Source organism: Myotis daubentonii, chromosome 16 (genome assembly GCF_963259705.1).
Source record: "Myotis daubentonii chromosome 16, mMyoDau2.1, whole genome shotgun sequence".
NCBI classification, from domain to species: Eukaryota; Metazoa; Chordata; class Mammalia; order Chiroptera; family Vespertilionidae; genus Myotis; species Myotis daubentonii.
In genome coordinates this window covers 36,113,298-36,333,309 of record NC_081855.1, presented here as the reverse complement: position 1 = coordinate 36,333,309, position 220,012 = coordinate 36,113,298, and the positions used below count along the sequence as shown (strand labels likewise).

The following is a 220,012-nucleotide window of genomic DNA, read 5'->3' as shown; positions in this document are numbered from 1 at the left end:
ATCTGTATGCCCAGGAAGTTACCAGCCTGTGGTCCTAGCCGATTGGCCATTTTGTGTACACAAATCAAAGTATATTTGCAATGCCACCCCTTTAAGTTTGGGATCAGCTTCTTTGTGTTAATTTTTGAGTCAAAAGCCTAACCCCTAATAGCAAAGATTTCATATTATTCAAATAGACAAAAAAAATTCTGTGTAAATGTTTAAAACAAGTTTGCAAATATTTAGGTGCACATAAGTGAGTGGACTCAGAGCTCTGTCTAATTGGGGTTTACTTTTTAAAAAAATGTTTTTTAATTGATATTAGAGAAGGAGAGGGAGAAACAGAAACATCCATTGGCTGCCTCTTGCACACCCCACACTGGGGATTGAGCCAGCAACCTGGGCATGTGCCCTGACCGGGAATCGAACCGGTGACCTCTTGGTGCATGGTACGATGCCCAACTAACTGAGCCAAAACTAACTGAACCACCCTGGCCAGGCAGGGTGTATTTTTAATATTCATCTGCCATTAATTCCATGAGTTGCCAAATTAGTAATATATGTGTCCCCATGGTACCTTTCTTTAAATATAAAATTATTTCAACTTAAGACTTTTTTTAAGCTAAACTTTAAGCAAGTTTCTTCAGAATCAGCTAACCCCTGGGTGAGATCATTCAGTTACAGATATTTACTAATGCTAGTTTAGTTTGGAAAGTTGATTTAGTCTTAGGATCTCTTCAGTGCCAAACAATTACTGTTAATGTTATTTTGTAAAAAATTATGATGTAATTATTTTTCAAGTATACTTGGGTTAACAAAATGCAGCAGTGGGGCGTGCCTTTTAGCAGCTGAACAGACAGGCCACTTTTTACATTCCTTAGAAATAAGATATGGTTCAGTATTTTAAATCATAGCAACAGTTGATAAGAAAAACAGCAAAAAAGGTAATCGTTTCCATATGGAAAGAAAAGGAAGAGCCAGTGAAGCTGTGAACTGTCATTTTTCCAAATAAAAATAAATCACCACTGGTAGATTTGGCAGAAAGGGCAAATGTTCCTATTTCCCATTTTACATTTGTTAATACATCACATGTGATGTGTTTTATTGAAGTACAACACTCCCCGCAAACTCAGTTGCCAACTTTCAATTGTGTTTTGTCCTGAGTGAAACCGACACCTCTGGATGTGCCAATTTCATCAAGCACAGTATTTCCTTGGTGATAATTTTCTCAACTTAGTGAAATTTTGGTGCAAGCTCTTACCCCTTTTACTGAAAAGCATATAACCATCTTCTAAATACCTATAATAAGTTAAAAGCACTAGTTGGAATAAAATCAATTTCTGCCCTGGCATTCCAAAATCTAAAAGAAAAACCAACCCAATTTTCTGATAACCAAAAAGGTTAAGAAAAGCAAACAAATTAACCATTTACTCATTTACCTTAGTATTTAAGCATTCTGTATATTTATTAACAAAATCCTGGCTTTATTTTTAAATAGCTGCTTAAGGTAGAAAATCTTACCTGTTATAGAATAAAATATACAAGATGTTCACTCTGTAATATTTAACAACAGCTCCCTCTTGTGGTTCAGAACATTCACTTCAGAGGTAAATACATTTAAATACAGAACTGCAATTTCTTAACTTAAAATTGTGCTGTGAAAATTTAGCACACATTTAATGAATCCTTTTTGAAGTGAAGAAGGAAGAGTTAGGCATATAGGGACAAAACAGAATATTCCCCTTTTTGGATAGTTCCAGAGTTCCAACATCTAAGCAAAGTGTTTCCAAAGTTCTTTATAGAAGCACCAATTTTTTGTCTTGCAAATGAAAATACCAAGTAGATGTTTTCATTGAAAAGATGATATTCTCTATTTAAAAGGTTCTTCTCCTATTCTGTGGGCATAGTATGCAGAAGAAATAAGCATTTGACTTGGCTGGCTTTCAAAGATCAAAATTTGAAAACATACAGTGAAAATAGTATTGAAAATATTTTAGTCCAAAAATGACATAAGGCATTTTCCCCCTTGAACCTTTTGTTCAAGATCAGAGATTGCGGTAACTGGCAACAACCTGTTCTAACAATGTGAAACTGTCCAAAAAGTCCTCTTCTTCAATTCCAAACTTTGTGTACTGATGAATGTAGGCTCTGGCAAAAGAAACAGAAAATGTAAAATGAAAAATACCAGACAGATAAATAACTCTTAAAATCAAACAATAAATAGACCTTTCCCAGCTCATGAACATTTAAAGATGATAGACTATCTTTAAAGTCTTTCTTTTGCTTCAATATTGGCTCCAAAGATTAGCAAACTTTCGAAGTTTATACAGGCTCCCTGCCTTTTTAGTGTCCAAGAGAGTGACGATAAACTTGGGAATACTAGTTAATCCAAGTGGAGGCCTTGTCCAATCATTCAATCATTTGAGGAATTTTTCTTTGACAGCTGGTCACTGTGGCAGAGGTCAGGAAACCTGATAACACATTTCTTAATATGAAGTAGACATTCCTTAGTATCAAGTGGAGTTGCACTTGCAATATTTCTGAGCAAGATAAGGATCTCTTCTATTACTTCAAGGGTCTTATTTTATTTATTTATTTTTAAATATATTTTTCATTGATGTTAGAGAAGAAGGGAGAGGGAGAGAGAGAGAAACATCAATGATGAAAAAGAATTATTGATGGGCTCCCTCCCACATGCCCCCTACTGGGGATCAAGCCCAAAACCCAGGCATGTGCCCTTGACAGGAATCGAACCCAGGACCCTTCAGTCTGCAAGCCAATGCTCTATCCACTGAGCCAAACCGGCTAGGGCTCAAGGATCTTATTTTAGAAAACTATCTGATTGTCCCTGTCTTATAATGAAATTTCTGCTTTAATTTCATTTCAGGTAGAAACTAATTTAGTCAACAGCAATAATAATAATAAACAATGACTGAGCATTTACTAGTCAGGCACTGCACTAGATGTTTGTACATGATTATCTCATTTAATCCTCACCACAGGTCCTCTCAGTTTGGACCCATTATGCAGATAAGGAAATGAAGCCTGGAGTAACATGCCTAAAGTTTTACACCCACAAAGTGGTAGCCATGCTTACTCCACATTGTGGATTGAACGTTTGTGTCCCCCAAGGTCATGGTATTAGGAAGTGAGGCCTTTGGGAGGTGATTAGGTCATGAGGGTGGAGCCCTCAAGAATAGGGCTAGTGCCCTCATAAAAGAGGCCCATGGAAGTGCCTTTACCTGTCCTGACACAGAGAAAAGACACCACCTGTGAACCAGACATCCAATCTGCCATCACCTTAACCCTGGACTTCCCAGCCTCCAGAACTGTGAGAAAGAAACAAATACTGGTCTTTATAGGCTACCCATCCCATGCTATTTTTGTCAAAGAAGCCCAAACAGGCTAAGATGCTATAGATCAGCGGTTCTCAACCTGTGGGTCGCAACCCCTTTGGGGTTCGAACGACCCTTTCACAGGGGTCGCCTAAGACCATCGGAAAACACATATATAATTACATATTGTTTTTGTGATTAATCACTATGCTTTAATTATGTTCAATTTGTAACAATGAAAATACATCCTGCATATCAGATATTTACATTATGATTCATAACAGTAGCAAAATTACAGTTATGAAGTAGCAACGAAAATAATTTTATGGTTGGGGGGTCACCACAACATGAGGAACTGTATTAAAGGGTCACGGCATTGGGAAGGTTGAGAACCACTGCTATAGATCCTGCCTTGAGTTTTAAATTATATTATCTGCCTAAGGTTAGGAAGGTTTGTAGATTGATCTTTTACTTACTTTGAAGCAAACATATTCCATGCTTTGCCCACAATCATATCAAGTGGTTTTACTAAGAACTGGCTGTTGCTGACCAACGCTGCAGACTTCTCATATTTGTTAAAGGCTCGTTGGGTTTTCCACATATTGAAAGCATTATCAGGTTCTAACCAGGAAGTATAGAGGGCTGGATCTTTAAATCCCCCTGGAGTAAAACAACATAAGCCACTGTTCACATTGTAAATCATTTATTTTTAAAACAAATTAATAAAGGAATATTTCCTTATCCACTTAACCAAATATCTTTTGTTTTGCCTTTTAAAACTAGCCTTATATTTAAAAAGTAAATTTTTTAAAAATTAAAAATAAAACTAGCTTTACATTGCTTTTGATAAATGATTTGTACTCATCATAACAGAGAGAGAGAGAGAGAACTATTAATGTGAGAGAGACACATTAATCAGTTGCCTCCTTCACATGCCCCAACCAGGGATGGGGACCAAGCCTGCAACCGAGGTACGTGCCCTTGACCGGAATTGAACCCAGGATCCTTCAGTCTGCTGGCCAACACTCTATTCACTGAGTCAAACCAGTTGGGGTGAAATGTTCTCTTTTTAATTGCTACTAGTTTTTTATCTAAGGGGTATTACAAGAACTAGATTGTTTGGTGTTCTTTATATCACAGCTAGAAGCAGCCAATTGGACACTGCTGAAACCATCAAATAAGGATAATATAAAAATCCAGAGACATGCCATAGAAACACAAAAATAACAAGAGATTGCTCTTTCAACATCCTGAAAATTTTGTAACAAAACGCTTGTCACAGAGACCACTAGCTGTCCCACAAGACTGTTCTCTCTCTTTAGTAACAAAACCCCCAAATTTTAACTGTGCTCATGGTGACCCTTGCAGTGAGGTGTGGCATGTGGTTCAGTCCCAGTCAAATGGATATAAACACCAGCGTGGTGTGCAACTCTAGGAGGAGGAGGTGTGCCCCTCTTTGCTCCTTTCTATGTGAGTTGGTGGCCGAACTCTAACAGATGTCTTGGACTAAAAGGAAGCAGCCATAAGGTAAAAACAATAGAACAACCAGATTCAGGAAGAAAGAATTAAATTTGTATCTTGTTTAAACCATCCCTATTTTGGTGTTCAGTCCACATACTGATAAAATGGTTTCATTTTGCTATAAAAACACATAATTATTATTTTTATTTCTCTAAGAATAAATTCAGGGATAAATTTATTTTTAAACCATGTGCACCATATGCATGTGCAAAAAGCACATCTTAATTTTCAACTTAAGCCCTGCTTACCCAGATCCGCACTGTGCACCTCTTTCCCACGAAGGATGACCAAGTTAGCAAGAGACGTGTTAAAGTGAAGGTTCTTGTTGACAGACATTTTACCAAGAGTAGTAGCTCCTGATAAAGGAGGCCGTACCTGCCAATCAATACCTACCAAAAGAAAAAAAAAAGCAAAAATAAAGCAAGAGATTTTATGAATGGCTTTGAACAGGAAGAGAAAAGTGTGTTACAGAATTTATATACTTTACATAAATTTTTATTTGATAACAAAGTTTTTTTCTGCTGAGAGAGGGTGGTAGCCAGCCTCCAAGATGAATCCCAATGACTCTTGCCTCCTGAAATTCAGGTCCTTGTGTGGCTCCTTCCCACATGGGATAGGGCTGACCTTAATCACCAAAAGGGTGGTGCAGAAATGATGGCGTGTGGCTCCAAAGCCACGTCATAAAACACACTGTAACTTCCACCTGGCTCCATCTTGGATCACTCATTCCTCCTGCTGCTAGGACATGTGGCAACAGATATACTGCTGGTGGCAATATTAGCGGGGTCAGTCTTTATATAGAGCAGTCTGATAACAAATGAAGAGTTTTAAAACTGTATTCTTCAACCTTGTTAGTGATGGATATATATTTATTCATATATTTATATACACAAATATTTATATGTTCAAAGCTCTATTATAGAATTGTACACCTGAAACTTAGATAATTTTATTAACCAATATCACCCCAATAAATTCAACTTTTTAAAAAAGCTCTATCTATACCTGTGGGAAAAAAAAATGTTAACACCCTAAAGTCCCTCATAGAAAAATGACTAAGCAAATTGTGGTTTATTGATCTGAGCTCAGCACAGCACACCTTACATTATTACCCTTAGGGACACAGTGTTCCTTGCGATGTGAACAGGTTTTGCTAGAAAAACAGGTATACACTGTGACCCAAAAAATTCGGGAAGCATTACTTTAAGATGTGAACTATCCACTTATCTCCAAACCTCAGGCACTATAATCTAAAATCCCTAAGGAATTACAATTAGATATAGAAGAAATCCACTTCCATAGTATTGAAATCTAAATTATTGTGATTTGTGGTAAAATATACACTACAAAGATAATACTTAGTAGTGATTTCCAGTTAACCATGACAGATTGAATAAACAAGTTTACTGCCACTCTCTCCCCAAATCTCACTAACAAGACAATTCAAGAATTTTTTTTTTTTTTTTAAGGCATAAGAAAAAAAAAAGGCAGAGGAGTTCATGGCAGCGAAATGTTGGAAGCTGGAAAGGAGTGGTTACTAATTTAGCAACCAGGGAAAGCTGGAACTCCTGCGCCCCGTGGAGGTCCTAGAGGCGGGCCAGGCACTTCCAAAAGAGGAAGAAACAGGGGGATTAGTTAAAAATCTGGCTGAGAAGCACTGAGAGCCCCAGACCCTTCCCACTCCCTGCAGCAAGGGGAGTGCACCCCTCCATTAGGAAGGGCTAAGCCACTGAGGCTCTGGCCTGAGGGACACTATTGCTGGGCCACTGCTTCAGGCTCTGAAGATATAGCAGGAAACAAAATAGATTTTTTAAAAACCTTTATGTTCTACTAAGATAAATCAAAAGGTCCACATTAAGGAATTTCAAAATGCCGAAGACAGAGAAAATCCTGAAAGATTCAAGAGAGAACAAAACAGGATTAGGAATCAGATCCACTTCTCAACAGTAGCCCTGGACGCTAGAAGATGATAGAGTAATGCATTCAAAATACTGATTAAAAATGATTCCCAACCTCGAATCCTGTACCTAACCAAACTATCAATGTCATGAAAGGGCAGAATAATGATATTACATGGCTTAACTATGAGTATTTACGTAGCAAAAGTAATTCAACCATTGATAACTGATCTAATCCAAAAGTTGTGTGTGTGTGTGTGTGTGTGTGTGTGTGTGTGTGTGTGTGTGTAGAGGCGTGTACAAAGGTTCTATCCTCAATTTTTACATTAGGGAGGCAATTGATAATATCTAAACATGTAAAATAAAACAAGTAACAGTATAAGCAAGATATTTAGAAATATGGAGGCAAATTCCAGAAGCAGCAGCTAAAAACATTGAAAGTAAGGCATCAGCGGGGCGGTGGGGGAGGTGTAGGACAGGGCATTGCTCTTTTCCTCATTATAAATTCATGCAGGCAATTACTTGGCTCTTAAAAAAAGGTTGAGTTATAATATACATACACTGCAATGTATGTAAACAAAATCGTAAATATTTTATGTTTATGATACAAATCTGTAAATATTAAAATGGATTTAAGTATACACTTAAATGAGTTTTAACTACTTGTGTTTTTTTTTTTTAATTTTGTTAATATATTTTTTTGTTGATTTCAGAGAGGAAGGGAGAGGGAGATAGAAACATCAATGATGAGAGAGAATCATCTATTGGCTGCCTCCTGCACGCCCCCTACTGGGGATTGAGCCTGCAACCTGGGCATGTAGCCTTGCCCAGAATGCCAATGACCCTTTAGTCCACAGGCTGATGCTCTATCCACTGAGTTAAACTGGCTAGGGCTTAATTACTTGTTTTTAAAAACTCTGTTCATATATTACTTTAATAAAAATAAAATGTAAATAAAAATAAATTCACAGTTATCTGAAATTATTTTGGGAAATGACACTGTGGGGTGATTAGGAAGCCCTCCCAGGATATCCTGGTGAGTCAGGCCCCTCCCTGGCCAGAAGAAGGGGCCATTATTTTTAACTGGCCCAAGACAGTTTATATTGAGAACTCCAGTATAGGCATTCTTCCCAGCTTGTGGGCTACATATTTTTAAAATACCCTTTACCTTCTTCCATTTTTGCATTAGAAATGAGCATCTGTCTCAAATGCTTGAGGAGGCCAGCCCAAGTAAACGTGCTGTATGCCAGGGAGTGCTCAGACATTTGGGGAATGTTACGAACACCCAGCATCTTGAATTCAGGATGGGGAACTAAATTCTCCAGTAAGTCTCCTGTAAAGAAAAAAAAATTTTTAACTAAAATTTAATTCTGCATTGTTCCAGTTGGTCTATACACAACCACAATTTGATGGTCTTTGAGTATTTTCTCCTCCAAGCCAGAATTGCTTAAATTTTAAAATGTGAATAAACTTTCAGAGACAGTCTATTAAAGACTATGTATTTGCTTCATTTTGGCACCAATTTTAGCATGAGTGAGAAATAATACTTTGCCAAAAAATAAACAAAGAGTTCAGAAACCAAGTAACTGTTTATATGAATGAAATATTTAGTTAACAGCCGAAACCGGTTTGGCTCAGTGGATAGAGCATCGGCCTGCGGACTGAAGGGTCCCGGGTTCGATTCCGGTCAAGGGCATGTACCTGGGTTGCAAACACATCCCCAGTGGGAGATGTGCAGGAGGCAGCTGACCGATGTTTCTCTCTCATCGATGCTTCTAGCTCTCTATCTCTCTCCCTTCCTCTCTGTAAAAAATCAATAAAATATATTAAAAAAAAAAAGAAATATTTAGTTAACAGAGTAAGCCTAATAGTTAATATGCTTTTATTGTCTTTCTGTATTCACTAAATATTCCTTTAGAAATTTTCCTAGTTCTCTAATTTATTTTATCTAGTTAAATGATAATCAGAACTGTGAGAAGCAAATTTATGTTGTTTCCATGCCACCCAGCCTATGAGTTATAGCAGCCTGAGTGGACTAAGACAGACTAATCTATGGACGTCCTGCCTTTTCAATCCATCAGTCTTCCTCTTTCTTTTCTTATTTTTTTGTTTTGTTTTGGTTTTTTGTTAATCCTCACCTGATTCACCTGATGATATTTTTCCATTGATCTTTAGAGAGAGTGGAAGGGAGAGGGAGAAACAGAGAGAGAGAGAAAAAAATTGATGTGAGAGAGACATATCAATTGGTTGCCTTTGCACACACCCCGGCCAGGGCAAGGGGTTGAGCCTGCAACTGAGATACGTGTCCTTGACCAGAATCAAACCTAGGACCCTTCAGTCCAAGGGCTGAGGCTCTATCCACTGAGCCAAACCAACTAGGGCAGTGTTTCCTTTTCTTCACCTCCCTCCTTATTTAGCTCCTTGCCCTTCTGTCTCTTCATCAAATCTTTCTGGTGAAAAAATCCAATCTTGGATCGGCCCCATGCTTCCCATTCTCTGTGCCCTTCAGAGTATAGCTATAGAAAGTCACCCCAGATGGCAGACTGGGACCCCCTCGGAATTCACAATCCCCAATTGCTTTGTTGAGAAGGTGATGTCTCTTCAAACACTTGAGCAGAACTATGTGGGTATCTGAGGTCTTTAGTGGACTTATGTTTTAAAAATTGAGCAATTGAGGAATTGAGGAAGAAACAAAATTGGAGGAAAGCTAAAGGACCTGTTTTAGACACAGTGTGTTTGGAACGTCCGTGAAATGTGTACATAGAGATGTCAGGAAGGCTGTTCAATATAGGAATCTGGAGCTCAGGGAATTGGTCAGAGTTGGAGATAAACTGGCAGGTTGGAAAAGACAAGTGGTATTTAAAGCCATGGAACTAGGGAGAGGATCCAAGACTAGCATTTAGAGCCTGAAAAACAGAGGAAAAGGGGGAATAAAAGAAGTAGTCATGGAGACAGGAGAAAAATCAGTAGAGAGGCTGTCATAAAAGGCAAAGAGGAAGAATGCAGACAGATGACAGAGATGGCACCTACAGGTCTGAGCACACTGATAAGATGTGAGGACAGTGGGAGAAATCAGTGATTTGAACTGAAGAAGAGGTGGCAGGAGAGGAAGACAGGGGAAAAATGATAAATCCATTCAGAACATGCTAAATTTGAATAAGCAGAAGGTAACTCAGAAAACTGAGATAGGGAAAAACTATTTGGGAAAGAGATTAGAGTGGGGCAAGGGAGGGGGGATATAGATTACAGAGTCATTTGCATCTAGATGATTTGAACTAATAAGGCACTATTTGCCAAATAAGCTGAAAAAAAAATGGTGGGTTTATCTTTATTTTTATTGATTTCAGAGAGGAAGAGAGAGATAGAAACATCAATGATGAGAGAGAATCATTGATTGGCTGCCTCCTACACGCCCCACACTGAGGATTGAGCTCGCAACCCAGGCATGTGCCCTGACCGGGAATCATTTCTAACCGTGACCTCCTGGTTTATAGGTCGATACTCAACCACTGAGCCACTCCGGCCAAGGTGGTGGGTCTTTCTGGAGTGATAAAAATGATGGTTGTAAAACTTTGTGGATATGCTAAAAAAACACTGACTTGTACACTTTAAATGGGTGGATTGTATGGTATGTGAATTATACCTCAAAGTTTTTCTGAGAAAGAAAGAGAGAGAGAATACTAAAGAATAGTCCATGGGCATCCCCCACTCTTGAGAGAAATGTAGTAACTTTCGCAAACATTTCGGTAAGACAGTTCAGAGAGCTAAGCAGCTCCTTAGGAAGGCTTTTGAGATGAGGGAGACTGAGTGTATCTGGCAGAGGAGAGGAGCCAAGGAAGAGTAATTTCGAGGCTCTCAGAACTTAAGACTTTCCTATCAATTACATACAGGAGGACAAATACCTAGTGGATTTCTTCTGTAGTGAGATGAGCCTTCCTCAGAATAAGTAGGCTGGAACACACTTCCCAGCTGATGGGCGAGGACTTGATTTATATCCCTGAAGGAGATCTGCTTGATATTCATCAGTTTTGCACAGATCTTATGAAGAGCATCATTCTCGTGAACAAGGAGGGCGTCTGAAGATCGGTACAAGTGAGAAAGAGTCAAAATGGAGTTGTAATTCTGAACGATAACCTGGAGAGGAGAAGGTCAGAAATAAGAAAAGCAGGAGAGAATAGTGGTTAAGAGGGTGGATTCTCAGGGCATCCTGCCTGGGATCAAGTCCTGGCTCTATCACTTTCTGGCTATATGACCTTGTACAAGTTGTTTAATCTCTCTGTGCCTCAGATTCCTCTCTGTAAAGTGGGAATAATAATTATACCAGCCTCGTAGAGTTTTAAAGGTTGATGATAGAATGCATGTAAATCACTAGAACAGTGCCCTGTATATAGTAAAGATTTAATGGATGGCAAGCGTTACTATCACACTTCCTTCCTACAGTGACTTCTCTCACCTCCATGTTATGATTTCTCAAGGTCTCTGCTTTATATACTGTAGGCCAGGGGTCCTCAAACTATGGCCCGCGGGCCACATGCAAATACAAATATTGTATTTGTTCCCGTTTTGTTTTTTTACTTCAAAATAAGATATGTGCAGTGTGCATAGGAATTTGTTCATAGTTTTTTTTTTAAACTATAGTCCGGCCTTCCAACGGTCTGAGGGACAGTGAACTGGCCCCCTGTTTAAAAAGTTTGAGGACCCCTGCTGTAGACAGTGGGACTAACTCAGGAATGGGTCCCTGAGAGAAAATGTACAATTGTCTTCTTCGGAATTTTTAGAGATCAGGACACCTCATCTGTTTGCAAAAGTTTGAGCAAAGTTAAATGAATTGTTCACGCAAGTACCATATTGTAAAGTCACTCCTGAAGCAGTAACTTAACATTTCCAAAGAAAGGGTCAGATCTATCTTTTGCCTACATGTATTGCAACTGCAGCAGGATTGAAATATAAAAATATAAAATTTCAGTAAATGTGTTCTTACCTCACCAGTTCCATAAGGCCATATAATGTGATTCATTTTCAAGGAGCTGGAATACTGATCTTGTAAATTCCGTGTAATGAAGGCTCCTAGCCCAGATCCTGTGCCTCCAGCCATACTCATTATGATGAAAAAACCACTCAAGGAGTCACATTTCTCTACTTCCTTCTGGATTAGGTTCATTATAGATTCTTCATGTCTGGGTCCATGAACAGAGTAACTATGCAATGCAGAAAGAACAAATACAAACACTTTACAGTTTAACCAGAGATATGCAATGCAGAGAGAAAGGTATAGGACAGAGAAGGCTTTTTAACCCCATGAACATGAACTAACTCTCATGAAAGGCACAAAATGTAAAATACACAAGTTAAACATACTTAACAGGAGAGCAGGAATGCTAGGACAATGAATTGACTAGGTACAGAAAATTCTCTGTTACAGGCCATTCCTTTAGCTGGAGATTCCAATTACCAGGTAGTTCTGTAAGGTTATGGTAAAACATAATATTCAGTACTCATAACAATACTCCTAAAGCAGTGGTTCTCAAACTTTTTTGCACATTACAATCACCTAGGGAAGCTTTGAAAAATCCCAATATCCGGGCTTCTTCCCATACCAATTAAATCAGAATTTTTGAATTGAGCCAAGGCACTGGAATTTCCCAAAGAACCCCAGAAAATACTACTGCCTCACTGCATTCCCCATTAGCTGGAATACCTGCGAGATAAAGATATTATATTGATAATAAGTTAGTTGGCAGAATGACAGTGAAGAAGTAGAAAACCCTGCTGCAAGAGGTCCACGGTTTCATCATTACCTGGACCTGAAGCACAGACATACATGAGATAGAATGAGAGTTTCTTCTGGGTGAAGTCATACCCTAAATTTTAAAATAGTAATTTTAAGATTATGTGCACAGTATATCAACCGTGCAGTTGTAACTACACTCTCTACTAATCGACTGTGTAGCTGTATCTAAACTGAAAAATCATGATGAATTATTCTTACCCATATGCCCAGTTGTTTCCAGAACCTTGTTTTTGACAGAAGCATGAACGCTGCCCATATTTCCATCGGCCAGACTGGGCAGCCTTTGATAGTGTTTGATTGATAACTTTAGGTTCCATGTCAACAAGGACAGCCCGGGCAATTGGAACTAGAGATGGGGGGGCGGAATAAAAGAATAATATTTCATATGTCGTATTTAGGCTAACACAGAGTATAAACTTCTAATTCCCCCCTGCCACACACAAAAAATCCGAAGTTGGATAGAAAGATTGGTCATACTGCTCAGAAATCAAGGTGGGCAGCAGTAGGTATATGCAGATGGTTCATAATGTCTAGCAGTCTGCTAAGCAGGATGAATCAGTGTGAGTTACAATGATCACTGGGTCAGGTCTACAAACATCTGTTGAGTGCTTACCATGTGCCGTGTACTGGGAACACAGAGATGAAGGCAACCCCAATCCAGCCCTAGAAGGGCTAGTTGGAGAGATGAAACACTGAATCACTGTATCATGTGATGACACACGACAAATGCACACTAACTGAGTAGTATATTCGGAGGTTCAAAATACCATGAACACAGCAAGCAGTTTAGGATTGTTGAAGCAGATGATGGAGGAGGGAGTAGAAGAAGTGATGGATGGAGATGGAAAGCAAGCAGGGCTCAGATTTTGGAAGTCCTTGTGTACAATGTTAAAAGCTTGAAATAATCTTTTAGGCAATGTGAAATCACTGAAAATGTTCAAGCAGGGGAGGAATAATCAGATGTCTTCTTTTAAAAAAATATATTTTTATTGCTATTTTACAGAGAGGAAGGGAGAGGGATAGAAAGTTAGAAACATCGATGAGAGAGAAACACCTATCAGCTGCCTCCTGCACACCTCCTACTGGGGATGTGCCCGCAACCAAGGTACATGCCCTTGACCGGAATCGAACCTGGGACCTTTCAGTCCGCAGGCCAACGCTCTATCCACTGATCCAAACCAGTCAGGGCTCAGATGTCTTTTTTAAAAAAAGATATTTTTATTAATTTCAGAGAGGAAGGAAGAGGGAGTGAGAGAGAAACATCAATGATGAGAAAGAATCATTGATTGGCTGCCTCCTGCATGGCCCCTACTGGGGGATTGAGCCCACAACCCGGGCATGTGCCCTTGACTGGAACTGAACCTGGGACCCTTCAGTCCGTAAGCCGACACTCTATCCACTGAGCCAAACCAGCTAGGGACAGATGTCTTTTTAATACAGCAGTGTGGAGGATAGATGTGATAGACACAGGAGTTTAGGCAGGGAAACTGAGAGTGTCTTGAAACAGTTCATGTGAGAGAGGACAAGAGTCAGAACTAAGGTAATGACAGTGAACATGGAAAAGGCAGAAGAGTTTCAAGAGATATGTAGGAGGCAAATCAAGCAGATCTTTTTTGAATATGTTTTGATTTATTTCAGAGAGAGGAAGGGAGAGGGAGAGATAGAAACATTCTTACACACGCCCCCCCCCCTCCCACCCCAGCCAACTGGGGATGGAGCCCAAAACCCAAGCATGTGCCCTGACCTGGTATTGAACCATGACTTGGACACTCAACCACTAAGACACACTGGCTGGGCTAAATTAAGCAGATCTTGATGTCTGATGGTATGTGGGCAGTAAGAGCCCAAGTTTTAAAGGAAAGATAATGAATGATGCTGGATATGGAGATGCTGACTTTGAAGTACACATGGGAGATGTCCACTAATCATTGCCTGGAAGTGAGGCTAGGGTAGAGATTTGAGAGTCATTCGTGTAAAAGATGTCACAAATTACAAGAGAAACTGAAATTGCCCAGAGAGAACTATACAAGTGAGGACAGAGGAGCACCTGAGATACAACCATTGGAGAAGAAAGGTTCAGATTCTAAGAAGAAGGAGTTTTAAGGAGTGAGTTTTAGAGTTAGTTACCAAATCCAGTAGAGAATTAAGTAAATGAAGAAAATAAAACAGCCACTGGATTTGGCAATTAGGCTATCACTGGGAACTCTTCTTAGAGCAGCATCAGTGGTGTAGGGCAGAAGCAAGATTATAGCTGGTTAAAGTGGGTAATCCTTTGAGACTCTTAGCTGAGAAGGTAAAGAGGTAATAAAGAAGACTGTGCTGAGGGGGAAGATGCCACCATAATGGCAAAGGTTGTTAACACAGAAACAAAGGATCAAGCGCAAAGTCATTCCCTAATAAGATGCGAAGGGATGACATTCAGACACGATGTGGATGGCCTGGCCTTGAAGTGGCTGGTTATGTCAGAGTAAAGGAGAGGACTGTGAACCACACATACCTCCATTTTCCTCCTCGCTGAAGAATCTTTCTTTGCAAGATGCTTGATATGCCTCATTCTCTCTTTTAGAGCAGAGTCCCTGGGGACAGTGTGAATCACTAAATAGAGCATCAAATACTTCAAAACCAATCTGATTGCCACACTGACCAAGTTGCACTGTTACTATTGACATGCTGAGACACAAACTAGGCCTATTTCCTCAAAAAAGTGAGCAACCTGTAATAGAAAAATATAAGCTTTGAGAACACTACATTATCAACAAATAAAGGACAAATAAAATGCCATGTATGCTAATATACATCAATAAAATACATAATTTAAAAATGCCATATGCATATATGGTGTTACAGATGAAATAGCTATGCCGTCTAAGGAACCAATCATTTAAGGAAGTTATTGTTTTTCTCTACATGGTTTTGGAATTTACTGTACCCAAATCTATTCATACACAGCTCAACAGTTTCCAAAGTCTGATTTGCATTCCCTATTTTCCTATGCATGTATTTAAAACAAAACAAAAAAAAATGCATGCTGGTTGAAGGAATTAATAGTATACACTTCCCACCACAGGGACACATAGAATGCAGAAGTTAAGTCAACAATTGTACATTTATTAATTAACATTAATTTTCTCTCTTCTAAATAATGACTTTCTCTCTCTCTCCACCAATTACCTTTCTGGCCTGGTAACTACAGTAACACTTATAAGAAAGACTGTGTTTAGCTCAGGTAGGACAGCAAGGAAGACCAAGCTTGGAAAAATTGGACCAGATGAAATATTACAGCAAGTCTTCACTATTTTTTAACAGTGAAAAGAGACAATCTTTATTTTTATTTTTTTGTAAATACCTCAGACCAGGTCTATGCAGCACTGGAAAGAGCAGTGACTTGTGAGCCATACTCTGTACTCATAATTTCCTTTTTTCTTTTCTTTTTTTTAAATATAGTTTTATTGATTTCAGAGAGGAAGGGAGAGAGATAGAAACATCAATGATGAGAATCACTTATCAGCTGCCTCCTGCACGCCCCCTACTGGGGATCGAGCCCGCAACCTGGGCATGTGCCCCTGACTGGAATCGAACCTGGGGCCGTTCAGTCTGCAGGTCGAGGCTCTATCCACACAGCCAAACCAGCTAGGGCTGTACTCATAATTTTCAAACTACCTTGCAAACTAGATATCATTACTCTCATTTTATAGATAAGGAAACTGAGGCTCTGAAAGGTTATGTGACTTTCCCATGCCCACTTAAGTAATAAATAGCAAAGCCAAGACTCTCCCTTTCCCCACTAATCCTAGGAGTTCCCCCATTCACCCCACTCACTGACAGCCCCAGTACCAGCCGTTTCTGTCCTGTTCAAACTTCAGAGGGCCATTATGCGCATGCTCACTTTCAACACCCAAAAAAACTAGGGACAACGAATGCGCATGTTCCACAAACGAAGAGTTTTGTTGTATTTTTTTTCTTTTCCTATTCAGAAAGGTTAATTACGCATGTTCAATTTCAATTTATCAACTTCAAACACGCTACGCATGCTCACTGTTGATCAAATGCTTGAGCTGACATTGCGCATGATCCAGCTTCCACAAGCGGCTTCAGCTGGATTTCTGCGCATGTGTCTGCCAGTACCTCACTTCTGGCGATAGTTGTACGCATGTGCATTGCCCACAGTCGGCTTCACAGAACCTTGTGCGCATGCTCTCGCGCTGAACTTGAGGAGCCAGTCTAAGGCCTAAGCGCAGACGCACTGAGCTGAAGCAGCCAGTGATGGCGGCAGCGGCAGTGGTGTCTGCGGCGAGTCCGGGCCCATGAGGCGACGACGGAGGCGGGACGGCTTCTACCCAGCGCCGGACTTCCGAGACAGGGAAGCTGAGGACATGGCAGGAGTGTTTGACATAGACCTGGACCAGCCAGAGGACGCGGGCTCTGAGGATGAGCTGGAGGAGGGGGTGAGGCCCGTGGTCCCGGGGGGCCGGCGGTGACAGGGCCGGGGCGGCGGGGCGGGCCCGGGAAGCCTGGCGCGTCCGAGAGCGCGGAGACCCAGGGGGTGCGTAGTCTCCCGGACCAGCTGAAGCGCCGCGCGGCCCGAGACAGGGGAGCGGGTGGGGCGGACCTGGCCCGAGGGGAGAGGCCGCGGCGGGGCTCGCAGGTGCAGGTCGCGTCCCTCGCCCCTGAGCAGCGCAGCCCGGAGCCGTCAGTGCAGGGACCGAGGACGGGCGCGCGGTCGATCCCTCCGGCTGACCTGAGTGTGGCGGGGCGCGAGTGGCGTGGCGCGTGTTGGGGGGAGGGGGACGGCGCTTGCTGGGTGTCCCCTAAGTGCAGGTGAAGTGCGGAAGGGTTTCCCTTCGAGTGTAAGATTTCGAGTGTTCCATCGTCAGACCTCCCACAACCACCTCTCTTCTCGGCCTGTCGCTTCTCTCCTAGGAAGCGCTCAGCTGTTAGAAGTGACAGCTGAAAACTTCTGTCGGGAGTAGCGCTGCCGCTGCTGTTACAGCCACCAGGAGTTTTATTTCGGGAGCAAGGGGGCTCTGCTGCATCTTCCAGGGTTGGTTTGTTTGCTCTTTTTTTTTTAAAACAAAACAAAACAAAACTCCTTCCGTGTGACTTTTTTTTTATATATATAAAGCATTTGTAACAACACACGGCATTTATAACTTACTTTTCCCCCAGTTGAAGATGTCTATATTTTTTCAAAATACTTTATGTAATTTTGGGGTGGAAAAAACCCCAGCGTTGACAGCTGTGATTTGGCTTGCCAAAAATAAATTGCTTGAACCGAGACTTGTGAATGGTGGTGTGAGGGCTTTCCTTGCTGTAATCTAGGGTGTTAAAAATGAAGAATTGTCTTTCCTAATGCATAGCTTGGTTTTACCTTTGCTGTCTTAATAGTTTGTTATTGTTTGTGGAATATCATTCTTTTTTCAAGATAAATTTATTGAAAAATCACAAATTACACCTTAAGTTAAAAAAATGGTGTTGTAAATCACTGATTCTGGGCAGATCCTTATGGTAATTTAGAGTCTAAATTCCGTTGTCTAGATGAGTACATGTCAGAAGTTTGCTCTAACTACATAAGGGGATTTCCCTTTCTTTTGTTCATCTAATTTTTTCCTTCTGGCAAGTTGTGCCCTGCTTATTGACAAAAGATTGAAATGCTTATATATATATATGTACATATATATATATATGTGTATATATATATAAAGAAATTTGAAAACTTTAAGAAACTAAAATAATACTGTTCATAATCAAATGAGTCTAAATCAAAATTACTTTGGAAGGTGGATATTGAGATGTGTACTTTTTAATATGTTTGCATATGTAATTCCAGTTAGCCTTTTAATGGAGCATTTGATACACTAAATAACTTGAAACAAAATGGGATTACTTTCATTACATGTAGCATACTCTTGTCAGTTATTTTGACAGTGGCTTTGGGGTAGGGATGAAAACTTGATAGGAAGGATGCTTTATAAAATCTGATAGAATTTCTAGACCATTGGTTTATCCCAGAAGTTAAAGGAGGTAGCAGTAAAATACTGTATGAAGATACCGGTTATGACCTGGAACCTCGTTGGGTTTTGGCCTACTCCTGGACATTTGCTCTGTTGGGTACAAGCAAATAGGATTTTGAGAGTGTGTGGAAGGGAGGCCAGAGAAATTGGTAGTAGACATAGGAAAGAAATGTGGCCACTGCCCTGGGGTGAACTTTGGGGGGGAAAGCAAAGGTAATTAGAGAGGATTTTGAGGAAGAGCTTTCAGCAAAATAGTATATCTTACTTAGCAATGCTTTTGGAATTGAAACTTTTTCTTTTCGGTGTATTTTTAAAAAATATATATTTTTATTTATTTCAGAGAGGAAGGTAGAGGGAAGGAGAGATAGAAGCATCAATGATGAGAGAGAATCATTGATAGGCTGCCTCCTGCATGACCTCTACTGGGGATTGAGCCCATAACCCGGGCATGTGCCCTTGACCTGGGACCTTTCAGTCCCCAGGTTCACGCTCTATCCACTGAGCCAAACTGGCTAGGGCTTGAGTGTATTATTTTAAGAGGTGCTTCAAGGCAGAAAGCCAAAAACAGTTACAGTGGGATTGGGTTAGCCACTCAAGGAGATTCAGTGATATCCAGGTTCTTCCAAAATAAAATTTAAACTTTCTGAAAAATGAGAGTTTATATTTTTTAGAAAATCAGGCTATTGTGAGTTTATAATAATATAGTTAATATTCTGGCTATTTGTCAATTTATAACCTTTAGTTTAGTACACAAACTTTTTAAACATTGGTGCATATCAAAGTAGCCTCAGTAAGGAAACTGAGGCATAGGCCAAAGAGATGGTTGGCCAAAACCATGTAGATAACTAGTGGTAGTGTTTTTTGACTCAATTCAGCAAGCTTCACTACACAGGTTCTTCATTGCATATACTAGTCTTGTTCATAAAGTACCTCTTTGTGGTGTGTCAAATCCTTCCAGCCATGCCACTGACTATGTGACCTAGAAGAAATTGTTTAAGGTCTGTGGTACTTTTTTTCACTGTAAATGAGGATTGTGTGAGATAAAGTCTTTAAAGTACTTATAACATATTGGCATATTAAGCAATTAGCTAATTCATGGGAATATAGTAGCTCGTCAGTGTTACCCATTGCCAAGAAACCAATCATTCAAGTTTACCCTCATCTGTGCCTAGAGACTTAATAATAAATGCAGTTACACAAGAGGCTGCATTTTGGGGGCTGTAATATCTTTTTCTAAAAAATTAAATCATTGGTCCTATTTAGAGATACATTTTTAGATGTATTACACAGAATGAATCTGTATTAGTAAATATATATATTCTTCAGTAACTAAAAGATGAGGAGAGTAATTTAATATAGTTATAGATAAAGTTGGATGTCTGCTACCTAACTAAAAAAAGACCCTGATTGATTACCTCAGAGGACTATTACAAAACCAATGGATAAGAGTTGTTGTTGTTTTTTGGGGGGGAGGGGTTATTTTGTTTGTTTGTGTTTGTTGGTTTTTTTTTTGGCTGATGATAGTATAATTTGGGAACAGTGAGTTGAAACTAAGGGAAAGTTTTCCTAGAGATATTTTTTCCTCCCTCCTCTAGAGATTTTCATTAGATTATGAAAATGTTGGAAACCTTTGCTTTCTGTGGAGACACAAAGTTGAAATAGTAATAGAAAATTATAATGCAATATTTAAAGTCTGCAATTTTTACTCTAATTCAAAATTGAATTAGTCACAGATCTTACTACATGAGTTTCAGATTGAGATATCAGATTTTTACTGAGCAAAAAGTTTAAAATTTTTTAGTGCTTTGAAAAACTAAGTGCTATATAGATAGTATGCATTCAAATATTCATGATTATGAAAATTTATAGGAAAAACAGCTCATTATCAACGTTTAATCTTGCATTATAGTAGATATTTACCATAAAGTATTTATATATATGTTTTTAAATCAATTTATTGGGGTAACATTGGTCAATAAAGCCATACAGGTTTCAAGTATACAACCCTATAACACATCATCTGCATACTACAGCATGCACTCACCACCCCAAGTCAAATCTCTTTCCCCTACTATTTATCACCCCTTTGCCCTCTTCCACCTTCCCTCACCCGTCTTTCCCTCTGGCAGTCACCATACTGTTACCCTGTCTGTTGTTTTTTTGTTGTTTTGCTTAATCCCTCACGTTTTTCACTCAGCCCCGAAACCACTTTCCTCACTGACAGCTGTCAGTCTGTTCTATGTATCTATGTTCCTATTTTGTTTGTTAGTTTATTTTGTTCATTAGATTCCACATATAAGTGAAATCATATTGTATTTGTCTTTCTCTGGCTTATTTCACTTAGCATAATACTCTCCAGGTCCATCCATGCTGTCACAAAAGGTAAGATTTCCTTTTTTATAGCCCGGTGGTATTCCATTGTATATATGTACCACAGCTTTTTTATCTACTCATCTACTGATAGGCACTTGGGCTGCTTCCAAATCTTGGCTGTTGTAAATGACGCTGCAGTGAACATAGGGATGCATATATTCTTTTGAATTGGTATTTTGATATATTCCCAGAAGTGGAATCACTGGGTCATTTTTAATTTTTGAGGAAACTCCATACTGCTTTCCACAATGGTTGCATTGATGTGCATATCCACCAGCCGTGCACAAGGGTTCCCTTTTCTCCACATCCTCACTAACAATTGTTTGTTGATTTATTGGTAGTAGCCATTCTGACAGATTTGAGCTGTGGTTTTAATTTACATTTCTCTGAGGATTAGAGACATTGAGCATCTTTTTATATGTCTATTGACCATCTGTATGTCCTTTTTGGAGAACTATCTACTTAGGTCCTTTGCCCATTTTTTAATTGAAGTGTTTATTTTCTTGGTGTTGAGTTTTATAAGTTCTTTGTAAAATTTGAATATTAACCCCTAATCAGATGTATCATTATGAATATGTTCTCCCATTCAGTGGGTTGTCTTTTCATTTGTTGATGGTTTCCTTTGCTGTGTGAAAGCTTTTTAGTTTGATGTAGTCCCATTTCTTTTGTTTCCTTTGCCTGAGGGGATAGATCAGAAAATGGCATACTACAAGAAATGCCCGAGATTTTACTGCCTATGTTTTCTTCTAGGATTTACCCAAAAGCATTTTAAAATTTATTTATTGATTGAAGAGAGAGAGATTTGTTGTTTCACTTATTTATGCATCCATTGGTTGACTCTTAAATGTGCCCTGATGGGACATTGAACCTGCTACCTTGGCATACTGGAATGACACTCCAACCAACTGAGCTACCTGGCCAGGACCCATTTTTAAATAGCCTAAGATTCTGGGTAAAGTTTAACCCTTTTTCCCAATTCATCTGAATTACTGAATATTATTTGTAAGGAGATATCTGTGAACAGCCAAGCAAGTAGATAAATGATTTAATGAATATTTGGATTAAGAATATTTTACTGATTTTATAACAATTTACTTAAATTTTTGTAAACTGCTCTTTTTCATTGGGACTTGAAGGATATTGAATTTATATGCAAATTTAATTTAAAACTCCAAAGTTTTAATCACCTTGGTGGGCTAGTTTGAAATAGTGTATCTCGTATAGTACCTTAGATGCTCACGATTCTATTTTGTCAGTCATAGTGGCACACACAAAAAGCATTGATTGAATCAGAAAGCTTAAGGCAACAGAAAAAAATACTTGAATAAAGAGATTCCTGTGAAAGAGAGTTGTCAGTATGTGTTATATAATGTTAGTTTGATGCTTCTGCTCCAGAAGGTAACGGTAGGAAGTTATAAGCACAGACGCAAGTGGTAATACAGGTCTGGCCAGCTCCGGAAATGAAACACAGCCATGGGGCATATATTTCTAAGTAGCTTCTAAGTCATGGTTCAGTGTTAACTACTTTGTGGTCTTTAATTTAGAATTAAGTAAAAACTAACATTAAAGAAAACATTATATAATCAGTTTTACTGTAGCTGAGAGAAATTAGTCTTTTGTCTTTAAAGTGATGCCATTATAGGTGATAATATGAAACTACAGAAACAAAAAAAAACTTTGAGCCATAGCCAGCGCCTACCCCCACCCTCCCCGAAACTGTATTAACTTGAAACTGCAAGAATATTTTTTTCTTGGTGTTGCCCCATCCATGTGCTTCAGTCTAATCATGAAACATACATCTTAGGTGTTAGATGTCATCTTGACTTGTTCACACCATGAGCGAGTTATGACTAAAAACTTGTGTTGTTTTGGGCATTTTGGCATTCATTGTGTAAAAATACTATCAGTTTTCTTTGTGTATCTTGACTGTGTATGGCAAGCATGTCAAACTCAAAGGCTAACACAGGCCAAATAAACACGGTTTAAGTTTATGTGGGCCACAAAAAAACAAAAGTTTCAATTTTCATATAAACGTATGTTTATTTCAATACAAACATGTTGAATACAAAGGGCTAAAATAAATGAGTAATCGTTAACAAAATAATAGAACATTTTAATAAAAATTAATATTTTTTTTCTTTTTTTTCTTTTTTTTCTTTTTTTTAAAATATATTTTATTGATTTTTTACAGAGAGGAAGGGAGAGGGATAGAGAGTTAGAAACATCAATGAGAGAGAAACACCGATCACCTGCCTCCTGCACTCCTCCTACTGGAGATGTGCCTTCAACCAAGGTACATGCCCTTGACCGGAATCGAACCTGGGACCTTTCAGTCTGCAGGCCAACGCTCTATCCACTGAGCCAAACCGGTTAGGGCGATATATATATATATATATATATTTTTTTTTTTCTTGAACATTAACTTACCAGACACTGAATAACTGTACAAATTAATAAGTGTAATGCAAATAAACCTATTTTTCTTTTTCTTTTTTTTAAATTAAATCTTTATTGTTCAGATTATTACATTTGTTCCTCTTTTTCCCCCCATAGCTCCCCTCCACCCAGTTCCCATTCCCCCCCCCACCCTCACCCCCCCCCCACTGTCCTCATCCATAGGTGCACGATTTTTGTCCAGTCTCTTCCCGCATCCCCCTCACCCCTTTCCCCCTCAAGAATAGTCAGTCCACTCCCTTTCTATGCCCCTGATTCTATTATAATCACTGGTTTATTCTGTTCATCAGATTATTTATTCACTTGATTTTTAGATTCACTTGTTGATAGATGTGTATTTGTTGTTCATAATTTGTATATTTACCTTTTTCTTCTTCTTCCTCTTCTTAAAGGATACCTTTCAGCATTTCATATAATACTGGTTTGGTGGTGATGAACTCCTTTAGCTTTTCCTTATCTGTGAAGCTCTTTATCTGACCCTCAATTCTGAATGATAGCTTTGCTGGATAAAGTAATCTTGGTTGTAGGTTCTTGGCATTCATCACTTTGAATATTTCTTGCCACTCCCTTCTGGCCTGCAAAGTTTCTGTTGAGAAATCAGCTGACAATCTTATGGGTACTCCCTTGTAGGTAACTGAGTTTCTTTCTCTTGCTGCTTTTAAGATTCTCTCTTTGTCTTTTGCTCTTGGCATTTTAATTATGATGTGTCTTGGTGTGGTCCTCTTTGGATTCCTTTTGTTTGGGGTTCTCTGCGCTTCCTGGACTTGTAAGTCTATTTCTTTCACCAGGTAAGGGAAGTTTTCTGCCATTATTTCTTCAAATAGGTTTTCAATATCTTGCTCTCTCTCATCTTCTGGCACCACTATAATTCTGATGTTGGTACGCTTGAAGCTGTCCCAAAGGCTCCTTACACTATCTTCGTATTTTCGGATTCTTTTTTCATTTTGCTTTTCCGGTTGGGTGTTTTTTGTTTCTTCGTGTTTCATATCTTTGACTTGATTCTTGCAATCCTCTAGTCTGCTGTTGGAACTCTGCATAATATCCTTTACTTCAGTCAGTGTATGCTTAATTTCTAGTTGGTCCTTTTTCATAACCTCGAGGGTCTCACTAGATTTCTTGAGGATCTCACTACATTTATTGGCGGTCTCACCAGACTTTTTGAGGGTCTTACTAAATTTATCGGCTGTTTCTAGAAAGTTCTTGAAAAACCTTAAAAGTGTGGTTTTGAACTCTATATCCAGTCATTTGCTTTCCTCCATTTCTGTCATTTGTATCCTGTTTCTTTGTCTCCGCATTTTGGCTGATTCCCTGTGTTGATAGAGTGGCTTTGTGTGCTAGGTGTCCTATAGGGCCCAGGGTCTCAGCCTCCCCTATTACCTGAGGTGGACACTCTTGGTGCATCCCTTTGTGAGCTTTGTGCACAGTCTTGTTGTAGTTAAGCCTTGGTTGTTGTAGGTATCACTGGGAAGAATTGACCTCCAGGCCAATTGGCTGTGAGAATCAGCTGTGTCTACAGTGGGAGAACTTCTGTGCTGAAGACACCCTTATGGGGCAAGACTTGCTTCAGTGGGGCTTTGGTGCTCACTGAGTCTGCCCCCTGAGTGTGTCCCTTATAGATCTGAGGAGTTGTAATTGGATGGTCCCACTCTGACCACTGGGTACACTGGCTCTTGATCTAAGGAGGTGCTAATTTAGCCTCTGCCTGAGGCTACCCAGCAGGAGCTATGGAGAGATCTGCAGATTCCCCTTCCTTGTTTGGGGTTTGGAGGTGCCCAAATGAGGCCCAGCTGTGAAGCAATGCAAGCTGCTGTGGGGCCTTGGGCCTTCTTTTGGAAGTTCTGGGTCTGTCTGGCCCAGCTGCAGTTTTTTAGGTAATTTTAGATTGCAAAGGGCCAGGTCATTCATATGCAAAAGCCTCTGCTGCAGTTTGGGTGGGGCGGGGTCTCAGGGGATCAACAGGGCAGAGCAAGCAGCTATGGCTGATCCTCAGCCCTGCCCTAAGGGGCCCCGCATCTCAGTGTCCTGGTAATTGCTGCAAGCACCTCCGAGAGAAAGCCGCCCTCAAGTTCTGAGTTCTGCCGCTGCCAGACCGTCCAGTCTCTCCCCACATGAGTCCGGGTCCCCAGAGACTTCCTGTAACTGGAGTTCAGAGCAGTCGGGGGCTTGTGACTCCCTCCCGATTCAAAAAGACAGCCGCGTCCTGTCACCAGCCCTTGCCGCGTGCGCCTCTGTACCTCTGCACTCCACCTCCGCAGCTCCTCTGAGTCTCAGTGTGCTTTTCTCTTTCCTTCTAGTTCTAGAATTTCCACTCAGCCAGCCTTCCTGTAGTTCTGGATGATGTCCGTTTTGTCTTTTAGTTGTATTTTTGAATTTGTTGTGGGAGGCAGCAATTTCCGGTGTTTACCTACGCCGCCATGTTGGTTTCTCAAACCTATTTTTCTTGTTCTCAGAAAGTGAAATATTTCCTGTTGTGCACACCAAACAAGTCAGTCTAGGACTAATGATGTGGCAATCGGCTAAAATATTCACTACTAACATTAGTGGAGAGAAATGGTGCACCTGCGCGTAAGGTGCATAAGGGAAATGAATGCAACACAATTATAGTAATCAGTCATTAGCGAACTTTGTAGTTCGTTATTAATAATTATATATAACAAGATATTGAAAAATTAAGTTATGAAATTTTTATTAAAATGTTTCTTACATACTGTTATATTGGCTGGGCCGCAAAAATATTCAGTGTGGACCGCGAGTTTAACATGCTTGGTGTACAGGTGCCTTTGAAGGGAGATGTGTTCACTTAAATAATTTTTCAATTATCCTAAAATTTTCAATTAAAACTTCTAATTATTTTTAAGTATTTTTAAAAATGATTTTCAGAGAGAGGAAGGGAGAGGGAGAGGGAGAAGAGAGACAGAGAAACATCAATGAGAGAGAATCATTGATTGGCTGCCTCATGCATGCCCTCTACTGGAGATCAAGCCAGCAACCCAGGCATGTGCCCTGACTGGGAATTGAACCATGACCTCCTGGTTCATGGGTCAACGCCTAACCACTAAGCAACACAGGCTGGGCTAAAAACTTCTAATTTTATAGAGCCTATTTTTTAAAAATATATTTTATTGATTTTATACAGAGAGGAAGGGAGAGGGATAGAGAGTTAGAAACATCGATGAGAACACCTCCTACTGTGGATGTGCCCGCAACCAAGGTACATGCCCTTGACCGGAATCGAACCTGGGACCCTTCAGTCCACAGGCCGACACTCTATCCACTGAGCCAAACCGGTTAGGGCAATATAGAGCCTATTTTTAATTAAACAATATCCTTTAGTGTAAATTGAAAGAATTCATAATCAGACTATATTCAAGAGTACTCATTTTAAAGCTATATTTTTGACATTAATATAACTGAATTTCTGCTGTCAAGTTTTTATTCTTACAATTCAGTTACTTTTAGTGTATTTATAGAGTTGTACAACTATCACCACAATTTAGTTTTAGAACATTTCTGTCACCCTAAACAGAAACTTTGGGCGTATTTACAGTCACTCCTCATTGCCACCCTTATTGTAAGGCAACCACTAGTCTACTTTCCATTTCTGTAAATTTGCCTTTTCTATGTATTCCACATAAATGGAATCATGACCTTTTGTGTCTGGCTTTTTTTTCATTTAACATGTTTTGAGGATCATCTATGTAGTAGCATGTATCAGTACTTTACTCCTTTTTAGGCCAAATAGTATTCTGTTACATGGATCAACCACATTTTATTTTTTTTTTATTATTATTATTTTTTTTTAATATATTTTATTGATTTTTTACAGAGAGGAAGGGAGAGAGATAGAGAGTTAGAAACATCGATGAGAGAGAAACATCGATCAGCTGCCTCCTGCACATCTCCTACTGGGGATGTGCCCGCAACCCAGGCACATGCCCTTGACCGGAATCGAACCTGGGACCCTTCAGTCCGCAGGCCGACGCTCTATCCACTGAGCCAAACCGGTTTCGGCCACATTTTATTTTTTAATTTTACCAATTGATGTTCATTTGAGTTGTTTCCAATTTTTGGCTATTGTGAATAATGCTCCTGTGAACATTTGTGCCCAAGTCTTTGTGGAATATATATTTTCATTTCTCTTGAGTAGATAATTGGGGTAGTTCTGCTGGATCATATGGTAGCTCTATGTTTAATTTTTGAAGAAACTGCTTAACTGTTTTCCAAAGTGGTTGTATGATTTTACATACTTGCCAGCAATGTATGAGGGTTCCAATTTATCTACATTTTTGCCATACTTGTTATTTTTTAAAAAAATTATCTTTATATTTTATAGTATTACATATTTCCTCCTCTTTCCCCCCATTGACCTCATCCACCCTGTACCCACCCTCCCCAAGTCCACCAAATATTGTCTATGTCCATGGATTGTACATATATGCAAAGAAGTTCTTTGGTTAATCTCTTCTTGTCCTCCCTCTCCACCCTTCCCTCTCACATTTGTCAGTCTATTCCACGCTTCCATGTCTCTGGATCTATTTTGTTCATCAGTTTATTTTGTTCATTAGATTCCACATATGAGTGAGATCATATGATACTTGTCTTTCTCTGACTGGCTTATTTTGCTTAGCATAATATTTTTCTGTCTTTTTAATTAGTGGATATGAATTAGTACCTCAGTGTGGTTTAATGGTTGGCATTTTTATAATGGCTAATGATGTTGAACATCTTTTTATGTGCTTACTGGCCATTTTTATATCTTCTTTGGAGAAATACCTATTCAGATCCCAACCCAATTTAAAAAATTGCATTATCTTTTTTTTTTAGTATTGAGTTGTGGAAGGTCTTTATATATTCTTATTCATTGGGGTGTTTTCTTTTTCTCACCGCCCCCCCCCCCCCCCCCCCCCGCTTAAACTGTGTTTTTATTGATGAGAGAGAGAGAGAGAGAGAGACAGACAGACAGACAGACAGACATGGGTGTGAAAAACACCTACTGGTTGCCTCCTGCACTCCCCCTACTGAAGATTAGGACTGCAACCTGGGCATGTGCCCTAACCAGGAATCTGGTGACTCCTACACAGGATGATGCTCAGCCAACTGAGCCATACCAGCCAGGGCTTCACTTTCTTTCTTTTCTTTTCTTTCTTTCTTTTTTTTAAAATATATTTTATTGATTTTTTACAGAGAGGAAGGGAGAGAGATAGAGAGTTAGAAACATCGATGAGAGAGAAACATTGATCAGCCGCCTCCTGCACATCTCCTACTGGGGATGTGCCCGCAACCAAGGTACATGCCCTTGACCGGAATCGAACCTAGGACCTTTCAGTCCGCAGGCCGACGCTCTATCCACTGAGCCAAACCGGTTTCAGCATCACTTTCTTGATAGTATCTTTTTGAAGTACAAGAGCTTTAAATTTTGAATAAGTATTTTATTTATTTTTTTCTTTAATTATTCATTCTTTTGGAGATGTGTCTTTAAGAAATCATTATCTACCCAAAGATCATGAAAATTAATTCCTCCTAGGTTTCTTCTAAGAATTTTATAGTTTTAGCTCTTACATTTAGGTCTGTGATCTATTTTGAGTTAATTTTGGTGTATCATGTGGAATAGGGGTCAAAAGTAACTTTTGCTTGTGGTTATCCAATTGTCCCAGCATCATTTATTGAAAGACTGCTTTTTTCCCCATTGAATTTTCTTGGCATCTCTGTAAAAAATCAGTTGACCATGAATGTAGGGAATTATTTCTGGGCTCTCAGTTTTATTTAATTGATCTGTATGTCTGTGATATGCCAGTACCATATTGTCTTGATTGCTGCTGCTTTGTAGTACATTTTGAAATCAGGAAGTGTCAGTCCTCCAACTTTGTTTTCCTTTTTCAAAATTGTTTTGCCCGTTTTGGTTACCTTGCTTTTTTTGTGTGCATTTTAGGATCAGCTTGTCAATTTCTGCAAGAAAGGAACCTAGGATTTGGATAAGATTGAGTTGAATCCATAGGCCAATTTGGGTATTATTGCCATCTTAACAATATTAAGCCATCTGATCCGTGAACATGGAATGTCTTTTGATTTAAGTCTTTTTAAAATTTCTTTCAGTAATATTTTATAGTTATCCAGTGTACAAGTCTTATACTTATTTTGTTAAATTTTAAATACTTTATTCTTTTGATGCTATTGTGAATGGAGGTACCTTAATTTTATTTTTGAATCATTCATTGCTAGTGTATAGAAGGTTAATTAAAATTTGCATTTATTTATACCATTATCAGAATAAATGTTTGGCAACCATGACTGCTAAAAATTTGAGAGTGTTTAATTATTTTGATTTGATCAGCCACATTGTACACTGCAGTATCTTTACCTGGCTGTGGTTACCTTAGGCTTAGTTAGGTTGTAATTACAGAGGTATTGTCTCATAGAATTATCTTAGTCTTGAGTATCAGAATAGCACTTTGTATAAAATATTGGACTTAGTAACTCAGACTTAGAATGGAAGGAAGAGGGAGAGATAGAAACATCAGTCATGTGAGAGAATCATTGATCTGCTGCCTCCTGCATGCCCCCCACTTGGGATCAAGCCTGCAACCCTGGCATGTGCCCTGACTGGAATTGAATCCGGGACCGTTCAGTCCCTAGCCCTACACTCTATCCACTGAGCCAAACCAGCTCGGGCTCCACAAAATATATGTAATTTTTGAAGGAAAAATCCCCTGGTTTTATTTTTAGATTATTGATGAGTAGCATCTGTATCTTAGTTGTCATTTAAATTACCAATATTTTTTGTGTACTTTATTTTGTCTATCATTTGTCATTAAAGTTGAGAGAATTTTATGTAAATAAGTAGGTAAGTGAGCAATTTATTAAGCCACCCTAATCTTGACCACATTTGCCATTACAGTATAGAGAATTTTTAGTCAGGTTATTTAATTTATTCTCCTTCAGTAATGGGGTGAAGCATTACATATTTTTATTTTATGTGTATGAGATGATTTATCTTTAAAACTTTAACATATTTTTCAGGGTCAGTTAAATGAAAGCATGGACCATGGGGGAGTTGGACCATATGAACTGTAAGTTTATATCAAAATATTTCATTGTTCTGTCTTTCTTACAAGTAGGTTTATCAGCTCTAGTTCATAGCCATCATGTGATTCCAGTGAACTGTTCTTAAATATCTAGTCATATATATGCAGACTTAGTTTATTGAGTTTGGCATTAGTATTGTAACATATCCAGGGTTTTGAGATTATGTATGGATTTTGAGAAAAAGATAATCATTCAGATTCAGTGTATATTGAATGTGAGTCTGAGTTTAATATAAAGAAACACCTTTTCTTACTGAAAAATAAAATTATGAGAAATGCCACCAAAAGTCAAATGGTTCTTGTTTTGCTTGTAATACACCATTCAAACTAGATTTGTGCAATCTAAAGTCTTTTTAGGCACACTCCATTAGGGGAGTGGCATGGTGGTTAATCTGCTCTGTACCCTAACCCTTGGGTTGAGGGGAAACTGAGGAGTCTTTAAATCATGTTCATAGCAGATATGGAAGGATGTGTAGCTATAGTGTATTAGCAAGAATTTATGTAGCCTAAAGACTTGAACTAATTGTTATTTTTAGAAAGTTCTCAGGTTTTCTGCTGAAGCTGCCAATTGAGGTTGGATAATGCCTGACCTTAATAGACATTTTGAATGAACTAAATTTGAATAACTGGAAGACTTTTTTCTTTTGTCAGTTTGATAAACTTGTTCTAATTTATCTTAGTTTGGGGGTACTTGATGCTTGTGAAAATACTTGCCAGCACATTTTGTAAACAAGCAGATAACTAAGCAATTTATCAAGCCACCCTAATCTTGACCTACCATGTCATTGAATCATGTTTGTTTAGAACACAGATACTAAATTTACTATCATGTATTTTTCCCTTTTACTAAATTGGGTTACATTTCTCTTTCTCCTCTTTCTAACAATATGCTGAAAGTAACTTAACTTTTTGCAAATTTTCTTTTGGTTTTGCTTTTCTCCCCAGTGGCATGGAACATTGTGAGAAATTTGAAATCTCAGAAACTAGTGTGAACAGAGGGCCAGAAAAAATCAGACCAGAATGTTTTGAGCTACTTCGGGTACTTGGTAAAGGGGGCTATGGAAAGGTAGGAAGTGTTTTTGAAATGAGAGGTGTTGTCTGTCTTGGGTTGATTTTTTTATACCCTCTTTTCAGCAGTCCTCTTCAGTCTTTGTTTGCTAGCTATCAACAAAGGATATAATCACTTAACCCTGTATTATTTGAGGGATGTACAGTAGTTTTCCTACCAACACACATGTAAAAGCATGGCACGTAATTGAAATAGACAATTATGCCAAGCAAAATCTATTAGAGGATTCATTTCTTCCTTTGGTTTTAAATGGTACTCTGTAGGTATTCTCTTGAAAAATAAACAAATCACTCCTTACTTTCAAGAGGCCTTGGTACAATATCTGTTACTGTTGTCTGTTAATCTGAATTGGTTTTCTTGTAGTATCTGCCAAGGGCCATGTGGATATTTATAACACCCTTTGTGGGCCATACAAAATTATCAACTTAAAATTATCCTGCTATTTTTGGCCAAACATTTAATTAACTCATCCCTGATGCCTTGGAGGGCCAGATCATATATGGTCTGTAGGCTGGATGGTCCCCACCCCGATCTAGAGCAAGAGTTAGAGAAGTTGAAGTATATAAGAAGGGAGAAGAAAAATGAACAGAACTTCTTAGGTTTTGCTCAAGGCTTTCTAATTTAAGACTTCATCTTTGTGTGTTCTGCCCAAGGCAGTTTATACCTAGCCATTCTCTATCAAAGCTTGAGAACTAATTATGCTATTGTGTTGAGTTAATTTTTGCAAAGCATGACTTTGTATATTATATTCTTAGGTTTAAGGACACATTCTAATATGTTCTAATCATCTTAAATATGTAACGCATGCACTTTGAATCTCACATATTTTAGCTGTTGCATGAAAATGTTTTACAGCTAGCTATTTTAAGGGATAGGTAAACAGTAATTCCTGTCAACTATTATTAAATAGTTTTATGTGAAGCAAGAGCAGTGACATTCTTGGAAGAACTTTATGAAATATTTTATAATTTTTTAAGTTTGGTATTATGCTTGTGGGAACCCTGATTATAGCTTTTTAAGCAAACTTGTATTTTATGTATAAACATGGAGGGCTCATCATTAGGTGATCATTGCCCAACTTTGCCACCAGATGTCAGCAGACCAAATAGGAAGGTCCCATGTTGTGGAACAGATTTCACTACTAAATCTTTAATATAGTCTGCTCTTTTAGCACCTCATTTTTGCACAGACCTTCTTGATACTAGTTTTTATAAGGATATAAACTACTGTATCATTTTTTTTTCTTATAAATGGGAATTAAGGAAATGTGGCTAGCATAGTTTAGCCTTTAATAACACCCAAACACTTTTATTTTTTATACAGGTTTTTCAAGTACGAAAAGTCACAGGAGCAAATACTGGAAAAATATTTGCCATGAAGGTGCTTAAAAAGGTGATACCTTCCCTCCTCTTTCCCCCAGACTATATTCTTAATTACTATAAAATCCACATTTTGGTCTAAAATTCTCAGTCAGTAAATATTTCTTACACAATTTTAAGTCCTCTTAGAATGTGAGATATGTTTGATTATTATTATAACTATTTTCTTTCTATTTGGTGAGGGTAGAAAGGAGAGCTCTTTCAATTCTCCTCTGAGGTAACTCTTTTATCTCTTTGTTCTGGTCTCCATATTTCTAAGTAATTTAGCATATCCTGTTATCACTTAATGCATCCATTTTAGAATTATGTATAGTACAGACTTCCTGTTTTACTCTTTTTTTTTTAACCCCATCCTCCCTTTGCCCTGCCCTCTCATTTTGCTTCACTTTCATTGAATCTACTATTGTATTCTCATACCTTTCAACAACTCTGTAAAACATCTTTGAGGCCAATATTCTGTGGTCACGCTTATTAGATAATCTATCACTTTTAGGCATAATTGTCATTATTGGGCTTTTCCTTTACCATAATTCTTGGAATTCTCTTGACTCCTTCAGTGTTGGATTCTTTGTTTCCTGGGTCCTATATCTTCCAATATCAGTATCTGTAGATCCATTGGTATGGATCAGTTGGTACTGAGAAAGATCCTATATTTTTTCGTCTACAAAAAGCATTCTGGAACTAGATGAGAGAGAGGAGATGGAGATCGCACTTTTTCACACTAAGACTTGCACTGAAGTAATTTTTACTTTAGCACTCCAGTCTTACTGACCCTTCACTCTATTTTTTTCTGGAAAGTACACCTCTGAGTGAGTAGTTTCCTGGCTGGTTAGTGTGGGGATGGGAACCTTGTTGGTGTATCTCTGTTCCTTACACAGACTTTCAGATAATCTCCCTGTTTTTAGTCCTCCACCTTCTGCCTGCTGCAGTCTTGGATGACTGATTTTTTCCCCCCCTTCTTTTTATTTTTGCCTCTAATTTTTGAACCCTGCTAGGTTTCTGTTGATGGAATGAACTTATTTTGAGTTATTCCTCTTTGGCAGGCATTTAGGTTTGATATACTCTACAAATCATGTACTATTGCTTTATTCCCTATCTACCTTTTTTTTGAGGTGTAAGAGTTACTTACGTTTCCTAGTTTTATTGAAGAGGGATTATGTGTGTTTCATTTCTTGTTCTTTTTGTTTGGGATTAATTTCTGAAAAGATCACACTGTCTTAAAACAAGGGTTAGTAGAAAACTATTAAAAGATAATTAAAATTATTTTTTGAAAAAAGTATAGTTTTTTGTTGTTTTTTTTTAATTGATTTCAGAGAAGAAGGGAGAGGGAGAGAGAGAGAAACATCGATGATGAGAGATACACATTAATTGGTTGTCTCCTACAAGGGCCGGGGATCAAGCCTGCAACCGAGATATGTGCCCTTGACTGGAATCGAACCTGGACCTTTCAGTTTGTGGGCCAATGCTCTATCCACTGAGCAAAACTGGCCAGGGCAATTACAGTGTTTTTAATGCTTTGGTTTCTACCTTCTTGATTTTCACTTAAGGTATAAATAACTTCTTAACTTAAAAGCTGAGGAACATACTATGGCCACATAGAATTGGTGATTTTTTTAAAGAAGCAATTTAGGTATTCTAAACATCAGTTTCTACATTAGCAAGTCAGGATTAATCTGCTGTCTGGCTTTCCCATTGAAATAATTTGAGATTAATGATTTTTTAAAAATCTGTAAACCATATTAGGTGTAGAATTAAAGACAGTATAATAATACTTGTTCTAGGAATGTTAAAAGAAATCCTGGTCAAAATTCTTAGAGTAATTCATTCCTTTTGACATGTTGCTTATTCATGCCTGGTAATCAGGGCTGACCATAATTAGTCATAATTATATCTTGAGTGAGGTATGTTTCTGGCACTGGTATCTGTAATGAAAAGAAGAGGTGTTTTTTCCCCCCACTGTTGGTGGGTGGGTGTGGTGTATTGGGAAATCCATAGACTTAATTACTGCTAAATGTCAGGCTTCCTTTTTGGGCCCAGGCATCTAAGACAGCTTGCTTGCCTCCCCTTTCACTTAGCTACCACTCCTTCCCACTTTCAGGGTTTTCCTTTCCCCAACCCTAGCTAGAGAACCAGATACTGTCCCAGTCTTTTCTTGGTGTGCATGAAAGCTCACAGGAAAAATAATGTAAGAGAAGAGGTTGCTAGGGTTAAGCCCAGGGTTTTAATTCCTAAATCTCTAGGTAAGATGACTTTGAGTTTCTTCCTTCTGATTTTTGTTTGTTTTTATTAATCCTTACCCGAGGATATTGAATTTATTGGGATGACATTGGTTAATTGTTTTAAATCATGGCTTCATATTGATATCCCTAATTCCAGTCCAATTTCATAGGGTTCTTCTGCCCTCAGTCCATATTTACATTTCCGTTTTTCCATAGTGAGATGCCTAATGGTATTAATAAATTTACTCATTTACTCAGTTGCATGATATATACAAATAGTTTGAGAATACCAATACTACTAACAACTACAAACCCACTAAATGTGGTTTAAGATTTCTTAAGTACAGCATAGGAACTATATAATAAATAATATTGTGATAACTATGTTAATCAGCTTAACAATAACCCACAACCTTTGGACCAACTGTAATAACTATGTATGATGCCAGGTGGGTACTGGAAATATCAAGAGGAATACTTTGTAAAGTATGATTGTCTAACCACTATGCTATACACTTGAAAGTAATGCAAAATAATATTGAATGTAAACTGTAATTGAAAAAGAAAAAAAAGATTTCTTTGCAATTTTTGTTATGCTATACACACACACACACACACACACACATACATATCACTTAAATACCTTTTTATCTACTGTGGTAAGCTTTTTTTTCCCTTGTCAAAACAAGGCCACCAAAAATTAGGTTGCCTTCCTAAAAAAATGGGAAAGAGAGAAGATGTGATAAGCTTTTTAATGTAACATTTGATTAAGTATATGTATTTCTGTTGTATTCACTTTTACTTCCCTCCATGATTCTTGTTGATTTAATTTTATTTTTGGAATGTATAAAACATTAACATGGTTCAGAATTCATAATCTCCGTTTTATAATCATAGTAATATTTGATTTAGGTCAGAAAAAATATGAATGAGAAAACCATTAAGGCATTACTCACAAGGCATATCTCATTTCCTTTCCTACCTTTCTACTGTCATTAGCTTTGGTTTATCTTAGTTATGTTTTATAATTGCAGGTATAAGCAGACATATATATATATTTTTTTCTTACTAAAGGCCCGGTGCACGAAATTTGTGCACTTGGCGGGGTGTGTGTGTGTGTGTGTGTGTGTGTGTGTGTGTGTGTGTCCTTCATCCCGGCCTGCGCCCTCTCACAGTCCAGGAGCCCTTGGGGGATGTCCAACTGATGGCTTAGGCCCGCTTCCCATTGGGAGCAGGCCTAAGCATCAGTCGGACATCCTTAGTGCTGCCACAGAGGTGGAAGAGGCTGTGTTGAGCATCTGCCCCCTGGTGGTCAGTGCGCATCATAGAGACCGGTCATTTGGCTGTTTGGTTGATTTGCATATTAGCCTTTTATTATATAGGATTTCCCCTTTCTTAAACAGAATGGTAGCATACAATGTAAACTGTCATGCCATATATGCTCTTTTGTACCTTGCTTTCATAGAGATGTTTCCATTCTTTCTATAGCTTTTTTACACAATGTGTAACTAGTCCATAGGTTTTCAGCCAATATTTTATGCATGGGCTTTTGGGTTGTTTCTAATGTTTCACTTTTACAAATAATATTGCAACTAATAAACTTCTGTACATGCTTTTTCATGTTGCTGGAGGTGCACCAGAACTTAGTCCTAGAACTTAGACTTAACATGTCCAAAACAATGCATTATTTTTCCTCAAAACTTTTTTCTTCTCTTCCATTCCCCATTATTAAATGACACCATTATCTATCCTATTACTTAAATAGAAACCACGATACCATGATTTCTTCTCACAGCTAGATAGTCAGCAAATGCTAATTATGTATCTTTACCCTTTCTTTTTTTAACTTTTACCTTTCGTTTTCTTAGTTACAGGTCTGAGTTCTTGCTTAGTTTACTGTACTGGCCTCCTAACAGCTCTCATTTCATTTCTCCTGTAGAACTCAACATTGTTACTAGAACTGTCTTTCTGAAAGGCAAGTGCTTTTCATTTCCCTTACCTTAACATTTCTCCTCTGCCTCTAAGATAAGATTCAAGCGTGTTTGCTTAGATGCCCAGGCCTTCTATTTCCTGGCCTCCACCTACATCTTCCACCTAATCTCTAACCACTTCTAACCATACTGAACTACTTATAGAGTTGCTAGACACATCTTGTCCTGTCAAGCCTCTTTTGCACTGGGAATGCTTTTTTATATCCTCCACATTTTGTCTTAGTAACTTTTCATGATACAGCTTAGGTACCACCACCTCAAGGAAGACTTCTTGCCAGGTCAGGTGCAATTTCCCTGTTGACCCATAGCACCTTATGCTTACTTCCATTGACTCATCTCTCTTCCCTGAGACTTTGGGCTCCTGTGAGCTAGAGACTCCTTCTGTTAGTTCTCCTTTCTTATTACAGAGCCTGGAGCATAGTAGACATTCAACAGTTAATGAATATATGAATAAACTTAATCTTTTTACATTTTTTAAAAAGTATCTGTAGGTTTGCATTTACATGTTCACTTCAAAAAATCCAAACAGTGCAGATATATATATATATATATAAGAAGTATATGTCTGCCAAAACTGGTTTGGCTCAGTGGATAGAGCGTCAGCCTGCGGACTGAACGGTCCCAGGTTCGATTCCGGTCGGGGGCATGTACCTTGGTTGCGGGCACATCCCCAGTAGGGAGTGTGCAGGAGGCAGCTGATCGATGTTTCTCTCTCATCGATGTTTCTGGCTCTCTATCTCTCTCCCTTCCTCTCTGTAAAAAATCAATAAAATATATTTTTTAAAAAAAATTAAAAAAAAAAAGAAGTATATGTCTTCTATTTACATCTATCTCAATTTCTAGTGGTAACCACAATTAATAGTTTAATATTGGCAAGAAAAGCACAAACTAGATTTTCCATTTACTATAGAATCAAGTGTCTACTGTTTTGTTCTTATAGATCATCTCTTTTCCTTTAGGCAATGATAGTAAGAAATGCTAAAGATACAGCTCATACAAAAGCAGAACGGAATATTCTGGAGGAAGTAAAGCATCCCTTCATTGTGGATTTAATTTATGCCTTTCAGACTGGTGGAAAACTCTACCTCATCCTTGAGTATCTCAGCGGTCAGTACACGCAGTTTGGTGTAATTAATTGCATTTGCTCCAGAAACTGGGTCAAAACATCATTTTTCAATGGAAAAAATGCTTTTTCCCAATGTGATCAAATAGCTTTTAAGATTGATGAATACATTGACATAAGGAATTCAGATGTGACCAGGTGTTTCTTTTTGCAGACAAATATGAAGGAAACTTTAAAGAATAAGTTTTTTTCCTCCCATCTGTAAAATTTTATCTTAATTCCTTTGTAACTAGTTACTTAACAAAATAACAAATGCGTAATTGATAGTGCCATCAAATTGATTGGGTAAGATACTATAATTGGATAAGATACTATTATAACTCAAATAAATCATTAAAGTATTTCTTTCTAAACTGAAGTGGAAAACTCACTGACAGTATTGATTAAGATATTGAGTATTTTTGGAAATTTGTCTTAAAACAAAAATATTTTGGGTTAATGTAGCCTTATTGATAAATTATGCATTTAGATTAGAAATTATCCACATTTTCCAGGGTTTACCACCTCCTAGAAACTACTTGCTCCACATATCATTTCTAGATCACAGCAAACAAATACACTTGAGTTTTCTAAAAAATAGAGATTTCCCAATAGCATGTGACATGGAACAGAAAGCTGCAGAATTTAGTAACTTTTTTGTGACATTTGCCAGTTTTCTCTTGTAACTTAATTTTGACATAATTTCATATTTACACAAAAATTTGCAAGAATAGTACATTTCCCACATACCCTTCACCTAAATTCCCCAAGTGTTACCATTTTACCACAGTGTTTTGTTTCATCCGTGTCTCTCTTTCTCTCTATGTATATGTATATATGTGTATATACATACATGAATACATATATACATAGTTCTTTTCTGAACTATTTAAGAGAGTGTTGTAGACATGATTTCCCTTTGCCGCTAAATACTTTATTTTCTAAAATCAATAATAGTATCTTACATAACTATACTAAAATTATTAAAAATAGGAAATTAACATTGATACAGTAATATCTCAGTTTTCTTTAATCTGGAACAGTTCCTCAGTCTTTCTTTGTCTCTCATGACCTTGACATTTTTGACAAGTACAGGCCAGTTATTCTATAGACTCCATCAATTTGTGCTTATCTGATGTTTCCTCAGGATTAGTTTCAGGTTATGCATTTTTGGGAGGACCATCCAAGTGACATTGTTTCCTTCTTCATGTATCAGATCAGGAGGTACATGATATATATATATATATATATATATATATATATATATATATATATATATATATATCTTTGTCCCATTACTGTTGATGTTAACTTTGATCACATGTATAAGGTGGTGTCCGCCAGTTTTTATCCTGGTGAGGTTTTCCCTTTGTATTTAATAAGTATCATGAGAAGATATTTTGAGGTTACTTAAATATCTTGTCTCTCATCAAACTTTTCACATATGGTTTTAGCATCCATTGATTCTTGCCTAAAACAATTAACTCTGATGGTTGTCAAGTGACTTTTCTTATTCCATCATGCCTACTTCATTTGTTATTTGGCATTCAGCTGTAACGAAGAGCTTTCCTGTCCCCTCCATTGAAAAAATTAATTTAAGACTTATTTATCTGTTTGTTGACTTATATCACTGTGGACTCATGGATTCTAAGATTATTCAGTGGGATATAACCCTTTATTATCACTTATTTTGATACTCAAATCGTGCCATGCTTTTTAGAAGGCTGCTGCCAGGTTCGTCTAATTTAAGAGTTATGAGGCATTCGCTAATTTGCAAAGTTGGTTTTAATTATATACTAACATTTATCTACTTATGGGTAAAATGTTAGAGAAGCTTTAATCAAGATTTTTTTTTTTTAACTCAGGTCTGGAATCTATAAAAATTTTTAAGTTCATAGATATAAAACCTAGAATTCCAAAACTTACATATTTCACATAAGAGTGGGAACACTGTTAAAAATAGGATTCTGAGGTCTTAGTTTTAAAGCTATAATTTTTAGAATCTTTCTTATTTTTAAGGCACTTGATGCCGTTTAATTATGGTTAAAAGGAAAGCACAGACCCTCTCATTAGAAGTGGGTTAGAAATAAAGATTGATTTATTTCTAATGTCTTTTTTATTTCTTTACAGGAGGAGAATTATTTATGCAGTTAGAAAGAGAGGGAATATTTATGGAAGACACAGCCTGGTAAGTGAAATTTTTGTGGTTGCATGGATTCAGGTAATGTTAAAGCAAAGCCTTATTCCCACTGTGGGCAGCCAAATGACTCAATAAATTGTTCGGGAGCCATTCAGTCACTCAGGACTTAAAGGGGGAGAAGCAGCTTTGGGACTGGGCAGCTTTTGGAGGTCACATCATTCCTTTGCCTTCAGGCCTTGGGTGCAACGCTCTTCACACCAGTTCCTAACAGAACCATTCTCACTGGGGCTTTCTTTCCTTGAATTGGTAAGCTGCCTGCCTTGGTTGTGGGTGAGTTTGATTTTCCAGTGAAACTTTGTGTGTGGAACAATGGAAAGTATCAGCAATCACCACCCTTTTTTAGACTTTTCAGTTCCCAAGGGGCAGTCTTAGGCAGGTGATAAGCCTGCACATATCATCTGTGGATTGATTCTATGGCCAGGATGGGATCTACCTTCCTATTTCTTCTGCTTCAAATTAAAAATGTGCACATTCTTTTGTGAAATGATAGTACTGGGTAACAATAAATCAGTTTATCCTACACAATAATTGAATAGAAAACACTTAAATGTTTTTTCTACCTTAATTACCAAACTGCATTCCATTGTTTAATTTCAGGCCTTTTCTAACACAGAAGCTGCATTTAAGAGCCTTAGGGATGAAGTGCCCTTTTTTGGAGGAGGCTCTCTGAGCCATGTTGGAGGCTGTTTGGGGTCGTGCTGGCTGTGAAACTGCCTCAGTCCTCTAGGACACACCCTCTCCATCCTGGAGTAATCTGCAGGATTGCAACATTGTTATGCAGCCAGTATTGCAGTGCCTTGTGCTTTTCGAATCCAGACAGGGTTGACTCAGCCCTTTATTCTTTTGAGGTAGATAAATTTGAGTGTCACACAGTTTATAGTTGTGGGCTGTCTGGCAAGAGGGAGGGCAGATACTGTGGGCATGTACTGTGTATAAATATGCAGCTTTATTAAGTAAGGGATGAATGGGCTTCTAAGGATCAGGTTATATATAAGGTATCTTCTCAAACTAAGATTTGCTCTTTGAGAATAACAAAATTCTTATTTCCTATGGGGTTTTAAAATTGGGGGTGGGTGGGAGAAATTTGCTTTGATCTGAATAACTATTGGCCTATTTCCTACACAGACAGAACAAAACATGACCAGTAACAGTTTGGCATATTCTGGATTTCTTAGCAATTTTAGCATATATGTTCTAATGATGAAATAAAATATAGTTTCACGAAAAACGTGAAACATGTCTTCATGCCTTTTGGCAGCATCTTATGCCATCTCTTTCCCCGATATTCCTCCTGCCACTAATTTGGTCTTTGGTGCATGTCTATTTCTTCCAAGGTTTTTTGCTCCATACATAAAACTGCTTTGAGTAGATTACTCTTTTTAATTTTTATTAAATCACTTTTGTTTCCAGCTTTTACTTGGCAGAAATTTCCATGGCTTTGGGGCATTTACATCAAAAGGGGATCATCTACAGAGACTTGAAGCCGGAGAATATCATGCTTAATCACCAAGGTGGAGATATACTGTAAACAATTCTATAGTAAATAACCATCTTAAAATCCTCCCACACAGGTCATGGTCATTTTCAAAGCCCCATATTCACATGTCTATTATTATATACATTCTTCCCTCAGAACTTAAATGACATCATGATACTTGCTGAGATTTAAATATTTAGGTATTTATGGTTGATGAGATTAAAGGGAGTTGAGGATAACTGGCCACTATACTACGTTTTTTTAATTCTTACTCTTTATTTTTTAGAAATCCTTACATAAAATGTGGTGCGCCACAGCCAGTCCAAACACAAATTTTAGTTTATTCCTTAAATTGGAAAATGAATCTAACTTTACATATTGGGTTTTCTTTAATGATGAAAATACATAATTATTAGAAGCAGTACTTTTATATGGTAACTTTTATTAATGCTATAAAAAAGGACAGGCTTAGAATTGAACCAAAATAATTGATGTAGCTTTGGAAATAAAATACTTAGTAGGTATCAGTTTATTCTTGCTGATCAGTTGTAACAACAAACATAAAAATCAGATATTAATATTCTGTACAGCTATAGGGCCTTGATTATAGCCACATGCTGCTACAAACAGTTTAGTTTATGTGAGAGTAATCTGGGCTGGGTAGACTTGGCAATTCAGTTCACTCACACTCCAAAGGAGCAACCAGCTAACCAGGATATCTGGGGGGGCTGCTGATCCTTAGATGTCTACAAAATGAAGCACAAGGTAGTTAACAGTTTTAAATCCTTAGGCAGAAAATGGTGTATGGACAACTGATGCCTGTATAAATGTTTCAAATTGTGCTTCCCACCTTCCTTCCCGCCTCGCCCCCCAATTTTCAGAGAGAGAAGAAGGGAGAGAAAGAGAAATATTGGCCAGTTGCCTCTCATACACACCCTAACTGGAGATTAAACCTGAAACCTGGGCATGTGCCCTGACTGGGAATCGAACCCATGACCTTTTGGTTATGAGACAATGCTCCAACCAACTGAGCCACACTGGTACCTTTCCTTTTTTTTTTTTTTTTTTTTTTTTTAAAGGAGATACACTATATTTAACCAAGTACAACATGGGAATATATACATTTCCCTCCCTCCCAGTTCTGCACACATGGGTATTGATTCTGAATGATAAAGCAAAGGATAGAATAGGGAAGTGATAGTTTACTTTTTTTTTTTTTGATAGTTTACTTCTTTGATTCATAAGCTTGAGTGTGTCAGGTGGTTCTGTGAAAAGAAAGGTCATACTTCTTCTGTGTCAGAGTAAAATACACATTTACATTTGAAACAACAGGCCAATGCCTTTTATATTTTCTGAAATAAATCTGGAATAGTAGGGTCCCTGGGGTGGTTGAACCACTGGATATCTATGACAGTCCAGTAAAGCTGAACTTGAACTAAAATATCCTTTGTAAGGTGGTGAGTTTATCACTTGCCTGAATCTGAAATGATGGTCCCATGTCATGTAGCAATTTTATTTCTTTTTCTGAACTGGTAGTGTATTGGCAGAATGATTTAATTTGTTGTAGTGACTTTCTGAGACCATTTTAAAAGCTGTCAAGTCACAGTAATGAAAGCTACATATTTGAAGTATGAACTGAATTGCCCAGTCATGCCTTTGTTTAAAAGGTGCAGAGTGTCTTTATGAGGTCTGTGTGTTTAAACCAGACTTCAAGTTTTCCCAGGAATTACTTTCTCAGGATGGTAGAGGATTCTAGATATAGGTGAAGCTAGTACCTTAGACAAGCCTTTTCACTCTTTTATTCCCCCCCCCCCCCCGCTATATAGATATTATCATTGGCAAAAAATGAATCTACCCTAACCTTAGAGTTAACATCCCATTTTGTGGATGGCACCTTGGTAGTTCTTGATAACTTCAAAAAATTAAAACAGAAAAAGTTAAATGGAAGGCTAGATTATTATCTTGTATGATGTTTAAACACCATCTAAACCCGAGATTTCTCAGAATAACCATGCTATAACCTTTCATTTGCAGGTCATGTGAAACTAACAGACTTTGGACTATGCAAAGAATCTATTCATGATGGAACAGTCACACACACATTTTGTGGAACAATAGAATACATGTGAGCTGCATGTTGAAAGAAATATACTGGTTTGGGGGTAATAGCTATCTTTTACCTGGTTTAAGTAGTAGTGTGCTAAATTTTCTGTAGCATCATTTGGCTTCATATTTTGTTTTAGAAACTCTTATTCAGATGATATGCAAGTGGGTGAATTTTGGGGATATATTGTTTTTCTTGTTGTAGGGCCCCTGAAATCTTGATGAGAAGTGGCCACAATCGTGCTGTGGATTGGTGGAGTCTGGGAGCATTAATGTATGACATGCTGACTGGAGCAGTAGGTGCACAGTTAAAAGCTGCATGTGTTATATATTGTCTGTGCTGAGTAATTATTAAATCACTATAGCAAGAGACCTTTCCTGTACGCTTTGGAAATATTACCAATGGAGTTATTTTTTAAAATTTAGCACAAAAAATGCTTTATTAGCAGTAAGTAACATGGGCCCCTGTACTTGTAAATCATTTTCATTTAAATGATCTATGTCATGGAAGTCCTCTGAAATAGATGTAAAATAGATACGGCCCTTATTTTATAAATGGAGAAAGTGAAGCATAAAATTACATAAATAATTACATTAACGCACAAAGTTAATGGTGGAATCTCAATTCCTTTCAGGACATTGCTATTTCTTCTGTCCTGTTGTTTAAAAACTACAGTCTTTAACAGTCCTCATACATTTCTGACCTCTATGAATAACTGAGTAATTCAGGAAATGGATAATTCTGTTATTTTTATTTTTTATATGCTAATTTTTCTCATTCTTTTCTACTCTTAGCCACCATTCACTGGGGAGAATAGAAAGAAAACAATTGACAAAATCCTCAAATGTAAACTCAATTTGCCTCCCTACCTCACACAAGAAGCCAGAGATCTGCTTAAAAAGGTAGGGTTCTTAAATAGGCACTGAAATCATAAGCCTTAGCTACTAGGATTTAAATAGAATTAAATATACATTTTGAATAAGAATCATGCACAGATATTGAATGAAAAAGTCTATAGATTTTGTGGGGAAAGTATACATTTTTTTAAAGGTTTTATTTTCTTTTTATCCCAAACAATATTTATTTTCCCAAGGCAAAATAGATAAGCAAATTCTCTAAAGAAAAAATAATCAGTTTGACTAAGTTCATCAGTGTTTTTTCCTTCTCTCTAAAGCTGCTGAAAAGAAATGCTGCTTCTCGTCTGGGAGCTGGTCCTGGGGATGCTGGAGAAGTTCAAGTAGGGACTGGCATGCTTGGTGGTTGGAGGGAAAGATAATGCTAATGTTATGTATTTGTGTAGGTTGTATGTAGTTGCTTTCAAGTATTGCTTATTTTGTGATCAGTATGTTCAAGCAGTTAGTGTCAATCCAGTGAAGTCTGCTCCCCTTGACTGTTCTTTCTGCTCTTTCTTTTCTAGGCTCATCCATTCTTCAGACATATTAACTGGGAAGAATTGCTGGCTCGGAAGGTGGAGCCCCCATTTAAACCTCTGTTGGTATGTATACATGAAATCATATGATTTGAGGGACCTGGCACATTTTTAAAATAAAATCTCAGAGCAGTCAAACAATTTTTTTGTTGTTATTATCAATCCTCACTCAAGGATATTTTTCCATTGATTTTTTAGAGAGAGGAGGGGGTGGAGAGAGAGAGAGAGAGAGAGAGAGAGAGAGAGAGAGAGAGAGAGAGAGAGACATATCGATGTGAGAGACACACATCAATTGGTTGACTCCCCCATGCACCCCAACCAGTGCCAGGGCTGAGGATTGAGCCTGCAACTGAGGTATGTCCCCTTGACTGGAATCAAACTCCAGACCCTTCAGGCTACCAGCCAATGCTTTATCCACTTAGCGAAACCGGCTAGGGCTCATTTTTTTGTTTTGTTTTATTTTGCTTAATTCAGCTGGAATTTTAAATTTGATTTCCTGAGAATTTTTTTCTTCAGAATGTAGAATATATGTTTTCTAGGATTGCAGCAACCAAGTACCATAGGCTTGGTGGCTTAAACCGTAGAAATTTATTGTGTTACAGTTCTGGAGGCTAGAGATCTGAGATTGAGGTATTGGCAGAGTTGGTTCCTTCTGAAGGCTATGAGAGAGACTCTGTTCCATGCCTTTCTCCTAACTTCTGGTGGTTTGCTGGCTCTTTGGCTTCTTTGGCTTGTAGACACATCACCTCAGTCTCTGTCTTCATTTCACATGGGATTCTCCCTGTGAGAACGTGCAGGTCTGTGCCCACATTTTCCCTTTTTCTAAGGACACCAGTCATACTGAATTAGGATAGCCCCTGCTCCAGTTTGACTTCTTCATAACTAATTAGATCTGCAATGGTTTTCATTCCAAATAAGGTCATATTCTGAGTTACTGTGAGAGTTAGAGCTTCAACATATGAGTGTTGCGGGGGGGGGGGGGGGGCATTTCAAACCATAATAATATGTTTATGAGTAAATGAGTTAGTAGTATGTTAGTTCTTGTCTTTCTACCACATCAGAATTAGAGAAAATGGTTTCTTTTTCTATTCTTGGGGTGAAGGTGGAGGAGGATAATGATAATTATTTGGTCCTTAGAGCACAAGGTGACTTGCTTTAAAATTTCAACATATATAATTGTAAGGAGGATAATTAGCCCTCATGTACCAACTGCCCAACTTTACAAGTTGTCAGGTCATCTTGATTAAACATAAACATGCTATCATCACCATTAAAAAGCTGACAATTTCCTTAGTTGTCCCCCCCCCCCCCCCCCCCCCCGTTCGTTTCAATAAGGATTCACTCAAGGCCTGTATAATTTTGTTACTGTGGCTCTTAGGTTTCTTTCCATCTATAGATTCCCCCCTCTTAATTCCTCTTTTGAGGACTTATTGGGGAAAAAACAACACTGGACCATTTGTCCTGTAGGGTCCCTCATTTTGATTTTTTTATTTTAACTCGGTGTCATTGACCTTGTTCATCTGTTCCTGGTATTTCTGAAAACTGGTGGTTAGATTTAGATGCAGATCAGATTAAACTTTTGAGGTTGTATATCTTGATCGGGAGACTTAGGGGTCATTGGTCATTGTCTACATCACTGGTTCTCAGCCAGGATCAGTATGGCAATATCTGGAACAGGTTGTCACAACTTGGGAAGGGGATGCTACTAGTACCTAGGAGTAGAAGCTAGAGGTGCTCCAAATATCCTATAATGCACAGGACAGCCCTCTATAAGAATTGAGGCCCAAGTGTCAATAGTGCTGAGGTTGGGAAACTCCTGCCTAGTTCCAGGATTTCATTAGGGGTTTGTAAAATTCTTTTACTATAATATTGTTATTCATTCTTTACTTATTAGCTGGAATTCTTCCATAAAAAGAAACTCTTTACATCAGTTGCTTGGTTACCTGAGGTACAGTTCATACAGGAGAAGCAGAATATGTGTCCTTTTTCAAAATAATGAATTAGTTTCCTAACATCTTCCAAATTGACCAAAGAATTATGTGATTTTTAAATGTAGTGCAGTAATGAACTCATGTCTTTTAACATATTTGTGTTTCACCTGGCCTGTGTGGCTCAGTGTTTGAGTGTCTATCTATGAACCAAGAGGTCATGGTTTGATTCCTGGAAGGGCACATGCCTGGGTTGTGGGCTCAATCTCCAGTATGGGGTGTACAGGAGGAGCCAATCAATGATTCTCTCTCATCATTGATGTTTCTATCTCTCTCTCTCTCTTCCTTCCTCTCTGAATTCAATAAAAATATATTTTAAAAAATAATAACAACATATTTGTGTTTCAATCTATTGCAGTTTTTTTAAATTGGTGTTCAGCTTTTGAGATTTAAGATTTTTTGCTTTTTTAAAAGACACAACCACATACTCTGATGTACCAGAAAGAAGGCTGTAATGTATTTGATTTGTATAATATAGACTACTTACCATTTTCTAATCATTTTTTTATAAAGCAATCTGAAGAGGATGTGAGTCAGTTTGATTCAAAGTTTACACGTCAGACACCTGTTGACAGCCCAGATGACTCGACTCTCAGTGAAAGTGCCAACCAGGTCTTTCTGGTAAGTGACAGACTTTCCATGTAGGCATAGGAAATTTAAGTATGAGGATGGGCCCTTTTCAATAAAAAAATTCAATTTGCTTGCTTTGCAGTTTCATGTAGATAACCCAAGGTGCTATTTTTTTAAGTTATCCCCTTAATAACTTACTGATGTTAGAAAATTGATTCTCATAATCCAACATTCTATTTTAGCAATTAGTGCAGGAGCGTATGTTCGGTTTTCAGAGTGTCTGATTCCTTTTTGGATAGGCCACTGACTTAAGATGATATTTGGCTCAGCAGAGCAACCGAAAGTGACAGCTATAGTAGTAGGAAAAGAGCTCATTGTAACTATTTTATTCCTGAAACAGACTTTTGGTACTCTTCACATAAGTCTAAAGGGGATTTTAAACCTATTAATTGTGACTATTTGACATCAAAATATATAGGTTCATATATGATAGTTAATAGATTAATCTTCTTTTATTTTTAATTTTTATGGATTTCAGAGAAGGAGAGGGAGAGAGAGATAGAAACATCAATGATGAGAGAGCATCATTGATCGGCTGCCTCCTGCACGCCCCCTACTGGGGATCTAGCCCGCAACCCAGGCATGTGCCCTTGACTGAAATCGAACCTGGGACCGACCCTTCAGTCCTCAGGCTGATGCTCTATCCACTGAGCCAAACTAGCTAGGACTAGATTAATCTTTATTGATAAAGCGTATTGATTTATACCTTGTCTCAGATAGAAAAGCAAAGCTTTTAGATTTTGATAAACAAAAATGATTATATCTGATACCCATCATTGCACATTATTTTGCCTAAGTATCATGTATGCTTATGTTTATTTTATTACTAAAGTGTAACATGAACATCTACCTCTTTCCTTTTTTGTTATCCTTTGTCATTTCATTTTGGACCACCTTTAGAGGGAATGGAATATGGGAAAAGCAATCATTTGGAAGTTGGTTTTTCCCCTGTTTGTTTCCAAGTTCACTGAATTTGTCACTCAATTATCCAACTTTTTTTTGTACCGCTCATGCTCACAGTATTAACACAAAGTAATGTACATTTTGGGGTGGAGGTTAAGTTCTAAATGTAGCATGGAGTACAAAAATTGTGTATATTCAAAATTAATCTTTTTTTGTTGTTGTTAATCTTCACCAGAGAATATTTTTTCCATTGATTATTTATTTATTTATTTTAGAGAGAGTGAAAGGGAGGGAGGGTGAGAGACTGAGAGATAGAAACAGATGAGAGAGAAACATCATTGATCAACTGCCTCCTGCACAACCCCTAGGTATGTGCCCTCACAGGGAATTGAACCATGACCTCTGGTTCCTAGGTCTACACTCAACCACTGTGACACACTGGCTAAAGTAGCTCTCCTTAAAAAATTAACAAGAAATAGTTACATTCACTTACCTGGAGATTGGAGTTGTAGCAACTTCAGTTCGATAAGTTCCTATCACAGAATTAAAGGAAATTCAAAGATGATCAAGGCACAGCCTAGTCCTCTTTAGCTCACTAGAACATGCCAGGAAATGTCCTCTGAAGTCCATACGTGGCTATCACAAAGTGTATGCTCTACAGAACTTTATTAAATCTTTTTATTTGTAACTCATAACACTGATTCATAGGTGACTGGAATAATAAATAGAGGAGGACTGATTGTTAAAGAGATGAACATTGACAGCAAGAGAAATGCCAGTTGATAGCCTAATAGCAAGATCCAAGAAAGAAAAGCTAATAAAACTGCATATTGCCAATTACATTAAGAGTTTTCACAATGCTGACACTTATTTATTCATCAAGAAACTACCAAATCTATCTGATCACTGGGGAAAAATCACATGTGCTAAGTTAGAGAATTCTATTTTTATTTTGGCCTAATAATGAGAAACTGTTTTGGGGAGTGATAATCTTAGGTGCTTATATGCATGTGGCTAGAAACACTAGAATTTTCTTTGCATTTCTCTTGGTATTTACATCTTAATATGGAGCTTACATTTACCTGTTTTGTTGTACTTCTTTCAGTAGAGTGGAATTTTGTTTGCTGGCATATGGGGCTCAATAGAATTCTTTCTTGAGGTCTGTGCCTCAAGAAATGGCTGGAAAAAAGTTAACAGGTGTGAAATGAGATTGAGGCGATTGGAGAGTATATAGATTAATGATTTTAGGGATGCATAACTGTTGTGATGGTATGTTAGAGACTGAATAATCATATTTTCTTGATGTGTATGACAAATGACCTTCTGTAGTCCACTATTACTATCTTTCAGGGTTTTACATATGTGGCTCCATCTGTACTTGAAAGCGTGAAAGAAAAGTTTTCCTTTGAACCAAAAATCCGATCACCTCGAAGATTTATTGGCAGCCCACGAACACCTGTCAGGTATTCAGACTTTGTTACTTTCACCTTTCTTTTTTTTTTTTAAACCTAGAAGAGCATTGTTTATGAAATTTATGCCAAGTTACATTTAATGAAAGACCTGGCCTCATATTCTCTTTGATTGACATATGCACAGCATCTATCTATACCCTCTTATATTGTAAGTGACTAGCCTATACTAATCTCTGATAATCAGTTATATACCTTCCCTCCTAAAAGCAAGCAGCTGTCCTCTTTACCCATTCATTCAACATCTGTTGTGTGCCAGGAGCTCTGCTGCATGCTGGGGCACATGATTAACACAGGAATTGTCCTTGATGAAGTTTATAATTTAGTGAGAGGGAGTCACAGTAAGCTAGTGGTTCTCAACCTTCTGGCCCTTTAAATACAATTCCTCATGTTGTGACCCAAACATAAAATTATTTTCATTGCTACTTCATTAACTGTAATGTTGCTACTGTTATGAATCGTCATGTAAATATCTGATATGCAGGATAGTCTTAGGCGACCCCTGTGAAAGGGTCGTTCGACCTCCAAAGGGGTCGCAACCCACAGGTTGAGAACCGCTGCAGTAAGCAAAGAAGGAAATACAAGAAATATGTAATTGCGAGTAGTACCAAGTGTCATATGGGGGTGGAGGGAAGAATGTGTTGGTAGAGAGCAAAGAATAACAAGGGGGCATGTATTCATGGTGGTGAGAGAAAGGCCTCCCTGGTGAAGTAAGTCTAAGAATGAAGAGAAAGAGCCAGCCATACAAAAAATAAAAATACAAGGTGTAACAGGTAGAACAACAACTTGTGCAAAAGCGTTAAGGGAGGAAAAAACATGACCTTTTTTGGGAAATGAAAAGGAGGCCAGTGTTCCTGAAGTGTGGTGAGTGAGGAATAGAATGGCAAAGTTTTTGAGAAGAATTTTATTTTAAATGCAATGGGAAGCTGTTTTAAGTGGGGAAGTAATATGTGTTGTTTTGGAAAAAAAAACAACTACTACTACTAAGTATCATTGAGTGTTTTACTGGGGCAATTGTAAAGATAAAGAGACTAGTTGGGAAACTGGCCGTTAGTCTAGGGGAGATAATTCAACTTTTGCTTTTGTGCTGGTCCACACAAAAATAAAATTAAATGAAAATAAATGTCTTATTACCCCCCTCCCTTTAAATGCAAAGGAAAGTTTTTTTTGTTGTTGAGATAATCTGTAAAACAAATGAATGATAGCTCTTCCTTGTCTTAAAGCCCAGTCAAATTTTCTCCTGGGGATTTCTGGGGAAGAGGTGCTTCAGCCAGCACAGCAAATCCTCAGACGCCGGTGGAATACCCAATGGAAACAAGTGGAATAGAGCAGATGGATGTGACGATGAGTGGGGAAGCTTCAGCCCCACTTCCAATACGACAGCCGAACTCCGGGCCATACAAAAAACAAGCTTTTCCCATGATCTCCAAAAGACCAGAGCACCTGCGTATGAATCTATGACAGAGCAATGCTTTTAATGAATTTAAGGCAAAAAAAGGTGGGGAGAGGATTTATGATTATCCTTCAGGGTGAAACAAGAAGACTGAAAATGACAGTCTCGAAGAGTCAGTGTCGTTACATAGAACACTTTGGACAGAGGAAAAATAAACCTGGATTTTTTAAAATCAATCAATGGTGCAAAAAAAAAAAAATAACTTAAGCAAAATAGTATTGCAGAACTCCGAGGCACATCAGTTAATTGATTCCTAGCAACATCTTCTCAACATTATCAAGGATTTTCATGTTGATGGCTCAAAACTGACAGTATTAAGGATAGGATGTTGCTTTTGAATCACTGTTGAGTTCTGAGTTGTGTCAAGGAAAGGTTATCCTTTCACTAGGCAAAGTATGAAATTGCCTGTCATACTTGCAACCAAGGACAAATTAGCATGCAAGCTTGGTCAAACTTTTCCAGCAACATGGAATCAAAGACAAACTTATCAATTGATGTTTTACGTGCAAACAACCCGAATCTTTTTTTTATATAAATATATATTTTTCAAATAGACTTTTGATTCAGCTCATCATGGAAAACATCCCAAACTTCAAATCCGAAATTTTTGGTTGGTGTGAAGAAAGCTAGACAAGTTCTGTTTCTTCTCTTGGTGAAATAATAAAAATGTAAATGAATCATTGTTAACCACAGCTGTGGCTCGTTTGAGGGATTGGGGTGGACCTGAGGTTTATTTTCAGTAACCCAGCTGCAACACCTGTCTGTAATACTAGAAAAAATATATATTTAGTCATTTCTATTGCAGTACTGTTACGTGCTAAGCTTAACTGGAAGCCTTGGAATGGGCATATGTAGTATGTCCTACATTTCATCCCTGTCCTGGGCCTGCATTGCACTTGGAAACATAGCGCCACCTGTTCTTATACCAGTGTTTGGTTCAAGACACCAAATGTTTGCAGCCTGTGGCTGAAGGAGGACAGAAGAGAGTCAGGATAAAATGCATATTGAGGGCGGCAAAGTGAGGGAGATTCAGGGAAGAGGGTGTTGCCATAGTCCACTCTCTATGTCTAATCTCTTCACAGCAAATTGGTAAGGTTTTAAGTTTTACTTTTTACTGTTTTTGCTGTCTACCTTCCTTACATTTTTTCCCTCAACAGTTTTCAAAGGAAAAAAGGTTCTTTTCTCCTGTACTGGGGCTACATTTTTTTATTGTAAAAATATTTGATGGCCTTTTGATGAATGTCTTCCACGGTGAATAAGAAAACTTAGCGGCTTAATTTAGGAAATATGCTACCAAGACACTATGTTTTTGAAATTGTAACAAAATCTACATAAGTGATATTACTGGTACAAAGAATAAAAATAAAGGTAACTTTACCTTTCTTAAATACTTCCTGCCTTAAAGAGAGCATTTCCATGACTTTAGCTGGTGAAAGGGTTTAATATCTGCAGAGCTTTATGAAAATATATTTCAGTGCATACTGGTATTATAGATGATCATGCAGTTGCAGTTGAGTCTTACTAACCTTTTTTTGTCTTTTATAATGTCCTAGTCTGAGTGTGTAAAGTCAATTTGTAATATTTTGCAATCCTACAATTCTTTTTGAATAGATGCTGCTTGCTATGTTCTCCAAACCTTTTTGAGCCATAGGATCCAAGCCATAAAATTCTTTATGCATGTTGAATTCAGTTAGAAAAGAGCAAAGCTTTGCTTATTTAAGTGGCAATTCAAGTGAGATGAGATGATTTTGCTTAATGGCATTAAGCAAAAACAGATCCATGAAAAATTATTGGAAATATACCTTTTCAATTGTGGCAATAAATGAAAGAATTGATAATAGTTCATCTTTGAACAGAAAGCTGTTTTGTTTTTGTTTTTTAAATCACTCCCTGTAATTCCCCCTTTCCCATTATTGCAGTAGCCTACTGAGTACTTTATAACTGTAGCTAATAAATTAGAAGATACAAATAATGATAAGGCAGAAATTGTGCTTAAAGTGCAGATATTTGTTCTCTGACAGTTTATGATGTCTGGAAAAACAAACTCCAAAAAGCTATGGTGATATGTATAGACTCTATTTCAGACAGCATATGGCTTGTGATACTTTGATTTTTTCCCCCAGATATATTTACTAACTGTAGTTTTGACTGCCTGACCAAATTCCAGCAAAACTTTTACACCAAAATATTCCTCATCAGTCCTACTTGCTACTAACATATGCACTGTGATAGGCTGGCTATAAACACCCCATAGTTAAACCATTTTCATAATTAGTACTGCCAGCAATAGTGGCAAACTGCAACTTTTCTGCATAAAAAGTATTAATTGCACATCTGCCATCTATACAAATATAATTTTCCAAGTTAACATTAAGGGAAATTACTTTCCTATGCTGTGGCAGGTTTATTGAGAAATTGTTTCATTAAAAGGATATCCCTGCTAAGACTGTGAAAACATGTCACGTGCCACATTAGTGTCACAGACAGAAAGCACACACCTATGCAATATGGCTTACCCTATATTTATTTGTAAAAATCCAAGCATAGTTTAAAATATATTATGTCAATATTACTCGTCTTGGGTTTCTAAGAGGGTTCTTTATGATTCTTCCAGGTAAGTGTATAAAAGAGATTAAGTGCTTTTTTTTGTTTCATCATCTGATTATTTTCTTTAAAGTCAGCTATTACAGGATATTTTTTAATTTTATATACATGCTGTTTTTTAATTCAAATATAGTCACTGAGAACGAAGTTTACTAATTCTGATTTTATAAGGTTTGTAGCATTACAGAATAAACTGGGATTTATAAACCAGCTGTGATTAACAATGTAAAGTATTAATTATTGAACTTGAACCAGATTTTTTAGAAAATTACATTCTTTTCCCCTTTATGGTCTTAACTACTTTGAATCCTTCAAGAAGGATTTTTCCATGCTGTTGTTTTCTTGAGATAGAAGATAATGAGGGTAGGGTGGGGGAAGAATGCATGTATGACGCTCCATAAATTCAACATTCTTTAAGTAATATATGATTATAAAGAAGATACATCTTCAATAGTGTTAATATACTGAGCCTTGGATTTTTATATTTAATATAGGACCTAACTATTTTGGTAACTGAGTCATATGGTTCCTAGCTTACAAGGGCTAGATCTAAGATTATTCCTATGAGAAATGTTGAATTTATGAAAAATGGATTTTGAGGCTTTGAAAATGGTTCATTTCTCAAATAAATAACATCAATGTCCAAACATTTTCCTTTTTTCATAGGCATAGACTCTAGGCAAGCTGGACAAACCAATCATAAAAGTATTTGTCACACCATGTCCTGTAGTCTCTTGCTGGTTAATATAAAACTTCTATTGTGTGATTCTTAATTTACCACTACAGCACAAGTATTATCTCAGTGGATTATCTGAAGTAATACCTGAAAGATGGGTTCATCTGTGTTTGCTCTTTAAATTTATTTTTTTTTCCTATCCCAAGTTGGCTTTGCATCTATCAGAGTAAATAAATTCTTCAGCTGCCTTATTAGGAGTGCTATGAGGGTAACACCTTTTCTGCTTTTCATCTTGTATTTAGTTTACTGTATTAAGTATTTGATTTCAGAATGAATGAATGTAAATAGAAATTAAATGCAAATTTGAATGAACAGAATATAGAAGTGATTTTTTTTTTTTATTATCCTAAGATAGGAAGAAATAACTATCAGGTGCACAAATGGTTTCAATAAGTTTTTTCATTAACATGCCAAATATGTTCAGGTTCTCATATTTAATAAATTACAGTTGACCCTTGAACAACAATGGGTTTGAACTGCACATGTCCACTTACTTACATGCAGAATTTTTTTCAGTAAATACATTTGGCCCTCTGTATCCATGATGCGAAGGGCCAGCTGTGGAGTCAAAAGTTGTATGTGGATTTTGACTGGGAAGATTGTTGGTGCCCCCAATCCTCACATTGTTCAAGGATTAACTTTATTATATATGTGAGGAATGAGTTATAAAACTGTTTCTGCTGAGAAATTGAAGCTACTTAAATACATAACAAATTTTAGTACTAGTGTTATATATTAGATGTTACACGTCTATGATTTTCCAAGTTGAATTGGTTGCTTACTTTTTAAAAAGTTGATGTGAAAAGTTATGTAAAAGCTACTTTTACATAAAATCACTAGGAAGACTTTATGCTAACAGTCAACAGTTTGTTCAGCTACACTTGTCAACTACATTTGATTATTTGATGCATCTACACAAAATAATGTGCACAAAGCTGTTTTTAACTGCTGTAATTAGTATACATGGATAGTTTTGTATGTCACTTTTTAAAAAATGTAATTTTTTATTTCAGAGAGGAAGGGGGGGGGAGAGAGAGAGAGAGAGAGAGAGAGAGAGAGAGAGAGAGAGAGAGAAACATCAGTGATGAGAATCATTCATCGGCTGCTTCCTGTACTCGCCACACTGGGGATCAAGCCCCAACCCGGGCATGTGCCCTTGACTGGAATTGAACCCAGGACCTTTTAGGAGTGCAGGCTGACGCGCCATTCACTGAGCAAACCAGTGAGAACTAAATCACTTTTTATTTATGCGGCAGTTCTATCACACTTGCCAAGATGATTTCTCTATAGAAGTTCTCAAACTGATGTGACTTTTTAATAAAACATAGTAGTGACTCTTTTTAAAATGTTTTTATTGATTTCAGAGGGGAAGAGGGAGAGAGAAAGAAAGATCAGTGGGAGAGAATCATTGATTGGCTGCCTCCTTCACATCCCCTATTGGGGATCGAGACTGAAACCTGACTGGGAATCAGTGACCTCCTGGTTTACAGGTTGATACTCAACCACTAAGCCACACTGTAGTGACTCAATGCTAATGAAACAATTTTTCAGAAGAGGCGATCTGAATTCACAAAATGCATGGGTTTTTGAATCTATTCCCCTGTTTTTGAGGTGAAGGAATAGAAGTAGAGAAATGTTTCCAGTTCATCAGTATTGTTAGTGAATGGGATAGGTCTCCTATGACATTTCCCCCCCTTTTAAATTCAGATGTGAAATGCTCTGTTGTTTGTTAAAAAAAACAGAAACAAAAACCCCACTATCCACCGGGGACCTCCTTTGTTATTAAATCATATTAAAAAACAAAGTTATCCATTTATATATATAAAATCCTAAGCTATCGGTTGACCATTTGACCAGTCCAGTGATGTGCACTAATCACAAGGGGGCAGACGCTCAACGCAGGAGCTGCCCCCGTGGTGGTCAGTGCGCTCCCACAGTGGGAGCTCCGCTCAGCTGACTGATGGGCGCTAGAAGCTGGGTGCACTGCTGGCGAGCACTGCTGTGGAGGCGCGCTACTGAGAGGCAGCGGCAGCAGGCACAGCAGGGCAGGGATGAGTGGGAGCTGCGCCTGGGCTCCTCCCCGGCCGCCTGCTGCGTCACACACTATGACATCCCTTAGGGGATGTTGGACATCCCCCAAGGGGTCCTGGATTGCGAGAGGGCACAGGCCAGGCCAAGGGACCCCACCAGTGAACGAATCCGTACACTGGGCCTCTAGTATAGCCATAGGGTAAATAGGTAACGTAATAGGGTTGAAGTAACCCATGTAGTAAGATATACTATTCTTGTGTTTTAACAAGAAGTCAGCTTCTCTTCACACTCAAATTCTAATTCCAAATTGCCTTTTTCACACATCCCTTGCTGTATACCTAAATAACTATTAGCTTCGCCACAAAGTCAGTAAGCTTGTTTCAATATTTGCAGTGTTCTCAAAGGAGAGAATAGTTAAATATATATCAGTGAATAAATAGAAATAGGTGTACTTACGGCAATATTTACCTGAGGAAAAAAGTTACAGGCCTTCTGAAGTTCTTTTGCAAATTAGGGTAGCCATACAGGCATAAAAGTGACTTAACCTGTACCTGGTTGGTCACTATCCTTGTTAATCTATACATTGGTTTAGCCTTTGTCTTTTTTTTTTTTTTTAGCCTTTGTCTTAGTAACACTGCATATTTCTTTTCTTCCTCTACCTCCTAATTTCTTCTATCTCTTCCTTGTGTTCAAACTGATAGATGGTAATAGAGAAAATGGGCAGAGGCCTTGTACTCTTAAATTTAGATATAACTACCACTTCAAACTTCTGGTAGTAGGTCTTGGTTTCCCCTTAGAGGTTTTTAAAGGGAGATAGTGCCCCATTCCTTTTTCCACCATATTACACAAACATTTAAGAGGCAAACAAACTACACACTCCAAAGCATCTGGTTGCCTCTGAGTGCAGGCTTTAATCTCCTAAGTAATGGTGATTCAAGCATTATATTCCAAAACACTTCTGGAGAAAACTATTTAGTCATAAGGGGAATTGTTTCCTAAGATTTGAGTTGGTCTTGTCTGGTACACTATTCAAATCATCAGTGAAGCCAGCTATTTGTAATCCATGTGAATTATTTTAATAGGTACTTCAAGATAGTCCATGGCACTATACAAAAAGCAAGATCACAAACATTGAAACCAATGGCAGGATTGTATGTATGAGGTCAACAAACAATACATTTAAATCATGTATTCTCATTGATTGCTAATCATACTATAGAGAATAACACAATATTAAAATACATCACCCTCAGTAAATCTTCACTTAGAAAATCTGTTACAAGTAAAATATAGCATTTAGAATGTTCATTTAAAAATACAACTTTTATGAAAATTTTAAGAATTTTTAGAATTGGAAATATAAAAGTCAATGCAAAAGAAAATTCGACTTTCAGATAATGTGTATCTTAAAATATTAAAAATACTCTTTATTCTGAAAACAATGTCAGGAAAGAATACCTGAGTTCCTCTAAGAACTGGTTCTAGTTATCCAATTGCTTTTTTGGTAAAATTAACAAGAAAACATAATTTAACACTGCAATCATCTGTCAAATGATTAGGATAGAATAAATGTCGCATATGCATTAGGTTGAACAATCGTGATAAACTGGACTACAACACAAGTGTTTTGTGGCTCTAACAGTTTATACAACTTAATATATCTGGAAGTCTGATGAAGTAGCTCCATCTTTCCATTTGTTTACATGGTCTAAAATCACAGTTCTGCACAGCGGACATGTTTTCTCTCTGTCAAACCATAAGGTAATGCACTCTTCACAAAATATATGCTGTAAGGAAATTAAGAACTACATTTTAAACTTGATAACATTTTTATTTTAAATTCATCTCATTATAGACAATCATACTCTTTAGAGCTGAAAGGGATTTTGGAGAGCACTAATCCCTTCATTTTGCAAATGAGAAAACAAAGTATGACATTCCAGAATAAAAGAATGGTGTTACTGGTAAGAGCTACTAGTGTTCTTTTCTTTTGACTATACTATCCTTTTATCATTTTTAATCAAATACAAGCTATCTCTAGGTGATAACTTTAAAATCAAGTATAATGACTTATTGGCTTAATAAGTCTTTGAGAGTAACTGCCATAAAGTATAGGAAAGGGCATTCCACAATCCAATAACAAATGCTGGTATTATTCTAAAAGACTAATATCCATTATTATAAATAGCCTGTTTTTTAAATCACATTGATAGACAATTTGCCATTTGAATTATTTTCCCCCTTCATACACTCCTCTGCATAAAAATCATTAGAACATATAGAGACAAGATTTAGCTAACCTACCAAATCTGTAATCACAAATAAGAAATTACCAATATGTGCCCTGAATGCTACTTTCTGCTAAGCATGTAGTTTGCCTTTTTCCTTATAACTAACATAAATGTGCCTTGCAAGTCACAGTGAAGTGTTGTATTTAGATTGCTTAAAAATATAATTACCTGACAGATGAGAAGAATTGGCTTTTGAAATTCAGCTTGACATATTGAACAAATATCATCCACATCTGAACACTGTCTCTTGCTGGCAGCCACTCCATAACTCTATAAAGATCAGAAGTTATTTTCATTTACCAGTTTCTTTCCTGCACTTCCAATATGCAGGTGGTGCTATATTTTTCAAATATTCCTGGAACTAGGCACTTGAAAACTCTCCCACAGGATACAAACTTTCAAAGCTGAACTACATATCCAGAACCACATCTTGATGAACTGCATCAAGGTTAACTCATTAAATACATAATAGGATCTTTTTTTAAAAATACATATTTTATTGATTTTTTTTACAGAGAGGAAGGGAGAGGGATAGAGTTGGAAACATAGATCAGCTGCCTCCTGCACACCCCCTACTGGGGATGTGCCCGCAACCAAGGTACATGCCCTTAACTGGAATCGAACCTGGGACCCTTCAGTCTGCAGGCTGATGCTCTATCCACTGAGCCAAACCGGTTAGGGCCATAACAGGATCTTGAAAGATTTTTAGAATAACTGGATTCTAAAATCCAGGCTTCAAATTCAACACAATTCAACTGGCATAAGAAACTAAGCAATCTGAAATAGAGCTATTATAAAACCTATATATTAATGTATTAGGTGACCTCATATTGCCAAATTGGGCCCATTTATTTATGGCAGTGGTTCTAAAAAGTCAGTCCAGAGCGTGGCTGACTGAATGCAACTCATGTGGAAAGACTCCTTTAAAAAACAGATTTCTGTGCTCCGTATTGGAGACTGACTCAGGTCCAGATATACTGGGATGTGACAACAGGACTCTGAAGTTTTTGTAAGCTCTCCAGGTGAGTTCATTCTGAAGAAGGTTTGGGGACGACTGAACAGTGTCTTGCCACTAAATCTAAAAATAATTTTAATTATTATCCTTAATTATCACATAAGTCAGAGCATTTAGTACTAGGAAAAAATGATTAACATTTTATAAAAGAACTGTAATTGCAAAATATCACTTGGATAGAGTTATATGTTCAAAATTAACTGCCAGCATCAAAACGCAATTCTTTGAATTTCCTTTTCTTCTAATGTACTAAAAAAGCTTCTGATCTAAGTTCTTAATAACTCCTCACCAAATTCAGGAGAATTTAGTTATTAACTAGATGTGACAAAATGTTACAAATAAGATCAGCTTTCTGTAGAAATGATGGGAAAAAGGTGGCTAACGGGAAGTAAGAACACCCAAGTTCAGTCAATCACGGTAATGAGAGCAAAGCATGGTCTGAAGTTACGATCCAAACTTGTACTGAACATTGAGGGTTAACAAAGTCAATTTAAGACAAAAAATAAAATATTAAAAATTATGATTTTTCAGGTTACTGATAGATGACGTTGGTGCCAATCCTTTCAGTGGCATTTAGCAGAGTACACTACAGATAACAGGCTGACAAGCTTTTAAATTAGCATTTTTGTCTGGCATATTGCGGACTCCTTTTAAGTGAAGGTTTATCTTGATGGTGATGACAAGGTTAAGGAAGACCTAAGAATCTCAAGAATAAATCAAAGAATATGGATGACTGTGATATTCTTTCTGCTTCACAGAGAATATCAAACTATTTCAGTATAAGCCTTACTAGATTAGAGTACAATAGCTGATACTCACATAATGAATTGAATAAATCTGACCAAAGCTGAACTCTCCATTATATTATATCTTGTCTAAAGAATGAAGTTTGAACAGTATGCAGCAAAACTTATTACTATATTTACTATATATTAGAGAAAGAATATATCTTAGTGGACCAGTCAGTATGGTCCACTTTGGAGATACAGTCCTCTTTTTTGTTTTTCAGCATTCATCATCATGTTGGCATTCTTTTAGTAAGGTCCCCTGAGTCCTGACAAAGTAAGTACTTAATGCACTGCAAAACTGAGGATCAAACTCTGAAGCCTGTTGACCACAAAGGCTACTAAGTAGCAAATGAGCCTCTGACAACCTTTGTCTGAAATTTATAATTGACACTGGAGTGTCACTTTTTAATTTTTTTTATTGATTTCATAGAGGAAGGGGGAAAGAGAGAGGCATCAATGAGAGGAAAATCACTGACTGGCTGCCTCCTGCACACCCCTGCAACCCACGTATGCGCACTGCTGAGAATGGAACCATGACCTCCTGGTTCATATGTTGATGCTCAACCACTGAGCCTCACTGGTCAGGCTGGAGTGTCAACTTATTGTTAAATTCCATGCCTTGAACTTATCCTATATAATAAAAGCCTAATGTGCAAATTGACTGAACGGGGGGATGACTGGTTGCTATGATGCGCGGTGTCCTCTCCCACAGGGGACGCGCTGCTCCTCCAGAAGCCAGGCTCATGGCTGAGAGTGCAGTGGCGGTGGCAGGAGCCTCTCCTGCTTCCCCGGCAGCGCTAAGGAGCAGTGAACCGAGCGGTAAGGAGCAGCCAGCAGGCGGGTGGTAAGGAGCAAGGGGTCCTGGACTACGAGAGGGATGTGGACATCCCCCAAGGGCTCCTGGACTGGAGAGGTTGCAGGCCAGGCTGAGGGATCCACCCTCCCCCCGCCCCCAAGTGCACGAATGTTGTGCACTGGGCCTCTAGTTTGTGCATATAGAGTTGAGTATTGATGGAGAAAGTCAAATGATTAGAAGGGGCAAGGACATTCAAATATATAAGCACTTGGTAAAGTTAATATGCAAGTTAAGAAATTGATCATAGATAAAACTCCTAAATCATTCTCATAACCCTAAGTGCCAAAGTACTAAAAAAGTTTTAAAACTGTAATGAAATCCATACTTTTAAAATAGCTGAATTAACTTTTTTTTTTGTAATGAAAAAAAGGTTAAAAGTGTTTTTTTCTTAAACAATTAAAATGTACTTACTGGTCGTGTAAAAAATTTTCTCAAAACCTGTCTGAAATTTCTTAGATGTTCATAAAAGTCCAAAAGCTGAAAAAGGCAATAAGAGATTATTAATTCCAAGAGCCCTATCTGCTAAACCCAGGGAACAAAGCTAAAATGCCACGATATCAAATACTGATAATAGCATAATGTTCATTGAATATCATGAGTAATCATTTCAATCTAAATATATTTAAAGTCCACTTATAAAATATTTTACTCAATTTATAGATTTCAATCAACTCTTAACCAAAAAACAATCTGAATACCTAGAGGTACAATTTGGTCAAGACAAATATAAAGTTAGCCCTAGCTGGTTTTACTCAGTGGATAGATTGTTGGCCTGTGGACTGAAGGGTCCCAGGTTTAATTGCGGTCAAGGGCACATGCCCAGGTAGTGGGCTCGATCCCCAGTTGGGTGCTTGCAGGAGGCAGTCAATCAATGATTCTCTCTCATCATTGATGTTTCTCTCTCTCTAAAATCAATAAAAAAATATATTTTAAAAACATACACACACACACACACACACACACACACACACACCAGTGGCCCAGTGCACGGATTCATGCATATTGAGAGGCAATCTGGAGCCCACATCCAAGTGCCCGGGGAGTTTCCACGTCCCCTTGAGCCACCGAGAAGTCTGTTCTCCACCCCCCGCACCCGTTTCCTGAAAAAATATTTGCGCAACCCTGACCCTTCTGCGGCCAGGGTTGCGCCTTGCCTGCCTGGAAGTCCCCGGTAGACACCTTGGGCCGTGCTGGATGCTTCCCATTGCTCAGAGCAAGATAAGAGACACTCCGAGGTGAACAATACAAAGTTGGGGGTCCTGGAGGGTGGGGGTGCTCTGTTGCCCACCCCCCCCACCCTTCAGATCCATCTCTCTTTGAGTTTTACCCTGTCAGTTGCCGCTTGTGGCCACTGTTATATTGCTGCCTTCCTCTGTAGCTCCAGGGCAATCGGTAAGGGATGAGATTTGATCTCAATGCCCGAGGCAGAGTTCCAGGAGCCCGATGGCCATATAAGGCTCCTCCTGGTTACTCTGAGTGTCCATACTTCAATGCTTCAACTGTTCTCCAGATTGTAACTGCAGGCTTATGGTGTACCAGGGATGTAGCAGTGCGCTAAGTGGCAGGCAGCTGGATAGGAGCCTGAGCCGGTGCCATGCAGCTCCCACTCACCCCGCCTCGGTAGCACTGCTGTGCAGGCAGGAGAGGCTCCGTGAGTCCGGCTTCTGGCTGAGCGGTGCTCCCACTATGGGAGCACACTGACCACCAGGGGGTAGCTCCTGCACTGAGCATCTGCCTCTGGTGGTCAGTGTGTGTCATAGTGACTGGTCGACCGGTTGTTCCGGTCATTCAGTCATAAAGGTCGCTTAGGCTTTTATATATAGACTAGGGGCCCGGTGCACGAAATTCGTGCACTGGGTGTGTGTGTGGGGGGGGGGGAGTGTCCCTCAGCCCAGCCTGCCCCCTCTCACATACTGGGAGCCCTCAGGCGTTGACCCCCATCACCCTCCAATCGCAGGATCGGCCCCTTGCCCAACCTGACGCCTGGGCCAGAGGCGTCAGGCCTGGGCAGGGGACCCTCATTTCCCCCCATCACTGGTTCTGCCCCCAGCCCAGGCCTGATGCCTCTGGCCCAGGCGTCAGGCCTGGGCAGGGGACCCCCAGACCCCTCCGATTGCTGGCTCTGCCCCTTGCCCAGGCCTGACGCCTCCGCCAGAGGTGTCAGGCTTGGACAGGGGACCCCCATCTCCCCCCCTGATCACTGGCTCTGGCCCCCGCCCAGGCCTGATGCCTCGGCCAGAGGAGTTGAGCCTCATCACCCTCCGATCACCAATCACCGGATCGGCCCCTTGACTAGGCCTGAGGCCTCCGGCAGAGGTGTCAGGCCTGGGCAGGGGACCCCCAGCTCCCCGCGGTTGCAGGCTCCGCCCCTGCCCAGGCCTAACACCTCTGGCCTAGGCATCCGGCCCGGGCAGCGGGGACCCGCAGCTGCAGCGACCCCGCGATCGTGGGCTTCGCTTTAGGCCCAGGCAAGGGACCCCTAGCTCCCGGGACTGCCAGCTTCGACCGTGCCCAGCTCCCATCGCTGGCTCCACCCCTACTTCCTGCTATCACTGGCCAGGGTGGCAAAGGCACCTGATTCTCCGATCATGGCTGGGGGGCAGGGCAAAGGCGGCCCCAGGGCCGCCTTTGCCCTGCCCCCCAGCTCTTAGCTCCCCCCTGGGTTTCTGATCACTGTCAGTGGCAGGGGGCTTCTTCCTGCTTTCCCTTTCGCCTCCCTGCATTGTGCCTACATATGCAAATTAACCGCCATCTTGTTGGCAGTTAACTGCCAATCTTAGTTGGCAGTTAACTGCCAATCTTAGTTGGCAGTTTATTTGCATATAGCCCTGATTAGCCAATGAAAAGGGTATCGCCGTACGCCAATTACCATTTTTCTCTTTTATTAGTGTAGATAAAGTTAACTATGTCAAAGACAAGGCAATTTTACATGGTTCACATGTTTGTAACATTTAGATTTTAAAGTTTCATAAAGTGATTTAAGCTGAGGGGAAAAGACATAGAAGAAACAGGGTAAGATTCTCTAGTTTCAGAATTATGTGTAGGACAGATGCTGCTGTTGGAGATGGGTATGTTCTATTCTACTTACTCTCTCTTCTTCCCCGTCTATAATCCATGCTATGTGGAAGTCCACTCCCCCAATAAAATCTGAACCACTGGATTAAGATAAAGACTGTATTTCCATTACTCCATTTCTAACTAGATACAGAATCTATTATGTCAATCTAAAATAAAGATAAACTGTAAAATAGTTAATAAGAAAAGCAATGTTAAGTAAATCAGTAATCATTATATGAACCATAAGACAAGATTAAGAATGTTACCTACTTTTAGTATGAGGTAGAGTAAAGCCAGCAATATTCCAAGACTCCTCCTTGTTATATTACCAAACTCCCCATAGCTTATAAGGTAACGAAACCAAACTGGTACGGGAACAAAAGTTCGGTAATACTGACATAATTCTTCTAAAAGCATGTACCAGTAACCCTAAAAAGGAAGAACAAATAGTTACCTTTGCTCCTTATATACATTGCACGAATACTTTATTAAAGTTTTTATTGAATATGGGAAAAACTGAATAATAGCATATAGTTAGTTATCAATTACCAATTGATAATGTCCTGGAGGAGAACTAAAGTACAAATCTAATATTTTCCCCTATATGATATGGGAATTAATTTTTAGATGATGCTGAAGCAAATATAATTCTGATTATTTTTCTAGATCAATATTTTGGCTTAAGTCTTTGAGCAAATGGTGGCCAGTCTGAGATAATTAAAATTAGGTTGAGACTAAATAGCATTAGTGTGGCTTATTAAAACATTGTACCAACAAAACATTTTAGTTGCTTACCTTGGATTTAAAAGGTATGATGAAAGAAGGCACCAATAAAATAAGGCATTTTAAGCCCATGCAGAGGAATTTCAGGATGAAATCTGTAATTCCAACAACCCAAAGTACTTCCCAGAAGCTTGAATAGTCCAAAGTAGGATTTAAAAAAATTAAGCTACCAAGAGAAAAACATCAAAATTTACCAAAGCAACATACAAAGGTAAAGTATTCTTGGGGGTTTTTAATTTGCTATTGAATATTTATTTTGATGTGTAAAAAATATAAAACTGGCAAGTGTTACAGTTCACATAAACAGAAGAACATTTTGCTTATTTTAAAGAGACTTTTAAAATGTATTAATTTTGCATCTTGCCTCTATAGCAGTGGTTCTCAACCTGTGGGTCGCGACCCCTTTGGGGGTTGAACGACCCTTTCAGAGGGGTCGCCTAAGACCATCGGAAAACACATAATTACATATTGTTTTTGTGATTAATCACTATGCTTTAATTATGTTCAATTTGTAACAATGAAATTGGGGGTCACCACAACATGAGGAACTGTATTAAAGGGTCGCAGAATTAGGAAGGTTGAGAACCACTGCTCTATAGCAGGGGTCCTCAGACTTTTTAAACAGGGGGCCAGTTCACTGTCCCTCAGACCGTTGGAGGGCCGGACTATAGTTTAAAAAAAACCTGTGAACAAATTCCTATGCACGCTGCACATATCTTATTTTGAAGTGAAAAAACAAAACGGGAACAAATGCAATATTTGTATTTGCATGTGGCCCGTGGGTCGTAGTTTGAGGACCCCTGCTCTATAGTATAAAAGAACAGTCTTCCTAACTTGTCATGGTTGATACTTTTCTAGCCTGTAATCTAAAAAAATTCACTAATATTAAATATCTGTCATTTTCTCAACCAACTCCAATCTGGATTCCATTCCCTCCTTTCCACTGAACTGCTTTTGTACAGATCACCAACTACCTCCACCTTGCTAAATTCAAAGGTCATGTCCCTTTTTCCCTTTACCTCCCTGAATTATTATTCCTAGACTTCTAACACTACACTCCCTAGATCTCATTTGTGACTGATGGTTCCTTCCTGGTTTCTTTTGGTGCTGCTCCTCTAATTGTGGGCATGTCCAGTCCTGGGCCCTCTTCTCTGACTATACTTTACCTGGTTAGTTTTGGTTTTTAAAGTATCACTCATATGCTGATAACACCAAAATATATAGTCCTAACCTCTACTCGGAGCTCCTGACACATATATTTGAAATCACTTAACAATTTTATGTGACGTATCAATATGTTCAAAACAAATGATTGATTTTTCCCCTCAAAACCAGTTACTTTCCCAGTCTTTCCAAGCCCAGTAAATGGTACCATCATCCAGCCAGTTGCTTAGATGAAAATCCTAGGTGTCATCCTTGATTTTCCCCCTCTACCTACCCACCCAATCCAATCAGGGATATTGGATCTACTGACAAACTATATCTGAAATTGCCCACACCTCTCCAACTCAACTGAAAACCAGGACTTCTAATTATCTGATTAGAGCCAAAAATTCAGAACACTTCCATCTAACATGGAAACTTAACAACTACTGTCCTTTGGCAAGTCTTTATTTCTACAAGCAAAGATCATGTTCTTATTACACAATGTACACATAAATCAAAACATCATGTAAAACTTAACTGTATACATTTTTATTTGCAAGAAATATATAAAAAAACAAAAACAGACCACCACCAATATTGACTAAATGGAACTAATAACTATTGACGATATAAGTAAAAATTTAAGTATCAAAAATTAAATATTTATCAAGTGCCTGCTAGGAGTCAAGACACTGGGTACACAAATCTGAAAAAGTCACTTGAAGCTTTCAATCTTGGAAGGAGAAGGGTAAAAATTGAACTCTAATAAGTATATGCAAGTAAAATACATGCAGAGTGCTAAGGAATATGTTACATAAAAATATGATTGTGTACTTGGATCTCTAATTACCTGAGATAAAGTGACTGAGAATGAAAGGTGTAATATAAAAGAACAGAAGATCCTGCTAAGAATACCAGTAACCAAGCACACTGAATCTTTGAGCACCTTTCCTGAAAAATAAACAATTTTAGAATTTATTACTTTGGATTATGCCAGAGATTTAAATATCATTAAACTTTTATTTTAATGACTAATTTATTAACTTAGAATGTTTAAACAGATTAAACTTATTAAAAATATAGAACATCTGTTAAATTGTACATCATCACACTCTATATCTTTAGTGAACAAAACAGAACTCACATTTAAACACCTTTTTAAAATAACAAGTTTCTTCACTGTATAAAAACATTACCTATGTTTGAAAGAAGCCAAATCTTCTACAAGCGACATAAAGGACCCAGCAAAATATAAACTTTACCTCTGCAGCTCCCTACTTTTGCCTCCCAGACAAAACAAAATGTTAACAAGTGTATTTAAGTTACCAGGGTTTGTAAGTATAATTTTTAAATTCTCAGACATTCAATTAAGAATTTAATAAGGCAATTTATTTTTTAAAATTAAGTATCAATTATTGATTTAATTAAAAGTTTTACTAGTTTTAAATCGTGAATTAAGTTTTCATGGTTTGATAGGTTCTAACTACAAATTTCCAGGTCAGAATGCATGATCCTTACAAAGATACTGCCCTTTAAAATTGCTTAAAGGTGAGGTTTTATAAACTGATCCTAGTTTTCCCAATAGTTTATATGAATAGAACTCTTTTATAATTTACTAGAGGCCCAGTGCATGGACTCATGCACCAATGGGGTCCCTTGGCCTGACCTGAGGGGATGGGGCCGAAACCGACCCAGTGCACAGATACATGCACTGGTGGGATCCCTCAGCCTGGCCTGCACCCTCTTGTAATCTGGGACCCCACCAGTGCACAATCGGGGCTGGGGAGGGACCGCAGGAGGGCTCCAGGGTGTGTCTGGCCCCTCTTGCCCAGTCCCGATCCGCTGGACCCCAGCAGCAAGCTAGCCTACCAGTCAAAGTGTCTGCCCCCTGGTGGTCAGTGCACATCATAGTGACTGGTTGAACAGTCCAATGAACGGTGGGACATTTAGCATATTAGAGGCTTTTATTATATAGGATATTATGGAAAAACCACTTGGGTTTAATTTTCTTTAAATAAGAGAGACCTAAATAGTTCGATTCCCATTTATTCAATGTACATTTTCTTTACTTTAAATCTGATAGTGCGACAGCTAGTTTCTAATGATGATTATATTATGTACTGTGGTTAAACTAACTCATAAAACATGAAGGCACTTGACAAATCAGATCAAATAGTGCATTCTAAACTTTTTAACCGTTCTATCTAGTTTTTCTTTCTCTATCGGGAACCCAACTTACACAGGAAATAAGGTGAAACAATTCAGCTGTAGGACAGATCATTTATGCCAGATCATCTATGTATATAAAAGCCTAAGCAACCGTTAAGACCAGTAGCTATGATGTGCACTGACCACCAGGGGGCAGACACTCAACTCAGGAGCTGCCCCCTGGTGATCAGTGCGCTCCCACAGCCAACCTCCTGTGGCCGACCAACCTCCAGTGGCCCCTCCCCCCTGGACTGGGTGAGACGGCCCCAATCGCTGGCCAGGCCAAGGGACCCCCCCCACCTGTGCATAAATTTGTGCACCAAGCTTCTAGTTTAGATAATAAAACTTAATATATTATAGATGTTATAATGTATCTATTTAAATTTGTCAAAAAACTATCTTAATTCCTATTTCTCTAAAAAATGAGTATATGATCTAAAGAGAGAAACATTTAGTAATTTTTTAGTTTTGTGTTATACTTACTCTTAGAAAAACTTGATTTACAATGCTTTTGTCTGCATACATAAAAGTTGTAAGCAGTCCAATTCCAAGAGAAATTCCTGTTAGATAATAAGTTCCAGTTACTTGCAAGAAAAAAAAATCAAAAAGCTAACACAATGACATGAATTTAAAGGGAATATTTACAATTTTAAAAGCTAGCAGAAAATCAGTAACAAAAATACATAGGTTAAAGTAGATTACCAATAAAGAAATAAATTTACTGAATTTAGCAATGAAACAACTCAATATTTTATTATACCCTACCTGTTATATGCTGCATAACAAGTTTGACACCCAGAATCAAAATATATGGAAGACTCTTTTGCAGCCACTTGAAGAGATATCGGAATTCTGAGTAGGAGCTACTACCATGATCTCCAGACTCCATGGAAGTATCACCAGGCTGCCTTGCTTGGTTACGGGACTGATTCCGTGAGTGACTCTGTACACATCCATGGGTACAGCTATGGACACCTGACCTTACATTTCTGGAGCTTAGATTTTCAGCACATTCTTTAGGTGTGGAGTTAATCTGGATATGCACATCTCCAGAATGAAGACCAGAACCTTCTGTCAATCTTGTGTGGACACTTTGGGTGGCTGAGGCAGCCTCACTGCCTGCAGCTCTTTGCAATTGGCTACAGTTGGCTTGCATGACCCTTGAATACTTTTTTGTGATACAGATTTCTTTGCTTCAGGTCTCCGTCTTCTAAAAATCAAAAAGCAGAAAATATTCTAAGTGAACAGTTAAAAGAGAGGCTGATAATCACAGTAGATGAATTATTTTCAGGTATCTATTACTTGTTTTTAAATTTATTTTATATATATGTATTTTTTTAATTTTTATTTCAGAGAGTAAGGGAGAGGGAGAAACAATAATGAGAATCATTGATAGGCTGTCTCCTGCACCCCCACGCTGGGGTTCAAGACCACAACACAGGCATGTGCCCTGACCTGGAATCCAACCTGGACCTCCTAGTTCATAGGTTGACGCTCAACGACTGCGCCACGCGGGTTGGGTTATTACTTGTTACTAGACTCCTCCGTTAATAACAAGGCTCTGCTGCTCTACACAGAATATCTTTTAGGGGACATCTGCTACCAAAGAAGTTGAGCTTCGGATGCCTCCAGTTCTCTAATAAGAATCAACAAAATAGCCGGGGCCGGTTTGGCTCAGTGGATGGAGCGTCGGCCTGCGGACTGGGGGGTCCCGGGTTCGATTCCGGTCAGGGGCATGTGCCTGGGTTGCGGGCACGTCCCCAGTGGGAGATGTGCAGGAGGCAGCTGATCGATGTTTCTCTCTCATCGATGTTTCTAGCTCTCTGTCTCTCTCCCTTCCTCTCTGTAAAAAATCAAAATATATTAAAAAAAAAAAAAGAATCAACAAAATAAAGTATGGGTGCCCAGTAGATGTGACTAATGTGAACACTAGTATTCATATTTTAATACTTCAGTACATTTACTCTGCCCACCTGGAGCAGTTTCATCTCCAATGTAGACACTACATTTCATAAGAATCATGTTTGCTAATGCTTGGAAAGGCTAGGGAGAAAAAAATTAAATCTTAATGCCTTGTTAAACACCATGGAGAACTAATAAACATTTCACTCGGGTGACCTATAAATTTGTCTTATGTTGAAACAGCTTTGCCAAAGCTAATAAAAAAGCTTCCCATAAATACCCAAATATTACCCAAACATCTTTAAAATAGGGAGACTTGGGGAGTCGCCATGTAATTTCTAGACAACTCTAGTCTGAATAAGGATAGTTACACAGTCTGCCCATTAAAAATGCCACAATCGGGGTGTGGGGTGGTGTGTGTGATGGGTGTGTGTGTGTGATGTGTGTGAGTGTGATGTGTGTGTGTGATGGGTGTATGTGTGATGTGTGTGAATGTGACTGTGTGTGTGTGATGTGTGTGTGTGATGGGTGTGTGTGTGGTATGTGTGTGATGGGTGTGTGTGAGTGTGATGTGTGTGTGTGTGTGGTGTGTGTGTGATGGGGGTGTGTGAGTGTGATGTGTGTGTGAGTGTGATGTGTGTGTGTGATGGGTGTGAGTGATGGGTGTGTGTGTGTGTGTGAGATGGGGGAGGGGGCGGCTCACGCAAGAGGACGCACTCGGGAGAAGATCCCTAAGTGCCCGTGGGCAGCACGGAGGCGGACAGCGTGGAGCCCCAGCCTCCCTCCCTGTCGGAAGCAGCAGGTCCGGCAGGTCATTCTGTTTCCTTAGGTTCGAATAGATACAGACATTTTTTCAGTTACTGTACGGAGGTTGGGCTTTTTAGTTCCTTTCGCTAAAGCTTTCACCGACGCCACGCGTGCTATTTCCTCCACCCTCTGAAGACCAACCCTGGGCGCGACAGCGTTAGTGCCTTTTCCAGAAAGAAAAGCAGAACCCTCCCACTTTCCTCGATGCGAGAGCAAGAAAGGGAAGGAAAGAAAAAAAAGGAAGGAAAGTCAACGCAAACAACTCTTCCGGAATCCCCAGGACAAGCTTCCACCCACGTTCGCGCTTCGAGTGTCTCAGTTACTCTCCCCAGCGCCCAGCGCCGCCGCCCGCTCCCCGAGGCCTGACCTCATGACGACGAGCAGACCGAGGCGGCGGCGGCGGTAGGAAGAGCGGGAGCCGTGGCCTCGCGGCCCGCGGTCCGGGCCATCGCCTTCCAACCCCACTCCCCGCGGCTCCGTCCTGCTCTGCGGCGGCGGCGCGCGCGCTCCCCGGACGTCCTCCCGCGCACGCGCCCGCCGCGCCGGGGGCAGGGCCGCGACCAGCGCGCGGGGGGCGTGGGGCCGCGGGGCGCTGGCTGTGGAGAGGGCGCTGCGCCTGGGACGACGCCAGCCGTGTGCATTGCACACTCTCGGCCTCACGTATGTGCATCTGTGATACAGGTGTGTGACCCGCCACGCGCCTCTGAGAGCTGGACGTCTTAAGACTCAAAATGCTTTGGCTTCGAGAACCTGCCCTCGGAGGAGGGGCGCGAAGTCGGGGACGGTCCCAGGCCCTCGCCCGGCTCTTCCCCCCGGGCACCGCCCCCTGGTCCCGCCTAGCGCGCGCTCCGGAGCCGGAGGAGCCACGTCGGCGAGGAGTCCGCGCTCCTCGGGGCGGAGCGAGCGCCTGCGGGGTTTCGGTGGCTTCGCTCCCGACCCGGTTGTGCTGGGCGGCGGCGGGCGTTCTCACGGAGCTGGGCTTGGGTTGCAATCCCCGAGCTACCCCGTGTGAGCCCGGCCCTGCCCCAACCCGAGGGGCGGAAGCAGAGAGCAGTGGGGGAGACTGGGGGTGGGGGTGGAAAGAAAAGATTTTGAAACTTTGTACGGGGTATAGGGAACTCTGTTCTATCTTCACTATAATTCTGTTAACGTAAATCTGTTCTAAAACAAAAAGGTTATTCAGAAAAAAAGTAATTAAAAGAAACAAAAACCCCTGCCTCTTGTTCCCTGGCCAGAATATATTTTAAAGGATCATAATCCTATGCCATGCATTCCCCCACCCTCCACAACCACCAACAGCCTTTCCATTCTGAACCCCCAACTTTTTATACCTTTAAGTTACAGATATTCACGCCAAGTAAATAACTCTTGAAAATCTTCCCACAGCTCTTGAAATTAAATACTCTATGCCATGTGGCCTAAGTTAACTTGGGCAAGGGGTTTAGTGTTTCCTCGCTGGAAAGGATAAGCTTACATTCCTATAGGCGCTCTATGAATTGACTCTCGAGTGGAAATAGTGATCCTTGGTCTTCTTATTGGTCACTACCTGATTTGAAGCCATTGACAACAATTTTGCCCGAGCTAGTTTGCTGGTGTGTGATTTTTGAGGCCCCTGAGCCATGAAATTGTTTGCACCTTATTTTCTCCTGTGTCCGTCAGAGTAAAACTGCATCCCCTGTTCAACCTCAATGATTCACTTTGAGGCTGTACTTGAATCAGGTTAGTTCTATTACCAAACCATTTCCCTTGGTTAGAGAGGCACATTTCCCCCCTCAACCAGTATTAGATCTGCTTCTCACTGTGGATGAAGGTACTGGCTTTTTTTTTTTTTTTTTTTTTTGTATTCCTAAGTCTCCCAAGAATGTAAGCCTTGATTCATGTTTGTCTTCCCAACACATTTGGTTTGGGGTCAGTAAGGCAGCCTTAGTCCTTTTGGGTTTCAATATTATAGACTGGATGGCTCATAAAGAACAAATTTATTCCTGACAGTTTGGGACCCTGGGAAGTCCAAGATCAAGGTGCCAGCAGCTTTGGTGTCTGGTGAGTACCTGCTCCCGGGTTCACAGACAAGCATGGCCTTCTAGCTCTGTCTTCACACGTGCTGGAAGGACGGTGAGAGCTCTGTGTAATATTTTTATAAAGACACTGTTTTTATAAAATCTCACTCCTGGAGGCTCCGCCCTCATGACCTAGTCACCTGTCCCTGCCTCCCTAATACCATCACATTGTGGGTTAGGATTTCAACATATTGATTGTGTGGACGTCTACAAACATTTGGTCTATAGCAAAGGCCGAGGGCCAAGCTCTGGACTGTAGTGAATTTTCAAGGAGACTTATTTGTATATATTCTACCGTGTTAACTACTACAAGGATGTTTTTATTTTAAATTTTAAAATGTGTGAGAATTTAGGGACTAGGAAAAAGAGACTCAATCTCACATAATCCAGCTACAGTCACAACAGGGCATCAGTATGTTTTAGTACATTGATGATTTTAGCATATTTTTTATATTTGTAAATTTAGTACATTTATACGCCTTAATGTAATGTTTAAATTCTCATTTGAACATATTCACAACACATTGAAGGTATTCTAGTATTAGTGCATACTGAAAGTTCATTAGTACACTTGGAACTGCATTCCATTCAGGTAACTTGACTGAAAGTAACGTTTGAAGAAGTGAAAAAGACTTGATGACAAGATTTGACAGTGACAGACTTAGCTGGTACATTCTCTTTCCACTGGCATCTAAAATGTTTGAAATGGATATTTTAATTGATTAAATTGAAAGCATTTACTGAGTACTTACTAAATGTCAAGGATTGTACTAGATGTTGGAGAGATAGACATTTAAAAAGACATAATCCCCATCCCATAGTGAAATGGTGGTTAAACAGATCTCCAAACAAGTAATCTATCCTATCTAATAAAAGAGAAACATGGTAATTGGTGTACGACCGATACCCTTTTCATTGGCTAATCAGCGAGATATGCAAATTAACTGTCAGCCAAGATGGCGGCCGGCAGCCAGGCAGCTTGAAACTAACATGAGGCTTGCTTGCCTCAGTGACGGAGGAAACCAATGTTCCCCGCCTGCCGCTGCCTCTGAGCTGGCAGTTTAAGAAACATTCTAACAAATACGCCCAACTTCAGCCAACAGATTCGCAACATTGTAAGCAAAGGCCAGAAACCTACTTTCAGCCGGAGGCCTAAGAGCTGGAGCCAAGCCTCAAGCTAAAGCTGGCCCAGAATTAAAAAAAAAAAAGGAAAAAAGGAGCGTTTGGGAGTTCAGTCACCCCCAGCCTGAAAACAGCCCTCAGCCCCTCACCCAGACTGGCCAGGCACCCCAGTGGGGACCCCCACCCTGATCCAGGACACCCTTCAGGGAAAACCAGCCGGCCCCACCCGTGCACCAGGCCTCTACCCTATATAGTAAAAGGGTAATATGCCTCCCAGCACCGGGATCAGCGGAGCCACGAGGCCTCCTGGCACCGAGATCAGCGTGACAGGGGGCAGCGCCCAAACCCCCTGATCGCCCTGCGGCTCTGTGTGTGACAGGGGGCGGGGCCACAACCTCCCTATCCACCCTGCTCTGTGCCTGATAGGGGGAAGCCCCCCCCCCCACGGGCCCTGCTCTGTGTGTGACGGGGTAGAGCCATAACCTCCCCATCGGCCCTGCCCTGAGTGTGAGAGTGGCGGCGCCCCAACCCCCTGATCCGCCCTGCTCTGTGGGTGATAGAGGGTGGCGCCCCAACCCCCTGATGGGCCCTGCTCTGTGCGTGACAGGGTACAGAGCCCCAACCCCCCTGATGGGCCCTGCTCTGTGTGTGACAGGGGGTTGCTCCACAACCTCCCCATCAACCCTGCCTTGAGTGTGACAGGGGGCAGCGCCCCAACTCCCCAATCGGCCCTGCTCTGAGCCCGACCAGGGGCTGCACCTAGGGATTGGGCCTGCCCTCTGCCACCCGGGAGCAGGCCTAAGCCAGCAGGTCGTTATCTCCCGAGGGGTCCCAGACTGTGAGAGGGCACAGGCCGGGCTGAGGGACCCCCCTCCCCCCCCCGAGTGCACAAATTTTTGTGCACCGGGCCTCTAGTATATATATAAAAGGCTAATATGCAAAGTGCCCCCTCAGGAGTTCGACCAGGAGACCAGGAGTTCAATCGCTCGCTATGACATGTGCTGACCACCAGGGGGTAGTGCAAAACATGGCAGGCGACTAGTGGTGGCAGTGGGGTGCTGAGGGAGTGAGGGAAGTAGGCGGGCAGGCGGGGAGGTGGGAAAACTGCGTGGTGGCAGCACCTTGGTGGCAAGGGAAGGAGGAGGCGGGGAGGCAGGGAACCTGATTGGCCCTGATCGCCAGCCAGGCGTAGGGATCCCCTACCTGTGCACGAATTTTGTGCACAGGGCCTCTAGTTATAGTAGCCTGTATAATAAAGGGGTAATATGCAAATTGACCATCACTCCAACACACAAGATGGCCGCCCCCATGTGGACACAAGATGGCCAGCAGGGGAGGGCAGCTAGGGGTGACCAGGCTGACAAGGGAGGGCAGTTAGGGGTGATCAGGCTGGCAAGGGAGGGCAGTTGGGGGCAATCAGGCTGGTAGGGGAGCAGTTAGGCATTGATCAGGCTGGCAGGGGAGTGGGTGGGGGTGATCCGGCTGGCAGGCAGAAGTGGTTAGGGGCAATTGGGCAGACAGGCAGGTAAGTGGTTGGGAGCCAGCAGTTCTGGATTGTGAGAGAGATGTCCAACTGCCTGTTTAGGCCCGATCCCACCTAAACGGGCAGTTGGACATCCCTCAAGGGGTCCCAGATTGGAGAGGGTGCAGGCTGGGCTGAGGGACACCCCCCATCCCATGCACAAATTTCATGCACCGGGCCTCTAGTATCAAATAAACACTATAATTGAGGGATGTGTGAGATGAATAGAAACAAGCAGTGGAAGCATATAACTTTGTCCGGCAAGAAATGCTTCATTAAATTTGTGGCATTTAGAAAGAGTCTTGAAGAATAAGTTGAAATTTGTCAGGACACAAGCAGTATCTAGTCACCCATGGTATGGAACTGCAGCTGCACTGCATTCAGTTACTAAAGGTAAAAGTTGGGATGGAATTTAGAAATAGTAGTAGATCTGACTCCTGAGGTACTAGCTTATTAAGGAAATGTAACCCTATTGCTGCAAAATCAAACAAAAGACTGAGAAGTTGTTTGCTGTTCAGCTTCCCAGTATGGATCTTACTCAAGCCATGATCACTAAAATAATTGATAAGAAAATGGAGGGGAGACAGGGATGAGGCAAGGAAGGAACTTATCTCAGCAGAGTTGAAGTCTTCAGATGGTTATTGAGAAATGGGATGAATGTGGCAGATATTGATGGTGTTGAAACAAAGGTGTTGATACAGTGCAATCAAAGTTGGTTGGAACAAAGGGACTCCCTGATAGTCCCCCAATGTTAAAAGGCCCTAAACAGATCTGCTTCATGTACCCCAGTTTGGGGGAATTTAAGAAGCCAAAAGCATAGATTATGATGAGAAACCCTGCCCTGAATTGCCTATGAGTGATGGTTAGGTAAATTAATCATGGTAAAGATTTACCAAATGGCCAGGTTCTTTTGGCCCAACCCCTGAGGACATAGGCACTCTGTGTGCTGGGCATTGATTGGTTGGTAATGACACCAGTTAAGTCAAGAGGTCAGACTGGCTATACTAGACTAACCAGAATGGAGCAATGATGCTACCCTGGCAGAAGCCAGAGTTTTCACCTTCCAAAAATCCATGAAATCAAACACAATTCTAGGTCCTGTGGAAAAGTGAATATATGGTTTTGGTGTCCTGCCACCAAGGGTTAGGAGCCTTTGCCTATTTCCAATTTCCCTTTCTTTTCTCTCAGATATCAAGAGCCCCCCTTCCTACTGTCCTCTACCCTCCAGAATCCCCTACTGCATACCCCACAGTTCTGTCTTCTTGCCCCAGTTTTAATTTCCATGTGTCCAAATAGCCTATTGTTAATTGTTTCCAACTTTTAAAGTTTGACGACGGCCTCCCTCCTATTTTTAAACGTATTATGCAAATTATTTAACATTTCAAATAATTTGGCCCTTTGAGCTGTTAACCACCCCTAAAAAGGTACTGACAAGTTATCACATACAATTAACAACTTAATTGGCTACATATTTTCTTTCAGGAATGATAATAAAATAATATTATAATGAAAAACTTAATCATAGGAGCTTTAAAGGAAAATCCCTTTAATTCATTAAAATTTAAACCATAACAATAATAACTTCATTACTTTAGAATAAAATTTGGCATATGAAAAGTTAGTGAGATGTAGTAGGATTGTCACACTCTTTAGAATTTACTGAGTGATACTTGAAACTATTATATATGGGAAAATAAAGACATAATTGTAGTGCTGCTGAGATTAATACTTTTTCAGATGTCTAAAACATTATAACAAAGACACACATGAGGGCGCTCTCATCAGTCAGAAATTGCAAGTGTGTATATATTTGTTGCTGGGAATTAGACTTTTAAAAAGTCAACACTAGTACTATATTTTTACAGATGGAAAAAATAAGGCCTAAAGTGATTTTGACTTTATATGCCCTATTCTTTAGAGTACATAAATTGGGTATTAAGATTTTTTAAAAGATTGTATAGCAGTCCCTTGGCAGTGAATATATGCTGGAAAATTTTGACTCTCATTTGGCAATTGTTTATTTAAAATCTTTACCCATGGCATGATATAATTTATTTATAATATGTAGGAAGAAACAATTAGTGTATTTATTTTTATGAATTTTTGTTCCACAAAATCTTGATTGTGATTTATTTATACTTAAAGCTGATTCTCAACTGATTTCTTTGGATATGATCCTTATTCTCTCCCAGATCTCTGATCTATTCCTAGTTCTTTGGCTTTTATATAAATATAGAGTTACCAGACTGCCTGCAGATTTTCCAGAGAGAAGGTCTGTAAACACCCACAACGATTTTATTAGATAGATGCTATGATGAGAATATAAAATGTAGATATTCCCCCCAAATTAGTATGTATATGGCAATATAAAGACAGCAGATATCAATAAAATATGCCCAAATGAAGGACTTATGCTTTTTCTCAAGCAATGATAATGGTATCTTCATTAACATAGTGACTCCTTGTTTGGTCTCTCTTGTGCCCAGTTGCCACCACTGAGGTTGGGTTGCAAAGGGTAAATATGGCCTTAGAAAAAAGGTTTTCTCTGACCAAAATGAAGACTGACCTGGCATTGCCACAATCTCTAAGTAACCAGTCAAAACTAGAACAAAGAGACCATATGTATCAAAAGTCCTAAGTTCCCATCACTACAGGTTATCAAACCCAGGCTCAGTGATTGCTTATGAAGTAAGCAGAGGGGACTCAAACATCCGCTGGAAATGTAGACTGTTACGTGGCCAAGGTGATGTCTTCAGTGTGGTCTTTTCAATAGTAAAGATATTCAAACATATGCACACAAACAAAAACATGATATTCTAAAAATTAAATAGATTGTGCCACCGATCGCCTCCAAAATTTTTTGGAAGCACAAGAATATGAAGATGCTTTACTTTGCAGAGTATCATTCAACTGAATTGGGATGCCAGTATGTCAAGATTATGAACCAGATTCTTGGGTGGTATTCTTCACAATTTTGTTGCAAGAGCCTATTTCTTTGTGCATTGTTATTTTTATATGTTGCTAATTTTACATTTTATGAAGCCGCCTCCCCTCTATTTTCCTCCTCCCATATATTTAGCTATCTAAAAAGCACATGCACAACAGAGTGACTAATTTTTCTTGTCATTCACGTCTTTTGTTTCACCAATTTATTTACGGATTTATAGCTCATTGATTTTCACAGTTTGAAAATTAATGTTAAATCAATACCTTGTATAAATTTATTATGATTTTACTGTAAATTATTTTGCAGTAGATGGTTTGGCCTATGTGGTATAAAACTCTGTTGTATATAAATGAAAACATTAAGCAAGTTGAGGGCATAAAACCAGCTAACACCCTAACATAGCAGCTTATGGGTGAGAAACTATATAGCATTTTTATGCAGCATATGGGAAAACTGTGCAGCATGGGAGATTTGAGTATTAATTCTACAGTTGTACTAAATCTAACATGTCAGTCTCTATCTACAATCCAGCCAGATTTAAAGTGCTAAGTTTTTGCTGCTGTACTGAATACTGAATTATCTAAGATGGTGGTGTTCTAGGAAGCCCACTCATAAAGCAAATCTAGACCACTTAGCATCTATATATGAAACATATATGTTTCCCATGTACCAACAATATTTATTAAAATGCCTGTGTGTAAAATTAACTCAAAATGGACCTAAATGTAAGAGTTAAAATGATAAAATTCACTGAAGAAAATTGATAGATACTGAATGTTTGTGTCCCTTCAAAATTCATATGTTAAATCCCAACATCCAAAGTGATGGTATTTGGAGGTGGAAACTTTGAGAGGTGATTTGGTCATGAGGGTGGAGTCAGAGATGTTTTCCTTTTCCACCCTTCCTTGCCACCACCAGCATCAGAGGAGCAAGAGGAGAAAGCTGAGGAGAGAGAAATATCAATGTAGACTATGCCTCTTCTCCACTCTACATCCTTCCGTCTTTGGGCCAAGCCTGCTCTGGGAAGTGAAGTAGGTGAGGAAGAAATGAAATAAAATTTAGGGTTGCCAGATTTAGCAAATGAAAATACAGAACACCCAATTAAATTTGAATTTCAGATAAACAATGAATAATTTTTTTAGTATAAGTATGTCCATAATATTGCATGTTTCTAAGTGCACCATTTAAGTTTGAAGGGTATAATAGTAATTTTTAAGGGCTTGACTTTTAGCATTGGAAAGGGATCAGCAAGTTACAGAATTTGCCCAAGATGTTAAAGGGACAGGAGGGATTAAACATAGTACAGTTGGGCCCATGAGAGAAAAAAGAGTTTCACGTTTATACCCCCTGAGTTGAAACTCTTCAGTAAACTGGTTCAGTAAACTGGTTAAGCATATGTAAGTAAATCTTCCATGCACTTCCATAGTTTGTGATTAGTAACAATTACTAGAGTGCAACAACAGCTTGAAGTCTTCTAGTGAACCCTGCTCTCAAAGACACTCCAGTGGAACATCACTTATATAAGTCTGAGGGTGTCAAAAACTCTTTTATCTGACCAAAACTCCTAGAGTTATCCAAAAGAAGATAGAAGAGCTTTGTCCTTGATAAAAGAACTTCATCCTTTTGCCCTGCACTTGCTTGAAACTGCTGAACCTTTAACCTCAGGTAGCAAATTCATCCTATCAGTTTCTCGCCATTGTTGCTTGCTACCAAGTCCTCTTCTCTCACCCCCCTACCAAAGTCAGCAGCTAGACAGAGCCCAGAGTGAAGAGGGTAGAACTGATAAAATATAGTTGTTTTGAGAAGGAGCTGAGGGGGCAGTTTTCGAATGGCAAGTTTCAAACAATAAATAAGAGACAATTTCCAGAGGGCAAGAGAATATAGCATCATAAAGAAATATAGGTTGGTCCTAGCCCAGTGGTCGGCAAACCGCGACTCGCGAGCCACATGCGGCTCTTTGGCCCCTTGAGTGTGGCTCTTCCACAAAATACCACGTGTGGGCATGCACGTACAGTGCGATAGAAACTTCGTGGCCCATGTGCAGAAGTTGGTTTTCGGCCTGGGCGAGTCTATTGTGAAGAAGTGGCATTAGAAGAAGTGGGGGGTGTCGGTTGGTCGGGCGACGGGAGATGCGGTGCAAGTGGGCCATGTGATACACAGCGCAGGGGAGGTACATTGTTTTGAGGTACGTTTTTCGCTGAGGTCGACCCCTTCCAACTCTCCCATCCACACTCATCTATCTGAAACAAGTATACAAGACGAGTGTGGATGGGAGAGTTGGAAGGGGTCGACCTCAGCGAACATACCTCAATCAGATTGAGGACGTTTTTAGCAAAGGCCAGCTTAGGAGTACCCTAATTAATAACAATGTACCTAGCTATATGGTTTAAGTTTAAAACATTTGGCTCCCAAAAGAAATTTCAATCGTTGTACTGTTGATATTTGGCTCTGTTGACTAATGAGTTTGCTGACCACTGTCTTAGACAGTGGTCGGCAAACTGCAGCTCGGCGAACTGCGGCTCGTGAGCCACATGCAGCTCTTTGGGCCCTTGAGTGCGGCTCTTCCACAAAATACTGGCTCTTCCACAAAATACCGATTTCTGTGCACAGACCACAAAGTTTCAATTGCACTGTACGTGCGTGTCCACACATGGTATTTTGTGGAAGAGCCACATTCAAGGGGCCAGAGAGCCGCATGTGGCTCACGAGCTGTAGTTTGCCGACCATAGTCTAGCTGATTTGGCTCAGTGGATAGAGCGTTGGCCTGAGAACTGAAGGGTCCCAGGTTTGATTCCAGTTAAGGACATATACTTATGTTGCCGAGGCAACCAATCAATATGTCACTCTCACATTGACGTTTCTCTCTTTCTGTTTCTCCCTCTCCTCTCCACTCTCTCTGAAAATTAATGGAAAAATGTCGTAGGGTGAGGGTTAAAAAAAAAAAAAAAAAAAAGAGCCCAGCTGACATGGCTCAGTGGTTGAGCATCAGCCTATGGGCTAGGAGGTCATGGTTAGATTCCTGGTAAGGGCACATACCTGAGTTACAGGGCACACCCAGTAGAGGGTGTGCAGGAGGCAGCCAATCAATGCTTCTCTCATCATGGATGTTTCTTTCTCTCTCTCTCTATCTCTCCCTTTCTCCCTGAAATCAATAAAAATATTTTTTTCAAAAAAGAAATATAGTTTGAATACACGTATTGTGCTATGTATGCATCATGGTAGGGGGCAGGCAATTATAGGAATATGGTCATAAATGAATGAGTAATGAACAAACAGATATTTCTTGGTTGTTAAATTTTAATCACTCCTATGAAAAGTATTTCTCTAATAATTTGAAAAACATTTCAAGTTAACAGCCAATAAAATATTTAATGGCAAAACACAAAATATTTCTATTAAAATGAGGCATCTATAACTTCGTTGTTATATAATTCTAGTTCTTACCAATGCAGTGACACATGAAACAGAAATATGAGCAATTAATAAATTATGACATGTTCATAAATGAAATACTGTGTAGACACTGAAATGATGTTCCATGAATTTTGAAAGACATGAGAAATTTTGGATTGTGAATGAAAACATAGGATGCAAAACTGTTCATGGTCAACATCAATAATCAGACAAATTGACATTATGTGCCTCCTAGCAGGATATACTATAAATATAACATCATTTCTATGGTGTTTTCGCCAAGAAAGCATAACTTGAATCTAATCATGAGAAAACATCAGGCAACTGTAAGTTAAGGGACATTCTACAAAATAACTGGTCTTTATTATAAAAAAAAAAGCCAATGTCATGAAATGCTAAGAATGAAAATTAAAAAGACATAACCAAAAGCAAAGCCTGACCCAGAATTTTCTTTTGTTATAAAGGATATTGTTGGGAAAATTGGAAAAACATGAACAAGATTAGATAGAGTATTGTATCAATATTAATTTCCTGATTTGGTCATTGTACTGTGGCTATTGCAAAAGAATTCCTTGTTTTTAGGAAATACACAATGAACTATAGATAAGTAAAGGGGCTTCATAAGATACTCTCAAAAGGTTGAGAGAGAGAGAGAGAGAGAGAGAGAGAGAAAGGAAAAGGAAAGGATAAAACAAGCGTAGTCAAATGTTAACATTCAGGGATCTGGGCAAAGAGTAGAAGGGAGTTCTTGGTACTATTTTTGCAACTTTCCTGTAAGTCTGAAATTATATAAAAACTAGGGGCCCGGTGCACGAAATTCGTGCACTGGGTGTGTGTGGGGGGGGGGGGGGAGTGTCCCTCAGCCCAGCCTGCCCCCTCTCACATACTGGGAGCCCTCAGGCGTTGACCCCCATCACCCTCCAATCGCAGGATCGGCCCCTTGCCCAGGCCTGACGCCTCTGAGAGAGGCGTCAGGCCTGGGCAGGGAACCCTCATTTCCCCCCATCACTGGTTCTGCCCCCAGCCCAGGCCTGATGCCTCGGCCAGAGGTGTACACCCCCATCACCCTCCGATCGCCTGATCGGCCCCTTGCCCAGGCCTGACGCCTCCGCCAGAGGTGTCAGGCTTGGACAGGGGACTCCCATCTCCCCCTGATCACTGGCTCTGGCCCCCGCCCAGGCCTGAGGCTTCTGGCCCAGGAATCATGCCTGGGCAGGGGACCCCCATCTCCCTCTGATCGCTTGCTCCACCCCCCGCCCAAGCCTGATGCCTCTGACCCAGGCTTCAGGCCTGGGCAAGGGGACCATCATATCCCCCCAATCCCTGGCTCCGCCCCCCACCCAGGCCTGATGCCTCAGCCAGAGGAGTTGACCCTCATCACCCTCCGATCACCAATCACTGGATCGGCCCCTTGACCAGGCCTGAGGCCTCCGGCAGAGGTGTCAGGCCTGGGCAGGGGACCCCCAGCTCCCCGCGGTTGCAGGCTCCGCCCCTGCCCAGGCCTAACGCCTCTGGCCTAGGCGTCCAGCCCGGGCAGCAGGGACCCGCAGCTGCAGCGACCCCGCGATCGTGGGCTTCGCTTTAGGCCCAGGCAAGGGACCCCTAGCTCCCGGGACTGCGAGCTTCGACTGTGCTCAGCTCCCATCGCTGGCTCCACCCCTACTTCCTGCTATCACTGGCCAGGGTGGCAAAGGCACCTGATTCTCCGATCATGGCTGGGGGGCAGGGCAAAGGCGGCCCCAGGGCCGCCTTTGCCCTGCCCCCCAGCTCTTAGCTCCCCCCTGGGTTTCTGATCACAGTCAGTGGCAGGGGGCTTCTTCCTGCTTTCCCTTTCGCCTCCCTGCATTGTGCCTACATATGCAAATTAACCGCCATCTTGTTGGCAGTTAATTTGCATATAGCCCTGATTAGCCAATGAAAAGGGTATCGTCGTACGCCAATTACCATTTTTCTCTTTTATTAGATAGGATAAACACAAGAGCAGAAAATGTTCAGTGTGATATTTGTTTAAGAACACATATTTTGGCCCCTGCTAGGTGACTTAGTTGGTTAGAATGTCATCTGTACACCAGAAATATCGTGGGTTTGATTCCCTGTCAGGGCATGTACCTATGTTGTGGGTTTGATCCCCAGAAGGCAACTGATCAATGTTTCTCTCTCTCTCTCTTCCTCTAAAATCAATAAAAACATATTCTCAGGTGAGGGTTAAAAAACACCTTTATTATTCCTATCAGGAAATTCCAAGGGTTTTAGAAGCCCTGTGCCAGGAACAGGAACAAAGACCAAATATATATATTTTTTATTATAAATCACAATATCACACAATCTATAGTGATCTATAATAAGAAACGCATAATATGCAAATCGAGTGAATGGCCAAACAGCGGAATGACCATCCTGATGACCTTCCAGATGAAGCCGGGGCTGCGAGGGCCAAGGCAGTCAGGGCTGCGAAGGCCTACTCTTACACGAATTTCATGCATCGGGCCTCTAGTAGTATAACATTTCATTCCTGGATAACTGGACAAATTATAGGCTTAGGTTTGCACATTTTTACTATCACTTGAAAAAATATGCAACGCTTCACTAATTTGCGTGTCATCCTTGTGCAGGGGCCATGATAATCTTCTCTGTATCGGTCCGATTTTAGTATATGTGCTGCCGAAGCAAGCACTTTACTATCATTTTCTGATATATCTTTTTCAATTACAGTTTACATTCAGTATTATTTTGTATTAGTTTCAGGCATACAACATAGTAGTTAGACAGTCACATACTTTACAAAATGTGCCCCTGATATTTCTAGTACCCACCTGGCACCATACATAGTTATTAAAATACTTGAGGCCCAGTGCATGAATTCGTGCATGGATGGGGTCTAGCTGCCCGCCCCCAATCGGGGGGAGTTATTAATGTCAAAAATCTTTGCAGGGTGTATACACGTTTGCTTTTGGCTTTTGGATGAGTTGAAGCTTCAAAGGCGCTTTAGTGTCAGGGACACTTACAGCTTCTGTTTCTAAGCCTCTCCCTACACAGGTCATGTGGTTTAGTTCCCTGCTGACAAACCCTCTAAAGAGAGGCCGTGGTGTGATGTGGCTGCCCTCTTTGGTAGTAAGCAGTGGAGAGAGAACGCAGGAAGATGGTGGTTGTGCTGGGCACCTCTCCTGGACACCTGACTGCTTCGGGTTGGGAGGGGGGGTGATCGGGGGTGGGGAAGATAGTGGTTGTGCTGAGTACCTTTCCTGGACACCTGACTGCATCAGGGTGGGAGGGCCAATCGGGGGTGGGGAAGATGGTGGTTGTGCTGAGTACCTCTCCTAGACACCTGACTGCTTCAGGGGGTGATCGGGGGTGGGGAAGATGGTGGTTGTGCTGGGTACCTCTCCTAGACACCTGACTGCTTTGGGGTGGGGGGGGGGGTGATCGGGGGTGGGGAAGATGGTGGGTGTGCTGGGTACCTCACCTATACACCTGACTGATGGTCCAGACCATGAGCAGTTTTCCTTCTGATCACTTGTCCATTCAGGTTCTGGTCTATGAAGGCTGGAGAGCATTTACTTACTTAGAATCACTGAAGGTCACACTTCAGTGATTAGGGAGTGGCGGGGGGGGGGGGGGAGACTGGGGTTGGAACTGGCTGGCCCCGCCCCCACAGGTGGTTGGTTGGCTGGCCCCACCCCCGATCAGGCTGGTTACCTGCCACAGTGCACATCATAGCCACTGGTCATTCTGGTCATTCCACCAATCGGTCGCTTGGCTTTTATATATATAGACTAGAGGCCCGGTGCACAAAACTTTGTGCACTTGGGGGGGTGTCCCTCAGCCTGGCCTGTGCCCTCTCACAGTCTGGGACCCCTCGGGGGATGACCATTTGCTGGCTGAGGCCTGCTCCCCAGGGGATTGGGCCTAAGCTGGCAGTCAGACATCCCTCTGGCAGCCCAGCAGCCATCAGGGGATGTCCACTTGCCAGCAGGGAGCAGACCTAAGCTGCAGTTGGACATCCTTAGCGCTGCTGAGGAGGCAGGAGAGGCTCCCACCACCACTGCTGTACTAGCAGCCATCAGCCTGGCTTGTGGCTAAGCAGAGCTCCTCCCATGTAAGAGCGCTTTGACCACCAGAGGGCAGCTCCTGCATTGAGCGTCTGCCCCCTGGTGGTCAGTGTGTGTCATAGTGACCAGTCATTCCCAGTCATTCTGCTGTTAGGGTCAGTTTGCATATTACCCTTTTACTATATAGGATAGAGGCCTGGTGCACGGGTGGGTGCTGGCTGGTTTGCCCTGAAGGGTGTCCTGGATCAGGGTGGGGGTCCCCACTGGGGTGCCTGGCCAGCCTGGATGAGGGGATGATGGCTGTTTGTAGCTGGTCACACACCCTTCAGGGTGGGGGTCCCCACTGGGGTGCCTGGCCAGTCTGGGTGAGGGGCTGAGGGCCATTTTCAGGCTGGTGGGCAACTGAAGCTCCCAGCCTCTCCTTTTTTCTGTTTTTTTTTTTTTTTTTTTTAAATTCTGGGATTTATTTATCTTCTATAGCTGTCACTGGAGCTGAGAGCCGGCCCCAGCTCTGAGGCTGCGGCTGGCTGAAAGCAGGTATCTCGTTTGTTTAGCTTCTATAATTGAAACATTGTTGCCATCACTACCGCTCTAAGCTCTGAGGCCGAAGCTGGCTGAAAGCAGGTTTCTGGAGCTTGTTTAGCTTCTGTAATTGCAACATTGTTTCTTAGAGTGCAGCTCAGAGGCCGGCAGCGGCAGGTGGGGAACGTTGGCTTCCTCCATCACTGGAGCAAGCAAGTCTCCTGTTCGCTTCAGCTGCCTGGCTGCTGGCCGCCATCTTGGTTGGAGGTTAATTTGCATATCGCCCTGATTAGCCAATGGGAAGGGTAGCGAAGTTACGGTTAATTACCATGTTTGTCTATTATTAGATAGGATTATTGACTATATTTCCTCTGCTATACTTTGCATCCTGTGACTATTTTGTAACTACCAATCTGTACTTCTCAATCCCTTCACCTTTTTCACCCAGTCCCCCAACCCTCCTCTTCCCCCAACCCTCCTCCCCTCTAGCAACCATCAATCTGTTTTCTGTATCTATGATTTACTATAATTTTTAAGTGTTTATAACTCTTCGTTCTGAATTTAATATCAATATTACACTATCAGGAAGATAATGGAAAGTAATGACAATAAACAAAGTCATTAATGTCAGTATATTTTCTTAAATCCTGATGATTTGGTTATATATTTGCCACTTACTATAAGCTTCATTAATAATTTAATTTATGATGGGTCAGCAGATGGTAAAATAGTTTAAAATTTACAAATGTAAAATGAACTGGGAAAAGAAAATCATTTAAATTATCTGTGCTAGAGAATCATCATTTAAGGTGGTGTTCAATAAATTAATAAGAAATTTGGTCTGGAAAAATGTTTCATTATTTAAAACAATATATGCAGACAGTGGGAAAAATCCAATACATTGTTGGATTGCATATGGCAAGGTGCTGGTTTGCATAATTTCTAAAACTCTGGGATTTGGACTGGAACGCATTGAAAACTTGGTCAGGCAGATGCTTTATATATCCCGGATAGTTCTGTCGCCAAGCGTTTCTCTCACATCTGTCCCTTCATTTCTATTCTCAATGCTACCAACTTATTTCAGCTCCTTATGTCTTCTCCCAGTCTATGGTAATAATCGTATAATTGGTCTCTCTTTCTTGGAGCTTCCCCTTCTCTTCTTTGTATAGATCTCTGGATTAATCTTAATATAATGCTTTCAGTTGTTCTTCATAACCTCTTAAATGAAATCAAGCTTCTCAGCTAAACATTCAAAATCCACTGTGAATTCCAGCCTGAATAGCTTATGTCTCCTGAGGATTCAGAGGCCTGGGAATAAAAACAACAGACTCACCTTCACAAAAATAAACAGCATTCTCCTAGCTCAGCCCCTCCCCACTGCTGCAAAGACCCCCATTATTTCTGAGGCTCCTTCCCCTTTTCTTTGGCTCTTTTGTCCCCCCCCTGGGTTGTCTGCTGAGGTATCCACATCCTGATGAGCACCTTGATAAGAATAATAACATGAAAGAGCGATCCTTTCTCAATGTATACAAATATCAAATCATTATGTTCTACACTTGAAACTAATATTATGTGTCAATTATACCTCAATTTTGTTAAAAGAAAAAAATAACACTAAAGATGACTATGAACCAGACACTGGGTCACACTGTTCACGTCTGTTACCTGAGCAAATCCTTACAATCCCCTGCGCAGAAGGTACCAGCAGGAACTAGTAAGTGGCAATGCCAGGATAAAGCCCCGGAAGGCCAACTCCAAAAGTCTAACTCTCAACCACCAACCACACTACAAGGACACCTCTGATGTCACCTTGCATCATTGAGGATGAGGAATTCCACAGACTCTATGCCCTTGAGCTGCCTTCTGTGTTTCTACCTTACAGTGCTCCTCTCCCTGCTTAGAAGTCAGTGGTGCCATTGTCACCAGAGCCTTGGGCCTGGACCTGCACCATTCGAGTCACTGGTGAGCTGGAAGATTTGATGTGTCAAAGCTTCAGTCTGTCTCTGGAGCCCTTCTATTGTCATAGCCCTGTGGGGTCCCTACCCAGGTAGGCAGGATTTATTCTCACCCTTTTGAGCTATACTCTGATGCCAAGGTACCCAAACTGTTCCTGTGACCATTTTATCTCCCCAGATTCTTTTAGAGATTTCAGTGAACATAAATCTTCCATTTTTAACTTTGAACCCCTTCTTTCTACATGACAACTAAGTGTGGGTTCATGAGCTGGGCTGGAAGATCTAGTGTGAACAGTGGCCCCTGGGATGAACTCAAAATCCATCCCTTCCCCACTAGGGGACTGGGATGGGTGGGAGAAGCATTTTTTAAAAATATATGTATTTTTTATTGATTTCAGAGAGGAAGGGAGAAAGAGAGAGATAGAAACATCAATGATGAGAGAAACATCATTGACTGGCTGCCTCCTGCATGCCCCACACTGGGGATCAAGCCCGCAACCCGGGCATATGCCCTGACCAGGAATCAAACCTCGACCTCCTGGTTAACAGGTTGATGCTCAACCACTGTGCCACACTGGCTGGGTGGGAGAAGCATTTTTTATTGAATCCCTCTTTGAACTGTTAATATGAATATATATATATATATATATATATATATATATATATATATATATATATATATATATGTATCCCTTTATCAGTTGACAAAATCTAGTTAAAAATAAGCAAATAAAAATTTCAAATCCCCCCTCTCTTAATCCTCCATACTATGGTTAATAGGCAGAGTCTGTGTAATTTTTTCCTGGGAGGCCGTTTAGTCTCTCATATAAACCGATCCCTGGCGGGTCCCAACTCAATATACTCCTGACTCGAACTCTGTTTAGACAGAGTTGAACCCAACTGTATTTATTCCCTACAATTCCCATATGAACCCTGGAATCCACCAAATGGAAACATACCCCAAACAGCCCTGTGTTTTCTTGCAATGTCTTTTTCATGACCCTTTCTTTACCTAAACTTTTTACAACTTCTACCTCCTCAAATCTTACCTTTTAATGCGAAGGTCCAAGGTTCCTTCCTCTTCCAGGAATCCTTTATTGAGCACCATAGAAGGAACTCTCTCATCCTGCCCTAAACTCCTAAGTGCTTTAAGTCACTTTCCTGGCACTTATAATGGCCATTTTTAGTTCTTACTGCACTCTCATGCAGGTGTATATTCCACATCTGTTAAGATCTACTTCATTTGGGTCTCGGAGACTCTCCCCAGGGAAAGGGAGAGTATATTTCTCTGCTACTTTAGGGTTTGAGTTAAAGCCTAAGCCTCTTAAATCTTGATGTGTGTATGTTGGCGGGTGGGCGCCGGGAGGGATCTCTCTGGTTTCATGATGGCTACCCACATTCCCGTAGATTGGAAAACTGGGAAGGAAAAGTAGAAATAAATGAATCTCCTATACCTTGGAAATTAGTTCTTTCAACAGATTGCGTTAGCACTTGAAATCACTGCCTTAACTACTAAAATTGATTAAATTAGCAGCTCTGTATTTTGCCAAGATTTTTATAGGATTCCCCACCCCCATTCTCAACAAATTAAAACTTGGCTTGGAGGGGAGTATAGTAGACTGGAGACATTTCTCCTCCTGTCACTGGATGCTGGTGTAGCAAGCTTTTGACAGTTTTTAAAAAGAAAAAGTTAATTCTTGATTACTACTCCTTATGCTGTCTTATATCAGGACTGCAGTATGGGTGAATGGGAGGAAAACTGATGTAACATTGAAGAGTTTAATAAATATTTGTAATTTGGGTTTTTTAAGTCATTGATTCACAGAAGGCTATTATTATAAGAAGTAGAATTATTTTATTTCAAAGGTAATGCTAGGTCTTTGATAATATGTTAATGAATTGAATAAAATATTCCATTATATAAATGTCAGACCTAGAGCAAACTTACAGCTTAAAACATTTAAAAAATGTATTTTTATTGATTTCAGAGAGGAAGAGAGAGAGAGAGACATCAATGACGAGAGAGAACCATTGATCAGCTGCCTCCAGCACGCCCCATACTGGGGATCAAGCCCGCAACCCAGGCATATGCCCTGATCGGGAATTGAACCGTGACTTGGTTCATAGGTCGACACTCAACCACTGAGCCTTGCCGGCTGGGCGAAAACAACATTTTTAATTTGTCGTGAAATATAATAACTGCTGCAATCATATTTACTGTCCAAAAAAGATAAAACTCCAAAGTCTAGAAAAAAAATGTAATGTTCAGCTTAAATAATGCAAGAGGGAGTGATAAAATGATGAAGAAATATGTTTTATGATTTCAAAGTAATATAATTTCAACTTCCAGTTCAAATGAAGCACATATTTTACTAAACCCTGTACTCACATCAGCTTTCAAAGTATGCATTTTTGCTTGTGTTATAATTGGAAGTGAAAATAGGACACAAAAGTATATATATATCCTATATATAGGATGATCACAGCAATGTTGTTTTTTTTTAAACTGTGCATGACTAAAAGCCCAAAGGAAATGCACTGATGTATTATTAACAGTTATCTTTTGGATTGGGGCTGCAAACATGATTTTTTAATTTCTTTCTTGTTTTTGACATTTTCAAAATCTTCTATAATGAGGATATATTTATTTTATATTGACCAAATGAATGAAAAGCTATTTTTTAAAGTAAGCATTTATTTCCCACACTGTCATTGTGTTTATTAAGTAGAATATTTCCTTTCTTTATGCTCCTCATGCTTGTTTGGGAAAGTGGTATGAGCAAAAATTAAATGCTGAGATGAGCTCCATTCAGTGTTTCCAGGAAGCAGGTATCAGAACACAGATGAACACGCTTTGGCCTTCAAAATAATCAAGACACTGGATAGTCATAATTTCAGTTTAACCCTCCTCCCTTTGTGACTAGATTGTTTTGCCATGGAACTGTCCACTGGAGAATTCAGATGTGTAAATGCTCAGATCTTGCTCCATTTGACAACTGCTTTCCTTCACCACCTTTTAGTATACATAATGATTTCAATGTAGGAATATCGTGGTGTAAAGTGGTAGGGAAATATAAGGTGCTAAAATAAGGTAAAGCAATATAGTTAAAAGGCTGTGGAGTTGCCTGTTGATTGCTGAGGGTTTCTGCAGATTTTATCTACAGAATCAGCGAATTGTGCTGATGAGTAAGGCAATAGAATCTGAACAACCAGGATCAAAAGGAGAAAAGATGTCTTTGATCATCTATTTGACTGAAAGTAATAGTCACAATTTAGTTGAGTATTTTATAGGTGCCAAACTCATCCAAAAGAACTCTTTTTCATCTACATTTAATGTAGCCATTGGCATTGATTTGTACAAAAGTGTGTTCAAAAATCTTTAGAAAAACAGGTATGCATTTGTCTGGTTTACCTCCATATTGGAGTGCCAAAGAAAAATGTCAGGTGTGAAATCATGAATCCGATAGATGTTGCCGAGGTAGAAAGATTCATGAATGAGTTACTTTCAGGTAGAATCAAGGATGGGAAATGTCCGGCCCATAGGCCATATAAGGCCCGTGAAATCATTTGGTCTGGCCCTACCAAGGCATTAGGGGTGAGTTCATTAAATGTGCTAATCACATTTAGTAGCTTGCAGTACCAGCTCTCCATAAGTTATATATTCAGGTTGAAAATAATATTTGAAGGGGTAGAATTGGCATTAACAATTTGGAAAATTGGTAATTCTTTTCCAATAATGATTAGCACTTTAAGTTTGAATAAAGAAAAAGATTTTATTTCTGTGTGTAACTGCTTTTCCTTGTTGACTTGCTTAATTAGATCTGTTCCATTTACATAAGAACATAAATATTTTAGAGTAAACCCAATTTAATAAATGAACAAACTTATTAAGATGTAATTACATTTCTAAGTTCTGTGTTTTAAAAGTCATAATTAGACTACGGATTACAAAGTATTCTACATGGAGCCTTTAGGGAGGTTTGGCTTATCTTTCTGTAATTTTATTTGGTTTAAAGCTAAACATGCATTAATATGGAATGAAAGGCTTATAATTGGAGTAATTTCATATTGATAAAGCAAAGTTTTTTAAAAAACATATGTAGAATTACTATTTAAGATGGAGAAATGGAAAATAAAAGCATCCCAAGAAGGAATTTCTGCTTTGGCTTCATGTTTCCCCACACATAAACACTTGTATATATTATTTATGAATATAAGTGAGTATGGATAGTATGGATATAAGTAGAAAAGTACAAAAGTGTGCCTAAATCAGCTTCAGGATAATGATTATCTTTGGGGAGAGAAAAAAAGAATTGAGAGGTTTGGGCTTTAGTTGCATCTGTAATATTTCACTTTTAAAAAGAGTGAGAAAGAGGGTAGGTTTCTCTTATGTCCTGAATGTTTGAAATATTTCATTAATTGAAAATTTGAAAGCAAAGAAGAAATCAGCAGCTTAATTCTCTGATTGCTTTTCCAAAGATCCAAGTGTGTATCTCCTGTTGACTTGAGAGCATTGTTAAATAAAGCTTAAAGGGTGCCTAGGGGGTTTATTTCTACAATCTTAGCATATACTGATAACAACAACAGCACTAGCTTATTAAGCACTTACAGTGTGCCAGGCACTATGTGAAGTGCTTTAAATATGCTCTTTACGGCTATGACAATAACTGTGAAGAAGGTATTTCCTTCATTCATTTCTATTTAACAGATGGCAAGGTGAGCTATAGTTCCAATCCATTAGTGGTGATAAAATGTGCTAAGTGAAAACTCAGACTTCCAAATGTCAAGTTTAATATCCCAAAGATCATTTCTCATCTAGTGGTTTTCTTTTTCCAGGAGTTATTTTTACATTTGAATATGTTTACTTGAGGAAAATCGGAAAGTATGGGCAGGGAAAAAGAAGGTAAAAAATTGTCTAGCCCTAACCGGTTTGGCTCTGTGGATAGAGCGTCAGCCTGCGGACTCAAGGGTCCCAGGTTCGATTCCGGCCAAGGGCACGTACCTTGGTTGCAGACACATCCCCAGTAGGGAGTGTGCAGGAGGCAGCTGATCGATGTTTCTAACTCTCTATCCCTCTCCCTTCCTCTCTGTAAAAAAAAAAATAAAAAAAAAAAATTGTGTATAATTTCACTATCACCCAGAAAAAATTACTGTTGGTATATTGATAGGTGCCCTTTCATATGTTTTTCCATTCATAAATTTGTATCAACTTTCAAATACTTTAAGAAGAAACTATAAGAATTTCTCTATTAGTATTGCTTATGGCAAGGTGCTTATGGCAAGAATAAATTATGAATTTGGTTTTTATTTCATACATGTCTGTGTATTTTTAAAAGCAGAGTCTTAAACCAAAAAAAAGAAAACTTCATTAAAGAATCTATACAGCATGTATGAAAAAGAAATTATATAAGCTACTTTAAAAAAAAATCCTGGTGTTGCTCTCGCTGGTTTGGCTTAGTGGATAGAGCATCGGCCTGGGGACTGAAGGGTCCCACGTTCAACTCCGGTCAAGGACACATGCCCGGGTTGCGGGCTCGGTCCCCAGTGGGGGGCGTGCCGGAGGCAGCCAGTCAATGATTCTCTCTCATCATTGATGTTTCTATCTCTCTCTCTCTCTTCCCCTTCCTCTCTGCAATCAATTAAGATATATTTTTTTAAAAATCCTGGTGTTTATTACATTGATCTATCTAATACAAAGACCAACTGAACAGTAAGTTGTAGAATCAGTAAGGAGTATATTACCTGCTGTGGATAGTTTATTTCAAAGGACAGGTGTATCTTCATTTTAAGAAAAATAAAAAAATGACTATATAAAACATGAAAACCAGTATTTCAAAATTTTACATTTTTATCGTGTAGTTATAATCCAGAATGCTCAAAAAAGGAAAGTAAGCCTTGGCTGGTGTGGCTCTGTTGGGCATCGTCCCTACACTGAAAGATTGCTGGTTCAATTCCCAATCAGAGCACATGCCCAGGATGGGAGCTGGATTCCTGCTGGGGGTCGGGGGTGAGGAGGCAGCCAATCAATGTTTTGCTCTCACATTGATGTTTCTCTGTCTCTCTCTCTCTCCCCTTTCTTTCTAAAAATCAATAAAAAATATTCTAAAAAAGGAAAGTAAATGTTAAATTGAGAAAAGGTACAATGCACATATTATCTTCAAAAAATCCATGTAGATATTTTATATTTTTCCAAATACCTTTGCTTGATTCAAGAAATGTGACATAGAAATGTGACATGCAGATTATCATGACATCTTTCTGCTCTTCATTCCTGGAGAACATCACCATGAGCAATTAAACATTCATTAACACATATTTACCCTCATGCACAAGATATTAATCCTCATCGATTACATAAATTCAAAGTAACAGTGCAGTTTTAGATCACCTGGATATTATTTGTGTTCATAACATGTCATGAACAGGAAACAGTGATTTCTACTATTTTTCCCAATTTTTTATAATGATAAAATCATAGACCTTGGTATGATGAATATGGAGAAGAGGAGGCATTTCTTTTTCTCCTTTTTCTCCTCCCAGACAAACTTCATCCCTGGAGGTAGCTACAAGTCTCCTCCTCTCTGGTGTCTTTCCCATCCCATTCTGCTTCCAGGGAAAGATTGAGACATGAAAGTATCCCAGACAGACTAATAATTTGATGCTTCCTCAAAATAGTACACTTAAAATATTTATTCAACATTTTAGGTGGGGTTAGGGAGAAACTAATATTTTTATTATTATATTAAAAAAAAGGGCCCTAACCGGTTTGGCTCAGTGGATAGAGCGTCAGCCTGCGGACTGAAGGGTCCCAGGTTCGATTCCGGTCAAGGGCATGTACCTTGGTTGCGGGCACATTCCCAATGGGGGGTGTGCAGGAGGCAGCTGATCGATGTTTCTCTCTCATCGATGTTTCTGGCTCTCTATCCCTCTCCTTTCTTCTCTGTAAAAAATCAATAAAATATATTTAAAAAAAAGGGGGGGGGGGTTCAACCACTCCCACTAGCTGAAGTAGAGTCAAGGTTTTGGGAAGAAGAAATCTCATTTTTTTGTAATTCTTGTTCTCATTTCTATTTTCTTTTGCAATTTACTGAATCAGACTACTTGGGAGACATACCAAAGAGTTTAAAATTTAGGCTTTGTTCAACAGTTTGAAATTCATTCCAGAAAAAACAGCTTGGCTCTATGCATGATTTGATTTCAGAATTTTAGTTGATTTCATCTGCAGCTGCTCATGGCAAAACTAATCAACTGACATAGGTCAACTCTGGAGAGGAGGTTTTTGTTCTTTAAACTTCCATGTGAAAGCATTGTCTTCTTTGGTAGAAGCAAAAACAAATTATATTCACCAGGAAGGTAAGAAGTTTTGTATAGCCCTAGCTGGTTTGGCTCAGTGGATAGAGCATCAGCCTGCAGACTGAAGGGTCCTGAGTTCAATTCCAGTCAAGAGCACCTGCCAGGATTGAGGGCTCAGTCCCCAGTAGGGGGCATTCAGGAGGCAGCTGATCAATGATTCTCTCTCATCATTAAAGTTTCTATCTCTCCCTCTCCCCTACTCTCTGAAATCAATTGAAAAAAGAGAGCCTCTGTTCTTTTTTTTCTTTTTCTTTTTTTAAGAGGTTTTGTACAGAAATCTTAGTTAACTAGCACATTTCTGGTTTTGGTCGCATTCCATATGTATTGGTGTCTGGGACAGATACCTGGATTTCTCATTCCTTAATACAGCTGTGTCCCTCAGATAAACAGAACTGTGCTCTTGCTGGCCTCCCATATCCCTCTATTAGAGATAATATTGTAATTGTTTTTGCTTGTTTGTCGTCTCCTAAACTATGTGGTTGGTAGTAGGTAAGAGACCATATTGTCTTCATGATTCCAAGTGGGCCCTCGTAAAATGAATGAATAGCGCTGACCAGTATGGTTCAGTTTGTTGGGCATCGTCCCCTGCACCAAAAGGTTGTTGGTTCCATTCTTGGTCAGGGCACATGCAGGCTTGCAGGCTCAATCTCTGGTAGGGGACATGTAGGAGGCAGCCGGAGGTAGCCGGTTGATATTACCCTCTTACATTGACGTTTCTCTCTCTCTCTCCCTCTCCGTTCCTCTCTCTCTAAAAATCAATAAAAGCCGAAACCAGTTTGGCTCAGTGGATAGAGCGTCGGCCTGCGGACTGAAGGGTCCCGGGTTCGATTCCGGTCAAGGGCATGTACCTGGGTTGCAGGCACATCCCCAGTAGGAGATGTGCAGGAGGCAGCTGATCGATGTTTCTCTCTCATCGATGTTTCTGACTCTCTATCTCTCTCCCTTCCTCTCTGTAAAGAACCAATAAAGTATATTTAAAAAAAATAAAAATAAATAAAAAATAAAAATACTAAAAATAAAAATAAAAACATGAATGAGCCCTAGCCAGTTTAGCTCAGTGGATAGAGCCTTGGGCTGCGGACTAAAGGGTCCCGGGTTCGATTCCAGTCAAGGGCACGTGCCCTTAGGCTCAATCCCCAGTAGGGGGCGTGCAGGAGGCAGCCAATCAATGATTCTCTCTCATCATTGATGTTTCTATCTTCCTCTCCCTTTCCCTTCCTCATAAAAAATAAAAAAAGAATGAATAAATGTCGTGGGCAGCTAGGAAAGATCAACCGCCACTAGGCTGGTATGTGGGATATTAATGGTGAATATGAAATCTCACTGGGAAAAGCTTTCTATATGAAGGTCAGAACCCCTGAACAATCTTAAGTTGCCAAAAATTCAAAGAATTTTGTCACACATTGGCTGCTTTTTTGCATAGTCCACACCAAGCACTCACCATCTCTAATTTGATACAAAGCAGAAAAAACTGTAATCCAGGTACTGACTCAGAATCTTTACACATATTTCTTATTGAATAACAGCCCTATCTGGTAGGTATTATTAGCCTCTATTTTATAGGTTAATAACTACATTCATAAAGGCTAAAAAAGTCCATGATCACTGAGCCAGGAAGAGGTGGAACTGACCTTTGAATTCACCTCTGCTGTCTTCTTCCACCATATCTCCTGTTATAGTTACGCATTATATATCTCACTATGGAGCTATAAGGATCAAGGGATACCCAAGCATTATATTAATTTGAATTTTCATCTGATATTCAAGGAATCAGAAACCAATGCTCCCTAGCCTCAGCCCTGAAATTGAAATACAGTAATATAAAAATGTATCTTGATTTCTCCCCAAGGAATCTGCCTCTCTTATCCACATAGTGAGCATTAACAATTAATGGGAAGTGCTTTCCGACCCATATAACATCGTTCTTAATATTTATGATGCCCACGAAACACACAAACATCTGTTCTTAGAGTTATAGCTATTAAAGCATACTTAAGTGCCACGCTCTTTCTCATATAGACAAGTCAAATCTTTAAGCAGTTGCCTCTCTGGAGATATCTAAATAGCAAGGATTCCAAGAAGATAGGAGGAAATGTATTTAGAACTCACACCATTCTAAAGTTCTAATTTTAGAATCAACTCATCTTGAGGAATATTAGTTCATTTTATTGTGACCAATAGCACATGGTAATTTAGAATAGGATAAAGTTATGCTTAAATGGTTGACATGATCTTTCATACTGGGGATGACTGCAACACACCCATTAAGCTAAAGTTAATAAATAAAATTAGAAAAGTCTCAAAAGTTCTTTTAAAATATATATATATATATATATATATATATATATATATATATATATTATTGATTTTTTACAGAGCGGACGGGAGAGGGATAGAGAGTTAGAAACATAGATGAGAGAGAAGCATCGATCAGCTGCCTCCTGCACATCCCCCACTGGGGGTGTGCCCGCAACCAAGGTACATGCCCTTGACCGGAATCGAACCTGGGACCCTTCAGTCCCCAGGCCGACGCTCTATCCAGTGAGTCAAACCAGCCAGGCTCAAAAGTTCTTTTGATGAATGAGATCATCCATCAGCAGCAAAGACAGATCTAAGACATCTGCTGTTAAAGTAAGACTGAATAAGATTTGGGCACACCCCAAACCTAATCAAGGTGGCCTGTGAGTACCCTCAAAGAGCAAGCATACTTGAGGTAATTACTAAGAAAAAAGTCTTTTACTCTGTTTCTAAAGAGAATATGTTCATGGAAGAGAGTGGTCAACTTGATTCTCTAATAGTAGAGTTGAGTCAGTAGAGCCAGTACCTTCACCAGAACTTCCTGACTGTATGAGCTAATCTCTGTGTATACTAACACATTTTAGTTTAGCAAAGCTGAGTATCAGACCTTAACCGTCAATCATATACAAACAAGTACTGCCACCCAGTATTTTCCAGCTGACACTTCTTCAGATTACAACAAATACAAGATTAACATAACAGGCACAGCAACAACAACAATGGCAACTAACACTTGTTGAGCACTTATCAAATGTCAGGTATACTTCTAAAGCTTTTCATATGAATTACCCATTTAGTTTTCACAGCAACCCCATGAAGTAAAAGAAACGGCTGATGCACATAGAGGTTCTGTAATATGTGCTAGGCTGTATGCTAATGAGTGGTGGAACCTACATTCTAACCTTGGTAGGGTGTTGGCATTCTTATCCACTCCTGGAGGGTGGGAGACAAGGGGAAACAATATAATTATATTTAAATCAGGTGTTCAAGCAGGGGTTCTTTTGGTTGCAATATACAGAATCGCACTCAAACTATTTCAAATAAAATGTTGGGTGAGGTTCACCCTAAGTCACAGAAGGTATTGCATTTATTCTGTTATAACCCCGTGTTATAATGATCTGTTCACATGTTCATTATAATTATACCACTTAACACCAATAACTTCATGATTTTGTTTTCTTTTATTTATTACTATATTCTTGGTGCAAAGAAAAGTGTCTGACAAATGATAGGTGCTGAAGAAATATTTGTTCAAGTAAAAAGTAGGATTGGGGACACTGGACAGGGACAGGGGTATTAGTAGATTACTTTAATTATAAAAAAACAAGGGCAGCTGAAACCTGACTCTTGGCCTCTTGCCTTCCTCCCTGAACAATATGAGCTTCAGCACCCACACCAGCTTTTCCACCAACCACCAGACCCTGGGCTCCTGCAGTCTCGCAGCAACTGGGCTGGCCTGCCAGCAGAGCAGCCAGCATCAAATACAAGTACTGGGGGTTTGGGCTCCCGAATCTCAATGTCCCACTCCACCAGCGTGCAGAGCAAGTGGGAGTCCGGGGGCCTGGCCACAGGAATGGACAGGGGTCTGGTGCGCATAACAGGCAGACAGAGCGAGAAGGAGACTATGCAATGCCTGAGTGACTGCCTGGCCTCCTGCCTGGCGAGGGTGAGGAGCCGGGAGGCTAACAATTGGAGATTGGAGAGCAGTATCTGGGAACACCTGGAGAAGAAGGGACCCTAGGTCAGAGACTGGGGGCATTACTTCAAGATCACAGAGGACCTGAGGACTCAGGCCATTGGCAGTTCTGTGGACAATGCCCACATCGTTCAGCCTGTCTCGCTGCTGATGACTTCAGAGACAAATATGAGAGGGAGCTGGCCATGAGCCAGTTTATGGAGAGTGACAATAGGCTCTGAAAAGTTGTTGACGCCAGTATCACTCAACTGTAGCTGGAGACAGAGATCGAGGCTCTCAAGGAGCAGCTGCTCTTCATGAAGAAGAACCAGGAGGAGGAAGTAAATGGCCTACAAAGCCAGATTGCCAACTCTGGGTTGACCACAGAGTTGGATGCCTCAAATCTCAGCACCTCAGGGTATCCAGGTCCATATGATGAGCTGGCTCAGAGGAACTGAAAGGAGCTGGACAAGTACTGGTCCCAGCAAACTGAAGAGAGAACCACAGTGGTCACCTCACAGACCACTGAGATGGGAGCTGCTGTGATGACACTCATGGAGCTGAGACATATGGTTCAATCCTAAGGGATCGACCTTGACTTGATGAGAAATCTAAAGGCCAGTTTGGAGAGCAGCCTGTGCGAGGTGGAGACGTGCTGTGCCATGAAGATGGAATAGCTCCACGGGATCCTGCAGCACCTAGAGTCAGAGCTGGCCCAGACCCGGGCAGAGGGGCAGCACCCAACAATAGTATGAGGCCCTGCTGGAAGAAGGGGAGGACTTTGATCTTGGTGACACCCTGGACAATGGCGACTCCATGCAATCCATCCAAAATACTGCCACCTGGAGGATTGTGGACAGCAAAGTGGTGTCTGAAGTCAATGACATCAAAGTTCTGAGATGTTAAGGCAGCAGAACCAGGGGACCCCTTGAGGGGCAGGAGGCCAATAAAAAATTCAGAGATCGCCCTGGCTGGTTTGGCTCAGTGGATAGAGTGTTGGCCTGGGGACCAAAGGGACCCGGGTTCGATTATGGTCAAGGGCACATGCTTGGGTTGCAGGCTCGATCCTCAGTGTGGGGCATTCAGGAAGCAGCCAATCAATGATTCTCTCTCATTATTGAGGTTTCTATCTCTCTCTCTCCCTCTCCCTGCCTCTCTAAAATCAATTTAAAAAATTTAGAGATCATTGAGCAAGAGGGGGAAAAAGGAAGAAACGATTTCATGGGAACTGAAAATCCAGGAACAGAGCTCATTCCCTTAGCCTGCATTCTACCCATGATATCTTGCTTCTGCACTTTTTTGCATAAATATTCCATCTTTCTTTTTTTTCAGTCTTCTTTGCTTACAGCTTCTGCTTCTCATAATTTTGGCTTTTGTGAAACTTTGGGTAGCCTTGGTGCTGACTCTAGTTCACCTTCTAGTTCTGGAGCTCACCATTACCTACAGACTCAGTGCCTACTAACTCAGGTTTTCAGGAGAAAGATTCTGACTGGTTCATCTTAGGTTCAGAGTTCTCCAGTTGTCCAATAAGCTGTGGCTGGAGGGTGTCTTGACAAAAACGGCTGCGTAGGCTTGCTCTTTTGTCAAGGAGGCAGCTTTCACAGAGAGGATTTGGGAGTGGGTATGCACCCCCAAAATAGGTCTCCTCCGATGTCAAGCTGATGTTTCTCTCCTTTTGAAATCTAGACAATTTTTTAAAGCCACCATGTATATTCTAAATTACATAGAAAATTTATAGTCATACATTTTCTGTATTTTAACAGGGAATTTTTATGGACTGCCTTTTTTCCAGTTGCTTGCATTTTCAATTTGTTCTTTGATTGCTTAAAACACAGATATCTTTTCTTTCTTGCCATGCAATGAAATGTTCTGTTTGGATATGGTATGTGGTAAGTCATAGTGTTTGCATTTTCATTATTATATCAAGAAGTCAATCTGTTCCACTCTTTTTAACTAAAGGCTTTTGATGGATTCTTGTGATAATTGCATTATGATTTTCACCCTTTTATTTTTGGACTACATAATTTCTGGGGTGTTAGGAGAAGTGCCTGAAATTTTACTTGTGATAATTGATTTAATATTGATGCTGAAGAGCCTTCAATTGCCCTTAATTTACAAATGAATTCCAAAAGACCACTTGTAAGTCAGTTGTTTGAAACTGAAATGCATTCGCCTAGTGACCCATGAGAGCTTATTTAACATATAATATATTCACTCAGTATTCCATTAAGAGCCACTATTTGACTGGCACCATGTTAAACAACTGTGTTTACAACATGAACAAAACAGAGTTAGTCCCTGTCTATGGGAGGAACACAAATAGGCAAACAATTACAATAGTGATAGCTGATCCTGCTATGTACATAGTAGGTTCTCCAAAAATTTTCATAGGATGCATGACTCAGTAGGTTAAAAGTGAATAATTCACATTTATTATTTCATTTCATCTTCACACTTCTCTGAGGACTTAACCGTTTAAAATATCAAATCCTAACTAAACTGGTTAGTAATTCCACAAAGAAAGACAAATTTATAGTGGATATATTTTAAAACTTTGTATTGATGTATATTGATGTATAAAATTTAGACAGAGATGTATGCATACATCAAGTCCAACTCACAAGCAATACACCTGATCAAGAAACAAACTTTACCAGCATCCCAGAGCTCTCCTCATGCTTTTCACTGTCACTACACCCTCAAGGTAAAAAATATTATTTATAAATTAAAATAAGTTGGCTAGCTGTCATTTAATAATGTATTAGAGAAGAAGAAAGATATTTAACTCCTAAGTTGTTCATTTAGGATACAATAAAATGTGTTACCAGGCTTGTTTATTTTGTCAGTTATGATTAGATCCAGCTGTACATAAATGAAAATTCAAAATAACAAATGGTTTAAGTAAGGCATTTTATTTCTCTTTGATACAAAAGAAGTTTAGAAAGAGATACCCAGGGCTGATTTGGCAGCTCCATAGTTATCATATATCCAGTTTCCTTCTACTTTATAGGTCAACCTTTCTAGGGCATAGCTAGTAATGGTCCTAGATGGCTACTGAAACATCCGTCACCTGCACATTCCAGACAGGAAAAAGAAGGAAATCCAAAAGGACTTTAAGACCTGCAGGCTGATTAAGTTCACTTCTAAGGAGTCTGTCCCCAAGTCCCTCACATCATTTCTGCTTTTGTCTATTTGTCCAGAATTTAGTCATGAGGCCATATGGTTTTTAAGAGAAGCTAATCTTTTAGCTTAATACAATAATGCTCCCAATAATATAGGAGTTCTGTTAGTAAGGAAGAAGGAGAGAACATATTTGGGATAAGCAACTAGTAGTATCTGCTATAGTTATGTTGATTTTCATTATAATTGCTTACTGTATGTCACATTGTCTAATGAAAATTTTCGTCCTAGGAAGGGAGGAAAATGGAAATTTAGCTGTCATGTATAAGAAACTGAGAAATGAGAATTCTAAGAAAGCTGTCGTGCATAAGAAAGTGAAAGATGAGAGTTCAAGAGAAGTTCATTTACTATACAAAGTGATCTATCCAGATTCAATTTCTTGCTGTAGGCCAAGGAACCAATCAGCAAACCTCTCTTAAGCCCAGGAATCTCACTGCTAGATTGTAGCAGCTACACTTCCCCTCTAATTACAGCAAATCATGCTGGAAAATTTCTCAAAAAAGTTGTTTGTTGCCCGGCTAGAGTGGTTCAGTGGTTGAGCGTTGACCTATGAACCAGGAGATCATGGTTCAATTCCTGGTCACGGCACATGCCCAGATGGCAGGCTCCATCCCCAGTAGGTGCCATGCAGGAGGCAGCTGATCAATGATTCTCTCTCATCATTGATGTTTCTATCCCTCTCCCTCCCTCTCTGGGGGAAAAAAAAAAAAAGCCATGTGTGTGTGTGTATGTGTGTGTGTGTGTGTGTGTGTGTGTGTGTGTGTGTTTTAGGAATTGGCTAAGAACATTCAGACGGATAGTATTAAGTCCTCACAGGTATGTTTTCTTCTTTCAAGATTAGTATTTTGAAATCAGCAAATGGGTAAATGTTATACTAGAACCTGGCTTATTATATGGATTTATATCTAGAACAAGTTAGCTCTTGCTTCCCACAAGAAAAACTACTTACATAAAAAGGCTAATGCAACATGATTATAAAGCAGATGCTACTGTTGTCTCCCCTTTTCACTGTTATTAATGTTGGGCTCAGTTCCAAGAAGAACCCTCCCTAAGGGTGGTGAAACTGGGAGCAAGTTGTTCTTTAAGACCTTCTTGCCTGTCATTTTGAACAGGTGGAAATCGTTAGAGTGAGCATCCAGGGCAGTCTATATCAGTAGAGCTAAGAATGTAAACATCAAATTCTGAACTTGAAAACCAAAATAGTTATTGTATGAAAGAAACTTGATAGAAGCTTTTTTGGATTTGACAGTTCTAAAGATTTACATGACATTACCATTATTGAATTGAAGCTATAACAACACCTTGGATAGTTAATGAATAAAGATACCAAGTTATTTTTCTGGAATTTGTTATATTTGTGTACTTGTAAACTTTTTAAGATGAATAATTAGTTGTGATGTCCCATTCTAAATAAAAATTCAAGGTTGCACCTAATTTATTTATTTTGTATTCTTTTTGTAATGAACTTCTCTCCCAGTTTTATAAACTTTAGGTCTCATAAAAGCTGCTTCTACCCACTACCCCAAATCCTGGAGAAAGAGTAGGGGACCTCTGAATTAGCTGAGTTTAAATTTCCACCATGTGCCAGATATTATCTGTTGGTATTCAAAACCTTCCCTGTTCTTGTAAGCTCTTCCCGATATTGCAGGAGCAGGAAGCCTAGCAACTACTCTTGGCAAACTCCCCTGTTGATATCCTTAGTTAGATTCCGTCAATGAGAGGCATTCAAGTGAGATTTGGAAGGTAGAAGAGAAGCAGAAGCCATTATTGTTTCTCCAACATCCAGGGAAAATGGGACTCAGCAGACAGCAAGATGAAGTATTGCAGTGGCTTCTGGCTGTCCCCTTGAATTCCCTCTGCCTTGGCCATGCAGGCAGCAGAGATAGCTTTTAAATTTTCTGCAGCTTCTTATTTCCTCAGATTATTGGTGGTTTTCCCTGGCCTTTGCTTCCCTAGCCTTTTCCAAAGAGTTATATAAGCATCTTATTCCTCATATTAAATCCCCTCCTGCCTGAAACACCTACAGTGGTTTCTGTTTTCTTACTCCATCCTGATTGATCCACCCAATGGAATGGAAGCTTATAATAGAAACTAAGTATTATAGGAAAATAAACTTACATTCATTCCCTGCACACGTGAATTTGGTTGAGATGCATACATACTCACTTTGCCACAATGTGCTGCATCATTGCTGTCTAATTAATAGCAATGCCTCCTCCTCTGTCTCCCCTCAATGCCATTCTGATTCATGGAGTTGATCTAATGTAATCCTGAAGTCCACATAGCCCCCAACACAGTGGGGCTCAGGCAGTTTGCCAGTTTCCATATCCTAGGTATAACTGTATTTCAGAATGAACAAAATTTTGGTTCATACTTGTTGTCATGTCCTTTCCATGTTATTCCTTACCCTTGGCCTCTGCCCATTGCCAAGTCTGGTGCCACAATGTTTCCATATTGTTTCATTTCTTCTCTTCTGTCCCAACTCTCCCACTGCTGTTATTAATCCAATTCCACATTCTACTAAACAACTCCTAGGAGTTTACAGAGTATTTTTTTAAAATATATTTTTATTGCCCTGACCAGTTTGGCTCAGTGGATAGAGCGTCGGCCTGCGGACTGAAGGGTCCCAGGTTCGATTCCGGTCAAGGGCATGTACCTTGGTTGCGGGCACATCCCCAGTGGGGGGCGTGCAGGAGGCAGCTGATCGATGTTTCTCTCTCATCGATGTTTCTGACTCTCTATCTCTCTCCCTTTCTCTCTGTGAAAAATCAATAAAATATATATTTTTTTAAAAAATCAATATATATTTTATTGATTTTTTACAGAGAGGAAGGGAGAGGGATAGAGTGTCAGAAACATCGATGAGAGAGAAACATCGATCAGCTGCCTCCTGCACATCTCTGGAGATGTGCCCGAAACCCAGGTACATGCCCTTGACTGGAATCGAACCTGGGACCTTTCAGTCCGCAGGCCGACGCTCTATCCACTGAGCCAAACTGGTTTCAGCAATAAAATATTAAAAAATAAAATAAAATAAAATATGTTTTTATTGATTCAGAGAGGGAGAGAGAGAGATAGAAACATCAATGATGAGAGATAATCACTGATCAGCTCCCTCCTGCACTCCCCACACCAGAGGCTGAGCCTACAACCCAGGCATGTGCCCTGACCGGGAATCGAACCCAGGACCCTTCAGTCCACAATCCGACGCTCTATCCACTGAGCCAAACCACCTAGGGCTTACAGAGTATTTTGAGACACTATATGTAATTTCAATCCTGATGTTGCTAAAATGTTAATTACAAAGTTTACACCCTTTAAGGGACTCTTACAAAACATATAATTAGATGGTGAGACTATAATCCAAAGACTTACAACCTGACTGGACTCTTGTATACCAGGTTAATTTAAAGCATGCCCACTTGGCTCACTATTAGTGAGCTGCTCTTAATGGAAAAAAGTTGTATGAATTGATTTATTATATATAGGGCAAGATCTAAGCTGTCACTGCTTTGTACCTAAATTTGATTTCTAAAAGGTATCCAGGTGAAAGAATCACTTCTCAGATGAAAGAAAAATTCCAAAAAAGAATGCATATGATAGGGTCATAAATACTTGTTAGCCTGAGGCAGGCAAAGTTTGTGTAGTACTCTTTTTGAATATTTATTCATTCTAGGAATGGTTTAAATTAGGACTTTCATTCAAAGCCCCAAAGACATTATGTTTTCAGCAAAACTAATAATCCTTATAATGCTAACTGACTTATGTATGTTTTTCTTCTTATCTTGTTTGAGAGAAGGAAATCATAAAGCTAAGCATCTGGTTTTAGTATTAGGCTTCAAAGAAAGAGATACTACCTATATTGCAGAGAACTGGTATATTGAAGTCCTTTTACTCTTTTCATTTATCACTGAAATCTAGTTGTACATTGTAATCTGTGGATCACCCAAATATGAATGGGCAGCCTTCTGTAAAGGATGCTTCTATTTGGTATGCTCGTTGAGCCCTGAAATCTTGTTTGCAAGTCAGATTGAACTCAGTTGGTTCAGGTTCCTTTTTTAACAAAAGGATTCTTAACTCCATGACATCAGTAAGATATCAAAAAGATTAGCTGAAAGTCAGTGGGTCCATGCAATGGAATGAATTATATATATTACCAGATAGTTCAGCATAAATATATTTATTAGGACTCTTGATGAAGGTAACAGAAACCAACTTGAAGTAGCTTGAAGCTAAAGAGGGAATTTACTGTATAGGTAAAGGGTTATTATCTCAGGCTGGGAGGCAGCCGGGTTTCAGGAAGAAAACAGCATAGCATATAGGAGAATTGTATGATCTGGTTCTCTTGAATTCTGCTTCTCTCTTTGCAACTTGATTTTTCTCTCTATAGACCAAGTTTTATGTAGTAAAGTTTTTATTGTTTTGTTTGTTTAAAATTAGGGAAATCGCAAAGGCTTCTAGACAAACGCCTTGCAAAGTCTACTCTACTTTCACAAACATTTAAACTAATGAATATAACTTTTAAAAACTAAAAAAACTGCCCAGCCAGAGTGGCTCAGTGGTTGAGCGTCAACCTATGAACCAGGAGGTCACGATTCAATTCCCAGTCAGGGCTAACGCCCAGATTGCGGGCTCAGTTGTGAGTTTGATTCCCAGTGTGGGATATGCAGGGGGCAGCCGATCAATGATTCTCTGTCATAATTGATGTTTCTATCTCTCTCTCCCTTTCCCTTCCTCTTTAAAATCAATAAAAATACATTTTAAAAAAAAAACAACTGTAGGAGAGTATGAGACCTGGCATATTAGTAAATACAGACTCAGTAAGGATGCGTTTTTGAGAGCTTATCTTAATTACCTATAGGAAAATCCTTTTTCCTTTTCCAGGAAATTATAGTATTAATTTCAGATTATATAACTAATCAAAAGAATGAAAAACTATACAGAAATTTTTTAAATCATGTCTTCCATTTCATAATGCATCGAACCTAATAAATCAGTAAGCTGGTTTACCCCATGAAAACAAATTAATCTTTATTTTTCATGTAGGGAAAATTGCATGCATTATGTCTAGTAAACACTCTACCACACTAAAAGAGCATGAGATGCTGAGGGTTTTTTTGGTGCAATTCTTGAGGGAAGATCAAGTTTATGGACTTTGATTAGTGGAAGATAGTATATTATCACATTAAACACACACCGCCACACAAAACAAGGTAAAACTCAAAGCATCCAATTCAAAGATGTTTTAATGATAATTACAAACTATTAAGATATGCAAGAAATATAGAGAACAGGAGAAATCATTTTAAATTGGTCTAGTGATTTTGAATTTATTATAAGGATTGAAAAATAAGACAATATCTTTTCAAAGTGTTCTGGCTCTTAAGCTGTAGCATGAAAATATCAAACAATATTGATTTTGCTTTTAATTGTTAGCGATTTTGTTTTTGTTTGTTTTTTCTAATTGTTAGTGATTTTGGATTAGGCACTTTCCAAACGTTTTGAAAAATACTTAAATACAACTAAATATATTTGCATAAAATTCGCTAAAAAAAAGCAATTAGAACTTGACTAATATGTAAATTTAGTGTGGTACAAATATATCTATAGTTTATTGAGTAAATATCCCTTGCTATAATAGAAATGCAGATGTATTTATTTACTTTAAAACTGAGCTAGCCAAACCGGTTTGGCTCAGTGGATAGAGCGTCGGCCTGCAGACTGAAGGGTCCCAGGTTCGATTCCAGTCAAGGGCATATACTTTGGTTGCGGGCACATCCCCAGTGGGGGGCGTGCAGGAGGCAGCTAATTGATCTCTCTCATTGATGTTTCTAACTCTCTATCCCTCTCCCTTCCTCTCTGTAAAAAATCAATAAAAAAATATATTTTTAAAAAAACTGAGCTAATTGGTTTATAACATTTTTCATATGAGAGAGCAAATTTACTTTATATTCCTACTACCCCCCCAAAAAAAGAAATCCATTTTTTTCACTTGTTACCAACTTAATTATCTGGTATCAAACACAAAATGAAATTAGCTGTTTTCTAATATGGTTATCCTATAAACATTTTTTCTATGTAGAAATTTTCTTTACCATCTGGAATGGAAGGTTAAAGATACCCATTTAAATGATGCGAATAGCATACCTCTTATTAGAACTGTGTGAATAAATTGTTTCATTTGGAAGAACATACATGACCAGGAATTTAAAATCCCAAGACACGAATGACTTCCATCATTATCTTTCACTAATTATGTAGGAAGCCTTTTTGAGATTCACTACAAAAAATTGGCAGTAGCCGAAACCGGTTTGGCTCAGTGGATAGAGTGTCAGCCTGCGGACTGAAAGGTCCCGGGTTCGATTCCGGTCAAGGGCATGTACCTGGGTTGCGGGCACATCCCCGGTGGGAGATGTGCAGGAGGCAGCTGATCGATGTTTCTCTCTCATCGATGTTTCTAACTCTCTATCTCTCTTCCTTCCTCTCTGTAAAAAAATCAATAAAATATATTTAAAAAAAAACAAAAAAAAAACAACAAAAAATTGGCAATTAAACTCTAGAGGCTGATTATCTCCCTCACCCATCAGTCATAAGGATTAACCGGTGGCTTTTAAATATATACTAGGGGCCTAGTGCACGAATACGTGTACCTTGAAAAGAACTGTGGGTGTGAGGCTGCAGTGGGCACAGGGGCGGGTCTCAAGCCATCCTCCATGCCCCACCTGGACCCTCCCACAATGACCCTGGTCCCCTGTCTGCCAGCAACCCCGCTTCCGCCACCACTGCTCCCACATGCTGATGGCGCCGGCCCCGCTCACACCCGCTGACACACACCCGCTGACTGTGTGGAGCCATTGGGGCCGGTGCCAGCAGTGGGTGAGTGTAAGCGGGGCCAGCGCTGTCAGCTGGTGTGAGCGTCGGCTGCTGCTCTGATTGCCCCTCAGGAGCAGGGGGAGGTGGAGAAGCCCTGAGGAGCGATCGGGGCTGGCAGCCGCTGCTCACACCCGCTGATGGCAGCAGGTGCAAGCACCCGGTGGGACCACGGCACACAGGAGCATAAAATTTTCAGTAACCACCAGAGGTTCGCCCCAATGACAGTGACCAGCACGCTACCTTGCTCTACCTTGGTCTGGCGCACCTGCTCCACCATCCCACTGCGGATGCCCAGCATGTTCCGCACGCACCCCCTGGTGGTCAGCACATGTCATAGCAACTGGTTGTTCAGTTGTTCTGCCTTTCAGTCTATTTGCATATTAGGGTTTTATATATATATAGATTGTAAAAATCCAGTTAAAGATGAGCCCTTTGGCAGTTGATTTTATTTTTTAAATATATTTTTATCGATTTTAGAGAGGGAGGGAGAGGAAGAGAGAGATAGAAACATCAATGATGAGAGAGAATCATTGATTGGTTACCTTCTGCATGTTCCACACTAGGGATCGAGCCTGTAACCCAGGCCTGTGCCCTGACTGGGAATTGAACCATGACCTCCTGGTTCATAGGTGGATACTCAACCACTGAACCATGCCGGGGAGGCAGATTTTATATTTATTACATAAATGTTAATGCATACAGAGGAGTAGAAATGACATCTGTAAATATAATGGTAAAATGGGTACCAGTTGCCTATCACCTAATCCAAGAAATAGAACATTACCTTTGTCTTTGCAGCATGGGCCTCTCCCTGGCCCATTCTGCTCCACCTCTGTAGAGGGAACCACTACCCTGAGTGTTGTGTATCTTCCTGTTTTAATTTGTTCAGGCTGCTATAACAAAACACCACAAACTGGATGGCTTATTAACAACAAAATTTTTTTTTTCTCACAGTAATAGAGTCTGGAAGTTTAAATTCAGATTGCCCGCATGGTCAGCTTCCATGTCTGGTGAGAACTTGCTTCCCAGTTGTAGCTGTCTCTTCACAGTAACCTCATATAATGGTAGGGTTGAGGAAGCTCTATCAGGCTTATTTTATGAAGATACTAATCCCATTCAATAGGGCTCTGCCCTCATGACCTAATCAAGGGTTCTACTCTCTAGTACCATCACATTGGACAATACGTTTCAACATACAAATTCAGGGAGACACAGACATTCAGCCCATAACAATTACTCTCTTGCTTTTATAAATAATTTAACCATGTATGTATTTCTAAGCAAAATATTAGGGTTTTTTTGGTTCACTTTATACAAATGATCTTCTGTATATGGTTTTCCTCCACCTGTTTTTTTTTTTTTTTTTTTAAGGAACTTAGCATAGTTCTCCATGGCACTTTATTTATTTAATTTATTTTTTAAATATATTTTTGTTGATTTCAGAGAGTAAGGGAGAGGGTGAGAGAGATAGAAACATCAATGAGGAGAGAGAATCATTGATCGGCTGCCTCCTGCACTCCCACTACTGGGGATTGAGCCCACAACTTGGGCATGTGCCCTTCACTGGAATCAAACCCGGGACCCGTTAGTCCATAGGCTGACACTCTATCCACTGAGCCAAACCAGCAAGGGCGCTTTTTTTAAAAAGCTGTGTTATGTTTCTAAGCTTTATCCTAAGGTTATGTTCTAAGATTCATATGTTGTTTTGCATATGGCTGAAGCAGAATGTTACGACCTACTTTCCCCACTCGTTCTTGTGTTTTTGAGCTATATCCTTATTGCCGTATATCTGTAGGACCTTGGGCTTTCCCTCTCAGCCAGAATTTTCTTACATTAAAACAGAAATAATAACAGTAACTACTACATTGGGTTGTTGTGAACATTAATAAATTATTGTTATACTTCCTTTAAAAAAAAAATCTCTAGTAGCTTATTACTTGTTCTTTTGGGTGCTCCTTTTTTCCCCCCTCTGGGATTTTTAAGGCCTTCACTTTTAGTGTTATGTTGTTTCATCACAATATGCCCAGGTGTGGATTTCTCTGTTTATCATGGTTGACATATGCTGTGCTTTCCCTACTGGTGGACTTATCTTTAATCAGTTCAAGAAAATTCTTGGTCATTATCTTTTTCAATATTGCCTTTCTCCTTTTCTCTTATTCTGATTAGGCATATGTTAATCCTTGTTCTACCCTCTGTGTCTTTTTACCCCTCTTTCATATTTTCCACTTCCTGCACACTCTGTACTGCATGCATTCTGGGTAATTTCTTAAGATATTACTTCCAGGACACTAGTCCTGTCTTAGGCTGGGTTTATTTCATTTTTAACACATTCATTGAGTTGTTAATTTCAAAATCTAGAATATCTATTGTTCCAAAAAGTTCTCTTTGCTTCTTTTACTAATATTTATGGTTATTTTAATAGTCTCATGTTTTTTAATTTATTTTTTCCATATTTTATTTCGTTACAGGGTTCATAATAGGTTATTTAGTAACCCAATTCCAGTACTTTCGTCCTTATAAATGTATTATTTGCTGTTTCTGTTGGGCCTAACTCATGGTGGCTTATGTGTTGGTGCCTTTTTTAAAATTGTGAGCTGATATTTCGTTGAACTTAATTTATGGAAATCCCAAGGATGCAAACTGGGAGTTGCTTTCCTTCAGGGAGTATTTGCATTTGATTCTGAGGGGGAGCTCTGAGTTGCAACTAAATCATCAGGGTCTCTGCAGCTTTTTTTTTTTTTTTCTCAGAACGGTGCTCAAAGCAGAAATCTCAGGTGTAATTCCCACACCTTGTAATGTGCCTCCAGGCTTGTCTGGGACTGGTGCTGGCATATGACCATGCCAGCTCTGGCTTTTGTGTTTGCTCCCTGCTCTTATTTGAGCTCACTTTTTTTTCTTTTTGATTCCTTTCATGAAACCGCAGCAAAATTTTAAAATGCATGTTAGTTTTCATCAGGATTTAATTACCTCATAGCTAATAGGCCAGGGGTGGGCAACCTCTGGCACGCGTGCCAAACATGGCACGCCAGTAACTTTTGCTGGCACGCGAAACCCTCTCTTATAATCTTCCATTTACAATTTTTTTCTTAATATCGACGTTTTCATTTTTCAGATAAATTCAGTGTAGGTGCATCTTAGATAAATAAATAATTTTACATAACAACTTATCTTAAAGACCATAGACATGGATTGACGAAAGAGGGGAAGAGCAATTTCTATGCCTCTGCCTTAACTCTCCCTGCCTTCCTAGATCCAACCAATGTTTTGTTTTCATCCACATACGCTTGTGAATCTTTGTTCTCAGTGATGAATTTTGTTAAGTCTCATAATAGGAGTAGCCTGACAGATGAAAGTAGTAGCTCGTGCATATCTCTGAAGGTCACGAAATATAAACCTGATGTAAAATCTCTGTCATCAGTGATGCAGCAGCAAAAGTCCCACTGCTAATATCAAATGGAGTCATAAAGTTTTCTGTCGGACTATCAGTGTACATGTATACATTAAAAAATGTATTTTTCATCATATTATACTGTGTTTTTTTCGCTGGAATTAATTTTTATTATTTCTTCAAGGTTCTTCACATACATACACCTTAAGAGATATCAATTAGACGTAACATGTTCTCAAAAAATTAGGGTTGGCACACAAAAGAATTTTGAGTCAGAGATTTTGCTGGTTTTGGCACTCACTCACAAAAAGGTTGCCCACCCCTGTAATAGGCCCTACAGGTTATCTAGCTTTCCATGCTGCCAAAAAATGGATATCCACACAGCATCTCTAGCTGAGTAACAGTTCTTGGATGGAAGTTGTGGAGGATTCTTCCTTTAGTATAATATTAAGTTTCTCCTTTCATTAAAATCCCAGTCACAGGACTTAAGTTCTGTGCAGAAAGAACACTCAGTGGAAGTCAGAGATGTGAATTATTGTCTGTGTTACCTTGGAAAAGTCACTTATCCCAGATAGGTTATTTAACCTCTGTTTCTGTTGGTTATACTATAAAATCAGGATATATTTATCATCATCTCTACCTATAAGTTGGATGGATAAAATGAGAAACTGCTAAAACACACCTTGACAAATAGTAAGGTGACAAACAAAATGTAATGAAATTATAGCTACTAATATTTATTGAACACTTACTATGATTAGCATTTTGCTAAGCTCTTCATAAAGCTCTCATTGGCTCCTTACAACAACACTCTAAGATGGATACTAATATTCAATTTAACAGTTGAAGAAACTGAGGCTCACAGAGACTAGAAGTTTAAGATGATGGTGCCATTATTTAGAGCTCCTTATTTCCATCATATTACTTAGTTCAGTTATTAGGATAAAGGGCAGAGGTTTCCTCAAGGTAAGTTAAGTACTACAATATCTCAATTTCCTGGAATATTTTCTCTCAAGTAATGAGAAATACTGTACAAGGATTAATGCCCCTCATGGTGCCTGCTATGCTTACACCTCTATCTGCCCGAGGAAGTGATGTGTTTTTGATAAAAGCAGTTTTAGCTATGAGGACTCTGTTGCCATTTGTACAGCTGTGTAATCGAAACTACTAAAAGGCATGTTCATATATTATTCTGCTCACAGAACAGCAGTTTGATTCCTATGACTTCTTGGCACATCTGCTTGGGATATAAATCCTAAGCAGACTGAGCAGTCACTTTCTAAATCTTCAAAATGCTTTACTAAGCAAACTCTTTAGTGTGGTTAAGGAGAGAAAAAATTAATAGACTCCCAAGTGAGTGGAGTGGTCTGGCGCACTGCAGTGTTTAGGGCAGGTGCAGGCAGGACTGGAAGCTTGAAGAAGGTGCACGATGAGGTAGAGGTAGCAGGCAAGCCGACAAGTACCAGAAGGTGAACTCTTTTGCCAACTTGAGATAATTAGACAGGGTGTTTGGGGAATGGGTTGCCCATGTCTACAATGTGCTTGATTTTGTTATTGGCAAGAGTTCAAATTACATTTAAATGGGCTTGATTAGAGATACCAATTGTTACTGGCCCACTCACATCCCTTTCTAGTAAAATCCCTACCCACTGACCTCACTGACTTGTCAGTAGGCCATATGACCATGACCATAACTAATTGGACACCTGGTCCAAGGGAGTGGCCATAAATTATACCCAGTGACCTATGTCTCGTGTGTTTTGGTTTAAAAAGAAAAGCAGAAGTCAAATCTTCTCTCTTGAGAACCTGCAATGAGAAACACAAAGGGAAACCACAATTTCGGGATGTGCTGTTACTGGAAGGCCATCGAGATGCAGGGGCTAGACTAGTGACCACTTCTGCAGCCAGGGGCAAGATGAGTAAGCGGAGAAGGCTGGTCCAGAGAGAGAGGTGCTGATTCACTGAGAGGTCAAAAGGCCCCAGGGGAGATGCTACTGCCGCACCTCCAGCTCTTCCTGAGGCCTGTGGCTCAGTGTACTCAGGGTTTAGAGCACATATATATTTTTTAGAAACCCTCCTTTTGACTCGTCTCTGAGTAATGAGTGACTTGTCTCTAGTAACTTGACTCAGTCTCTTCTTTTAACCGAAATAACCCAGTATGGTCTCCACAGTTCATGACTATTCTGTCTAATGCTGCTCTGGGTGTTAATACTTAGACTGTCTTCAAAAGTGCCCCGCTTGCGTCCTGTTTTAGCAGGACTCCTGCGTTGCGAGTGTCAAGAAGCCACATCAAACGGACTGAAAGGGGAGGTTATTAGAAGGACTTAAGTATCTGATGAAACAACCAAATCTGGGACAGGGCAAGGATGCTCCTGGGCCTCCGGAACAACTAGAACCAACAACTGAAGCCTTGTTAGAACTGTAGTTCTGTATCTTGTCGCTGCTTCTCTCTGTATATTTTTATTCTTTCTTCTTGCTAAAGACTAACACATGGTAGAAAACATGGCCTCTGGGTATCCCAGTTTTCCGCAGAGACTGTATGGCTTAGTGATTAGGAAACATGGCCCCACGGCAGGTGGGCTGGTTTTGAAGCTTAAGTTAGCCATCACCTAGCAGGGAGATCTTGACCTTTAAGCATAACCTTGAGTTTAAGTCTGTTTACTCTTCTTAAAATGAAGATTTGAAATAGGTGCCTAGCTCCCAGTGTTGTAAGGATTATATGTGATAATGCATGTAAAGTATTTAGCTCAGCATCTGGCACTCAATTAAGTCAGTACTTATTATTACTTGCCTGCCAAATGTAAAACCAGAAAAGGGTTTTCCTTTCAGAATGTAGATCTTAGCATATATTGATACAAATACATTCACCAAATAAAAAGGGAGACAGGGCCTTTGGTAAATTTCTCCATCAGCAAGTTGAAGGAGCCAGGCTGAAGTAATGCTTGCCAAAATCTGATAGTAGATTCTGATAGCAACTCCTATTAACTGTCGCTGGAGGGCGCTAACAGGCCTGGGATGCTCAGTAGGAGGTAGCTCTGAAACTCATGGCTACCCAAGGCACACCCTTTTATGGCCACTGGAGGGTGCCAGATGGTCAGGACGGAGATTTGGCCCATGAAACTTAACTGGCTGAGAAAACTGTTCATGGAGAACTAACTGAGAGCGGGGAAAGAAGGCCAGTAAAGTAATATGTGCTTTACTGGCTTTTTGGAGGTGCCATACCAGGTGGGGATCCTGGAAACCTAGAGCAAGAAAATCCAAAGATCCTCAGGAAATCTCTCTGTGTACTTGGTCTGAAGTCTCAATCATGTCTCAAAGAGATCTGGCTGGAGAAGCAGGGAACTGTTAAAACATCAAGACAAGAGGATTAGGAGAGATTAGGAGTCAGACTTGAGTTGAAGAACCTATACCGAATTCCGGCAAGGCCAAGGGAGCAAAACAAAGATGAAGCCTGGAGATATGACCCAAGGCAAAGTTAGCAGAGGGCAGGAGCCTTTGACAGAGCACCTAGGCTGCTGAAAGTATCAAACGAGTTCAGGTAAACTGTCAAATGATAATTTTTGTCTTAAAGTACACTCTACTGCTTAATTCAATCATGCTCCAAGGTACTAATAGTAAAGCTCAAAGTTATTATTTTTTTAAAATATATTTTATTGATTTTTTACAGAGAGGAAGGGAGAGAGATAGAGAGTTAGAAACATCGATGAGAGAGAAACATCGATCAGCCGCCTCCTGCACATCTCCTACTGGGGATGTGCCCGCAACCCAGGTACATGCCCTTGACCGGAATCGAACCTGGGACCCTTCAGTCCGCAGGCCGACGCTCTATCCACTGAGCCAAACCGGTTTTGGCTCAAAGTTATTTAATATGTGATTATCTAATATGTAAAGTGATTTTGACAGTTACTATCTGAACTGGAATTCTTTGTACACCACCAGAAAATTCATTATGGCATAAAGTTGTAGGAAAAAAATGAGCCCGCAACCCAGGCATAGGACTCGACCAGGAATCAATCCTTGACCTCCTGGTTCATAGGTCAATGCTCAACCACTGAGCCACGCCAGCTGGGCCACAAAATTATTTTAAATGATTGCATATGGGAGCCATGAATTTCATGTGGATGTACCATAAATTACTTTAACACTTTCACTATTACTGAATATTTAGTTTGTTTTCAGTTATAAATTATGCTATGATAAATACCTTTTGTGTATAAAACTGTGTTCACATTTCTCATTATTTCCTTAGAAGCTATTCCTCACCACTTCTCCATATCATTAGGCCCACCACATGTCATTGTCTCCCCACTACTGTGGCAGGGACTCTGGATGTAATGAGGTTTCCTACAATTACAACGTTTGTTTTACAAAGAGCAAGACATTTTTAAATGATAGTTTTGCTTTCAGGTCCCAAAATACCACATGGATCTTCCAGTTTTCATTTCTACCAGTGAGCTCTGTAAGTGAGAGTACCTGAGTGCATTCCTCTGTATCACACTCAGGAATACTTCTCCCTGCTAACGCCACCAGTGTCCTAACCTGAAGCACAGTTTTCATCATATTCTTACCAAAATCAGGGTGAATTTTTGACTTTTTAAAAAACATATGTTTTTATTGATTTTAGAGAGGAAGGGAAAGGGAGAGAGAGAGAGAAACATCAATGATAAGAGAGAATCATTGATCAGTTGCCTCCTGCGAGCTCCCTACTAAGGATTGAGCCTGCAACCCAGGCATGTGCTGTTGATTGGAATCAAAGCCAGGACCCTTCAGTCTGCAGGCCCACACTCTATCCTCTGAGCCAAACAAGCTAGGGCCTGACTTCTCTTCTTGACCATGCTATCTCCTAGTCAAGGACTGTCCTGGGCTTATCTCCCTTCCCAGTGTTTCAGGGATTATATTAGTTCCAAAGTCTCCCACACCATTTCTCTTATGAAATGAGGTCTCCTGTGATGTCCCAGAAACATGCAAATGAGGTCCGTAATATGACAGAGTCTAAGTGTTGGCTTGTGATAGGTGTGCAAAACACGTACAAACAAGAAACTCCATATTGTGCTTGGGAGACTACACTTAGATCACGGGCCAGCATACAGGTCGGGGTGGGATCATCTCAGTGGAGATGAAGTGCTTGGAACTCCAGCTTGAATCCTGTAGCAACAGAAAGCAACTACCCTGCCCTCCCCCACATATGGAGCCATTATGATAGGAATCAGCTGCTGTGGGAATAAGATCAAGAATCCAGAGGATTCACAGGGCTGAAGAATATGTATTACTGGCATTAAAACTCTAAATGCATTTTCCCACACAAATACTGTTATAAATAGTGGTCAGGGTCTTGAGTATTATTAGCACAATATTTTAGATACATTAGGGTTCTATAAGCTTTTGTAGGCTGGCCTTTGGGTAGAGCCATCATTTATAATATTGTTTCTATAGGAAAACTTGTTCCCAGTTCCAGACAGCAGGCCAGCAAATAAATTTATAAGCTGGGAATCGCCTATTTTGAGGCTTTTCACCAGTAAACACAATAGATTCATAGGCTTTCACAGTCGGTCAAATGAACCTACAGCCTTGTGGTCTAAGATCTTGGCACTGAGCCCAGAAACCCTCCTCCCTCCTCTGCCCTTCTGTCTTCCTGTGCTGAACATTTTGATTGAATTCCCCCTAGCCTCCAGAGTCCATCAGTGCTGTCTCTAGTCCCAGATCCACCTGCAGGCATTCCACTAAGGTAAAAGCTGAGGACCTCTAATTCTAAAATTTTAAATAGAAACATTTCAGAACCCCAAAAAAGGTATAAAGAATAAATGCTTGTGTACTTATCTTCAGAAATAAAATATTGCCCAAACATTGAAGCACCCATAGCCTTTTCTGGTCTCCTCCCATCTCCCTCCTATTCCAGAAATAATCACTTCTCTGGATTCAGTGATTATCATGGCCATGTAAGTGCTCTGCCATTCTCTACACTTACCCTGGGCTTCTCCTCTTCTAGAAGGTTAGCGATGTAGAGGGTAGGAAAAGAATCTGTCTGGGGAATATGAACCAGGTGATCCTGGCCCTAAGCCGTGTTTGGGATGGGGACTCAACTCATGTAGAAGAAATGTCATTTTAGGAAATGGAGAAAACACTCAGTATGTGTCAGGCTCTACTATCTTGTTTAATGTGTCTGAGATTAAACCTTGGATACTTCCTCCAACCCTCCATTCCCTACTGACCACAGATAGCTAGAGGTGATTTCTGTTACATGCAACCAGAGACCTAGCTAATCTCCCACCACCTTGCACTGAACTGAAACCTGGCTTTCCCCTGAGGTTACCACTTCCCCTGCAGTCCTTTCAAGTACAAGCTATTTATTCCTCCATGCCCCACATACAGAGAGGCACTAGCAGCATTCTGTATCTCCCTTCTGAGCAATCTCTCCTTTATTCTAGTATGTAATACCTCTGCCCCATTGAGGTCTACGCCATTAACTAGTCACCTTTTGTCCTGTCATCTACCAACCTGGTTATATCCTCACGTTTACTAAATGCCTGTCTCATTTCTTCATCCTGGAGGGATTTTGCTGGCCCTGTGGACCCTCCACTTCCAGTCTACTTCAGTGTCCTCCTATGGCCATACCCTATACTTTGTCATCATGAGAACAGTTCCACCCTAGAAAACATAAATTCTCGATCACTATATCTACCAATCCAGATCTCTCCATTGACACACTCTGATGGTCTGAAGCTTCTACAACTCTTTAGTGGTGTTCTCAGCCCTTTGGGCAAATCTTTTACTTGTTTCTTGTCAGCTTTCCCTTGCATCTTCTGAAGTCATTACAAACCTTCTCTACTCTTCCCAAGCTCCACACAATCAGATGAAACTCTCTGTTCAGTTATTAAGTTATTCATTATTATTATTCAACAATTACTTATCGAGTACCTACTATGTGCCAGGTGTTGTGGATACAGTGGCACAGCTTTGCTAGTGAGGAGCTCACAGTCAAGATGGAGGTCAATTCAGTAATCACACACATAAACACAATTAGAAACCATGATAAGGTCTGGGGTGGGGCCGGGAGGTAGAAAGGGACATTTCAGGAGAAGAAACAGTTTGAGTAAAACACTGAGACAGAATGGAGTGTGGTTTGAGGAAATGAAACAAAAAGATCTATATGGGTGAAGACGGAAAATTAGAAAGAGAGTGGAGCAAGGTGAGGCTGAGTGAGGGGAGTGACGGGGTAAGATCTGCATTGGGAAAAGACTTCAGGCAAGGGCTGGGCAGGTGGAGCTCAGGGCTTTTTCAGGGCAGATAACCCTGAGATTAAACCTTGGATACTTCGCCAACCCTTCATCCCCTACTGACCACAGATAGCTAGAACTGATTTCTGTTACATGCAACCAGAGATCTAGCTAATCTCCCACCACCTTGCACTGAACTGAAACCTGGCTTCAGTTCTGCATGACACTGTAATGGTGGATACGTGACAATGTGCATTTGCTAAAACCCATAGAATTTTATAACAACAACAAGAGTGAACCCCAATATCAACTATGTGCCTTAGTTAATAATAATGTATTAATATTGGTTCAACAATTGTAACAAATGTACCACACTCAGGCACAATATTAATAGGGGAAATTGGGAGTAAAATAGAGATGGGGCATAAGGGAACTCCGTACTCTGTCCTCAACTTTTTGTAAACCTAAAACTGCTCTAAAAAATAAAGTCTACTGCCCTGTCTGGTTTGGCTCAGTGGATAGAGCGTTGCCCTGCGGGCTGAAGGGTCCCAGGTTTGATTCTGATCAAGGGCATATGCCTAGGTTGTGTGCTTGATCCTCAGTAGGGGGTATGTAGGAGGCAGCCCACCAATGATTCTCTGTCATCATTGATGTTTCTATTTCTCTCTCCCTCTCCCTTCCTCTCTAAAATATCAATAAAAATATATTTTTAAAAGTCTACTGATTTATAAAAAAGGAGGGAAGGGTAAGACCACTTGCTGCTGTGAGCAAAATAGATTGGAGGCAGAGTAATTATGGGCAAACCATCAGAGAGCTGTCTCAGAAGTCCAGGCAAGAGAAGATGGTAGCTCAGACCAGAGTGGTTATGGAGAAAAAGGAGAAGTGGATAGAAGGTGGTATTGACAAGACTCGGTGTTGGACTAGATGTGGGTTGGGGAATCAAGGGCCAGTGAAGTTTTTGGCATGCCCTACTTGATGATTCAATGTCATCACTCAACAGTTAGTGCAGAGGATCTAGGACAATTTCATCAATACCGTCACTACATGCTAAAACACCATTGAACACATATATTCTCAGCATACATGTAAATATGCTCACACAAGAGACATTTTGTTGCCTGCTTTCTGGTGCTAACCATGATCATTCCCAGCCAGATCTTGCTTGAAAGGGAGGTCATCCCACGAGTCCTATTCTTGCTCCAACCACTAATTCCAGTAGACAAGGTTACTTGACTTTTCTGGGCCTTAGTATTTACACCAGTAACACGAGAAAGCTGAACCAGATGGCTTCTAAAGGGTAGTACGAAGGGTAGTGGGGAGTCCTCATGCCTGTCCCTCCCCCATCCTCGGGCTTTCACAGTGAATGCTAACACATCCAATTTGTTGGTCAGTGCTCTCCTGCTCCGGGCAGAGCTACAGTTTGGGATTCCTGCTCCTGTGTCCCAGGGCCACGACTAGGGCCTGCACGAATCACCATAACCCCAAGTCACTCTGGACCAACACTAGATACTTCTCTCGAAATCAGGTTTCGGACACACTACCAGATGGCCCCAGAGGAAACTTAGTTCTCTGTGTGTTTTCATTTCAAAATAAAGCCTGCCATCAGAAAACAGAACAAATGTGCCAACATCCTGTTCCAAAAACCAAAATACACAAACTTCCAGGAACTACCAGCCCTTTAGTCAATGTGCCTCGTAAAGAATGCTGTTACTATTCAACATCCCCGAGGCCTTACCTCCTTTCCAGCTACACCAGTAACATAACACAACACCCATAGCCAGTTGAGCCATGCCAGCTTCATTCCCAACCCAGAATCAACATCGTAGGGGACTGTCTCTCCACATAAACTCTTATCTGTGGGTTGCAGCAGGAAAACTCAAGGTCATATGCTATAGTTGTGCCATGACACCTTTATATACCATGGTTTGTCTAAAATGCTTCATTGAAAGTCCTTTCCATCTCGTGAATGAGAAAGTTCCCTATAAATGAAGTCCTTCCACATTTATTATTTTTGTTGTTATGCAAGTTTCAGGTGTACAACATAATTCAACATCTGTATACACTACAAAGTGATTTCTCCCAAAAGTTTAGTTATTGTCCATCACCATACAATTGAACCCCTGCCCCACTTTCGCCCACCCCCAACCCTCCCTTCCACATTTAGATTACTGCTCTTGAGTGTAAGGTTTATCCCCTTATGGTAAACGTCAATTCTATATAATGTCTGCTGTGCTATAATGTCTTCCTTTTAAGAGAAGCATATTGATTTGAGTTAAACTGCAGGTTGCTGGCCAGCCAGTGTATTAATTGTCCTTGGTCAAATGCCAACCATTAGTCCAATCAGCCGTGTCTGGACATTGGAGGAGAGGGAGGGTAATTCAGTAATAAACAGGACAGCCTATTGCTGCTGCTTCTGAAGGCAGCCAGTTCATGGAGTGTCCAGAAATGGATCCCAAGGCCTGATTTGAACAAATAAGCCAAGGCAATCAGAATGCACCAGAAGCACTTTGGTGGTTATCTGATAAATGTTTCTCTCTCTGACTAGACAGTAAACTGCATGGAGATACATAGTAGGTGCTCAATAGCTTTTTAAAAAATTGATAATTAAATGCATGAATAAAATTGGGGAAGTCAGGAGAGGACTTGAGTGAGTCAAAGATTTGACTAAGTCACGTTAGGTGTAAGCCAAGTTATGAGTAAGCAGAACCTACGATGCAGAAAAGACTCAGTGAGTAAGACGGTAAGCAAGCCAAGCAGTAGTGCGTGGAGAGCGTGGCAGACACGTAGGGAGGAGCTGAGTCACCAGTAAAGATTCACAGAATCTGTGGCTGACGTTGCAGAGCTGCCTTGAATCCACAGCTACCCTCCTATTCCTGTTTTTCCTGACCCTGATTGCTCATCCCTGTCTGCATTTCCATGAATAACTACCCTTACAATAAACCATTTCTTACTAACCTGAGTGAATTACCACTTCATGGGAATCTCAGCTTTCGGGAGCCTGAGGACAGCACATGAGCTCCAAGGGACTCAGTTATTACTTTTCCCAAGAAGCACACAGTTCCTTTCTGTGAATAGCATGGTGGCCAGATCATATGGAGATGTCCCCACATGCTTGAATTCAGAGTGGTCGGAGACACAGCTTAGGTTCAATCTAGAACTGCCATACATGTCTCTCCCCTACCCTCTTTTTAAGACAGTTTTCTTAGCACTCTTGAGCAAGGGCAACCAAATTTGGTTGGCCACAGCTGCATTTTAAATTAAAAATAAGCCCAACTGGCATGGCTCAGTGGTTGAGCATCCACCTATGAACCAGGAGGTCACAGTTCCATTCAGGGCATATGCCTGGGTTGCAGGCTCGACCCCCAGTAGGGTGCCTGCAGGAGGCAGCCGACCAATGATTCTCTCTCATCGTTAATGATTCTCTCTCTCTCTCCCCCTCCCCCTTTCCTCTCAAATCAATTAAAAATAAAAAAGAAAGAAAAAATAAGTACTCTTTTCTAATATTTATGAAAAATATGAGGATCAGTTTTATCATAGCATCAGTAATTACTGTTTGATTATTATGAATTATCAATTGGTTAATTGATGCCTGTATATATTGGTTTTCTATTGCTATTATAACGAATTACCACAACTATAGTGGCCTGAGTGACACAAGTTTATTATCTTAAAGCACTATAGGTTAGAAGTTCTACAAGGGCTTCCCAGGTATTCCTTGTGCTATACTTTACATCCCCGTGACTATTTTGTAACTACCAATCTGTACTTTTGTTGTTGTTAATCCTCACCTGAGGATATTTTTTCCATTGAATTTCTTTTTTTAGAGAGAGTGGAAGGGAGGGGGAGAGACAGAGAGAGAGAAATATCCACGAGAGAGAGACACATTGATTGATTGCCTCCCGCATACGCCCTGACCACAGCCCGGGATTGAGCCTGCAACTGAGGTATGTGCCATTGACCAGAATTGATCCCAGGACCCTTCAGTCCACAGGCCAATGCTCTATCCACTGAGCCAAACCAGCTAGGGTCATTCTGTATTTCTTACTCCTTTTACTTTTTCACCCAGTCTCCCAGCCTTTCTCCCACCTGGCAACCATGAGTTTGTTGTCTGTATCTATGAGTTTGTTTCTGTTTTAAAATTCTTTCCAATAGATATCATCTCCATTTTATAGGTAGAGAAACAGACTGAGAGTGGTTCAATAATTTGTGTAAGGTCACATAGCTGGTAAGTGATAAAGCTGGAATTCAGACTAAATTAGTCAGGCACTATCCCCGTGCATTTCCCACTATGTCCCATGGCCTTCCAAATTTTCTGTGGAACTTAAGTTAATGTATATAAAAATTGATACACCACCACACATACATTCCTTCAGAGGCTTTAAGATGGACTTTCTTGAGCCCTTTAAAGACGTACTTGGCATTACACATGTAAAAGGAAACCATGTTCCCAGGATAGAGTGCTTTCTGTATTTCCCCACCATAATGCATAGCCAGGAAGACTGCTAGACATACTAAATATTTTTCTCAGAAAGAGACCATGGATAATCCTGCCATTTTATTAACTGGGAATGCTATGGACCCGAGGACTGCCCATGGGGGTTTACTGGTCAGATTCATGCTCCAATCAAGACCTCTTTTTCCATCAGTGGCACTCAAACCTGCATCCAAGAAGCCAGCAAAGACAGCCCTGAAATACTTGTCCAGAGAACCCTGTTAAGTTTCACCCCTACTCCTAACAATTCAGTTACGGTGACCAGCAAGATTGCACACCAGGTTCCCTAAAGATGCATCCTCACCAGGGTGAGGAACTGTCATGGTGGCTGAGGCCAGGAGAGCCTGTTCCTTTGGTATGGAGAGTCCTTCGATATTGGGTCTGGATACTGTGTGTTCTCCCTGCAACTCTGCCTCTCCCACTTTTCCTGTGATGCTCTCTGAGGCCAGCTGTTCGATCAACAGCTCCCCTCCCAGCAGACTGTTTGCCTGTACTTTGGTCATCCTATCTTGTACTGCCCTCTGATATTTATTTACTCAAACTTGATTTCTGTTGATTAAATGGCCTTTGTCTTATTGCTGCCCAGACCCTTGCAATTTTCATTGTGGCCTTATTCTTTCATACCCTCAGCCTGCTGCCACACCCGACATGAAGACCATTGCTTTCTAGATTTCTGTATGGGTATACCAAACATTTGCTACTTTGGAGCCAACTTCCCTTAGGCCCTTCCACTGTCAACAGCCATTTATTGAGATCAGCAACATCTTAGGACTGTGACTTTTCATATTTGTGTGTTTTTATGCATAATGTAATTTTGGTACTTAATTTGTATTCTTTTTAAAAATATGTTTTATTGATTTTGAGAGAGAGAAAGGGAGAGGGAAAGAAACATTGATGTGAAAAAGAAACATCAATTGATTGCCTCCAGTACCCCAACTGGGGGTTGAACCCATAACTGGGTATGGGAATTGAACCAGTGCCCTGACTGGGAATTGAACCAGAGACTGGTGCACAAGGTGATACTCAACCAACTGAGCCACACTGGCCAGGGCCAACTCATATTCTTGAATTGTATTCTTCTGCACTTCCAAATGTGCTGCTTTGTAGAGCTTGTTGTTTTGTTTTAAATATTTTTATTGATTTCAGAGAGGAAGGAAGAGGGAGAGAGAGAAAGAGAAACATCAATGATGAGAGAGAATCATTGATTGGCTGCCTTCTGCAGGCCCTACACCGGGAATCAAGCCCACAATCTGGGCATGTGCCCTGACCGGGAATCTAACCATGACCTCCTGGTTCATAGGTCGACGCTTGACCACTGAGCCACACCGGCTGGGCAGCTTGTTGTTTGTGGTTCTTTTGGTGGAGACTCATTGAGAGCGATTTGTGTGTGTGCTTCTCAGAAATCAGCTGGACTCCTTAACATTACTCAATAACTAGGAAGCTGGATAATGACTTTTTTAAAAATAACAAATCTTCTAACAATAACAACCAACATCTATTAAGTAGCTCATATAAACCCGATGTTATCCTCACATAATATAATTTATCTTTCCAAGAACTTTCCTAGATCACTATTTTACAGATGATGTAACTGAGGTTTAGAAAAGTCAAGTAGCCGAAACCGGTTTGGCTCAGTGGATAGAGCATCGGCCTGCGGACTGAAGGGTCCCGGGTTCGATTCCGGTCAAGGGCATGTACCTGGGTTGCGGGCATATCCCCAGTAGGGGATGTGCAGGAGGCAGCTGATGGATGTTTCTCTCTCATCGATGTTTCTAACTCTCTATCTCTCTCCCTTCCTCTCTGTAAAAAATCAATAAAATATATTTAAAAAAAAAAAAAAAAAAAAAAAAAAGAAAAGTCAAGTAACTTGTTCAAAGGTTCCTAGCCTAGTAGGTGATAGAAAGATCCAGGAATTCAACCCCATTTTATCAGTTTCCAAAATGTAGACTTCCACTATCCTTTATTTCTGCTGTTTGCTCAGATCTTAGTTTGCAACATTTTAAGAAAGAGAATATCAAATAGCTAGGTAAACAGCCAGAAAGACTTTAGGACAAAGGGTTTTTTTTATTACTTTCTCCTGATAGGATAATAGGACAAAGGTGGCCAAGTAGAGTAGCATCCTAGAGGGACCAGGATAGAGTACCTGTTACCCTCACTGTCCTAGAGTGGTGCCAGTGTGAGTGGGAAAACAGGGGGAGCCAATGAATAAGCAGAAGCAAAGGGGACATGAAGACGTACAGCCTGGTGCAAGTCCCAAAGTGGAAGACAGACTGTAATCTTACAGCTAGTGGGCCTCATTATAACATCCCCATGCCAACTTGCCTGTTTTGTTTTTGTTTTTTAATTTGTCTTTATTATTGAAAGTGTTAAAGGTGTCCGTTTTGTGGTGGTTTTTGTTGTTGTTGTTTTCCCCCCATTGACGCCCCTCCTCCTCATATTCACCCCTCCCAAGCCTTTGCCACAGTATTCTCTGTGTCCATTGTGCTATGCATATCTATAATAAAAAGGCATAATATGCTATTTAGACCAGACGTCCTTCTGGATGACCTTCCGGATGAAGCCAGAGCTATGAGGGAAGCCCGGGTGCTGGGTGCCTGCCAGTGGCCATAGGGAAGCCCGGGTCCCGGGTGCCAGAGGGAAGCTGGTGCCAGCAGCCACAGCCGGGGGGGGGGGGGGGGGAAGAAGGCCTACTCTTGCATGAATTTCGTGCATCGGGCCTCTAGTATGCATATAAGTTCCCCGGTTAATCTTTTCCCCACACACCCCTACCCCACCTTCCCTCTGAAATTAATCGGTCTCTTCATGGTTCTTTGTCTCTGGATATATTTTCTTCATCTGTTCATTTTTTTCATTAGATTCCACATATGAGTGAGATCATGTGACACTTATCTTTCTCAGAACAATAACACCAGCTGAGAAACAGACTGGAGCAGGGAGAGAGTATCAGAGAAGGTGTAGTGGCTCCAGCAGAAAAGAAATGATCTTGAGTTCTAAGGTGATAGGCTTGTTTGGTTCCAGCTGCTCTTGTCCTTTCCATGTGGGAATCTCTACCCTAGTGGGTGATGGTAACTGAAATAGAGGGGTGTGGTTGACCTGTGAGGGGTGGAGAGAGTCAGATGTTGGAGGCAGGAGGTTGTTGGCTAAAGTGTGGAATTTCTCACACGAGACAATGGGAGATACCCAAATCATCAAAACTGAAATCCGGAACCAAGATGGCGGCATAGGTTAACGCCGGAGTTTGCTGCCTCGAACAACCACTTCAAAAAAAACCAACTAAAAGACGGAACGGACATCACCCAGAACCACAGGAACGCTGGCTGAGTGGAAGTCCTACAACTAGGAGGAAAGAGAAACACATACCGAGACTCAGAGGAGGCGCAGTGCTGAAGTCAAATACTAAGGCGCGGAGTGCATGCAGAGCGGGCTGGTGGCTGAAGGCGCGGTTGGTGTTTTCAATCAGGAGGGAGTCGCACACTCTGAGCTCCAGATCTAGGCGAGTCTTTAGGGACCCAGACTCAAACGGGAGAAGCAGGACTGTCTGGCTTCGGTTGGAACTCGCAGCTTTCTCTCCGAGGTTTGCAGCGGTTGCTGGGACTCAGAGAGGCAGAGCACCTGGGAACAGGACTGAGAGCATGAGACCCACCCCGCCCAAGCCCTGCACAGAGGCATTTGCTGGATAGCCTCAGGCAAAGGCTAGATTAGCACCTCCCTAGAGGACAGAAGTTCTCTCACTGCAGACACAGCTGATTCTCACAGCCAGTTTGCCTGGAGGTCAAATCCCCGCCAGTATTACCTACAACAATCTAGGCTTAACTACAACAAGACTGCGCATAAAGACCACTAGGAGTTGCACCAAGAAAGCATAAAAAATGCAGAGACAAAGAAACAGGACGCAGATGTCAGAAATGGAAGATATAGAGCTCAAAACCACACTTTTAAGGTCTTTCAATAATTTTCTAAAAACTGCCGATAAATGTAGTGAGATCCTCAAGAAATCTAATGAGACCCTCGATGTTGTGATAAAGAACCAACTAGAAATTAAGCATACACTGACTGAAATAAAGAATATTATACAGACTCCCAACAGCAGACCAGAGGAGCGCAAGAATCAAGTCAAAGAATTGAAATGTGAAGAAGCAAAAAAACACCCAACCAGAAAAGCAAAATGAAAAAAGAATCCGAAAATACGAAGATAGTGTAAGGAGCCTCTGGGACAGCTTCAAGCGTACCAACATCAGAATTATAGGGGTGCCAGAAGATGAGCGAGACCAAGATATTGAAAACCTATTTGAAGAAATAATGACAGAAAACTTCCCCCACCTGGTGAAAGAAACAGACTTACAGGTCCAAGAAGCGCAGAGAACCCCAAACAAAAGGAATCCAAAGAGGACCACACCAAGACACATCATAATTAAAATGCCAAGAGCAAAAGACAAAGAGAGAATCTTAAAAGCAGCAAGAGAAAGAAACCCAGTTACCTACAAGGGAATACCCATACGACTGTCAGCTGATTTCTCAACAGAAACTTTGCAGGCCAGAAGGGAGTGGCAAGAAATATTCAAAGTGATGAATGCCAAGAACCTACAACCAAGATTACTTTATCCAGCAAAGCTATCATTCAGAATGGAAGGTCAGATAAAGAGCTTCACAGATAAGGAAAAGCTAAAGGAGTTCATCACCACCAAACCAGGATTATATGAAATGCTGAAAGGTATCCTTTAAGAAGAGGAAGAGGAAGAAAAAGGTAAAGATACAAATTATGAACAACAAATATGCATCTATCAACAAGTGAATCTAAGAATCAAGTGAATAAATAATCTCATGAACAGAATGAACTGGTGATTATAATAGAATCAGGGGCGTAGAAAGGGAGTGGACTGACTATTCTTGGGGGGGGGAAAGGGGTGTGGGAGATGCGGGAAGAGACTGGACAAAAATCGTGCACCTATGGATAAGGACAGTGGGTGGGGAGTGAGGGCGGAGAGTGGGACGGGAACTGGGAGGAGGGGACTTATGGGGGGGAAAAAGAGGAACAAATGTAATAATCTGAACAATAAAGATTTAATTTAAAAAACAAACAAACAGAAAAAAAACAAAACTGAAATCCTAGAATTTAGAAGAAGAGTCTGGAGTGGGGCATGTCTCCAAAACAAAGAGCGCAGAGAGGGAGGCTGGGTAGAGTAGTGGAAAGAGTATGGAACTGTTTTTCTAAAATAGCTCAGCCCTTCCGTAGTTCTTTCCCAACCCAGTGAGCTGTAAGGATCCTATAGAAAGCCTGTGGCTGCTCATTTCCATGTTCCATTTTCTACCAAAACTACTTGTTCTGTTCAGTGGCCTCTGTGTACATCCCATGGTCCTCTACCTAGCCTCTGCTGCTCTGCCTAGCATTTTTGGCTAGGTAGTTCACTGAGAAATCTCCTTGGTCCCTATTTCAGCTGCAACCCTTGAAAGTGTCCAGGTTAGCTGTGGCCCCGTGCTCTGCAGCCTGCAAGCCATCTCATCCAGCCAATCTAACTTGTCCCGGAACACCCCCTGAATCCTTCTCAGAGCTAGGCCCACAGCGATGTTCCTTCTATTCCACCTGGAAACCAAGAGATGGAGACCTATATTTTGTGTTGACTGTGTGCCATACCACTGATCATGTCCTGCCAAATACCATGATGGAGGTGGGGAGTAGGGAAATGTCTCCATTATAGCAGAGGAAGCTCTAGGTTTTTATAGTTACATAGGAATTGCTACATTTTCCAAAATGACAAGGAGGAACACAAGAAAACCTATTTACCCAGCCCTGACCATGAGTGTCCTTTATCACAACATTTTCAGGAGTCAGCAAGGAAATTTTTCTTTCTGCCATTCACTTCATTCACATGTACCACATATATGAAAATATATGAATCACAAGTGTATAGCTGGATGCATTTTTGCAAAGTGAACACACTAGTTTAATCAGTATCCAGATTCAGAAACAAAACATTATCAGTATCCAGTCCTCTCATGTCCTCACCTGGTCACCACTCCCCATATGGTAACCACTATTCTGACTTTTAACAACGTTGATTAGTTTTGCCTGTTTTAGAATTTCCTATAAATGGAATATATATTATGTATTCTTTTATGTGTGACTTTTTTTCTGGTCAGCATTGTATTTGTATGATTTATCCACGCTGTTGTGCATAGCAGTAGTCTGCTTTGCATTGTTATATAGTGTATCATATGAATATATTAATTTTTATATGTTCTACTGCTGTTGGACATTTGGATTACTTCCAGTTTCTAGTGATTATGAATAGTCCTGCTATGAACATTCTTGTACATGTCTTTTGGTGAACATATGTGTACATTTCTGGTGGGTATGTATCTAGGAGTTGAATTGTTCAGTAAAGTGTATGCATATGTTCAGTTTTAGTAGATACTGCCAAACAGTTTCCTGAAGTTGTTGTAACCAAGGATTTTTTATCTTTCCTAAATCTCTTGGAGCCAGAAGGAAGGGGGTGCAGAGGCAGGCAGGTATAAATTTGGCTGGCAGTGCCAGCAAGTAAGTGTAGGTTAAAAGCAACTCTTCCCTCTCCTGTGCCATTGTTTTTGCGGGTATTTTTCTTTCTTAAGGTACCAAGATGGACAATACATGTCACCCAGGTGCAGTTGGCTGGTAGAATTCTGCAGTACTGGGGCTTAGTATGAAGATTCTCAGCTAAGCCAATAAAAGATATCACGATCTTGCCCTAACCAGTTTGGCTCAGCGGATAGGGCGTAGGCCTGCGGACTTAAGGGTCCCAGGTTCTATTCCGGTCAAGGACATGTACCTTAGTTGCGGGCACATGCCCAGTGGGGGGTGTGCAGGAGGCAGCTGATGAATGTTTCTCTCTCATCGATGTTTCTAACTCTCCATCCCTCTCCCCTCCTGTCTGTAAAAAATCAATAAAATATATTTTTTAAAAAAAAGATATCAAGATCTGGCTGGATAACTCAGTTGGTTAAAGCATCATTCTGAACACCAAAAAGTTGCAGGTTCCATCCCCAGTAGGGGAGCATGCGAAACACAACTGATCAATATTTCTCTTTCACATTGATATTCTCTCTCTCTCTCTCTCTCTCTCTCTCTCTCTCTCTGCCCCTTCCTCCCTCTCTAAAATCAATAAAAACATATCCTTGAGTGAGGATTTTAAAAAAAATGTATAGAAGATACCACACCAGAGGAGTTAGTGCAGCTGAAAACTGGGCGAGAGGTCCAAGTCCAAGCAACCCGAAGGAGAAAGTGGAGGCTGTGGAGAAGGGGGGTTGACACAAAGAAGGGGTTGCAGATATCAAATTAGCATAGAAGGCCGAGAATCCAGGATGAGGAGAGAAAGAAGCAGCAGGCGAAGTGTGTATGGAAACAGGTGGGTGGTTCATGACTGGCCTTTATACACCAGCCTGGGGTGGAATGAAAATGGTCATCCAAGTTTAAAGAAATGGAAAACAGCCCGGTTGGCATGGCTCGGTGGTTAAGTGTCAACCTGTGAATCAGGAGGTCATGTTTCAATTCCCAATCAGGGCACATGCCTGGGTTGTGGGCTCGATCCCCAGTGTGGGGCATGCAGGAGGCAGCCAATCAATGACTCTCTCTCATCATTGGTGTTTTCTATCTCTCCCCATCCCCCTTCCTCTCTGAAATCAATCATAAAAAATATATATATTTTAAAAAGAAACAAAAACCAAAACAAAATTAATCTCATTCTACTGAAAACCAGTTGAGTAAGCCTTGCCTGGAAAGGTCTTTCTTGGAGAATTGCAGACTTCTGGGAACTTGAATGGAGAATGTGGGTGTTGGGAACAAATAGAGTTTTCTGTCAGAGATGTCATGTTTGTGTAACACCCATTTCTCCCGGCCGCTCTCGTGTGAGAGTATAGTGTGGAGAGTAGCAGCCTCCACCAGGAGATCATTGGAACCTCTGGTCCCTTCTGTATCTCTGAAGGATGATGGGGAGCGGGGGGAAGAGGGGGGTCTCACATGCATTTCTGCGTGGCTATTCACTGACTCATTTCACCAACCACAGCTGGCGTGCAGCCTCTTGGCTGCTGAAGCGAGAGAGATGGCTTCCTCCCACCTGTTCCATAATCAAGCCACAAAAAAGACTGACACCGGGCCCTGTGTCTTTGGGGGCCTCTAACGGTACAACACTTTCATGTGACTTTGTTTTCCACCTGAACAAAAAACAACTGAGATGACGATGTGAGTGGCTTCCCAGTTTGCCACCCTCAAAAACCAACTCTCCTTATTGACCCCCCCCCCCCCCCCGTCTGTAGTTCCTAATATTGTGTGCCTGCACACAAGTTACTCAACCTCTGTCATATTTAACTTTATCTGGGTAATATGGAAAGGAGAAGATCTACCTTTCAGAGTTTCTGTGAGGATTAAATGAGCTGATATGGAAAGGGTCTAGGGAAGGGGACACTCCACAGTTTCTTCCTTATCACCATCCCACGCATGGGAGGAATATCTAATCTGGTTGTTCAGATTCAAAGACATTGACCGGGCCATTTTCCCCAGCAGTCAGGATCACGCACGCTGTGCTCGGATCACGCATGGGGATGGATCCTTCCGGGTTCTTCACTCTTTGTCCCCGGGGGCCTGAGTGACACTCCCACTCGGGCGGGCTCATGCTCAGAGAGGGACAGCCAGGTTGTAGTTACGCTGTGAAGGGACAGTCTGGCTCAGTCAGTATGTATTTTGATTGGGCGGAGTCTTGGCTGTCGTGGTGGTTAAATATTTTTAATTTTACCCCTGGAAAAGGCCCTGTGAGCCTCCAGCTCTAGGCTTGTGACCTCAGACCACCTTATCAGAGAGTACAAGCCTAGCCAAAGTTCAAGTGTTATTTGTTTTCCTTGCCACTGTCTCCTGTGTATATTTCTCCCTCTAGACCTTGAAGCGGGGGTTATATGTGGTTTAAGGTAGGATTCTGGCATTGTTAAGCCTCTTGACCTAATATTACCTAGTGGACTCCAAACCAACCATAACCTTTAGCATTATTAATATTAGTAGTGTTTTGGTATCTATTACTGCTTAATAAACCACTCCAAAATTGAGTGGCTTAAAACAATCTTTTTTTTTTTCTTTCTCATAATTGTGTGGGTTGATAGATTGGTGCTCGGCTGGTCAGTTTTGCTGGACTCATTTGGGTTGTTCACGTGGCTGCAGCCAGTTGGCAGCTGCGGCTGGAATTTCCAGGATGGCTTCCCCCATGTGTCTGATACTGTGCCAGGGATGTCTGGAAGGCCAGCCTCAGCTGGGATACTGACAAGGCAAGGTCCCTCTTTCTCACTGTGCAGTCCCAGGGCTTTCCTCCTCCGTGTGGGGTTATCAAATGGTGGGTTAGGCTTCCTGAAAGCATAGATGTGGAAGCTGCCGAACATTCTTAAGGCTTAGGTCTAGAGCAGACACAGTGTTTCTTCTGCCATATTCTGTTCCTTAAAACAAGCCACAGCCTGGCCAGCGTAGCTCAGTGGTTGAGCGTCAACCTATGAACCAGGAGGTCACAGTTCGATTCCTGGTCAGGGCACACACCCGGGTTGTGGACATGATCCCCATGGTAGGGCGTGCAGGAGGCAGCCAATCAATGATTTTCTCTCATCGATATTTCTCTCTCTCCCTCTCCCTTCCTCTTGAAATCAATAAAAGTATATAAAAAACAAAACAATCACAGGCCTAGCCATGATTCAATGGGAGGGACTGCATATGGGTGTGAATGCTGGGAGGATAGTTGGAGGCCACCAGTATAACCGATCTCCATAAGAAATGCTGAGTTTGATTTTCCATCTCTAGATTTAGTAAATGTATCCCAGAACTCACCTCTCTCCCCACTCAGGGTTAGTTTTTTCTACGTATGATATAATCTCTATAAAGTCTTTCCTGAGAGCTTGGGAATCTTAGTGTATAGGGCTAGTCATATACCCCACCATATCCAGTAACTATCTTTAATATGTGGTTTAATTTCCAGTCATGCAAATAAAGCCTCTGTTGATCCACCTCCTCCATTTTGACCTCACTGGGTTGTGTAGGGGATTCCATAAAATCACTTCTGTAAATTGCCTGGCACTACATGTTAGTAAATGCTCAATAATGGCAATTGTTATTATTTTATTATTACCAGGGTCCCTAAGGTATTGAGCTGGCCTTGGTAAAAATGTAATGAGATGACTTTGAGAAGTCACAGTTCCCCAGGGCACCTGAGTGATTAATATCCAAGAAAGAGGGTGGAATTGTTAACCTGAGATAATGGGGACAGAACAGATTATCAGCCGCCCACAACACACAAGATAAAAAGAGACTCAACAAGTGCAATTGCAGGAAGTATCAGAAAAACAACAATAACAAGAAGAAAAAGTAGAAATAATCTGAGGTCAGGTAATTAGGGAAAGGAATTTGGAAGAGTGGTGTTAGAACAAAAGGAAAAATAATTTATTTCTTAGCAAAAGGCCCTGCACAGGCGATATGGCCAAGCTAACAGAGAGATTAAGGGGGGCGGAGGGAGGGGCGGGGTAGGAGATGAGGAGCTGCCAGTGTCCAGCTTGCAAGGAAGACAGAGTCAGGTACCAACTGACTGAGACACAAGTGGGACCTACATTCGCTTTGGAGTAGAATGAACCTTGCAGCACAACTAATTATAGATGAACCAGACAGCAGAGGACAAAGGACAAAGACAGCTCTTGGGAGGTAATAAATCAACCTATCCAGAGTGAAGAAACCAAGCCAATCAAACAGCTTTGGTCTCATCATGATTATGGTGTTAGCATTTAGTCAGTTTATAATTCACTGTCTACAAACCTTCTTTTCCCACATCTGTTCCTCTAGTTTTCCCCTTAGTTCTCCTGGAGGGTGGGGAGGGGAGCAATAATCTGAGAATAAAGAGATTAGTAAAATGTAAGTAAGATCATGGGGGTCAAAGCATTGTGTAAACTTTTAAGTGCTCAACAAATGTAAAATGCTGATAAAGGCGCTAAAGAAAAAAAGTGAAATGCTATTGTTTTTAAGGAAAGCAGATTTCAAGCATCGCCCAGAGGGAGGGGTGTTGGAGCCCATGGCTGAGTTGAGAGTTTTAAAGCTAATTGTTGTCCTTGTGAGCTCTCACCCATGGCTCTGACCCTTACCTCTGTCCCATCCCCCAACAGGTCATTTACCTTTAAACCAGGTTTGTGAACTGAAGCTGTAAGGAATGAGTATTTAACCATTGTATTAAATTAATGAACAACTATCTAGGTATAGATAATTCAGGAAGGGTAATCATCTTCTAGCTTCATCTGTATCAGAGACAAGGATTTCTGAACAGAAGGGGAATATAATTTATGGGGAAATACTTTGGTAGTAGGCTGAAAGGAGGGAGGGCAGTCATAGGAATAATTCTTAAGTTAATTTTAACATGAACACAGCAGGAGGAGCTGTAAAGGCTTTTGGTGTTAAAATAGCCTGAAGGTACAAAGCCATAAAAATGTATCAGAAAAGATGTTTGAGTCTCTCTATAAGATTCAATATAATTTTCATGTATTCTTTCATTCAGCAAGTATTGATTGAATTCTTGTATACATGGTATTGTCTGCCTTCATGAAATGGATTGTGGAAGGTGAGACAGACAATAAAATAATAAATAAACAAAATGCAAATAAATTTCAGGGAATCGTAAATTCTATGAAGAAAATTAAGTTGGGGAAGGGGATGGAGAATGGTTGTGTATTCAGAGTATCTCCCCTGCCCCTGCACTTAGCACAGTGAGGGGCCATAAATAACAGATAAATAAATGAAGAAATGACTGCCCCCTTCCAAGTTCAAGCCTTCACTTCCACCTGCCTACTTTATTGTCAGTCACCTTCCAATGCAGCGGTTCTCAACCTGTGGGTCACGAACAATGAAAATACATCCTGCATATCAGATATTTACATGACAATTCATAACAGTAGCAAAATTACAGTTATGAAGTAGCAACGAAAATAATTTTATGGTTGGGGGTCACCACAACATGAGGAACTGTATTAAAGGGTCACAGCGTTAGGAAAGTTGAGAACCACTGTTCTAATGGGTCATTCTGAGTTCATTTTTTCTTGTTTTCAGGTTTAAAATGCTGCTTTTATCGTGTCACTTTTCTACTCCAAAACCTTCAGTGACTTCCGATTGCCTTTTTCTTTTTTAAGTAAGGTTCAAGGAAAATAGTATGCTTATCTGTCACTAAATCTTATTGACTAATATAATTTCTCCCCTGTGTCTTACTGAAGATATGCAGTGTCCTTTTAACATCTTTATTAACATAAACAACTTTACGGGAAGAAGGTAATCAACAGTAAATTATTTATGTCACTCAAAATCTTTGAACTATGGAATCAGTGAACTTTAGCACTAAGAATGCCCTTGGAATCGTTCTCAACTAATTCCTTCATTTCACAAATGAGAAAACTGAGAGCAAGCAGGTAAGTTGCTCAGGTACTGATACCTAGCCAAGTGAAGCCTCTGTCATAACTAGAACTCAGCTCTTCTGATTCCCACTGCACTACGTTATATACATACATACAGTTTTACATAGTTTAATCGGAGTATATATGCTATTTTGTGTCTCTTCTGCTTACATTACTCTTGTGGACAAAGGCTTAGAAAAGTTAGGTCATACAGCTACCAAATTCAGGATATAAATCTTCAATGCCAAAGTTTATGCACCACACTGCCTCTGTTTGACAAGTCGCTGAGGGAGAGGGCAGTACTTTACCTTTAGAATAGTCTTAGAGAGGAGAACTATATAAAGGTTGAGATTGTCCCTGTGAAAAGACTATAAGTCCTTTTAGTAATTGAAATGTATATTGCAATGATTAAACAGTTTAGCTCAACAATTCTAACTTTTCACCCAACAGGAGACAACCTTCAATGACTCCCTAATGCCTACAGGATAGAGTTCAAATACTTTGCCCTATATGATTCATCCTCTACCCTCTTATATACCAGATTTTCTACTGCTTTCCTTCACATACTCATAGTTTCTAATGCATGGCTTATGCATGCTAGCTATTAGGTGCATGTAAAAACAACCCGAAAACAGGTCAAAAAAGTTTTTGAAATGCTGCATACTGTAGATTCCTCAGAGAGATTTACAGAGCATATTAGTATACTAAAAAGTTCTGAGAAGTCCTACAGTAAAGAAATTTTCCCCCCCCACAAACAGTAGCTTTTTCCACACAAGACTTACATGAGTCAGAATACAGAACAGAATATAGCACCTATGCCAGGGAATCTAATATGAGACACTAGTTTTAAATTTTTTTGGAGGAATTAAAAAGGTAGGATGGTGAGACAACCCAGAAGTGAGAAATATGAAGGAGATGCTGCCCTAGGGCTCTAGGACTAGAGGAGGCAGTGTTGTCTAGATGTGGTAACATATTTTTGGCGGTAGGCTCTCCAGCTACTGTTAAGCCTTGAGATGACTCCAGCCCTGGCTGACATCTTGACTGCAACCTCATGAGAAATCTTGTACCAGAGTCCCCTCGCTAAGCCAGGTCTTAGATTCCTGATCCTCAGAAACTGTGTGAGAAAATAAATATTTGTTGTTGTAAACTGATAAGTTTCAGAATAATGTGACCCACAGCAATAGATAACTAATATAGGTGTTGGTACCTGGAAGTGGGATTCTGCTGTAACAAAAATCCTAAAATGGGCAGTGGGCTTTGGGGAGAGTGTTAGTGAAAGTCTAAAATACTCTGACTAAACTGTTAATAGAAGTATCTTGACCTTTAATATTGCTGCAAGTAAAGGTTTGCAAGAAAATGAGGTCATGTTTTTGGAAACTGGAGGAAAGGGGATCCTTATTATACAGTAGCAGAAAGTTTAGCAACACTGTTACCTGCCGTAACTGAAAGGTAGAAAATGTACCTAATGAACTGGGTGATCTAGCTATGGAGATTTTCAAGCAAAGGTTTCTTCTTGTTGCTTATAGTAAAACGTGAGAGGAGAGAGGTAAACTAAAGGGAGAACTGTAAAACAAAACAGAGACATAATTTTCCGGGTTTGAAAATTCTCAGCCTCTCCAAATGGCAAACAATGCTAAAATTAAGATATAGATTCTGAGCAAAGATCACACCCAGGGTACTGACAATAAAACATTGTCCAGCTCGCCCAGCCAGCGTGGTTCAGTGGTTGAGTGTCGACCTATGAACAGAGGTCCTGGTTCAATTCCCGGTCAGGGCACATGCCCGGGTTTTGGGTTTGATTCCCAGTCGGGGGTGTGCAGGAGGCAGCCGATGGATGGTTCTCTCTCATCATGATGTTTCTATCTCTCTCTCCCTCTCCCTTCCTCTCTGAAATCAATTTTTAAAAAAATTGTCCAGCCCTAGCTGGTTTGGCTCAGTGGATAGAACGTTGGCCTGCAGACTGAAGAGTCCCCGGTTCAATTCCAATCAAGGGTACATGCCCTGGTTGTGGGTTTGATCCCTAGAACATGGCTCTGAGAACCAGGAAAATTATTCCCAGGCCTTGCGACTTATTCAAGAAACTTTCAATGTTTGCTCAGCTGGATTTCAGAAATAAATGGGCCAGTGACTCCTTTGTGCCTGCTATTTCCCCGCTTTTTGCACGGGAATGTCTATAGCAGTTACCCTGTTACTATCTCACCATTGTATGTTGGGTGCATGGAGGGACAAATAGTGTTTTTTTTTCCGGGGTGGCGGGGTGGGGGGAGAAACTGTACTCAAAGAGCTATACTGAAGGAAGTCAACTGCACCTGCACCTGATTTCAATGATGAGATGCTGGACTTCATGAGATGAGACTTCTAGTGACTTTGGGAGGAAGTGAGTGAATTTTGCATATGGGAGAGACATGAATCACTGGGGATCAGAGGAAGGACTGTGGTAGCCAGCCTCCAAGAGAGCCCTCAGTTATCCTTGCCTCTTGGTATTCACACCCTTGTGTAGGCTCCTCCCATAAGGAGCACAGTTGGTCTGAATGACCAACAGCATGTGGCAGAAGTGACAGTATGTTATTTGTGAAGATTAGGTTATTAAAAAGGCTGCAGCTTCCAATCTGGTATCTCTATCTCTGTTTCTATCTCTATCTCTTGAATAACCCCCTGTTGGAGAAGCAAGCTGCCATGTTGAATGCACCTCTAAGGAGAAGACCACCAGGCAGAATACTTACGTCTCAGGCCAGCTAGGAACTGTGTTCTGCCAACAGCCATGTGAGTGAATGTGGAAGTGAATTCTTCAGCTCTACTCTGGCCTTGAGATGACTGCAGCTCCAGCCAATATCTTGACTGTAACCTCATGAGAGGCCCTGAGCCAGAACCACCTGGCTAAGCCACTTTCAGATTACTAAACCTCAGGAACTGTGTGAGATAATAAAATTTTTGTTGTCTTAAGCTGTGAAGTTTCAAGGTAATTTATTATGCGGCAATAGATGATAAAGACACCAGCCCAAGAGCTAGGGTCGCCCAGCAGAGAGGGACTTGTCTGGCTTACAGTTGGAGCCACAAAGAAGATGCAGCCATTACTGGAGATACTGCCTGAAGTAAGGGAGAAGGAAAGACCTCCATAGCCCCTCGTTTGCTTCCCTTGCCTCCATGGGCCAAGCCAAACCATAGGAGAGCCTGAGAAATGTCCTTTGCAAGAGCAACCTCTTGCAGTACAGAACAGGGCAGAGGGAGAGAAGGAAATTAATCTAAGAACAAATAGGCAAATTACCAGTACAACCAAGAATCCTTTTACATGTGGAATTCCAGTAACATTCTTCAGAACCTTGTCCTCAAACTCCACTTCAGGGAACAGTGGCCTACAACTACTCTTCTCCAAATCTCTGCAAGTCCAAATCTTATACATCAATTATTATACACTTTTAAAAAATATATATATTTTATTGATTTTTTTATAGAGAGGAAGGGGGAGGGATAGTTAGAAACATCAATGAGAGAGAAACATCGATCAGCTGCCTCCTGCACACCCTCCGCTGAGGTTGTGCCCGCAACCAAGGTACATACCCTTGACTGGAATCGAACCTGGGACCTTACAGTCCCCAGGACAATGCTCTATCCCAGCCCTGGGCAAACTACGGCCCGCGGGCCGGATCTGGCCTGTTTGAAATGAATAAAACTAAAAAAAAAAAAAAGACCGTGCCCTTTTATGTAATGATGTTTACTTTGAATTTATATTAGTTCACACAAACACTCCATCCATGCTTTTGTTCCGGCCCTCCGGTCCAGTTTAAGAACCCATTGTGGCCCTTGAGTGAAAAAGTTTGCCTACCCCTGCTCTATCCACTGAGCCAAACCGGTTAGGGCAATTATTATACACTTTAAATGCAAAAGTTTTTCTCCACTAACTTTTTGGTCTTTGTTACCTGGGTTAGCACCATTGTCTTCAGTTCACAACGTTTGACTTATACCCATTTTAGGCATTTTCAACATAACATCGTAATCTAGTGCATGTCTTATTGTCTGAGAACTGATAGCTTCTTGAGGGTCGGATCTGTTTCTGATTCACTGTTGTGTATTGCCTCATCATCATAGCACCTAGGACAGGATCTTGTTCATATTAAATTCCAGTAGGTATGAAGTGAGTGAATAGATGTCAAAGCCAGTGGTACAAATGGTATACAACTCTGTTGCCTTCCTCTGTATTACTATTGACTCCTTTAAATACTCATGGTAGAACCAAGAGATTCTAGAGTGATCTTCCTATTTTCTTGGCTGATCATATATTTTGAACGCCTTTGAACCTGTTCTTCGGGGAAGAGAACAATAAAATTGCAAACTGGTTTGTGTGCAGGGATAATTGTCCTGTGAGACCAAAGTCCTCTGGGAACTTTTTAGCAGGAGGTGTAGGCTCAGAGAGCTGCACTGGTCTCCTCTGTCAGCTTTGGCTACTCTGAAAAAAATCGTCTGCTCAGTAAGAAAGGAATGCTCAGCATTTTGCAAAAGCGATTTCCTCTACTTCCCTATCTTCCTTGCTAATGCCTTGATAGAGGGAATAAATTCAAAACAGAAAGGAGGTTTTTAGATCAGCTCCTCTTAATTAGTTCAGGCCTCTTCACTTCCTGCCGGGATTACCACAGGGCCCCCAATGAGTCTCCTGGCATCTTGTTTCTAAAAACAAATCTTAGCTGGGCACTCTCATGTTTAAAGTTTTTCTCAATGGGTGCGCACTCTCTTTTGGATGAAATCCAAATCTTCATGATTTGGCCTTGGGGTTACTTTTTCAGCCAAATCTTTTCTTATTGACACCAAGCTTTTCAGTTCTACCCTTCCTTCTGGCCCTCTCCCTCCCCTCTCAACTGAATCTTCTAAATCAACCCAATTCATTCTTCAAGATTTAGTTTCAATTCTCTCTCCAGGAAGTTTCTCTGGAGCCCCTCACCATAGGTTAGGCTCCCTTAGCATGCTTTACAGACCTCTTTGGCCTTGAGCAAGTTGCTCTCTACACCTCAGCATCCCAATCTGGAAAATTGGGATAATATAGTATTTACCTCTGAAGCTTATGGCAGCGATGATAATTGATGCAAAGTGCCTGACATATATTAAATGTTACATATTAGGTATTAAATCATAGCACTTAATATCTTCATTATGTTTGACCCAGCTTGGTCTCAAGTAGAATAAAATTAGGGGGAGGGCGACATCTGATTTGCTTAAGGTTTACAAACCAAATTTCAAAGTGAGGAAGTTAGGGGAAATTGATTTCAAATTTAATTTTTAAAATAAAATATTTATTAGAAATAAACTTGATGTTGAGAGTAGATGCTACACGACTAAGAAAAATGCACGTCAGGGCACCTTTCAAGTCAATTCAGGATATTTGATGCTTAGAGCTGAAATGTTTTCTTATTTGTACCAACTTGCTAATTTACTTGGTTTATTTCTATATTCAACGAAGTAGTGTCTGTACATTCACTAAACAAAATGGCTTGCAACTCCTCAGCCTTTTTTCTCTATTGAATTAAGTACAGCATCAAGCCATTAAGGTGACCTTAAAGAAAATCAATATCGTCCCCAGGCTCACGACCACTCACTCCACAGCTTAATTGGTCCTTAGCCTTCAGCTTTCGACTCTAGACTTGTATTATCTAACACAGTTGCCACTAGCCACATGTGGCTATAGGGTACTTGAAATACGGTTGACTCAAATTGGAAATGTTCTATAAGTAAAAATACAGATTTTAAAGGTTTAGTTAAAAAAAAAAAAGGCAAACTATCTCAATAATGTTTTATATGATCCTCATGTGAAATGATGTTTCTGTTATATGGGAATAAATATGATATATAATTAAAATTAATTTCACCTATTTTAAAAATATTTTTTAATGTGGTCACCAAGAAACTTTAAATTATTCCTTTAGCTCTCATTATATTTCTACTGGACAGTGCTGCTGTAGACCCCGGGACTTTTCAGAACCAGGTGGGGAGCGTTAGTCTTCCTGGACGTTCTCTGTCTCAGGTGATGTAGCTGTGTCACCCTTCTTGGAAGGTAGGTGCCCCCCTATCGCATTCAGCATGGAGTCCTAAAGAGGCTGAAGGAGTTAAAGAACAGTTTGAGATCACTGAGCAAATCCATATTTCAAAGAGTTGAGGGTAATAGGTGATTATTGACCCAAAGCAACACCTAAGATTCACCTTCACTTGGCTATTCTATGTTACTTGGATTACCTCTTTTAATAGTTGCGACAACTCTAACATTTAGGTGCTATTATTACATGCACTTTGTACAAATGAATAAAGGGAAGTTAAGGAGCTGGCAGGCGTGGTGTTTTGACTCCAGTTGGTCCAACCATCCAATGGTATATCTAGCAAGATTATGAGCTTCCTGTGTGTCCTATGCCTTGTCCATACATGACCTGACACATACTAGATGGCCAGTAAATATGTGTAGTAGCATATTGCTGGGGTCCAACCCCAGCGGGTCCAGGGGTCCCCAAAGGTGTGGACGGAGTCGGCGAAGAAGAAGGAATGACACGGAGATAGCGTTCAGTTGATCAGCACCCTAGCCAGGATCTCTAGCCAGGATCTCCAGCGAAGTTCTGGTCTGGATCTCCAGCGAAGTTCTGGTTAGGATCTCCAGCCAGGTTCTGTGTCCATGTTCTCTTGCTAGGTTCTCCAGGTTCTCCAGCCAGGTTCTGTAGCCATGTTCCCTCGCTAGGTTCTCCATCCAGGTTCTGTCCAGGTTCTCCAGCCAGGTTCAGTCACCAGGTTCTAGTCAGGTTCTCTTGCCAATTTCTGTAGTCAGGTTCAGTCCAGGATCTTTTGCCATGTTCTCTCGCTAGGTTCTGTCTCTAGGTTCTGAGGCCAGTTTCTGTCCAGGATCTTTTGCCATGTTCTCTCCAGCGAAGTTCTTCTGTCTCTAGAGAACGTTCTGTGCCTAGGTTCTGTCTCTCTTGGTTCTGTCTTCTAAGTTCTGTCTCTTGCTGTCTTGTTACATCTGTATTTATACCAGTTGATTCAATCCTATCAATCTCTATTCCAAAGGTTAGGGCGTTTCTTATCTCCATTCCAGGGAGTAAAGATTATGTAGCTTAAGCATGATTGTTCGTAGTTAAAGTGATTAATTACCCGCCTGGCACTTAGTTGAGGGGTTTTATTCCCTCCCTAACTTCAGGGGAAAATCCTTACCTGGGGAAACAACCTTTCTCAGAGAGGAGACCTTGGTTAAAACACATAGTGCCAAGAAGGTGAGCAAACATTTTAAGAACAGTATGCCATATATGCCAGGTCCTTTGAAACAGCAAGGATGGACCGGCTCCCAGCAGTATATATATTACAACTTCAACCATGTAGGGATATATATGAAAAAGTCTGGAAAGAAATACATCAAAATGTTAAAAGGTGGTGATGTTTATGTGTGTGTTTTTTGTAATGTACATTTTAAAAAACTATCTTTACACTTTTCTGTATCTCCCAGACATTTGACAATGTGCATATACTGTTTTGATTTATTTCCATTACTCATTCAAAATGTCATTGAAAGAGAAGGTAGGTGGTTACTGACGCGTTCTCTGTGCTGACAGTGCTCTCTCCTCTGCTCTTTACCCCCCACCCCCCAGCGTGTTCCATTCCCCTCACAGTTGGGGTCCCTCTCCTCCACTTGGCTGCTCCATTCTCTGTCTCAATCTCTCCTGCTTTTTCACCTCTCTCTCTCTTTTCCCTTCTGTCTCTCTCTGACCTGTTGTTCCTTTCTGTGACCCTCCCATATTTTTCCTCTGGGTCTTCCTCCCTTCTTGTCTCCTATCTCCCTCTTCTTTTTGAGACGATTGACATTCACATGAAAAGTCAATCAAATGTTACTTTGCACCTGGTAGGTTTTAGGCAGATTCTACCTGCCTCTGGAGCCCTGAAAAAGTGCTCAAGTTGGGGGAGGGGGCAATGGAGAGCAGACTTCTAAAGAGGATGCTATGTATTGGACAAAATGAGAGGTGAGAGAGGACATTTCAGAGTGACAAAAGCAGTGAGAACAGAGGTGTGCGGGTTCTCCCTGGGAAAATGAGCAGAGGCTCTTACCTTGTTGGGTGTGGGGATTGCTGTCTCCCGGGTGCTGGCACTCACTTAGAAGGATGCGGACCTTAGTTGATTTGAGCTCCTGGATTGAATTAGTCCTGGTTGTATAATTGACTTTGATATGTGGCCTTTAGATCTGAATTGGGTTTAATAAGATTTAACTGCTTCAAAGGGCTTTATAAGAATTCATTTTAGCCTTTAAATCTGATTTCAAATGCTACCTATTTTGAGACGCCTTCTCTGACTTTGATGCTCCTCCTCCAGCGCTCTTATTGTGCCATAGTTGATACATACCTTATTCAGGCAATTATTTCCATCGTATTTTATCGTACGCTGTGGGGAATGGTTCCTTTATTGCCTCTCTTCAGGAATCTTGAGGGACAGGCAAGTATCTTATTCATATTTGCATCCTAGGCCTAGCACAGACCAGCGGCACAAGCAGTTGAGCACACAGTGCTGAATAATGATTTTAAAAGTATATTAATAGCTAACATTTATTAAGCACAGTGGCAAGCCCTATACTTACACTGTTTCAGTCACTGGACACTTTAGGAGAAAAGTACTTTTATTATCCCCATTTTACAATGAGAAAACTGAGAGTAAGAGAAATTCATTTGAGAAAAAAATTTATTTGATCTAAAGTCAAATTTGATCCAAGATCAACTAGTAAGTAGAAGAACTTTTTCTACAGGCTTTTGGCTTCAAGATCTGGGCTCTTAGCCACCCTAGATGAATGAATGGATGGGTGAGAAATGCTTTTCATACTGTGGCTGAAGACGTGACATTTATTTTACAGAGGCAGTTATAATTTAAAATTATGGTAAGTCCTACCTCACTGATGTTTCTAACTTTTTGAATCACCTTTCCTCTCTCCCCTCTCCCTCCCCCACCCCCTTTCTTTCCTCTCTAACACTCTCAGGAAAAATCTTGGAACGCCTATATTGAAATGTAACCCAGGCAATAACTGAGTGTTTCCTGGGGAAGGAAACCAACATTTTATTAGGTTCCTGTTTCTTGCCATTCATTCATTTGCAAATTTACAAATATCGGGGCACCTACTGTGTGCTAGGAACCTTTTGTTGGCACTAGAGAGAGAGAGTGGTAAACAAAACAAATCCCGGTTCTCACGGAGATTACACTCTAGTGGGCACTTTCAATACACTGGTTCACTTACTCCTCCTAATAACCACGTGAGGCAACGATGACAATAATAATGGATTATGCCAGGCACTAGGCTATCATGCTTTATGCGTATTAACTCAGTTATCACAGTAACCCTGTGAAGCAGGGCGTATGTTTTCCCCATTTTACAGATGAGGAAATTGAGACATAAAGAGGTGAAGTGACTGGGTCAAAGTTCAGAACCCGGCAATGCGTCTCTAACTCCCAGGTTCTCGACCACAAGGCTATATATTGTTTCTTATGTTTCTCAATATGACAACTTTTAAGTGGCTGAGTCCTATCTCAGGACGTCTGACTCCCAAGCCCAGGGCTCTGCGCTGCACCCCAGCGGCCTCTGGAAGTGAATGAGAATGCCATGTAATTTCTGCCACACTCTCTCTCCCAAAGAATCCAAAGTGCTTTCCACGTAATTCTCAGATTTGCGATGCGAACCCTCCCTCTCGTGCTGTCAACTCCCCAGCAGGGAAGGGGAAGCGAGGGCCAAGGCCCGGGCCCGGGTCATCTTACACTGGCCCGGGCGCCCGGCAGGTGGCGCTCTCTCAGTGGCCAGCGGACGGCGGCCCGATCGCCCCGGCTCTCCGCCTCCGCCGCCAGCTTCCCGGTCCTGCCTCACTCCCTTCTCCCCCCTCCCCACGGAGCCCGGGCCCACGTGACCCCGGGCCGGCCAATGGGCGAGCAGAGAGGGCGAGCTGGTCCCTGTGGCCGCCATTAAAGCGAAGGGAAAACCCGTGAATTCGGATTAAAGGGGGAAAAACACCGCCCGCTGGGCCCACAAAATGGGGGAGACTACGGCGTCCGGGCGGTGAGGCCGCGGGAGAGCAGGCGCGAGGCCGGCCGGGCCCAGGGACCACGGGAGACACGGCCAGAGGATGGTGTGAGCCGCAGACGCCGCCAGCGCCGCCGCCACCGAGGAGACCGGGCTAAGGACACCGCCGCTGCCGGCCCGGCGGCCTGGGCTCCTCTCGGGGCTCGCCCTTCCCGCCCCTCCGCGGGCGCCTCCCGCCCGGGGCAGCCTCCGGCGCTCGGGCCCTTCCCCTCCCGGACTCGATTTTAATTATTTATTGTGTAATTTATTATTTTTCTGGTGGAAGGGGCACCCATCCTCTCTGTCCCCCAAAGAGGGACGAGCGTCCGCGGGCTCCGCGGCCGCCGCAGTCGGGCCAGCGGGGCGAGCGCGGCACGGCCCTCCGGCCTCGGGCGCGGGCCCCGGGCGGCTGGGTGCCGGCGGGCGGGCGGCGGGGGCTGCTCGCGGCGGCGGGGGGGTGGGTGGGGAGGGCGGGCGGCCCGGCGGCCTCCTCTTCCACGGTCCCCCCGGCCAGCACCCCCCCGCCCTCCCCGGTGTCGGCGTTTCTCTCTCCGGTCGGAGGCGGAGGTAATGGCGGATGGTGGGTCGTGGCGCCGGCGGCGGCTGCTGTGAGGGACGATGAGTTCCTCCTTCGTGCCGAACGGGGCCAGCCTGGAAGATTGTCACTGTAACCTCTTCTGCCTGGTGAGTGCCGGGCGCGGCGGGGGAGGGGGCGCCCCGGGGCCGTGGGGGAGGGGGGCGCCGGTCCGTCCGACCGGTCCCGGCTAGGCCCCGCCGGGCCGGGGCCGGGTGGCTGCCGCGCCGCCCTGGCTCCGCTTCGGGAGAGTTGGGGTTCCTCTTGTCTTGTTTGCGACTCTCTCCCCCCTCGGTCTCGTCTTCAACTTGGGCTGCGGGTCTGGCAGGACATTGGCGTTTCCTCGGAGTTTCTCGCTTCTCCGTCGCTTTCCTCCCGCTGACCATGGCTCCCCGCTTCCCCCTGCCCCCCCCCGCCCCCCCGGTGCCCGGTCTCCCCCGGGTCTTTATGGCTCAACTCCGGTCGTTTGTGTCCCCCGATACACGGGACGCCAGAACTTCACCAAAAAAAAAAAAATCTCTTTTCGTTTTGCCTTTTTTTTTTACACGAGTCAAACTAACAGAAGGGCCGTCTCTTCTTCCTAAGGTGGTTTCAGACCCCCGTGCGGAACAGTAGAAGCCATTTCATATGTTTCTCTTTAAACTTTGAAAACAGTTTGCCGTTTTGACAATTTCTGGCCATCTTGCTTTTATTAGGACATGAGGTGTGTGTGAGCGGCACAGGCTCGGGGAGGAGGGGCTGTGGTCTCGTGCGCGGAGTGTTTGTGTGTGTGCTGCCTGCGTGTTGGGAATGCTGAGCGGCCGGCCCCGCGTTTTGCGGAGGAGCCCGGGCGGCCGAGGGAGGGTGACAGGCGTGCAGGTTGGCCCGGGCGGCAGCATCCAGCATCCCACCGCCGACGGCTGGAAACGGCACCAACTGTTGCGGATGCTCAGTCCGCGATTGGACGGTGCTGTGGCGTCCGTGCTTTAAAGTTTCGGTGGCTTTTCTTTTTCGTTTTCACGGTGCTTTGAAAAATACGGAGAGAGTATGTGATAGGTACGCGAGCCGAGTGGGCGGAGCGCGGCTGCCTGGCAAGTGTAAACTGCCCGTCACGGGCCGGCCGTTTCATGCTGGCACCTAGACCTGCACCTCTCAGCTAGAGTGAGGAATTTCTTTAAAGATGCTAAATTAAGACCTTTAATGCCCTTCCCCCTATGAAATTTATTTTTGTGTGTGTACAATGTCCATTAATCAGCATCTCTTCAGTTATAACAAGACAAACGAAGGTTTTACATTTCTATCTTCTCCGACTCAGTCTATTTTTGGTAGTTTTAGGATCAGGTTCTTTGCAGATAGACTAGCACAAATCTGACAGTTCTTTGTGAGCAGGTATTTGACTTCCTCAAGGGGATATGTGAAGAAGTACCAAGAATTTTTTGTTATAGTTCAGACTTCCGTAAACATGCGTCTTTAAAAATTAATTTTCTGTTACAAGTTTGACACCAAGGAACAAATGTGACCAGTTAGAATAGAACAGTTTAGAGAGGAAATGTTACTCAGTGTGCAGTATTAAATGCACGTTTATATTTATCACTGTTACATTTCTTTTATTTCTCCTTGGGATGCACATTTATTGGCTTGCTATTCAGTGACATTCCAATGTGGTTAAACTTTTTTGTGCTTTTACTTAAAATTTTGATTGTTTAATTTTCATAATTAGCATCTTCTTTGTCAGTCTGCTTTCAAGATCTTAAGCATATACTAAAAAATTGTAATGTCCTGATGAAATAAGGGACTTTAATAGTGAATGTTTTTGACTTGGAATGTGCAGTAATAAAAAAAATCTCACTTTCTTTTCTTCAGGCTGACTTGACAGGAATTAAATGGAAAAGATATGTATGGCAAGGCCCAACTTCTGCTCCTATTCTGTTTCCGGTGACAGAGGAAGACCCCATTTTGAGCAGCTTTAGTCGCTGCCTTAAGGCAGATGTACTTGGTGTTTGGCGTCGAGATCAAAGACCTGGAAGAAGAGAATTGTGGATATTCTGGTGGGGTGAAGATCCCAATTTTGCTGACCTTATTCACCATGACTTATCAGGTGAAAGCCACTTATTTCTAGCTAATGATATAGCAATGTTGTATACTTTCCCCCCAAGTCTTTTGTATTAAGAGTTTTTTGGTAGAACAACCTTAGGTATGAAGCCAGATAAACATTCAGCTTTATGTTTATTTCACTGTGGTTATTTTATTTTACTTAAATTATCCATATTATGGCAGGCTTTTTAAACCTTAAATAACTTTATTCTCCCACCACCCAGCTTCTTCATGAATTTCTCAGGTAGAGCTTAAGAAAGAAATGTTACTTCCCTGAAGGCTTGGCTCAGTGGGTGGGACGTCACCTTGCGGACTGAGGGGGTCTCAGGTTCGATTCCAGCCAAGGGCACATGCCTGGGTTTCGGGCTTAATCCCCAGTAGGGGACGTGTAGGATTCTCTCGCATCATTAATGTTTCTAGCTCTCTCTCCTCCCTTCCTCTCTGAAATCAATAAAGAAATATATATTTTTTAAATAAAAGAAAGAAATGTTACATTAACCTAAGAAAAATGAAATCAGAGAGCATAAAGTTCCTAACAAAGTCACATAATACTTTTGAAGCCGAGTGTAATTTAACTTGAATCAATTCTGCCACTGCTCTCCTCTATATGAATAGGCAGACAATTGTAAGAGTATCTAGAAATGTTGTAATTTTCTCATATTTTTTCAAGGCATACAGTTAATTTGTTATTTTATTAACATATGAAGCCTTATGTTAGTTTGTTTATTCTTGGAAAGTGATTATTTTAGATACCTTTGCATCGAAGACTATCAAGATGAGTGCCAACTTATTTAGCTTTTATAGGATGTTGGTACATAATCTAAAAAGTTACCTAGAAGTAAATTTATTGTGAGCAAATTATTAAGAAATCTTTCATCTTATTTTTTTTATTTAGGACCAGATGTTACTTTAAAAAGATACTGATGGTTGTGTACTTTATATTGTAAGAGTCAATGTAAACTGAATCTCTGATGATAGGAATGTGAATGATTAGTTGTTTGCTGCAAGGTACCAAAGACTCAGCAAGATGTTTGATAATGATTATTGGCAGGTAAATTTAGGATTTTTAGATTACTAAAAAAAGAAAAAGGCATTGTTATTTGAAATTGAGTACTCTGAAGTTTCTGTTGTCTATAACCTATAGGAGCTATTATATTTTTGATGTAATGTAATCCAGATGACTATCTCAAATAAGCACTTAGACCAACTTTTGTGCAGGAATGTAAGTGTTACATTTGTTTTGATGGTTGCTTTTCATCTTCTAATGAACAGACCCTTCATGTTAATCCTTATTTTTGAGAGTGGTTGCTATTCTTTTATGATAAATGCTTTCTAGCTTTCCAGCTTTCCTAATAACATCTCTGCTGGAGAGGTTAGCCCTTAGTTCTAAGTGTGTAATATATCCTAATTATGTAAAACGATGTGTTTGTATATATGTATAAGTGCATATATATATATATCTATATATCTCATGACATAAAATTCCTTTATGGCATCAGCAAGATGATGCTTTTTAATTGCCGAAAGCCAACCTGCCCACTTCCTTTTTCTTTCATTAACTTGGGTATACCTCGGCTATTTTCTTAATTTTAGGTGATATAAAAACCACCTTACAAAAATGTTTGAAGACTGTTTTAATGTTGATAAACTATAAATTATAGGTAAACTATAATTGTTGATAAACTACAGTGATTTCTTGGAGGTTTCAGTCTTAGTAAAGTTGGCAGAGCATCTGAACAGACCATTTTTCTCCCAGATTCCATGAAATACATTTTGTGGAATCAAAGATAATTTTAGCAGATACATAGTATTTCGTTTTACCATAGTGAGACTAATGTTTTGAAAGTTAAAAGCCTATTAAAGTTAAATGTAAGCTGTTTTGATGCATATTAAAAAACTATGTTGATATTTTTCTAAGTTTCATGTTATGAGTTAAATGTTTTCTTCTGAAACTGCATTACAGTTGAAAACATTTCTTCTCTAGTTTAATTTTTTAGCATAATTTTAAAAAATGGTAATACCTGTACTTTAAGATACTGATTTTGAATGTGAATAAAAGTAATTTTGGAAGATTAGGTTTTAATTGTTGTCAGATTTAACTGAATGCCCTTCAATGGTAAATAACTTTTAAAATTTTATCAGAATAAAAGCAATTGAAATAGTAAACCAAAATATATTAGGAGTTGTATATAATCATACTTGCTCTTCCAAAGACTGTCCTATACTGTTTTAAACGGTTGTATAGTCAGTGGTGTTTTTATAATGTTCTAACTTTTTTTTTTAACCTGTCATTTACTTTAGAATGTTGTCACTTAAATCAGACATATCTTAAAGAATAGTAAGGTCTTTTCAGATGGAGTTTATTTGTCTCGCTCTTTTCTTTGCCCCAGGGACACACCGTCTGCCTCCCTTTTGGGGTAATTAGTCTTCGCCTCTGTCTCTCTAGCTAACCCATTTTCATTTCTTTCCATCTGTGGCACTCTATTTCCTCCTTTTAAGCTCCCCTGAGAAGAGAGCATCTGGACAGTAGGGGTGGCATCAGCTGCAGGAGGCAATCCTGAGTTCCAAGTGGAGGTGTAGCATTGAGGAAAGGGGAACCGGAAGGACCCAGGTGGTAACTAAAAAGCTGGTTAATTTAGTTTGAGGCTGCTTTTCAAGGCAGGCTCCTTCTGTTTGGTTTAGCACCTACCACATCTTATTAAATGTTTGTAATTATGGTGATAATAATGCCCCCCCCCCCTTATTGATTAAGGTATTACAAATGTGTCCTTATCCCCTCACTTTCCCCCAACTCCCCCACTCATGCCCTCACCCTCCACCCTATCCCCTGGTGTCTGTATCCATTGGTTATGCTTATATGCATGCATACAAGTCCTTTGGTTGATCTCTCCCAATAATGCCCTTCTTATTGGGGAAGGAGGAAAGGCATTTCTTTCTGCAAAGATTAGAAATCCCATTTTTTCTTATTGTACTTTTATTACTGAACTAAAGTATTGCCTTTGCTTAATCCCCTTATCACCTTTGTGTCATCCATAGTGTAATTTTTTTTAATCCTTACCTGAGGATATGTTTATTGATATTAGAGAGTAAGGAAGCGGGGAGGGGGAGACAGATAAACAGACATCGATTAGAGAGAGAAGCACCCATTGGTTGCCTCCCATACCTGCCCCAACTGGGAATGTGCGCTGACTGGGAATCCAGTCTGCAACTTTTTGGCGTACTCCAACCAGCTGAGCCACCTGGCCAGGGCCATAGTGTATGTTTTTTTAAAGTTTTTATTTTAGAACAGTTTTAGACTTACATAAAAGTTGCAAAAATAGTATAGAGAGTTCCTGTTTATCCTTCACCCAGTTTCTTTTACTAACATTTTACATTAGAATGGTATATCTTCCAACTAATAAATCAATATTGATACATTAATATAAACTAAGTATATACTTTATTTGAAATGTCTTTATTTTTACCTAATATCCTATGATCTCATCCAGGATATACCACATTTCATTTGTCATATCTCCTTAGGCTATTCTAGACAGACATTTTCTCAGGCTTCCCTTGTTTTTTATGATCTTGAAAGTTCTGAATCATCTGGTCAGATTCCATAGTGCATTTTAATTTCTGCCTGTCTTATATCATGTAGCACATGTTTGGGTCACCTTCCTTTCAAGTTTAGCTGATGTATAGAAATAGAACATAAACTTGTTTTATTGCTAATTGGTAAAAATCTTGCAGCAAACCAAATCTGATTTGATAAATACTTTAAATTCTCAGTCACTTATTTTGTAGTAGAGGTCAATACTTTTTAGTAAGACCTATTTTAGTACTTTGCAATACTATTTAGCATTTGTTCAAAATACCCCTTGAATTGGAAAGCCAAACACTTTATTTATTATAATAAATAGAGAGAGGGAAAGAGATAGAAGCATTAGTGATTAGAGAGAATCATTGATCTGCTGCCTCCTGCAGGCCCCACACTGGGGATCGAGCCCACAACTTAGGCATGTGCCCTGACTGGGAATGGAACCGTGACCTCCTGGTTCACGGGTCGATGCTCAACCACTAAGCCATGCCAGCTGGGCAAAGCCAAACACTTTAAAAAACAAAAACAAAACTTTTTGCTCTGTTCTCTCTAAGAGAATAGATAGTTGAATCAATATCAATATGTTTTGATAAAATAAAGACTAGGGAACAAAACTCCTCTCTGCAGCCTTTTAAATTTTATTTATTTTTAAAATTTAAATTTTGTGGCAGACCTTGTTTAGTGCTTATATGATAGAAGTGTAAAGTTGATGGTGGGAAAATTTTAGCTTGAACCCTCTGGTCAAAATCTCTATAGTGGCCCTAGCTGGTTTGCTCAGTGGATAGAGCATCCGCCTGCTAACTGAAGGGTCCCAGTCAAGGGCACATGCCCAGGCTGTGGGCTCAGTTCCCAGTAGGGGGCGTGCGGGAGGCAACTGATCAATGATTCCCTCATTATTGAGGTTTCTATTTCTTTTTCTCTCTCCCTTCCTCTCTGAAATCAATACTACCTAATAAAAGGGTAATATGCAAATTAACTGTCACTCTGTCACAAAGATGGTGGTGCCCATAGCCACAAGATGGTGGCGCCCAGTCCTCTCAGCCCTGCCAGAGTCCCCCAGTCCCTGGGGGGTGGCCACTGAGAGCAGGCAGCGTGAGCAGCCTGGCGGAATGCTTGCTTTGTTGCTCTGGTGACGAGGCAAGCATTCCACCCTGGCCGCAGAGGGCCTCTGGCCAGGCCAGGGCATGGAATGCTTGCGTCGTCACACCAGCAATGAGGCAAGCGTTCTGTGCCCAGCTGTGGATGGGCCTCTGGGCCACGGAGAGCCTCTGGGCAGCGGGTGCGGAGCGGCCAGGCCCCACAGAGAGCTACTGGTGCACGGATTTGTGTGCAGAGCTACTAGTAAAAATATATTTTTTTAAAAATCTCTATAGTGGATAGAACTGATTGATTATTTTACATGTACGGTTAGTTTGCTTCAATGAAAGATTGTTTCACTATCATTAGTGTGCCCTTAAAGGAGAAAAGTTTTCTGGGTTTTTTATTCTGTGTCTTAACCTTTTTGGGATTTTATTACTGTCATCATTGGCTTTTAGTCTTTAAAACAAAACAAAACGAAAAAACTACTCCCTCTCTCAACCTTTGATTCTTTTAAAAAAAAATCATAGTAAGCTAGAATGTGATGAGACTCCGAAAACTAAAAAACAGGCTCAGAGCCAAAAATATTTCTTATTTTTCCTATTTTTCCTGAATCCTGTGGTCTATAAATGGGATTTTAGCAACATGTTCAAATACTTTAATTATGCTGGAATTTCATCATAGTACTATCAAACTAAATGGGCCGTTGGTTAGTCTTAGAATTTAATTTTGGATGCTTTTTTATTGAAGGGTATTAATTATAGTGGAATTTAACCTTAAGTGGCAGCTTTAGCAGTATTGACAGATAAACAACTGCCAAGTATAGGTATCTACAAACTAAAAAATTGTTTTGTGCCCCAGGTAGCCTGAAGAGTTAATTTATTTCTATTTTCTGTACCACAGTACTTGTGACCCAACTTTTTAAATTGGCTAATCTTCTAGGAACAAGTTTATTTGCCATATTTCTTCTGTGTACTGTCCATTTTAAACAAGAAAGTGTTTCTTTAAGTCTTCAAAAATAATCATTAATATATTGGACTATTTTAAAATCAAAGTTGGTTTTGCTATCTATTAACGATGCTGCCAGTTTAAGGCTCTCAGTAATATTGTTGAATGAATGAATTATGATTAAGCAGTTACTGTTCAAGACAAACACTGAACTAGATATTTAATTTTTCTTTATTCTTTCAGGAAATACATGATATTTTCTACCATGATAATTTTGACCCATTTATTTATTTTTTAAAATATATTTTATTGATTTTTTACAGAGAGGAAGGGAGAGGGATAGAGAGTTAGAAATATTGATGAGAGAGAAACCCCGATCAGCTGCCTCCTGCACACTCCCTACTGGGGATGTGTCCACAACGAAGGTATATGCCCTTGACTGGAATCGAACCTGGGACCCTTCAGTCCGCAGGCTGATGCTCTATCCACTGAGCCAAACCGGTTAAGGCGACCCATTTATTAATCATTAGTGTATGTTGCATTCTAATAGCTTGTCAGAATTATTTAGGAAAAGATTCTTTCTCTCCCAGCTTATCACTAGAGATATTTAAAGATGTCAGTTTTGAGAAAAACGTTGCGTATGAGTACTAAGTGTGTTAGCTTCTTTGTTTTTTTGTTTTTTTGCCCCACTCATAGAGCATTATTTTGATGACCTACCACATACTTTGGTATCACTATAATCTGTGTCCTCAGGAAAAAAATACAGTAATCATATTTAGCATTTGAACTTTTGCATTGTTTAAATAAATACTTTGTAAAATAAATAGCAATGATTAAAAGTTTCAATGCTAATAGTAATGGGAAAGTACTGAAAACCCAGAATTGAAACTTTTCTCTAAGGATACAGATACTAGAGGAAGAAGACATTTATTTAAATGCATTAAGCAGACCTTTTCCATTAGGTTTTGGTTGATTAAGTTCAAAAGAGGTAGGTAAAGATTTGCCATGTGTTCCTCTTTCCTTCCCTTTCCTAATACAATGCTGTCATTGAGATTTGAGGAATTGTTTTAATTAGTGTAAGAGGTGCAGATCACTATGTCTTAGTTGTACCATTTCACTTTTCATATCTTTGAATGCAACATGTAGAGAAGTACATTTATTAGGATTATTATAACACTAGTGGCCTGGTGTTACACTCGGGGTTGGATGGGGTCCCTCAGCCCAGCCTGCGCCCTCTCACAGTCTGGAAGCTCTCAGGGAATGTCCGACTGCCACAGAGGCGGGAGTGGCTCCTGCCACCGCCACTGCACTCGCCAGCCTTGAGCCTGGCTTCTGGCTGAGCGGCACTCCCCCTGTGGGAGTGCACTGACCACCAGGGGGCATCTCCTGTGTTGAGTGTCTGCCCCCTGGTGGTCAGTTCGCACCATAGCAACCGGTCATTTTGCTGTTCAGTCGATTTGCGTATTAGCCTTTTATTAAATACGATTAGGGTATTAGAAGCTTGGCTTAGTAGGCTTCTTGTTTCTAAATGATGCCCCCTTCCTTTGAGGCTTTTCATTGAGTGCTATTAGAACTTAATTCTCATTATTTCCTCAGCAATGAAAAATGATATATTAGTGTAATATAATTTGTCACAGGTGAAGATGTACTTCAGAGATTTGTTCGCTTTGGAAAACCCTAAGAGGTGGTCTGTTTTTGTTTTATGCATTACCCTCATTTAATGTTAATGAGAATTGTGGGCATTTGAGGATATAATGTAAAATGAGAATTGAGTTCACCCGAGTTTCTCTAGATAAAATTTAGAGCAATGAGGGAGAAATGCTTGGAAATGAATACTGAATAATTTTCTAAACTATATTTAGTATTCTTAAATCATTTAACTACAGGTTTAACTGAAATGAATTTTTTTAATGAACAAAACCAAAAACTTCAGAGTTTTATATGAAAATATATAAATTATTGTATTATAGCCTCTACTATGCCAAAGGCTTTTTAATTTACTCTTTTGGGGAAGAAGGCAAATTCAGTCTTAGGTTTTAAGTGCATAATTTTCTGATACTTGAAGTTTATAGTGACTATAACTTTGATGTGTAATGGTAGCTGTGTCTTGGGTTTTTGATGCTTTAAAACTTAGAAGTAGTTAGAAAAATGATTTTGATAAAGGCTACTTGTGTAGGACAGATGTTACAACCATTGTGCTTCTTAGAAGGTAAGGATTTTTGAGTTAAAAGGCAACAAAAGTAAAGTACAAAAGTATATTAAATAGATTATAAAGAAGGGAAGAGTTGGGAGGTATTTTCAGCGTAATTCTCTTGGAATTAAGGACATGTATTTTTAATAATGGTTATAATTTGAGACAAAACTCTTAATATAGCTATTTAATTTTGAAATGATAGGAACTGATTAAGCTGAAAATAGATTGATTGAGAAAGGTTTCTTTTCTCTTAGCAATTCACAAATATGCTTGTGATCCAGATTAAAGCAATGTCACTATGTGCTACTTCCCTTTTCTCCTAGCCTACTGTTCAATCAACTGAAACTCATAAAGCTAAGGCTTTAAATAGAAGGAGATAAGAATGTCTATAACATAATAGAATATGAAGAACTTTTTAAATTTAATATTAGTGCCAGATGTTGATTTAAAAATTATTGTAACTCTTAAGTTGTCATTTTCAAAAACTTATCCTTTCTTAAAGCTTACCTTTTAAGAAGTAACAGTTAATTTGAAAGATGACTATAATTTAGGAGACTCTTTAAAGAACAACAAATTCAACCTTAAAGTTTAAAATTCAGTCATTATGAGTTTTAGTTAATGTTTATTCTACCAATTTGTTGTGCAAGTTATGGATATAAACCATGTGTCACTTTTTTTTAAATATATTTTTTTATTGATTTCAGAGAGGAAGGGAGAGGGTGAGAGAGATAGAAACATCAGTGATGAGAGAGAATCATTGATTGGTTGCCTCCTACACGCCCCATACTGTGGATTGAGCCCTCAACTCAGGCATATGCCCTGACTGAGGATTGAACCATGACCCCCTCGTTCATAGGTCAGTGCTCAATCACTGAGCCATGCTGGTTGGGCCCATGTGTCACTCTTAATGTCTCTGCTTTTATTCAAAAGCATCATAGTTTATTATTTTTCTATGGGTGTAGTGCAAGCATGTCAAACTCAGGCTAACACAGGCCAAAAAAAACAAGGTTTAAGTTTATGTGGGACACACACACAAAAAAAAGCTTCAATTTTCATAGAAACATAAGTTTATTTTGATAGAGACATGCTGAATACAAAGGACTGAAATAAATGTGTAATCAACATAAAATAATAGAACATTTTAATAAATATTAATATTTTTTCTTGAACATTAACTTTCCAGACACCAAATAACTGCACAAATAAATAAGGGTAACATAAATAAACCTATTTTTCTTGTTCTCCGAAAGCGAAATATTCCCTGTTATGCACACCAAACAAGTCATTCCAAGACTAATGATATGGCAATTGGCTGCTAAAATATTCGCTGCTAGTATTAGTGGAGAGAAGTGGTGCGCCTGCACGTAAGGGAAATGAATGCAACATGATTATAGTAATCATTAGCGAACGTTGTAGTTCGTTATCAATAATTATTATGTATAACAGGATATTGTAAAAATTAAGTTATGAAATTTTTATTAAAATGTTTCTTACATATCGTACTATTTATTGGCTTGGCTGCAAAAATATTTGTTGTGGGCCGCAAATTTGACATGCTTGGTGTAGTGTATACATTTTTATTGAATTAAGAAAGGTTTTGTTATTCATTAAATTGAAAGATGATGATCAGTATTTGTGAAATGTTTATAAAGATATGTAGGCTATAGAAGGATATTAAATTGTATTTGAAATAACAGTTTAAAACATGATGAAAGTTAAAATGCTGAGGTAGTATCTATAAGTTAGTTGGAATGGTTAATAGATTTGCTGGCAAAATTGAGGCTGTATAGTTAATAAAGATAGCTTTATGTCAGAAGTACCATTTAAAATTTAAGTCTTTATTTTTATTTTTATTTTTTTTAAAATATATTTTATTGATTTTAGAGAGGAAGAGAGAGGGAGCGAGAGATAGAAACATCAATGATGAGAGAATCACTGATTGGCTGACTCCTGCAATGCCCCCTACTGGGGATCGAGCCCGCAACCCAGGCATGTGCCCTTGGCCGAAATCGAACCTGGGACCCTTCAGTCTCCGCAGGCTGATGCTCTATCCATTGAGCCAAACCAGCTAGGACTAAAATTTAAGTCTTTAAATTTCTCCCTCAAGTAGAGGATTCTATACTGAGTCATGGGAATCATTTGGTTGAAATGAGACCTAAGGTGGCTGATAATGCACTGCTTGTTAGGCTCTGAGCCAAAAGCTTCTTTTTTATTCATAATTATTTTATAGTTGAGTCATGGATTAGAATGCTGATGGACATAAACTATTTTGATTTTAATTATTAACTGGCTAGTTTTTTTGGCAGGCTGAATGACTTGGAAGAATTAGGAAAAAGTAATAAGTGAACTAGCTTAGACATTGGCATCTTAGGTATAGAGTGTGTTTAATATTTCCCAGGTTACACAAATGTCCTTTTCATTGATACAGAAACCAAATCATTATATTCGCAATATAGTGTTACATTTTTATATGGTGGGAAAATCATTTTCAGGTAATTTAATAGCATACATGGCACTTGGGCCTTTTATTCCTATGGAGTAATTTTGAAACCTGATATTTTAATGTCTACAGATAGATGGAAGTAATTGTAGCTCAATATACTGAGGTGAAGTAGGGCTTATGTATTTAGTTTAACTGTAACACTTTTTACTTGACTCGGAGTAGATATGGTGCCACTACTTTACTTTCTGTTTCTTTGATTTTTCTCTTGTAGAAGAGGAAGATGGAGTTTGGGAGAATGGACTTTCTTATGAATGCCGTACTCTGCTTTTCAAAGCAGTTCACAATCTTTTGGAACGGTGTTTAATGAACCGGAACTTTGTACGTATTGGCAAGTGGTTTGTAAAGCCTTATGAAAAAGATGAAAAGCCTATAAATAAAAGGTAAGCTATTGTATTTAAACTCTTACTTGGTATTTTTTTATTTGTCAGTATTTATGGCTTTACAGAAAATGTAAAATAAGCTAATGTATTACAGACTAAGATAAGCTAATGTATTACAGACATATTTTAGGGAGCTAACTTTGGCAAACTACTATAAGTGTTCAAATTTGTTTGCCCACTTAACCCTTTCATTTACACATTGTAAGAATTTTCTTGCAGTGGGAATACATTGTGTGTCAATATAGTGGCCTAAGTTTTATTTTGGGGTGATAGAAAAAAATGTGTGATGAAAACAGAAGTGCATGCATTGAAGTTACTTTTTTTTTTTTTTTTAATATATTTTATTGATTTTTTACAGAGAGGAAGAGAGAGAGATAGAGAGTTAGAAACATCGATGAGAGAGAAACATCGATCAGCTGCCTCCTGCACATCTCCTACTGGGGATGTGCCCGCAACCCAGGTACATGCCCTTGACCGGAATCGAACCCGGGACCTTTCAGTCCGCAGGCCGATGCTCTATCCACTGAGCCAAACCGGTTTTGGCTGAAGTTACTTTTTTATTACTAGTGGAAATGTTTATTCTCAGTGCTCTATTAAAAATTAAGTAATTTTCCCTGACTGGTTTGGCTCAGTGGGTAGAGCGTCGGCCTGCAGACTGAAGGGTCCTGGGTTTGATTCCAGTCAAGGGCATGCACCTTGGTTGCAGGCATGTCCCAGGTAGGGGTGTGCAGGAGGCAGTTGATGTTTCTCTCATCAATGTTTCTAACTCTCTATCCCTCTCCCTTCCTCTCTGTAAAGAATTAAGTAATTTAATACTTGTTAAAGGTAGTGACCTATAGTTTTGTTTTGGGTTAAGTTAACCTTTTACATTTCCAGACCTCTCGTTTTGCTTTAAAGTAATTTAAGTTTGTGTTTTCCTCTCTAAAACATGTTTACTCTTGGAGTGTTTATAATTATTTTGAACTTTGAATTAAGAAAATTTATGACAACTTGCAGAGTAGTTTTAGATAGAGGCGGTTAAAAGCTTTAGGCTACTGTATTTCTCTGTAATTCAAATACTATAAGACACAGTCTGTTAGAAGATTCAGTGCCAAGTAGTTGTTGAATTAGTGAAGCTTCAAGAGAGATGAAATAGCCCAGCCAGTTAGAGCATGGAAGGTGGTGGGTGTAATTCCAGGCAAGGGCATGTACCTTGGTTGTAGGCTCAGTAAGCAGCCCCAGTCAGGAGGCAACCAGTCGTTGTGTTTCTCTCTCATCGATGTTTCTCTGACTCTACCTCTCCCTTCCACTCTTTCTAAAAATCAATGCAAAAATTATCCCCCTCAAGAGGATTAACAAAACAAACAAACAAAAAATAGAGAGAGGTGAAATAATAGTAAGATGGGATGTGGAAGAAGATAAAATGAAGGACATGTATTTGCTTTCCCTAAAAGGTGTGCAGATATGAAATAAACATTTGGTTGTTAATTGTAATCATTATTGAGATGCTATCTTTTATGTCATATGTGCACATCTTTTTCTTGTGCTTGTGAAGTTTTTTCATCCTTTTTTTAAAAAAAATATATTTTTGTTGATTTCAGAGAGGAAGGGAGAGGGAGAGAGAGAGAGAAACATCAATGATGAGAGAGTATCATTGATCGGCTGCCTCCTGCATGCCCCCTACTGGGGACTGAGCCTGCAATCTAGGCTTGTGCCCATGACTGGAAGGAATCAAACCCGGCACCCTTCAATCTGCAGGCTGACGCTTTACCCACTGAGCCAAACTGGCTAGGGTCATACTTCTTTTTTTAGTTTTAGTAAAATGGATCAGCAGATAAGCCTGGATTAAATCAAGGCTCTTTCATTTTTTTCTTCTTTGAAAATTAAAATAAACCTTTATTGTGAACAAAATAACTATACTTGTTAGGAATGCATTCAGTTGCAAATGACTGCAAACCTACCTACTTGGCAAGGAATCTGGAGGTAGATAGTTCAGTACTGGTGTATCTGTTCAATAATGTCATCAAGGACTCGGGTTCCCTGGAGTTTTCTACTCAGTCATCTTTAGCCTTTGACTTTCATTCTGATGGTCCCTATAGGTGTTGTATCCCCAGACTTCAATCACAGTGGATTCTAGGCAGGAAGAGGAAGGAAGGGAAGAAGCAATAAGGGGGATTGACCCTTAGGTCAGAAAATAGATTATTTTCTGGAAACTTTAGCTGACATATTATTGGCTATTCTGAGAGAAACGTACATTTTTTTTTTGTATGGGAACATTACCCCTCTGAACAAAATAAGGCTTTTGGTTAGTAAGAAAAAATGGAGAATAGATATTAAGTAGGCAATTGGAAGGGGAAGTAGATTATCAGGTAGGCAATTAGCAATGCTCACTCTTTAGTTTTAAAAAGTCAGGCAGATTACCATAATTTAAAATGAAAAGCTGTAGTCCTGAATCCCAACTATTAGATGTGAAAAACAGAGGCAATCTCTTTTAATTCTTTTAACTTTATTTTAATTTACCTATTTAAAGTTTTAGAAGCAAATATCATACTTATTCTTGAGTTTTCAGTTATTTCAGTTATTCAGGCTTAATCTATTGATTTCCTATTGATGGTTTAGGTATTTTATTCCTGATACCCCCCCCAATGCCCAACACTTGGACATTGGCATACTTGTATACACTCTTCTCCCTTCTCTCTTTCCTTATCTTTTTATTTCTTATTAATTTGTTTATTGTTGTCATTATTATAGATGTCCCCCCTTTGCCCCCCTTCACCCAGTCCCCTCCCCACGCCAGGCCTTCACCACACTATTGTCTGTGTCCATGGGCTATCAGTATATGCGTATATGTTCTTTGGTTACTCCTTCCTTGTCTTGCTAGTATAGTTATTATAAGACTTGGTAAAAACAGTACCTGTTGTTTATATTACTATGGTTATATAAATATTATTTATAGCTGAGCCATATAGTGTATTAGGATTATATTCCATTTCTTCCACATCTTTTTGTTTTTCCTAATGTTAATGATTATCTCTTTTTTCATTTAATTATCTATGTTAGGGGTTGGTAAACTACCACTCCACAGAGCAAATGTAGCCTGCCACATGTTTTGTAAATAAAATTATAATGTAGCACAGCCATGCTAACTCATTGCTGATTTATTTTATGCCTGCTTTCACACTGAAGCAAAATTGTATAATGATGACCCACAAAACCTACAATATTTATTCTCTGGCTTTTTACAGATAAAGTTTGCTGATCCCTGATCTTTGTACAACTTGATAATTCACCCCTAGACAATCTACCAGAAGTATAAATCTCCTTACCTTTAAGAAGTTTGTGTAATCTCTTTTATTTTTTTCCTCTCTCCCTCTCCTGTTAACATCCCTTTTGGAGCCCTTCATTCTTCAGTTCCAAATGGTTGTTCTATAGGTCTGTTTCACAGCAGTCATCTTGGGAATTCCCTTTGCCTCTTATTTCCTAGATCTTATATTTCCTTTTTTTTTCTGTTTAACTGTTTTGGTAGTGGCCATCCACCAGTAGTTTCCTGAAAAGGGAGTACTGAGAAGTAATATATTTGGATCCCGAATGTCTGACTTACCTTCCTTTCTACTCTTAAGACTTTGGGGCATTAAAATGCTGACTGGAAGGTCTATGTATTGAGTAGCATGAAATTGCAGGCTTTAATAGAGTGATTTGTTAGAGACCTGGCCATTTTTATTGGGTGCCTGTTGCTCAATAGTCTCTGTGTGTCCCCTCATTCCCACCATTTAAGTTAGTTTTCCCAGAGCAGTTCTTCAGTGTCCTGACTAGAGTATATACTTTGTTGTCAATGTTTAGGGAGCCTATTAGGAAAGGGTATAATACTTGTATACTTATATTAGGGCTTACTTGTATCCTCTTTTAAATACATCACCTCAGCTATATCTAGTATCTCTGGGTGCTTGAGTCCCCTTGTTTCATCCATTTCAGAGAGTGAGTGCCTCTAATTTTTTCTCTGACCTGGAATAATGTAAAGAGCCTGTCTACAGTAAGCTTTTCTTATCATTTCTTACTCCGATTCTTATTTTATTTTTTTAATATATTTTTATTGATTTCAGAGAGGAAGGGAAAGGGAGAGATAGAAACATCAATGATGAGAGAGAATCATTTATCGGCTGCCTCCTGCATGCCCCACACTAGGGATCGAGCCTGAAACCCTAGCATATGCCCTGACCGGGAATCGTACCGGTGACCTCTTGGTTCCTGGGTTGACACTCAACCTCTGAGCCACACCCGGCTGGGCCTTACTACGATTCGTAAAGATCTATCTTTTTGAACTGTTGGTTTTAGATATGAATGAAAATAGAGAATTTTTTTCTGAAGGGGAGAAGGGAGTGAGCAATTTTTGCCTAAGCAGAATTGTCTACACAGTGTTTGAAATTAGGGCTTAATATGTATTAGCTCAATTCCCACAGCATCCCCATTTTACTCCAGTTGTTAAACCTGAAGCACAAAGAGATTAAGTAACTTGTCCAAGGTATAAAGCTTGTAAGTGTTGGAGCTGGATTATAGGTCATGAAAATTATGAGAGGCAACCGATCAATGTTTCTCTCAAACATCGTTTCCCTCCCTCTGTCCCTTCTTTCTAAAATTAGTACAACATATCTTTGGGTGAGGATTAAAAAGAAAAAAAAAGCCCAGCCGGCATGGCTCAATGGTTGAGCGTGGACCTGTGAACCAGGAAGTTCACGGTTTGATTCCCAGTTGGAGCACATGCCCGGGTTCTGGGCTCGGTCCACAGTGTGAGGCATGCAGGAGGCAACAGATCAATGAGTCTCTCTCATCATTGATGTTTCTATCTCTCTCTCCCTTTCCCTTCCTCTCTGAAATCAATAAAAGTATTTTTAAAAAAGAAACAAAACTATTTACAGAGCACTTGAATTAGTAAACCAGAATAATATGCTGTTGCTTTCTAAGAATTCTTTACTGTATAAAGTCAGTAAAGTATTCACTAAGTGAGTAGAAGTATATACAAAATTCACTGATAAGATGTTTATCTTTGGAATTTTAGTATAGATCCTTTTTTTTCAGGGGGATACTGGATATTGAAATTATACCTGTAAATTTAATCAATTTAAAAAATTACTATTAGGACTACAGAAATACAGAGTCATGCAGTAGTTCCTAAACTTGTCTGGATGTAGAATAACCCTGAGAGATTAAAATTACTGATGATTGTGTTTTAACCCGAGAGCCTGGGCTTTAGAATTTTTAAAAGTCCTCCAGGTGAAAGACAGGTTTGGAAGCAATTGAATTAATAGAATAATCTAGGAATTAGAATGATTAGGGGTGTTGTTGTTTTTGTTTTGTTTTTGAATGGTGGTAAAATATACACAACTAAATTTACCATTTTAACCACTTTTCATTTTATAGTTCAGTGGCATTAAGTACATTCACATTGTTGTGCAGCCATCACCACTGTCTATCTGCAGAACTTTTTCATCATCCAAAGCTGAAAATGTGCCCATTAAATAGTAACTCCTTATTTTTCTCTACTCCTAGTCCCTGGTAACCACCATTCTATTTTCTGTCTCTAATGAATTTGACTGTTCTAAGGTACCTTATATAAGTGGAATCATATAGTATTTGTGGCTGACTCATTTCATTTAGCATAATCTCAAGGTTTGCATCCATGTTGTAGCATGCACCACAATTTCATTCATTTTTTTAAAATAAATCTTTATTCAGATTATTACAGTTGTTCCTCTTTTTTCCCTCCATAGCTCCCCTTCACCCGGTTCCCACCCCACCCCATGCCTTTACCCCCCACCCCATTGTCCTTGTCCATAGGTGTAAGATTTTTGTTCAATCTCTTCCTATACCCCCCACACCCCTTTCCACTCAAGAATTGTCAGTCCACTCCCTTTCTATGCCCCTGATTCTATTGTATTCACCAGTTTATTCTGTTCTTCAGATTTTTTATTCACTTGGTTTTTAGATTCACTTGTTGATAGATATGTATATGTGGTCACTTTGTTGTTTATAATTTTTATCTTTACCTTTTTCTTCCTTTTCTTAGAGAATACCCTTTAGCATTTCATATAATACTGGTTTGGTAGTGATGAACTTCTTTAGCTTTTTCTTGTCTGTGAAGCTCTTTATCTGATCTTCAATTCTGAGTGATAGCTTTGCTGGGTAGAGTAATCTTGGTTGTAGGTTCTTACTATTCATCACTTTGTATATTTCTTGCCACTCCCTCTGGCCTGCATAGTTTCTGTAGGAAATCAGCTGACAGTCGTATGGGTACTCCCTTGTAGGTAACTAACTGTTTTTCTCTTGCTGCTTTTAAGATTCTCTCTTTGTCTTTTGCTGTTGGCATTTTAATTATGATGTGTCTTGGTGTGGTCCTCTTTAGATTCCTCTTGTTTGGGGTTCTCTGCGCTTCCTGGACTTGTAAGTCTATTTCTTTGACCAGGTAGGGGAAGTTTTCTGTCATTATTTCTTCAAATAGGTTTTCAATATCTTGCTCAGGCAATTCATATGCCGCTCTTCTTCTGGCACCCCTATAATTTGGATGTTGGTATGCTTGAAGTTGTCCCAGAGGCTCCTTACACTACCTACATATTTTTGGATTCTTTTTTCTTTTTGCTTTTCTAGTTGGGTGTTTTTGGCTTCTTCATATTTCAAATATTTGACTTGATGCTTGGGATCCTCTCGTCTGCTGTTGGATCTCTGTATATTATTCTTTATATCAGTCAGTGTATGCTTAATTTCTGATTGGTCCTTTTTCATATTCTTGAGGGTCTCACTAAACTTCTCTGAGGTTTCTAGAAGATTCTTGAGTAACTTTATAACCATGGTTTTGAATGCTACATCCAGTATTTTGTTTTCATTCATTTCTTTCATTTGTGATTTGTTTCTTTGTGGTTTTGGCTGCTTCCCTGTGTTTGTTTCTATGTACTGGGTAGCTGCTAAGTCTCCTTGAGTTGATAGAGTGGCCTTGTGTGGTTGGTGTTCTATAGGGCCCAGTGGCTCAGCCTCCCCAATCACCTGAGGTGGATGCTTTTTGGTGCACCCCTTTGTGGGATGTTTGCACAGTGTTGTAGTTAAGCCGTGATTGCTGTTGGTATCACTGGGAGGAATTGACCTCCAGACCAATAGGCTGTGGTGACTAGCTGTGTCTACACTGGAAGATCTATTGCGCAGGGGGACACCCTTATGGGGTAGGACTTGCTTTAGTAGGGCTTTGGTGCTCACTGAATTTGCCCCTTGAGTGTGTCTCTTATGGATATGAAGAGTTGTAATCCGTTTTCATCTCCGAGGAGGTGCAAGGTCAGCCACTGTCTGGGGCCGCCCAGCAGGAGCTACAGAGACATCTGCAAATTCCTGCTCTTTGTATGGAGTTTGAAGTGCCCAGATGAGGCCCAGCTGTGAGCAAGGCTGCTGCTGCTGCCAGGTAGTGGGCCTTCTTTTGGAATCTCTGGGGCTCTCTGACCCAGCTGCAGTTTGTTTTAGGCGAAAGGACAGGAAATTAATATGTAAAAGCCGATGCCGCACAGCTTGGGTGGGGTTGTAAATTGGGAGGGGTTTCTGGGAATCACCAGGGCAGAGCAAACAGCAATGGCTTCCCTGAACCGGCTAAGTCCCTGGTTGTCCGGCCCTGCGCACCCGTGCAGGAACAATGATTGCTGCGAGCACCTCTAAGAGTAAGCCGCCCTCACGTTCCTGTCCCAATGCCAGACAGTCTAGTTTCTCCCCGTATGTGTCTGGATCCCCCAAAGTCTCCTCCGTAACTGGAATTCAGGGCAAGCGGGAGCTTGTATCTCCCTTCCAGTTTAAAGAACAGCACATCCAGGTGCTAGCACTTTCCGCGCCTCTGCACTTCTTACCGGTCTCAGTGCGCTTTCTTCACCTCTCTAGCTGTAGAATTTCCACTCTGCCAGCTTTTCTGCGGTTCTGGTGGTAGTTGTTCTGCCATTTAGTTGTAATTTTGGTGTGGCTTTGAGAGGCAGCAAGTATAGGTGATTACCTGTGCCGCCATCTTGGTTTCTCCCCTCATTCATTTTTAAGGCAGAATAATGTTCTGTTGTATTTTTATACCACTTTTTGTTTATTCATCTGTCCATGGACATTTGAGTTATTTCTGCTTTCTGTCTATACTAAATAATGCTGCTATAAATATTGGTGTAAAAATAATCTATTCAGTCCTTGCTTTCAGTTCTTTTGAGAATATATCCAAAAGTGGAATTGTTGGATTATATAGTAATTCTATGTTAGTTTTTTTTCTTTTTAAGGAACCACCATACTCCTTTCATAGTGGCTTCACCATTTTACATTTCCATCAGCAGTGCAAAAGGGTTCCAATTTCTCCATATCCTCTTTTTCTTTTCTTCTTTTCTTTTTCCTTTCTCCTCCTCCTTTTTTTTTTTTAACTATCTTTATGGGTATGAAGTGGTATCTTATTGTAGTTTTGGTTTGCATTTCCTTAATAATTAATGATGTTGAGCATCTTTCTGTGTGTTTGGTGGCCATTAGTATAACTTATTTGGATAAATGTATATCAAGTCCTTTGCCCATTTTTAATTGGTTGTTAGGATGACTAGGGCTTTAAACCATCATTCCCTTTAACTAGTTTTATGATCGTAAGCCATCTAATTTCTTTGTGCCTTGACTTCCCTACCAGCAAGATAAGATCATTTGTCTATACCTACCTAACAGAAATGCTAAAAATAGATTAGGTATGGAGCCTCCTAAAGCAGTACACACATTAAACTGTTATAGAACAGGTAGTTTTAATCTATAAGCATATTTTCATTTTCTGTTTTAGGAATAAAGAATCTTTTAATTTCAGTACTTAAATGAGGAACATTTTTCTACAACAGTTGACTGTTAAGTTTCACCTGTAAATTTTGCCTCACTCATACCTTTTGGTTTGGTTATTACAGTGTAAGCCCCTGGAGAGCAATGGTATCCTCTGCAATACTTTTTTTCTTTTTATAATATATTTTTATTGATTTCAGAGAGGAAGGGAGAGGGAGAGAGAGAAATATCAATGATGAGAGAATCATTGATCAGCTGCCACCTGAACGCCCCACACTGGGGATCCAGCCCAAAACCTAGGCATGTGCCCTGACCAAAAATTGAACCGTGACCTCCTGGTTCAGCACGGAGCCACACCGGCTGGGATTAACTTCACTTTTTTTAAGTGCTAAGTACCAAAAATATGATCAGTGATACCACTCCTTGAAAGAACTATTCTGAATTTAGTATGGCAGTATTACTTACCATTCTTTTGGCCCTATATTTTCTGACGAGAATATTGCCTTTAATATAAGAATTCCAGAAATTTTACCTCATATTTAGAATGTATAATTTTTTCTCCTAGGTCATGCACAAACTTGGTTTATTTTAAACCATTTTATAATTAGATAAGACTATACAGGGGTGAGCAAAAATGGGTTTACAGCTATTCATATGGAAAACAATACAGTAATTAATAATTAATACAAGAATAAACTCTGTTTCTTGAACTCACAACTGTAAACGTACATTTTGAGAACATGCTAGCACTATATAGGAGGGGATGTTCTACTTAATCATAGACAACAATTGAGAACTGCTGGTGAGTATAGGGCAGTACAGATAAATAGAGCTGAGAAATTGGTCATATATTTTGCATATTGGAATATTAGGTTTTTACCAGGACCCCTTGGAGACAAATGGATCACTTTACATCAAAGAGCCAAATTTTCTTTTCTGATTTGAAAGTTGTTAAGATTGTCATGTGTTCTTTGGACATATGGAAAGTCTATATTTGGCCTTCATTTTTATGGGCCTTGATTTTTATATATATCAGATTACATTTAATTTCCTAAATAATATTTATTAGAATTTAAGTAATGCACTTCTTTTTACCATTCACTAGATTATAGTAATCTGTTTAGGAAAATTTTTAGTCAGATCATTTGCTTTTTATGTCATGGCAAAAATCCATTTTGAATATCCATTTTTATTCTCATTTAATATTTTATGTATACTTGAAAGTTATATTTTTAAGAACTATACTTCACTAATTAACAGAACAGTAAATATGAGGATATAAAATTCAGATCTCCTATCTTCTTTGCCTTTTAAAGATAAAGAACATCAGACTGTTTGAGGTTGTTGCTTATACTTGCAAATGTTGTTGGAAGTATTTGCAATTCAGATTTAAAATCTGCTACTCAGTTACTGAGAAAGCACACAGCATTCATAATCATTTGTATAGCATACTTACTTGATTCCTAAAACTAATCAAATTATAATTTCTCTACCTACTAGATTATTCTTGCTTGAGTCACTTCCTTAATAAATGTTTTTCTTGACATACGTAGTAGTTTCAGTTAGCAATTCCCCCTTTGAACACTTAAATTTTACTTCCTCTACTAAGATAGTTTGCCTTGTAAGGTTTCCTGAAAAACCTGTAAAAATCTTATACTGTTAAAAAATGTATTCTAGTCATTCTGACCAGTGGAATGTAAACTTTTCTTATTTTTAAAAGCATTTTTGTCTTGCTTTTAAATTCTCATGTCCTTTTTTATTGTTTAGAGAGAAAAATGCCTTGAAAATTGATTTCTGCCTGTTTTGTGTCAATACATATAATGGACATATCCCTCTCAGAAATGTAACATTAATGGTTTACTAAGATAAAAATGCTACTTAGAAATTATATTGTATATTTACATGCTCTATAACTCAACCTAATTATAGAAAAATTGTGTCAGAAAAGAGGACACTCAAAACCACAAATATGGCTGGCTACATTTGCGTTACAACATAATAGAAACAAAACTAGTTGCATGTATGTTTGTTTACATTAGATGCATTTTTTTTGAGAAAAATAAATGTATGGAGTCTTGGGGATAATTAAAAAGAAAGCCTGATGTTTCAGTTGGTATCAAGACTCATGTTTGCATTCTTTATTCTTTTTTAAAAAATATATATTTTTATTGATTTCAGAGAGGAAGAGAGAGGGGGAGAGAGATAGAAACATCAGTGATAAGAGAGAATCATTGATCGGTTGCCTCCTGCATGCCCCCACACTGTGGATTGAGCCCACAACCTGGGCATGTGCCCCAACCAGGAATCGAACTGTGATCTGGTTGATAGGTCAATGCTCAACCACTGAGCCATGCCAGCTGGGCTCATGTTTTGTTAACACATTCTTGATTTGGTCTTTTCCTCAAGGCTGTGTTATAATATAGGCCACACCATTACTTTGTTCAGAAACAGTTTATTTTCTAGCCCTATAGATTCTGGGCTGTCTCTATTCTTTCTAGATTATATTTGCTAACCAGAAAGTTCTTTTCTGAGTTCATCTCTTTCTTTTAGTACTTTATCAAGTACTAGAGGCTCGGTGCACAAATTTGTGCACCGGTGGGGTCCCTCAGCCTGGCCTGCACCCTCTCACAATCTGGGACCCCTCAGGGGATGTAGCAGTGCATGAAGCAGCAGGCGGCTGGGGAGGATCCCAAGCCCAGGCTGGGTGAGGCACTGCTCCTGCTGTGGGAGTGCACTGATGACCAGGGGGCAGCTCCTGCAATGAGTGTCTGCCCCCTGGTGGTCAGTGCACGTCATAGTGACTGGTTGCACCGATCACTTAGGCTTTTAGATAGATAGATAGATAGATAGATAGATAGATAGATAGATAGATAGATATAGATAGCTGCTTACAACCAAATTATATTTTTACTTTATCTGTTCCCCAACTCTATAAGTTCATTAGGCACGTCTTCTGTTGTCCAGTTTATTTTAACACGTTAAGCGCCCAGCGTGGTTTGTCTTCTGGATGGAAAGTATAGTATCAGTCACCCGTGACTGACATGGGGCTTAACAATCCTATGAAATATTTTTTCATTGTATAAAATGTGTTCACCATTTCCCCAACCCCCTACATAATAATTTTCTCACCATTTTTCAGTGTCTTATATATATATATATTTAATATATTTTATTGATTTTTTTACAGAGAAGAAGGGAGAGAGATAGAGAGTCAGAAACATTGATGAGAGAGAAACATCGATCAGCCGCCTCTTGCACATCCCCCACCGGGGATGTGCCCGCAACCCAGGTACATGCCCTTGACCGGAATCGAACCTGGGACCTTTTAGTCCGCAGGCCGACGCTCTATCCACTGAGCCAAACCGGTTTTGGCGTCTTATATTTCTTATTACCAATCATCTGGTCCTAAAGCCAATGCCACATATATTTAGGTTTTTGTCATGGTAGCATCTCATCTTTGGTGCCAATTTGTGTATCAGCTATTGCTGTGTAACAAACCACTTCCAAAACATAAGGGCTTTGCCCTAGCTGGTTTGGCTCAGTAGATAGAACGTCGGCCTGCGGATTGAAAGGTCCCAGGTTCGATTCCGGTCAAGGGCATGTACCTTGGTTGCGGGTACACCCCCAGTAGAGGGATGTGCAGGAGGCAGCTGATTGATGTTTCTCTCTCATCGATGTTTCTAACTCTCCATCTCTCTCCCTTCCTCTCTGTAAAAAAATCAAATTAACAAACAAATTAAAAAAACAAAACAAACATAAGGGCTTAAAACATCAGTTATGCCCTGGCCGATTTGCTCAGTGGTTAGAGCATCAGCCCATAGACCAAAAGGTGGTGGGTTTGATTCCTGGTCAAGGGCCCCGTTGCTCTGTTGCGGGCTCGATCCCCGACCCTGGTAGGAGCGAGTGCAGAAACATTGTGTCACATCAATGTTTCTTTCCCTCCCTACCTTCCCTCCTTCTCTTCCTCTTCCCCTCTACTCTCTAAAAAAAAAAATCAATGGAAAAAATATTCTGGGGGATAAGAACAAAACTAACAAAAAAATCAATTATGTATTATTAATGTATCTGCAGGCCAAATGGAGATTAGCCAGTCTAGTCCACTTAGTAAACTATAGGCTGGGTACAGGTGTGTTTCCATCTTAGACCAGTGAGTCAGCCAGGACATCTTCTTATGGTGATGAAAGAGACACTGGAGGGCAAGCCATATTGCATAAGCACATTTCAAGCTTCTGCTTGGCCAAAGCAAGTCACAAAGCAAGCCTAAGTCAACGGTTGGGGACGTATATTTCACCTCTAATGGGAGGAACTACAAAATCACACCAAAGAGCCTGGATAAAGCGAAGGGTGGGTGAACAAAACATAATACAAAGCTACAGTAATAAAAAAAAATAAAAAAAGGCATGGTATTGGCATGAAGACAGATATGTAAACCAGTGGAAAAGGATCAAGTCCAGAAATAAACTCTTTCATATATGTGTTCAAATGATCTTCAGCAAGGGTGCCAGGGCCCTTCAATGGAGAAAGGATTTAATGTATAGAATTCATAAAAATTTTTAAAATTGATTTTAGAGAGAGGAAAGGAGAGAGAGAGAAACATGGATGTGAGAGAGAAACATCCATTGGTTGCCTTCCACACACACTCCAATTGGGGATTGAACCACAACCTGGGTATGTGCCTTGACTGGGAATCAAACCCACTACCTTTTGGAGTACAGGACGATGCTCCAACCAACTGAGCCACACCGGCCAGGGCGAATTCATAAATTTTTTGAAAATTGAAAGTTATGTTGATGCAAGCAACACAAAATGAATGGTATTATAAATTTAGAAAAATTTTAAGATTGCTGTTTAATTGCTCTAAAAGTAACCGGGTTTTGTTTGTTTTTTATTTTTGTTTTTAAAATGTTTTTGTTTATTTCTTTTGGTGGTTACTGCCATAATTTCAGAAATGTTTTGCCTCTAGGCCTTGATTAATCAACTTCAGGCACAACTCTACTGATTCTTTGCCATGAAAGATGTTTTTTTTTTAGTTACATTGTTTTCAGCTATATTATTTTCAGTTTTTCTTTTGACCTTGAATGATAAGCTTTAATTTCAGTTTCTTGTTCTATCAACTTTAGACATTACCTGTTGGCTCCCTAATACAGGATGGGGCAGAAGTAGGTTTACAGTTGTTAATATGCAGAGGATATTATTCTTGTATTATTATTATTCTATTTTCCATACGAACAACTGTAAACCTACTTTTGCCCCACCCTGAATATATTCGATGAAGATATTCTCAGCTCTCCATTACTCTTCACCCCTTTCCTACCTTCTGTTTTCCCACTTCTGTTATAGTATTACTTTTACTATAACTTAATTTTTATTTATTGTGACCTTACCTTGTCCAGAAATAAATCAAGAGGGCTTATAGATACATACAACAGGTTTTGAGCTTACTGTTATATTTTAAAGAACTGATTAAGTCGTATTAAGATAAATGTGTAGAGAAGAAATAAGAAAAGTAGATTCTTCTTAGTGTACAATATTCTCTGGGCCACTTAACCTTTCTAATTTTTATCTTAAGGACACAGCTACTTTCTTTTTCTTGGGGAAGTTTTATTTTCCGACCTGTATACCAAGCCATATCTAAATTTCATGAGGTGTTCTGTTTTGCATGTAGCTTTGAATCTAGGATGCCTTCAATTGTAAGACCCATGATTGCTTTAAAATAACTTCATTGGGGCTGGAGGAAGGACCATACATTTAATTCTTGATTGATTACATGCAGCCCAATTTCAGAAATAATAAAATGAAATATGTCTATTTTTTAAATAGAGGGGAAATGAACAAAAATAAAAATTAGGTCACCCTTAATTCTGTTGCACACCTAGACTTTTTTTCACCAAAGATACTTTTTTCCTTTTTTGTTTGTAAATATATTTTTATTGATTTCAGAGAGGAAGGGAGAGGGCAAGAGAGAGAAAAACATCAATGATGAGAGAGAATCATGGATTGGCTGCCTCCTGCTCGCCCCCTACTGGGGATCGAGCCCACAACCCCAGGCATGTGCCCTGACAGGGAATCGAACCAGTGACCTCCTGGTTTATAGGTTGACACTCAACCCTTGAGCCATGCCAGCCGGACTCATTTTTCTTTTTTAAAAAATGGAGACTAGCCCTAACCGGTTTGGCTCGGTGGATAGAGCGTCGGCTTGTGGACTGAAGGGCCCTGGGTTTGATTCCGGTCAAGGGCATGTACCTTGGTTGCAGGCACATCCCCACTAGTGGGTGTGAAGGAAACAGCTGATCTCTCATCGATGTTTCTAACTCTCTATCCCTCTCTCTTTCTCTCTGTAAGAAATCAAAAAAAAAAAAAAAAAAAGTGCCTGTCTTTAAAAAAAAAAATTGAGACTATACTATTTTGGCAGTTTACCCTTTCCATTAAATCTAGTCCCCACCTTTACATATTTTTGCGGCTATATTGTAGTGTGTGTGTGTGTGGTGTGGTGTGTGTATACACCTAACTTATTTAATTGATTACTCCATTTGCAGTTTTTTTACTATAAACAGTGAAGAACATTTCTTGTAGTTAAATCTTTGTTCAGATCTGTTATTTTTTTCCCCTTCAGATGATGCAGTAGAATTTCTGGGATAAAGATAATATGTATTGTTGTGGTATAATTTCATAATAAAGAAAAGCAAGTTTTTTTTTAGCATGTTATCACTAAAATATAACTTTTTCTTCTTTATTAGTGAACACTTGTCCTGCTCTTTCACCTTTTTCTTGCATGGAGATAGCAATGTTTGTACCAGTGTGGAAATTAACCAACATCAACCTGTGTACCTTCTTAGTGAAGAGCATATTACCCTTGCTCAGCAGTCTAATAGCCCATTTCAAGGTAGATTATTTTGATTTGATGGCTTACGTATTTGATTTTTTTATTGTTTCAAGAAAATTCTTACTGAAGTTGGTAACTTGACATTTTGGGATTAATGAGATTTGGCCTAATGATGATTCTGATGTAGTTTACTTTTTACTTACCTATTAGAATATTAAGCCAATGAAATAATTTTAAATATCAATATTATTTTAAAAATTCTTGTACTTGATTGGTAGTATATTTTAAAGTGTTTTTTTATATTTATTTATTTTTTTAAAGTGTTTTTTTAAATAGAAAGCAGATATATGGGTTTATGTTTTCTTGGCCATCTTGCATGTCAGTTCATGTAAGTCATTTTAGACATTTAACATGGATTTTGGTATAATTTATTTAGAAGTATATTTTATAAGATTGCTGAATTGTTTTTAAGGACTGGCTGTGTTTTTCTTTTAATTCTAAGCCTAGTGTTTGCTTTTTAAAAATGTACATGACATTACATAATAAGTACTTAGATTTACATATACACATACTGTTTTTCCTCGAATTACTTTTCCTTAGTGGAAATCAGGATAAATTGAATTCAGATATTCCCAGTTCGTTGTGAAATTTTGTACATCTGGAATTTTTGGGTAGACAAAAGTTTAAGTTTTTATAACCTCAGTGTTGTACTTTTCTTCACAATAATGAAGTACAATACATTGATTTTTCTCAGGAATGATCATTATGGCTTTTCTTTAACTTTTTAAGAATTGCATAATTACTAACAATATTGTTCAATGTGATCATATTTGGTGTAATAGTTTTTAGTTACTTACTGTATTCCATTTTGGATTTCTAGTTATCTTAAGCCCATTTGGACTAAATGGCACTCTCACAGGACAGGCATTCAAGATGTCCGATTCAGCTACAAAAAAGTTAATTGGTGAATGGAAACAATTCTATCCTATCTCATCTTGCTTGAAGGAGATGTCTGAAGATAAACAGGAAGATATGGATTGGGAAGATGATTCTTTAGCTGCAGTAGAAGTTCTTGTTGGTACGGATGCTGAGCATTAATCCTAAGGGGGAAATATGTGACTGTATGTGTTAGTTAAACAACTGCAATACCTTAGTGGCTTTCAACACCAAACATTTTATTTTTTCCTTATTCCTGCTCATGTTATGTAAAGGCTTCAGCATTGTCGTGGTTTGGCTCCTTCTATCTTATTCTGCAATCTAGATTCAAGGAGTACCCAGTATTTAGGACATGCTGTTCTTACAGGAACAAAAGAATAATAGGGACTGAGTCTAGCTATGTACTAGTAAGTGTATTTAAAACTTCTACTAGGATACATCTGCTCATGTTCTAGTAGACAAAATTAGTCATTTGGCCAAGCCAAAGTCATTGGGTCAGGGAAATACATTCCACCTAAAGGATAGCATGCTAAAGGTGGGAATGAAATAATTGTGAATGAATAATATTTGGAGGCTGAAAAGTTGACAACCTGTGTTACTCAATATTTTAAAATTTAGTAAAACTGTCACCTCTGATAATTTAAAAGGCAGAAAATAATATGTACCTAAAGAACTTGGATCTTTCATCTGCTTTAGCCAGGTCATCTCTCTTCTGATTGGCTGTATTCTTTTTTAAAAAAATACATTTTATTGATTTTTTACAGAGAGGAAGGGAGAGGGATAGAGAGTTAGAAACATCTATGAGAGAGAAACATCGATTCAGCTACCTCTTGCACACCCCCTATTGGGGATGTGTCCGTAACCAAGGTACATGCCCCTGACCGGAATCGAACCTGGGACCCTTGAGTCCGCAGGCCAACGCTCTATCCACTGAGCCAAACCGATCAGAGCGATTGGCTGTATTCTATATGTCTTCTCATCAGGGACCTAGGTTAACAAGGTAAACTGTATTTTGGAAAAGTTAATCTCAAGGTAAAGGATAGAAGTAAGAGAGGCTGCACTGTTCCTGCAAGCACATTTAAATTAAAGCTCCTGTTGGGATGTGACATATATTACGCGCATTTACATTCCAGAGCAAATTACAAAACCAAGCCTAACAATGAGATGAAGATGTATACTCCACCTTAGACATAGGAGGTGTGGGGAATGTATAATTGAGCAGGTAATTGGGGTTAGAATCTGCAGTACTGTGTGTAATGGAATCATATGGTAATGTTATATATAAAGATTGCCTTATTTTTAAATTTATTTTATCTATTTGAGAGAGGGATCGATTTGCTGTTCTACTTTATGCATTCATTGGTTGCTTCTTGTACAGGGGTGGGCAAACTTTTTGACTCGAGGGCCACAGTGGGTTCTTAAACTGGACCAGAGGGCCGGAACAAAAGCATGGATGGAGTGTTTGTGTGAACTAATACATGTTAACACTGCTGCTGGTAAAGGAGCGGAGGGGAGAGCAAGAGAACCCGCTGCTCTTTCGGCTCTGCGGGCCGGATAGAACAGCCGAACAGGCTGGATCCGGCCCGCGGGCTGTAGTTTGCCTACTGCTGTTCTTGTATATGCCCTGACCAGGGATCAAACCCACAACCATGGCATACGAAGATGATGCTCTAACCAACTGAGCTACCTGGCCAGGGCATTGGTTTTTTGTTGTTTTCTTTTTAAATAAAAATGTCAACATCCAACTTCAATAAATACATTACTATCAGAGTAGTTGTGCCCAAAACAGCAGCAAAACACAAACATATATTAGGCTTTTTAAATAGAGACATAAAAAGAAGAAAACCGAAAATGTTCCATAATTCTAGTGTCCAGATTACCTTTGTTAAGCTTATTATTTTGTTGTTGTTGTTGTTAATCTTCACCCGAGGATATTTTTCCATTGATTTTTAGGGAGAGTGGAAGAGGGAGGGAAAGACAGAGAGAAACATCGATGTGAGAGAAACACATTGATTGGTTGCCTCCTGCATGAGCCCCAACCAGGGCCTGGGCCAGGGAGGAGCCTGCAACCAAGGTACCTTTGTTAAACTTTTAAAATAAATTTTAATACACTCTGTAGTTGGTCAAATTTGAAAATAAGGATTTAAAGTAAGAAAGTAATACACCAATATAATATAGATGATGTATTACAGAATTGTATACCTGAAACCTGTATTATTTTGTTAACCAGTGTGACCCCAATAAATTCAATAAAAGTGCTGTGTGTAAATGGGGAAAAAAAAAGAGAAAGTAATACGGATTCATGGTTAGAAAATTCAAAAATGAAAAGAAAGCCCTGGTGGCTGTATTAAAGCACTGGCCTGTGTACTAAAGGGCCGTGGGGTCGATTCCGGGTCAAGGACATGTATCTGGGTTTCGGGTCTGCTCCTGGACCCTGTCAGGACGTGTGCTGGAGGCAAATCAGTCAATATGTTGCTCTAACATTGATATTTCTGTTTCTCTCCTCCTCCTCCCTTTTTCCCTTCCTCCCTCCCTCTCTTTGACTTTGAAAAGCAATGGAAAAATATCCTCAGGTGAGGATTAACAACAACAACAAAAAAATAAAAATGAAAAGAGAAAGCTGCTTTCTTCTCGGTCTTTGAAGATAAGCACTACTAATAGCTTCTTGTGGTTTCTTCCAGAAAAACCTTATGCCAAAAAGCATATATTTATAAAGATATGTTAAATATATTATTACTTAAATGTGATTATGTTATACCTACTGTTCCATTACAGTGTTTTTGAGTGAAACTGATTTCTTTACAATTACAATAGTAATTGATTTTCCTGTGTTTTTTTCTTTCAGCGGGTGTCCGAATGATCTACCCAGCATGCTTTGTTCTAGTTCCTCAGTCAGACATTCCTGCTCCAAGCTCTGTGGGATCCTCTCACTGTTCAACTTCTTGCTTGGGTGTACACCAAGTGCCTGCTTCCACAAGAGATCCTGCAATGTCTTCGGTTACTCTTACACCACCTACATCTCCTGAGGAAGTCCAGACAGGTATTGTCCTAATTTGTTTCGTTAACTCTAGTGATTGTCTTATTTTGAAGACAGTAAACAATTAAATGATTATTTTAAAACTAGAGGCCCACTGCACGAAATTTGTGCACAGGTAGGGTCTCTAGGCCTGGCTGGGGATCAGAGCTGATCGGGGCCTTCCTTCGTTCCATGCCACCCCCTCGTGGTCAGCGCACGTCATAGCGAGCAATTGAACTCTTGGTTGAACTCCCAAGGGGACAATTTGCATATTAGGCTGATATATGTAATAAATATGTGTGTGTGTGTGTGTGTATATATATATATATATAAAATAACTTAAAACTTATTGAAGAGTTTGCATCCACATTTCCAAACTGTTAACATTTGCTTCTGCACCTTCTCTGTATGTATACATTCATTATCATTGGCCTTCTTGAGAGCAAGCTGCAGGCATGATGCTCCATCTCCCCTTATGTACTCAGTATATTTTCCAAGATTAAAGCACCTTTCTATATATCTACAATTTAATCCTCCAAATCAGGAAATCAACATTATATAACACTACAATCCAGTTCACATCCCTGCCCAGATTTTTTGCTTTTTTTATGTTAAGTGAAGTAACACACTTTTCCCCCTCAAAATGTAAATAAGCTACTCGGATAGCTTGGGGCAATTTATTAACACTAATTAATTTTTAAAAACCCAAATAGTATTACTGTAAACCTACCTTTATTCTCCTACATGTTATTCTTTTTTGTTTGTTTTCAGTTGATCCTCAGTCTGCCCAGAAGTGGGTCAAATTTTCTTCAGTATCTGATGGCTTCAACTCGGATAGTACTAGCCATCATGGTGGGAAAATACCCAGAAAATTAGCCAATCATGTGGTGGATAGAGTTTGGCAAGAATGCAATATGAACAGAGCTCAGAACAAGTACGTATTTTCATTTTCAAGTTTAAAAATTACATGTTGGGCCCTAGCCGGTTTGGCTCAGTGGATAGAGCGTCAGCCTGCAGACTGAAGGGTCCCGGGTTCTATTCTGGTCAATGGCACATGTCCAGGTTGCAGGCTCGATCCTTAGTAGGGGGTGTTCAGGAGGCAGGTGATCAATGATTCTATCTCATCATTGATGTTTCTATCTCCCCTCTCCCTTCCTCTCTAAAATCAATAAAAATATATACTTAAAAAGATTAAAAATAAATAAATAAAAATCACATGTTGGTAGTTACTTGTAGATAGTATGAACAGTCATTTGTGTGACTATTCCTTAATTTAAAAAATGGATATTTTTAAAAATATATTTTTATTGATTTCAGAGAGGAAGGGAGAGGGGGAGAGAAATAGAAACATCAATGATGAGAGAGAATCATTGATGGGCTGCCTCTTGCATGCTCCACACTGGGGATCCAGCCCAAAACCTGCGCATGTGCCCTGACTGGGAACTGAGCCAGTGACTTTTTGTTTCTTGGGTGTCACTCAACTGCTGAGCCACACTGGCTGGGCAAAAAAATTGATTTAAAAAAATATCAATTTTAATGCTTAATTCGGAGTTACAGAAAAATTGAATTCTAAACAATTTTATAATTTCAAATCTTAGGAGGAAGTATTCAGCTTCATCAGCTGGTCTGTGTGAAGAAGAGACAGCTGATAAAGTAACATCCTGGGATTTTGTTGAAGCTACACAAAGAACAAATTGCTGCTGTTCAAGGTAGATATTTTTGTTTGTTTTAGTTGGTTGATACCTATACGTGTGTGTGTGTGTGTGTGTGTGTGTGTGTGTGTGTGTGTGTGATAGTTTCGTATGCCATTGAATATGTATGTCCCACTTTGTTTGAAGAAGCTTATATAAACAGTGTGTTAGGATATTTTTCAAAAGAAAACATTTGAGGAAAAACGTTCAGTATTTTGGAGCCGATTATGAAAGTACATATAAATGTATGCCTTAAGTTCTTAACACAGTTAACTGGGCTGGGCTGTGAAAGCTTGGTTTCACAGACAATAAAGGAGAATTTTATACTTTATTATAGTGTTTATAACATCTATAAGGTAAAAGGCACACACATCACTTGAGAAGTGTTCATAGGTGGCATTGTGCCTGAGACATTTCTCCCAAGGGTTCTCTCTCCTAAAAATGATGATACGTACTAGATACAAATTTCCACAATCTGTTTTATAGTAAATACAGTATAGGGTTTGTGCATTTTCTTATAACATCCCTTTGGGCAAGCTGTAGGTGAAATGCTGAAATAAGATTCACAAAGTATGTTTCAGCATGGGACCAAACTGTACTGTAATAATACAAACTTAGTAATAAACTGTGTTGGTTGGAAGATTGGTAGAAGAATGTATGAACTTGAAATTCGTTAGGCAGTTGTATTTATTTTACATATTGGGGCCTTTGATGAAATTAGGTTATTAGAGGCATTAACATATTACCCAGCCCTGGCCAGTGTGGCTCAGTTGGTTGAGCGTTGCCTCATGCACCAACAGGTCACTGGTTCGATTTCTGGTCAGGGCACATAACCAGGTTGCAGGTTTTATCCCTGGTTGGGGTGCCTACGGAAGGCAACCGATCGATATTTCCTTCTCCCTCGCCTTTCCTCTCTCTCTCTCTCAAATCTATTTTTAGAAAAAGATTATTTTGCCTGGAGTTTATTTTATTCTACAATAAAGGTAGATCGTATGCTTTTGCAAGCAAATAAACAAATAATAGCGTTAACACCCCTAATCAGGACTTGTGAGCAAATAGTTGGCCACCCTTTTTGTCATGGATATGAGCCAAAGGAATTGGAGTGCCTTGCCTGCAGGTTAGGGCCAAGATTTTTCTTACATTAGTTCTGTTTGATTGAATACAATGAACAGATAAGTATTCTGGTATGTTTTTGCATAGATTAAATATTCTTACATAGATTCTTGGGATTAGAATCTGTATAATTTTTTAAAGTCTGGCAACTTTTTTGAAAACTTGCCTCTGTTGTTGATAGATTGGAATAAAAACATGAATACATTAGCTCCTGTTTAACAGTTTAAGAGAGTTAAAAACCACATCCATCTAAGGGAAAACAAACCTAGTATTGAAATGCAAGTTTCCATGACAGTATTTGTCTGAGACCAGGAGTCAGCAAACAGTGATCAATTAGCTAATGTTGGCTCACTGCCTGTTTGGTATGGTCTGTGAGCTGAAAATTACTTTTATACATTTTTAAATAGTTGAATAAAATTTAAAGGAGAATATTTTGTGACGTGAAAATTATGCAAAATTTAAATTTTAGTGTTCATAAATAAGGATTTATTGGAACAGAGCCACATCCATTCATTTACATATTAACTGACTGCTTTCACAGAGTATTTACAACAGAGACTGTATGGTCCCTCGAGCCTAAAATATTTACCATCTGGTCCTTTATAGGATAAGTTTGCCAACTCCTGGTCTAAGACTAATATAATGCTTAAATGAAATTAGGCTTTTCTTTCCTTATATTTATTGGCATTTTTATTAAGCAGCTTTTTTTAGTTTCTCACCTAGACTGTGCTTTATTCTTTTTTAATGATGTGGGTTTTAAGTATATTTGTCTAAAATGGTCTTAGAGGAAGACATTCAAAATGCATGTTCGTAAACATAAGTTTAAGTTTAAATTCTTGGTCTCTAAGCTGAACCTTTTATATTTAAAAACTTGCTATCATATTTTCAAAAATTTTTCCGAGACATATAGAAATTTGATATAATGAAATTTGTATAACTTTTATAGGTGACTTGCTTTGGTAAATTTATGTCTCTAGTAAATACAGTGTTTCTGATCACCTTTTTCCACTATTGCATTTTGTACTATAGGTTTCCCCTTTTCTCCCTTCAAATATTGTTTTCTTATTTAGTTCTTAAATAAGACTTGAAAAGACTTGAGCCACCATATGTGTGTATCCTCCCTTGCCATGGAATATAGGAAGTAGGGCACACATTGATAAGTGACGGTGCTAGTCTTACTTTTGGCTTTTAAATCTGTCCTATTTCTGTTCTAGTTATATTGAAGATAATTACATTTCCTGGCTCCCTCGCCTTTTACATGTATTTTTTTCCAGCTTTATTGAAATATCATTGATAATATTGTATACATTTAAGGTATACAACATGATGATTTGATTAGGCTCATTTGATTTCTGAATTTGGCTAATGGGAGGCACTAACAGAAGATTGGTTGACCAAAGGGGGAAAAAACTAAGGTGTTTCCCCAGCCCTTTTTGAGCCAACTCCAGTAGCAACTTTGTGTACCTCTAACAACAGTCCCTTCTTCCAAGGTCCCAGTTACCACTGAGCAGGTCCTGCTATGGTTCTAGTACCATATTAAACTTCTGTGATACAGTGAGGTTACTTTATCTTCAGTCCTAGAAGTCATAGAAGCTACTGTCTATAGGTTGCCTCACTTTTCTCTCTCTCTCTCTCTCTCTCTCTCTCTCTCTCTCTCTCTCTCTCTCTCTCACTCACTCACCAATTCCCTATAGTAAATTTCCTCTGTATGAAAGATAGGACTGGACCCTAACTAATATGTTGGCTTCTCTTAGAAATCTATGTGAAAAAATTGCATAGTTATATTGCAACTTGCATAAGTATATGTAATTTTAAGGAATTTAAATTATACAAATAAAGCTGAAGTTCCCTTGATCCCACTCTCTCTTTCCAAATTTTACTACCTTTTTCTAGAAGTGACTATTTGCCAATTAGGCATTATTCTTCCATACTTTTCTGTAATTGTGTGTATATGTGTTTTTTCACCCAACACAAATATAATACTGATGTATTGGCATCTTCCTCCGCCCCCCACAATGTGTCTTAGCTCTTTCCATTCTAGATGCTTGTACTTCTGCCTTATTGATTTAAAAAACTTTTTGATATTCTGAATGGAAGTACCATAGTGTATTTAATCATTTGGGTTTGATGGATACATAGGTTGTTTCCAAAGGCTTTTGTTTATGTTTACTTTAAAAATATATATACTTCTGTGACCATCAGTTATTTATTAGACTTTCTTTGAACACTTATTCTGTGATAGGAGATATCCTAGGCTCAGGATATAGTAAACAAGGCTTTCGCTGTTACGAAGCCTATACCATAATGGGAATGGGGCAGGTAATTTGTTTTAAAAGAATTCTTAATCCTTTAAAATTTTAAGAATGATGAGTGCTAGGAAGGAAATAAAACTAGGTGGGTGATGTGATAGTTGTGGGCAAGGGTGTTATTTAAACACTTCTTGTGACTTCAGAAAGATTTTACCAATTTTATTGCATATAAGAGTGCTGTTTTTTCTTATGCTTTCACTGTTCTGAGAGCTGTCCTTAAAATTTATTTTTTTTGCCACTGCAGTAAGTGGAAAGCATAAAATTGTTTTAATTGGTATTTTTCACTTATTAGTGGGATTTAGTATTGCACATTTATTGATATTAGGCTTTAGTCCAGTGGAATGTTCATAAGAAAATTAGCACTTAGAAGGCTATTTTAATAGAAAGCAAGACAATAAATTTCAAGTGTTAACAGTAAATAAAATACAAGAACTTAATCAACAGGAAAAAAGAATGTAGAGGAATTAGTATATAGTCTGAATTAATAGTTTCTTACCCTTATAGAAGGGCAAGTAAATGAATGAGTGCTTTTTTAAAAATATGTATTTTTATTGATTTCAGAGAGGAAGGAAGAGGGAAAGAAAGATAGAAACATCAGTGATGAGAGAGAATAATTGATTGGCCGTCTCCTGCTTGCCCCACACTGGGGATTGAGCCTGCAACCTGGGCATGTACCCTGGCTGGGAATCGAACCCTGATCTCCTGGTTCATAGGTTGACGCCCAACCCCTGAGCCACACCAGCCGGGATTTAATCTTAAATGTCATCATTTCATTCCTATTTCAGTATGCAACTCTGAAAATGTTAACATTTTCTCATATAACTATAGTTCCATTATGACACCTAATAAAAGGAGGAACTCTTATTTTCTTGGCATGATCTGCTACGCTCTACAAATTTGTCTCAGAAATGTCTTATTGGCTTATTTGACTAGGATCCAAATGAGGGGTATTCATTTGGTTGTATACATCATCTACTCTCTTGTAATTTCCTACCTCCTTTTTTTTTAAAATATATTTTTATTGATTTTTTACAGAGAGGAAGGGAGAGAGATAGAGAGTTAGAAACATCGATGAGAGAGAAACATCGACCAGCTGCCTCCTGCACACTCCCCACTGGGGATGTGCCTGCAACCAAGGTGCATGCCCTTGATCGGAATCGAACCTGGGACCCTTCAGTCCGCAGGCCGACGCTCTATCCACCGAGCCAAACCGGTTTTGGCTCCTACCTCCTTTTTATGAGATTGACTTGGTGGGAGAAACGACATTAGTTGTCCTGTATGTAGTCTGCCCCACATTCTGAATTTCTCAACTTGTCCATGTGTTTTAACTTGTTCTTTTAGCGTCATTTAACTTTATTTATCCCTTGCATTACTGTAAGTGGAAGATAGCTCTAGAGCTGTGCTGTTCAATGCTAGTAGCTATATTAGTAACCACTTGTGGCTATTTAAATATAAAATAATTAGATTTAAAAATTAAAAATTCAGTTCCTCAATTGCACTAGCCGAATTTCACATCCTCAATAGCCACATACAAAGCATTTCCATTATCACAGAAAGTTCTGTTGGACCATGCTTGATCTAGAGCAGTGGTTCTCAACCTTCTGGCCCTTTAAATACAGTTCCTCATGTTGTGACCCAACCATAAAATTACTTTTGTTGCTACTTCATAACTCTAATACTGTTATGAACCGTAATGTAAATATCAGATATGCAGGATGGTCTTAGGCGACCCCTGTGAAAGGGTCGTTCGACCACCAAAGGGGTTGCGACCCACAGGTTGAGAACCGCTGATCTAGAGGCTTGATTAGAGATTTAGGTTTCTTATTTTTGGCGAGAATACTTAATAGATGGTGCTTTGTTGTTTTGTATTGTGTCACTCAGAAGAGACACAAGTCTGGTCGTCCCACTTTTCATGTTAAGATTGAGAAGGTGGTCCTGGCTGGTGTGGCTCAGAGGTTAGAGCCTCAGTCCACACACTAAAGGGTCATGGGTTTGATTCCTGGTCAAGGGCACATACTTGGATTGCAGGTTAGTTCCCAGCCCTGGTTGGGGTGCTTGCCGGGGGCAGCTGGTCTATGTGAGAGAGATACATAGTTGTTTCTCTTTCTCTCTCTCTCTCTCTCCCTGAGAAGGCGGTGATCAGCCAGATCCCTCATTATAAAGTTTCTAAATCATGTTTACTATGAATAAAGACAGTTTTTCTTCCTTTGAAAATCTCTAATCTTTTTCTTGACTTATTGTATTGGCTGAAATTTTCAATGAAATTGTTGAATAGAAATGTTAAGAGTTAATATTCTTGTCCTGGTTCAATTAGTTGGAGTGTTTTCCCGTACACCAAAATGTTGGGGGTTCAATTACAGGTCAGGGCACATACCTAGGTTGCAGGTTCGAACCCCAGTCAGGGTGAGAATGGGAGGCAACTGATTGATGCTTATCTGTTTCTCTCTTTCTCCCCCTCCTTCCTCTTTGTCTCAAATCAATAAACATATGATGGATGAGGATTAAAAAAAGGTTAATGTTCTTGTTTTGTTCCCAGTCTTAGGGAGAAATTATTCATCTTCCATCATAAAGTATGACATTAAGATGTAGCTTTTCATAGATGTTCTTGATCAGATTAAGTCCTATTCCTTCCTTGCTCAATCTTTTTTTTTAATGAATATGTGTTGGATTTTGTCCTATGTTTTCCTATGTGTATTGAAATAATTATATGGTTTTCTCCTATTCTGCTAATGTGATAATATTGACTTTTATCTTTTGAATGTTATACCTTACACTAGGGGCCCAGTGCACAAATTCATGAACCTTGAAAGGAACTGTGGGCTGTGAGGCTGAGGGGTGGGTCTCGGCCCATCCTCCACACCCCCACCTGGCCCTTCCCACCAGAGCCCCCAATCCCCTGTCTGCCGGCAGCCCCGCTGCCACCGCTGTCCCCATGCACTGACAATGCCGGCCCGCTCATACCTGCAGAAGGCACACAGCAGCACCAGCAGCAATTCGAGTGGGGCCGGCGCCAGCAGTGGGTAGGAGTGGTGGTTGTTGCGCCAATCGCCCCTCAGGAGCTGGGGAAGGTGGAGAAGCCCTCATGGGTGATCAGGACCGGCAGCTGCCACTTGCACCCATTGATGGCGCGCGAGTGATTGGGACCGTTGCCAGGCATGGACAGTGGGTGCGAGTAGTGGCTCTGGCACGGGCTGCGGGTGCAAGCGGGGCTGGTACTGGCAGTGGGTGTGAGCAGTGGTTCTGGTGCTGGGCAGGACTGTGGCACACGGGAGCAAAGTATTTTCATTAACCACCAGAGGCTTGCCCTGATGACAGCGACCAGCTCCCCGCCTTGGTCTGGCTCCCCTGCTCAGCTGCTCCACCATCCCACCACAGCCAATGCCCATCATGTTCCGCACATGCCCCCTGTGGTGGGCAGCGCACATCGTAGCAACCGGTTGTTCCACCCTTCGGTCTATTTGCATATTAGTCTTTTATTATATAGGATTATAGGACAAATCCCATTTGATCATGGTATGTTATCCTTTTCTATATTAATGATTGCTAATATTTTGTTAATGATTCATATCTGTGTTCTTGAGAGATACTGTTTTGTGATTTCTTTTATAATGTCTTTGATTTTGGTATGAGGGTAGTGGTGTATTTCTCCTGTGATCTTTTGACATAACTATACTTTTCCTTGGTAACTTTTCAGGCTTTCCCCTCCTCGCATTCACAAAAAGGTGCATGGGAGGGCTTTGTACAAAGGGTGTCTCAGCACATTCCCTTAATAGAGAGGGTTCTTTAAAAAAAAAAAAAAGTGCCTGTCAATGCTTTTTAATAACTTTCTGGTTATATCTCTGATATAACAAAACCACTAATAAAATAAATTTTAAAAGCAAACTAAAACAACCTAAGGAATACTGAATGCTTTAAAGTCTATATTCCTCTACATTTTTCTATGTTTTTTTATTTAAAAAATACTTTTTTTTGTTAACCTCACTCTAGGTTATTTTATTTACTTTTCTTTTAGAAAGAGTGGAAGGGAGGAAGGTGCAGGGGAGAGAAATAGACAGACAGGCAAGCAGACAAACAGATAGGCATCAATGTGAGAGAGACACATAGATTGGTTGCTTCCACATGCGCCCTGACTTGAGCCGGGGATCAAACCTGCAACCTGGGTACGTGCCCTTGATAAGAGTCGAACCTGAGACCCTTGGGTCCATGTTCTAATCACTGAGCCAAACTTTCCAAGGCTAAAAAATATTTTTATATACATCAGTATCAGTTCAGCTTGAAATCTCAAATGCACAGTATTTTTACTTCACTGAAAGAAATAGTATATTAAACTGTGAACAAAATTAATAGATTTTTAGATGTATAGTTTTAAGTCCTTCAATTTAGGAATGTTTCACAATAAGAAGAAAAATTTCTTTTAGGAATTTTCTCTTTTCTTTTTCCAGTCAGCTGATTCTTTCTGTAGTGGTAAGCTTTGGGAAAAGGAAAGTTGTTATAATGTGGGGCCCATAAATCAGTCAATTTTAGCACTATCCAGACTGTTCTAACTTCAATTCAGTAGAATAGGTTTTCTAGCCAGTTGCTGTAGAATTGTAGAGGATGACTGAGGTCAGCTAAGCCATTAATTTATAAGTACTAACTGAAATATCAGGTACATCCATAAATGAATAAATTTCAGAACCTTTTTTATTTTTATATCTTTTTTTTAAAATATATTTTATTGATTTTTCACAGAGAGGAAGGGAGAGAGACAGAGAGCTAGAAACATCGACGAGAGAGAAACATCGATCAGCTGCCTCCTGCACATCCCCCTCTGGGGATGTGCCCGCAACCCCGGTACATGCCCTTGACCGGACTTGAACCTGGGACCTTTTAGTCCGCAGGCCGACGCCCCATCCACTGAGTCAAACCGGTTTCGGCATATTTTTATATCTTAAAATAAGTAGAATCTTTGTGAGAGAATTGACTTTTATGACTCTGCATGCTCTTTGTTTTAGGTCACTGGACAAAGTATTTTTCCCATGTGAATTTCATATCATTTTACTTTAGGATTATATGTAAAAAACAAATATCTGAAGTATCTAGTGTCAACTTGTATATTTGATATAATGTGATACTATAAATATTAAACTTTTCTTTTCAGGCACAAAAATCTTAAACCAAGAAATTCTGGACAACAAGGACAGGCATTATCTTTAAGTCAACAACAACAAGTACTTGCCAAGCACAAGACCAATGAAAAGCAAGAAAAGAGTGAAAAACCACAGAAACGCCCCCTGACTCCTTTTCACCATCGTGTATCTATTAGTGATGATGTTGTCATGGACACAGATTCAGCCAGCCAAAGACTTGTGATATCTGCTCCAGACAGTCAAGTGAGATTTTCAAACATCCGAACTAATGATGTAGCAAAGACTTCTCAGATGCATGGCACTGAAATGGCAAATTCACCTCAACCACCCCCACTTAGTCCTCACCCATGTGATGTGGCTGATGAAGGAGTGACTAAAACACCTTCAACTCCTCAAAGTCAACATTTTTATCAAATGCCAACACCGGATCCCTTGGTTCCTTCTAAACTAATGGAAGATAGGATAGACAGTTTATCCCAGGCTTTCCCAGCTCAATTCCAGGAAGCTGTAGAACCTACAATATATGTTGGTGCAGCAGTAAATTTGGAAGAAGATGAAGCTAATATAGTCTGGAAGTATTACAAGGTCCCAAAGAAAAAAGATGTAGAGTTTTTACCACCTCAACTTCCAAGTGATAAATTCAAGGATGATCCAGTTGGACCTTTTGGACAGGAAAGTGTAACATCAGTTACAGAGTATGTATTTTTTTTAATAGTCACTATTATAATCTAAGGGTGGAAAAATGATGTAAGTTCTTAATATTAGGACTCCAGAATTGGTTTCAGGGTAGGATTTTCAATAATAAATCCTTTGAGTATTATTTTTACTATGTTCTGTCCAAAGGGAACCTCTTTATTATAAAATCCTTTAATCACAAAAAAGTGGAGAAAATAATTAACATTTATCCATCAACCAACTTAAAGATTTAAGTTGTTTGATCAACCAACTTAAGGATTTTCCATATAATTAGAACTCTTATGTACTGTCTTTCTTCCTCCATTCTTCCTTCCCTTTCCTGAATTTGGTAGTTATTATTCCTATATGTGTTTTTATACATGTAGCTCTATTTAATCATTTTAATTGCTCTGTAGTATTTCTTTTTTGAATTTGCCATCCACTCTCTTCAAGATGGACATGTTGGTTATTTTCAGAATTACAAAGGATGTAGCAGTGAACTTTATGTATACATTTTCTTGTACTCTTGTATAATAATTTCTCTAGGAATACATTTTAAAGTGAAATTGTTGGGCCATGGGATATTTCCATATTCAAGAATTGTTGCCAGATTGCTTTATCAAATTATACCACTTTACACTCTCATCAACCAGCAGAATATGAGAATGGCTATTCTTTACATTTTCCTTAGTATTTACTATTATGAAACTTTTAATTTGGCTAATCTGTATTCAGAATGACATCTTATTGTTTTAATATGTGCTTTCCAGATTTCTAGTGAAGTTAAGCATTATTTAAAATGCTTATTGGATATTTAGGTTTCCTCTTCTGTGAATTACCTATACCTCATATTTCTTAGTCCATTCCACTGATTTATTCTTAACATATTCTGGCTTCTAACCTTATATTAGTTAGATGTGATATAGCTGTCTTCCTCCATTCTATGGTTAGCCTTCTTTGTCCACTTTGTATCTGACATATCTTGAGCAGAAGTAAACTTTTTTTCCTTATCTCCCTTTATTTTTATAGTTGTTCTAATTACACTTGTCTGTCCCATAAGTGTTTTAGAGTTTTATCCGTAGATTTTTTTGAAATTGCTCAAGAATATGTGTAGGTATAGTGATCTTTTGTTTAGTTCTTATACTGGGCATTTGAGGAGGGTTGGTTCAATTTGAAGTCTTTCTTCCTCTTCCTCTTCTCCTTTTTCTCCTCTTTCTCCTCCTCCTTCTCCTTCTCCTCCTCCTCCTCCTTCTTTCTCCTCCTCCTTTCTCTTCCTCCTCCTCCTTTTTTTTAGTCTTGCCACTGGGAAGGTCTCTTTTTCTTGGATATTTTCTCAGTCCCCCCCACCCCCCTTTCTGTGGAACCTTTATAATTCAGATATTGAATACTTTCTATATTTTCTCTCATTTTCTAGCTTTTTCCCCCTCTCTATTTTTTTAAAAATATATTTTATTGATTTTTCACAGAGAGGAAGAGAGGGGGATAGAGAGTTAGAAACATGGATGAGAGAGAAGCATCGATCAGCTGCCTCCTGCACACCCCCCACTGGGGATGTGCCTGCAACCAAGGTACATGCCCTTGACCGGAATCGAACCTGGGACCCTTCAGTCCCCAGGCCGACGCTCTATCCAGTGAGCCAAACCAACTAGGGCTCCCCTCTATATTTTGAGGGGATTTCTCAGCATTCTTCTAGCCCTTTCTTGAAGTTGTAATATTTATTTTTCATGTATCCCCCCTCCCCCCCAGCCCTGTAAACTTTTTTGTTAATAGCATCCTCTTCTTGTTTAATGTCCTATAATTTTTTTCCCTATTAGAATTACCTGCCTTATTTTGGTCGTCTTCTTTATTATTGCTGCCATATTTCTTATGATTATTGTTTCTTCACATTTTAGAATGAGCGCATAGAGATGCTGATTGGAAATTTTGCGTATATATGCAGAGCCTTGTTAATTGGCAGGCCTTGCTTATTCATTCAATAAAAATTTTAGTGTATACTATGTATCAGTTCCAGACACTTTGTTTTATGATAATTGAATAAGAGATGTTTTGGAAGGGAGGCCTTGTACCTAAAATTCCAGAATGAAGAGGATGCCAGATCTTAGATCTTCACCAGGTAGTTTATTCATTTTTCTTCTCATTTTAAAATAATATTTTTATTATGAATTTCAGAGAGGAAGGGAGAGGGAGACAGAAGCATCAGTGATGACAGAGAATCACTGATTGACTGCCTCCTGCATGCCCCATACTGGGGAATGAGCCTGCAACCCAACCTGGGCATGTGCCTGATAGGGAATTGAACCACAATCTCCTGGTTCATAGATCAATGCTCAGCCACTGAGCCATGCCAGCTGAGCTCATTTTTCTCATAAGATGAACCTTTCCTGTTCTTCCATTTTCAGCTCTTAGTTTTCATTTCTGTCTACAGAGATAAATCCAGATTTTCTCTGGTTGTCTGAGCAGTTTGGCTGTCCTGTTTATATAGTTTGCTGATAGCCTCTTTCACATTCTAGGGTGTGGACTTTCTCTGCTGTGTTATATTAATTTTTGAGCTTCACTGAAATGAAGTAAAATGTCTGGTTCACTTATAGCCTCTCTCACTTATCCCTACTGTTAAGAAAAAATACCTTGATTATTATTTCAGTAGACAAATCTGTATGCTTTGTCACTTGGTAGTTTTTTTTTCTTTTTTGTTTTTGTTTGTGTTTTTCATCTAGCACTTTGAATCTTAAAAGTTTTCTAGTATAATTTTTTTAAAGTTAAAATTAATCTGTATTTGAAATTGAGGGACTTCAGGATACCCTTATGATCATGGAAGACAGCTAGCTTATTTAATTTTAGTAGTTAGTCAGCAGGTCTCATGAAAGCAAATGATTTCTTGGAAACAAGCCTGAAAAGTTCTTAAATTATCTGTGCTGGATGAATATGAAAGTCTAAGCTAGCCTCACCTCTTGTCTGAAACTACTGTCAGACTTCGTATTTCTGTACTTCTCTACATTTATTTTGTACACAGCAGTCAGAGTGATCATTGTAAGTTAAATATTACATTACTCCATTTGCTTAAAACCTTTCAGTAGTTTCCCTTTATATGTGGAGTAAAATCTAAACTCTTTTTCCTTATTTGTAAGATTCTACACAGTGTCCTGCCTAGCTAGTTCTTCATTTTTATTTACTACTCTCCTATTTGCTTTCCGATTTAGCCACACCAGCTTTCTTGCCATGCCTTTCAAAAGCCAAGCTCATTTCTTACGGCCTTCAGAATTGCATTATAGATGGGGGTGGGGTGGGGGGTGGGGGGCAGATAGCTTTCTTACTCAGTCCTGCTCAAAAGTTACCTTTTCAGGAGGTATTTCCGTGACATTTTATCTAAACTATGACCTCTGCTCACTCCCCAGATCACTGCTTATCCTGTACACTGTTTTCATTTTCTCCCTATATATCACATTATCTGAAATTATATTATGCATTTTCTAATGGTCTTTTCCCTATTAGAATGTAAGCTCTTTGAGGGCAAGGATTGTGTCTCGTTTAGTGTGTGTTTCTCCAGCCTAAACAAATACACACACTCTAGAGCAATCTTAGGCACGTGGTAGACTATCAACAAAAGTTTGGATGAGTGAAATGACAATATGGCCATCAATTACTTTAAGATTTTAAAATTTATTTTTCTTCTAGGTTATATTATCCTATCTAATAATAGTTAAACATGGTAATTGACCGTACCTTCACTACACCTCCCATGGGCGAATCAGCAAGATATGCAAATTAACCGCCAACAAAGATGGCGGTTAATTTGCATAAGTAGGTGTGAAGGAGTGAAGACTGAAGGCGGCTCCAGCCAGAGCAGCAAAGGCTTGAAGGCAGCTCCGGCCAGAGCTAAAGCCTGGGTCCCGGGTGCCGGAGGAAAACGGGTGTCGGCAGCCTGGGGAAGGGAAGGCCTATTGCATGAATCTTTTCGTGCAACAGGCCTCTAGTTTACTATATGTTAAAATATAGTGGCATGAATATTTTCAGTTTTAAAAACTTTAAAGAGTGAGGGCACATTATATTTACAAATTCCAAGAATTCTAGCCATACTGTATTAGCCAAATAAGTGTATTGGCTGCTTGTGTGCATGAGCATCTATAAGTGAAATGAAGGTCTCTGAGAATTTAATACAGCTTAATCTTAGAATCTGTTTTGATTCCTTGACATTTTTCTTACTGAATTAGAATGAGAAGCATAATGTAGAACAGTAGCTTGCAGAATAGAATGATATAAATTAAGGAAAAAAACATGCTTCTATTTGTTCCTAGTCACCATTTTTTCTGCCTCATAAAAAGAAAGAAAAGATTGAATAAAAGGTTTTTTAAATTCTATGTCTCATGTGAGTATTGTTTTGGTTATACTACTAAAATATGTTTTATGTCACAATTCACTTTTAGATAGAGTCCTTGTTTTTGTATTGTTGTAGCAGATTAGAATATGGTAAATATCACAAAAAATCAACCATCAGAAGCTTAGCTGCTATATGAACTTAGAAACATTTATGGAATATAATGTTCTATACTTGGTGGATTAGAAGTTTTTTGAATTTTTTAAAAACATTTATTTATTTTTTACTTACTGATTTTTAGAAAGAGAAGGGATGGGAGAGGGAGAGAGAGAAACATCAATTTGTTATTCCACTTATTTATGCATTCATTAGTTGACTCCTGTATGTGCCCTGACCAGGGATTGAACCCGCAACCTAGACATATCGGGACAACAACTCTACCCAACTGAGCTACTCGACCAGGGCAGAAGTTGTTTATTTTATGTTTTAATTATCTGGATAAATCTGCCATTTTCCTAAAGTTATGCTATGAAAGTAGTTCTCAGTTAGGACAATTTCTTATCCCCACCCACTCAGACCCCCAGGTGACATTTGGCAATGTCTGGGAACATTTTTGGTTTCCACACTGGGGGTATATTACTGGCATCTGATAGTTGGGGGCCAAGGCTGTTGCTAAGTATTATACAGTGTATAGGAGAGTCCCCCACAACAAAGAATTATCTAGCCTAAATGTTAATAGTATTGAGGTGCTTCAATGTCATGCATAACTTAGTAGAGAAATTTAAACTCTAGAATAAGTTATTAAATTAGGTATGCCAAAAATATTTATTGATTAGTTTCACTACAGAGATTCCCCATACTATTTTGGTCTACCCCTTCCCACAAACCGGTATGGTCTTCAGTGCTCATATTATGTTAAAACAAAAGTTTTCCCCCATAGTTAAAAGTATCTTTTTGGGCCCTGGCTGGTGTGGCTCAGTTGGTTGACCATTGTCCCATGTACCAGAAGGTCACCTGGCTCGATTCCCGGTCAGGGCACATGTCAGGTTGTGGGCTCGATTCCCAGTAGGGGATGTGCAGAAGGCAGCCAGTCGATAGTTCTCTCTCCCTTCCTCTATCTCTAAAATCAATAAAAATATATTTTAAAATAAATAAAATATAAAAGTGTCATGTTGGAATAACTAATTCAGGTGCCTGCTAAAACGTTACTTGAGATAGGATTTTATGAGAATCAGCACATCTCCTTATATATATATAGCAAAGCCAGTTGATAAAATTGGATGGTGTTTGTCATTAAAAATCTATGAATTATGATTATGCTCTCTTGATGGCATTTAAATAACCTTAAATTCTTTATAGAAGCATTCCATTGATGTAATACCACTTTTCTAGTCATAGAGTTATCTATTCAGAAGCCCAGTTTATTTTATATAAATAAACTTTGGATATTCATATTATCTATAATAATAAAAGCGTAACTTGCTAATTAGACTGGACAAAACCAGGGCTGCTAGGGAAGCCTGGGTCCCAGGTGCCAGAGGGAAGCCGGTGTTGGCAGCCAGGGGAAGGAAGGCCTACTCTTGCACGAATTTTGTGCATTGGGCCTCTAGTCCATTATAAATTTCTATTACTTGTTTCTATATTTGAGTTTTGAAAGTGTATTTAAATGTGTAACAGTTAATTTTAATGAAGTTAGAGGGTTGCAACTCTTACACTCTTTCTTTTTAGGAAGTTTATCTTCCCTTTTAAATTTATATTCCTCAAAGATACACTTTATCAGTTTTGAAAAACTGAAGTTTCTCTAATATGCAAGATGCTATAAAGCACAGTTGGGGTATAAGATAAATTTAGTCCTGGCTGTAAATGAAATTGTAGTATAATGGACAATAACATTAAGTTATTTGATAGAGGTATATATAAAATACAGTAGCGATGCAGAGCCAGAATAGGAATAATTTAATCGCATTTATGGAGATTCAGAAGTGTTATGCAGTTTGGTATGGATAGACCAGTGATGGCGAACCTTTTGAGATCGGCGTGTCAGCATTTTGAAAAACCCTAACTTAACTCTAGTGCCGTGTCACATATAGAAATTTTTTGATATTTGCAACCATAGTAAAACAAAGACTTTTATTTTTGATATTTATTTTATATATTTAAATACCATTTAACAAAGAAAAATCAACCAAAAAAATGAGTTCGCGTGTCACCTCTGACACGCATGTCATAGGTTCGCCATCACTGGGATAGACTATAGGGTGCTGCCTAGTAGTTTGGTGTGTCATGATGAAAAATGAGACTTGGAGTTTCTCTATTAGTTAATGATAACATCTATTCCAGAATAGTGGCTTAAGACCTCATAAGTTTTAAAGGTAACACAATTGCTGCCAAAAAAACAATTACAGTTGTTTTTTAATATCTTTTTTTTTTTTAAATATATTTTATTGATTTTTTTACAGAGAAGAAGGGAGAGGGATAGAGAGTTAGAAACATCAATGAGAGAGATCGATCAGCTGCCTCCTGCACGCCCCCTACTGGGGATGTGCCTGCAACCAAGGTACATGCCCTTGACCGGAATCGAACCTGGGACCCCTCAGTCCGCAGGCCGACGCTCTATCCACTGAGCCAAACTGGTTTGGTGGCGTTTTTTAATATCTTTATTCAAGAGTTTAGCACTAGTTTTAGTAGAATTAGTGCTGACTTAAAGTAGTCTACTATTTTAATTCAGAGGGAAACCTTTCTAAACACTTAACAACGAAAAAACTGTACTTGGGCATAGTTCTTACCATGTCTTGTTTGGTAGTAAAGCTACATCAGGATATCTTAACCATAATGTTCATCAGTACAGCCGTGGGCAAACTACGGCCTGCAGGCTGTATCCGGCCCGTTTGAAATGAATAAAACTATTGAAAAAAAAGACCGTACCCTTTTATGTAATGATGTTTACTTTGAATTTATATTAGTTCACACAAACACTCCATCCATGCTTTTGTTCCGGCCCTCCGGTCCAGTTTAAGAACCCATTGTGGTCCAGTTTAAGAACCCATTGTGGCCCTCGAGTCAAAAACTTTGCCCACCCCTGAAGCTCCTATGTTGTATTAGTGATACACTAGATTTATATTGTATGTGTATAATTATAGAATGCATTATTTGATTGCTAAAAGATAGTTTCTAATTTGTTTCATAGAAATCAATGATGAAATAAACTTGTTTTGATTTGCTGTAGTCTAAATCTTTTAATTAAGTCTTCCTAATTTGATATCTTATATTAATGCATTAAAGCTATATTTTTGACAGGTAGCTTGGCTCAGTTTAAGAATTGATTCTGAATATTGGAGATGGTACTGGAAAAGGTACCACTAAAAAAAAAAAAAAGGACTTTTGAGATTTATTATAAATTTATCTGTGCCTAAACATTTCCTTCTGTAGCTTATTTCCTTCTATAATTGTTAATCCTAAAATACTGTCATACCTTGTCCAGAAGAATTTTTATTGAATAAAGCATAAAAACATGTGCTGCTATAAGCCATGCTAAATTCTCTACATTTCAGGATAGTGTGTTACTGTTGTCTTAGTAAAAGGAAGGAGATAAAATTAATGAATAATATAAAAGTAATTTCAATTTGCTTTGGACTTTGCAAAGCTTTCTGTTGATGGCTGTACTTAATCCTCTTCCAGTTTGGCTGTATTTAGCTTTATATCTGATTGAAGTTATATCTGTAGTTTTATATTTGGCTATATGTGAAAGTTTCTTTTAGAAAAGGAGAGGTGGTGTTCTTGTTCACAGAAGTATTTGTATACTATATAATTGGATAGTGACTAAATGATAACTTGATTTTTTAATCGGCATCTCTTAAAAGTCACAATTTTTATATCTTATTAAATATAGAAGGATATGTAATGTAAATAATTTATATTTTAAATTTATTGTGATTTGATATTCTTGATATTACTGATTACATTTAAATTCTTTGCATATCCCACTGTCTGTGAGAACCAGTTCAATAAAATAAGAAAAAGTTGTCTTTAGGTATTGCATTTGGTTTACTCATTTTTATTTTTAGTAGAGCCCTTTGCAGTAGGGTTGGTCCTTTTAATATTGCTGCACACTAGTTTAACAACTACTTATGTAAACAGTGTGGCAGTTTTTAATGCTTCTGCCAGAGGGCACTTATTATGAAAAACTGTTTTACCTCTAGACAGAATAGTAGTGTCTTTCAGGGTGGTGGTGGTGGTGGGGGGGTGTTCTTATACTTTTTTTCTATGAATAGTTATTTGAATATGCATACTTAAAATCTTTCCAGTACTAACTCTGTGACCTTAGCAAACCATTTCTTTCTTTTTTATTAGCAAACCATTTCCATAATTTCTACATCAAAGTCAGAGAGCATACCCTGCATTTCCTATCATGAGGTCTTTTTAAGTATTAAGTAAGAAAATACATGTCAAGTAGATAGAAATACTGTCTTGAAAAAATTTATGTTAGTATCTGATAGATAATTCAGCAGACAATTTTTTAGGATCTAATACAGTGAAGTACAAAGTGACTCTTAAGAAATAACTTCATTTATAGAACAGAACTATTCTAAGGATTAATTGTAAAGCGTATCTGCCATGACAGTTGTGTTAGCACTATGTTGCCATGGAAGAAAGTTTTGGTAGACTTGGAATTTGTGGGGGGAAATCAGGGGCATATTGGAAAAACAATGACATATTTTCTAAATGAACTATCAAATATCATATCAGTTATTCTACTAATGGTTCTATTTTAACCTTAGTTTATAGTATATAGTATAGAGTGTTTGTAGTGCTGGACATTGGTGAGTAAGTTAGTAAAATGTGATAACCCATGTCAGAGAATTTGTAAGCTAGAAAATACCTCCTTCATGGCTCCCAAATCTTACCTCTCTTAACCATTTTTTATCTTAATACTCAGGACAGATAAGCAGTGGCAGCAATATCACTTTCTAACAAAGATGGTTTATTTCAAAATTTAGAATTATTAATGCAAACATATCTGCTGTGGCTTCTAGAGTTAATATATTTATTTAGCTAATATTTATTGAGTACCTATTACGTGCCAGGCATTTGGGATAATTAAGTGGACAAAGAAATCTCCCCAGGATTTAGGGGCTTATAGTTTAGTGTGAGTGACAGTCAACTATAAACATAAGTAAGTTATAGTATGTTAAAAGTAACTGCCATGAAGGGAAAAATGAGCAGGCTAAAGGGGTTGAGTGTTGAGGCAGTTGGGCATATTGCAGGTTTAAATAAGGTCTCATAGAAAAAGTGATTATTTCAACAAAGTCTTGAAGGAAGGTGTAGTTGGCCAGGTGGATATTTGGAGGAAGAATGTTCCAAACAGAGGGAATAGCCAGGAGTGTGTCTGGCCTGTTTAACATGTTAAGCGCCCAGCCTGTTTTGTCTTCCGGATGGAAAGTATAGCGTCAGTCACCAGTGACTGACAGGGCGCTTAATGTGTTAAGGAACATCAAGGAAGCCAATGGAAGCAGAATGAGTGAGAGAGGGAATAGAATAGAAGATGAAGTTAGAAAAAGGACAAAGATCATGTAGGATTTTATACGGATTATGGTTTTTACTCAGTGGAAAATAGTCATTGCAGGATTCTGAGCATGATTTGACTTAGAAGCCTGGCTGCCACTGTTCTAGCAGCATGGGAATCTCAGCTTTGCAAGCCATAGAGAACATGAATTTGGGAGTCTAAAGGGGTCTTAAAAATCATTCTGTATTCACATTCACCAAGCACCCTGGTGTAGAGAGATCTAGAACTCCTGATGCCTTCCACGGTTCTGTGGTGCAGGTCAGCCTGTTGTATCTTCCCTCTCTTAGCCTTAGAGTTTAGCTTTCTCAATTCTGTTATTTTCTATTAGTTCTCATCTTTCCAACTTCACTGTTGTTATGTCATTCTTCGTCTTTTTATTGGTTATCTTAGGAGAGTGCAGAGAAGTATGCTTATCTGTCTCCATGTGGAACCAGAAGACTGAGACTATAAAAACTGATTTTCCCAATGCGATTAGAAAAACACCTCTGAAGTACTTGCTCTGAAACTTCACCTGCTATTGTAAAACATCTTGCCTGAGTTAACAGTCTAATAATGTTATTTTCATGAAACACAAATCAGGCCTTTATAATTTTTTAACTTAAAATATATCTGCTATGGCAATGGGAAAAGAATAATCACTTCTTCATTGTGTAAATGTATAAATCGTGTAAGTGAAGTCTTGTCTCACTATGTAGCCCATAATTTGAGAGTGCCTGTCCTGGAACAGGTTAAATTTGAGAGTTCCTTTAAGTGAATGGATTTTGTCAGGTTAATGTGCTTGAGAACTTGGGAACTGAGCGGATTGCCAAAAGACAACATATTTTGCCCTAGCTGGTTTGGCTCACTGGATAGAGCGTTGGCCTGTGGACTGAAAGGTCCCAGGTTCTATTCTGGTCAGGTGCATGTACCTTGGTTGCGGGCACATCCCCAGTAGGGGGTGTGCAGGAGGCAGCTGATCGATGTTTCTGACTCTCTATCCCTCTCCCTTCCTTTCTGTAAAAAATCAATAAAATATATTTAAAAACAAAACAAAAACAAAAAACATATTTTGGTGAAAACAACATAGAATAGGAGACTTGAATTTTAGCTCCATTTCTTTATTGCTAAATATGAGATGTCAGTAGATCACATAACCTTTCTCTGCCTCAGTTTCTTCATTTGTAAAATGAAAGCTTGCAGGTTAGATCACCTTTAAATAACTGTAAAAACTTCATAATAGTGAAGTTGTTTTGGAAGTTTTTTGTGCTTTTATGGAAAATAAATATAATTAATTTTCTAATTTTTTTTTTAATGCAGGTTAATGGTGCAATGTAAGAAACCTTTAAAAGTTTCTGATGAATTAGTACAGCGATATCAAATTAAAAATCAGTATCTTTCAGCAATAGTATCTGATGCAGAAAAAGAACCTAAAATTGATCCATATGCATTTGTTGAAGGAGATGAGGAATTTCTTTTTCCTGATAAGAAAGATAGACAAAATAACGAGAGAGAAGCTGGGAAAAAACAAAAGGTAAGAGAAATCAAAGTATATACCAAAGGGTCTCTGATGACTTGTAGCACTGCATATAGTACCATACCTCTCATTTTTTTCTTTTAAATAGAATAGATTCATCATTTTAACTTAGAAAAACATTTTTTAAAATAGGTAAGTCAGGCCGAAAACGGTTTGGCTCAGTGGATAGAGCGTCGGCCTGCGGACTGAAAGGTCCCAGGTTCGATTCTGGTCAAGGGCATGTACCTGGGTTGCGGGCATATCCCCAGTAGGAGATGTGCAGGAGGCAGCTGATCGATGTTTCTCTCTCATCAATGTTTCTAACTCTCTCTCTCCCTTCCTCTCTGTAAAAAATCAATAAAATATATAAAAAAATAAAAATAAAATAGGTAAGTCAGGCACCTATTTTAAATTATAGCTGCCTTCTGTCATGAAAAGATCTTGTTTGCTCTAAAAGTTTTTGGATTGGAAAAAGAGAACATTAACTTTTCTTACATTGAAATCAGGACATTTAGGTAGATGAACTATTTTAATACTGAGTTAAAATATGCCATCAGTGAATTACCAGTTGTCAAAAATACAATAGAATGCATATCACTGAGTTTATAAAATACTTATTTTTAAATATGTGAGCCAAGAACTTATAGTGTCCCTAAAAGTAAAATGTTATATTAATGAAGTATAAGACATATCAATATGTATTTGATTAAAAGGTTAAATATCAAATATTTGAGAATCTCTTAAGCACAAGCTAACCCTGCTATATATGTCTTTTGCCTTAAATACAAAATACGAAAATTGAAAGCTGTAAAATTATGAAAAGAATTCAGTTATATGCTTAATACAATAATATGTTTACTATGTGCTAGGTACTTGAAATTTTGTCTTTTTGTAAATATGAAAACAGTAGTGGCTGGGAAGGCTGTAGATACTGTACAAAGAATATGGACTTTGTTACTTTATTTCTTTGTATTGAATTTATTAGGGTGACATTGGTTAATAATATAGGTTTTAGGGGTACAATTCTATAACACATCATATGTATATTGTGTATTCACTCCACCCCAAGTTAAGTTTCCTTTCATCACCAGAACATGGGCTTTGGAGTTTGACAGCTCCCACAACTTATCAGCCATATTTACCCAGGTTATCTTTAGAACTGTTTTTTTGTTTGTAAGATGGGCATGCTACTTAATTATCATATAGGTTAGTTGTGAGAATTAGTGATAATATCTGCAAAATACCTAGCAGAATGCTTGAAACAGTATTTTCTGGATTTTGTTATTGGTACATGATATGATATACTTTAGCCTAATATGTAATATTGTTTGCAGGTAGAAGATGGGTCATCTAGTGTAACAGTGTTATCACATGAAGAAGATGCTATGTCATTATTTAGTCCCTCTATCAAGCAAGGTAAAACTTCTGTTTCAGAATCAAAGTATTTCATTCCAGGATTGTTACTACAAACTACCCTTGAAGAGTGTGGGGATTGGGGTGCTGATACTCCGATCCCACACAGTCGAAAATCCTCATATAACTTGACTCCTCAAAAATTTAACTAGTAATAGCCAACTATGACTGGAACCCTTATTGATTACATACCCAGTCTGTTAACATATATTTTGTAATATGTATTTTATACTATACTAGAGGCCTGGTGCACAAATTCATACACAGGTGGGGTCCCTCAGCCTGGCTGGCGATCGAGGCCAGTTGTGGCCCATCTCACCTAGTCCCAATCGGGCTGATCGAGCCGGCTGGCCAGGGGGAGGGACCGCAGGAGGTTGGCTGGCAGTGGGAGGCTGGCCGGTAGTGGGAGGTTGGCTGTGGGAGTGCACTGATCACCGGGGGCAGCTCCTGCATTGAGCGTCTGTCCCCTGGTGGTCAGTGCGTGTCATAGCGACTAGTCGTAAAGGTCGCTTAGGCATATATATATATCTATATCTATATGTAGATATAGATATATAGATATAGATATATAGATATAGATTCTTAAAATATAGTAAGCTAAGGAAAATCATAAGGAAGAGAAAACACATTTACAGTATTGTACCTATTTATCTATATGGTCTGTCAGTACCTGCATTAATGCTGTCTTAGACGATATGAAACACTAGATAGTATACATATTACTAGCACTAGACATCAAAAATGAAAAGATAATGTGAAAAAGAAATTGATATTTATAGGTATAATGATTTATTCATTGATCATGAAAAGGCAGCAATATGATTGCTTTATGGTAAGCCTAGTATAATCAACATATTTACTGAAAAAATCTGCTTTTAGGTGGACCGGCTCAGTTCATACCCGTATTGTTCAAGGGTCAACTCTAATCTGAAGTTGTTGGACTTCTACAATTCTTTTTTGCAAAATTCATATGTTTCATAGAAAGGGATGGATTTCTATGATATGGGATATCTTAAAATGATGGATCGTTGTTTATATTGCATAGGGAGAAGCAAGTTCAGATGATAGAAATTGTGTTTTGAATTGTTAGAACTTCTTTCCTTTTTTACAAATAAAAATAGTTCTTATCTGTAAAATAAGACTGGATGAGATCATTGCCTAAGGTCCTTCTCAGATCTAAAAGCTCAATTAATAAGTCAGGCTTTGTGTGACCAAAAATAGAAATAAGAAAAAACTCCTCCAGAATAAGGAAGATGGTCTTTTAGGGGGGAAAAAAAAATGTAGTGATTAATGGTAGGTTGCTGAATGAAATTTGGGTTCTTTGGCCTGTTTACCTACTCTGGGATATAAGGAATGTGTAATTTCCTTTTTGTGTCTGTGGTGTGGCTTTCTCAAAATGTGGACCATCTTACCACCTTCTAGAGCATCTTTTAAGGTGAAGATTGGAAATCTTGGTTTTTAAAAACCTAGATGATTTTTACATACTCTAAAATTTTAGAACTATTGCTCTAGTGAGTCTTTATCATGCAGGGGCACTTGGAAAATGACTTTAATCTTTCTGAAAATGAGGGCTTTTCAAGTCATTTGACATCCTAAGGATATTTTGGAAGGTTATACACCAAACTGCAAATTGTTTTTCATTTTTTTCTTGTGTGGGAATATAAGAGGAGTTTAACTTCTATTTGTATTTGCAGTTCTTTTTAAGTAATATATTTTTTCCCTCTAAAACTGGGGAAAAAAGTAAAAAGGAGAATAAAATTCTAGAACTGAAATGAAACTTACCTAGGAAGTAATATTTATTTAGTATTTAAGTGCCTGGCACTGGGCAAAGTGCTTTACCTATAATCTATCACCTTTAATTTTTGCAGTTGCTGAGGCACAGAGAGGTTAAGTCAGTAGCCCAGGGTCGTACTCTTACTGTTGGAGTTGGAATTCAGAGTAACTGTCTGACTCTAGCTGGAGCACTTAGTCTTTGTACTGTGCTTCCTTTGCATTCAAGAAGATAGAAAAATGAAATTGTGTGTGTGTTTAATTCTATTCTAATATGTTTACATTTTTATGTGAAAAAAATTTATAGATTTTAAACAAATCACAACTTCTTATTGTATTATACCCTTATAAATGTAAAGTAATGTATCTAGCTTAAATAAATAGAATAATACTTATTTGGTCAGTAGTAGAATTTATTTATTTTTTTCTTCATTGACAAATGTAGATGCTCTACGTCCTACTAGTCATGCTCGTCCTCCTTCAACCAGTTTAATTTATGACTCAGACCTGGCTGTCTCATATACTGACCTCGATAATCTCTTCAATTCTGATGAAGATGAACTAACAGTGAGTATCCTGTTAATGATTAAGGTTATAAGTTTTCTCCCTTGATTTTATGTAAATTTTTTTCAGAAGTGATATGTGACTTGAATATTGTTTTAGCCCTGAACAATAGGAAATACTTTATAATAAAATTTCATTAATTGGTTGTATTTTTTTAGCCTCATGTTTGTACAGTGTTGACATAGTGTCTATCACATATAAACTTTGTTTCTTTGTTTTGTGTGTTTGAAGGACTTGTATGATTAAACTTTGAGCTCTGCCATATGTTCTTTTCCCGCAGTTCTTAGGAAATAGTATTATTTTCCTTATCTTTGATCCTCTAGTTGAGAAATGGCCCTAGAATCGACTTGTTTAGAGAATAAGTAATTAACATTAAAATTACATGCCTTGTCAATTTATTAAGGAATACTACTTCTTTAGAATTTGTTTGACATAATAGTCATTATTATAAGACAGCTAAATACTATAATAAAGAGGAAGAAAAAGTAACATTTAATCTTTAACACCCATTTGCAGAGAAAGGTGAAGATAAAAGGAATTAAAGCTTAAAATGAGATTCCCTAGAATGTCAAGTCTCTGGCAAATTAATGAATTGGGTGCTGCATTATCATAAAAGGGAATTCCTTTTTCATCTGCATAAGGTAGCTTGGAAACTTCTATAGTACATTTGGTCTTTCTTGTCCTATATAATATATACTTTTAATCCTCTCTCATCATATACATACACACATACATATATGCCCATTTGGTGTATTCAATTAAGTGACATAAGCCAGATACAACTATATATAAACTTTTATTTTATATCCCATAATATAGTATATTTTAGGATACCATTTACTGGGTAAATATATCCCTAAAATTTTGGTACTTTATACTTTCTCTCTGCTACCATTCATGTATCAGCTGTGGCTCTTTTGAGGTAAAAAGGTTGTAATCAGAGATTAGTTTGGTGTTTTTGACAAAGTGGCTAACAGGAACCAAGTTATCAGCTCTAAAAATAATGACAGATTGGAGATACTGAAACTTGGTTTGTTCAGTGTATTAAGATTTATTTTTAGTTAGGGATCCTGTTGCTTTGTCATATGAGATCTTTCTGAAATTTGTGCTTAGTTTTACCTGTTGTAGCATTTTTACTGGTATAGGGGTAAGGAGATTATTAAACAAGGTAAAAGTGTAAACAAGACATCAGAAGGAAGATTGATTATGTAGGAAACTAATGTCTTTAAGGGTACAGATACTTTCTGAGTATCTTTTACTAAGAAGCAAATCTGATGTTAATTACAACCCTTCTTATTGCAGGTTTTATTTTCATTTTAATAGGTTTTAAATGGAAGTTACTCTTGCTTCTTCTAAGTGTTTTGAAACTATGGGTTATTTTCTTTGAAGGAACTTTTTCCTCTGTTAATTTGGAGGATTATGAAATAGAGAAACTAATCTGAGTTTATTGATTGCCTAAAATGTGTTTTATGTCTTTAAATCATAGCTAGTGTGTATTTGGCTCTAGCACAACTTCAAAATACTACTTTTCATGAATGGACTCTTCTTTCAAGTCACATCTGAATGATTACTATCTTGAGATCACGTTGGATATAAAACTTGAAATAAATATAAATATGTGGGTGTTTTGTTTTTGTTTTTAATAGCCTGGATCTAAAAAATTGGCAAATGGATCAGATGATAAATCCAACTGCAAGGAATCAAAGACAGGAAATCTGGACCCGTTATCTTGCATAAGTAAGCTTCCCCAATATGTGCTCCAGATAAATCTGCAAACTTTTAATGTCAACAAAATTCTCCACATCTTTGTTTTAAACAGATTAACCTCTTTAGAGTGTTATGTTAAAATGTGTGTTTTATTAAATATAGGCACTGCAGATCTTCATAAAATGTATCCTACACCACCATCATTAGAACAACATATAATGGGATTTTCCCCAATGAATATGAATAATAAAGAATATGGTAATATGGATACAACACCTGGAGGAACTGTTTTAGAAGGAAATAGTTGTAGTATAGGAGCACAGTTCAAAATTGAGGTCGACGAAGGATTCTGTAGCCCCAAACCTTCTGAAATTAAAGTAAGTATTTTATTTCTCCAGAAAATAATTTACTACTATATTTTCATATAGAATTAGTTTATAGCTATATTCAAAATTCATTTCATACTGCCATTTGCAACAACATGGGTTGGTCTTTGAGGGTATTATGCTAAGCAAAATAATTTGGATGGAAACGGACAAATACCATATACTTCCCACTCATGTGGAATATAAAACAAAAGGTAAAGGAACTAACAAAATAAATTTATAGATGCAACAGATAGGTGGTTACCAGAGCAGAAGAGGTACTGGCGGGGGTGCGCGGTTGGCGGGGAGGAGCAAATTGGGTAAAGAGGGTCAAATATATCATAAAGGAAGGAAACTAGATTTTGGGTGGTGAACGCACAGTAGAGTATACAGATATTGAATTGCAATGTTGTACATGTGAAATGTATCTAATGTTATTAACTAATCACTAAATTTAATTTAAAAATTATTTGATTCAGTTTTGTAGTTAACAAATTTGGAGACTGAATTGTGACACTATTAAGAATGTATTTAAGCCCTGACTGGTTTGGCTCAGTGGATAGAGCGTTGGCCTATGGACTGAAGGGTCCCAGGTTCGATTCTGGTCAAGGGCACCAAAAAAAAAAAAAAATGTATTTAAGAAGGCGGGGGGTGAGGGGATAAGAGATCAACCAGAAGACTTGTATGCATGCATATGAGCATAACCAATGGACACAAACATTGGGAGGGTGAGGGCGTGTGCTGGGGGGGTGGGAGTGGCCAGGGAGAAGTCAATGGGGGAAAAAGGAGACTCATGTAATACTTAAAACAATAAAGAATTTAAAATTTTAAAAAAATGTATTTAAGATGCCCCGCTGTCATGGGCATGGCTCAGTGGTTGAGTGTCAACCTATGAACCAAGAGGTCTTGGTTGATTCCCAGTCGGGGCACATGCCCAGGTTGCAAGCATGATCCCCAGTGGGAGGCATTCAGGAGGCATTTGGTCAATGATTCTCTCTCATCATTGATGTTTCTATCTCTCCCTCTCCCTTCCTCTCTAAAATCAATGAAAATATATTTAAAAAAAAAAAAAGAAAAAAAGAATGTATTTAAGAAAAGAATAGAATTGCCCTGGCTTGGGTAGTTCAGTTGGTAGAGTGTCGTCCTAATATGCCAATGTTGTGGGTTCAGTCCCCAGTCAGGGCACATACAAGATGAATCATTGAATGCATAAATGAGTGGAACAACAAATCTCCTTCCCTCCCCTCTCCCCCTTCCCTTTCTCTCTCTCTCTAAAAAAAAAAGGAATTATATTTACATTTTTTTATTTTGTTTCAGGAAAGGAAAAAAATGGCTAGAATTGGTTTGCTTTTCCCCCCATGGAAGATAAGGTTCTGAATGTCACGGTCTTTATATTGTAGGATTTTTCTTATGTCTACAAGCCTGAAAATTGTCAAGTTCTAGTGGGATGTTCCATGTTTGCACCTCTAAAAACTCTACCAAGCCAATGCCTGCCTCCTATCAAATTGCCAGAAGAGTGTATTTACCGTCAGAGTTGGACTGTTGGAAAAATGGAATTGCTTCCTTCAGGACCTGCAATGCCATTCATCAAAGACAGGTTTGGTTTAGATTTATGTTATTGGTACAGTATATGAGTACTAATATAGCTTTAATGTTTTTTCATTGAAGTACCTGGTATGCTGGTTCCTGGAAAAAATATACTGGTTTTTGAAAATTCTAAAAGTTGTTTTCTGATGAATAAGATTATAATGGTACTAGAGGCCTGGTGCACGAATTCGTGCACCCGTGGGGGGGGCGGCCCTCGGCCTGTCCTGCGGGATAGGGTTGAAACTGGCTCTCTGACATCCCCTGACGGGTCCCGGATTGTGAGAGGGTGCAGGCCAGGCTGGGGGACCCCACAGGTGCACGATCAGGGCTGGGGAGGGATGTGGGAGTTTGGCCAGTTGGGGAGGGACTACGGGAAGGCTCCAGGGTGTGTCTGGCCCGTCGCGCTCAGTCCCAATCTCGGCTGGACCCCAGCAGCAAGCTAACCTACTGTTTGGAGCATTTGCCCCATGGTGGTCAGTGCATGTCATAGCAAGCAGTTGAGCAGCTTTAGCATATCATTAGCATATTACACTTTGATTGATTGAAAATACGACCGGACACTTAGCATATTAGGCTTTTATTACCTAGGATTAGCTGGACATGGATAAACTTAGAAAACTTAGAACTGTTGTGCTTTGATTCTTTGTCTTAAAAGCTTTTTTTTTTCTATTTTGGTCTAAAATTTTAAACCACTCCCATGTGTACATTTGTCATATTTCACACAGTTTTCTAATTTAAAATCTGTGAAATTGAGTTATCTTATAATTGGTAGCATCTTAAAATTGCTGTGGTCCCTTTCCATAGACATCTCTAAGATTAGGATTTTATTTTATGTTTTTACATCTTAGAATTTATGAACTATGGATATTTGTAGTATAAGAAATATATAGGTGTCGGTAAGTGTATACAGATTTTATTTATAATTTTGGAATTAGTTGGTTGGTCGTCAGACCACAATAATCTCCTACAATGAATATATTAACCAGAAATGCATTTTAATTGTACTCGGAATTTTAGCACTAATTGTGCTTTCATAATTTTCACTGTTAGTGAAAAACATTTGGAATATTTTCCGTTGCTTTTCACATTACTAATATGTTTCTTTATGTATATATTTGATTTTCTTTTACCCTGGTGATGCTAGTGACGGAAGTACAATGGATCAAGAATATGGCCCTGCTTATACACCTCAAACTCATACTTCTTTTGGGATGCCTCCTAGCAGCGCACCTCCTAGCAACAGTGGAGCAGGAATTCTTCCTTCTCCATCTACCCCTAGGTTCCCAACTCCAAGGACTCCCAGGACTCCAAGGACTCCTCGTGGAGCTGGTGGACCTGCTAGTGCCCAAGGTTCAGTCAAATATGAAAATTCAGACTTGTATTCACCAGCTTCCACCCCATCCACATGCAGACCCCTTAATTCTGTTGAACCTGCAACTGTTCCTTCCATCCCAGAGGCACACAGTCTTTATGTGAACCTCATTCTTTCAGAATCAGTTATGAATTTGTTTAAAGACTGTAACTTTGATAGTTGCTGTATCTGTGTCTGCAACATGAATATCAAGGGTGCCGATGTTGGAGTTTACATTCCAGATCCAACGCAGGAAGCACAGTATAGGTGTACCTGTGGCTTCAGTGCTGTTATGAACAGAAAATTTGGAAACAATTCAGGATTATTTCTTGAAGATGAACTAGATATCATAGGACGCAACACAGAATGTGGCAAAGAAGCAGAAAAACGTTTTGAAGCTCTCAGGACTACTGAACATGTTAATGGAGGACTAAAGGAATCTGAAAAATTGCCTGATGAGTTGATATTACTGTTACAAGATCAGTGCACTAATTTATTTTCACCCTTTGGAGCAGCAGAAAAAGATCCTTTTCCTAAAATTGGTGTAGTTAGCAATTGGGTACGTGTTGAAGAGCGGGACTATTGCAATGATTGCTACCTTGCATTAGAACATGGGCGTCAGTTCATGGATAACATGTCAGGAGGAAAAGTTGATGAAGTGCTTGTGAAAAGTTCGTGCTTACACCCCTGGTCCAAAAGAAATGGTAAGTATGCTAATGGAACAATTTTTGTTTGTTTTCCTTTAGATGTATGACTTGGCTTTTCTTTCTTAAGAGAAAGTATTAAAGGCATTTCCCAGGTAGCCAACAGAGACACTTAAATTTGGACTTAAAAACTCCTTTAAGAATGAAAACTTTCAAAGAGAGAATTTCCTAGTAGTTTAGTTTTAATTTCAAAATAAAAAGTAGGGGTTATTATAAATTTTGTAATTATTGTGTAGATGTATAAAAGGTACTTTGCACATGTTAATTAGCAGAAAGTTGCTAGATGTCTGCAGTATTCAACATGCTTTTACTCATTAAATATTTTATGAGCACCTAGTATGTTCTCAACCTGTTCTTTTATAAAGTAGTATTGGACTAACATATTTCCCAACCTTTTTTGAGCCTGTAATTTAGTAAAGAATACAAAAATAGAAAAATAAGTAATTATATAATATAGTGACAAATGCTTTGAAGAAAAAAGCAGGTAGAGGAGTGGAAAAAGACAAGTGTGTGTGACATTTATTATTTTTTTATCCTCAGCGGAGGATATGATTTTTTTTTATTGACTTTTAGTGAGAGAGGAAAAGAGAGGAGAGAGAGATCGAAGTGAGAGAGAAACATCAACCTGTTGCCTCCTGTACATACCACAACTGGAGCTGGAAACCCACAATCTAGGTATATAGGTATGTGCCCTGAGGGGAAATCGAACCTACACCTTTTGGTGTACAGGGACAAACACTCCCACTTGGACAGGGAAAGAGTGTGACGTTTTAGATGTTTTGGATAAGAGAAGATACTACTGAGGGGACAACATTTGAACAAAGACTTACATAAAGTGGTAGGGGTTAGCTCTGTGGCTAACCGAGGGGAATGTGTTTTAGGCAGTGAAAAAAACCCTGAGTGAGAAAGTATGCTTAGGGAGTCACTGTTTGCTGGGATGAATTGGGTGATGGGGAGACTGGTAGGAGATAAAGTTTAAGAGTTGGCCAGTACCCTGGCTGGTGTTTCTCAGTGCTTAGAGCAGTGGTCCGCCAACCGGTGGTCCCGCCAGGTTTGAAAGGGTTGGCGACTGCTGTCTTAGAGCATCAGCCTATGCACCCAAGGGTTGTGAGCTTGACCCCCAGTAGGGGGCATGCAGGAGGCAGCTGATTGATGATTCTCTCTCATCGTTGATGATTCTATCTCTTCCTCTACCTCACTTTCTCTGAAATGAATAAAAACATTTTTTAAAAAAAGCATGATGGGAAGTTATAGGACAGTTTTGAGTAGAGAAGTAAACATGATTCTTTTTTCTGTTTGCTATTATGTTGTGGATGGTGAAGATGAGAGTTTGTTAGAGTATAGAAATGCAACAGTTATTTTTATATATTGATTTTGTACCCTGCACTTTTACTTATTTCTAATGGTTTTTTTGGTGGAGTCCTTTAGCGTTTTCTATATATAAAAATTATGTCAAGCAGAATTCTTACGTACTTTTTTTTAATGGTTATAGATGTGAGTATGCAGTGCTCACAGGACATACTTCGAATGCTCCTATCTCTTCAGCCAGTTCTTCAGGATGCTATTCAGAAAAAAAAAGAACAGTAAGGCCTTGGGGGGTTCAAGGTCCTCTCACTTGGCAACAATTTCATAAAATGGCTGGCCGAGGCTCTTATGGTAAGTAATTTATAGTATGTATATTGACTACTTTTATTTTCAGTCCTCAGTTTTCTATGCCCAATTTGAATAAGCACAGTTTGTTTTTTCTTAAATATTTTTTGTGGCATATGCTTGACTTAAGGCAGTGTGGGTCAATCTCAGCTTTTCTTACTTTGAACATTTACAGCATTCAGTATACTGGTACATCAGAAAGAATAACTTCATTTAGATCTGTTTTTACATGAGACTTACCAGTACAATTTTTATATGTAGAAAGAATCATACTGCCCAAATTTTTTAAAAAAGAACTGAGCAACACTTTTGTTGTAAATCATTTATTTTACAAAAACTGAAATGAAAAAAAAATGGAGTAAAAAGGAGCAAGTGATATTAGTGATAAAGGTTCTCAAGGTCTCATTAAAAAAAAAAAAAGGACAAATTTTCCTAGTTGTGATAAGAGTAGGCAAATGAATATTCCCAATATGGTATGTGCATTGTAGATTTATGGTTAACAATAATAAAAAAAGAACATTAAAAAATTGTTTTAAATTGCCCTAGCTGGATTGGCTCAGTGGATAGACCATTGGCCTGCAGACTGAAGGGTCCCTCGAGTTCGATTCCAGTCAAGGGCACATGACCCTGGTTTGCAGGCTCGATCCCCAGTAGGGGGGCATGCAGGATGCAGCCAGTCCAATTTCTCTCTCATCATTGATGTTCTACCTCTCTCTCTCCCTCTCCTTTCCTCTTTGAAATCAATAGAAAATATATTTAAAAAATTTTTGTATGAATTATTGGTTTGAAGGTTGGCTCTGAACGGTGGGATATAATTGGAGCTTTAAAAAATATGTCTGGAATGATAGTTTTTTTAACATTGAAAATCTCTGGCTTTTTGTGCATGGTTTTAGAATGCATTATGTTTTATGCAGAAGTAGTAGATTTTTCTCATATTTCCTTTTTGCCTTCTTTTATTAATAGCTAAATAAATTTCAATCCCATACATAACTTTACATTCAGTGAGAAGTGCAGGTTTAATTTATATCTTGTCACATTCCTTTTTTTTTTTTTTTTTTTCCTTATGTATTTTTATTGATTTCAGAGAGGAAGGGGATAGGGGAGTGAGAGGATAGAAAACATCAGAGATGAGCCCAGCTGGTGTGTGGCTCAGTGGTTTGAGCTTCGACCTATGAAATAGGAGGTCATGGTTCAGTTTCCCAGTCAGGGCACATGCCAGGGTTGTGGACCTCGATCCCCAGTGTAGGGTGTTGCAAGAGGCAGCTGATTCAGTGATTCTCTCTAGTCATTGATGTTTTCTATCTCTCTCTCCCTCTCTGAAATCAATAGAAATATATTTTTTAAAAAAACACCACCAAAATAGTAGACACACACATAACCACAATACCCAGAGTTTTTTACTGATCAGTACATACAGAGAGGTTTTTTTCTCTCTCTTTTTTTTTTTCTTTTTTTTTGGTTTTTTCTCTCTTGTTTTTTTTTTTTTTAAATATATTTTTATTGATTTTTTTTTACAGAGAGGAAGGGAGAGGGATAGAGAGTTAGAAAACATCGATCAGCTGCCTCTTGCACACCCCACCACTGGGGATGTGCCCGCCAAACCAAGGTACATGCCCTTGACCTGGAATTGAACCTGGGGACCTTTCAGTCCGCAGGCCGACGCTCTATCCACTGAGCCAAAACCAGTCAGGGCTGGTTTTTTCCTCTTTTTAATGGCTGCATGTATTTCTGTTTGTTTCTTTCCACATGCTATTATCTTACCAGTCTACTGTCAATGGACACACTAGAGGCCCCAGTGCACAAAATTCATGCAGGGGTAAGGTCCCTAGGCCTGGCTGGCAATCAGGGCCTATTGGGGGCCTTCCAGCTGCTGGCTGGGGCCTTCCTTCCCCCGGCTGCCAGCTGGGGCCCTTCCTTTGGTTCCATGCCACACCCTGGTGGTCAGCACACATAGGGAGCGATTGAACTCCCAGTCTAAACTCCTGAGGGGGACACTTTTGCATATTAGCTTTTTTATATATATAGACTAGAGGCCTGATGCATGAAATTCGTGCAAGGGGCTGGCCCCTGCTGCCCGCCGTGGGCCGCCTCTGCCCTCGGCCCCTGCCGCCACAGCTTTTGTCTGGAAGGTTGTCTGAAAGGACGTCCAGTTTTCATTAGCAATATTTTACACTTTTATTATTATTATAGATAGATGGTTCCCATCATTATTTTTTTAAAAAAACATATTTTTTTATTGATTTTCAGAGAGGAAAGGAGAGGGGAGAGAGAGTTAGAAAACATCAATGATGAGACAGAATCATTGATTGGGCTGCTTCCTGCATGTCCCCACACTGGAGATCCAGACTGCAAACCTGGGCATGTGCCCTTTCTGGGAATTAAACCACCACCTCCTGGTTCATAGGTCGACACTCAACCACTGAGCCACGCTGGCTGGGCAGTTTCCCGTAATTATTACAACTATTTTTTCTAGAATTCAGGACATGCCTGGCTTGTAAAGCATGTGTGTATATATTTTTTTTAAATATTGCCAAATTACTCATTATAATTACCAGTTTTAAACTCCTACCAGTAAAATGCCTGTTCCCCCAAACCTTTTACAAGTAGGGTGCTGAGTAAGTAGATGGCTGAAAAATGGTTGTTTCATTATAGTTGAGAGGTAGAATAGTATAGATTGTGAGGGAAGATTTCCTGGTTTCTAATCCCACTTCTGCCAATCTTTGTATACTACTGGACAAGTTGCCTTAAACTTTTCTATTACTGGTGTTTCATCTCTAAAATGAGATTAATATTAGTATCAGCCTGGTATAGTTTTTTGTGAGGGCTAAATGAGTTAATAAAAAAGAAAGATCTTTAAGCAGTACCTAACACATAGTGAGTGTTGTAATTGTTTTGCTATTAATTATTTTTAATTGGTTTGTCATGAGAATGAGCATCTTTTTTATGTGCAAGAGGTATTTCTATTGCTGTGAACTTTGTTTATATCATATACCCCACTTTTTCTATTAGGTTTTTTGGTCATTTTTCTTACAGAGTTATACTTCCCTTTTATGTGGTAAGGATAGTAAACCTTTTTTTTTCATATACATTGCAAATCCTTCTTCCAACTTGTTTAATCATTTGGGCTTTATTGTTTTTCTTTTATACCAAAAATTTAAAAATTTTATATAGTCAGATTAATCAGTTTTTTAAATGGATAGGTTTTTATGTTATGCTTAGAAAGGCTTTTCCCCAGTCCAGATTTAAAAATAAAACTCTCCTCCCATGTTTTTCTTTTTATACTTCTAAGTTTTTTTTATTCAGATCAATTTTTTTTTTTTGCATTTAAATGAAGATATAAGTCATATGTTCTTTTTAAAAGACCATTTTAGCAAAATTCTTAACTGTGGAAAAAGCCTCAGTCCACTGGCTTTACGTATTTTTTGTCTTTAATAAAAATATTTTTTTACTACTAATAATGACTTAGTACTTTTTGATATTTCAGTAAAAAAGACATACTGCTTTTAAATGATTTTTCTTCAAAATATATTTTTTCTTATTTAGGAAACTGATGAATCTCCAGAACCACTGCCAATCCCCACGTTTTTTGTTGAGTTTATGATTATGATTTTTCTGGTGCTTTCTCCATTTGCCTCTCCCTTACTGGGAGAGACTTATGCTGGAACCCTATGGATCTCAAAGAGATTATAGCCTATGTTTGTACTATGTCCAGAAAAATGAAGCTTTGTTAAATGGAGCCAAAAGTTTTTTTTTAGGGATCTTACTGCAATATATGAGGTAGGTGTTTAAAATAATATGGCATTTTAAAAACTGCCTTATTATTTTGTATTTTTAAATATAAATTACACTGGGCAGTTTCAGTTTGATTGGGAACAGAATAGTAATGATGGTCAAGTTTCTTTGATGTCATTTACCTCTCATACTAGCCAGTTTACATTCTTACAGGATTTTAACCCACACCCTTAATTAGATGTGTGCGCCCATGGGTCATGATTGAAAAATTACTGGGGGGGAAAGTTGAGAGTATATATGGTCTCACGTAAGAGAATATGTTTTTTGCCCTAGCCAGTTCAGTGGATAAAGCATCAGCCCATGGGACTGAAGAGTCCCCAGTTTTGATTCCGGTCAAGGGCAACATATCTCGATTGCAGGCTTTATCCCTAGCCCTGGTCGGGGCATGTGCAGGAGGGGAGAACCAGTCAATGTGTCTTTCTCTCACATCGATGGTTTCTCTTCTCTGTGGTCTCTCCCCTTCCCTTTCTACTCTCTAAAAATCAACAAAAACAAAGAGAGAGAGGATATTTTCTAAAGCAAAGGGCAGCATTGTCAAATAGCCAAGGAAAAATTACATTTACAAAAAATTCTAGTCCTGATTCCTCTAGGACCCTCAGGTACTAATACTAGGCCTCACTTTCCTCATACATAAAATAAAGCTATGCTAGATCTTTGTAAGATCTATTTCATTTCTGAAAATTCTTGACTAATTTTTTTTAAGTTATAATTCTCATGTTATGTCCATCACTGAATGCAATGATTGCAAATTTAAAAATGCTGTGGGACATAAAGTCTTAATTTCATTACACCTTCCTTTTTCCCATAAATGCCTTGGAAATCCAGTTTTTTAAAAATTGCTTTTTACAATGGTTTAATTTTGTGCTGGCTTAACTCCATATAAAATGTTTCCACTTAATTACAAGGTATGTAGTGTATTTTGTAGAAATAAGTATTTCCCAAAGAGTGTTGTATAGAACACTAATGCTGCAAAAATCTTCCCAGAGAAAAAGTTCCATAGTTAAATAGGCTTGAGGAGGACGTGTATTATATTACCATATAGAGATTCAGTATTTCATATTAGATTTTTTTGAGCTGTTGAAAGTCTTAATAGTAAAGAAAATCCTAGCTAGATTTTCTTTTTTTAAAAAAAAATATATTTTGTATTGATTTCAGAGAGGAAGGGAGAGCGAGAGAGATAGAAATATCAATGATGAGAGAGAATCATTGATCAGCTGCCTCCTGCACGCCCCCCTACTGGGGATCAAGCCTACAAACCGGGCAATGTGCCCCTTGACCAGTATTGTACCCCAGGACCCTTCAGTCTGCAGGCCGATGCTCTATCCACTGA

At 39.4% G+C, this 220,012-nt stretch overlaps 4 protein-coding genes, 2 long non-coding RNA genes, 1 other non-coding gene and 1 pseudogene across 30 annotated transcripts in view; 5 read left to right on the top strand and 3 right to left on the bottom strand.

Annotated features, from left to right (window-relative positions):
- Window positions 1-1,458: 1,458 nt before the first annotated feature.
- TUBD1 (tubulin delta 1) lies at window positions 1,459-16,687 on the bottom strand. Of its 5 annotated transcripts, none has more exons than XM_059669800.1 (10): window positions 16,561-16,646; window positions 15,871-15,951; window positions 15,022-15,237; window positions 12,723-12,870; window positions 11,715-11,931; window positions 10,636-10,867; window positions 7,902-8,066; window positions 5,084-5,224; window positions 3,791-3,974; window positions 1,459-2,127 (listed from the first exon to the last, which is right to left on the bottom strand). In XM_059669800.1, exons 3-10 carry the CDS (start codon window positions 15,191-15,193, stop codon window positions 2,025-2,027), a joined length of 1,362 nt encoding a protein of 453 aa, XP_059525783.1. In that variant the 5' UTR covers window positions 15,194-15,237; window positions 15,871-15,951; window positions 16,561-16,646; the 3' UTR covers window positions 1,459-2,024. The 5 variants fall into 5 exon arrangements, with proteins under 5 accessions (XP_059525783.1, XP_059525781.1, XP_059525785.1 ...); XM_059669798.1 differs by lacking the exon at window positions 16,561-16,646 and adding an exon at window positions 16,344-16,533; XM_059669802.1 differs by lacking the exon at window positions 15,871-15,951 and having other exon boundaries at window positions 16,561-16,687.
- A 51-nt stretch (window positions 16,688-16,738) lies between these two features.
- On the top strand, window positions 16,739-52,059 carry RPS6KB1 (ribosomal protein S6 kinase B1). Of its 11 annotated transcripts, XM_059669793.1 has the most exons (16): window positions 17,515-17,565; window positions 29,292-29,367; window positions 30,380-30,429; window positions 31,390-31,510; window positions 32,837-32,905; window positions 38,062-38,209; window positions 40,335-40,392; window positions 41,815-41,915; window positions 43,916-44,006; window positions 44,190-44,280; window positions 44,780-44,887; window positions 45,160-45,222; window positions 45,403-45,480; window positions 47,916-48,023; window positions 50,286-50,398; window positions 51,628-52,059. In XM_059669793.1, exons 3-16 carry the CDS (start codon window positions 30,398-30,400, stop codon window positions 51,863-51,865), a joined length of 1,419 nt encoding a protein of 472 aa, XP_059525776.1. In that variant the 5' UTR covers window positions 17,515-17,565; window positions 29,292-29,367; window positions 30,380-30,397; the 3' UTR covers window positions 51,866-52,059. The 11 variants fall into 11 exon arrangements, 8 of the variants coding, with proteins under 8 accessions (XP_059525780.1, XP_059525779.1, XP_059525778.1 ...); XM_059669796.1 differs by lacking the exons at window positions 17,515-17,565; window positions 29,292-29,367 and adding an exon at window positions 16,747-16,969 and having other exon boundaries at window positions 51,610-51,736; XM_059669795.1 differs by lacking the exons at window positions 17,515-17,565; window positions 29,292-29,367; window positions 51,628-52,059 and adding exons at window positions 16,747-16,969; window positions 51,561-51,621.
- LOC132218519 (uncharacterized) lies at window positions 17,572-19,368 on the top strand. Its single transcript, XR_009449213.1, has 2 exons — window positions 17,572-18,190; window positions 18,227-19,368. It is a non-coding gene; the product is annotated as an uncharacterized LOC132218519 (long non-coding RNA).
- A 6,222-nt stretch (window positions 52,060-58,281) lies between the features above and the next one.
- Window positions 58,282-72,600, bottom strand: RNFT1 (ring finger protein, transmembrane 1). 3 transcript variants are annotated; one of them, XM_059669804.1, is made up of 9 exons: window positions 72,449-72,600; window positions 70,138-70,582; window positions 69,856-69,932; window positions 68,015-68,115; window positions 66,031-66,184; window positions 65,506-65,664; window positions 62,590-62,655; window positions 59,688-59,789; window positions 58,282-59,015 (listed from the first exon to the last, which is right to left on the bottom strand). In XM_059669804.1, the coding sequence occupies exons 2-9, from the start codon at window positions 70,526-70,528 to the stop codon at window positions 58,881-58,883; spliced, it is 1,185 nt and encodes a 394-aa protein (XP_059525787.1). In that variant the 5' UTR covers window positions 70,529-70,582; window positions 72,449-72,600; the 3' UTR covers window positions 58,282-58,880. The 3 variants fall into 3 exon arrangements, with proteins under 3 accessions (XP_059525787.1, XP_059525788.1, XP_059525789.1); XM_059669805.1 differs by lacking the exon at window positions 72,449-72,600 and adding an exon at window positions 72,379-72,399; XM_059669806.1 differs by lacking the exon at window positions 72,449-72,600 and adding an exon at window positions 71,978-72,123.
- A 66-nt stretch (window positions 72,601-72,666) lies between these two features.
- LOC132218520 (uncharacterized) lies at window positions 72,667-139,267 on the top strand. The gene is made up of 3 exons (XR_009449214.1): window positions 72,667-72,762; window positions 74,071-74,121; window positions 139,013-139,267. It is a non-coding gene; the product is annotated as an uncharacterized LOC132218520 (long non-coding RNA).
- LOC132219511 (U6 spliceosomal RNA) lies at window positions 85,711-85,817 on the bottom strand. Its single transcript, XR_009449502.1, has one exon. It is a non-coding gene; the product is annotated as a U6 spliceosomal RNA (small nuclear RNA).
- LOC132217836 (keratin, type I cytoskeletal 18-like) lies at window positions 100,567-104,859 on the top strand (annotated as a pseudogene).
- Window positions 139,268-148,462: 9,195 nt separating the features above from the next.
- Window positions 148,463-220,012, top strand: part of MED13 (mediator complex subunit 13) — a 100,409-nt gene continuing 28,859 nt past the window's right edge. For 2 of the 8 annotated variants that reach the window (XM_059669783.1, XM_059669788.1), the window contains exons 1-16: window positions 148,463-149,294; window positions 151,027-151,261; window positions 161,771-161,939; window positions 177,458-177,603; window positions 178,424-178,621; window positions 181,325-181,519; window positions 182,267-182,429; window positions 183,094-183,204; window positions 191,749-192,432; window positions 203,584-203,797; window positions 205,114-205,195; window positions 207,408-207,529; window positions 209,173-209,263; window positions 209,396-209,610; window positions 210,999-211,195; window positions 212,330-213,240. In XM_059669783.1, coding sequence (XP_059525766.1) covers window positions 149,229-149,294; window positions 151,027-151,261; window positions 161,771-161,939; window positions 177,458-177,603; window positions 178,424-178,621; window positions 181,325-181,519; window positions 182,267-182,429; window positions 183,094-183,204; window positions 191,749-192,432; window positions 203,584-203,797; window positions 205,114-205,195; window positions 207,408-207,529; window positions 209,173-209,263; window positions 209,396-209,610; window positions 210,999-211,195; window positions 212,330-213,240 — 3,799 coding nt within the window. In that variant the 5' untranslated portion in view covers window positions 148,463-149,228. Of the gene's footprint in view, window positions 149,295-150,063; window positions 150,220-151,026; window positions 151,262-161,770; window positions 161,940-177,457; window positions 177,604-178,423; window positions 178,622-181,324; window positions 181,520-182,266; window positions 182,430-183,093; window positions 183,205-191,748; window positions 192,433-203,583; window positions 203,798-205,113; window positions 205,196-207,407; window positions 207,530-209,172; window positions 209,264-209,395; window positions 209,611-210,998; window positions 211,196-212,329; window positions 213,241-220,012 lie in introns of those variants that run through there. The other 6 variants (XM_059669781.1, XM_059669786.1, XM_059669780.1 and 3 more) reach the window with 6 other exon arrangements.

Coding starts and splice junctions, on each gene's coding strand:
- TUBD1 (XM_059669802.1), bottom strand. CDS start 15,193: ATGTCAATAGTAACAGTGCAACTTGGTCAGTGTGGCAATCAGATTGGT. Junction 12,871..15,021: donor CAGCGAGGAGGAAAATGGAG/GTATGTGTGGTT, acceptor CCCCATCTCTAG/TTCCAATTGCCCGGGCTGTC. Junction 11,932..12,722: donor GGAAACAACTGGGCATATGG/GTAAGAATAATT, acceptor TGCATTGCATAG/TTACTCTGTTCATGGACCCA.
- RPS6KB1 (XM_059669789.1), top strand. CDS start 16,829: ATGAGGCGACGACGGAGGCGGGACGGCTTCTACCCAGCGCCGGACTTC. Junction 31,511..32,836: donor GTAAAGGGGGCTATGGAAAG/GTAGGAAGTGTT, acceptor TTTTTTATACAG/GTTTTTCAAGTACGAAAAGT. Junction 32,906..38,061: donor CCATGAAGGTGCTTAAAAAG/GTGATACCTTCC, acceptor CTTTTCCTTTAG/GCAATGATAGTAAGAAATGC.
- RNFT1 (XM_059669804.1), bottom strand. CDS start 70,528: ATGCAAGCCAACTGTAGCCAATTGCAAAGAGCTGCAGGCAGTGAGGCT. Junction 69,933..70,137: donor TGTTATGCAGCATATAACAG/GTAGGGTATAAT, acceptor ATTATCTAACAG/GAATTTCTCTTGGAATTGGA. Junction 62,656..65,505: donor TACTCTACCTCATACTAAAA/GTAGGTAACATT, acceptor TGCCTTTTTCAG/CTTTTGGACTTTTATGAACA.